Raw genomic sequence first — 215867 nt, 5'->3', positions numbered from 1 at the left:
TAGTTGGGGTGGTAAATACGGCCCTTTAAAATGTGTGTCTGAAAATATCTTTGTTGATTCATAAAAGGCCTTTATTTATTTAGGCCCTAATTCAATTGTTTGTCTATAACTTTTGATCTTTTCCCCCGGCTTTTTCCCAGCAATTCATTATGATGATAAAAAAGTTAATTGAACAATATGAATCAATTAGAAGTCTCAGAACTTTCAAATCAAATAAAAAAAATACCTCGTTTTCCATATTTAAGGGACCGTTCACAAACACTTCGGGGGGCTGGTACAAAATGGGGGCCTGGGGGCCTTAAAAGTTTTGACCCTCCTAAGGGGGGGGGCCTAAAAATTGACCACAAATTTTCCCAGGAAAATTTGAGTTTATATGCTTTTCTATGGGGTTGACCCATAATTTTCATGTCAAAAAGGAGGGCCCGAAATTTTTGAGATCTGGAAAGGGGTGGCCCCGAAAAATATTTGCGATGAATTTTTTTTTTCATCAGGCCCACCTAATAAGTGTTTGTAACAGTCCCTAACAACCTTATTCGGTGCAACTGTAGAAACTTCTGAAGTCCATAAAACTGATGAAACGTAACAAAGTTGATATTTACATGTATCTCTATCATGAATATCTGCATAAAAACAGCTTCTGACTAATGGGGGGGTTACTACATGATCTGCATCAGTACACCAATACAGGCATTTTAAATAAACCTGGTATCTGTTTTTGTGGCTTGAGTCCCTTGTTGGTTGGGTTTCTCCATGGACATAGACACCGCCCTTCCGTCCATTTGACTAGGTCAGTTTTACATCATTGGTTCTTTTTGTCTGGGAAATATCACTAGCATAATAAAACATTCTCTGCAAAAGCTGGGTCAAAATCCAGCAAAGGGTAACCAAAATAAATTGAAGCACTGATTTTCAAAGACAAATAAAAGACAGCAACAACAACACATGTCAAGTTCCATAATTACAATTTTATTTTTCTTAAATCAGGAGGCATTTTATACTCATACAGTACCATATTAACAAAACAAAAAAGAAATGAACCACTTGTTGATATCTAAGCATTGTAAACCAAACAAGAGGCATCATATATAATGTATATACACTCACCTGTTGTATATATTTAAGGAACTATAATGGCTAACTGCATGGACAGTTAAGTGGGATGCTTGCTTGGTACATAGTTTTAGCTTAAATTCAAAGTGAGATTTCGGGTGTATGTGAGTGGCAGGAATTATACAGTCGAGATGTCACTAAACAAAATATAGACATAACTTGTTGACTAGTTTCTAACATTTTTTTATTCATGTGCTGTTCCTCAATGGAGTGGAAATTGTGCCTCAATCTATTACAATTAATTTTGAGTATGTCAAAGATTTGAGCCACAAACCGATGTCATTCAACCTCTTTGCAATCATACCTCTTGTACATTATGATACGTTGACTTTTGAGATGTGTGCGCAATTCACTGCACACTGGCAACAGGGCTTTAAGCTACCTCTGAACTCACACTATGAGCATTATTACACACACCACAAAAATTACAATTCACAATAGAACTTCTAATATAGTAGCTGAATCTCACTTTCCAAGCGTCACATCTCATAAAATGGTTATTACATCTCACATCTCATATAATGGTAAATACAACATGACAGCTCACCTCTTGGAGATACTGTTATACTTGTGATCTTCCTATGCTTGAAAATTACACCAATTTTGAATCTGCCAAAAATATACAAATATTTTGCTTTGAATAGGCAATTAAGAATTTAGACATGTGAAAATTTCATGGTGCAAAAATGTGGGTTCTTTCCCAATCACAAGCTGCAAAAATTCTGCATGTTATAGTATAGTACATACACCAATCCGACTAGGCCATTCCTGCGGTGTCCCCGACGTAAAACTGCGGTGTCCCAAGGTCGGGGGTTCAATCAATTACTTGTTAGTGTGCTATACAGAATTGTACACAACAGTAATTTTCAATACACGACCATGAATTGATTGAACAAATTAAATCTCCCGCACTGGTACAATTGTGGTTCCGTCAATAGAGGGCCAAATACAGTAAACGCTTCTCGGATTGGTGTATAGTACAGCTGCTAAGCTCCCAAACAGGGAGCCATTGTGCACTTTTTAGTAGAAGCATGAGAATTTCCACACATAAAGTTTAAGGTCAAATGTTGATTTTATGATGTGAAGAGCCATTTTGGATTTGACCCTTGGTAACCGCTGTAAGTCATGAAAGGTAATATAGGGGTTAAAAAATTGAAAATGCTGCGATCTTGTTGAGAGATATACCAAATTACTTGTCTGATCACAAGGATCAAAACAATGTATAGTTTGTGCTAGTATTTACGACCTATCGCTACAGAGTTATCCTACAAAAACCTCATTTTTAGGTAAACAATCACATTTTTGGTTGTACAGGGGTAAACATTCATGTGTGCTGTGTGGAAATTCTCATGCTTCTACTAAAAAGCACACAATGCTTCAGCTCAGCAGCTGTACTAGTAGTCCCAAGAAAAAGCTAAAATAGTGCATCTACCTTATTTATTTCACATCCATCCTTTTATTCTATTACAACTGATAACCCACATATAACCCCACCCCATTAATAGTGCATTGTCCAGTAATTACTTACAACCGTTCAAACTAGTGACATGCCATTGTGATTAATTTTTAAGGCTTAATTTGAATACAAATTCTTTCTAAAATTATTTTTAGTGGAATTTTAAATTATGGAGGAAAAATTCAATAAAAATATGTGACATGATCTGGTCCATCGAGGCCAAAGGAGACATTTTTGAAAATTGAGTTACTATAATTATTTTCTTTAATAAACATTAGGCTATCATATACTGAAAACAAAACAGGTCGAGCATACTTGGTTCCAAAGTTATGAAGTTTTGTGATGTCTATTTTCTTATGTATTTTATTCTTTTTTACTCCATATTTTTGCCTTAATTTATCTCAATTTTAAATTTGCAACCTTTGGCCTCAATGGACCAGATTGTGTCACATATGCAGATTACATTGTTAGGAAACAGTTTGCTTTCTGAAATCTAAAGTCGATTTCCATCTTCAACGTGAACATTTAAAAAAATTAATGCATGGTAAAAGAATTTTATTTTTATAAGTCATTTGAGCAAAACAAATCTCATCAAATCCTTGATTACTGTGTACATCACATTCTTTCAAGCAGAATTTTCATATCATACCATTCAGTTCCAACTAACACAACATATTGTACAAACAGCATACTGCAGTAATGGTTTTCTATTATTAAATTGTGAAAAACTCTCAATAGGTCATTCCTTTCTGTACATATTCTTTGAGGAGTAAGAATGCAACAATTATACACAACTTGGAAACATAATGGGTTATTCCAGTTGAAATCCATACACTCCTATGGAAGACATGACCTTAATCTCCCACACAGAGAGTGTGAATTTCAAATGTGGGGACTTCACACTTTGTATGTTGTGAACTAATCACTACATTCTTCAGCAGTTCTTTCACATCCCAACAAGTACATCTTGCATAACGAAACATGGACTGATATCCTCTATACCACCAAGAGTAAGCAAAATAACTGGTGTGAAGTGAATTTCATATTCCAAAAGAAGTGTTCATCCGCTTGCCATGACCAAAACACACATAAAAACATTGCCGATTTCCAGGCAAAGTGATTTCTTCTCATTACTTTTAACCGGTACCTTTCATGTGATTGCATACTAATCAAATAACTATGCCGTGTCTCATCTCAAGTTGAGAGTACTATCGATGCATTTACGTAGTTACTTCGAAAACGTGTGGACAAACCAACCTTATAATGCAAATGTATATGCCTCACAGGATTATGTTAGTGCACACAATTCGAACCTGCCACTGCGAAATACATACATCGCATTACTCAACCACAGATGCGACTCATAATTCAAAACTCCCAAATTCGTTATAGCGAGATGTGACAATGGTTTTGTGACTGTCAACAGTTAAACCGATGTCAACTTGAAATGATTTACAAAATACCAAACTGTTACTGACATCAGTGACATAAAACAACCAAGACATACAACAGATTTGTTTCATAAGTAGACCATGATAGATCTAGTAGTCCTCAGCAACTGCAGTTAAATGTCTGGTTAAGCCAGGGTTGTCCTCAAAAGTTCCTTTATTAGTTGCACCACTGGGTTACATTTAGTAAAAAAAATTTCAAAAAACAACCAAATTCTGGAGAACATAATTTTGGATGCAATGATTAATGTAAATATTGGATAACCTTTCAACTCAAGCAAGGTGACGACAACCCTGGGTCGACCATATGGACAATATCACACACATAATATAGCAGTTACTGATGGAAGCTACAACATATATGTAAATTGATACATACATTGTGTTAGGATCGTGTGCATCATAGTACAGCAAATAAGCATTTAGATTTGAACATATTTACTTAGTTACTTGAAAAAACTAATAATCAATTTCTCTGGGGGAAAATAAAAAGGAGAGGTCCAACCACAAGTTGCTTCACACTATGTTCCAAGAATTTCTGTATTAAATAAATGTGTTTTTCCATGCTGCTCTCTTGGGTAGTGATTTGTTTATCACAATCAGAAGACCTGAAATTTACACTAAATGCATTATATTGTACATTTATTACATAATGCTATTAAGCCAATTGAATTTTCAAATTTGCATACACTGCCCGATTCCACCAGTTATTCCTGGTGTACATCAATAATAGAAATAACCTTGTGCATGAAGAGTATTTGATGTTGAAAATGTCAAAGTAACTGGTGTAGACACATCTCAAATTTCAACTCCGGTAAAGACTATTTGACTTCCTCAGTTCTTTGTCATAGTTACTTTGTGACATCACTGCACTGAGGAAACCAAATCAAGTATACCTGTGTTAAGATATGAGATGCATCTACACCAGTTACTTTGACATTTTCAACATCAATTACTCTTCATGCACAAGTGCATTATTATTATTGAAGTACATGTGCTGGAGATGGTGACCTGGCAGTGTACATGTACACATTACTTACATAACTAAGAAAATAAAAAAGATTCAGCATGCTTCATGTCAACCAAAACTACCTTTTACCAGGCAAAACATGTTTATTTATTTCCCACAGAAAGCCAAGTATTGATTTTAGAAGCGCCAAGCAGTTTGCAAGACTACTTACAAAATTTGAAGTCATGTGCTAGTCACCCATTATGGTTCCATACAAGAGATATTAAATAAGGTCATTCACAAGTTTTCATAATCAGCATCATAATATAATTGAAACATTTGGCATAAATTTTTTCTTTCTCGCTAAGAAAGAAAACAAAAAATAAAAAGTTGCACAATATAAATAGCTGTCACCAAATACCTCCACGATTTGATAATTTTCTTATAAAATGTATACAGAGCTCCAGCTAAGATGAGAACAAGTGCCACATCCCATAATAATACTTGTGTTACACAGTCTGTGTAACAATTAAGACTTTATTGTGTACAAACATACACTATCATCACACAACAACAAAAGTCATCTCCTCATGCCATGTTTGCACCAATTCATCTTTCCCACCCGGCCGACCACAACCCAGCAAAATAAGAACTAAAAAAAAAATCACCACTGAAAATTGTGTTGTTGCTGAATTGTTTATCATACATATGGTACTGCTGCTGTTGCCTCTAATGGGTAATAAAAGGATCAAGGGTAAATTATAAAAGGGTTGAAAAGAACAACAACAAAAATTCAGGAAACAAAATTACTAAATATTTGCTGTATTTTAAGTGACAAACAAGTATAACACCAGAGATATATATTCAAGCATACAGGATGACTACATTCAGGCAGAAGTTAGAGAATAAAGCTCCCCATCATTGTATTTTTAAGTGTTTTAGCTTTCCAAAGCATATCTGGGCTGACAAATTCATAACCTTTCATTGTTTGTTGTGCTTTATATTTGTTAACAAATGAGACTGTATAGTCAGTCATTAGTGGATTCAACATTTTTCAAATGGCTGTTGAAAATTTTTTTCCCTTGAATTCACTTCCAAGAAAGGAACATCGTTACTTTAGATATGATGCATTCCATGTACAGTACACCTATCAATGTCTCTGACCAACTGCATTTGGATTTTAAGTACCGGTACTGGTTTCAAAAATTAATACTGCATTAGTCTTTTTAATCAATTCCAGCCCAAAATTGATAAATCATTCTGTATGAGAATATCCTGATGTGGTTATGCCGAGTGTCTCTAAAAAATACAGCAAAATTTTCCTGTCACTCTCAAGTGGAAATGTACAGGTAAAATGTTAATTCTACTAGGAACCAGTTGGTTCATTCTTACCACACAACTTTACTTTCACATGTGTATATACATGTGTGCGCATATTGCGTATTTGAAGTGCACTTCCAATGCCATGCTACTCTGGACTAGACTGCCCAGAGTCTTGCTATTGCTTCTTAAGTGCCCAAACCCAAGCAAGTCATTGTAGAATGCAAAGTTGTAATATAATCAAGCTACACTAAAGAAAAAAATAAACCCATGTTTGTTTTTGCTTGATCACATCACAAAGCGTTTAGTGTGTGGTAGAATGAAGCCAACAAATCCTGGTGATATGTAATCTCTACAGTGGAAACTGAAATGTTATTTCCTTGGTTTTACAATATTGTACAAACATGGAACCTTGCTTATACCCAGCTCTTACAAACATGTATTACATCTATACAAAGAAACTGCAAATTGCCAATTATCTGGCAGTAAGTATAATCCATTAATGTGCAAGGTTCAATCTGGGTGCTTGTTTTTTGTACGATTCCAGGGTTAGAATTTCCACCATAGACTGATGATAAACAGAAGGTGCACCAAAAGGCAAAGTCCCAATGCTTTGTATACCATGCCAATTCTCGCATATTCATGAGGGCCGACTGTTCTTTCACCTGTGCCTAACCAACTTTGCATGGCGTTGTATACTTTTTTTTTGTGCAAACATTTTAAAGACTGCGCTTTAAAACACAATTTTCAGTAATGGACGCAGAGTGGGCGTAGGAACGATCAGACCTCATTAACTTATGATGCTTGACTTTGCCATATGGCACAACGTCTGCTTATTTTTAGTCCGTGGAAGTTCCCCACACAGTTCAAGAATCAATTCTAGCACAGGACTTTGACCGGAATCATTTGATTCTTGCTAAATAACCTGCTGTAAAGACTTTGAAAATTTACAAAAAATTAACAAAATCTTTTTACAAGAACTGATTTGTAGAATGTGCCAAATTCTAACCTTGTGATTCTTTCGCTTATTGTTGATACTTTTCAGTTTTGTACCAACATAGATGGCTATAAAAAGTACTATGTCTAAGAGATGCCATAAGTGTTGAGATAATGGACTACAAAACCAGACAGGAAGCCTGAAAAAAGTCAGTGCTACAAAAACAATTCGACTCGAGAATTGCATCAACAAGTGCCTGCAAATATTTCACAAGTTTCATTACTAGAAATAGATGATGATCATGGTTTTGTGGTAAGGCCATAATAACCAAAAGGAAAAATTTGATGATACAAAAATAATTTTGCAAAACATGCTATTGATTAAAAGAAATCCATACAAACAATGATTTGCTTAACGCTTCTAATACAGCATCATGATCTAAACCAAATTGAATATATTGTAATATTTTAACAAAGAGATGCAAAAAATATTAAATTAATAGATAAAATGTGCTGATTATCATAATCGGAATCATTTGTCAAATAAAATCAATTATAAATATTGAAAAGCAGAAAACAAAGACAATTATATGAAGTCATCAATAACATTTATATTTCCATTTGGTCACTTCTTTATTTTTAAATCAACAAACAAAATCAGTGATAATTGGCCCCCTGATTTCCATAGCAACTAAATGGTAAATTAACTTTCTCATGACTAAACTCCAGAATTATCTTTTGCACCTAGCATTTGGCATAGGATTTGTCTTAGGGTAAGGGAAGGATTAAGTCAGGGTTAGTACAAGGATGCGTATATGAATAGGTTTTTTGTTAGGGTTAAGCTAGATCATAAGGTGCAGAAGACTGTGCAAATTCTGGAGTATTTTTTTCTTTTCAGTTCAATTCCTAGAATAATTCCAGAATACCCTACACACTGTACAGAGCAAGCATTATAACACATAAGGTGTCAAGGGTATTCCGGAGTTACACCAAAACATTTTTCTTCCTAATAATAGCAGTTATAATTGAAGACAGAATTAAAAAGACTAATTTGCGTATGACGACCTGTCAACCAGACCAAAAATCCGCCTTTGCCTACCTGACATCAGACGCAAACTAGTCTCTTTAATTCAGTCTTCAATTATAGCGTTGGGTCATTTATTGAATTGTAATTCATGTTACTGCATTTCTAACAGATTATCAATCAAGTTTGATCACAAAGCAAATCATCATTTGTTAATGGTCCTATCATACTAACCAATTACTAGTCATTTACAGAGATTACTTAAAACATTTTACTTGAGTTTACGCCAGTCGTGTCATCATTTAATCCCTGCAAAAGATTAGCGATTACTGGCAGACAAGCGAGTTGTCAGCGACTGCATCATTAGCAGTTGAAATCAAGCCATCTCAATCACTAGTAATAATCACTGGTATAATTTGGTTCACCTCAAGTTTGGTAGTGACGTCAATGCTTTTTCATTGTTGCGCTGCAAGCGTGCCAACAAAACGCTCATGTACGCGTGCATGTACACTTAGGGCGTTTAACTTTACGCGCATGATTTGATACTGCGGCACAGGAAATGCGCACATATGTCACTACCAAACTTGAGATGAACCAAATTATAGTAATCACTTGTCCCTTGGCCAGTGCTAGTGCTGGTATGATACCACCTTTTATGGTTCAAAACAGAATTCACACTTATCAACTTGATGTCTTGGGATCAGCATGATAACATCAAGAATCTGCAGCTCCAAACTCTGGAGGACCTTTTTTTTTTTAAATGTCACTTTTACTCACAAGCACTGAAATGAAAAACTTGGAACTGTTTTGTAGCTTCAAGGGGACCACATGTTTAAAAGTACCATACACACAATTCACTACTGGTGGCAGTAATGGCTGATTTTACAGATGAGTTCAAGGCATTCCTTAGTCAAACTAAAGTGGAAGATTTCTTGGAATAAATGTGCAAATTATCATTTTCAATTTAACACCTGATAGCTCTCATATGTGACCATTCAGCACAACTGAGCCCTGAAGTCGCCAATCATCATTTTTGAGATATTCAACCAAAATATTCTGCTTGAAATTAGCTTTAAAATGATGTATATCAGGTCTATAGTACATGACATTTAAGTAGTGAAAAATCAATAAAACAGTCAATAAATCCTTTGTTTCCTATTGTTTATTGTTAAGTTCAATGGAGCATATCTCAATAGTGGCCCTGGCAACATCCGGGCTCAGTTGTGGTGGATGGTCACATATTTGGATTTTAAAACAAAAAAGTTAAGCAGTTATTAAAATTAATTTTAAACTACCGCCTATTTGGCAAAACAGGATTTTTGGACCGTAGCCAAACATGTATGGTCTATTGAGATGTGAAGGAGTGACCGGTGTGAATGCAATAAATCATAGTAATTATATTGCACAGCATACTTAAGCAAGCTCATCAAACGAAATAAGCTCATGCCGCTTTGAATCAAATACCCCAAAAAGAAGTTATGCAAGTCTTCTGGTTGTTTCCTGAAGATATCGGATACTCAGACAAACTTAAAGAAAAGAAACTGAGCATGTTTGCCTTGACACCATCTGTAAAATTAGCACTTTCATGCAGCACTATTACCATTCTGCCTAAAGAAATTTCTAGAACAAAAAAAAATATTCAAATTGCAGTTTCATATATTTTTTTTCTGATTTTACATATATTTTTTCACTTTTTTTGTTAAGTCATTGTTTATTTATACCTTACTAAAATAAGAAGCAGTAGTTAATATCTACTACTACCATCTGCTATGTCACATATGCATTCTCACTCTTCAGTTTTTCTAGATCCTTTGCTTGCTGTCGCAAAAATAATATTCTGGAAAGAGAAAAAGACACAAAATGTAAAGATAAGATGTAAGATTCAGCTCCTTATTAATTAGGATAGGGCTGTTAACATTTCCAAACAGGGCTGCAATTGAAAAAGGCATGTGGTAATTAGGGATTCAATCATGTTACACCATTCAGGGCTTGAAAAAATGTTTCATTTCCCTGGAAGCAAGCTAAATTTTCCATAATTTATAGCATGTTTTTATATACAAAAAAGACACAATTTCCCTCCAAATACCAGAATTTCCCTCCAAATACCAGAATTTCCCTCCAAACACCTCATTCCCATTTCCTGGGAATGAGCTTCCCAAATTCCCCACTTTTTCGAGCCATGTCACCGTTGTTCATCACTGTTTAACAACTCGTGTCCATAGTCTCTGTGTGGTTTACTTCACTCGGGCAGCTTTTCCCTTTCAACAATGAAAACAAGCTATAGATCGTCTTAGTCTAATTCATATCATTTCATGAGGAATGTCAGTTAATCATTGCCACTCAGCCTTGCATAAAGATCAGCGATTTCTCTGTTGATATCAGCAATAAAACTACAAAAAAATGGCAATGTTTAGCTGCTACCGCCAAAGTACTGAATTCAACTTGTAAGCGTGTACGAGGGGGTATCCAAAAGTTTTTGACATCACACAGAAGTGAAAGAGCTATACCGATGAAATTTAGTCAGTGTAATCACTGGTCCTTATGTACATTATGGTCCAAAAATGGTCTCATAAGTATGTTTACTTTCTTCACAGGAGGCGCTAGATGGGAAGTAGGCGCATAACCTTTTCATGATAAGATCCTCCACTTTCTTGAGTTTTTTCACTGTGGCGCATCATCCGTTAAGTGATGGACGTCCACTTCTTGGCTCGTCTGTGAGGGACATGTGGCCAGTTTGGAAATTCCTTTTTCAAAAAGCAATAGTGCCATATGATGGGCAATCATCACCGTAGATTTCATCATAGATTTTCTGAGCATTGTAGGCCTAACCCTTCAAATGCAGGAACTTAATCATGCTGCGTGCCTCAATTTTCACCATCTTTCAGGTTATGCGCCTACTGCCCATCTAGCGCCACCTGTAAAGAAAGTAAACATACTTATGAGACCATTTTTGGACCATAATGTACATAAGGACCAGTGATTACACTGACGAAATTTCATCGGTATAGCTCTTTCACTTCTGGTTGATGTCAAAAACTTTTGGATACCCCCTCGTATGTGCACACAGGTTGCAGGCATGACAAATTTTATGTATAACACGTATGCACGCTTCCGTTAACTTGCGTTTGTGTATACGCTACTGTCAAGGTGTGGATTCATCACAGATTAACAACGGTTGGCTCCTGTACAAAGGTATGGGAAGAGTTATTAAAATTGAGATACACATATTTTTGACCCACAGTTGATGTAATCAAAAATACAAATGAACCAACACAACATGTTCAGGTTAATGCCAGGCTACACTTTGGTGGTATGTCACTTTGGCTACAGGCAAGATTTAAAATGGAGCCTGAAGGCCACTTTGATTATTTAGTTTGATCCAAAAACGTGTGTTTCAGAATTAGAATGTTATGTACCTTTTGTATTTTCTTCTTTCAAAGTATGCAGTGCTATTGATAACCATGTTACTGTACACTACTAATCACTATGCTGCTTAATGCAGTCCATGACGCCAATGCATTGAGGTAGCTTTTTTGCAATCAACATCTTTAAGCATGCATTGTGTATACCCCCAGTGCTTACAACAAGTGAAACATCATGTTTGATACTGCATCCAGTGAAATGCACAGTGACCTGGTTGAGTGAAATTTGGAGTAATTTGGTCAACAATCCTTTAATAAAGTTTGTGAAGCATGGAGCCTGAACAAGGATTGATCAGCATATCAGATCCTGCATGCTGAGTATCCAAACCATTTAATTGTACGCCAGGCTAATGCCATGAGACATTTCAGCACATACATCTGATTCTGAACACATGTATAGTCCATAACACATGTGCAAAGAACCTATTGTTTTGCTGCTAGTTTAACTGCTCAAATTTTGGTTGCTCAGATTTAAAGATCTATACAAGTGGATATTCATACGTAGTGGTTAAGATCTAATTAACTGAATTGTCCAACACTCACCTCTGTTCCTGTAATGTTGCCTGAATCTCTGAAGCCCTAACCAATGATCTAGCAAACTTGAGATCAACAGATATTTGGGAGCTATACTCTGCTCCAAGTGTGTGAGATTCTTCACCAAATCTCTGTGCCTGTTTCAGAGAAAGAACAAATTATTAAAAAAAAAAAAATATGACCACTTTTTTTTTTTTTTTTACTTCTGGGGAATGACAAATTAATAAATATCTCAAACATTTACATAATTGTTCCGAGTTACTAGCGGTCTTTGTTGGGTGATGTATAGCTATGTATGCGATGATCGTGCTCACATTGGACCATTTGATCTTCTTCACAAATATCAAGATTTTTAACGAGCCATGGATGACCGTCTTGTGTATACTATGTACTCTACACAGTGGACAGTGGACACTCGACATTAATGATTACAGCATACCACTGTTTGCTGTTGGTGAACAATTAATATTATAATTGAAACTTTGCCAATCAAGGTTTTAAGGTGCTGTATTTGTGACAATATCCAAGATTTTAATAAAACAATGTGTCCTGTTTGTTGTTTAATTCATACGATCAAACACGTACACAATATTCATAACACTGTACGTGTATGACATACACGGGATGTTCATAACACATCGATCCGATCAACCTCAGTTACGGCCAATGTATCGACATGCATTGACATATCTGACAGTGAAAACATTGTGTGGGAAAAAATAAAAATTTCTTTTTTATGTAAATGTTACAATATTGTAAATTTGATTCATCTGTAAAAATAAATAATTGGTACTGTACCTGTCTTTCCACATGGTCTGCTGGCCAGTTGATGGTATGCCTAGTAATATTTTCATCATAAAATTGGATTAGACTTGGAGAAATGGTGGCTGTGATAGGTTTCAATGGAGCACTAGCTAGTGCTGCAGCGATTGCAGCAGGAGACTTATGCGGCGTTGTCACCTGCCCGGATTGACTTGACACACTATGAGTTGGGCTAAGTGATTTTCTGTGGAAAGTGAAAAACAAGTAGAAAATGAAGAGCATATTTAAATTGTTTTATGATCTGCGGGGTTTCTTGGAAAATACAAAACATTAATTTCCAAGTCGTGTTGAAATCTCAGAGATCATATTATGCAATAACGACAGTGGGTCTTTAGTCACATCAGCATCGCATTGTCAAAGTTGAATTTAACATTCTGCTTCAACATCTGCTGCTATTACAAAACTGTGAACTTTCACTGGCTAGTGGCTATTCTTCGACAGATTTAACAATGAAAAACAAACCACCATCTATCTGCTTTATTATCACAAATATGGCTTTTATATTTTCTTTCTTTACTGTATTGCCTGACATTTTCACTGATGATAAAGAATTTGAACAAAACAATTGAATAACAAAAGCCATTGTTGACCTTACCTGGACGATGTAGGACTAGCTTGGGGAGGTCTACTATCTTCATCTACATTTTTAGACTGCTGCTGCTGATCATCTTGCCTTGTACCTTCTCCTTGTGTTGATACTGTTGCTACCGCCACTGCATTCTGTGTCGCCTGTGAAACACTCGTCGCTAGCGATGGCTGCGTATGCTGCTGTTGAGTTTGGCTAGAGCTGGACTGCTGCTGCTGTGATACAGGTGTAGACATCTGCGCTTTGGGGGATGGCTCTGGGTGCGATGGGGCGGGTGATGAAAGGTCAGATACTGACTCTATGGACATGGGGGATTGGTTAGATAGTCCTGGACACAAAGCAAGTAATAACAAGTCATTAATCAATAGAAAAGAACCATGGCAAACTGACATCGTGAAATAAATTTAAATCATGAAACTTTTTTGTATGTATGTCAACATTTGTCTATTTTTCCCTGAACGTTATTCTTTGAGAGTCATCTTTTTCACACAAATTTTATGTCTTGGTTTTCTGCTTCAACTACCTAAAATTCACTTGGCTTTGTGATCAATTTGGTAAGCGATGAAAATTTATAATTTGGTTCACCTCAAGTTTGGTAGTGACGTATGTGCGTATTTCGTTTGCCTAAGCAGTGAATCGCGCGCGTCAAGTTAATAACGCAAAGTGTACACTCACGCGCACAAGAGCGATTTGCCGGCACGCTTGCGGCGCAATCGCGAAAAAGCATTGATGTCACTACTGAACATGAAGTGAACCAAAGTATAGTTGCTTTTTCATACTAAAAAAGTAGAACAAACAGGATTTGTTAACCAAGACATCAATTACCCTTACACATCAAACAATTTTTTCTCCAAGTCTGTGTCTCCTTGACAAATGCAATGGCATGTGCCCAAGCTCAATACACTCTATTGGATGTGACAACTTATTGTATCCAACTACACACCCTGTTTCGGTCTATAATATGGCATTTTTGCCATTAATTTGATTAAAAGACTAACAACAAATCAATAAACTTACTTTCATGAGCCCCATCCGTTTTGTCTCCTTGCTGTACAAGTGGATGTGACCCTTGGTTCTGATGCTGGGATGATGCATTTTTATGATCTAGCGAAGGCGAGTGTGATGATTGGAATAATCTCTGCGCTGATGATGGTGGGTGAAGGCTATGGCTATGTTGATTATGGTGAATGTGTGTTTTGGGGGTTACATTTAGTGGTGATGCAGTGACTGGTCCGGGTGACGGTGTCCCCTGCACTCGTGGAGAATCTGTTTCAAATGTCAAAAAATATCCAAGATCTTAGTATATATAATGGAACTGGTGGAATCTGACACACATTAGTTGGTATATGTATGTAGATTATAGATATAAGACTTACTCCAATAGTAGCCAGGACTTTTCTAATCATCAAGACTTGTTTTTTACATCTCTGAAATGGTTGATGTTTCTTATCATGGAAATGGAAAAAATATGATCCCCTCATCAAAAGCCAAAATATACCTTCCTTAGTCTAGAACTTTTAGTTCACACGGAGCCCTCTTTGTTAGTGCTATTCATCATCCCAAGTTGTCTTGTATGTGATCATACAAACTTATTCCTAAACATATTTTATTCATGTATATACTACTAAATACCAAAATCAAATAACATTGTTGGAAACTGATACATAAACTTCTCCCACAGTATTTGTTGTCCTGCTTGTTCATGCAATCCAAATATCACATCAACAGTCAACACTGAATCAATACAGTCCCAAAATGGTTATATTTTATGCACATAATCCTACAAATCTATAACTAGTTTTTCACATTGGGTGGACCCCCTATGGAACATCTCCCCCCTCCACCCCTCAGATGCTGGCCACTGTGATATTGTTTTGACAATTTTGTCAAATGTTGCCCCTACCCCTAAGTTATCTTGGCTCCTTTTTTTGGAAAAATCCTGGCTACACCACTGCTGATGATGCCATATATCCAAGTTGTGAAGGATTGTTTGCTCAAAGACTCCACACTTAAATGTAGTGAGCATAATGTCACTTAGCTTAGCTGATCTTACAGTGGAACAGATTGTTGTACTTGTCACACCTAAAATTTATCTTATGATAACAACATTCATATTCAACAACATGGGATTGCTATGGGCTGTGGTATCGCTAATTGTTGTTAATTTATACATGGAGAAATTTGGCCAGCAAGTGCTGAGTACCTGGGGAAAGCACTGAAACTGTGGCTTAATTTTGTTGATGACACTTTCATCATTATACAAGCGAAGTCGATTCGTTCTTTGACTATATATTATTTACACTGGAAGAATGAAATGAAACAAATTGCCATTTTTAGACTGAGTAAACCTGAACTGTGTCTGTGACGGTTCACTCGGAGTCTCAGATCCCAGTCTCAGATAAAATCAACACATCCCTTCAGTTGGACTCCCATCTAGACTTCAAAGCCACTAACATGTACAGGGAAATTATGTTCACATCAAATACAACCCTGTAACAATCCAATCTTGTTTACAGAATCACCTGCGCTGCCCATGACTGCGGTAAATCCTATGTTGGCAACACTACATAATCTCCAAAGGCAAGACTGAATCAATACCAGAAAATTCAACCTCCAACTACATTGTAAATGTACAAAACTGTTTACAACCCATTGTAATTGTGATCAATTGGCTAAGGCAAAAATTAAGATTTTCTTTAAATTTAAATGTTATACATGTAGCTCTTCTGTAGATTACTAAACTGACAATTTTGTTTCAATCAGACATTCGGTTCTGGAGATATGGCCTATCAAAATGGCATGAAAGCAAGAAGTTGCCAATATTTTTGACAAATCCAGATAATTTTCTAATTATATAGGCCTACATTGTATGCATGAATTATGCAAAGTAAAGTTTTTACAATTAAAAGAGCTCTGGTACCAAGGCATGGTACATGGGTAAAAACAGAACACTAGTGAGCAATGAAAACCCATGCATTTAATTTCTTAATATGTTATTTATAATTATAAAATCTGACCTTGTTACACTCAGGAAATTGTTTTTGTTACCGGTACTTAATCATTTGTTTTGATATGAAAAAAGGACAAAATTTTTCACTTTTTTAGTTTTTGCCATTTTTGCAGGCAAATACTGGCAAAAACTGTCTCTGCCAAGTGGTTAAAGCCACGGTTTTTCCACCTTCGGCAAAAACCTGCGAACCCTGACCCTAATTAATTATGCAAATGGAAATTTGCCAAACGCAACCATACATGTAGCTTTGCATTTTATGTGTAATATTCCATGTACCAAGTTTCAGTATCATACCTCTTTTAATTGTATTTGCATAGTTCAAATTATCTGGTAACACTGCATGCCAAAAATAAAGAAAATAAAAAGAAAGTTGTTGCCAACTTCTTGGTTTCGAGCCATTTTGACAGACCATATTTTGGTAACCAAATGTCCGATTAAAATAACATTTTCGGTCCTGTAATCAGGAGAGCATGGACTTTCCCATTAGAAAAAAATCTATATACCGTAACCACCCGGGTATACATGTAAGCCCACCTTCGGCTATAAGCCCACCCCCTATTTTTCAAAGCATTCTGGGAACAAGGGTGCACTCAGGTATAAGCCCAGTACTTAATTTTGACCAAGTTCTTAAATCAAATCAATGCTTTGCTCTCATATTTAAGAACAAATATAAAAAATATCAGTTGATAATTAACATTCCACACTTATAATTTTAAGAGAGTTCTTAAATCAAATCAATGTTTTGCTCTCATATTTAAGAACAAATATAAAACATATCAGTTGATAATTAACATTCCACACTTATAATTTTAAGAAATTGACATAGAAGATAGAAATTACTGGTACATTAGGCATATATGCAATGGGGTGATAGTTCTTATTTTTAAATTCAAGCACTAGCCCTTCCCCGGTTATAAGCCCACCCCCATTTTTGAAGTGAAATCTGCCATCTGGGGGGGGGGGTGGGCTTATACCCGAGTGGTTACGGTACATCCAAAAGTGCTACCTAAATTTAGAAATACTTGATCTGCTAGATGACAAAGACCATTCAGTATGACTTTCTCAGAGGATTTGCTTCCTGTACAGGGTAGGCCTAGGTAAGTTTCCAAAAACACAGCCATCTTGCTTTACTTGACCTCAGATGACTTTTTAAAATGTTGGCCATCTTTAATATGCTTATCATTACATTACGATACATTACAAATTACCTAACATTACATTAATTACACTTATGGACAGTAGTGCTGTGGTCGACATGCCTTATGTCGACATAATGTCGACGTCGGCACGTATCCCGACACATGTCGACATCAAAAAAATATTCTTTAAAAAATATAAATTTTTTTTTTTTTTTTAATTTTCAAAAAATATTTTTGGCCAGAAAAGCAAGTTATAGGCCCAAAATTACTTGTTATTCAAGGTTGGAAACCAGAGAAATACTGCTACTAAAAAAAAAAAAAAAAAAATGCCAAATTTTTTTTACAAAGTTGGATAAATTTGTATATTTTGATTACCTTTGCTTCTATTGAACAGTCAGGACACATTGTATTAGTATGCATTGCTAGCTGTTCAATAGAAGCAAAAGTAATTAAAATATACAACTGCATCCAACTTGGTAAAAAAAAGTTTTTCTCTGGTTTCCAACCTTGAATAACAAGTCATTTTGGGCCTATAACTTGCTTTTCTGGCCAAAAATATTTTTTGAAAATTAAAAAAAAACATTTTTTTTTTTTTTTTTAAGAATTTTTTTTATGTTGACATACTGTCGACGTCGGTATATCGAATTATATCGACATGTCGACATTAAAAAACGGTGCCGACCACAGCACTAATGGACAGTGCCATTTCCAAAAGTCATCATTGCAGTACATAAATACCACAGCATAAGAATACCAACAATGAGAAATTTAAACAAACTACATGTACTAAACAACACAAAATTAATATACAGAAAACTTGTGAACTGTGTTTTCAGTACACTTTTAAAACTGTCAATGATAGGTGCTTCACCAATGCGGCCCAGAAGATCGTTCCATTTAGGGAAGGCCTTTGCAACAACAAATGCCGCATTCACCTATTCATGAATATTCATGAATAAGCAAGTACATGTACTATGTACTGCTGAAGAGTGAAGCAAGCATCAGGGCTAACATTCAATTTTAAATCTAGAACAAATTCAATGCAGGAGTATAAATTTGAATTACAGACAAATGTCTACAACAAGGTGGCAGCAACAGTGCTAAACCGATGATTAAAGATGTGGGTGTAACCTTGAACTAAATAAGCTGATAAGAATATCAGATTAAGTGACACAAGTTAGTAACTTACGAGAAAATATATTCTTCATAATGTTTTTCAGTATGAACACTTCTCAAACATTATAATAGGGGGAAAGTTCGTAAATTGATTAATTGAGGCTTATGGGATCATGAATCAAGTTTGCCTTGTGTTTTGCTGTATTTTGTATCATTACTTTGCAATAGAAGAACAATAATTGATTTTATCAATAAACACTATTAGTTCAAGTCAAGCACTGAGTAGTTTTGAGTATGGGTGCTATAAAATATATCAATGTATATCATTATGATATATTCTGTTCAACCCAGTGTTCAACAAGTCAAGTGGTAACATTTTATATGATCTTTTTTCTATTGAATTTCCTGTGATGAATAGGTTGGTCTGCAGTGGATGAATACCTCACTACCTCAGCAACACGGTTGGAAGTGACTCGGATGATGAAAGAAAGAAACAGAAGCTCAAGCAAGAGTGGCGCATAAGAAACGGGCCAACAAAGTATGTCCTCAACGAAGCATAAATTCCAGGGCATGCCAAAGTACAGTCAGTGTTTGGGCCCAGCGCTAGTTCTGAGCTTTTTCTTTGACTTACAATACAACCATACATATATTGTTGCTTACAGCCGCACACATTAAGGTCCAATATATGGTCCAATACAAACAGATATCTCTTTTAACAGTGACAAGTCTGGTCATTAGAAAGAAACTGCGGACAATCTAGTCAAGTGTAGCTAAGTCAGATATAAGTGATAACATCATCCAGTGGCAGCAACAGTGTGTGTGTGTCGTGGTATAATTCTTCATACCAATCATGTACTGCATAGCTCTTACTTGACGCAGCGAATTGAACAGTGTCCAATGAATGGTCTAACATAAATATGCATTCAAATCACCAGAAATTGATTGGTTGAATATATTTTGATGCTTGCTCATGGTCAGTTTTTCATAAAAGTACTCCTGAAAAGATCTATTGCCTTACAAATGTTGAACATATTTCACAGCACCCTTTACTTTTTTTATATACTACCACTAACTGTAATTCTTTTGTGACCTCCTTCCACGAAACCTAGAAAAATTATGACATTAGAGATTCAAAATGTTGACAATTCACACATTTAAACTGACCAATCCTTAGTCTATTGAGAATTAATTTTGCTCTTCAAAATTTCTTTGATTCATGGCAAATTTATTGGTTTAGGTCTATTCTCTGGCTGCTTTTAAATTTTTTTTTTATCTTGTGGAAGAAGGTTACATCTTTTAGTACAAAAAGAAATAAGCAACAATAATAATCTTAAAATAACAATACACTAAGCTTTCATTTCAGATTTTAAACCATTCTTCAATCTGCGCCTTCATTACACTTAAAACAATTACCCTTATTACAAATTAACAATTTAAACAATAAAAATTTCAAGTTACTTACCAAGTTTTTCATTTTTTGAGCTTGGATGATTTGGTACTTGTGGTACAAGTGACTTAAGCCTGCCATACATATCTGTAGCCAGAGATAAACTACTTCCACCCATGATCTGTAAACCACCACTACCACCATGGCTTGGACTAGGGCCTGAGCCAGGGCTCCTAAGATCTTTATTTCCTTCATGTTCTGTTCTATTTCCATGACCCCCATCACTATGTGGATAATGTTGTTGGTGGTGGTACTGAGACCTTCCATATGGTGATTGTGTAGGTGTGGAGGTACTTGTGGGGGTAGATCTAGATGGGGTACTTCTAGGGTGTCCATGACCACCACTATTGTTGTTGTTACCTGTAGAGCTGCTACTACTACTACTACTTGTTGTTGTTGATGATTTGTTACCAGAGCTACTGGTATTTGAAGGTCTATCATGTTGGCGTGATCCACTATAATAGTCATGTTGTTGACGCGATGACACACTGTGGGATTCATGCTGGTGCCGGTCCGAACTGCTGTGTTGTGACTGTGAGTGATGTTGGTGAGATGTTGGTCTGTCTCGACTGGAGTCACTGGAATGCTTCTCATTGGATGCTGTTGAAGTTAATTACAATTAAAAATGGACATTAATCTTCTGAGAGCATGTGTGTTTTTGTACAGAGATTGCTAAGTTCACACAAACTGCAATAATTTTGTATGTATTGGCAGCATACCAATGTGGTCCACTGCCATTCATTTTTTATGGCACACTGACAAAATATGTTCATGGGATGTTGTCAGCATAATTCACAAATACAATGTTGTAGGTCAGCAATTTATACAGGTGGTGAACACAACAACAAAATTAATACATCAAGGTGCAATAATAATGACTTTCGCTGCAAATTTTGGATCCGAACTGTTTGTACTCCATGTGACACCATTTTTGTTCATTACATCAGTTCATTTAAAAAGATGACCTCAAATGGCTTTTAACCTCAGTAACTTTGTAACTTTCAACACCACCATTACATGATTGAACAGATTCATCAGGATCGGTATAGTAAACTGGTTAAAAAAGTTCTTAGTACCTGATCCAGAATTTTAAATGGATAAAGGAGGCTATAGAAATAAGAAAGAGGAGGGGCACCACCATGAACAGAGACGAAGGACAGTACCAACTATCTCACATATTTGATGAGTTTCTGAAACAGAGATAAAAAAAATCCCTTGGAGGAAAACCAACTGGCAACTCCAAGATCAACGCTGGAACTACTTCTAGCGTCGGTTGTCAGTAGCAGTCACTACCCATCAAGTGTTGATAAAGACAACAGGTGTTGTTGAAACGTACACAAGTAAGTGAAAATTCTGGATCAGATACAAAGAACTTTGTTAACCAGACCACCATTACATGAATGTTCCCATATTGCGGCTGTGCCCAAAAGTTTGGTTGCAATTGCATTTGAACTGTTTGTATGTGAAATTGAACCAAATGACTTCAATAAAAGTGTTTACTGACAAACTGGCAGATACACAAATCATGCTGCCATAAGGTCTTCAGTCAACTTCAGAATCAATTCATTTTCCCATTTAACTCAATGATACAGTTTAGTTGGAGTATCAACTTTAAAAACAATGATATAAGTCCCAATTCTAAAACAGTGCTCAGCAAAATTGACCAAGGTATCAAATAAAAGGGCAGAAGAGAAACTCACATTTAGCTTGGCTGGAGTCGGCAGTCTGTACAGGTTTTGGTGAATCCTTAGCGGATAACTTCTCATTTGCATTGACAACTCTTTGAAGTCTTTCTCTGCAAGAAAATAAAACAATTGACATCCTGAAATCTCTACCTGGGTCCATTCTGATGTGATTATCATGTCATGATTATACTTTGATCAATGTCTCCAGCATACAATGTATAGTGGCAAAACCTAAATTGATATTTGGCAATGGCATCTTCAAGCTTGAGTGCTACGAAGGTTTGTGCATGAAGCTTTTAACATACATTATCAGCACAACTAATTATACACAAAATACATACACATGGAATGATCTGGAGCTACAATATTTGTATTGAGGCTCGCAAAATACGCTGTATAAATCCCTTGTATATATTATTCTATTACCCCCACGACCCATTATTCAAAATCGCGCACTGTGATTTGTTGGAACGCGTCACGTGACGGACCATTAATTAGCGATAGTGTCAAGGGCAACAAACTTTATGTTCTTATATCATCACAGCGCACAGCACATCTGCTTATGAAGGGGAGAATGGAATGCCAGGGGTGTGTTATTATATGTGCATACCTGCTTATAGAGGAGAATGGAATGTTAGGTTGTGTTATTGCAATGTGCATACGCTTTGGCTACGTGTAGGAGCTACACCTTGAGGTAAACAACTTGATATATTTGGGCAAAAAAAAATGTTATATTTTCTCTTTAAATTGCACTATTTTGTGGTAATAGAATAGAAATAAAGGGTGCAGCATTATCCTTTACACCCAAACAATGTGTCCTCGGCAGTAAAATCGTTTAAATAATGGGTTCGGCTGCGCCTCACCCATTATTTACGTTTTAAAAGCCTCGGACACATTATTTTCGTGTAAAGGATCATGCATTACCCTTTATTTCTTAATTACTTTTCTTGTTCAACATACCTCTCAATCCATTCCTTTGGCTTCTCCCATTGTGAGACTTCTGTTTTACAGTTGTAATAATATTTCTTTTTCGATGAACTAATGTGCTCAGACCATTCACTTGCCTTTGCCAAAATCTGAAATGAAATCAGTCACAAAATAATTAAGTGCACTAAACTTTATTACCTACATATGGCGGTATTGGAATCGTGATTGCAGCATCTCTGGTCATTTCATGAAATTTTACAATGTGTGTGTGCCAGGTGGTAAAACACATCATACAGGCAGTCCACATTATTTAAAACTGACATAGGACATAGAACATTAATAACTACATATTTTGCAGTTCTTGACATTAATTATACATTGTAGGCACTATAATGTATAATGAAAGACAGAGATAAAAAGACTAGTTCGCATCTGAAATTCTGACAACTAGACAGAAAATGCCGTATTGCGCAGGTCGGCAACCAATCACGGCGCGCCTTTGCCCTGACGTCAGACGCGATTTAGTCATTTTTATCTCTGTCTTTCATTATAATGGAATTGCAGACATGCCAATTGTCACCCCTCCACCAAGCCACTTCAATATAGTTCTGAGAAATCATGCTCACAAGCTCAGAGGGATGGGCGGACAGATAGATGGCACAACAGACTGATGGACAACCAGGAAAAATAATGTCTCTGGTAGAGGCATAAAAAAATTAATTCCACGAGGTTGGAAACTTACTGTTTTGATATGCCTTTCATGGCTGCTTTGGGGATCACTAGGATGAGAGTTTGACCCTTGATGAGTCTGGTTCGACCCTTGATGAGCCTGGTGGTTAAATGTGTTCTCTGCAGGAGAAGTACTTGAACCTGTAAACACACACAAAAACAAGGCAACATGCATTTATCATAATAATAAAGATTTATATGTAAGGAAATACATTTTGAACAAAATGCTACATGATGGTACAACTCACCGACTCCCCTCATATCATTTTCAAAGAAGCTGAACCCTTAAACTTGAAAATGATTCAATTTAAAGGGCAGGTCTACAGCAAAAACAACATCATATCATTGGCAAGCTAATATTATGAGGGCAATGAAAATGACTCCTTTTTTGAGAAAATAAGACGTTTAAAATTGATATTCCGCAAAAACCAACTTAAACGGTGAGTTCCTTCGAACGAGACAGATTTGGCCTAGAAAACTGGTGACGTCATGAAATGAGATGTGCCCGCTGTGAGAAAAGGGACTATAAACGCTCTCAATGGACAGAATGTATACTGTTGCTGTTCACAGAAAAAAAATCCAAATTAATTATTACAAATTTCATGGTTTTTAAACATATGGATAAAATCAGCTGCTTCTTTTTTATATATTAGACAATTGTGATATTACAATTCATATGTATATCAATATCATGAGAAATATTAGGCCTAAAAAATAAATACATAATTTGAGCTTAGAATTTCATCTGAGACTAGCATATAAACCGTGTTAGTCCACAACTCATGTATCTGATTTCCCTGTATATTGCAATGCTATAGTTTCAGTTGGATGAAATATTACAAAGCAAACGCATAGTAACAATTACTTTGTGGGCTTTGTTCCCAAAAGAGAATAATAGCGTGCATATTGTTATGGTAAGTGATAGTACAACTCATTGTTGCTAATGTCAAACTTGTCAAAGTGATTGTGATTGTATGATGAGAGCACAATAAAATTGCAACAAGTGTTAACTTGTAATGTAATAATTATTCTCTTCGAATAGAGATAAACTTGTTTTTGCTATAGACCTGCCCTTTAAACAAAAAATGTTCTTTGACAATCATTACAAAATACTGACAAATTTGAGGGGAACTTTACCTCAAAAACAGCCAAAAAGATGTGACTGTCAATTGGCCACTTTGTCTTGATTATTCAGCAGCCTAGAGGGCAATCAGGGCTGGACTTAACACATCTCAGTACGACAGCAACTTAGCTCACTTCCGGTAATTTTTACCAGCGTGACCTCTGCTGTTACGTAACGCAATGTTGAAAATCAGGTGGCAAATACAGGTTTTCAGAAAACATCAAAAAATGGAATACACGAGTCGCTCCTCCTTCCTTTCCATATTGAACCCATAGATAAGATATGAAACATGAGTATAAGGCAAAGAATAATGTGTAAAAGTTGAATTATTGTGGAAAAAATGAATGCTTTTGGTGCGCGAAGTAGCCTAAAAAATGAGAGAAAATGCATGTCACGATCACTAAAATGGTTATATCTGGTCAATTCCAAGCAACCTCGCCCAAATTGTCAAAATTTAAAAATCAAGTCAAGTATGTGATTTTGGTCTCATATTGTAGCTAAAAACCTATATATTCTGAAAACATACTTTTTTAGGAGGAAATGGTGTCCATTGTTAGAAAAACATCCTAATTTGCATAAATTTGCATATTCTTGACTGGTAAAAGCAGCAAAACTAAAAACACAGCAACTGCTCTGTACTGTAAAATTTTGGAAACAAATTATGCATGTGAATATAAAGTTTATAAGTAGCTCAAAATATAAACACCAGAAATTTTCAAATTTTATAACGTGTAGCTTAATCAGCATTGTTTGAGTACCAATTTTACGATTAAAAGCATCATTCCGCAACGCAAAAGTATCATTTATTACCACTGCAATTTTAAAATAAGGTTGATTTTCATTGAAACTAGAATGCAAAGCAAATTTATTCATCCCTATCTAATGACCCAAAAATAATTTTCAAAAAGTCTAATTTATGCGGTAACTAACCAATTAAAGTTGCATCATTCCATAGCGTTATGGAATGATGCATAATTCATAATCGCCCGCTTGAAAAAAAAAATATTCACAATTTTGGGTTAGAACTTTCTGAAATGCATTGCACAGAATTATCTTTGCAGTAATTGATGTTTCAGCATTGCCTGAACCATTGTAAGTGACATAACTCCACAAAAAACCCTGCATCATTCCGCAACGCCATAAGGATTCATGGATTGCAAGGATTTTTGCTTTAAATTTACGATAAAATAAAAACAGTGATGATTATTTCTTGATAGATGGTGATAGTTGTTATGTTACATCCTATGGCTAACACCCAGTACTAAATTTCACTTCCAAGAATTTTAGACTAGCAAAATGTTGACATAATTTTAGTTTCAAAATGTGACCATGCAACACAAGTTATCTGATTTAAAAAAATCGGTGATAAATATTTTTGGATAAATATTGATATTTGTCAGCTAACGTAAGTAGCCAAGTATATAAAACACAATTTACTTAAATTTATTGATCTATTTATTTTTATTTTCAAACATGGACTGCTTTTCATTTTCTATTGTATTTTACACACAGCATCATTCCATAGCGCTCCTTGCATCATTCCATAACGTGACCTAGTGTCGGAAAATTTGGCATAAAGAGACGATGCCCAAATTTTTTTAAATCGATACTGACAATTGTCAGTTTACATCCTAAGCTTTAGATTAAGTGGCAAATTTAATATCTCAGATTACTAAACTCACAGAGTTTGTCAAAAATATTTGAGTGCAAAAAATACTGGTCCCGTGCGCATCATTCCGCAACGCGAACTTTGCATATGCAAATTAGGAAATTAGGTGGTTTGGAAAAGTTTCTCCTACCTTAATCATTCACTAACCAAAAATACTTTAACATTATGCTATTCACCTTGTGCTGTTAATACATATTAGTCCCAAACAAAAATGTTTGGTAGACTCATAACCGGTGCGATCTTACCTTTCCGATGTTGATTAAGATACTTCTTGCATCGATCCCGAGATGCGGAAAAACCAATAGTCATTTTGTCCCACATAAATGAATAAATAACAAAAACCCCGATCCCCGAGTGGACTCACCCATCTGGTGACGTCACACACGATAATCATCCCTTATCCGACTTGGGCAGCCCCTACTCGCCAAACTTATAGGGGCGGCGGGGTCCGGGATAATCAACATCGAAAGGTAAGATCGCACGGTTATGAGTCTACCAAACATTTTTGTTTGGGACTAGACTCAGTACACCGTCGATCTTACCGCTTCCGATGTTGATTAAGATACTTCTTGCATCAACATCTGAAAGATCGATCTAGCAAGTAACCGACGGATGGAGGTACAAGATTGGCCAGCATCTGATAAGGATCGGGAGTGGGTAGCATGGTAATCGCGAGGTCAAACTATTTCCCCCCCTCACGGCCGGGAAACAGAAAGACTACGTGAACAGACAAAAACCCCTGAACTGAAAGTGCAGTGGTTAAGAATAGAAACACTGGTTCTTACCATGTTGGAATTCTGATTGTCCATAAAACACCTGATACCCAACCACCATGTTATCTCCCCAGAACAGCCCTGGTGAACTTATCGCCTGGTCGTTGGTTTACGCTTTTTGTAGTAAACCGTGGAAAAGGACGACGGTTCTTCCAGGACACAGCCTGACAAATCTCTTCAATGGGGACCCCCTATGGTAGGCCCACGATGATGAGATAGATCTGGTTGAGTGGGTCTTGGGGCGAAGCGTCTTTTGTCGCCCGAGTCCACTAACACCTGGACCAGCCACCGTGCCAGAGTCTGCTTAGCGGCTGGACCGTGCGGTTCTCGTGGGTGATAAATAAGCGGTCATGAGCCCCTCTTAAGGTTTGTGTTCGGTCAAGGTAGTGCTGTAGCGCCCTCACCGGGCACCACAACCTGTCTTCGGCTATTGACGAACCCTGCCCAATACTGGGTAGGAAGAGGGGCGAGTGTCGGAATGTACTTCGCTCATTTTTTGCAAGGAAATCCGGGCGAAGAAACAGCGTCGCTCCGTTGTTAGTAAATACGGAGGCTGACTTTGAGACTGCGTGCAACTCCGAGCAGCGCCGTCCGAAAACGCCAGAAGAAAGGCCGCCTTAAGAGTGACGTATTTAAGGGTCGCTTTTGACAGGGGCTCAAAAGGGGACCCTTAATATACTCCAAGACTGTGTTGAGGTCCCATGGAGGGACCACCTTCCTTGCCGGCGGGCGCTCGTTGAACATACCGTCGAGAAGAAGACTTAGGGACCCATCTGAATTGATAGTCGACCCGTCTTCAAATCCCGATGAATCGAGAGAATGGCTGACTTATAGTTGGCTATCGTTGCCTGCTGAAGTCCTGACCTGAACTTTTCTGTCAGAAAATCTGCCACTAGAGGCACAGGGGCTCTAGTGGGAGATGTATTGCTCTCATCGCACCATGCGTAGTAGGGAGCCAAACGCTGACTATACGTGCGGAGGGTAGACTCTCGTCTACCCCGGCGATGAGAGAAGCAGCCTCTGATGAAAAGCCTCCCTCCGCCGCACGTTCCCTGATAAGGGCCATGCAGCTAACTGCAGGTGCTCTAGTGGTAGACTTGGTACCTCTCCTCCGGGCATCCGGAGTAGATTTGGTAACTCGGGGAGTACTCGCGGCTGTGCCGCTAGTAGATCCACCATCGGTCGAAACCACAGGTGTTTCGCCAGAACGGTGCTATCAGAATGACGTTGCAATCCTCCCTCCCGATCTTGGTCACCACCCTTGCGAGCAGTGAGATCGGGGGGAAAGCGTAAGCAGTCATTCCTCCCCAGTCTCCGGACAGAGCGTCCACGGCGAATGCCTGGGGGTCTGCGACCCTCGAGCAGTACACCGGCAGCTGATGATTTCGATGAGATGCGAACAAATCTATCGAGGGGTGGTACATCACCTCGAAGATCGCTCTGGGCGACCTGCGGAGCAAGGGACCATTCTGTAGGTCCCGACACCTTTCCTCGTGACAGATCGTCCGCGAGGATGTTGGTGACTCCGCTATGTGCATCGCTCTCAACGTAATCTGCCTGGCCTTGCACCACCCTATCAGGCGTAGTGCGTGCAGGCACAACCGTGGTGACCTGGTGCCCCCTTGTCTGTTGAGGTAGGCCACCACGGTTGTGTTGTCTGTTTGGACAACGATATGAGATCCACGATCACCTTCTCGAAATGCTGGAGAGTTCTCTCCACTGCCCAAAGTTCGAGAAGGTTGATATGGAACTCCGTCTCCGTGGCCGACCATAGGCCCGAGACTGAGTCCCGTGGATGTGGCCCCCAGCCCAGCTTTGACGCGTCCGGTCGTCACTGCGTGACCTTTTCACCGCTGGTGCAGGAAACCTGACACCTTGAGTCAAATTGGGCTGATGGGTCCACCACCAGAGTTCCTCTCGCGCGATCTCCGACATCGGAACCGCGAGGGATATTGGGTGACGACTGGGCCTGTAAAAGGCTAGAAGGTGTAGTTGTATAGGCCTCATGTGAAATCGGCAGGACGCTACGAGGTCTACCATACTGGCCATAAGGCCCAAAACCTTCATCCATGCCACAGCGGTGCTCCCTCTGACTCGCCAAGAGTCGGGCACACCTCGCCATGTTCGTCACCCTCTCGGGTGAGGCGCCGCGATCCCTCCTTGAGGTTGATCTGGGCCCCTAAGAAGAGTGGTGTCTGCGACGGGACCAAATTGGCTTTCTTGACGTTGATCCGAAATCCCAGGTCCCGCACCGTACGAACTACTAACTCCACGAGACACTGTGTCTCCAGTGGGGTGCGTCCGTAAATGAACCAATCGTCCAGGTAGCAACACATGTTGACTCCCCTGCGCTTCAGGTACGCTGCCACCGCCTGACCAGGAGTGTAAACACTCTGGGGAGGTGGACAAGCGAATGGCAGGCATCGAAACTGGTAAGTTTGACCCTGTACCTTGAAACGTAGAAACCTCTGATCTTGAGGTGCGATCGAACATGCAGATATGCGTCCGAGAGATCTAGCGATGCCGCCCACATACCCTTGATGGGGCAGGCTAGCACCGGCGAGAGTCTCCATTCTGAACCTCTTGGGCCTGATGAACTCGTTCAACGGCTTGAGGTTCAGAATGAACCTCAGTCGCCGGTCTTCTTTGGAGCCAGAAAAAAGTGCTCCAAAACCCCTTGGTGAAAGGGGGTAGACCGAACAATCGCTTGCTTCGTGAGAAGCTGAGTGACCTCTGACAGTAGTGCCCGACGCTGGGGGCCGTCTGGCGGCACTACCGTGGACCTCTGAATCGTGCTGTAACCCCCACTGACCACTGACAATACCCAGGCGCCCGGTGAGATGGCATGCCATCTCTGGGCGTAATGCACTAAGCGGCCGCCCACAGGGGGAATCCCCTGTGGGTAGTCCAAGGCCTGCCGGCATGGACTGTCGACCGCCGTGCCCTCAGGACCGATCTGGTTTGCCACCCTTAGAAGAACGGCTCTTCTTAGGGGGGCTTGCCATCGATCCAGCACTACTCTTGCGCTTCCCAGTTTTTTGGGAGGTGCTGGAGTAGCCTCGGGCTCGGGTGTAGTCTGTGGTGCTGGCGTCCTGCTGAAGCCGGAGCTGGCGCTGAAGAACGCTTAGAAGACTTCTTCTTCTTGTGCTTCTTCTTCGCCTTACTGCCCTTCCCCTTGGTCAGGGCAGCCTCTGACTTCTTCAGAGTGCTCTCATTGGTGGCCTTCTTTGCCCGGTCCTCTACCGTGGCGCAAAAGGCCTGTCCAAAGAGTAGCCCCTGTCCCACCGAGTCTGACTTCTTCATTGCTTCAGCAAAGTCGGAGCCGTAAGTTGACTGGAGGGACAGACAGGCATTCTCCGGCGAGATGACATCCTATGGGCTAGGCCCATAGAACTCTCGTTGAGGTTAGCTGTTAGCACCGCTAACAGATTAACCTCATGGGAAGAGTTCCGACGCGTTGCCCGTGGTCGTTAAGCTACCTTCCTACCGAGGTGCTCGGCAAGCGTGGTAGCGACGCTAGAGACTCTGATAAGCGAGCGTGCTCGCTTATCGATGAGCTTTAGCTCCTCCTCCCACTGGGGGGAGAACGACCCGTGCGCCTTGGCCGCTAGCGGCAGGCGCTTGGCAACGTCTGGATCCCTGTCAGGGACCCTGAGGTAGGTTTCGTAGTCCTCCTGCGAAACACGCAGTGGAAACGCGTGCAAGCACGCTGCGTCAAGCTCCAGCGAGCCTGACAGCCCTCTGAAACCTACCCTTGAGGTCCGCCGGGGAATGCAAGTGCGGGCGACCCTTGTGTGGACGCCAGCTAGCTGGGCATCCTACTGAAAAAGATGCCCTGGTCCTCCTGAACGGACTCCTCCTGAGAGAAAGCCAGGCCCAAACCTTGGGCCACACGGCTCATCACCTCAGCGGTGTCCGCAGGCAGACCATTGCTAGCGAGTTCCTCACGGGGAAGCGGGGGAAGGATACCTGAAGCTACCTGCACAGCCTCATCAGACTGTGAGTCGCTACTGGTTTCATCTTCCGACTCCTTTCCCTCGCTTTCAGACTCTGACTCACTCTCTGATGAGGAAGAGATCTGACGACGGGCATCTGAAGGTGGACAGGGAGGTGTCGCCACCGTGTGGCTAGCCAACTGAACACCAGCAGAAGAGGGAGTACTCCCGCCAGACCCCGAGATGCTAGCCATAGCACCCGGGATCCATGACGCTCTCGCTGCTGTCGCCCTAGCCATAGCAGCGTCGGCCTACCCTGAGCTGTATCAGGGTTAGCCACTCGCCGCCCAGTCTGGGTAACAGCTGGTGGTACTGCTTGCCCATCGCTAGGCGGCACTTGCCACGGTGCTAGACCGTGGAAGAAACCACCCTGCGGCGGATACCACGGGCATACCCTGTCGGTAGCTGACCCTGAAAGGATCCGCCACCAGGGAAACCCCATGGAGCGGCAGTACCAGTACCGCCTCCCCCCCCCCCCTGTTGCCACAGAGACTGTGGCAACCAGGACGCAGTACTGCGGTACCTGCGTGGTTGTAGCGTAGGTGCCCGGTAGGGCTCCGGCTGCGTACCACTGTACCCATGCCTCACAGCGTTCCCGCTAGAGGATCAAGCCGTGTGTATGGGTACCCGCTATACTGGCTGTCCCTTGGCTAAAAGGAGCTTGCCTAGTATCACGGGTAGCTGAGCGTGTATACCCTCGATCAGTCACCTCGCTACCTGAATAGGCAGTATCAATCAATGGAGCCATGCTCCGCTGAATAGATAGTGATCGATCATAAGAGGGTAATCGACCCATTGACTGTAATGGATCACCCACGCTCTGCTGGCTCTCGAGGACATAAGTGGGTTGTTGATCAGCCAGGCTGTTCAAACTACCTACCCTAACCTCTTGAGCCTCGCCCAAGGTGCTGTGTGATGGCGGGTCAGCGTCGTGCTATGGGCAGTGTAGCTCTCGGTGGCTACCACTGAAGTCGAGCCGTGGCTCGTCTCGGTAGCTGCCACCGTTTGCACTTGGGTCGCTGTCCCGTGAGAGACTGCGAGCCCACCCCCGGTATAGCCGCTAGCCAGTCCCGGAGGACAGCCGGCAGCCATTCCAAGGCCCAGGGCATCACTCGGCGGTCCCGCCATGGAACGCTGCCGTGTGACAACCCCAGTTGGTTCTGCTAAGACTACACCCGAAGCGTTAGCCCGGTATCGTCTCTGCTAAACCCATGCACGTTTTCATTCGACCCTTGCGGGAACGAAAGGCGTGCTGCGTGCGTGGATCAACCCAGGCAAGCCGGGTTCCACTGGCACGCTGCGTGCTACAGACCGGCCGAGGCAAGCCCGAGGTCCGTTCGCCGCGCTGTATGCTAGGATTCAACCCAGGCAAGCCCGGGTACCCTTGGCATACTGTCCGTCGCCGGCTACTTCATGGTGCTAGACCCGCTCGTTACCAGCAATAGACGGGTGTCCACCTGCAAGAAACTTCGCTAGAGATCTCACTGGTAGACTGGTACTCGCCTGTTAGGGCAAGTACCGCCCTGCTGCCTGCTACTAGCTTAGACGTTAAGTCAGTGCTTTACGCTGGCTGCTAGGCCTTCGGGCTCGCTAGCAGTCCCGGAGGGTCCGCCTGCTTGCCCGGGACCGGAGCCCCAGAGGTTACCTTAGCGTGGCCCTTGCCGGCCGCGCTAGTACCTACCATATCAATCTTACCTGTAGGCTTCTGTTTCTTGGTCTTCGTTTTCTGTCTGTGTCGAAGACCCAAACGAGCGCTACTTTCTAAATCCTCGAAGTGGATGTCCGATAAGCCTATGCAAAAGGAAGCACACTTATTTGATTTAGAGCAATCCCTGTGGGTGTAGCAGAGTGGATGCGGGTCCCACTCTGCCACAAGGGAAGGGCATGATTGACAAGGCCTGGACATTGTAGTAATCGGGAGCGTATAGCACTACCCCCGAACACAAGCTCAAGCCCAATAAACAGACCCACACGCACAGTGGCTGGCGCTGATGTAGTGGTATGATATAAAAATATATGTACAAAGGGATGAAAAACTGAAAACCTTTTGGTATAGATTTGTCAGGCTGGTCCTTCGAAACCCACGAACTCTTAGCAGTAACTTCGTCATCAGACGCAGCGTACTGAAAGATATAACGATAGAGCACACCATAAACATAGCGATAATCACTCACCATACATGTATACACAGTACTGTACAAACATCTATTGTAACTTACTAGTCTGCTATAGTTGTTTTACGTGAGAACAAAAATAAAATGACGTCCTAAGGGCGGCCATTTTGAAACGTGTGTTCCGTATACGAACGGAAACACTCATACAAGCTAAGTTTTTGGATCGTTTTTGTCACTTTTCTAGCCGAAAAATGTCGTCAAAACTATCTCCCTAGCGTACTATACTGGTTGGTTTTTACCTCAGGTGTAACAAACAAACTGTATATCTCGTCCTTTGGTTCGTAATGATACTTAGCGTTGGTAAAGAAAAATCCACACGTCTATCTCATCTAGAAACCAAGGAGGATAAGGATGATTATCGTGTGTGGCGTCACCAGATGGGTGAGTCCACTCGGGGATCGGGGTTTTTGTTATTTATTCATTTATGTGGGACAAAATGACTATTGGTTTTTCCGCATCTCGGGATCGATGCAAGAAGTATCTTAATCAACATCGGAAACGGTAAGATCGACCGGTGTACTGAGTCTTGGCTGCTGCATCAAAAAGAAATTCGTACAAAGGCAGTTTGCATCATTCCGCAACGCTTGGAATTGCCCATCTACAGCTTGGAGGAAACGCCGGTCTAATGCTTTTCTGTTATTATAAACATTAATTAACCAGAGCTTGTATTAAATTTTCAGCGAAAATGAGCGGTGGAACAACCTAGTCGTAGGTTGAAAAGTTGTGTTCTTTGAGTTCTCGTGTCGTAAGCGCACGTTGCAAGTGTCACGATGCTTCACGAAATGGATCCCAGCCGGCTCTGTCTATTATGCATGTTATATTGATCAATATAGCAATTAAAAACGTCTATTGTTATATATTTTATTAATGCAAAATACTCTATTGTGTAACAAAATATTGTAGTCGTCAAAGAAGGTAGTATCATCTCATTTAATTGAAGAACGCGCAGTTTTAAAAAGACTGTTGATGAGTGAGATACTTGAACATGTTGAACGAGAAATAAGATAGCAAAATAATACCCGTTGCAAGAACAAGATGCGATGGCTTAGTGGACCGAGCGAAGGTCTGCAGTCTTGGAAGGTTGAGAGTTCGATTCCCATCATGTTATTCTTAGAATTTTTCAGTTCGTTTTCTTTCTTCTTTTTTTTCTCTCCCTTTTGTCTTTAATAATATAGGCCTAATGAATGCAGCTTGAAGGCCCACCTTTTTCATGATTTATTTCTTGTTGCTAAATATTTCATATTTAGGCCTAATCCTACATTCGATTTGATCTTTTTTTTAAATTGCATTTAAGTGAATTCAGTAGCTTTCATGAAATAATGTCAAATAAAGCATGTCAAACTTAAGTAATTTTTAGTTCAAGATTATATAGGCCAATAAAGGAACATCAACACAGATTTTCACGATTGTTTAATTGGACTAGACCCCTCCCCTATCGACAACATATTTTATGAGCTTTTATGCATTCATATTAAATCACGAGATGCACAAATTTCAAACCTAATATTTTGGCATATTTGTCATTTTTACACAATGTCCAACTTACACCTCGGATTACACCTAATTGGAATCAGCAGAAATTCGTTTTCCAGATAGAGCTTTTGATGTCTTATTTAATCCCCCATTATAGAACACCACAGTTAAGCGGTCAAGATATTAGGTGTTTTCTTTCATTTTTATCTCGCTACTCCTGCTTCAAATGTAGGCCTAATGTGAAAACCTTCCTGACAGCTATTTATTAATATTATAAATATTGTTATAATTTTTGGAATTACAAAACTTCAAATTTAATAAAAATATGAAAACTAGGATTTAAAAAAAATTAGTTAAAATAAAATCAAAAATCAAAGAGAGGTGCTAGCGGGTTCGAACCAAGATCGAACTTCCAAATATTTAATTTACCCCGGTTTTTACCACCAAGCCATACCAGTGATTTGATAGATACAGTAATAATAGCAATGTTATTCCCACTCATGGCTCACTCGTATATTCTATTTCTGGAATGAATTAACACCTTCCAAATAATGTACATGTAACACAAACCTTTATGCTGACTTTAAAATGGTTTAAACGTTGGGAGTATTATTTTCAAGGTAAATAACCAACAATGAACAATTGACAATGCAAGTTTCTTTGCAGGAAAAACATCGGGCCATCGGCCTTACAATATATCGCGTGACAGTAGTCACGCACAAAGATAAACATTTCAACATGTTCAATATACGACGCGGAATATACCCCAACCAAAATTGATGAAATTTTCAGGCAAGCTCACTTTAGTTATTCTATAACATGACACCCATTTTTGATTCCGGCGCTTTTTCTTGCTTGATGATACATGTATGAACATTTTTGTGTTCGTGACATGCAATTTTTCTCATTTTCCGAGCTACTTTGGACATGTTCAAGCTTCTTTATTGTCCATTTAATTCAACTTTTACAAGTTATTTGTTGCTTTACACAATGTTTGATATCTTATCGGTGGTTAGGGTACATAAATGGAGCAATATCGACCCGTGTCTTCCATTTCTGGAGCTATTTTGATAAAACGTGTTTGCCGGCTAAAATTTCAACATTGCGTTACGTAACTCGTGTTCACCAACCCATATAAATTTTCTGTCGAACAAAAGAGGTCATGAAGTTGCCGTCGTACTGATCTCAGCACGCCAATGACATGCACTTTTACTGTCGGGCGTGTAACTTTTTGGCATTTTGACGCTCATATGTCACTCTATTTGGCAATTTTAGTGCTCTTCACAAAATCTTATTCTACTCTTTCACCATAAGGCCCGTCTCAATTTTAGCTTCAATATGGTAAAAATGTTCGTGTGCTTCATGCACATTTGTACCATAAACTTAATTCTGTCGCCAAAGGAGCTGGATTCACTATTCAAGAATTTTTTTCAAACCTCCCCACATGTCATAAAGAAATCTACACCACTAATAAAGAACAAGTCACGAGCAGGACTCGCATCTAAATGTAAAACAGTAACACTTTAAACTGCTACGTGTATTAAAGTTTCTAGACCATCATCTATCATCTTCACATTTATTATAACATTATTTTCAGATAAATTTCAGGCTTGTAAAACTTCTGTAGGGCATGTAGACATTGAGCCAGAGCTCAAAGAAGGATGGCAAATGCAGGGAGCAAGACCCAAACAGGTATAACAAAATTATCTTTCAAATAAATAGGAGCTACTGCAGAACTACATGTATGACAACATCTTTATCAAAGAACATTTGTTCTTTAATTTTGAAAATGATGTATGGAAGACGAGTCTAATAAAGGCACCTGTTTGCCAAATCTATTGATGAAGATCCCATTTTGCGTTGACAGCGTCCACATGGCTATGGAGGGGCAGCGATCTTCATTCAAACACAGTGGGCTGCAGTGTAAAGATGGTGATCATCAGTGTTCGAATTAAGGAAAAATAAATGGTTGTCCCACGGACAACCAGATTACAATTTCTGGTTGTCCGTCTAAGTTTTTGGTTGTCCGTAGGCCTACAAAGGTGAGTTTTGGCTACAGATTTATGGTTGTCCGGCGGACAACTGAATCAGTTTTTTTGGTTGTCCAGCGACTTTTTTAGTTGTCCCGGGCGAACGGACAACCAAAATTTTGAACGCTGGTGATCATACCGGTTATGCGTTGTTACAAACTTCAATCAATCTATCAGGGTGCCATTTATGCATTACTAACTGATATCTACCTTGCAGAGGATATGGATCTTCAATTGACATGCTCAAAGAATCCCTTGACCAATTGTGTGAAATTGTTATCAAGTACAGCCATTCCTACATTGTCACTGTTTGTGGACACATGAATGCATTCGTATTGCATCAGTATAGTCAACTAACAATGGACATTCATGATAGATTCCTTATAGTGAATTTGAATCAGAGAGTACCTTTTGTCAAGCAGCTGAAAGCACAATATGAGAGCATGTACCCGGAAGCTGGTTACTAATAGTCGACTCCAATGCAAAACTTACTCAACTTATTCTTGATCCAATCCACTTTGCCTGCAATCCCAACCTGCAGATCCACTCTGAACTAATTTCAAGGCTACATTACACACTGTAACTTATTACAGAATTTATTTTCTGGTGCTCCTAATGCAAAGGAGGGATTTACGTCAACCAACCAATGGCAGGCAGTTTGAAATGAAAGATGAAACAAGGTTGTAAATAAATATTCACACCAAACTCGGTTGTGGAGCCATCTAAATTCAGAAATAGGAGAAAAAGAGGTTGCAATGAGGGGCCTCTTTTTTTTGGGACACCCTGTATGACAATCATTTGACAAATGACACACCATTCCCGGGGGTCTTTTTGTCCGTCATACATGTGAAGGCTTCATGATAGTAGTAGGCTCAGAAATCTGACGCGAATCCTCAAATCGATTTGCCCAAAGATTAATTGTAAAACATCAACCGGGTGAATCCATATGAATTCGCGTAATGCATTGGCAGTTCACAGAAAGAAAAAAATATGTACCAAGTTTGACTCCGATTTGACTATTTATACTTCATTTTTAAGCAACTGAACCCCCCCACAGCCTTAGATCGCCTTGATAAGAGTTCGAAGCCCTGTCGTCAACAGAGGGCAGTAAACTCGAGGTAAAGAATATCCCATATCGCGCTAATGAGCTGGGCAGTAACCGTAGAAAAAGTTGTTTCTGGCGAAAATTGACAAGTAACTTGCACAAATTTCTATACAGTTACTATAAGGTCGTTCGATGTATTCAAACCATTTGTTAACCATTTCTTTTTTAGGGAGCAATAATTATTTATCATGAATATTATTGTCATGTTGATGACATCATAGTTACTCGCATTTTGTTCATTTTTAAATTTTGAAACATTTAACGCTCAAAAGTTACACAAAATCAATCACATATATTTTTCTTTATTTCACCAGCGTGTTCTTGCCAAAATTCTAGCATCAAACCATGCGCTTTCTCAAGATACAGCCTTCATAAGTGTTAGGTCACTCACTTCTGTACAATTCTTATAATTTGTTTCATGCATACATATAGCGATGCACGTTTTTGTTGTGTTTTTGATAGGTTTTCATGTCCGATTTTAACGATAAAACATTATTCCCTATAGAAAAACAATATGGCAAATGACATACAACAGTTTGTAACATTCTACATGAACTTAACCATCTATGTTTTGATTGTGATGTAATTATCATGTGTAATGAGATTTTCTCTTTATGAATCGGACTTGTAAAATATTATTTTTCATCACAATTTCTCATCAAATTCATACATTTCTGGATCAAAAGTCAGGTAAAACACTTTGTGGTTTTGAAATTTGGTTTAGAAATAAGGCTTATAAAATCATTTGGGTTGATCAAGCAGTTGCTTTTTATGATTTTCAAGGCAATATGCATACATGTAAATGATGAATCTACATGCACATAATTTTTCACTTCAGTAAGCTCGTCTTTTGACCAACGTTCATTATTGATCACAGGTTATATTGTATGCGATTGACATCAAAGAGCGTGGCGTGAGAGGGAGAGCATGGCGTAATGGTTAGTAGGGTACTTGCCTTTAGTGCATGAGGTCCCGGGTTCGATTCCCGGCGGTGGCGATTTGCTGGGATATTGACTTGGAAAAAAAGTCTGAAATTAATTGGCACCTCCTGTAGATTAAATTCAGGCTTCCGCTCTCCCATGGTTCATTTAGAATTGGGTAAATGAATCATGAAAGTACTCCGCCCTTCGGAGGGGACGTTAAGCCGTCGGTCCCGTGTACAGAGAGCCATACCTGTACATGTATCTCGCAGCCAGTTTCGAAAAGAGTAGGGTATTAACCCCTGACTGTTCCCAACCCGTCCCGGTGTTCAAATGGACACCAATGGAAATAAGCTTCAATAGAGGCTTTCTTGGGTTATCCAGGGTTGTCAAAACCGAACAAATCAATCAATCAACCACATGTGTATGAGCTTGTGCATTGAATTGAATTACACAATGGTTATTCAGGTTATTGATCGCTAGATGGAAGCGAACATGATACATATTACGTAGGATTCCATGCCTGTGCGGGGATTTGAACCCTAGCGACCAGAACTATGAACACTTTGAATTGTTAGCACCATGCAGGGCTGTGCCCAATGGTGAATTATGGTATAATTTACTTAAATCATTAATAATTTGTACAATACTGATTTGAGAGGGCATTTTAACAGCAAAAACAGCCATCGGTTGCGTGCCAATCTTTCGTTCACCAAAGCCGCCATCTTGGATGACTAAATCAGACTGTATGAGATGAGGGCAGTATTTTTTCAATCATTGTGCAGCAGGAACGGGAGGTAGATTTTGCGCAAATCAAGGATTCTGGCAAAATGCTCTTGCGAGAATCCAAATGGATTTGCCTGTGCTGCCACAAATTTCTAATCCTGAGGAGGAACGCTGGTTTGAAAGGGGTGTGTGCGAAGCCATCTGGTTGCGAGTCAAAATCACATCGCTGAACAGGGCAGGAGTACTACGCTTTTACCCCTTGCTTGCGCGGGAGACCAGGCAATTTTGATCAATGTCTCCCACATGACAAATCAACCCAAATCCATCACCTGATGATGTCCGATGGTTTTGGACGAAATGTTGTGTTAACGAAACGTAAGTTCCCTTATTTGATTTCTGTACTTTTGATTAACCAACTGGATGAATAATCGACACCAATATTTTTTGAAAACTTCCTGCAAAATATTCTAACATAACGTTTGGCAATTGCCAAAAAAACATTTTACAATATTAACATTTTGACGGCATTTTAAGTTTGTTTTCCTGCAAAACATTTTGAAAACGTTTTCATAACCTTTATATAACCCAACATTTAATGTTTTAGATTAAAATGTTTCACCAAAATCAAAACCCAAAATAAAACCCATTTCAAACACTTTGTGTTTGCTGGGATTTTAGGGTTGTAGAATTTGTCATCGCCGGCCGTCAAGGATGCATAAATAACGCATTGACTACCGAATTTGGAAGCTTTATCAACGCAATGTTTTTCTCTACACTGTGCTTGCTCAAATCTTTGTGGGTCTGCGGACCTACATGTACAGATCCTCATCTAATTTTGCAGGTATTTGACCCGAGGACCCACCTTATTTCGAGGCCTGTCCCTGTTAGAGGGGGTAATGAGGAATTGTTCGCAAATATTTTTCCAAACCTCATACAGGAAATCTTCAAAAGTGGGATTTGTACAAGCTATTACAGTCAGAATCATCCATATTTGTAGAGTCTGGCACATGAGCTACCTGATATCATGTAGTTCTAATACAATCTTGATCAAAATATACTATTCTGGGGAAATGAACAGATGGAATGAATGGGCTAAAAACGTACAGTCATTGGTCAATATGTAATTCTTGCACACCCCGTCATTGAGCAATCACCTGCCCCCATCACAAAAGCCTTTGTCAAGTGTAGTATGGGCGTATGAAATAGCAGCTGTGTCTGATCTGACTCTAACTATATTTGGTTTGATTTTCGAAGGTCGTAACCAATTGTGAAACAAGAGCGCAACGTACCAGACATTATCAGGGAGTAAGTTGGTGTTCACATTAGGCTTGTTGTTGTTTCCTTTTTCTTCAAATGGCGACATGTCACCAAAACCGTGGAATCGACATCGAATCTTTGTCGACAAACAAGTGAAAAATATCGTCTTTATAAAGCTTCCAAATTTAGCCCTCAATGCATTTATTCATGCATCCATGACGGCCAACAATGATAAATAGTTGGCCTATACCTCTGGCTGCTAAGAATACGCAATTATGTTAGTTGCGCCGCAATTTTGCGATTTTTAATTTTTTTTGCGGATTTGGAGAGTCCCTGGACCTAACATCAAGTTGTTTTTTTATAGCTTTGGAGTTTTTGGCGGGAAATCACGGATTTTTGCGTTTTTTGGAAAATCGGGGTGCGTTTTTTGGCCTCCAAAATCGCATATGATTTATAGCAGGCCTACCTATACCTGTCCCAGTGTAAAATATATTAATTTGCTTCCCTTTGTAGAGTCATTTTGATGAGATTGTGAAGCTCTTGATTGGTATTTTTTACTACTTTTTACTAGAAGCTACATGTCCTTGCCCCTATAATATACATATCTTACTTGTCACCAATGCACTATAATTTTTGAGAAAAATGGAAAAATAGGCACAAAATTGGTCAGGGGTGTATACCATTAACTGCACTTGAATTATTATCCCAATCCTTCAATCAATCAGTCCTAAGTCAATTTAGAAAATAAAAGTTACATGCACCACTGCAGTTTTTTCCTTGAAGATGAGCTGAATATCATAAAATTTTGCACACACAGGCAAAATTTTACATGAACAGAACCAATGTTTCATGCAGAATGCATATGTGCATGTTAAACCCCTCTAAATCCTGTAAAGCCCTGTGTAAATACCTGTGACCAGGGGCCACCCATTTTTTTCAAACTGGCCCCTGGCCCTAAAAGTAATTTTGACTATTAATCAGAATTGTGCATTTTGTTCATAGAATTAAGGTTATTTCTTGCATTTTCTGCCTGTTTATCTGGTTATTAAGGCATTTATCATATAACATTGTCGAACATCAGTAATTACATGTATGTGCTTTCAAAAAAATTATTTAAAAAAAGCGCAGTGATTTATAATGCGCTACACACAGGCACAACGCCTAAACGCTGATCCACAAGCCTCAGCACACTTTACAGGCTGTCGCTGACCACTGCGGCCCACATCATTCCATAAACCATTTTACAACAAATCAGGGACTTAGCTGCTTCAAGAGCGCTCGCACACCCTAGACATTCCACAAATAACCTTCGCAATCAGGATCAGCTCCCCGAGTTTTGTATGGGTTACAACAAGACAATCAGCAGTAAGTTCCTTGTCCAGAGGAGTTTCAAGCCAACTTAACTTTTTACACGAGAGCGTACTAGGCACAACCAGGGTTCGAACCCTCAACCTCTTGCACCATAGTCGAACGCCTTACCGATTGAGCTAACTTCACTGCTTAAATAGCCCCTGGTTCATTGAAAATAATAAAATCCTGTGAATCAGGGGCTATTTTTTTACAAAGTAGCCCCTGGTCCAGCGCTTATTTCCCAGCCTGGGCTTGCCTTCAATGCGCATGAACTCATCAGTACAATCATAATTTACAAATCTCTTGAAGAAAAGTACTGTTTCCCAATCAATAAACCTCAAGCGTGACTGTGAGGTGAGTGCGTGGTTAACCATTCCATTTTGGTTTACATATCACATTACTGGATGGCCAAGTCCGCAATCTAGTCTCCAAGACACTGATCAAGTTGATTGGATTCTTAGTTTTACCACATTCAAGGACAGTGCCGTACTATTACGCTGACTTTCGTATTTGGCGAGGCTCCTCATTTGTTTACAAACAGAGAGGTAGACAAAAGGTGCTGTCAAAACTGTTCCGCTTGTCCAAATACTCAAGTATCAAAAGGATGGTCCACAATAGAGTGATTCACGCAACATGAATAGGGGATTAAAAAACTGTGAAGTAGGACCATGTGCTTCCTTTGTCCAATTTGCCATCAAGATTTCGAATGAAAACAGTTCAGACCCAGAACATGATCATGTCAGAAATTAATATTTTGTTCTGGGTCTGATTATTCGGACTAATTCAAGGATACATTTTCTGGCTGGAATAGAGCAGAATACCATTCATTGAACTCCAATATGTTATAAAATTAGCACATCATGCCAACAGTGGCACCTCAGTGTGGAACACAGTAACTATGTGTTCAGCTCATGTCAAATTCCATAAAATTAAGCTATACTCTTTCAATGTGAATTAGTTTTTGGAATATAGAGGAAATGATTGAACTGATTAAAGCCAGAGCCACCGACACATGTCATGTACAATTGTACATGTAAAAAAATAAGCTGAAACTCAGGCATAAATCAAGTTATGAATAACCTTGATAATATTTAACTTTGACAAAGAATTAGAAAAACCATTGATATTAATGATATATTCTCTATTAAGTTTTCTTACAAGTTTGCTACATTATGTATGATACTGTACAGTTCAAGTTTTGTTACAAACAAGATTTAAAACAAGTTTTTGACTTTTCCAAGAACCACTTTCATGTTTAAGAGAACCTTGAAGTACTGCTCTGAAAGTTTACTGGTTTAACATTCTCAACAATTTACAATATTTACCAAACATGACTCATAATCAACTTATGAAACTAAAATATCATTTTTTAACAAACAATTTAAAAAAGAGAAATTCTTTTTATAGGCCTACCTCTCTGTTGCCTGTCTCTCTGCCTCTGCAAATATGTTGATTTATTGCGATAGGTTCTAGGACTTCCACTCTCACTACTAGGCCTGCTTCCCCAGTGCTTGGACTAGCCGAGTGACGCATACCCGATGCAGGCATTTCTCGGTGTTGTGGATGGAGTTGAGATTTGTCACGGTCCCTTTCTCTACTGCTCCCGTGGTCACTGTTCGTCCCTCCAGTATTGAGACTCTTTGATGGGTACTTGTCCACACTTGTCTGCAATGAAAAAAGAAAATCCTATTGTGGGACCAAGTTTTAAATGAATGACTGGATGTGATGCAGGCCTATGTCAATTTACATCTAGGGTATGGCATTTATTACTTAGCTGATAGTGATACTCTACATTTCACAAGTTAACCTTACCCGGTTAACAAGTGGTATTACCTGTTGCTTTTTGGGCATAAGAATTGCAAGGTGGTGATGACAATGTTTAAAATGTGGTCCTAATTTAAACAAATTTAAATAAAATTTCGGCAAAAATGGAAAATCATATAGCAAAATATTCAATTGTGGATACAAACTAGCAACAAGTCTCAACCAATGGTTATCTTAAATACCATACCATACAAGTCTAGCCTACAGCATGCAAAAATGTTAAAGACCCAATTGAAAACCTATGCAGTAGTTGCCATCATTGTATAATAGGGTATATCTAAAATATTGGTTATTGCAATATTGGGATAATGGGATTACTTGGTATAAATCCTAGTTTAGAATATCTTACCATTTATTCTATTTACTATGCATGTCTATGCATTAAAGACCTGGATTGAAAACCTAGTGACATAGTGTTTGGGTCTAGTTTCTACATCAGTACATGAATTTAAAAAGTACTATCATGTAAACTGTCAATTATTGATTGACTTGTCCAGTACTCGGTCATGTCAGTAGCTGGGTTCATTGAGGTTGAGCTGTCACAGTCTTCTTGCACATTTCACAGGACTTGTGATGGTATTTTAAAGCTCAATTTCAATTTCTTAAATTACACAACCTTGCAAAACATTTCAAACACCCATCTTTCTTATATACTTGAGTGTGTGTAATGTTTATTGCTTGGCTGTTTATTTATTGATCATGTGATTGATTCTACACTACAAAAATACATAAACAGATATAACACTAAAAAAGTGAAATAGTCATCATTTAGGCCAATCTTCTGCACAGCTTGCACATCAAAGCACAATCTTCTTGGCTTGTTCTTCCATGTTTTCATCACAAAAGTAGAGAACTTTGCCAATGAATGAAGAAGCTGCTGCAGTGCTGGCACAACAGATTTGACATTTCCAATTTGAGAAGAGTTGAATGTTCTGTAGACAAACCTGGTATGGATGGGCTTCGTTCCTGTCGTGGAACCTGTTAAAACAAACAAAACAGAAAGATATGTTATTAGTAAGGTTCTCTTCTTTGAATGAGGGGCAAATGAAGAGTTTAAAACAAGTTGCGTATACGTTTTCGAAGCAGGAATTCAACAGAAGAAATCATGGCGGATTGTTTGTGGCGACAATGAAATTTCAATTGCATAGAATGGAACTAATTACCCATCGCTGAGTCGCGGAAGTTTGCTTGCATGCATTACCATCAATGCAAGTATGTGTGGAGTGAATCAGAGACCAAAAGTCTGCCTAGAAAACTGCGAAATTTAGCAATCATTTCTCCCCTCAACGCACAACATTTCACCTAGGTGGGGAAGTCGCCATGTTACATACGGGCACCTTTTGACCTTTTGAACAAACCCATTTCCACATATTTTGTTCTCAGTCAATAAATTGTTGCATAGGATGAGTAGGGTATTTCTTAGTTATTGGATGGAAAGGATCACACCATTAGTTTACTTACTTCATTTTTTTGTTGAAAAACGTAGTTTTAGGACATTTTTTCAGTCTCTTTCTGTGATGACCTCAATCCATTAGATTATTCTATTATAAAAATATAGGTAGATATATGTTCGTAGTAGCATTAGAAAATGTATGTATCGCCTTCAAAATGATCTGTTTATAATAAAATGATATATTTGTTATTTCAGGCATGTTCTTTTGTTTGTGCTAGGTTCTTGTAAATACTGTTAAATTGCTAATAAACTTACATATTAAGTTTAATAAACTTACATATTATAATTGTACCCCTATTTAAGGTAATGAATCGACCCATACGTGGAAAGTAGGCATAGACGTAGCTGGTTTCCATTTTCAATGATCTCCCGCAATTCACAGCATGTGAAATCAATATGGATAATTTTGTAAGAACAAACCGGGGAGCATACCATTCAGGAAGCGATGCAAAGCTGATGCGATCAAAACAACATCATTTTGTGTGAACACCAGAAAAATAGAATTGATGTTTTTCTACAACTAAAATTTGTAATATTAATTTTAAGTTAACATGTAGGTAAGTAAATATTAAAGCTTTGATGTAGAAGTGTTCGTAATGTGCTTGTATGTGAAGATAATGTGATATTTTCGTAAATATTTTGTGCCCAGAACGGTCAAGTCAGATGTTGATGATGCAGTATCAGTGGACCCACACTGCACTGCATGCACTGTACAGTACAGTGACAGTGTTGTGGATGTGGTTCACCTGTTCATGTACATGATCATATTGATTGTAGATCATGTCATCAGTTTAAGGCAATGCATGATGAGTAAAATGATACTATTATAGAAACTACACCAGTGTTTTAAAGAAGTGTACATTCTTGTTTAGTTTTAAAAATTTAAATAATTAAAAGCCATGTTGGTTGATATGTTCATATTGGTGAAGAATAAATTTCAAGTTTACACACCCAAAATTAGCCTAGGGGCTGTCATTTTCTTCGGAAGGGGGGGGTCATGAATATACTGGGGGTCACAGAATTTTTAGACCAAATACAGAAGGGGGTTATAATTTTTAACACCCAAAATAGAATTATTAAGCACTGCATAAAATTTGCGCGTGCATTCTTTTAATTTAATAATCAAAATGTGCGTACAATTTTTTGTTATATAATGCACAATTTTTGCGCGCGCCTTTGTTCCGGCAATGAATAATTTGTCTGTGTAGGGGGGTCATAAAAATTTTCGACCCAAGATAGGGGGGTCGTGAATTTTTTGTTCCGCGATATACCCCCGAAGAAAATGACATCCCCCTTAAGGCACTGTTCATTATTTATAGCCTATAGGAGAGGGGACTGGATGAAATTGAAACTTGTAGGGCCTACATGTATTTGGAAAATTACATACCCCCCTCCCCACTGATTCTGTTATGAAATTCCCCCCCCCCCACATAAAATTATGTACAACATATAAAACACCATTTAAGGGCTGGGCAATAATTATGAGCCTGGGGAGTAACATTTCCAAATGGCTCGCCAAAATTGCATACCCCTCTCGGCCTGCCAAAATTCCCCCTCTCGGCCTGCCAAAAATTGTTCCCCCCCCCCTCGGCCTGCCAAAAAATCTTTGCCCCCTCCCCCTTTGCACATGCCAAATTTTTGGGATCCCAATTTGCAAACCTTAAATCATGGTCTAGATTTATGTTGCGAGCACAGTGACCAGGAAAATTTGCATATTTTAGTGTTTCCAATTCCATACTGTTTTCCTAAGCCGTTTTAGAGTGTTTTATTTAAAAGGCATCCCATGAATGTGTGCCAAAATTGCTTCCCCCCCCCTTGGCTTGCCAAAATTGCTTGCCCCCCTCCCTTTTGGCTCATCAACAATTTCTTGCACCCCCCCCCCAATTTTACTCTCCCCCAGGGCTTATAATTATTGCACATTTGCACAGCCCCTAACAATGGACCTTCTTGCAGAATTTTGCAACTGCAAGCATTATAATACAGTACAATTTATTTATGCTGTGACTTACCACACATGATAGCAATTAAGGCAGTCAGATTTGTACCATTATCATGATTATGACCATCTTAAAGGAAACCGGGTACTTTAACCCTAACGGCCTAAGGGCTTTAAAGAATAAAGAGAGAAAAGAAGGAAAGAAGTTGTTTGCTCTGGGTGGGATTCGAACCCGAGACCCCTCGCATGCCAAGCACTCGGTCGGCGACACTTTGCCACGGGTCTTGGGCTTCGCTGGCCAGCGAAACCGTGCCTACATATCACTTAGGGCGATTGCGTCATCACACCACGTGGGATGCATGCACGAACAGCGCATATATCAAGTAGTATTTTGTAGCATTCAGGAGCGTTAGGGTTAAGTGAAGTAAAGCATGCATGCATGCAAAAAAAAATGAGTGATTTTCCTTGGACAGGGTAGCTTTAAAAACTGTAAACTGTGATCTCAGTCTTGTTGTTCATTTCAATGAGAGCACAGATCCTGGAAAGAGAGAGAATATTATTTTTACTTTTCATAGCAGTTGAATATTGCAATAGGGTGATTTCACGAAAGGTCATTAGGTAAAATTTGACTCCAGAAGACATGATGCATGCAAAGCACAAAAAGAATCCCCAGTTGAAGTGATATTGATTGACTCATTTGCTTTGTACTTTTTTCCATGTATCATGTCTTCTGGAGGCAGATTTGAACTTATGACCTTTCGTGAAATCGCCCTATAAATAATAATAAATGACATTTTTGGTTATGACCTATAGCTTCTTGCTTTTATGGTTTCTTCAGAAAATGCTGTCTCAATTGGTTGGAGAAATGCATATTAAACTTTTAAAGGTGCTTTTTAAACCTTTTTTAAATAATTTGTTTGTTTTAATCAAATCATGCAAAACATTGATAACATGTGGAATAAAAATGTTGTATGCTACGTTATTGTAGGTATAGGTTTATGCCGGGGGGCGCTCAACTTTAGAAGTGATGGGTATGTACCTATCGGTACAAAACGTTGTTTTCAAAAAGGGGGGGTCATTGGACACAATTTACAAACAAATTGAAAAGGGGTGGTCATTGGGTAACTGTATAATATTTTGAAAAAAGGGGCCATGATTGAGTATAAAATTTTTAAAAAGAGGGCCATGGGTAGAAAATTTAAAAAAATATGTAGCAAAATTCAGTTTTTTGTTCCAAATTTCCAATTAACAGTACAAATTTGCTGAAATAAAATAATTTGAAAGTTTCCGCATTATTTTGTGACATTTTGGTGATACATTTCCAGAAAAAAGGGGTCGTTGGGTAGCCGCACCTAAAAAAGGGGTGTCATTGAGTAGCAATACGGTACCTATAAAAAAAGGGGTCATCGGGTATGACTTTTTAAAAACAGGGGGTCATCATCACTTCTAAAGTTGAATGCCCCTCCCCCCCCAATGTTTCTATAGCACAATTACATGTAGTATCGCAGATGCCCCATTGCGCTTTACACAACTATAAAAGGAAACACACACACATCAAATACAATATGAAATTATTCATACAAGGTATTAAAATTCCAAAAGAAACAAATATCTACAAAAGTGATGATACTGGATATGAAAAACAAATCTTTTAAAAGGTAATGTAAAACAACCAAATTATTGCAGCAAAGATGATTGTTTACAAACATATACCGTATTCATTCTAATAAGTGCCCATGCCCCAATAAGCGCCCACCCAGGGTATTTTCAATTTGCTAAAGGGTACCATTAATGTTGAAGTGACGGATAGACGTCGATACAGTGAAATAGCTGGGGGATTAGAAGTCCTGTGTAAACATGCAATATATTTTCTGCATCAGAAAAGCTACTGGAACGTCTCATTTTTATAACGTATGTAAATTTGTCTCTAATAAACGCCTGTAAGAAAAAAATTGGGTAAACCATGTAAAATAAGCGCCTGCACCCATAATGACTTTGTTAAGTGCCCTGGGTGCTTATTGGAATAAATACGGTACATGTGTGCCAAACATAATTGTTTCCACTTAAATTATTTATTTTATTACTGTGTGATAATGATGCCTGCAGCATTTTGTTTTCTTGTCAGTGATGTCACTTTATAATTCTATAACATTTGAATAAAATGGTAAATTTGGGTCTTTTAGGCTCAAAAGAGTCTAGGAATGACTGAAGATATGTATTCCATGTTTAATTTCCAAGTGTCATAATATAATATTATTTCGCAGGAAACATCAATTTGAAACAATGTTTTAAGAGATAAAATCAATATTTACTAAAATGTCTTCCACCCTGTGCAATTTTAAGACATTTTAAATGCTGCCCTCTATAATATACATCTTCAGATTGCTCAGTGTCTTGACTGGAGCAAACTTGTCAACTAATTGTTTGTAGAACTTTCACAAAATTCCATTCCATTCCTACTAAATTCAGTACCAGGGTAGCCAAAAAAATACAGGGTGAAGAAATTTCTATATTTTGTTGATACAGGTACTTATAATAATGCTTCTAGAATTTCTGCCAAGTGCCAACCCCATCATTTTTCATTTTTACTCACTGATTACAAGAATTTTTTAGAAAGGGACTCGCTTGTCTTTCAACATGTATATTTATTATATTATGTATACTTTACTAGTGCTGTTGTCAACATACATTTTGTCGACATAAGGAATATTGCAGTGTGAAAACTGACTGGACCCTGTCATTTTTAACATTTGCCTAAAAGTTGCCTTTGTTTTCAGTCTTGGTTTAGCAGCGACTTAGCTTGCGACACCATCGCAGCATTCGGTGAAGTGTTTACAGTCTTTGATTGCTGAAGGCAAACGGCTATAAGTCCTGGAAGTTTAAACCCAAAAAACTAAGAAAATCAAAGATAGCAAAGAAGTCACTAATTTCAGTTTATGCATTCTAATTATTGGAAAAGACATGTTTCATTCTTATATAACCAACCATTTAATTAAAAACACAAAAAAGTGAAAATTATAGCAAAATTTCAGCATATACTCAAGATTTTGAATGCATAGACTTGTTCCAAGTCTGTGATTTTTGTGACTCGATTGTCAGAAAACATGCTGAAAATGCATGTTTTTGGCTCTTTTTTCAAGAAATTAGTAAACTAGTGAACTTTTTCTTTTATCTCCAGTTAGGACTAAATGAATGATTAGGATTGAGGTATGTTTCATTTGGCAGAACTTGATAATATTTTTTTAATCCCCAAAAATTAGTGCTGTATTTTTCTGGAATAGAGAGTAGATGCGTGTCAATGAATTTGAGAAAAGACAAACAAGCTGCCAAAGAGAGATGAAGCCCTGGATCCTGGTTTGTGAAATGAAACTTTTCAAAATTCACTGTGAGTCCCTTCCTTTTCTGTCTCATATTGCTGACTGACCCCTTGGTACATTACTCATCTGCTATATTTCCTAGGGTCACCCTATGTGTTTATTGTCAAAGTTTGAATTTATCCCAATACAGACTAAGAGTGTGTGGATTTAAGGGGTACTACACCTCTGCCCAATTTTGTGCCTATTTTTGCATTTTTCTCAAAAATTGTAGCGCATTGGTGACAAGTAAGATATGTATATTATAGAGGCAAGGACTACAACTACTGCACTGGAAATTTTATTTCAGCACAGACAACAGTTGTGGAGTTACAGTCAAAAATGAGGGAAAACCAATATTTGATCAATAAATCAATAACTACTTGCCTTGAGTTGATGAATTTTCAGTGCAGTAGTTGTAGTCTTTGCCCCTATAATATACATATCTTACCTGTCACCAATACACTATAATTTTTGAGAAATTATATGCAAAAATAGGCTAAAAATTGGCCAGGGGTGTAGTACCCCCTTAAAGCAGGATCAACTATAAATATTGATAATTTATATGCTGTAAAGTGGTACTGATAGATATCTTTATATATTCCCTTACCCCCCCCCCCCCCCCACACATGCACACAATACCCTGGTCAGCAATTGGCTATGCCTGGTTTTGAACAAGGGTTTGAATGGAAGCTCTTTCCACCAAAGACAAGTATATTTTGTACATGATTTCATCTGCTGTGTTAGTATTCATCTGTTGCGTACATGTATTGGATGAATTAGATGACAAATGATCATTGGGCGTGGTCATTGGTGTGGTGTATATGATGATATCATCATGGAATATATTTGTCTTATTATTAGTGATCAATATTACTGTTGGTGGCAATTTTGAAGAGATTTGATTTCCAATAAAATAAAAATGCAGATTAACATTTTTATAGTATTGAAAATTAAACCTTTTCAAAATTGTGACCAGCAGTAATATTGATAATGCTGGTCATATCATGTGTTTTATGTTCATGTGTTTCCCATCGACAAAAGATGAGAATGCTATATATTGCAATTAAAATTTGCCACTGAAGAAGTAAAGCCTTTCTATGTTAAATTCGTTTTTGGTCCCCACCACAATTGTTTCAGTGTAACTACATTGTAAGCTGCTGAAAATCAAAAGTCACAGTGATGATGAATGTTGGGGATAAATTACTAAACATTTGTATAACTTCCTGTTTTGTGAGTGTAGCATCATACTATCATGAATGCACATAATGTTTATTGAAAAATAAATAGTGACATCTTTTTCTTGTCCATTTTGCTGTTATTTTATATTTCAGACCGGGTTGTCAAAATGTTATCTTTTCGTGTTATGTAAAGTGGGCGACAAAAAAAATCATGTTCCATGATCCCAGGTTTTGCTATAAATGGGCTAAAGTATATTTTGACTGAAAATTGTGAGAGAAGTGACCCTACATTGCACTTGAAAGGTCCATCCACCACACATAGAACAGGCTTTTGATTTTTGGGTTTTTTTTTGTCTACTTTAAAATTACGTACATCATATACATAAACAGCATTTAAGGACTGCATAGTGATATCAAATGCATTTTGTTGAAAGAAGTCCAAAGTACAATTAGTTAGTCATTTCGACCTATTCATTACTTATTTACCATATTGGTGACAATCTGTGATACATGTATATAAATTGATAAATTAATGGTGGAAATTACATGTTCTGGCACATAGGTTCCATGTTATGTGTGTAAATTGTGCAATGCAAGTTTTGCTGACACAGGCAGCAATGTGTACCAGTACAAAACATAACCTCAAAGTGATGCACACATTTAATGTAGGGATGGCATTAATTCAGTATCATTAGTCAAAGACTTTCAAATTCGTTTTGACATTTTGTATGGATTCAAACTCATCTGGTGCATGGACAGGTCATCACAGATATATTAGGGTTAGGGACGGTTCACAAACACTTGTAAGGAGGGGGGCTGATGCAAAAAGGGGGGCCTGAAATTTTTTGACCCTCCTAAGGGGGGGCCTGAAAAAATGACCACAAATTTTCCTGGAAAAATTGAGTTTATATGCTTTTCTATGGGGTTGACCCATAATTTTCATGTCAAAAGGGGGGCCCTGAAATTTTTGAGGTCTGTAAAGGGGGCCCCAAAAAATTTTCGCGATGCATTTTTTTGCATCAGGCCCCCCAGAACGGTCCCTTGGGCTTGTGGCGAAAATTTGGTAAAATTGGCCCTGTTCTGGAGGGGGGGCATCAATATGAAATATATGTGTAAAGACATTTTTACAGTAGTATTAAAGAGCAAATGTGAAAAATATGGTCATTAGATGAGAGCATGATTTTTGGCATTTGGTGAGAGCAAATGTGACCTGCTCCCACAAAACCAGACATAAGTCAGTAATTTTAAAAATTGAATTTTTGATGTCATCATTTAGTATAGGTCTTCAGCTTTCATTTAATACAAAAATTATGTTTCTGGGACATGTGGTCCTCATTCTACGGTCTTTCAACGGGAAGGGGGGAAGCGACACAAAAAGAAAAGGCAAATGCAAGAAAAATGGCTTTAAAGTCGTAAAATGACATGTTAAAGGACTTGGTTTGGCTCAGAAAATGCTCGATTTGGGTGGTTTAGACATAAAAGAATATTTTATTTTCAATGGTAGGTTAAAATAAACATATTAAGGAATCAAATAATAATAAAAACTGAAAAACAAAATTTGAAAGGTTTTTCACCCCTTTCCCAACTTTGACTCGCTGTATCTCGAAATGACTGAGTGCGACTTATGGCGGGTTTTGTCAGAGCAGGTCACAAATGTAAACAATATGGGGTCATTGGATGAGAGATCCATGGACTGTTTGGACCTAAATTAGGGGAGCATTTGGTGACAACATGACCTTTAAAAAAATGGGGCATTTGATTGAGCCAAATGCAGTCTTACAGAAGCCTTGAACATTGGATTTTTAAATGACTTTGTTTGTTCAAAATCTGTTCAACTTGAAAGATGATGGTCTTTGAGTGACAAATGGAACTTTTGGAAAAATATTGGTCTTTTGATGACAGAGCATGTGTTCACCAAAATATGGGGTCTTAAATGCCCTACATATGTGTCACCTCCAAAGTGGGAGGCAGTCCGAGGCTGTTCATTATTTTCTAGAATTAAGAGTTGGTGTACTCTCTGACACACTGACTACTCTGTAAATGTACATTTATAGTGTACATGATTTCAGTTTGTGTGACATTCATGATGGACTTTGCAGGAAGTGTTACTCAAAGGGCTATTGATTTGAAGGTTCAAATTTTGTGTAGACCTATATTAAAAACTAGGACATAATTTACAAGTTAAAAGGGATACAACACACTAGGTATTAACTATTATGTGAAGTGACTGGCAAGTTTTGAAGTCTTCATAAGTTGCCCAGAGCACCTATTAAATAGTTCATGATTCATTAGAAACCAGTCACCTGCACCTTATAATTTCCTATTAACCCACCAGCATTTTAAGTGTTCAGTGCAATAATTACACGGGTGCCAATAGTTTATTATAGCTTGCAACTTTTCTGTAGGCAAAATGAGTTACTTAGCACAGGATTTTCTTGTGGGTAGAATATTTGCTTTTTGTACATTGTATGTCATTTGAATTCACATAACCCCACATACACACTACTGTGTGACAAACATTGTAGCAAGATGTACATTGTATTAGATTTGTGGTCACCACATACGAGGGGGTATCCAAAAGTTTTTGACATCACCCAAAAGGAAAAGAGCTATATTGATGAAATTTTGTCAGTGTAATCACTGGTCCTTATGTACATTATGGTCCAAAAATGGTCTCATATTTTATAAGTATGTTTAATTTTTTACAGGTGGCGCTATGATGGGCAGTAGGCGCATAACCTTTTCAGGATAAGATCCTCCACTTTCTTGAGTTTCTTCACTGTGGCCGCATCATCCGTAAATGATTGGCATCCACTTGGCTCATCTGTGAGGGACATGTGGCCAGTTTAGAAATTCCTTTTTCAAAAAGCAACAGTGCCATATGATGGGCAATCATCACCGTAGATTGCTTCATTTCATCATAGGTTTTCTGAGCATTGTAGGCCTAATCCTCCAAATGCAGGAACTTAATCACGCTGCGTGCCTCAATTTTCACCATCTTGCAGGTTATGCGCCTACTGCCAATCTAGCGCCACCTGTAAAGAAAGTAAACATACTTATAAAATATGAGACCATTTTTGGACCATAATGTACATAAGGACCAGTGATTACACTGACAAAATTTCATCAATATAGCTCTTTTCCTTCTGGGTGATGTCAAAAACTCGTACACCCCAACTATAAACCTAACCCTAAGCTGCTCCTAATCTATACCCAACTCTAAATTCTAATGCTAATCTCTTATGGTGACAGTAGTCATTGTATTTTTGACTTGCCTATTTGCTGTCGTAGTGCACATTATAATATGACCGTTGCTAGGTCAACTGGATCACGCTTTCTTTGTTACGAACCACTGATCGAAATGATCACAACACAAAGCCTATGGCATATCAAAATTCGGAACAGGTGTATGAGCTCAGGCTTGGAGCAGTAAACAATGGTTACCATGGTTACTAATGTGCACTACGACAGCGAATTTCCATTATGAGATAACTACATATTTTATTGCACTTTTGTATTATCTTTTCCAACTTCGATGACACTTCTCATTCTGTCACTTTTAAAGGGGTATTGAGACAGGTGCCTTGTTCAATTCCTAGCCAATCAATGCTGTAGTGAATACATATTTATTTGCTCCATTGAATTTTCATCCACTAACCTCCTCTAGCAGTGAATGAGATATATCCAAGGTGACGTCTTGTGGTGTCATCGTAGCTGGAATGTATTATAACCAATGAATCAAAATTATAATGATACTCATGATAACATACCTAAAATAAAAAGGTACAATATTGTAAAGGATAACCTAACAAAAAATATTTTTAACGGTAATAGTACCAAACTTATAGTGAATAGCGCAAACAAATTACCGAAGACTATTTATTTTTGTTCTGTCTGTAGCACAACTTGTGATATCTATTTGCATCAGCAATGTAGGCATGTACGGGTATTTCCCTTTCAACTTAAGTGTAAATCTGTGTAAAGCTTTTTGATGTCATCTCCTTAGTGAACCTGTCCTGTGATCTCCATCAACATATCCGTCTACCTGTGTGTAGCAAACCACTATGCCGTAGCGGTCTATGTTAAGTTCACTTGAAAAACTTTGATACACCACTCTGCTGTCATCACCCTCAACGATATAATTGACACTAATACTTGTAATCGGGAGGGGAAATTGCTCAAATACTGGTGATTCATGGGCTACAGACCATTAGACCCGTAATGTATTGCACTATCAATAAGGCTAGTATCTTCCTATGTGGACTTTATGTGGTGTCAAGTTCATTACATGATATATATATTTTGTGCCCTTCTTCTCACACCATCCCTTTTCTCAAGCATAATTCATAAGACTGTCAGTACATTTTGGCATCGCCTTGATGTTGACAGCAAAAGCATAAAATCTATAAAAGATACAAAAATAGAGATTTAATGTTTATTCAGGATAAATGTAAACATGTTATAGTGAACAGGTTGAAGGCAGATGAACACCTGTCCTAGTTACAGCAAGGATTCTCGAGTACTAATATACTATAGGATAAGCCACTCGTTTGCGCAAATGAAGTCATTCATTCAACCTATGCGCGATCATGCATGTGATGGCATGGCTGTGTAGGAGTGTATTACCTGTGGAAGAGATGATGCATGTTTACATCATCGTTTAAAAAAAAATTAAATTGTGAAAACCGACGAACATTTGGTTGTTTTTTTCCATTACCGTACTATCATATTTTGAAAAACCAAGTAGGTGAGAAATTAGCTCAATATGCTAGGAAAATATTATCTGCGATGACCCCATGTTGACTTTGGTTAAATCAGCTGTATTTTTGCTGGAAAGAGTACGTAAATTAGCACTTGACGTCTGCCATTTTGGATAAATTTGGTGTAGGGCCTACTGAAAATGCCCAGCAACTGTCAATCAAATACGAACTTGTCAATTGAATATGGGATAAGTCTGTTCCACTGTGGCATAAGTACGCACAACGTTGTGCGAACGTGCATAATTTTTAGGCTAATGTGCCTGAGCGTTACTAGGTGTCCTGAAAAAGCCTAGCAACTGTCAATCAAACTGCCGATGTGTCAATTAAAACTGTCGTAAAGTGACTTCACTTTTTATACAGGGTTTGAATACGAGTGTCACGGCCCTGGAGTCACTTTTATTCCCATATATATTTTTGACTGTATTATGAGCGGTTGAGCCCCAATTCAAAAATTCAAATTGTGTTGTGAGAAATTACTCATCAATTCCTTTTTAGAAGTGAAATTTTTGATGTTTGTGATAGGCGTTGGGTTTGCACTACATGTAGGTGGATACATATCATAATTTCATTTGTTTACCCTGTCAGCAACTTTGATTGCAAACATTTGGTTAGCATCAACCATTCATTGGGGGATGATCACATGTATGCATTGATTCACTCTTTTTGACAGATATGGAAATGGGAATTTCACTCTCATCCGTCCTTGTGAATATTGCTTATTGGGGCATTGATATTGAAGTCATACCTTCCACATGGGTGGGAGGGAACCTACATGTTATTCAGTGTGATGCACAAGTGGTTTATACATGATTTAATTATGCAGTACTCTAGCAGAACATTTGCGCCAATTCTTATTGTTATAAAAGTTCAGGTTAAAAATGTTCTTTGGATTTTTTTTTCTCACAGGCTTACATGTAGAAGAAAAAAAAATGTAAACAAATTATATTTTGCCTTAATAATGGTCAAAGTTCCCCATCTCAGTAATAAAAATAGTTAAGTAAAAAAAAGTGAAAATGGTGAATAACTGAAAACATAACCCATGTTTTATTGAATAAATATTATACTGCCATGAGAGAATCTGGTTAAAACTATCTATGGGCCTGAGGTGAGATCAGTATTACTATGTGTATTGATCTTACCAAGGGATCATAGTTTTAACCAGAACCTCGAATAAAGGCAGTGTATATTTGTTTTATATACTCCATTAATATGTTCTTAGTTCATTTATTTGTTAAAAGAAAATCATGCAACTTTGGTGCTCAACCAGTTTCTATCCTGCGTGAACAACATAACCTATATTTTGCCCTTCAAAAAAATCGAACAGGCTATTCCAGCAGCTTTCCCTTTTAAAGGGAATTTTTGTGAAATGTTTTAATATTAAATAGTGATTGTGTAAGAAACAAAGATACTATACAATGTATGATAAACTAAAAATACTAGAATTTTTTTTAAAAGTTCAATAACGCAGACTGAATTGGGTTAATTCCTTTTTACCGGGGCAGTGCAGTTGATATTGAAAGTCATGCGGCCGGTATTGATGTCTACACCACAGTTCCTTTTGTTGAAGTATCTGATTCTGTTTCATGGCAGATACAGGACATGTTGTGGAATGTTACAATTCTATTAACATTCTGTGTTAATGTTATACCTCCATGGTCTGTTATTTCTCTAGTTAACAAATGAGTTCATCACTGTTGGCAGGATAATATCATGAAATGCCGTTAAATGTCATTCATCAATCAGAACTCTTAAAGATGTTGATCTTTATGGGGATTTTGTCAGTCATGATTGACACATTGATAACAGGAGACCAGTTGCTTGATTTGCTTGAAATTTTGATTTTGAGCAGCCAGAACGTAGATGCAGTTCTGATTGTTGCAGTTCCTCTTGGGGATGAGGCCTATCCTCTTATTGTCCACAGCATTTGCGAATTGTCTACAGCATTTGCAAAAATGTCTTCAGTACTTTCTATGTGGTGCATTGCAATGGGATGTTTACAGTTCAAATATTTAGAGAGAAAAATAAAATTATTGTTGATGAGTGATTGAAGATTTGCTTTGATTATTTTCCGTTTCTTACCTTCAAATTTGTTTTATGTTCCCTCATTTGAATAAAGCTGTTCAAACCCTATCTTTTGTCAGTATTTATTTATTTATTACACTTTATCACTGGTATATATACAATAATTAAGTAGTCCCAGATTTTGTCACCAAAGACTCTCTTTGGAGGTGGCTATATAGACATACTCAAGTTGTCACCAAATCTGGAAAATCATTGTTCAAGTGATTGAATAATTTTACATTGACCCCTAGATACACTAAACACTTGAATAATTGGTATATAAAACACACATTAGATGCGATTTTACTTTGAACTTATTTTCTACATGGCCATAACCATAAAGGTTTGTACAAAGATTAGCCAATGTGATTCACAGATTGACTTCTAATCTACCCCTTTTGTTTTCATACAGGATATCAACCAATCAGAAGCAAGCATACATGTCAGACCAGACAGGAAAACTGTAGGCCTATTCCAGTGAGCGAAGGAGGTGCATACATTGTACCACCATGCTGTAATATGGGTCCCAACCAATGATAGACGGTGGGTGCTTACAGAGAGGAAGTAATGTGACTTGTGGCCAATCTACACCCACAGGATCAACATTAGTGCTATGAATGGTACCCATAGAATATTGAGAATATTTACAAGTGAACACAGTACTGGTAGCACAAATGGTCAACAGCTAGATACTTGACTCATTTTAACCAATACACCTTGAATATGTAACAAGTGCCTAATAATATCTTTTGATAATAATTTATACTATAGCTACACTTTATCTTTTGTTTAACGATGCAAGTTTTATATTTGTGTCCATTTATATAATACAAACTAGAAAATCGGTAATGATCGAAAGCAAAGAGATTGACCTCAACATGATTGTCTGAATGAGAGGAAAGTTCAACAAGCAATTGCAAGCAGTGAGCTGTTTTGTTGTGGTTATGAGATCACTGATTGAAATCATCTGAACGGAGTGAGCCACAGAGAGAGGGAGCCACTACGCAGGCAGCAGTAAACTGTCATAGCCAGCCAGAATCTGAACTAGGAAGCTAGCGAGTTAGCCGTGGGATCACACTGCACATTGAGAGGAGTAGTATAGTAGTGTGTATACCCATATATAGAAAGTAAAAAACCAAGTGGAACTAAATGAGATCTAAGGAGATTCTTACACCCAGGCTTGTGCAGCAGAGTGTTAGCCAGGGATACAAGGGTGGAGTAAGCATCATGCCGGTATCAACAGGAATCAGAGCTCCCTTGGGAGACGAACCAGGTAAATGTTAAATTATGGGGAAAATTGAGGAAATTTCTTCCTAATATTATGGCTATTTGAATTTTGAAATTGATTCGAGACAATTGAGGTAAGTTATTTGGGCTGTATACATTTTGATAACTGTACCATGAGTAATTTCCTATTTATTCAATTATTATTCATTATACATTAAGTTTTTGTTTTTGTTTGTCTGATGTTTTGTTTGTTTCTTGATTTGTCTTGTTCGTAAGGGGAAATGTAAAGTTGCAGTTTAGCTCAAAAGCTATGTCTATTCATACAGATGCATTACAGATTTTCTTTGAGAACCACAGAACGAAGCTGCTATAAAAACATAATTAGTCCTTTCTCGAGCCAATAATGTGTATTCTTTTGCATGTTTTTTTTGGGTTAAGTTAATTTGGGTTTTCTCAGTAAATGGCTCAGAAAGGATGGAGCATTTTAGATTTGCTTCTATGATTTTAAGATAGGATACTTGGTTGAACTTGAAAATAAGGAAGAACAATTGCTTTAAATTTCTAGAAGATTTCTAACATATACAGGAAAATTGGCAATTGTTTCAACTCAATCAATAATGAGTGTTGCAACTTCGCAATAATAATGACTAGATTTGAGATATGTAGCTTATGAGCATATCCAGAATGCATACTTTGTATCGGACAGGTGGGAAGGTAATGATATAAACTAGCAAAATTACCTCCCCAGTATATATCGCAGGCAAAGCAGAAATGATATTGGAAAAATGGGTAGGGAGGGGTGAAAGATAAGTTAACAAATTGTTTGAAAGTCATTCATTAGGCGATTATGAGGATAAGACTTGGAGGGTGTCACTTCATTTTGCTGTAGAAGTAGTGATGTGGCAGGATTAATTACCATAGCAATGGGTCTACCTATTTTTGGATGTGTTGTCCTGCACTGGTTGTTATGTTGTTCCTCTGTGTTGCACCAATGATTATCAATAAACAGGGATAGAGACCGGATCGTAATTCTGTCGAAATTTCACATAATGTCAAATCCATGTATGTTTCACTCGAATTTGTAAGATTAATGTCTTTGAAAAGAGCAGTATTGTTTTCAATCTATGATTGCATATACACAGGTGATATGAGTACTATGAGTGCAGCCTGCTTTAGTGCAGGGCAATACATTAAAAAAATGTGTAGACCCATCGCCATGGTAATTAATCCTGTTACATCACTACTTCTACAGTGTATATTCACTGTAGACTGTATTGAAACAATAACACATAACACATCTTATTGCAGACTCATATGCCATCATGTCCAATATTGCACTTACTAACAATGAATGTGGATCTTGAAATTTGTTTGAAAATATGAAAATTATTGATGATTCTATTTGTGACACGATCTGGTCTACTTGACCAAAATCAGACATTTTGAAAATCGAGTTACCGTCATCATTAACTGGCTCAGCACCTAAGCTTGCTGATGTTTATATTGCTACATCCCAGGCATACTTGGGTTGCTAAGTTCTGATCTTTTAGTAGATGTCCAATATTTCTTTTGCTTTTTATTGTTGTTTGGCTCCTTATTTTTGGCTATAATATATCTCAATCTCATTATTACAGACTTTGGTCTGATCGGATCAGATTGTGTCAAAATTTGTAAAAAGTAATAAAAAAAAGTGCTATGAAGTAGAGCATTCCCTGCAGCAATTGGAATAGATCATCAAACATGTTTTTATCGATGCTCCGTGTAACCCGTCAACATTTAACCGATAAGTGTTTTAAGGTATCAGATGCTCATGCCAATGGCTTTAATTTGCCTCTGAGTGACCAGTGCTTGCTGAGGCATCTTCCTTCCTGGTCATTTAGGTTGTCATTATACATATTCCTAAAAGGTGACAAGTGTTCCTACAAGATGTGTGTAATTTCTTCTGGGCATCATGCGTAGGAGTAATACTATATTTTATTTACCTTAATGGTGCGCTGATAGGACATGATATGCATTTTATCGTCTATTAAGACATCAGCATGCTCGAGAGGCGATGTGTTCAATTATTGACAACGGTGATCAAATTGTGTTACGTTTTGGCATGGTTTAAAAGCCCTTTTATTAACTTGCATATAGAAGCCCAAGTGTGGCTCATATCCCTGACGGCTGGTTCTCAACTTTTGTGGCTGGCTTGGTGCAAGGTACTGAGGGTAATAGATTTGATAATACTGTTCTAATGACACAACACCCATAGGTTTAACCCTTGCATCGTAAACCTAAAATGGCATTTATAACTGTCACATTTATTACACATTACTGTCACACTTGTCAGTCTTTAAGATAGAAAAGAGAAGCTCTAAATTTTTAAAATGTCAACATGGGTTTGAATCTGGCATCTTGCAATTAATGACAACAATATTACTCATTTATTTATTTATTAGTACAAGCATTTATGTGCTCTACAAAGCACAGAACACCACTGTTTATGGTAAATATCAGATCACTTCCTCGTAGTGGCTGTGTTTCAGTGCACTGAGATTGTGAATATCTAAATAGCATCTGGGCATTTTAGGCCTGTCAGGGGTTAACACCCTACTCTTTTCAAAACTGACTGTGATGTATAGGTACAATTCTCTGTGTACACAGAACCTCATGCACCAAAAAATGAATACTCTAACCGTAAAGTAATGTTCAAAACCTGATTCCTAACATTGTTTTTGATGATAGATTTGACCAAAATGCAAATATCGTAAACTACAGAAATGAAATAGTTTTAAAAAAACTAGGCTTATTTGTAATATTAATTGATCTGGGTCAAGTTTCTTATCGTGCTGGTTCCCATTTCGATCCATACATCTTATATGGGCACTCTGGTGAATTGGAACATGTATTTTCATATTCATGTGATCCCTGAAGTCAAAATGTTCCTACTCTGACATGCATGAATAAATTGGTTTTAATCATGCAAGAAATGCCTCCAGAATACACGTCCCTGTGTTTAGATAGTTCACACATCATTATTCAGCTGAGTTTTTATCACCCACCAGCTAGACACCATCGTGGTGTTAGATTTATTCAAAAGAACAGCTCTCCTGTGTTCAGTCTGAGTCTGTAAGCCATGGATAAATTCAGGAATAAAACGGTGATTATTAAATGTGGCAAAATCAAGCAGAGTTTACAGTTGAAATGTCGCTGAAATAAATTTTGTTATTTTGGTGAATATCTGCAATGTGAAATACATGGAGTGGTTCATGCATGAAGGCAATAGCTGCCCCATCGGTATTTGACAATTTCTGCATTCTATTTTGTACACATTGGCACCTGGCGGCTATTGAAGATGGACGTCTTGCACTAACCCCTGGCAGGGTCGGATCCAGGAATTTTTGATAGAGGGGGCGCCTTTTGGTCGACGACGAAAACATTGTGTTAAGGGGGTTACCCCCTCGAAAACTCAACAGGTTTTGGCCCATTGTTTGCTGTTCATGGCTGAATTTGTTCATTTTTTAAAAATTTCTTAAATTTTTTGTATTTTTAAGTTAGGCCGGCGCCCTTTGCTAGACAAAAATAGAGGGGGCGTGCGCCCCCCCCCCCCCCTAAATCCGCCCCTGCCTGGAGTGCCAGAAGTGGGTAAGTAAGTACATAGCTGCCATACGTAGCTGCCACATGTAGATGAGTACAATATACATGTACTGTGTGTAAATTAACAAATGTTCACAGGGCAGCTTTTGCACTTACCCACTTCAGGCACTGAGCACTCGATATCTTCTTTAATATCTAATTTCAATGGAATTCCTTGCATATTGTACCCTATCATCTAATGGACAAGAATAATGAATTTACCATAATGAAAATGGTGTTGTGCAACAAATTACTTTCATGATACATAAATTAATGAATTTACAATTGTCATGGTGTCTTCAGGGTTGAGGGTATAAATTGCTTGAGGAAAATGTCGTTTTAGAGATGTTCGGTTCTGGTTTTAATATTTGTTTTAAGTTTGTCTTTTGGTTCTTGTATTTTGTAACGTTCATTAAGCACAATTTTCGTAACATTTCCCTTGCTCTTAGGGACCGTTCACAAACACTTGTAAGGGGTGCCTGATGCAAAAAAAATCACAAAAATGTTCGGGCCCCCTGTACAGACCTCAAAAATTTCAAAATTTATGGTCATTTTTTCAGGGCCCCCCCCTTAGGAGGGTCAAAACTTTCAGGGCCCCCTTTTTGCATCAGGCCCCCCTAACAAGTGTTTGTGAATGGTCCCTTACAGTTTACCTCATGGCTCTCTCTCAAATGAGGATTTGTATACATCTGTCATTTAAGAAGTGAAATATTTCTCCTGAAAGAGGCCTCTGAAATATATTTTGGTACTGTGTATACTTTGAAAGAATATCTCAACACTGCAACAATGATTGGAACCTTTCCGTTTTATTATCTGAAGATAGAGTGACTGACCATAATGAAGATTGATTCAAGTCCACACTCTTTACAATTTCTCTGTGCATATGATTTAGTCAATTTTATGTGACAACATAAAATAATGTAGATGTGACGTCATTTCACCTTGTTGACATATTGCCATTGGTATGGTAAAGCATATGTGTGAAATATGTGATATTGGCAATTAGCATTGTTAGCAACTCTTGATCTGTGAAATTACCCATTGCTGTGAAATCATTGTTTTGTAAAATGGTTTAGAAAGATTGCGTGTTGACCTTTTGACTCCAAATGGATTGACAGCATTGTGAAGTGATCTCATCATTCAAACATTGCCCAGTTAAAGAATAAGTTTGATTTTTGTAATTGATAATTAAGATCAGAATCTAGCCATTTCAATTTGATGCGGAAACTGAAGGCAAAGGAATACTGTAAGCCTCATATTTTCATGGCATGAAATTTTTGCAATTTGAAAAGAAGCGCCCTCTTTACAGCATGTAATTTTCGCAAAATTTGATACATTTTCTTAAAGGCCTATAAGAAAAAGATGTATATATTTGCAATACCATTTGCCACCCTGATGTGGCATGGCATTGACGTCAACTGCCAAGCTGTTTCGCTTGTGCATGTACGCGCCTACTTTAAGCGTGCGCATGTTTATACCAGTGCCTTAAGCGAACGCTCTAGCGATTTCAGACTGTGCCCAGTGAAATGCACATTGACGTCACTGCCACATCAGGGTGAAAAATGGTATAGTATAGTGTGAAATTCACACAATTTTTATGCACACAGACATTTCTTGCTTTAGTATTTAATTTGTTGAACCACTAGTTGAACCCAGGTGAAGCAGTTATCCAATTGATTTGAGATCAAAACCAGAATTTAGTTATCAATTTGACCCAATCTGATCTACATTGTACTTGTCTAATGTCACAGCTTATGAAACTACTAAACAAACAGAAAAAGGATGGCAAAAACAATCGGAAATAGGAAATGTGTCCCTGAAAAGCCATATCTTTGCTACTGCAGATGTTTAAAATTAGAAATCAAGCAAACTCAAATTTCATAATTTTGTGGACAGTAGACTGGATGGACCAAATCAGGTCACATTGGACATTTGGTGATTCAGCAATTTGGAAATTCTTATATTTCGGCAAAGATTCTTACACACACCTTTCTTTTGATTACTATGATTTCAGAAACGGCTTGGGTTTGCATATCTGATTTTGGTCTTGTTTGTTTTTTATGTCTGTTTGACAATATTGGTTAACAGAGGTGTGACTTTTTTGTTGCTGATGATGACTATATGCAAAAAAATATCATATCGGGGGTTCAGAACCAGAAAGCCTATGACCAACTCTCACAAAATGAGCATAAAGTTGGCACCTTGCTTTGGTCTTCACAAATCAAAATATTTCATTCACAATGTCTTTTGTTTTCTGTTGAATTTTGTCATGATCAAACAAACTGTATCTTCTATAGTGCCCTGGCGACTTTATGCTCATTTTTGGGAGCAGGTGATTGTGAGTTGAGGCTTTCTGGCTCTCAACCCTCGTTATGTATACTTTGGTTTTAAACTACATGTATGATGAGTAGCACAAAATATTTGGTTGCACATCAATAAGTCCCAACTTATAATCTTGCGTAAATTCAAATATTTGTGTGCCGGTCACACTTTATGCACATATGTTATGATTCTTGCCACTTTACAGGTTGAACAAAACATATAATAGTACAGATAACTACTCTTTATAAACCTGAGATGACCCATTAAGTAAGCAAAAAATATGACATGCATTTATATGCTGGTTGTTGGATTTATTTCATTTCACTTAGCAAACAGAAATGATTAAAAGTAATATCAGAGTCAATGTTTGTTTTATTGGTGTATGTGTATGGACTAGCTTGTAGCAACACATATTCATATGAAATCACCTCCAAATACAGAAAGTCAAGACAATTTACTTTATGATTTATATATGCATCAATATTGCTGAAGTTTGTAAACCATAGTCACATCAAATTAAATGGCTTAGGTCTGTCTGGTGTGATTTCCTCCACTGGAGTTGTACTTTCTCCTCGTGATGTTGATACAGTGTTAGTTGTGGCATTTATTTGTCCTTTATGGAGTGATGTAAACATCTAGGCTTTGCAGTGTGATGAAGTCTGATGAGTGGGACTTAAGTTTTGTTCAGAGGTTAACATCCAAAAGAGGGGCAATTTGCTCCACATTTCTATATAGATGGGTTTCTGCCATTCATAATGCTGTATATTTGTGATTGAGCCTCATGCAGTTTGGGAAAGAGACTATAGTTTAACGATTGCATGATAAACAAAATTAACGGCGGGTCAAAGCGGTCACAATTCTGGTCATTTTAAACCTTCAATTATGTTCACCAAATGTCTCATGTCAGATGCTGTCTTGTACAGAGGCAACTTTGCAACATTTACAGTGAACACTCTCTTAAAATAAAAATTAGTACTCTATTTTTAATACAATTTGTCGATGTCATTGAGTAGTCAGCACCGGAGGCTATGGTCAAATATCCGTAAGTGATGATATAGTTTCCCATTCGTGTTATTAGTTACAGTCTCATTAGAGGATGGAGAAGAGTGCAAGTCACTCAATAGTTGATCAATGTGGAATATGGGTAGATCATCTTTATTATCAAGCAGGCATTTTACTTCAAAGAACAGGCACTAATTTAATAGCGAGTTACTGAATGATATATCGTTATGTTTGAAAACAATTTTAAAAAATTGTTGTAGAATTATATCTTAATGATAATGTTCACAATATGTGTAAAGGAACTGATTGTTAACACTTAATAATGGTTAATTAAAAAAACCATTTTTTTAATTTTTTTTTAATCAAAAGAATCAGCAACCCTGTCAAATATTCCTGCAAATGTACAATGTAGGTTATTAAGGTTATTAATTATTTTAAACTGTTGTGATTTGGTAGTTCACAGCATCTTACTTTAATGGTAGTGAGCTTTGGCAAAACTGCATTGCTCAATTCATAGCGAGCGTGTAGAAGAATTAAAATATCACAGATATACTTTTATAGGTGCTGCGGTTCTTGAGTTACGTTGTAAAGAGGGCTGAAACAACAACACTTTTGTAAAACGTACATAACTCATTAACAACAATAAATTAAGAAAGTTTGCAAAATATACGATTTGTAGAATGAACTTTTGCAAAACATCAAGGTGTTATTTTTCAATAATATATTGATCTAGATAATGAAAATCGATTTTTAGGTTGCTTCACCAACAATACCTCGCTCTACCCTTAAATAAGCAAAATTGTTTGCGAAAATGCTGATATTTACTTAACCCAAGTTTCATTTGGTGACTAAATTTGAATTAATTTCTAACACCCTAAACAAGAGCGTTGTAAAGATGCCTGATGTCATACTGATGATGGGACATTCTAGAGATGCAGCGGAATTCAGATGATCGGAGAACGGAAGGAAGGAAGGAAGGCAAGAACGTAGGAAGGAAATTAAGAAAGGAAAAAGGCATGCTGTCCTTCCTGACATATATATATTTTGAGAAAAACAGCTTTAAATGGGCCAATTTGGAAGTGTGTCTTCTACGTTTAAAATAATAATAAGGCGACTGAAAGAAAATTTCAGAAAAAAAGATTAACATTTTTTAAAGGTGGGTGACCTGTTTAGAGGGATGGACAGATTATTCCCGCCACTTTATCCTATCAAAACCTAGGATTTTAAGCCTGATAAATATTTTGTTTAGATGATAAAAACAAAAAAAAGAGTAGTCTCATCCCAATGGTAGTAGTTATCCCAACCAGTATACTTGTTCTAAGGGCCATGTAATACATTGTATAATATTAATGATTTTGCTGCTAATATCCAAATCGCTGGACGCAGTGGCGGCACCAGGAATTTTTTCGGGGGAGGAGGGCATTGGGGGAAAGTGAATTCCAGGGGGGGGGGGGCAAAATCAACCAGTTTCACACAAAATTGCTGCAAAAAGTGGAAATATGTGTGATTTGGGGTTTTGCCTCAAAAGGAGGTGGGGCAAGAATGCAAATGCCCCCTCTTGGCCCCCCATAGTACTGACGGGATTGTTTTGGTGATGGGCCCCAATATAAGGTAGATAAAACCTGATGTGATAAAATCAGACCACCTTCCTTTAAATGAAGCATCATACCGCAGTATGAAATAACAATGTTAGTTGTGAATAGCGGAGGTAGCGATTGTCAAAGAATGAGGATATTGAGAATTGATGGATATGGCAAATTATGCCGGGGAGACCACATAAAATGGTTGTGTGATAAAATAAGAGCTAGCATATACTGACAAGAGCTCAATTATATTGTATTTGTAGTAGCGAGATGTGGGAGTGTAAAAGAGAATGGACCGCGTTTAAAGGGTTGGTATACAATAATGTATTGATTCATTTAGTTGTGTGCACTTGATTAGCAGACTACAGTTTTATAATAATAGGTCAGTTATAATAGTAAGCAGGTACAACTATTATAGCTGAAGGTCTTCCAAGAAATCTGAGAAAATAGTACCTATAGCATATCCTGCTGCAATCCTCTCTATCCTGACCAGGATATGCTTGCCATAGAACTTTAGAGAAATACATACAAGATGAAAGTCTTAGCACCCATGAACCTGTAATACATGTATATCACTTTGAAATAATTTCATATTGTTTTCAAGTATATTATGTTTTTAACTTTTAACCACCATCTTACGAAGAGGTGGGTGGGTTGGTACTCAATGGTGCAAATACACCATCAAATGACTTGGCAAAATAATGGGGCCATCCTTTCTGCTCATGTTAGTGAAAATAATCCTTTTTTCTTGCTTTTATGAAACCATTCCAAGGGATTTGGACTTGTTTTTTAAGTTACAAAGTTTATTTTCTTTCATCATAGTGAAAAATTTGGTGAAACTTGCATTGGCCTCTAGATACTTTCTGTACATTTATGTGATATTTACTAATTTTGTAAGGATGTTCTCACACTGAGAATCTTGGTACTTAGTTTGGCAACACATACAATTTCATATAATACATTGGTACCAAATGTAATACTATATTTCTTTTCTGAAGTGCTGAGCCGGTGACATCAGCACATTTCATTGGGCGCTGCTTCAAATTGCAAGTTTTCACTCAAAGCATTGACGAACACATGCACATGAAAATGACGCCGCATAGTTGTGCGTGCAAAACTGCTGCATAGCGCATTTCATTGGGCACAGCCTCAAATTCATGAGTGTTCACTAAGAGCATTGGCGTATATATGCACATTGAAATGACGCCGCATAGTTGTGCGTGTAAAACTGCTGCATAGCGCATTTCATTGGGCACAGCCTCAAATGGCGAATGTTCACTAAGAGCATTGGCGTATATACGCACATTGAAATGATGCCGCATAGTTGTGCATGCAAAACTGCTGCCTCAATGCGTTGATGTCGCTGACTCGTCAAGATGAAAATATGAATATTAATGTGCTTATTACATATTATTTGTATTTATAAACCTTTATTATTTAAGCACCTCTGTGTGGCCCCCCTCTCGGTCCACCAAAAAATCTTTGCCCTCCCTCCGCCCCCCTTTACACATGCCAAATTTTTGGGTTCCCAATGTTCAAATCTTAAATGGTCTATATATATGTTGCGAGCAGGAAAATTTGCATATTAAAAGCGTTTCCGTATTCTGTTTTCCTAAGCCTTTTTAGAGCGTTTTATTTAAAAGGCGCCCCATGAATGTGTGCCAAAAATCGGTTGCCCCTTAATTAAGAACCGTGTAATTCTAGTTATAGGATATAGATGCCTCAGTAGGATGAGCGTTAAATGTTAAAAACATCAAAACTGGTTAAAAACACGATTTAAATGTAATAATGCTTTAATGTTAAACTCGAATAATTTAACAGAATAGAGGAAACACACTTAAATATACCGTCAACAAATAAGTGTATGAATCAGCATTCTGTAAATGCTCAGACTCTCTCTGGGGTTTAAAGTCTTCCTCCCAGTGGGTTTGCGATGGTGGACTTAAAATTCAACTTTCGCAGACGAGCCATGTTTCATCATGGGTTATAAGATGCCACTTCAAGGGGGATATCTTGAAAATGGTATGGAAGTCAAGGCACGTTTGATGTTGTTTTTGACAGGAATTTCAAAATGCAACTAGGGACCTCTGAGTAGTTGTCACTGTTTTGCTTAGGCCACCTCATTGAAGCACAAGTACTTTCAAATAGTGTTGAATCTGTCATATAGCAATTAGCATGTACAACATTAGTTTTTAGAACATTCAATGTAAGCTGTACTTTGTATTTCCTGTTGTTAGGTTTAAGACTTGTTAGACAGGGCCCATTGAAGTGCATGGATGCATGAAAATTGTACCTTAAAACCATCTGGCAATCTTTTACTTATTCCCCCAGTGTGGACTTGTACTCTTAGGGGGTTTGCAACTAGTCCCCACCAAGTGAAATGCACCATTTTATTCTATTTTATGTAAAAACAAGTTTGTACTAAGTCTCTACCACCAGCGTTTTGTAATTATTAACATTCAAAATACTCCAATACACTTACAATTATAGACTTATACATGCTTTTGAATCATGTGTAAGTAAGCAAGCAAATCATGTGTCACTTGTACATTTACTATTTCATTTGTCTCTGACATTTACCACAAATGGGTGTGTCCTTTACTTGAAAATAATACAAATGTAAGGATGTGTTGGTGATTTCATTTTAGATGACCAAGGTTAGTTCCATCATCACTAAATGGAAAAGTCCCTAATCATCCATTGCCTCTAGGCTCGTACCTCAAGTGTAGTGTGGCAGGGCAAATTGTCGCCTAACTAATCATGAAACAAGCTGTTGATAAGGCTTCAAATAGGCATAAAACTTAATATTGAAATCTTCTTATAGTGTACATCATCAGCATGGTGAAGTGCTGATAAAAAATGGGTTTCAGTGACAAAATCATCCAATTTGAGGACAATTAGTGTTCTTCCACTTAGGTCATGTGGCAAAAACAATGTGCTGTTCCTTTTGAGAGAGTGGTGTCTTTAGGTGACACAGTCACTGATTCAGGGAAAATCAAATGGTACATGTACAAAGAAAGGCAAATTTTGTTTTGTGTTGCAGGATATTGCACAGCAGAATCATGCAGTTTTTCTGGGACAGTAGACAGTTTTTATTGCCAGCAGACCTCAAATTATAAGGTGTAAGGCATCACCATTTGCACTCTTATGCTGTTACCATATACCGTAACATTCAATGTGGGGTGCAAAAAGAGATAGAATATTATAATTAATGCATTCTATACGTGGATCCTGAGTTTTTCTACTGAAAATCAGTTTGACTGAAATTCCTTCTCACAATACAATTGTTAGCACCCCACACATGATCATCAGAGTGTACAGTACACGTTCCTGTGCCTCATATGCTACGGATTGTTCCGGGATGCGCAATGAAAGGGTAATTTTAGTGAAAATGACATCCGGTAGATAAATCCAAAATCCACATATTACACTTCATACTCATTTTGCACCTCAACCTCAAAAAGTAGGATGCACAAATATTTTCAGGCCTGTTTGTCAGTATTGTGAGTGTAAGTGTTTACATTTGTCTGTATGTATTTGTATTTGTTATTTGACTCACTTGTAAACACAAATGTTGTTGTGAATTGCAATATTGGAAATATGTTAAAGACTTAAAGTAGTGCATTGCAAGTTATAATAATAAATATATTTACCCATTATCTTTTTTCTCTCTCTACCTTGTAGCTCTGGAGGGTTTATTAGGATCATTACGTCAGATTTGTGCCACAGCCGATGGTAAACGAGATGACTTTCAATTTTTACAGAATCTCTTGCAGAGTAGAGATGTACAAGCACTTTTTAAGGTGAGCAGTAATTATGAAGCTTTTAAAACCTTATCTATTGGAATGATCAGTCAATTGCAACTTCAGGGAATCGGAGAGGTGAATCTTAAATTCACAGACCTGAACGAAAGACTGTCTCAGTACACTAAGACAAAAATTTAGGTGTTGGCCCAGCAAGATATGATCTCTGTCCCACTTTGACATAGTGGAAAATGAAAGGAACACATGATTAAATACTAATACTGTTTAACATTTTTATCTCTATGGCATTAATACAAAATGAGCGAGTCTAAATCTAAAGAAGGCCCTAGATAGTACTAATACTCATTTCAACCTATGACTGAAATAAGTCCATTTTAAACAGAATCAATTTTACAGATTGGTTTAAAAACTTAAGATAAAAATATTCCTGATGCATTTTTTGTGATATTTTTTCCTTCTAGACACACGAGCGTGTGGAACAACAGGAACGCAGACCAGCGTACCCTATCTCTCACAATGCAACAGAACTACTTCTTGATGTAAGCATTAAGGATGCATGAAAGTGGATGTGATTTCTTTTTCTTCTTTTTTGATTTTCTCAACAAATCAACATTTTTAGGAAAGTGATATGTACTCTGTACAGGCTGTATCATAATGATTGGTACCCATCAGCATCCAGTTGTTATGGACAATACTGCCACATCAAAATGCAACATAGAAACTACCTTATTTATAGATGAATGTTATAAAAGGTCATAAAACTATAAATCATGGGCATTTGAAGAGGATCCAATGTTGCATATACATGAAGCAGGCTTGTCGATAAACACCAAAAACTGATGGGTACCAATCTTTTTTTTTTAATATACAGCCTGTATGAAATATATCATGACCTTAAAAATATTGATATTTGATTCACCAAAAGTTAAGTTTTTGTATGTGTTAATTTGTAGTTTGTACCACAAAATATGAAAAAACAACTTACAGAAAGTGTCCAACTGAAAATGTTCAACTTAGTTCTATTACCTATGATCAGGGGACCTAATATATGAAAATGAAAAGTGATGATTTTTTTATTTTTAAAGATGCATCTCAGATGTCACTAACCTGGTTTTACAATGTATACGTCAGGGCGATCAGGGGACCTACATTGTATATATGAATTACAAGTAATTATTTCTTTTTTAAAAAGATGCATCTCAGATGTCACCAACCTAGTTTTTACAATGTTTTCATCGGGGCAAATTTTCAGAAAACTTAATCAATTACTGTACAGTGGGATATTTTAGTGGTGTTATTTTTTTTGCAACTTAACTGTTCTGAACAGAGCTCACATTAAAGCGTATAGGTCCTAAATATTTTCATGAGCTTTTAAATTCACGGTTCTGAATTAACCATAAGAATAGTAAAAATAACAACTTTGCGAAAAAAATGTCTGGTCCTAGAATCAGTTGAAATTTCAATAACTTGAATAAATTGAAGCTGATTTTAGCTTGGTGAATGACATCTCCAAGTATAATTTATTCATATCACAAATATCTAGGCACATGTGTTTTAGTAATCAGATGTAATAACTACTCCTGATTCCAGATAAATACAGCACTTGATTTTTTGGGATTAAAAAAATATTATCCTGTTTTGCCAAATGAAACGTAGCTAAATCCTAATCCTTTAGTTAGTCCTAACTAGCAATAAAAGTCAAATTTTAATATTTGGCCAATTTTGAGAACTAAGGGCCAAAAACATGCGTGTTAGGGTGTTTTTTGTATGCTGTGACAATCAAGCCCAAAGACTTGTACCAAGACTAATTTCAGTTTATGCATTGTGATAATTAAAGCAAAATTTCGCCATATACTCAAGATTTTAAATGCTTAGACTTGTTCCAAGTCTTTGATTTTTGTGACTTGATTGTCAGAAAATATGTTTTTGGCGGGGTTTTTTTCAAACAATTAGTAAAATAGTGAACTTTTTCTTTTATCTCCAGTTAGGACTAAATGAGTGATTAGGATTGAGCTATGTTTCATTTGGCAGGATTTGATAATATTTTTTAATCCCAAAAAATTAGTGCTGTATTTTTCTGGAATGGTGAGTAGTCGGAAGATGATACTCATGAAGATGCTATTAAGAGTCCTCATAAGCATTAGCCGCAGTTAGAGGTCCATCATCACAACCAAATTCATTATGAGATACAGCTAATATCTGATAGGATTTATACTTGATGGGATTTTATCAGCTGCAATATTTTTTATCAGGAATACGACACATTATATTTTAAATAAATAGATGAGAATTAGTTGGACATTATTAAGGTAAGTTGCTTATTTCAGGTTTGGTATTATTGATTTAATTAATGTACGCAGACTAGAATACATTTGAAATAATACCTGTATGTACAAGTGATGACTGTGAAGTTGACTCAGCTTTCTACTAGTATTGATTTGAAGCTTCACTCAGTTTGATATGAATTTCAATTAAGATTTCATATGCCAAGGATAAGGCTTGGTGTACATTCTGTTAATATGAAATTGACATTTAGTTTATATTCAATTCAATCCTCTTAATCATATTCTGTGGTGTGTTTTAAGAGATATCTTGGGGGAAATTGATTGGATTTCCAATGAGACAAAAAGAAAAAATATGTAAATAGCTATTGAGCATGTAAACAAGTAGGAGCCCCTAACAGGCTATGTCTCTGCAGAAAAAAAAAAAAAAGAACTAACATGTATTTGCTAAAGAACGGTGGAATTAACTAATGTGAAACAATTTAACTTCAACAAAATCTTACGTCTACCATGAAGTTAAATGTTTTTACTTTCATACTTTCACAAGCTATGTTGTAAAACATAGACAGCATATTTAACATAGTATGTATTAATGTAAATATATTAGGATAACAATTTCAATCTGAAGAAAGAGTTGTTTTGTTGTGAGTAAATAAGCTATTTTCGTCAAATTGAAATATATACTGATTGAACAATACCTAAGAATTTCTAATGGCATTTTTGATTTTATGTTATCATTTGTAGTATTTTTTGTGTGCAACTATAATATGCTGTCAATGTGGTATCCCACCTTGTGTAACAAAATTATATATTTTTGTTGCTTAGCACACATGTCCATATTTTATACATGGCAGACATTATTTATGAATATAGTCAGGAGAATTCAGAATGAAAAACAACAGAAGATGTTCACAATTTTGTAAGCATGCCATGGATATGATGTAATTCAGTGCTCGAAATAAGGGGGCCGTTGAGCCGAAAGCCTGTGAAAATTACTGTGGACTATGCTACCCTTACGGTGAAATTTTGCCTTCAAAATCATCAAGATATAGTCAATGTTGACTTCAACATTAATCCTTGTTTTTAATTTGTGAGTCTAATCTCTTATAAAGTGTCACAAATTTTACAATTTGAGTTTGGGCCTGTGAAAATTTACAAGGGCCTGTATATTTTGAACCCGAGGGCCCGAATAGCCTTTGGAAGATTTTGAGTAACTGACATAATTCCTATGTGATTTCTTATCTTTGGTTACCACCAAGTTCAGTAATGACGCCAATGCTTTTTTGCGGTTGCGCTGCAGGGGTGTCAACAAACCTTCCTTGTACACTATGCGCAATTAACTTTATGCGCACGTTTTGATACTGCTACCAGCAAAATACGCACCTACGACGCTACCGAACTTGAGGTGAACCAATGTATAGAAGTTTATATTCAAATTCAACCCACTCTACTTTGAAAATTTGTATCGTATTATGAGTTATAGATTTTACCACTTGGAATCAATCAAATGTTTCATTCATTAATTTGTCCATAATTTTTCCTAAATATTTACAGGTTGTTACAGACCTCAAGAATCTGTCCAATCTGCCAGAAGTCTTTGAGCTATGTTACCTCATGACAAGGCCACACATCAGATTCTTATTTGATGCACATGATCACATTGCCAACAAAGATTACGTACCAGAGTTACCAGATTTCTCAAAGATGATGATGAATGACGAGGACAGTTCTATCAAGATAGTACGCTTAGTCAAAAGTAACGAGCCTTTGGTAAGTGGTGTGATTGGTGTTTTCAACATATCACTGTGTACAGTCTCTTTTAGTCGCATATTATATAAGAGTCCAACCTCCCTTATCAGAACCTTTTATCCATCCCTTATCTACACCTTTTATCCGGTTGTGTGAACTTCTTAAAAGCTATGACACCTTAATTATTACATTGCATGCTCTGCAGCATTTAAAAGAACACATCTTTGTTGCAAACAGCAAGTAACATATTTCATTATCCCACAATCTTTTTGTCCCAATTTTAGCATTTTTGTACATTTACTGTAAAATTACTCTGGACTTTTCACTTATCCTGCCATTGCTTGGCTGGAAACAGTTGGGATGTTTTCCAAGGAATCATCATCATCAGTCGGTTGCGGAGCAGGCGACTACAAGCTTTCTCCAAATAATGCGATCTTGGGCAAGCGAAACAATTTTGTTTGGCTGCAGCATCCCTTCAGTATCTCCCAGGAGGTGCTGGACATACTGTAAGTACAGTGTGCGCGTCATCCCGGTTTCCTCTTCCCATGTGGTGGAATTAAAGCCCATATTCTTTCACAGGCTCGCCATCTTCAAGACGCAGGAATATTTTCCAAGGAATATTGTAGTGCACCTTGCTGAAATTGAACAATAGATTTTTTTTTGTCAGAATAGTTACATTCTATGTCAAAATGATCAGGATTATAATAGTTTTGATATTTTTTTATAAAAAGGCACTTTGAAATGCAAGACAGTATCTAATTAGGCCACAGCTTCTGCTGATTTCAAATGGACCAAATGTTATATTTTATGCCATTAAGAAAAAAAAAGAAAACTGTCAAAAGCCTCAAAAGTATGGGAGAGATGGAAACATGTTATGGAATGCATACATTGAAAGCTTTGTTTGCTGGATGCTGAGACAAACCTTGGGGTTTTTTTTGGGGGGGGGATCGGGTTGGTAGTGTAACATTTTATTCCGGTACAAGTGACTTGCCGAGTATCTTTGGTGTTTAGCCCTTCCAACAATCATGTCATATGCCAACCTTAATCACATCAACCGCCTTACTTCACTTGACTTATTTAGTCTGTAAATTATAATCACCCCTGATTCATAACTTGATTGCAGACCTTGACCAATATGAAAATAGTAAATTTTCTCCTGTATATGTCAGCATTCATTAATATAAACACCTTTTACAAGACACATCCACTATTGCATCCCCTCTTCTTAATACTTATCATCAAAATGTACTCGAAAAATCTTAAAAGTGATGTTGCTTAGCAACAAAGTTTGTCATGTTATGACGAAAGGACTGACCTCTGTTCAGGTGGACAGTGGCCATAAGTTGAGAGTGACCACAAATTAACACGTTGTTAGTCTAGCGTGCCCAGACATATCCTGTTTTCTAGGCTAATTAATTAAGATGTTTTGGTTTCCACCTTAATCGCTTTATTAATTGATTCAAGGAGAATGACCAATTCAGTTATCATTAAGAAATTAATAATTTTATTTTTTTTTATTTTTATTTTTGGTTGTTAAAAACAACTACACATGAACTGTTGAAGATTTTAATTTTTCCAATTGTGAACACAGCGAAAAACAAATAAACAAAACAATTTATTTTCTTCATACGATGGAGTATGATTCCTAAAATAGAATTTTGGATAAAAAAGTAAACTTCTCCTGACCGGATGCCTTTGTTTGATATCAAATTTTAATAATTTGCCATAAAATTTGTATTATAAAATTATTTGATATCAGAAGGACATCCCTCGTAGGCTATTCAGAATGCAATTCAATGTGTCTGATGTGCTCTCATGTCCCAGAAAAAATACTATGCAAATGTTGCTATGCGAGCCCTTAACCAATAACCACAAATATAACCGTAAGAATATGTACGTATAAAAGGAGAGTGAGCAACCATTTCATATTTATAACTTGTCATCTATAGATCTGATATGACTGCTGTAATATGTAGGTAGTAATGCTGACCTAGTAGAGATCTATCAACACATCCATATTAAGAACAGTACGGAGATATCAATTAACTCTGCAGATACGTGCTATGGAAGTGTCTTTGGCTGTACCAAAACCACCATATTTTTCTGGATTTTGTAAAGGCTATGACATTTTCTTGCTAATATATTTTCGGAGTAACGTTCATTGTTATAGATTATGTTAATGTGAGACATCATCACGACCCATTTGTCAACCTTATTATTGATTTGAAATTCAAGATTTGATGGGTTGATCACTAGTATACCGAAAAGGTTAAACTAATACTTGACAATTTCAATTAACGTTGAACATGACTTCTGACACTGTCACTTTGTATGATGGGAAGAAATCAAATGAGTCACATGTTGGTTATTTTGGTTTCAAATGATATATGGCCCAAATTAGAATTTTGTGTCGGTTGTATCTTATTGTTTTAGAAGAGTACAAATAGAAACTGCTTTAACCCCCTGAGAACTACCTGCCGATCTAACATTGCCTCTGATTGGTCAATTACATGATATTAATCACCAATCAGAATGGAGCTTTGCAAATAATTCACCCCAATTTTTTTGTGTGGTGAAATTATTCAACAATGTCGCTGATTGGTCCAACTGATAATGAAAACTTCTTTTTAGCCAATCGGCATGTAGTTCTCATGGGGTTAAAACATTGAATACAATTTTGATAGAGTTCAATTTTAGTTATTGGACCAGTGGGTTCCATAGAATTTGAACGGAATCCTAGTATGGGACCTCGTATGGGACCTGCAATCAAGAATATCGTAGAGAATGCCAAACACATCTCATTGTCACGATCAAGGATATGTAACGTCTTGTTAAGCTGTGATATAGGTAATTAGCTAATTGGACATGTCTTGGATTAATAGGTACAGGCTCCTGGGAGTTATTTGTAGGATCAGGAAGTCCAATGTTAGTAAGGAATCACGGTAGTGCAGAGAGTGTGGGTAATTTGGCATTTCTTTCATACGTGTTGTGTGACATGTTAATACCTGGTGAAAAAATGCAGGATTAGGCTACTTAATGTTCTGACGAGTGTTCTGATACTGTGTTATAGTGGTCATTTTGTTTTCTTGTGGTTTTGATATATTTTTTGTTTGTTTACGGAAACCATTTCTAAGGCTAGTAAAACGCACATAATTCCTTGTCGCTTCTAAACTGTTGTCAATTATTGAGCAAATTTTTTTAAATTTAAAGATTGTGACGGCACCTTCAAAGGAACACCTATTCCTAGGTTTGTTTGTTTTTATTGTTGAGAATGTTAATGCGCTGATTAATTTTGCAGCAGAAAGATGTGTTATTCAAAAGGAACTTTCTTTTAGGTTGACATATGGCAAATAATGACCTAAACCAAATTATTTTTGACAAACTTTTGAAAACTTTTGGGAAATTGAGCAACTCTTTGAATTTGCAGTAATATAGACTCATTAAAATAGAAGTAAATGTTATCCATTGTTGAAATAACATTTATCCATGTATACTCATTCGGCATGTTTAAATATTCGACTTGAACTTGTTTACTTTGTAAAAACAAAATGATCAAATATTTACAAAACAATGACATTTATTTTAGCCAAGAAAAGTCAAGTTTAATATCCTGCTATACAAACAGTGCTAATCCAGAGAGCTCCCTGTAACTAGTCATTCCATAATACTTAAGTATTTTGGATTAGATTCCTATTCCATGGCACAGACAGCCACTCAGAAGACACTCTACACCTGCTTTATTGTAACCAAAGCAACCTCACCAATTGTTAATGTCAGATTGAGCTTAAGTGGCAAGCAACAAAGCCCAGGCTTGCAAGGAAATCCCATCACTAGATCCCAATTAAGGATAAATCCTGTCGGGATCCGGGAATAGGTTGACCAGAGTTTCCTGAGGTAGCACTGGTGACTTTCTAGTGAAGATTTGACGTGTTGTCTCGATGGGCTAGGGAATGGGGAGGATCATGGTTAGGGCTTTGAGGGGATTTTGTTGACAAAATCACCCAAGGTTGCATGATATCCAAAACTTGTTTTGACAAGGTAAATATGTAGTGTTTTTTATTACAATTTTCTTAAAATTAGAAAATGTCAAACTTAAACTCTGAAGGTGCACCAAGGTCTGTGTTCTATTTTTCCTTCTCTTCTTTTCTTTTAGGTGTGAATTTTCAAAAGTCAAATATCATACTTTATCCAAAATTGTTTATAAAGATTGCAAATTATCAGAGCTGGCAGAGTATCAGCAAAGAAGGAAATAAGGAACCCTGTGCAGATATTCTCATTTTAGCTGAGGTTATGTGTTAATTAGCTGCCATTTTAGAATGTTCTTGAATTTTTAATTTTTGACAACCCTTTATTCTCGGTATTCCTTCCCTTCTTTCAAGAATTCAAGAATAAAGTGGCGACTATTTGGGTGTCAGCTAATATTCAACAATGAATAACTCTTGAGTCCAATCTCTTAATCAGTTCTGTAATTTCACAAAGCTCATCTGAAAGCATTCATTGTGAGCTTATCTGTTGGAATCAACCAGAATATGTCATATCTGAGGAAATGCAAAATTTAGCAAGTTGATGTAATACCCAAGGGTTATGACAAACTAGACATTCTTCACAACGTGATCATGTCAAATTGGCAAGGACCATCTGTATTTAATGGAGTTCTAGGGGTTGTGTTCGTTTATGAACAAGTTTACTCACTGTGATTCGGAAAAGTTCAAGTGCAGTTTAGTTTGAAAGCTGTGTTCAGTTGTTTTAATGCCCACAAAGGCCTCTACAGGAAGACAGTGTCCCTCATCAGATTGCTGGTATTGTATGTGGAAAATTTATGCAATTCTGTCAACTTACTTATGATGTATATGCTCCTTTGAGACTGATTTGTGTATAAATCCTGAAATATCACCCATTGATAACAATCAAAAGAATAACATTGACTAAAGATTTAGAACATTTTTCACAAGAATGACTTGTTTTGTGGCCCCTTTTCTACGTAGGATGTGGCTTGTGTTTATAAATCTTTTTGGTTTGAACCAGCTGAAGTCCAAATGACACATGGACCATCGCTGTATCTCCTGTATGTGTACTGTCAGTGACAAATGAAATGAATAGATTTCTCACATGTGTGTAAAGCAGTGGCCTCTTGTACATTAATTGTGGGCTACCGCTGTGGTTGGAAGCCATCTGGTGAGAACCAAAAGCAGGTCTATTAAGCTCTCATGTCCTTGTATTTGTTACATTAAGCTTTACAATACCAGTAGATTGGTTTGACAAACAAACAATTTAGTCAATTCATTGCATAATACTTGTAAATTCTGTGGTTTGAACCTGCAGAAGTGCAATCAAACATACTTCATTGTCATTACTCATTACATAATGTATTCTTTCAGTTGTTTTTTGTTTACCACAGCTTAATTAATAACTGATATCATCCAGAGTAGACCAACAAGTGCCAATAACCTATCCAGGTGTAACTGACCTGCTAGCAAACATGATCACGGGCATGATCACAAGCAATAAACCTTGTTACCATCATTAAGTTGACATTACTTCCTTCATGCTCTATGATCCACTCTGGCACTTAAGAGTGAACAACTCATATAACAAGCCACGTTGTTGGTTAGGTTGGCAGTGAGTGCGTAAACCTGTGTTATAGTTGCCAGCATTCTGACATATGAGGCTGAGATTACTGCCCTGTGTGAATCTTCACCGTGTAGCTGTCATACTAGATAATCCCCACTAATGTGATATAAGACCCAGAGTATATTGGATAAGCCACCCTAAATCAAGTTGAATTTATAAGAACATGGGGATGATAAGCTTACCAGATGCATCTGTGCAAGTTTGTATCACTGCCTATCTGATTCACATATGAACAGTTGTAGGATTGTTGAATTCACACTCAGTTCTGTCTAGTACTTGTAGGAAATAGTGGATTCTGGTCTACACTGTACTAGAGTATGTGTTTAAATTGGTACAAAGGATTTCAGGGTTGTTTAGACAGGTAATTGACAACAGAAACAAATGATGCAGCAATTTAAGGGCCAGATGTATCTGATATTTATCGGAATCTGTTTGGCACGTACGGTGTGATTTCGGGAAACTGGTGGGATCAAATAAACCAGGTATTTCTATTTTGACAAGGAATTTATGGACAGGAAATTGTGCAGTTTAGGAGCCTGAGAAATGTAATGAGATAATTCTAGTCTTGTCACTCCTTAAGGGATCCAAAATGAGCGTTTATTGCATTTCGACAGTATTTTTTGTGGGACATGAGAGCACCTCAGACCTATCGAATTGCATTCTGAATAATGAAGCATGTCTTTCTGATATCAAATAATTTTCATTTTTAAAAATCACAATATAATACAAATTTTATGACAAATTATAAAAATTTGATATTTTTCAAATTTTTGATATATAACAGTCCTCGGCGTAAGTTATATAAATCTAATGATATATTCTTAAAGTGTATGTAGCAGGGAGGAAAAGCTGACGGTCAATTGAAAATGTTGACCTTTCATATTGAAGATATGGATTTTTTTCAAAAAAAATATTTTTTGGTGTTTTGGGAAAAAAAATCCATATCTTCAATACGAAAGGTCAAAATTTGTAATTGATCGTCGGCTTTTCAACCCAACTACATACACTTTAAGTATAAATCATCAGATTTATAAAGTTTACTTCAAGTACTGTTAAATATCAAAAATAAGAGAGATCGTGACAAAGTGGCTGCAGAAGATGTTTGAAAGCGGTACAAAGCTAATTGATTAAGGAACTAGTAGGTTTCATCTATGATTACCTTGCATTGGGGCTAATGACTTCTTGTTTGGCCAAAGACCAGAATTTACATGACATATTTAATTATAATGAATTTGATAACAGCTGGCAACAGTTTCAATATCATAAAACAAATATAGGGAAACAAGTTCAAATGATTGAATCAATGAACAGATTAGTATCGAGTTTGAAGATGAATTATTGTATGATCAAATGGGTTACCATCCTGAGACAATGATATTCTGTTCCTTAGGTCACCCACCTTTGCACAGTATTTTTGTGTGGACTGAGAGCACATCAGACACATGAAATTGCATTCTAAATACGAGGAATGTCCTTCTGATATCAAATAATTTGGATTTTTTGAAATTTGCGATATAATACAAATTTTATGACAACTTATAAAAAATTGATATTTGTTTGGACAGGTAATTGACAACAGAAACAAATGATGCAGCAATTTAAGGTCCAGATGTATCTGATATTTATCGGAATCTGTTTGGCACGTACGGTGTGATTTCGGGAAACTGGTGGGATCAAATAAACAGGTATTTCTGTTTTGACAAGGAATTTATGGACAGGAAATTGTGTGCAGTTTAGGCCCGGAGTTTAGGAGCCTGAGAAATGTAATGAGATAATTCTAGTTTTGTCACCCCTTGATAGAGATCGTGACAAAGTGGTTGCAGAAGATGTTTCAAAGCGGTACAAAGCTAATTGATTAAGGAACTAGCAGGTTTCATCTATGATTACCTTGCATTCACCGTTGGGGCTAATGACTTCTTGTTTGGCCAAAGACCAGAATTTACATGACATATTTAATTATAATGAATTTGATAACAGCTGGCAACGGTTTCAATATCATAAAACAAATATAGGGAAACAATTTTGATTAGCTGAAATGAACAGATTAATATCGAGTTTGAAGATGAAGTATTGTATGATCAAATGAGTTACCGTCCTAAGGCAATGATATTCTGTTCCTTAGGTCACCCACCTTTGCACAGTATATTTTTGTGGGACCTGAGAGCACAGCAAACACACACGAAATTGCAATCTAAATATGAGGAATGTCCTTCTGATATCAAATAATTTAGATTTTTTTGAAATTTGCGATATAATACACATTTTATGGCAACTTTTAAAAAACTGATATTTTTGATATTTAGCAGTCCTCAAAGTAAACTGTATAAATCTAATGATATGTGCTTAAGGTAGCACTATCGGATATAGATTTTTTTCTAATTTAAATATGTGAAAGTCCATGCTCTCTTGATTACAAAACTGAAAAATTTATTTTAATCGGACATTCGGTTCTCTAGATATGGCCTGTCAAAATGGCGCGAAACCAACAAATTGGCAACAACTTTCTTTTTATTTTCTTTATTTTCGGCATGCAGTGTTGCCAGGTAATTTTCTAATTATATATGCATAAATTATGCAAAGTAAAGTTTTCAGATACAATTAGAAGAGGTATGGCACTGAAACTTGGTACATGGGTAGTACACATGAAATGCAACAAACCTACGGTTGCGTTTGGCAAATTTCCATTTGCATAATTAATTAGGGCCCTAATCAACTTTTCTAATTAGTGGCCCTAATTAATTATGCAAATTGAAATTTGCCAAACGCAGCCGTAATTTTGTAGCACCTTGTGTGTACTACCCATGTACCAAGCCTCAGTACCATAGCTCTTTTAATTCTTTCTGAAAACTTTACTTTGCATAATTCATGCATATATAATTAGAAAATTACCTGGCAACTGGACTTGTCAAAAATATAGAAAATAAAAAGAAAGTTGTTGCCAATTTGTTGGTTTCGCGCCATTTTGTCAGGCCATATCTTGAGACCCTATGTCCGATTGAAACAAAATTTTCAGTTTTGTAATCTACAAGGTAAGAGCTTTAACATATTTAAATTGAAAGAGAATCTAAATTTTTGTGTTAGCCGATAGGGCCACCTTAAAGTGTATGTAACTGGGAGGAAAATCCCTCCATATGAAAAATTTGACCTTTTGCATTGAAGATATACATTAAATTCCCAAAAAACACAGGAAAACATTTTTGATAATGAGCTCAATTACAAACCAAAATAGGTGTCAACTACGATATTTCACTAATTGTATGACTTCATTCACGTTAATTATAACAGTTTATAAGTGGAAAATATTCCGGGGTCTAAAGCAAAATGTTCTAAAGATATTTCACAGTACCCCAAAAATAATTAAGTCATTAACCTCATTTATAACCGTCACTTTTCACTTCCGAAAAACTGTTACCTTGTTTGTGTTAGAATTCATGATTCACAGTATTTTTGAAAGAAAAATATTCTGCAATTTCCAAAATTACGATCAGTAGTCTTTTGTGCACTAAAAACTTGTTTTTCCAGATTTTCAGCCAATGTGGGTATTATTAAAAATAGATTATTTGATTTTTTATAACAAATTATAATCTTCTTAGACAGTTTTTATAAGCCAAGATTTGAATAGTCTTAACTCAGAATATCCTATAACAATATACACACACAAAGCGCTAACAGTGTTCATTCTGAAATATTCATAACTCAAAATGAATCTGCGGTCAGCAGCGATTTCCATCATCTGAAAGCAATTTTAAAGTACAAAGAATTATGGAGCCAGTCACAAGAACTACTTAAAACTGTACTCCCTAAATGAGTCTATTTAGAAGCCAAGAATCCTACTTTTGTTTGCAAATGTAAACATATTTAATGCCCAGATGGTATTGATTGGTATGCATTGACTGATTGCAAGACAAGATAATAACTCTATTATTATACAGAGTGAATATTAACCATCTCTCAGTCAAATTTATGGTGTTTTTTTTACAAGTGCATATCTGCAAGGAGTGTGTGTTCTTGCTAAGGGACCATTCACAAACACTTGTAAGGGGGGGCCTGATGCAAAAAATTTCATCACGAAAAAATTTTGGGCCCCCTCCATTTACAGACCTCAAAAATTTCAGGGCCCCCCTTTTTGACATGAAAATTATGGGTCAACCCCATAGAAAAGCATATAAACTCAATTTTCCCAGGAAAATTTGTGGTCATTTTTTTCAGGCCCCCCATTAGGAGGGTCAAATATTTTCAGGGCCCCCCGTGTTGCATCAGGCCCCCCTAACAAGTGTTTGTGAACGGTCCCTAATATTACAGGGTGGCTCAAAGAGGAGGGGGGAAAACAGCAGGTTGGTGTTTTTGTTTGGAGCTAGTGTAAGCAATCAAAATAAAGCTCTTAGATCCCTTAGCATTTTAAAGCTTAATCCCCTACTGCTTATTCTTTCCATATCTCTGATTGGCTCATTCTTATTCAGTGGGTGTGTCTTGTAAAGAATTCATGTAATTTGATTGGTTTTCAGGTGTATAATATCACACAATAGTGAATAGTGGTATAAGAGCGCGCGCGCCACCACGCAACGGCAGTATGCTTGTTGATCCTCAATGATGTTTGTGACTTTTTTTAATGGAAAAAGCAGTTTTTTTACAAAAAATATACTTTAACTGAATAAGAAACTACTACTCAAAATATTGGCCAGCCTATCCATTATGACATGATATTGGATAGGCAAAAGACAAAATCCTATCTTTTATTCTCTTAATACATGATATAGTCCAGTTTGTAACCAATGAAACTAGGTCTTAGAGGCTGAAATTGATTTGCCCGGCAGTGCCCATGGCGTTAACTTTGCTGTTGGTACCTATACAGCTGAGTAACACACCATGACACTTTGTTTGTAAAATTTACCACAACTCTTTCCAGTCAGGATATTTCCTACTGAATTTCAATATATTATTTTGAAACAATATTTTGGAGCACGTCAAAGGATGAAGCTGTGGATGTATATCTTCCTGCTTTAAAGTTATGAGATGTTAGTTTAGTGGTAGTTGCAAAGGTCATTTTACAAAGTTTAATTACTGAGTATTTCTCATTATGTTTTGTCTTACTTTTGCTTTACACTTTAATACAGGGTGCTACAATAAAATACGATGATCAAGTAGGAACAGTAGTAGTTGCCAGAATCATGCATGGAGGAGCAGCTGATAGAAGTGGTAGGTTATTAAAAACAAAGCAAAACAAAACAGTATTCGCCCAATGCACAGTTCCGCCCAATGCACAGTTCCGCCATATTCAAGGAGAGCCTCGATCCGGCAGCATACATGAATGGAAATGGAACCAGAATATGGGGGTACTGTGAAATGGGCGAATGGTTATTTGACTTCTAACCAAAAAGAGAAAACAAGTATATTTAATGCAAAATATATTTCTTTCAGTGATATAAGATATGTATATTTCAGCTATTCAGCTATGGTATCCAGGTCAGAGCATGCTGAAATTTAGGAAATTGTAGGATTTTTTGGTGAAGTCTGTAAAAGGTCTTGTTACATTTGAAGAGTTAAGATGCAAAACACGATGTACGCCATTTGCAAACTTTTGGCGTTTTGTGTTACATCTTCCCTATAATGCTGGCTCTAAATTGACCTACTTTGAGAAATCCATTGTATATTTTTTTAAACTATGATCAAAAACAGCATATATTTTCTTAGTTATAATGTTCTTTATATTTGACAGTTACATTTGCATATATATATATAATCTCATATCAAATTGAGACGCATGGATATATTGCTTTTTGGATCTGAAGACTTCATATAGGCTTACATATGGAAAGAATAAAATGTAAGGGAGTACCACATTCCTAGGCTATGCTCACACAAAAGTACAAAATTAAATAACTTAATTTAGTTCTGCTTCAAATACACATGCATTAAATACATCATCCCTGTAATCCTTGTTTGGAATTCTAACAAGACATACACAAAATGTGACAACTGTTTATAAATTCTACTAGAGTTTACTCAGCTTCATTGGGAATAGGGTATATGAATTAATCATTATTTTCGGGTCACATTTTGTGTGCCCAAAAGTGTTGGTTTGCAGCACACAGGCAGGTTAGGATCAATACTTAGATAGTTTCTTTCCGACTTGTAAGTTAGGATTGACGTCATGTCTTCTGTGTATTGCTCTTTCCTTGTTATCGGCACGTACACATACCTCATATAATTGTAGGTCAACTATCACGGCTTATGAAAGTAATTCATGACAACTAATTAATATTCTGATATTGAAATGGTTTTGTAAATCCAAACAACATACAAAGTAGTTGGTCAATATATAGGCAAGGGAGTGTTTACTGTTTTGTATTCACCTGTTCCAGGTATTATTTCATAGTTTGAATAAGTTGTAAGGGCTCTGACAGACGGACATTATTTTTTTTAACAAATTCATAAAGTAGAAAAGCTTAAAGTGCAAAGAGATATCTAGAAACACCCAGAGTGATCAAGGTTCCTGATAGGAATTGAAATATTTCTTTTTACTTTAATCATTATTCTTAATTTTCAAATTTTTAATCCTTTTCAAATCTTGTTATACCAAGTCATTTAATTTCATTCAGCATCGTCAGAAAAATGATTATAAGAACATTTTGTACAGAAGAAAGATGTGGGAAGCCTTAGATGAAACTCAAATGAAAGCTTCAGAAAGCTGCAGCCCCATAAAATGATCTTCCATACTACTGAAATCTTTGTCAGATGCAACTTTTCTGTTTGATTTTAAAATACTCTAAAGATGAAATCTCAACTTTATTTTGAATTTCAAGATCTCCTGATGAACCTCCTGAGATTTTCATTTAAACAAAGAAGTTAGTTCATAAGATTCAGTGAATTGTGCAGGGAAAACCACTCTGTCACTGAGTCATAACTAGTATTTGTTTAGCACCACAATTTTGGGTACACTCCTATACAGAAGCATTACTCCTCAGCAACAACACCAGATGGATTTGATTTAAATTGACGTTCATTTTGAGCTAGTTGACGATCCTGAATCAGTCATTATCATTCATGATCCATAGTGATAAGGTTGATGATCAATGGTGTAATGACAAAAAATGAAATGCCGTTTGACATATCAAATTAGTTGCAGATTTATTTGGTAAAGATGACCTACAGTTTTACAGGAAAGGGGGAATAAGGCCTGGCTTGTGTACGTGTGTATGTAATTCAATTGTGGTATGGAATGATGCAGGTGGGTAGGCTGAATTTGAGTAACCAACACAGAATTTATTAGTTTGATCCAGTTATGCGCACCCTTCCCTTTTTAAGCTATAGTGTGTCTTATCTCAAGTTGAGAGTAATGCCATGTTGGAATTTTCAGCAGCAGATTTGAATCGGTGCATTTAAGTGGTTGCGTCACCAACGTACAGACAAAATCGCCCTCCTACGTGTGTGTATACGCTCCATGGAATGAATTAAGCGTGTGTGATTCAATCTGCCACTGCGAAATCCAACATGGCGTTACTCTTAACTTGAGATGCAACATGCCATACATACTTTTTAAGCCACATTGAAAACTTAATATTCACTGTTCCTTCACAGGAATAGTAGAGATTTGAATTGATAGATGTTACCAATTAATTCCACATCAATCCAATTTCTACCCGACCAAGTCAACAGGGGTTCCACTTCAACTTGATGCATCATAGGCAAATTTTGTTCCCACTGCACAATTGCACACCCTTCCTTTAGTAACCCATTTAGTAAGGTCCGTATGCACAAAAGAGTTAGACCGGGTCTAAAGTTAGACCGGGTCTAAAGTTAGACCTTGTCTAAGTGGAATTTAGTTACATCAGGAATGATCCTTTACTATTATTTCCTTCTAATAGTAGCTAGCAATTTCTAAAGATTTTTGAAAAAAGCTCAAAAATAATACAAAATAACTTAAACAAATGTAAAGGAAAATTTAATTTCTTCTGAGACTAAATTCCACTTAGACCAGGTCTAACTTTAGACCCTGTCTAAATCTTTTGTGCATACGGACCTTAGAGTCTTGCCATATATGTTTAACAAGCCTCGTAGCCTTTCATTTTGCTCATAATCTGTACATTCATTCTATAAGGCAACAAAAAACCTTGTGTAGGAGGTTGAGGTGGAACTAGGTGCTGATAGCTAGTGGTCCAGACAAGGTTGTCATGTAAAGGACATTATATAATACAAAGGGCAAACTCATTGATTTTAATCAATATGAAATTAAAATTTGCTATTATTAATGTCTCATTAATATCATATTTTACATTGTACAGGTCTTATACATATAGGTGATGTAATATATGAAGTAAATGGTATTAATGTGAAAGGAAAAGACCCGGATGAGGTGGTTGGATTACTGGTAAGTCACCAACAATAATCTAATTTGCTTTTCAGAGAATTACTGCTGACACAATGTAAATGATTATGGGAATCATAATGAAGTAGTAAGAGTGCAAGTTCCTAACCGTGTGCCAAAAGTAAAAGTTTTGCTAAAAGTGTCTTGTGTTAGTTCAATGTCATATGTACAATGTTTGCCTTAGCTTTTGATACTGCATATGATGAAGAATCTGAAAGCTTATCAAATGGTGATCTCATGAGTCCTTTGTGATAGTTCATAAGATACTTAGCAACATCTTAAGAACCTCTATCTAACACAGACTTTGCATCTTTAACTGTGATATAAAATCCAACAGCAAATGGCAGCTATTACACATACCCTAAACATTCGCCAAATGGTGCACCTGGTCTCCTTTGCCTTGGGGTAAATTTCATGTACAAATAGAGAGCTCCCTCCTCTAAAAATCGGAATCCCAACAAGAATTAAGGGTACGTGCCCTTATTTGCTGGTGGGTTTTTTATGGGAGGGCACTTTTAGTTTGTGTCTAAAATTCCAGTTATTTCAAGGGAGCCCATAGCGCCATTAGGCGAACATTTACAGTACTGTTTGATATGAATAGTATTAGTTCAACAACAAGAGGCAACTATTACAGATAGTGCTTTCATGATATGATATAGTATTAGGTCAATAACAAAAGGCAGCTTTTGCATTTTGTCAATATTTTTATTTAAAAAAAATATTTCTATAATCCAATTGGATCCTTCACCCGGGATTGAAGCTAACTTTCATATTCAAAGTGACATGAGACAAACCAAAAATGTAATAAATTCTGATTTTCAAATTAACTTTTGGTTGCTTGGGATAATGTGACCTTTAGGGACAAATATTTTCAAATAGTTTTTGTTTGACATAGGATATTCAAACTACACAGTAACAGTAAGTGTGAAAAGGAAGAAATCTTATTTTAGAAATTCAAGTATCTGCATTTGCAGCTCAACACGTCTGTAGAGAATTGTCAAAATATGAAAACAAAAATCATTTTGTCACTATTTTGGGCTTAAGCACCACAATATGTACAGAGCCGAAAGTGAAGTATTTGGATTACCTGTCAGACTCTCTCAAAGGGGGCAGGCAACCGCTATAGTTTTCTTAGAATAAGTAAGAAGTGAATCTGTCAAAAGAGGCTTTAAGGTTGAGTGCAATCCTGAATGATGATCATTGAAGTGACTTGTCAATATTTTTTTCTAAATCATTGTTGTCACTTGTAGTTCTACTCGTATATATTTGTATAATTTGATCCTATTTTTGATTTCTTGTTTCAGGCTTCCATAGATGGTACTATTACTTTTAAACTTGTGCCAGCAGAACTGAGCAGAAAGGTCTTAGAGGGACAGGTAATTACTAATCTTCCTATTCGTATAACTTGATAACTCGTTAATCGTGTGAATTTCCTCCTGTGTCATGCTGTGCGCTAACATACATGTAGATCTGATGTGACCAAGTTTTATAGCCAAAAATAAAGACATTCAGTTTTGTAAGTGTAACTTAAACAAATTAAACTGTTTCCAATAAATTATTATAGCAGTAAGTTGATTATTGAAATCCAAATATTTTTTTCAAAAACATCTAACATTTCGCTTCAGTAATATGTTCATCCTTCCTCTTTTGGAAGAAAAGGAATCTTTATCAAATTGTATGAAAGACTTCATTATTTGTACATTTCAAACATAACATGCACGGGAAAGTTTTAGACTAAGCATGATTCCAAACATACATTTTACCTGATTGTGTGTTTTGTGTGAAACAAATCTTTGCAATCCCTTCGGTCACTGGAAATCAACAGTACCCCCCCTGGTATGCTCCTCTATAGTGCACTTGTTTTGTTTCTCTATTGTCTACCAAATTTGCAGTGATTGTATGGTAGAAAACAATGGTACCCTTTCAACAGCATGTTGAACACAAACAGCCACAGGGGCTACTTCTGAATGTTACCTAATTTAACTACAAATCCCGTTGTGATGTAAAATAAGCGAACACTGTAGATGATCCATTGCATTTTCTACTCCTCTGTTTATTTTAATTACCTTTACCTTAATTCTCAATTATTTTGGTCTTGCCGTTGATTGAATCTAATGTTGTGAGAAATCACAGGGGTTTGTCAAAGAGCTAAGAACTTCATTCTTGATTAGCAGACTTGCAAACAGAAAGGTAATTCCATGTGATACGAGTGAGTACCGTATTTGATCTGATTAGTACCTTGGGCACTTTAGTCAAGTTACTTTTGGGGGCACTTAGCCAAAAATAAAAATTGTTGTGTTGCCTTCAGCGACCGACCCTATATCCTGAAATCTGGGTCGCAATTTGTTTTTTGTGTTTTTGAATGACTATTTTTACAGATTTGTTTTAAAAAAATCAATTTTTTTCACTTAAAATTAATATTTTATTGAAAGAGTAGTCTTAAATTGATTATCTAACAAGTATCCAGTAGCCAAAATTGAAATGTCCCTTATGGAAGAAGCATTATTTAATATTTCGGGGGATTTTTCAAACTGAAGGTCTTAAAAAAATCAACCGACCGACCCAATCTTCCCTATTTTCCCACTTGAGGGCAACACAACAATTTTTGATGGGCCTTATTAAAACAATGAATTGAAATTTATAATTAGGAAGGTTTAGGTGATAATTTATACACATTTCATTGATGCCACTTGAAAAAAGTCCATAAGCGCCCCTATGGACTTTTTTTTAACTTAAAAGTTATTGAATACAGCAACTGAAATAGCAAAAGGTAATGTCAGTAAACATAAAACATGGAATTACCATAGATAACCCCCCTGGATGACAGACAATCTGAAGTGATGCATAATAATTCCCAATTCTCAGCATGTCCTATGATTTTTTATACCTAGCATACATAATTTTTCTTGTATTTTTTTATAACGGCTTGTTTGCAGAGGATAATACCTCGTAGTGTTAAGAAACAGGTGTGTATTGCATGATGTGTAGAGTGCATAGATAAGCTTACTAGATGGGACAATTTGCTGTCATCTTTTAACCTTTTTAAGAATACAGCTTTTCAATGAGTATAACTCTGGGATCTTGTTTGCAAAACTCAGTCATAAATATATAAGGTTCACAACTTATAAGTTCCCTCTAAATACATTTTGAAATAAATCGAAAAATATTTTATGAAATGCAAAAGTGAACCCTATAATTGTGTCTCAGTGGAGTGATCTAAGGCATTGTGGAATTATGATACAATGTGTCCATTATATTGGATTATATGACACATGGCTTAGTGCACACACTTACGGTCATTCCACTTGCAATTTGCTGCCGTAGTAATTCCTTAGTTATTGGTTCACACTTGGTTGTTTGCACACATGTTAGAAACCCATTGGGTTTGTGTTGCGATCATTTTGATCATGGTTCGGAATGTATTTAGTGTGAAACAGTTGATCCTGGAAACAGCTGGGTTATGTCGTGCCCTGGACAGTGAATTTGCAAATTGAATTTTGCAAACATATCTCTAATTTAGAGGATACAACCAATTCTTAATCTAAAGTGAATATACAAAAATTCCAATTCTACATGTAGTGTGATGTTTTATCATATTTGGTGCAAGTTGAGATGCTCCTCACTTTTCCCCTGAGGGTGAAATTTTGGACTGAAATTATAATATGACAACCATCTTGTCAATAGCTGGTGTTTACACACCCATATTTTCTATTGGGACATGTGTTTTCCACTTGGTGAATATGTTCATTCCTTTTTGATTTTGTCAGAAAAACATCTGTTTTCCTTCCCAGTTTCTTTAACTTTAACGGTGATTTAGTAAGTTCAATCCTGCATAATTTATTCAATTTATTCTATTTCATATAGTAATGAAATCTGAATGATTTCAGCAACAAGGACCCATCCGTTTGTCTTATCTATGCTTGTGCCTGCAATATACTTGGTCATTTGGTGATGTCAACTGTCATACAATGCATGTAGTCTTAACAATGATACTCTTGAGAAAGTCAACTAGACAGCAACATTAACCTTAAACAGTAATTTAAGCAACCTGATTTCACACATTTTTGTATATATTAATATATGACTTAGGGGTTCATTCATATATTTTCATGACTAAATGGTTGTTTATGCCCGAGGCATTTTGTGATTTTTATTTCATCAAAATAATAACAAAAAAGTTATTAAAATACACGATTTCCCTGCGTTTTCCCTACCCGGCGATCTCACATCCGGGACACCGAGCATAAACGCTGTTTATGCCCGGCTCTCAACCAATCACGCGCGCCGTTATATAGCGAGTATGTATGAATAAAATGTAATGTATGCATTGTGTTTCAAATAGTAAAATCTGTGTTTCAAAGATCCAAATATGAACAAAATTGAATTTTCAGTGAAAGTGAATTTTCAGTGAAATTTTCATAAAAACTTGAAAGCTTTTTTTTACTGTTTCTTCCCAAGGTTGTCCTCTAATCAAATAGACATAGAATCTTCTCCTGAAGGCATCTAGATATAATCTTTCTTTGATCTGCCATAAATTTATTTTGCCCTCAAGGTGTCCAGAAATCATCCTCCACCTATGATCCCCTTATACCCTGGATCTGCAAATAGTGAGACACTCGCCCTGACAGCTGCCCTGGGGAAATAATCAAATACTACTGTAATCTAACCCGTACAGAAGCTGTTAGCCAATGGCAAAATACTGAATTCATTAAAATTTTGTTCATCCTGTCACGCAAGTTTGCTATAAAAAATTGATTTCATATATACGATAAGTTGGAAATCCCATATAAAGCTGGAGTTGGTAAGAACCCATTGAAAGGGTAGTGGTTGTAAAAATGTATTGTTTGAGTTAGTAATTATAATTAATATTTATCAACATTTAATTAAGATCCAGGTCTGTCTTTAAAGGGATATACAGTCATTTAGCTACCAAAATGGATTTCAATTTTGACATCCTGAAATGAAAACCAAACCTTGAGCTTTTCACACCAACAGATTCATAAGTTCAGCTTAAGAAGAAAAATGGTCAATATCAAAAACAGAATTGCCTGTGTAAGATAGCAATCTGTATACAAGACATGGGACGGAATAAAAGCCTTATTCGAAGGTGTTCTATACTGGTAGAATATATGAAGAAAAGTTAGTGGCAGGGTCTTTTTTAATCACAACTTTATATATTATGCTATCAAAATATTGATAAGTTAGTCTCACATGTTTGGGTGTCAAAAGTAAATGACATTTTTTTCTTATTTACTCATTTACTAGTTTATTTAGTTGTTTCATGCAAGCTCTGCATGTCGATAAAGTGTATTTAAAAGTTTGTAATTTCCACCATCGGCTATCAGGAAATGTTTATTTGAAGCAAATTGTTATCATCAAGAAAACTACATCTACTGGAATTCATATACACTCAGATTTGGCTAGCATCTGAATTTAAAGTCTGTAAAAAAACGACGAAATGATTTACAGCTTTGTAAGAAACAAATGCAGTTTATTTTTTTTACATGGAGGATATTAATGGAAATCTTAGCGATTGAATTATCCAAGAAGTTGGTGCTTATAATCTCGAGATAAAAGCAGAGATGTCTCCATGTGTATAGGCTATGTTACTTGAAGGATTTAACAGGTGGTCCCCCATAGTAAAGATTGAAAGTAATAGTGTTAGTATTGTTAGAGTCTGTGTACTTCTAACCGATGTTGCTGTAATATTTAACCATTGTGCTAAGCTTGTTTTCATTAATGCTAAGTTTTTGCAGTGAGTGACCTATTTGCTGTGCATGTGTGGACAGTTATTTGCAGCCATTAACAAAAATGCATGAATGTCAAAAATGAGAGTATTCTTTTGATTGGAATTGCATTTTGATAAGTATGTGTATTCAAGGGTCGCGCTAGGCTGCGTTTTTGCGTCCCGGACCCACCAAAACCCGAATCTCACGCATGAATATTGCAAAAGCAGTGAGTTATTGCGTCCCGTCGTACGCAACAAAAATTCCCACATGTTGTTTTCCATATCCAGGTTTCATAAAACTAGGCTCAAAAGTTTCCTCAAGTTGCATTATGCACATCATTTTCGAAGCAACTGAACCCCTGAAATACCAAATTATGTCCTAATTTACTTCAATAATTAATATTTATGCACAGTAATACTGCTTTGTGAGTGAAAATTTGACAGCAAAACAGCTGTGATATCGCGAAAATACGGCGAGATCTCTGGCTGGCCTGGCTGCCATTGTTTACTGGCAAATTCAGACAATAGAGGGCAGTATTTTATTGGGCAGCCAGTGGCGGCCGGTAAATATTAGGTAATTATACTAATTTGATTGAAATAAAAAATTAAATTAAAAAAAAAACAAGAAAAGAAAAAAAAGAAAGAAAGAAGAAAAGCAAAAAAGAAAAAAGAAAGAAGAAAAAAAGAAAAAAGAAGAAAGAAAAAAAAAAAAAAAAAAGAAAAGAAAGAAAAAAGAAAGAAAAAAAAAGAAAGAAGAAAGTAAAGAAAGAAAAAAGAATGAAAGAAAAACAAAAATATACAATATTTAATAAACCCCTGCCCCCCAAAAAAAAAAAATTATGGTATCACACAAATAGATTGAATTGACTAGACAATTATAGTTGGGACCCCCGATATTTCTTTAGGGACCCCCCATTTTTGCATTTTCTGTTAGCTCGTGGGTCCCAAGGGACCCCGAGCTTTTGGACCTAGCGCTACCCTTGTGTGTATTCAAGTGTAATTTTGCAATTGTGATTACCATTTTAAAAAAATTGTAAGCGTATTTATATGTAAGGTATTCTACTGGAATCAACAGGATCTAGGCAATAAAGTTGAGGGTCAAAGGTCAATATTTGAAATAGCTAAGCCTATCTGAAAGATATACCAAAGCTTGCAAGTGTTGCATCTTGGTTTTTGAGCACTCTAGTAACATTGACCTTTGACCACATCACATTGATTCCTGTTTCCAACTGGTTTTCAACTGGAAATTTTGTAATATTATATATATTTGAAGATACAGAATATTTTGTTAAACTATAAAAGTACAACACACACATAACAGTAAACCACAACCATTCAAAATAGAGACGGGAGAGTGGAATTCATGACAATTGCTATCACAAATCGTAACACCTATCATCTGCTCTGGTACCAAAGATATACAAAAGGCACATATCATGGAATGAACTGATAGTGTGTATTACTATAAAGTACAGCAAGTGATGTAATCTGTACTGACATTGATATGCGTCATTCAATACAGTAAGGTGAAGGAGTAGTCAGACTGGACCAAACATCCTGAAGTGTCCCACCTCTCCTTCCAGTTGGGCCTTGACATACCCCAGAAAATATTCACAGACTTTGTAGTAAACAAATTAACATCCAGTGCACTTTGCAATAGAATTCATGTTATTCATAAACCATGTCCTTTGCTGTCAAAGATCAGACTGAAATTAAGCGTGGAGCTACAACAGTGTAGTCTGCTCAGGAATAGACATGCCCACCCCTCTCTAGTCCATCAGTCGGGATAGTGCAAAGTCTGGGGACTTTAAGGTAATTAATGTTATTGTCTATTCATTTTAGCTTTTTAATGGTATCAGTCATCAGAATTAAGACCTTGGCCCTCTGACTTGGGAAATCCTGAGCTGCGCACATGTCTGTGCTACAAGACATGAAACTATAGGGTGTCTGGTGGATAGGATACCAAGTGTTTGGAGGAAGAATAAGGAACTCTAAAAATCATGACAAAACAAGTCGCCCACTGTAAGTGACACATAAGCAAGGAATACAATCTCCTGTTTAGGTCATTGGCTGGATTTGATATTTTTAAACCTAAATGAGTTCCATGGTGTACTCCTTGTTACATTAATTGCTGAGCTGTTGACTGAGGTGACATTTAAAGTGGCAAACTTGTTTGTACTAAACTGACGTCTGAGTGCAATAAATTCATTTGAAACAAGCTAACACGACATGTTGGTCACATCCAGTCTGAATTTAGCTCACGGATTTGGCTTGTGATGCCATGACTTCCATCTTGATCAAAGTGGCTTGTTGACCCTCTACTACGAAGAAGTAACTTGTTTATTTTTGGTCAGTTCTTATTCCCATGGGAAACTCAAACGATGGGAGATTTTCCCCCATAGTGTTGGTCTAGTTAACAATTGGTCACCTGAGATCAAGTTTAGGAGAGAGTAGCCATCAATTGCTTCCAGTTCCAATAAAAAAGAAACAAGCTACTTTTCAGCTACTGGGTTTTGAAAAAAATAATTAATTCCAATTTCATTCAAAGAACATTCTTCTTTCCTGATTGAGTGCAAAGTGTCCTTGAGCAGTGAGATATAAGGTCATAAAATAACCTCAACTTAAGGTGATTTCAAAATCAAAAACCAATTACCTTCTTATATGCAATATCAGAAGCATTAACACAATTTCTCTACAGATTAAAAACAAACCCTGGTTATGATACTGATAGTGCCTCCTGTTGTCTGTCTCTAAGACTGATTTTAGGTTCTCTTTCCAGATCCAGATTAGTTCTTTGATTTAATTTGTACACATTTTCATTTGAAATGAAATGTAGTGAGCCAGAAATTAGTACAAATAAAGCATATTGACCTCCTCTTTGCTACAACTGCTTCAATGCAGTTATATCCTGTAAAATCATGCAGTGGCACCACACATTTCTGAATCAATACTTGGAGAAAGTTCATCTGCTTTATAAAGTGACTCTGCTCTTTCTCAACAGTCATCCTTGCTTATCCATATTTGTCCTAGTTATAATTTACACTAACTTTCCAATTTCCTGTTGAATAATTTTCTTTGTTTTAAAATTTATCCCAGGGGTTGAAAATGACAACTTTGAGGGCAAGTTTTAAGTTTTAGAAGATAGTTTCTTTGGCTAGTAATTGGGAGAGTACAATGAAAGGTCACATCTATATAACATATAATTTGATTTGTATGCAACGTTGTCAGTTTATTGAGTGAATAGTGCTTTGGGGATTTACTCGGAGGAAGTCATAATGAACATCTTTTATTGGTTATAAAGTGATGCTATGTAATGATGGTTTATATGATAATTGAAATCATTTCATTGGTCAATTAAGTAAGGTTTAGAGAAGGTCATGCATTTGTCTATTGTTGAAGTACACTTTAATGACTAACTTGAGGTGAATTCAGTAGTTTTCTTGGAAATTGTTGTAATAATTTGAATGTTAATCTTTCAAAATAATAAAATATATACAAATTAGGTTGGCAACTCTGCTCTCTCAAAATCTCAGAATGATGAGCATGTAATATACCTTTTATGGTAGTGATGATCAAGATTGTATTTAAGCTAAATAAGTGAAAGCAATGTTGTCTGGTACCAAGAGCAGAGTTTTACATTACCAAAATCAAAACAAAATCTAACACTTGAATGGGCCCATTGTATCTTAGAAACAAGCAACTACATCTTAACTATGTATACACACGAAACCATTGGCCAGGCGATGGTCACATGTGTGGCTTACTATCTCCGGTGTGGTGGTTGGCACCCAAGGGGTCGCTGGTTCAAAACTGTGTCAGGAAAAACAACTTTTCTCTTTTCCCTTCCTTCCTTCCTTCCTACCTCTGAGGTAAATAGCAGGCTGGATGTTGGGGTTAGTATGTGAATACAAAAATTGTTGTCACATAAATCATGAAAATTACATATTTCTCTATTCATGTTTATTTTGAGTGAATTTGCTATCGTTTGTAACACTCAGTAACAGTCAATGTGGTAGCTCAAAATACTTGTCAAAAACAACATAGGTTTTTGTACCTATTCTTAGCATCCATGTTGTCCATATTTCTGGATATCACTGTTTTCACTCATTCAACATCCTACAATATCTTAACCAAGCATTATTTATTTAAATGTCTGCACAGGATAGCACAGGATCACCCTTCATACCATTCAAATTTGTTATCAACAGAGCAGTACGGTCTGTAAATTTCCACCTTCTAAGCCTCCAAAATAAGCAACTCAAACATGCTCATCTATTAAGGCACAGTTCTTTGTCCTCAATATCCTTGTACATGTATAAAACGACCATTGAATGCATTAGGTACAAAAACTCATCCTCCACAATCAGAGGTCAAAGTTTGTGCTTTGATTGTGTAATGGAGGTTAATAAACTACACAGTTGAGATGAGATCATTTTGGTCCATAATGCCACCATTTTATGGTCAATGAAAGGAAGGAACAGTGAACCTGGAGTGAACTATTAGTTTTTGTGAACCATAAGAGCGGCAAGTTTAACACGTCCTAATTGAATAACCTGTGCAGCAGGTTGATAGGTTTCCTTCTATTTGCTTTCCAAACATTTACCTGTTAATATACATCTTGACCTTTTAATACTAGGGTTATGTCTAACTTCATTTCTTGTATTTGTGTTAATAGTTGTTGTTGTTGCCAAGATGGTTCAGAGGGAAATTTAGTAATTAATGGTTTACCTAAGTTAATGTGATAATTGGAGTAGGTAGCCAATCAAATGTATGTAATTGACTACTGTGAATTACCTGTAGATACACCTGCTGCTGCAGAATACAAGGTTCATATCTAAAGCAACTTGGGAGAGCGAGTTGGCACAGAGGTTCCCTCGCCTTGCACCACTGAGGTCCCGGGTTCAAGCCCCGGCGTTGATGTGGTAAATAAATGAATAAACTTAGACTGTACCCGGTATGTGTATTTGGTTTATCCTGATTCCATGCTCGCTCTCGCAGGTTTTCTCCGGGATATATGGTTTCCTTCTGCTTTTAAAAAATTGGTGATTAGTTGTTTGGTTATCAAAAACTTCCTTCACCTAAAGGAATTTGGGGAGCTGCACAGATAATTGGTGGATGTTACAATCTAAGTGCGGATAGGTCTGCGCCAGATGCGGCTGCAACTGGCCTAGTTGATGTGATCTGATTGTGATGATTCACCATGGCAGCGAAATTACTGCGCTTTCAATCCTTCAAGACCTGGAAAAATGGCGCTATATAAATCCAAAATGTTATTTATTTATTTACTGTTTTCTTATGTGGTGTAAAGTATAGTCAGGCTGAAATTGTGTACGGGTGTATCTTCCCATTTAGGTAGGGTGCACTTGTAAACGGCGTCAATCAAGGATACACCCATGATCGCCATACAGGAACAGTGGTTGTTGTAGGGTTAACTCACTCTCACCGATGAGGCAAATCAAAATCAAATGTGTGTGTCGGTATTAAGGCGATAAAAGTCACTTGTGATGTATCGCTGTCTGCATTTGCCGATGCATACACATATGTGTGGGGGTCTGCAAGTGTATGTCTTCTCAGCATCCATGCATGAGATGATTGATTGCTCATGAATTGTTATGTGAATACATTTTTGTATGATTACACTACAGTACAAATTACTTTTAGCTGATATTTCAACAAGAAATAAATAACCAATAATCGGTATGTCACCAGAACCTGTTAGTAACATTCAACATTAAATTGCAATGAATGCACCAGCTGTGTCTGAATTGGGTTTCCAGTATTATTGACAAATGAAAGAATTAGATGACAATTGTTTTACACGCATGCTATAAATGTATAAAATTCCTTTCATTTATTATCAAGAATTATATCATCATAATTTATTTCCGGATCTACCTAGGACACTTCAAACATATATTTAATTGAATAAAATCTTCAATACTATTAGGTTACAAACCATCCCAGGGTCTCTTGATTAAACCTGATCCCCTGGAAGTACCCCAATCAGTGGAGTGGCAGCATCAGGTTTAGTTATTTATTTGTTTGGGACATTTGGTCATTGGTGCAAAATGGACATATGTGTTTTTCGAGTGGTAAAATGTCTCTGAAATTCATGGGAGAATGTAAATTTTAGTATAAAAGGGGCTTTATTAATTTGGGAACAGGTATACTTCTGAAACACTTGCTTGAGACCTGATCCAAATTTGTCAAAACCTATTTCATGAGTTTACATGAGTCTCTTATTGAACTTAAAGTCACATCAACTTACCAAGGAAGAGCATCTGTGTGCATTTTAGTGTTGGGCTCCAAAATGTAATGTTTGGTATCCCAGGAAGGATGGAGCCCAAGGAAATGTCAATTTTGATTACCTATAATCATGATCGTAAAACCTGTACACTACCTTTTTACAAATGAGCTCCAGTTGTTTGGACAATTATGAAATTGGAAGTACTGATTTTTAACATATGACAATTGGTGTGGGCAAACATTTTTCAAAATACATGTGACATGATCTGATTCACCTGGGCCAAATTAGGTAATTTTGACATTATTAAATCATCAACATACCCAGTTACACAGGGGTGTGAGTGTTTCTCTTTTCAGCTGATTTCCTCTTTTTTATTGCCATAATTTCCGCACTTTTTTTTAATTTGCAGCTATTTGGTGTTTTTACCTGGATTTTATGCTGTTTTTCAGCTTAGTAATTTTACTCATTTTTGATATGTGGCCTCTCCCATCCCTGGCCAGTAACAAAGTGTACTATTGCCACCGGCGTGTCCAGGATCTGTTCCTGCGGGGGCTCAGAGGGGTTTTCAGGGTTATGCGGGGGCTTAATGGCTAAAATCACCAAAAACAGCTGATTTTACATGATTTTTAACAAAGTGCTGGGACTTCAGCCCCCAAAGCACCCTCCTGGACACGCCACTGATTGCTGAAACTTTTATATCCCCACCCTAACATATTTAGGTTCAAAGTTATGTAAACTTTTATAATTCCATTCTGTCTCCCTCCCCCGCCCTATTTTGTGTGTGTCGCTGTTACACAATTGCTGTCTATGGCCTGGTTGGATCAGATAGTGCCTAATATTATGATTGCTATTATGTAGTTAGGGTGAGGGTGGAAACTTAAAAGTGGGTAATGCTCACTGATATTTGAAAAGGAGTTCTTTACTGCCCTTAAATAGTCCACCAAGTACTTCCTGGATTTGATGCTGGTGTAGCTCAATGTAAACACATTGGGTGACTAAAAGAAAACACAAATTGTATAGTAGTTAATGAATTGCTGTACTCTAATGTAAACCATCTTCATTTTAGTGAACTTAGTGGTAAAGCACTCTATGAGTACATTTCTGTAGGATTGTGTCATAAAATATTTTTCCAGAGGATAAGTATGTATGAACTTGATATTTAGGACTCTGTAATCCTAATGTCAGAATAAGTATGATAACCACTACTCTGATAAGCCTTCATTTCAATCAGTATGTGATATATTCAGCATGTTTTGATTAATATATCATTGCATGATCAGCATTGTGCATATTTGTATGCTAAAGTTGCAACATTGTCCATATTTGTATGCTGAAGTTTCAACATAGTCCATCTTTGTATGTTAAAGTTTCAACATAGTCCATATTTGTATGCTTAATTTCCAACATAGTCCATCTTTGTATGTTAAAAGTTCCAACATAGTCCATATTTGTATGTTAAAGTTTTAACATAGTCCATCTTTGTATGTTTAAGTTTCAACATAGTCCATCTTTGTATGTTAAAATTTCAACATAGTCCATATCTGTATGCTAAAGTTTTAACATAGTCCATCTTTGTATGTCAGAGTTTCAATACAGTCCATATCTGTATGCTAAAGTGTCAACATAGTCAATCTTTGTATGTTAAAGTTTCAACATAGTCCTTCTTTGTATGTTAAAGTTTCAACATCCTTTTCTGTATGTTAAAATTTCAACATGGTCCATCTTTGTATGTTAAAGTTTCAACATAGTCCTTTTCTGTATGTTAAAATTTCAACATGGTCCATCTTTGTATGCTAAAGTTTCAACATAGTCCATGGAATCTCTGTCAAGATGTCGAGACCTTGTTCATTAATAATATGAAACTATAACATTGTGATACCATATTTGTCTTCTTTGTTACTGAATTATTTTGAGCTATCCTCTGAATACAAATATATTTGTTCTTTCTGTAGATTCGTGTGAAGGCCCATTTTGACTTCAATCCTCTACAAGACACCACTATACCATGTCCAGAGGCTGGTCTAGCATTCAGGAGAGGAGAGATACTACACATAGTAAACCAGGATGACCCTAATTGGTGGCAAGCAAGGAAGGATGGAGATAGGAGCATGAGAGCTGGACTTATACCAAGCAGACAACTCCAAGAAAGGTATGTTTAAACTCAAATATGTACCTAAACTTGTGTTGTATATGAAGTTGACATTTGAACCTGTTGTGTTCTGTAATGACAGTACTCAACTCCGGGATTTTCCAATACACTTTGTCAAATCAAGAACCTCACTATACTTATAAATGTAGCAGGGTTAGCATATAACAGATGTGTGTGGTTTGTAGTGCATATGCAATGACTTTGAGTTTCCCTCACTTTTTCTATCACTCATACTCACTTTACAATGTGAATTTTAAAAATCTGTACCCGATTTTACAAAAAATCTTACAAAATACTTGGTTGTATTCAAATCATTACAAATTGCAGGATGTGATCAACCAATACCCTTACCCATAAATTTAACGGCCGGTCTTAACTCGGGCAAGGGGTAGGTCAGTCACTTTTTGTTCAAATTAGTGCAAATGATGGCCTCACAACTACACCTAACCAAATAATGGTAAATGCGAGCATTTTAGTACCCCAAAAGGAAATCTTTTTGCCACCACCCTCCTTTCAGTAGACAGGGTTAAACACCTTTGTTAACTAGTAATGTGACCAAATCTAATTTGATTTCAAATCAAGTAATCCTGCCCACTGATGAGCACACTGCAAAACCCTCGTCAAAATTTGCTGCAGTTGTGGTTCCAGAATTTGTCATCTTTAAAGCTAAAAACAATCACATAGGAAAGAAATTGAACAATTCATTTGGCTGTATCTCAAAATCAAGTTTATTAGTAACAAACAACTCTATCAGCGTGGTTGTGTCACATGTTGTTGTTTTCATACTGTTAAGAAAAGCGGAAAATATTAAGTCTTAGGAAATGAAATGTGTGCTTGTGGTTAAGGTACTAAGATGGGTACCGTGTTATGTGTTGTAATCACCGCCTTGACTTCCAGTAAAAGAGAGATGACAAATCAACACCTGCATTCATCAAATTAAAGCTCTGACTTTATTTCTGATGAAAAGTAATACCCATATTATTATTAAGAGGTTATGTAATACAGTGATAAAATGTATGGTGGATTTCCCATAGGAAATAAATAAAGTCTTGTATAAAGAAAACAAAGAACTAGAGGATTACAAACAACATCAAAGCTAATATGTAAAATTTTCAAAAACATGTCTGAAATTGGTTGAGTGAACTTATTATTAATGATGTTGTGCCTATACGGTAATATATACAACAATACAATAAATGAATGCTAAATATTAACATAAATTAGTCAAATTTCTGGATTCCATCTATAATGAAAACCTGTGAATTGGTTGCAATATAAATTTAATCCAGAAATTTGATTTCTTTTATTATTATTTGAAACTACAGCAGGGTGAGTCAACCTTTACAATTGTTTTAAATTCAAGACTTATTTTTGTTTCTTTGCAGACGAGAAGCAGTAATGAGACCGCCATCAAGAACAAGTAGTCTGGATGTGTCTGCAGTGCCAGCATTCAAAAGAAGTACACATTGTAAGTAATGAGTCAGGTGATTGGCATTTCATCAGATTTTACTACTACCTGTTTATATTTATTTTGATGAAACAATCACCACATATATTTGAGATTATTTGACTCATATTTATATTATAACTAGCAATAAATAATGATCTGCAGATTGAAGCGTTCAAACTGTAGTCTTTGGTTGTCAAGTTCTGGCAAACATCTCAAGTCTCAAATGTATTATGTATAGTTAGTCAGTTGGGGACAAGGGGAACCAATAAAAGGCTATTCCATCTTATAACCATACCCCCTTGAGGAATATTCTGGAAATCCAACCAAATTCAACAGTTTAAATTATTCCAGATCAAACATTTTCATCCGTAACAAGTGGAAAATGTGTTGAAGACTTTGGAATTCTAAACAAACTTTTCTAATTGTAGGCCATATTGTGCAAAATGTAACTGGCCTTTATAACTTTCAACATTTTTCAACTGGAATTTAACTTAAACTTTGAAAACTTTCCAGCTGGATTGATCATTAAGTGCAACTGCAATAGAGATGGCAATGTAATCTTTGACAGGGGGTGTGTGGATTCTAACTGGAATAGCCCAATAATTGGGATGCGCATGTCATTTATTCCCAGCCTTTGCCTCATCATAATTGTGACAATTTGGGTTGTCTACACATGCTCCATATTCTCATTTAAGTATATACCTTAATAGACTAAACCTATTAACTGTTATTTGTTTTTCCTATAGCCTTGAGAATTTCTACAAGAAGTAGCATAAGGATGAGTAAAAGGAAAATCAAGAAAGTCATGTACCATGCCAAACAGAATGATGGTGAGTTTGTACAGTGATTTACTTCAAATACAACTATCATTTGTGAAAGTGAGAGCAAATATAGATTCATTAAATATGATGCCAATATTTGACTCCCATAAGTACTTGTGATCTCATGGGCAATGTATTTTCTTACAAACCTTTTCTAATTCCTAGTTTCCCTCACTTTAATATTCACATTCTCTCTTATTCCCTTCTCCATTATAAATCTGCACACACATGAGGCAAGAACTAGCATGACATGCTTTATTTCATTTTTCAGAATTTGATCCTCAAGAAATTGTAACATATGAAGAAGTGATCAAAGTGTACCCAGATCCCAGGAAACCAAGACCAATAGTCTTAATAGGTAAGCTACAAAATGTATAGTGAGTTTCACTTGGATTGGCAGCAACCTGTATTTTACAAAGGTGTTATTATCAATTGAGGGCTCAATAACCGTGCACTATGCTGTGGTTCTACTGGGTCCCAAGGAAGGGATATGTTATAATATTTTTGTTAACTCTGTGCCTATTGTGATTAATGGTTGAGGTCCAATGCCTATTTTCCCCACATCATTAAGATTGATCAGGCTGTTCCAGATGAAATCTATACCCCCCCTGTGGAAGACATGACCTTAATCTCTCACACAGGTGGTGTGGATTTCAAATAGGATTACCTGAATGGGTGATTCCATTTGAAATCTACCCAGGAGATTAAGGGATCTGGAATGAGCGTTTCGACAGTATTTTCTATGGACATGAGAGCACCTCAGACGTATCGAATTGCATTTTGAATACGAAGCATGTCTTTCTGATATCAAATCATTTTCATTTTTTTTTTTTCACGATATAATACAAATTTTATGACAAATTATAAAAATTTGATATTTTTTCAAATTTTTGATATATAGCAGTCCTCGAGTAAATTTTATAAATCTAATGATATATTCTTAAAGTGTATGTAGCTGGGAGGAAAAGCCGATTTATCAATTGAAAATTTTGACCTTTCATATTGAAGATATGGATTTTTTTCCCAAAAAGACCTAATTTATTTTGGTGTTTTGGGGGGAAATATACATATCTTAAATACAATAGGACATAATGTTTAATTTATCCTTTACATTTCATCCCACCTACATACAAATAAGTATAAATCATCAGATTTATAAAGTTTACTTTGAGTACTGTTAAATATCAAAATATCAATTTTAATGATTTGCCATAAAATGTGTATTACATTGCTAATTTCAAAAATCAAAATTATTTGATATCAGAATGACATTCTTCAGATTCAGAATGCAATTGATATGTCTGATGTGCTCTAATGTCCCACAATAAATACTGTCCAAACGTTCATACCCCATCCCTTAAGGTCATTTCTTCCATAAAATGATGTGTGGATTTCAACTGCAATAGCCCATTATAATCTAGTATATATAAAAAGAAATTATGTATCTATCTTATTGATACCTGAGCATTGTTGATGATTCTGTTTTTGCAATCATTTTTGTATGAGATGGATGTAATTGTTTCAATTTTGCTGGTTACAGGTCCACCAGGTGTTGGTAGAAATGAACTCAAGAGACGACTCGTTGCTAGCGATCCAACACATTTTGCTAGTGCCATACCACGTAAGTACCCCATAACCTCACAGAATATAGTTTGATCAGAAACAAATAGGATGGATTTATTTGGGGCTTTTGTTACTGTGCCCAAAGTTGTGTAATTGCCCAAAAATTGTCCTATTTGTTTTTAAGTTAGTGTATATAGAACAAAGCAGGAATACTCATATATCTATCATTTTGAATTTTATTGTAGTAATATCAGTAATGATAGGACACTCTTTTTGTGTGTTGAACATGTCTGGAGTTGTGAAGCTTCAAGTTGCTCCTGAGAGTTGTGTGTGTATACAGTGTTATTTTTAAATAACTATAGAGTGGCTGTAACACCTCCCCCACACACACACCCCCACACACATAATGTCCTGATGTAGTTTAAATTCTTAAAAGTGGACCTTTTGGTTCAAGTTTTGGATATTTCCATATACAGGCTGTATCAAAATGATTGGTACTCATTAGTTTTCTAATGATTATAGACAAGACTACACATCCAAAATGCAACATAAGATCTACATAATTTGTAGATTCATATTATAAAAGGTCATAAAACTATAAATTCTGGTCATTTCAAGATGATCCAATGTTGTATTGGGAAGAAGCAGTTAGGGTTTTCCATAATCATCGAAAGTGGTAGGTATCAAACATTTTGATACAGCCTGAAGATTCCTTTTTGAAATAGCATCATTATTAGTGATGACTAGCTGCAAACACATGTTAAATATTTTTGTCAAATATGCGTTTCTAGATACTTCCAGAACAAAGAAATGGATAGAAGAAGATGGAAAAGAGTACCATTTTGTAAGCCGTGAAATCATGGAATTAAACATCAACCACAACCGCCTACTGGAATACGGGGAATACAAAGGCAATTTATATGGAACAAGTGTAGAATCAGTCCGATCTGTCATCAATAATGGGAAAGTGTGTCTACTCACTCTACATCCACAGGTACGAAGACAACTTGTTTGTGTTTGTTTGTTTGTTTGTCTATGTTGTATACAAGTTAATTGGAAAGAAAGTCAGCAGAAAGATTTCCTTTGCTTAGAACTAATGAAGCAATATGAAGCAATATGGTCATAAAAAGTATTGCATTGTAAACACCAATCTTAGTTTCTGGTCTTTGCAATAAGTAGCTTTTAAAACAAGACTGTTGTGCTGGTCTTTTACTTGCATAGATTCATCAAAGTTGGTATTCATTTTATGGCAGCATGCAATGATTTAATTTTTCAGGAAATTTTTCTGGGGAATAGGGATACTTTTCAGGAAATTATTGTTGAGTTGAAAGTAATGAAATGGCAAGATCCAGTTGTCAATGTTTGCAGTGCTCATTATGAAATGGAACAGTTTTGAGTATAATACTTAATTCAGGGGTGTAAGAGTTCCTCTTTTCAGCCAATTTCCTCCTTTTTTAGCCAAAATTCATGCGTTTTTTTATTTTCAACCCAAATTTGGTGTTTTACCCTGATTTGCACTGTTTTTCAGTGGTATTTTTTAGGAATTTTCCTCTTTTTGGTGTGTGGCCTCTCACACCCCTGTCAGCATTACAGTTTCCCACCTAGAAGCTCCTAGACCACCAAAAGTGTGGTATTTCCCATTACTGTAAGAGATTTTCAGAAAATAGACAAAAAACTCTGTTGCAAATCTTAGCTTAATTAAGAGAGTACAAATGAAAGTAATCTTATCAGAGGTGATCTTGTATTTTGACAGGCCTTAAAAGTATTGAAGAACTCCGATGTCAAGCCATTTGTAATCTACATCAAACCACCACCATTAGAGACACTCAGGGAAACAAGACTGCAATCCAAAGCCAAATTTACAATGGATAAACACCCTCAGAGGGATTTCTCTGTAAGTATTAAGGTCATTTATATTACATTGGTTTGTAGCAAGGATGGGCATGTGTGCTGAGAGGGCATTTGCATAGTGGACTGTTGCCAAAGTCACTGCACAATCTTCTGCATGTTGGTCTCCTTTTAAGTGTCTGTTCAACAAATGGTAATGTCGATCACATTTTAGCACCAATTGGTTATCATAAAAAATAAACAACCAATATCCTATTCTTCAAGTGATATGAAATTGGTCTCTCTGAAAGGAGATTGACAGTGGCAATAAGGGTGCAGTAGATATGCTTGGCTAAAAACTTAAGTTGACTTCATGTTTCATACTTATAAGTTAGCGTTATTGAAGCTGGGCACACCTGTGATGAATGCATAGCATTATCAGGCACGGTTATTAATTTGACCATTGGAAAGCACACTGGAAAGTTTTTTTAGCACAATCAGAATTCATGCATATAGTACTATTTAGAAATCACGCTTATTAGTCACATAGTGGTTTAAAATTCAAGAACATTACAATTTTGAGTTGGCATGTGGTGAAGATGGTTGTTTCTAATAAGTTACATATTTATTTCCTTTTCCTTGTGCAGGAGGAAGAACTGGTTGACATGATACACTATGGTGTACGTATGGAGATGGCATACAAGCATTACTTTGATCACGTCATTGTCAATGACTACCTACAGAGTGCCTACACAGAAATACATAAGGTTGCTGAGCACCTCGAGAAGGATCCTATGTGGGTACCGAGTGCCTGGTTTAGATAGACTATTATAGTGCCTGTTACCTGCCTATGGGATGAATTGGAATTACAACTCGTAATTAGGCTAGAACAATTTGTTGCCTTTAATACACCTTGATATTGAGACCAACACTTGATTTATTTGTCAAGTTTAGGTTGAAAACAGGCAAAAAAGATAGCCAGACAATTTGAACTGACAGAAATGTCATCTTTTTGTTCAATATCACTGAAAGCCTATGTGAACAAAACCAGTGGCATAGTTGAGACATGTGGCTGTCATATAAGTCTATATTTCAGTCATGTGAGTCTCAGATGGTTGAGTTACAGAGCAATGCTGCTGCATGAACTTACTGCCTGGATAAACAAATTGTTGTTAGTTTTAGCAAGTTTTAATGAATCATAGACTAATAATAAACAGACTGTGCACCAAATAGCATTATCTGTTAATGAGGGCTATTAATTTTATGAAGTGCAAGGCACAAAAATGCTACTCTCACTCTGCAACTTACCACATATTCTTAAAAGCACAGACTTGACATCTTTTGCATCAATGCAAAGGCACTCAAAGTAAGTGTTAGACATGGGCAATAGAACACAATCAGCCCTCATTAATATGCGAGAATTCTCATTGCATACAAAGCTTGGGGATGTAATCAAAACTCGACTGGCGGTCAACCACCAGTTCCGGGTGGTTTTGTCCGGTTTCCATTGTTTAGAACAAAAGCAACCGGATGGAACCGGCGGTTGGCCGCCGGACGAGTTTTGATTTAGTCCCTTAGGGACTTTTCCTTTTGGGGCGCTGTCTGTACTTCTTTAATCTATGGTTTGAAGTATTTCACAGCAATTTCTAGGTATTAACTTTCAGTATTTACAAACTACGGCATAAGACTAATAGTTGACTCGTAATTTTAAAGTTCCAATTAATATTGGACTGAATTGTGTCCCAGACCAGCTATGGGAAATTGTGTAAAAGGCAAAAAGGAAATTGTATTTTGAAAGATAATCTTTGATTTTAAGTAAATGTGCTAGATTGAAAAGTATGGCATAGCATAGCAAAGCAAGCAAAGCATAAGCTTAATGATTGGTGTATATTATAAGTACTATATGAAGTAGTTTTTATGCATACGCCTATGAAAATGTGCACATTTAGAAATGGAAATGCTGCATTTGAGCTTAGAACAACTAGTGTCACTTTGTTATTTGCAACTCAAGTTTATCGTCATGTAGTGGAATACTCTGATATGATATCTTGGTACTACAGATATAAGGAAATATAAATCCTTTTTCAGTGCACTGCAGTAAGGGAGTTTTGTAATTCAGAACAGAGTGCATTATGGGTAAAATCTGAGGGGATATTCACACAGTATTTCCATGGATATGAACTTTGTACTTAAATTAAATGTATATATTTTTTACCAATTGTTGGGTCTGACTGGTCCCACATAACAAACTAAGATGGTTTTAACCTACATTAGAAGTGTTAAGTGTTGTAAATGAAAATTAAATAATCACAGGTATTTTGAATCGGACAAAGTTCATTCCCATGGCTGAATATGGGATGGTTGTTATTGTATCGCTTCCGATATTTTAACCACAATGCACTCTGTTCTGAATTACCAAATCGGCTGATTTTCTCCACTAAAAATGAAAAATTTAAATATATTTGTCGGGTACAAACAGTAAATTCTCTTGTTCTATTCAAAAAAGTTATCATGGCATATGATTTTGTAGTGACTGGTGTGATTATATCTGCATTATTATTGTATATTAGGAGTTGGTAATAATAAAACATTGTTGCCAAGGAAGCAGATAAAATATGAAGAGAGGATTGAAGGGAAATTGAAATGTAGAAAAATTGTAAGTAGCAAATTCTATTGGATGTTGTATATATTCTTTTTGATAATGACCTAACCAGGATTGTAGAAAATGATTTTCATAATTCAAAATAAAAACTAACTTCTTAAGAAAGCTTTTTATGGGAAAATGTATATGTATTATTTTGTTTCAAACTTTTACAACAGTATTAGGTTTGGCTCTGTATAATATACATACCTAGTGAAGTAATAAGTAGTGAACAGGGGTGACATCCTCAAATAGGTTGAACAAAGGGCTGACATGTACAGAGCTGTGTCCACTTTGTGTTCAGAGTTCACCACGTTCTTGCACAAGCCTAAGCCCTAGCAATGTGCTAACTAATAAAGGTCATTCACATCTACTAGCATCCCAAATCTTTTGATGCATTTTTTTTTGCAGATATTCAGTCCAAAGTGGTACTTGGGTCTTTGCTAATGGTGAAGCATCATTGGATGTTTGGATCATCTCTGACTCTTTACATCCAAAGTTTTGAATGACAAGGTTTAAAAAGAAGATTTTAAATTTGAAAATGTTGAAATAACAGTGTAAACACGTAAACAAACTTGAGTAAACTGGCATAATATACTAAGTGAAGGAAATAACAAAAATTCAGAACCATGAGGAATCAATTCCGGTCAAGAGATTAAACCATTGCCATTTCACTGACTCATGATTTACCTCAGAGAATTGAGCAGGTAATGACTCTCTCTCCCTTGAGTGTTTCAGCGGTCATATGTGACAGCATCATAGTCCCAATTCCTCATTGTTTTTGAAACAATTTCCAACCTATTAGCATTAGAACAAAAATTTGAATAGGCCTGGCCATTTTGACCCATTTGAGGATGTGCCATAACAAGGGTAGTATGTAGGTTTGAGCTGGTGTGTTACTTTTTTGACTGCTGCTTGAAGTAGAAGTGAAGCTCATTATTGTTGCAATATTATGTATAACATGTTGATTACTAACACTAATCAACTAGAATGTATTTATTAGGTGTAGATGCTAAAATATATAACAATTACAAATTAATTTATCATTTGTTGAGTTAACATGCAAAAACATCATTTTGTTACTAAATGGCAAAATATATAAAAATCCAGAAACTTGTGTTTCTCAAATAGAAAGTCATTGGTGTTCTGCCTGTGACATAAAACTGGGTAAGAAATAAATAGAGAGAGAGAGCAAGGACTTAATATAAAACCCATGTGTTAAGGCTACCTTCTAGTCCAACGTCTTGTTGTGATGTTGTTCGATTTGATAGCTCCAGCAGCTAATTTGCTGGCCACATCTTTTTTGAAGCGAGAAATATTTTACACAGCATCTCCCACTGCAGAAGGTGATGAGGAGAGTAAAGCCTGGAACAAAACTAAGCATTTGAGCGGGAAGAACTGAAAGTCAACAAGAAAGTTGCAACAGAAAAACACCCGTAAAAACGTCGGACTATATGGTAGCCTTTAATTTGTCATATTGGCTTGTCATTCATGGTGAGGAAACAGACTTGGAAAAAACAAACTTGGGAATGAAAGTTTTAAATGTAAAATTGTAAGGCAGAGGAAAGCCAAATTTTTCCCACTTTTCGAAGTGCTGAATTTTTCACTCATATATTTTTAAAAATTGAAAATAATTTCTTAATATCATGTTATGAATGTGTGAAAGTACACTGAAATGTCTATAGTTGTCTACATTATTGATCTAATGTTTGTTTCATGTATTAAACATTGGGTTAAGTAGCAGAGAAAGGTGTAGTCAAGGTTAAAAGTATACTTAATGTTGCAGTGTGTGTGTTATCTGCATGTCAGTTTTGAACGCAAATAGATGCTACTTACCACACAGTTTGGGCTATAATTAAAGGAGTATTTCATGATCCTGGCATCCTCTTTTTATGACATTTTTCAGTAAATATCAACGAAAAAAGCTTATTCCCAAAATGTCAGTTGATTCTGATTTTGCGTTTGCAAGTTATGCATTATTATGTGAATTACACTGCTCCATAGACAATGTGTTGTAATTTCGTTCTGGTATACCAGAACAAATTTCATGATATCTTTGCTAAACGAATTAATCTGCAAGAAATATTTTGAACATAACATTATTTAGCCAGAGGTTTCCAGTGAAAATCTCATCTTTTTTTTGAGAAAAGTGGGGATGATGCTGTGGATCACGAAATGCCCTTTTAAGTCGTATCTTTAATAATTACATTTTTTGGTGTAATGTGAGGTTATAACCATTATTAAAAACTAATATTATCAAAAATACATAAGAATGTATAATTACAGTACAGTGGTAAAATTTTGCAAAGAGATTTTGCTACCAATTATTCTTCCATTCCTGAAGAAATAAAGAATGTTGACCTATTCTATAATAAGTAATTTTTCTGATGATTGTTGCTACAGGCCCCAGCACAGTCATGTTTAAATCTATATCACTTAAATTTGCTACTCTTAATTTGTGGTGGACTGTCATATTTGGGTTTATACTAGGTGTAAAATTACACATAATTAGCCTATCACAGAAATCTTCTGTTGACAGATTATAATGCAGCTTTATTCCTTTACACTAGGTTAAATACCACTAATACGCCTGGGCGATACATTGAAATACGATGAGTAACTATTTGTTTTCATGGCATTCGAAAAGACTGCATTAAAATTGATGAAATTGATCAAGTTATATAGCCAAACAAGTACTTTTTAGAGTTTCATGCTTCAAAATGATACATTTTCTCTCATTATATGACATTTTTGTTGTAATAGTACCAAAATTCATACGCACGGCTTCAGTTTTTAGTAAATATTCGCCCTACCATATTGTAACTTTCAGCTTTGAGGGTGCACTGTCATTTTAAGGGGTTTACGGTTCAGTGTGTTAAAACAAGAAAAGTCTCAGGTCAACCTATGATCATTTGGCATCTAAATCTTATATTTTCACCTGATATTAGTGGCATTGAACTGTGAGAGTTCTGAATATGAGAAAATTCCACCCGAAATTAGCCATTTTCCCATTGAAACCTGTGTAATACATAATTAGTGTTATTTAACCACTAGTCAAACTCATGAATATCTTACACCCAGGATACACCCATACTTGATCATCTCTATGTGTACTGTCCGTGTATATTTCAAATTGTAATAATACAAAATTTATGTGCCACAAATCACCAGCTTAGTTTATTTTGATTTTCAAACTCTTATTTTTATACAAAATCAGTTAAATTTATGTGAAGTCGGTAACAGATACCAATCAAAATATATCTAATATTAGAGAAAATACCACTATCAAGCACCCTATCATGTAAATTAAGATAGAAGTTGCACAAAGCCTTACTTGTTGAGCCAAATGTATGAAATCAAATTTTTACACAAGCTGGTTTACTATCATTGTGCCTTATATTTCTACTGACTGTAGCCCTGCCTTTTTCATCAGCCAGCCAGTCAGCATTTGTGTATTGCAACTGATTCATTGTGCTGTTTGCTTGTGTTAGCATCATTCTTAGATGCTATATCATGTGTGATTGACTTGCCACAAATAAACCATTAACAAAGTCATTGTAATAACCTGATATGAATAGTCATTTTGTTGTGTGTTACACTGCTGTGTTTTATGTGTTTGAATAATTAAAGCCCAAGAGATGCATTCAAGGTTTCAGTTATTCATATGGATGCACCAATTTCAAGGGAATTCAGTCCGTGCTGAACATATCGGAAACACCTTTATGTAATTACAAAGATCAAATGCAAAACCTTATATTTAACTCGGGAAGAAAATGCCGGTTACATATAAGGTTGATGTAACTGGGGCATACTTGTTACATTTACATTTGACCTTTGGAATTATATATATAAGAGGGTTTTTCACCCAGTGACCATTTCTCTTGGCTCAAAATGGTGTCTTGCATTTTGAAAATGGGATGTGCGATACAGCATGGATAGATTCTATTACTTTCCCAAATCCCTGGGTGAGAAGAATTAAAAAATATCCCTTGATCCATGTTCAAGCTTTAAAACCCTAAACACATCTTAACCCAAACCACAAACATAAAACAACAGGTGCATTTTCCCAATGAGTCTTTCTATTATTTCTCCTACATGGCATCTCATGCCTATTGTCCTGGAACTGGGTGGGATGTTGACAGGAGGATTATGTGTTGATGGCATTAATAGAGGTTATCTACTTCACTCATGTGTGACTTCTAACAAAAGGCACTGGTTCCCGTAGTATTCCTCACTCAAACCAATTCAATGCACGACCTCTGAGTTACCTACATGACTTTGGCAGGTTAGTTTGAAACAGTCATGGTTGCACATGCAGGTACTTCTTTTGAAAGTCCTAAATAAGGTATAGCAGTCGTTGATAGGATATGCAGCTTATAGAACACAGATACCCTCTATTGATGCCCAAATGTACATGTAGCGTTGCAGCAGAGTTATGTGAATTTAAAAAAAATATATATATACCTCTTACAATACATCTAAGGTCAAAGGAAATTGCTGAGGTGACCCAGTAGTCGCAACAGATAATACAATAGTTAGGTACACAACACTCATTACCTTACCAGAATACAACTTAATTGAAAACAAAAGGACAGCAACAGGTATAGAAGTTCATATCTATTTATTATCTTTTCAAGACAGTATACAGGAAGATTTGCTTACCACACCAATTAGACAGGTCAAAAAATGCAAAAACAAAGTACTGTTGGAAAATATACACACATTGATTAAGTCTCTTAGCCTTAAAGTATTTTGATTGTTTCCTGTAGGATCTACACAAATGCATGACATTAAATAAGAGGACCAAATACACCTCTAGTTTACTAAGATTTTTTGGTTAACACTTGTTTTAATGCCATTGTATGGCATGAAGTTACAAGCCCATTTGGACATGCTCATATTACAGAACATTACACCTGTAACATTCACTTTGCACTGTAACACCACACCACATATTTGGTGTAATACTGAATATCCTATAGGATACTAATGGCACACTGCTATAATTGAAAATTTACATTATCTTTATTTTATACATCAATAATATGGCTGAAAATAATGCAATTCAGATATGAAACTAAACACCGAAGTACTCAATTGTCAAGGCACAATAGCTGAACTTATAGTCAACTTGCAGTCATCTTAATAATGAAACACTTGACATAATTTATCAATTAACTTTTATGCATCTATGATAGCAACTGTACAAACGTAACAATTTTAAATAAGCAGCACAGTACCCAGAAGAGGACAGCTGAATGTCTGTATCATACTAGCAGTCAAGAGACAACTCACTGGGGATCAAATGCTAGTAGCACTTGCCACACGTTACTGGCGATTCATTATAGCCCATTTGGCTTCCTCATAAGAACAACATCAGTGTGTGCTCCAGTGAGCATAGTATTAAATCGCACAAGTTGACTCAAAGAACCAGCATATTTATAAAAGCAATTAAAGGCAGTACTGATGTCACTTTCGAGGAATCCAAGTGGCCAATAGTAAAGTAATTTGTGCCCCTCCCAAGTTGTAGCAATTGATACTGGGCATCTTACAGACTTACAATCGCTATGTTGGCTAGTCACTTTTCCATACTAGCAACTGGATGGACACATAAAATACAACACTAAAATTGTTACCCTTGGTCTGACTGCTTATTATGGCACACATCTGCAACACATCGATACAGAAAATATGTCAAAATTATCAATTCAACTCATATCACACAAAAACTGGTAAGCAAATCAGCCATACACATTTGACACTACATTGTACTGATTATCATCAGTTACATTATATGTATATAGAAAAATAGTATAAATATGTATTTAATACTCATCATTCTAATTTTCATTGTTAAATTCTATAGACCATTCACACCACACAACTTTTTTGTGACAGGTGGTCAAGTTGTTGGAATGTAATTAATTTGTAATTTATCAAATCCACAATTGTGATGGACAATATGAACAATAGATGGATATCACAATCCATGTAGATCGTTTTCGCTGTTTAAAACATGAATTTATGAATACACCTGTACATGATTGACATAATACATGATTGACATTATATATATATATATATATATATATATATATTCTAAAACTATTATAAAGCATTACAGAATGCAACCAAACCATCAATCAATCAGCGTTTGGCCAAACATGATTCTGTTGATGACAAGGGGTTAATGCAAGAAGTTCCTATCTGCAATAGCTGCTAGGGGTCATACGAGTTAAATATATAATGTAGAATTATTAACTGTCTATGGGGCAGCTATTACAGATAGCGACTTCATCACAAGTTGTTTTTAACATGGTAGTCTGGCTGCACTTGTACCTAAATAGACACACATATTTACCAGAGATGCCAGTCAATGTTGCCTAGACCCTAAAATATTGTATCTTCCAATTATATAGATAAATAAATGCACATCACGTGTTGGGAGTAAAATTGTACAATATATTGAGAAGTTGATGCATCCAGAGCACAAGCCCCGCAGGGGGAGTGTATGAGCTGCATCAACATCTCGGTACAAGTCCATTATTTTGTACAATTTCTCGAGCAACAAGTGATACACATTATTTTATTAACCTAATTCATACACAAGAAACAAAAATCCTATGATTTTGGCTATTTTTTTAACAAAATTGTCACAAAACATTTTGGAAATGCGAGCAAATACAAATCCATCAACCTGCAAGGAAAACGAATGTGTCCAAAAGTACTATGCGTAGTACACACCTGTACAAAATCAGTGCACTCCTCGTATTTTTCTAATGTTTGCTCTAATTGGTTCTCGCTATCTGAGAGTGTATGAATGCTCTTTATTGTACAGGAAAACTCTGGGAAAGGTATCTCTGAAACCTGGCATCCCTGTCACTTTAAAATGAACTCCTTATAATGAAAACTGAAATACTATTCTTATTGCTTACTCATACCATATCCAAAAGATTTGAACCAAGTCACTTCACCCACTTCATCAGCATAAATACAGAATAGGTTTACTTAATTCTGTAGAACAAACTGTTTTTGTATCACTAGCATACTTAAATAGGTAAAATCATGGAAGTAGTACTTCCATGGTAAAAAGAAGCTTAGTATGAGAGTATAATGAGACAGAGTGACGGCAAAGTAACCTTTTATACCTCACTGCATTCCAGAATATTTGGAAATAAATATGGACAGGTACTGACGATCACTAACCTTCCTTCATAAAATCAACTAAATATTTATCATTAAAGTAAATAATTTGTTCTTAGTTCATGCATCTACTAAAAAAGTACTTGGTCACCGGAAAATATAGCAAAACACACACCACCCTGTTTTTATTATAATGAGGAAAAAAATCAGATCTCAATTTTGTCTAAACATTACTTACTCTATGCCATAATGACACATTTAACATTTACAATACTGGTTTAACCAGTACAACTTTATCACCAAAGCCTTAATGTATTTACATATGTTAACTAAATTCATAATGCACTGCATTGATTTCTGACGGCAAAAAAGAGGGGTATCATTTCAAACAGAGCTACAATACATGACAATGACTGCATAAAAATGTACATTTGGGTGAGTATTATGAATTAAGTTAACATACATGTGTATAGCTACTGACTAAGTATTGGCCCTTCATGACAGAGATTACCTAAAGTTTTGCGCAATTGTAAAACACAATGTCAGTAAGAAAGATGTGTCCAACTTCAAATACAAATGACTCGAATGTGTAAGAAAACTTTCATGAAAGACTTTATTTGTAACAGAAACACATTTACACCTACACCAGGGATGTAGGTAGGCCTGAAGAAAACATGAAAATCTGGAATCAAATCTGGGAAAAAGCACATGAATTTGGGCTAAAAAAACCCAAAACGGGCTAATGATAAATAAAAGTGCAGAAATTTGGACACACAAAAAATCCTGAATCAGGATTAATCCTGAAAACTTACATCCCTGCTACACAAGAACTTAATTTGAGTTTTGTTGTAATAAAAGCTCTTACTGCTATAACAAACACAGTTCTAGTGAAAATCTGTATTTTACATGCGCTATTTAATCTCTGTCAGAAGAGCTAAAAAACATAACAAGGACATTTGGTGTAAATATTTCAGGCCAGCTTATTTAACTCAAAATTGAAAGATATTGCACATACATTGACACCATATTTGTATTGGATTCAAACTGGGTGATCAAGTGTAAATGATATCCAATCATAGTAGCGTCACACAGCTCATAAGGATCCTATCCCATATACTGTCTTCCTTATCTTTTCTACACATCATCATTGGGATAAACCTCCTATGTGCTCGTCGCCCCTGAACATGTTTAAAACAAAACTGCCAACAGGTTACATAAGAGGTTTCACTTTTAACATGTTCAGGGCCAATGACACATAGGCCGCTTTTCCTGCCCAACAACGACATTATTAATGCCTCATCCGTTTCAAAGGGAAAATATATGCACCACTTCCCTGTATATCTATGGCACGATTGAATTCAACATCCAAATGAGTAGTTTGGATGCACAAAAAAAATAAAAAGGAAGTGTACAGCCTGAAGCAAGGTTACCTCTGATAACAAATATTGGGTTCTGTATCATAAAATATACACCATAAAAGGCAGGCAAGGATTTTGCCAGTCAAAAACACATAAACAAAAGACTTATGATTGTCCAGGTTGATGTTACAAATCACGGTATGTAAACACATGTTGAGTTGTGGATGGAAGAAAAGTAACAGTCTGTGGAATAAGATGATATGACTGGTGACGTGCTGGCTTACTCTTACATATTACAATTCATCCCTGAGTTTCTGGTTTACAAAGGCACTGAGAGAATCAATATCACGTCCCTTGGAATACTTCTCCTTCATACTGCCATCTTTAAACATTAGCAGGGTTGGGTAACCTTTAACCTGTGTGGGGAAAAAAGAAGAGAAATGGGGGAAAAAGTTCCAAGTGAAATCAAAATGGAAATTTTTGATGATATATGTGACCATCCTCCACAATTGAGCCCGGATGTCGCCAGTGCCACTATTGAGATATGCTATATCGAACTTAACAATAAACAATAGGAAACAAAGGATTTATTGACTGTTTTATTGATTTTCACTACTTAAATGTCAAGTACTATAGACATGATATACATCATTTTAAAGCTAATTTCAAGCAGAATATTTTGGTTGAATATCTCAAAAATGATGATTGGCGACTTCAGGGCTCAGTTGTGCTGAGGGGTCACATATAATCTGACAAATTAAATTAAATTCAACAGGTGAAAGTCCAATACCAATACGTAACTTAATTGATTTACGCAGCTACTGTGGGATAGGCTTTTACAACAGGAGTTCATAACAATTGGTAAGTTAGCGGGTTTGCCATCGGACAAGTTTAGAACTGTCAAGCTTTCGTCAGGAGTAGCTCTGACTTCTTTACAAAGTTATCTTTTAACCACTAGCCATATATTTGCTTAAATTTGTGGCAAATTTCCATTGATATAATAATGGGTAATTTGTTTATTTTTTCTTGGGTTACAAACATCCTTCAGGATGCAATTTCTACAAAATAAACTCTGGTCTTCTTGGCATGACTTACAACAAATCAAGAAATAAACACAGAAGCTAGAATAGACTGAACTTACTACACAGGGGGCGGCCAAGATTGACTAAATTTTAATGTTGTCATTGCGTTACCATGTAAACACAAAACTATGACAAATAATTCCAATGTTATCAGGCAATATTTTACTAGTCTCAAATCTGTTGAGGTGTGATAGTACTCCCCATTATAAAGTATGGCTCAGTGGTTAACGCTCTTGCCTGCCAAGCCAGATTCCCGATTTCGAAACTCGCTATTGGCAGATAATTTTTTCCCCATTCATTTTTAAACCAAAATTGTTTATTTTCATGTAAAAATGTATACATATTACACTGGAAAATATATTTGTGCCCTTTTGTTTGCTGTAACAGGGTAAATAGAACCAAAACACATCTGGGGGGTACTGTGTCCCACGTCCAGGCAGTGTTATTGTCATGTCTGTTTTTGCTTACGATATTGGCTCTTACCGCATAAAATGATGTAGGCCACCATCGTCTGAGACTCCATGCATTAACATTGTTTGTTTAGATGGAATTCCACTGCTCATTTTCTCTGTTCACTTACAACAAATCATGAACCAGGGAGGACAGATCTGACCAGACATTCGCATAGTTTGTTTAAATAGAGTTCCAATGGGGTTGCATATATTAATTCATTTGAATGCATATGTATGCACTTAAATGTTCTTCCATTCATTCTGGATTTTATCCTACTCTTAAGGGAACTGGAATGAGCGTTTTGAGCATTTCAACAGCATTTTTTGTGGGACATGAGAGCTCTTCAGATCTATCGAATTGCATTCTGAATACGAAAAATGTCTTTCTGATATCAAATAATTTTCATTTTATGAAATTCACGATATAATACAAATTTTATGACAAATTATTAACATTTGATATTTTTCACATTTTGGAGATATAACAGTCCTCGAAGTAAATTTTATAAATTTAATGATATAGTCTTAAAGTGTATGTAGCTGGGAGGAAAAGCCGACGATCAATTGAAAATTTTGACCTTTCATATTGAATATATGTATTTTTTTCCCAAAAATACCTAATTTTTTTTGGTGTTTTGGAACAAAAAATCCATATCTTCAATACAAAAGGTCAAAATTTTCAATTGATCGTCGGCTTTTCATCGCACCTACATACACTTTAGGTATAAATCATTAGATTTATAAAGTTTACTTTAGTACTGTTAAATATCAAAATATCAATTTTTAATGATTTGCCATAAAATGTGTATTACGTTAAAATTTCAAAAATCAAAATTATTTGATATCAGAAGACCATTCTTCGTATTCAGAATGCAATTCGATACATGTATGTCTGATGTGCTCTAATGTCCCACAATAAATACCGTCCAAACGTTCATACCCCTTCCCTTAATGACCTAAAAGTTAGCCAGCCTTATATATTCATGTACATACCTCATACTCTTTGCAGGTATCTTTATACTCTACGCAGTCTATCTTAGCTATAGTAACTCCAGCCTTTCCTTCAAATTTACCTGCTAGATCCTCCCAAGTAGGTGCAAGCTTCTTACAATGGCCACACCTATACAATAAGCATACAAGAAGCAACAGTTATCATATAACACCCTTTTGCAACTGCTAACATGTGATTACGGTATTAACAAGGCATAAGCTGATATATAACTAGTACACTATTAGGCCTAAAAAAATTGTTTGATTGGCATAATATAAAAACATTCGGGTAGGTTGGTTTACTTTTAAAGCCGTTAATTGCATTTGATAAAGAAAGGCCTTGGAACTTTCTACTTTCTAAATTTTTTTTTAATTTAATTATTTTTTTTGCAATTATAAAAAAGTTGTGGTCTGGTCTACTTTTAGTGTCAATTGGGTTACAACAATCAAACATTTTTTCTAGGTTTTACTGAGTTTTGTAGTGACATAGGTGCATATTTTGCTTAACTAATCCAGCAGAGCATATACACATGCATACAAGGATGGTTTGTCGGCACACTTGTCGCACAAACGCGTAAACGGCGTCACTTGAGCCGAGGTTTAACTCAACAGCACCCTCTCTGCATATTCTACAAAACTTCTGCATGGCCATAACATACAACAGAATACAATTATAACATATTTAAGTATATATCTATGAAGCTTGTTAACTGCAAAAGATATACACCACCCAGGTTGATAGCAATCCGTGTTTCGTCATCTGTATAACTGTGTGTATTTACAAAATCAGGCAAATATTCAATTCCCACAGAGGTCCAAGTTCCATGTCAGTATGCACTACAATAATGAAAACAGGATTCAGCATTGATTGCTATGACTGAAGATCAGTTTCTCAAAACAGCTTTTTACTGTAGATTTCTCATGCTATTATATTGATTTTGGAACACCTAAGCTTATCAGTCTGAATGTTGATAACAGAAGAAATATCAAAACTCTTAGGAAATGATTTGTTGGTCGCATCACATAATGGCACATCTAACTAGAAATGTTGTAGTTCTCAACACAAAGCCTCGACCACAATGCCTCCATCTTGATGCATGCTGTTGTATCCCCTGAACCAGTGGCGTAACTAGGGGGGGCAACATGCCCCGGGCGCTACCCTTAGGGGGCGCCAAATTGACCAATTCTGCATCGATTCTGTGCCCCTCCAAGCGATAAAAGTCAAAATTTTTGCGCGCTTTGCGCGCATTTCAGCACAAAATCAATTAAAAGAACATTTTATGACCAATATTAGTTAGTGGTAGGTCTTATTTGTCTAAAATTTCGCGCGCTCCGCGCGCAATTGTTTTAAAAGAACATTTTAAGGCCGATATTCAAGTTCTAGTGACCAAAATTAATTAGTGGTAGGCCTTATTTGTCTAAAATTTTGCGCGTTCCGCGCGCAATTGTGTCATTATTTTGGGCAGGGGGCGCCAATTTTGTTTCTTGCCCTGGGCGTTACCAACCCTAGTTACGCCACTGCCCTGAACACCATACTCACGTGTAACAATTGAGGGAAAAGATGAAAACTTTAGCACAAATTAGTGAAAAGCTCTTTTTGAAAAAAGAAAATACAACATTTGAAAGAAATATTTTTACAAGAAATCTGCTTGTTTACTATAAGCTTACAGCAGCATATATTCAAAGATATGACATTGGTATAACATGATATGATAAGTCAATATTTTGATTACTCACCATGGGGCATAGAATTTGATAAATGTTAACCCACTACCGGTTTTCTCTTTGAATGTATCCGCAGTGAGTGCCAACACCTGTAGGTACAAAACACAATGCATTTGAAATTTCTGAAATTTAAGCAAATCAATCCAGAGAAAAATGTAAATGAACAAGTAAATCTAGTTCAGTTTAGGTGTCTGGTCTGTTTGCAAGCATACTTTTGATTTTAACAGAGATCAAATAAATTGGGAATTAGTATGTACATATATTGTAAGCCGCCATTATCCTGTCATTGCGTATCCTGGAACACTACCATGATTTCTACCGGCTGTATCGCATCCGAACCCCGTCCGTGCTCTGCGTTCAAGTAATAAAATTACTTGTAAAAATCACAGCTTGCTGCATCCACAGTTAGACTTTTTCAAGCCTGCGACAGTGTATTTTTAATGACATTTTTAGCGCATACATGAACAAATTTTTATTAAATATATCAAATCGACCAACAATTCCCCTATCCGGGCCAAGATATACAAGAAAATACTGTTTCAAACACAAAAATTAACCTAAATTTACACGCCTACACGAAAGACTTGGCGATAGTCTATTCAGATATCGTTATCAAGCTCGAGGTGATTGACCCCTGATGATTGACAGTTGGTAACGCACACTATACGCTATGCTGATCGTGTAGCCATGGTAGCCGGGTGCTAACAGACACGCTTTTAGCACCCCTTTAGCATCGCAACACCCCAATGGTGGCCTCCATGCATGTACCGGAGGTGCTAAAGTTGGAACCAAAACAACAGCAGGAATTGCTGGTTAAATCAAACTGGAACAGTCGGCACACATACCAGCGACATTTACTGTCAGGGTCCTGATTTTAATATAAAGCTTAAGGGATCTAAAATGAGCGTTTATTGCGTTTCGACAGTATTTTTTGTGGGACATGAGAGCACCTCAGACCTAGCATGTCTTTCTGATATCAAATAATTTTCATTTTTGAAAATCACAATATAATACAAATTTTATGACAAATTATAAAAATTTGATATTTTTCAAATTTTGACATATAACAGTCCTCGAAGTAAATTATATAAATCTAATGACATATTCTTAAAGTGTATGTAGCAGGGAGGAAAAGCCGACGGTCAATTGAAAATTTTTACCTTTCATATTGAAGATATGGATTTTTTTCCCAAAAAGACTTAATTTTTTTTGGTGTTTTGGGAAAAAAATCCACATCTTCAATACCAAAGGTCAAAATTTTCAATTGATCGTCGGCTTTTCATCCCACCTACATACACTAAGTATAAATCATCAGATTTATAAAGTTTACTTCAAGTACTGTTAAATATCAAAAATATCAATTTTTAATGATTTGCCATAACATGTGTATTGAATTGCGAATTTCAAAAAATCAAAAATTATTTGATATCAGAATGACATTCTTCGTATTCAGAATGCAATTCGATATGTCTGATGTGCTCTAATGTCCCACAATAAATACTGTCCAACCGTTCATACCCCAGCCCTTAAAATGGTCCAAGAAACATGAGTCATGAAATGGAACAAGAAAAGTGGATTCAATACATGACCCATGATCTGAATTCTGCAAGAGTCATTATGACTGTTGCATGTGCAAAATATTTTGACAGTGCCAATAAAAATATGGTGCTATTTACCTTGGATTCCACTTCCTCTTCCTCTTCCTTTCCTCTCCTCTTTTTCTCCTCTTTCTTCCCCAGCATCTTGGTAACATAGTTTTTGAGGTTCTCAGGTTAACGTGCTTGCTTGTAATCATCAACCTAAGAAGTTCACAAATTTGTAATAAAGACAATTTTATATCTATTATCAAATTTAAAATGTATATAACCTAAATAGCACCTCATCAATATTAAATACCCCTGTGGGCTTTTTATTTCAACACAGCCCCTCTACTTTAGAACGATATTAGATAAAACCAAATCATCTTGGACAATCATCTTGGATGTATTACAGTGAGTGACTGTGGAGTTTGTTCTACAGTTTTACTGTATTAAAATCCAAATGGAAACTCCATATTTCTTCATAAACTATGTGAATTGGGCTATTCTAGATGAAATTTGTATACCCTATGGAAGTAGACATGACTTTATGGGTGTAAATTTTAAATGGAGTCACCCATTCAGGTAACCCTATTTGAAATTCACACTCCTGGTGTGGAAGATATGGTCATGTCTTCCACAAGGGGATATGGCTTTCAACTGGAATAGCCCGTAATGAGTATTTTCTGGGTGAAAATTTGACTCTCTTAACATATTATGAGGATCAATTCTCTTACTTAAGCTCCCTAGTTAGATGGGGAGTGTGGGTAGGTGAACAGAATGTGATGAAATTTAACTGAGCACTCGTTCTCAAACATCAAACTTACCATCTCGCCATCTTTGAACCATTTAAGGGTTGGGTAACCTCTGACCCCATATTGGCTACATACTTCCTTATGAAGTGTACAATCCACCTGCAATATAATGACACAACAATGCAACAATTACAATTGAACTGTAATTAACAAAGACTTCCTGAGGTTGAGAATGGATACAGATTTTTTACTCTTGACCCACAGTTCACATGCATGTTTTGCGAGTGGCCTTCATTTTTTTTTTCTCTTCTTGTCTTTTTTCAAGTACAGCCACTGAGTTTACTATAAAGTTTTTTTTATTTTTTTTAAAGTGTGGCTTGGACAATTTGGCAGAATCTTGTCCTTTCTGATGTTATGGTCACTAAAATGACCCAGGCCAAAATCCCCTGCTTCAAGTTCACGCAACACCAAACACGCAAACACACCGTTTATTACATAGAACACTTATGATTATTTATTAATTAGTGCAGTATGGCTATCAATCAAATCCTTATACAAAATTACAACAATTAAGTTGATTACGATAAAGACTTATTTATGCTATGGTTACTTAGCCAAGCCTGGAGATCTTGATTGGCTGACTTTCTGATGAGATTCCGTTGATGGTCTCAGTGTAAATTTGTGTAAATTGTGTAAATATGATGTGAGAGAAGTTTTAGGATAGTTTGTGTGAACTTACTTGGTATACATCCAGAATATTCTAATTTGTTAAAGATTGCACGTTCAAACAATGGCAGCGCAACTCAATTGCCTCTCCTAACCAAGCTGTGTGAATGGGTACTGGAAGGTCACAAGCTCATTTGACAGAAGTGGGTTCTTCTAAAAACATCAACTGGGACACAAAGTGATCACCATTTTATACTATTTTTGATCTGAAATAATATTTTCTAAGTGTCTCTCCTAACCAAGGTGTATGAATGAGTAATGGATTTCACCAACAGGAAGGTCACAAGCTCATTTGACAGAAGTATAGTCAGCTCCACTAAAACATCAACTACTCCCCACTCCAGAAAAATACAGCACTAATTTTTTGGGATTAAAAAAATATTATCCTGTTTTGCCAAATGAAACATAGCTAAATCCTAATCCTTTAGTTAGTCCTAACTGGCAATAAAAGTCAAATTTTAATATTTGGTCAATTTTTTGAAAATAAGGGCCAAAAACATGCGTTTTATGGTGCTTTTCAGTATGCTGTGACAATCAAGCCCAAAGACTTGAACCAAGACTAATTTTAGTTTATGCAGTCTAATTTTTGGAAATTTTTTCTTTTATTGCCAGTTAGGATTAACTAAAGGATTAGGATTGAGCTATGTTTCATTTGGCAGAACTTGATAATATTTTGTAATCCAAAAAATTAGTGCTGTATTTTTTCTGAATAGGCAGTAGAACACAGAGTGATCACCATTTTCTATTCTATTTTTTGATCTGATATGTCATGAGTGTCCCACCATACTAACCTTAGCTATAGTAATATCCTCGTCTGAATGTGCAAATCCTTCTGCTAGCTGCTCCCATATTGGTGCAAGTTTCTTGCAATGTCCACACCAAGGAGCGAAAAACTTGATAAAATGGTTGCCCTTGGCAATGTGATCTTTGAAGTTTTCCTGAGTCAGATCGTACAAACCTTTCTTGGCCTCTGGTGTCTTGGGTTTATCCTATTGATTACAATCAAAAACAATCGTAGAATTCAAAATAAGTGTATTGCCCAAACGCTTTGGTAAGAAGAAATCCAAATGGGCAACATTTGGATTTCTTCTTTACTAAATTCTACATTTTTACACAATTTTTGCAATGCATTTGCATTTATACTTATCACAGCGATAGCTATTGCAGATGACAATTAAAATGTTCAAAATGTCACAAAATACATTCTTAGAACATCCATTGCTGTCAATAATTATTTCTTTGAATTAAATTCATCATCGAAAGTTAATAATCGGAGAAAGAGAAATTAATTTGCATTAACAAAAAAAAAATAGATCCAGTTGTTAGAAATGATTGGTTTATGCAAAATACAAGATTCACTTACTGCTGGTGCTCCAAGAGATGTTCGTATATATTCCTTGAATGCTTCTAGATCACGCTTTCCCTTGTACCTGACTGATTCCTCACCCGGTTTGAAGAACTTGAGTGTTGGGTATCCAGTCACACCTTGATCTTTACATAATTTACTCTCAACAGTACAATCAACCTGAATCACAAAGACAATCGCATAACAAACAAGAAATGTCTTTAAAAAAACAATGCCACGGATGAAGACCATGTTTCATAATTTAAATTGATAGTTCATGATATGCTGGTAATTTGTTTTATGTGTAAATTAATTTCCGGATGGGACATACATGTATGGGTATTTATTGGTAAATACCACCAAGGATATAGGAAATACAAATTTACTCTTAAAATATGTGCTAAGTATATCTAATTCAGAATTGTATAACAAAAATCTCCATGCATATCAATATATCAATCCAAGCAAGTTTCCTGACAATCCGACAATCAATATTCAGTTGACCTCAGATAAAAGTATCATTTGGTTCAATTACAGTTTGAGGCTACTTTTAACCAGCCGAATCACATGAATGTTCTATTATAAGATGTGCATAACAAATGATAGAAATGTTCATCAGGATTCTCTACATAGTATGACTTCTATTTTCTAGCCAAAACATTTGCAGATGATAATAATCAAACACCGGATTACAGTGTGCATTTAATTAGATGTATGGTAATATTTTTTTTCTGCAGCAAGTTGTAAATTATTTCAATAAAACAATGTTCATCATGTTTTACTTTTCTTATTATTTTCTATTACCAACACAATGTTGCATTTATCTTCAAGTGTTCATGAACCCATACTCTGTTAAAAGCTATTTACAATGTAAGCTCACAGCAGAGATGCCAGTCAGTGTTGTCAAAAATCCTGAAAGGCAAAAAAATGTACTTTGTCTTATTGCCTAGATACATTTGTACAGGGTCGTCCAAGTAAAATTTCCTGAAATCAGAAAATTTCCTGAAGACTGGCAACACTGTCAGAGTCCGTTACTTTTAATTTCTCATTTAAACCTGATATGTTTTTCACATAATATTTTAACAATATATGAACATTCAACATGGATGGCATAGTACTGGGTGTATATTCCCGGGGTATTACCTTTGCAATGTATACATCTGTGGAGTCGTCTTCATTGTATAAATCACCTAAATCATCCCAGGTTGGCGCTAGTCTCTTGCAATGTCCACACCTGATATTATTAACAAATACATTGAACTAAAAGTTATATATATCTGTTGTGTCATCACAAAGGATACAATGAAGCTCAGGCAACTGGCATTATAATGCAGGACAATTTACTCAAAAGCCCACCTCAATTGTATTGATGGTACTTGACCTAATTAGTGTTCACATCATTTAAATGATCATTTTATTGCATTTTTAGCATAAATTTGGGAGAAAAATGTACATTGAATCACAGGGAAAACATCTAGTGTTAAGTGGCAATGGTGATGACATTTGCTCAATGAGAGCTTCATATCTTCAAATTATCAAGGATAACATTGTTTTACACGGAGAGGGTCATCAGTAATTTGAATTGCCGAAGCAGAAATTCATTGAAACTTAGATTCTTACATTTTTGGAACATGTGGACAAATGGTAAGAATCCGATAAAGACAAAATTGGACATCAAACTGAAGTATTTTTCTATAACTTCAATTTCGTTCTTATTGTGCAACAAGGTTATTTACAAACTTCAGGCATTTATAATGCACCATTTCATTAAGACCATGGTGCAGCAAACAACAATATTAAAAATACAATAATGCAATATGCAACAAAATATAACATCAGCAGAATGCCTGAGAACATAGAGGATACAAATGTGACATCAAATTCAAGCATGGTAACAGCACTAGAGACTAATAGTATCCCTGTATTCAGGTATAGTAATCTCAGTCCAGGATAGCAATTTTCAGAGTAGGTTATTTACATGTTTAATGCAAAAGACATGAAAACAGTTGATCCAATTGGCATACAATAACAATTTCTGATCACTTAGTGTAGATAAAATAATTTGTACCATACAGAAAATCTCTGATAAAGCCATACATTTAAGGTGCCAAGGAGTTAATTTGGTAAAACACAATATGGTATAATACATGTATTATTACAACAGATGAGTGTGTAGCAGCTGATACACATCATGAGTGGTCCATTCAACAGAACCATTATTATCCATTGGCAACACCAGCTGTGAAAGGCAGGCAAAGAAAACCATATAAAATGACTCATGTACCTATAAACCATACATGTGACTGGACACCGCGAATCAGCCGTAAAGTTTTGTTTTATTTCGTGTTTAGAACATTTTTATCATAAGCTTTAAAATGGTATATCATTTGACTTCAAACGATACCCAGAAGCGGAGTTATGGTTTGTTGAACTCTGTTCCTTCAACAAAATTGTACCTTTTATTTTGGTTCTACATGTGACTGTTTTTCCACATTTCTAGTAATAAATATCAAACAGTCATAATGACGTTTTTCAAAGTTGAAAATCTTTTAAAAACCAGATTGTCTCAGCATCAGGGAAACTTGGGCGTTCATGTGCAGCCAAGTCTGGACAATTATCCTATCAGTTCCACTTGAGCCATATCAAGTGCTCTTGAAACTTATGCTATTGATGGCACTTTAGTGGGGTGCAGCCAATCAGGTATCTGCTTTAATTCCATTTCTTTTGTTGTGTTCATACCTTTCTTAGTAAGCCACTTGCATTTGCTCCTCCGATCATGCTGGACCAAAAATCCCACCCACCCTCCCAGTAGCTGGAAGGGTAAATCAGTTATCTCATTTGTCAAAGATGCTTCAATAAAAGTATGTCAAATTATGCTACTCTCCGCTTTGTCTGGAGTTTCTTCAAATCCTGAAGAATCTCGTCAGTAGATTGTCTCCACTTTCTACTACGCTGCGTTGTCTGGAGTTTCTTCAAATCCTGAGGAATCTCGTCAGTAGATTGTCTCCACTTTCTACTACGCTGCGTTGTTTGGAGTTTCTTCAAATCCTGAGGAATCTCGTCAGTAGATTGTCTCCACTTTCTACTATGCTGCTTTGTCTGGAGTTTCTTCAAATCCTGAGGAATCTCGTCAGTAGATTGTCTCCACTTTCTACTACGCTGCTTTGTCTGGAGTTTCTTCAAATCCTGAGGAATCTCGTCTGTAGATTGTCTCCACTTTCTACTACGCTTTGTGCTGGCTTGATGAATGCTTTGTATGGAGTTCTTCAAATCCTGAAGAATCTCGTCTGTAGATTGTCTCCACTTTCTACTACGCTTTGTGCTGGCTTAATGAATGCTTTGTATGGAGTTCTTCAAATCCTGAAGAATCTCGTCTGTAGATTGTCTCCACTTTCTACTACGCTTTGTGCTGGCTTAATGAATGCTTTGTATGGAGTTCTTCAAATCCTGAAGAATCTCGTCTGTAGATTGTCTCCACTTTCTACTAAGCTTTGTGCTGGCTTAATGAATGCTTTGTATGGAGTTCTTCAAATCCTGAAGAATCTCGTCTGTAGATTGTCTCCACTTTCTACTACGCTTTGTGCTGGCTTAATGAATGGTTTGTATGGAGTTCTTCAAATCCTGAAGAATCTCGTCTGTAGATTGTCTCCACTTTCTACTACGCTTTGTGCTGGCTTAATGAATGCTTTGTATGGAGTTCTTCAAATCCTGAAGAATCTCGTCTGTAGATTGTCTCCACTTTCTACTACGCTTTGTGCTGGCTTAATGAATGCTTTGTATGGAGTTCTTCAAATCCTGAAGAATCTCGTCTGTAGATTGTCTCCACTTTCTACTATGCTTTGTGCTGGCTTAATGAATGCTTTGTATGGAGTTCTTCAAATCCTGAAGAATCTCGTCTGTAGATTGTCTCCACTTTCTACTACGCTTTGTGCTGGCTTAATAAATGCTTTGTATGGAGTTTCTTCAAATCCTGAAGAATCTCGTCAGTAGATTGTCTCCACTTTCTACTATGCTGCTTTGTCTGGAGTTTCTTCAAATCCTGAGGAATCTCGTCAGTAGATTGCCTCCACTTTCTACTACGCTGCGTTGTCTGGAGTTTCTTCAAATCCTGAGGAATCTCGTCAGTAGATTGTCTCCACTTTCTACTACGCTTTATGTAGAGTAATTTATGCTTATTTGAAGTATCTTTTTGGCTTGATTGTTTTTTGTCAGTGGATTATTTCATTTATTAATATTATTTTATAGTAAATTTTGGCTCACTTTTCAATAATTACCAGCTTATATAGGGATTTAAAGGTTTAATTCATTGATAGAGTTGGCATTGTTTCTTCTTTTGGAGATTTCTGTTTATTTAATAATTATGCGTTATAAATATTGATTTCCAATTCAATCCTCTGTTTGATCCAAAGAGGTATCTGTATTTGCTTAAGATGAAATTTGGTTAAATGTGATACAGAAGTCAATTCTTGCATGTCCAGCCTGTATGGTTGGCTTGTTGTACACATTTTTCCAATAATTCTTGTATTGTGTTATTAATAATATTTATTGGAAGATAACTAATTCAGTATGGTTATTTCTATTTATATTATGTCAGGTCTTAATTGCTATGAAAGTGCTATGAAATCTATCATTATGTATCTCAATTATATTTATGTATATGAATATAAATTGTTGAATGGTCATAAATAGCTTAATAAATGGTCCTCATGATCGTGAGGGCAATGCGGAGTCTAATCAATGCTTTGGTGTTGTGTTTTCCTGATGTCTTGAGACAATTGGCAGTCATTTCAAATCATCCCCAAGTCAACGAGGTTCAGGAATGTACTCTCATTGTTAATTGTTGGTTATACAATATACATACCTAGACAAAATACAATGCTTTGTTATCCACCACTTGGAACAGGATTTAGCCAAAGCAAACAAAGACAAGAACTATTCTATAGAAATTGGTAGAAGCTTATTATCCTCTTCAGCAATAGGATTATTGATTGGTTCGTAGTGTCCACTCACATATATCCTTAAGTTAAAAAAAAGCCCTGTTTTTAATACGGGCCAGACAGACCCAGATTTTGTATTTTGAGAGCATTTTTGTTTGTTTAGTTTTGCTTATGTAAAATCAGCCGTTTGCAAAAGTCTTTGGAGGAAATTTTAGGGTCATTTTAGCCTCCACAAAAAAAAAAAAATCATAATTTGACCAACCGAACCTACTTGTAAAGTCTGTCCATCTGCCAGACTCCGCTCACCCGTAAAACAGGGTGGGTTTTTTTTGGTCGCTACATACTTGGTAGCAGGGGTTATAATTTTTTTAACACCAAAAATAGGGGGTTATAGAATTATTAGGCCCTTCGCACTTGTTTATTAGTTTCCTGTTTAAGATTTTGAAAAAGGGACAAGGTGACTTTTAATTATTAATTATCTTTTATTTTCTTTATTTTAACTATTATAAGCAACTATTGACTCGTTTTGACTAGAGCGGGCATTTAATTATTTCACAACAATATTTGATTTTATAAATATGTGAAGGTGGAGTTGTATTCTTTGTTCATTCATCATTATTGTTGCTATTCACAAAATGGCAAAGTAGAAGTAGTTGAAAGTTATTTTAAAGGAGAAAATTAGAAATAAAAATAAAATAATTAATTATTTTGAGATGTTCAATTTTGGACGCGGGCGGTAAACAGGAAACTAATAATCAAGTGCGAAGGGCCTTAAGGGCTGGCGACTCAAAATTTTCGCGCGCTGCCCGCGCATTCGAAATGTGCGTACAATCTATGCAAAAATTTTACATGCTCCGCGCGCCTTTACACTTACGATAAAAATATTAATGCGCTCCGCGCACTTTCTTTGCCAAGGAGGGGGGTCATAAAATCCCCCCCCCCCCGAAGAAAATGCCAGCCCCCTTATACAAAATCATTTAGTGGTGAAAAATATCATGTAAAACACAGTGTGGTCGCTAGCAAGTTGAGGATGACAATATCGACCTCCCCGCGAATAGCAAAGTCAGCGTTAGTCATATTGTTACTAATGTTTATAGTACGGCACTGTCTAGACGTTCGCTTTTCGTATCTCTTTCCTTGTTGGAAAGGTATAACGTTGAGGAGATAGGAACATGTACCGTCATCCGGGACCTACTCTGCCATGTTTGGCTGAGTAACGGTACATGAACACGGTCTTTTGTGCCTATGTAAATTAGTCATTGTGTAAAGCTGTGTTTATACCCATGGGTTGCTCATCATCAGACTGAATCCTTGACCGACAGAGCCAGGGTGTCAATATAGGCCTACGTGTCGCTTTTGAAAAACAGCGATTCATGCGCATGCTCAGCAGGCAAATACGACGGCGATTTAGTACACTGATCATGCGTGCGATTCAGATTTCTGCAAAAGCGATTGAGTATAAATGCGCTCTTTAGAAATGACTGGCGATTGTGTGTTCTCAAGTGGGTTTTATCATGTTAATTAGTGACCTGACACACATTTGTATTGGTTCGATCAAGCATTGATTTTTTGTACTGGATCGTTCAAGCATCTCCAACAAATTTTTCAATGTAAGTGCCTCTGGCCCTAGTGTAAGTAAAAACGGATACTATGGCCAGAGTTCTAGGGCTAGCACTGTCACTCATGCCGGTAACTTTGGGTAAGCTTACCATGGAGCAAAGAACATGATGAAATGTGCTTTGGATTCAACAGCAGCGTCGAACATTTCTCCATCGTAGACGTTTTTAACTGAACCATGGTCTTTATCTTCGGCCCAAACAAAAACAAATAAAGATAAAATCAAGCAAATAACAGTAACGTGTCCGCTCATAGAAGTCGCCATGTTGCCACTCAGTCAATAAGACGGGAAATGAATTCGTTTTAAATAAAATAAATCTTCTCTGGGAATGAGCTAGAGTCGAGTAATAATTAAATATTGATACTTCCTTTACACTACGTGTCAATGTTCGAACTGTAATCGCCTTAATAATTGGAATTATTGGCAAATTTGTCAGAATTAGACAAAAATGTGATACTATGCATCTAAACCGTTAGATGTATCCAATCTAGTTTACATACAAACGCATTTAGTGATCCCGGAAGTACTCTGCAAGTACACGTAACTTTAAAGTTTAAAGGGGCATCATCGATATTAAGAATTATGCATCGCGGATGCAGCTGATCCAAAGTGAACACTGAACAATACTCTCATGATCCCTTATATATATATTTATCAAGTATATGTCTGGGTTGAATGAAAACAAATAAAACACTAGTAATAAAAATTCAGTTCAAGCACACTCATTAGGATTTAAACCCGGGGGGCACTTCAATTATGGATATAGGTGTAGGGCTGGCACTTTCGGACTAAGGGGTATTCGGCGGTGAGAGCAAAATGTAAAAAATATGGGGTCATTGGGTGAGAGCATGATTTTTGGCATTAGGTGAGAGCAAAATGTAAAAAATAACTCGTCATTGGGTGACTGTGTGAGAACATGACCTTTTTTTAAATGGAATCTTTGGGTGAGAACCAAAACAGTGCCACAGAAACCTCGAAAATCGAATTTCTAGTTCTAAATGGCTTTTAATTTCTTTGTTTTCTCAAAATAAGTAACAAAATCAGTGATAAATGAAAGTTGATGTTCAAATTGAACTTGTAAGGGTCTTTGGGTGACAGATCAAATGGAAAAATCAGGTCTTCGGGTGACAGAGCATGTGTTCGTAAAAAAAAATATGGGGTCTTTGGGTGACGGCGATGCTGAAAAAGGGGGTCTTAACAGCCTTACATACGCGTCACCTCCAAAGTTGGAGTGCCCCACCCCCACCCCCTCTTCGCATTGAAGCCTTGATATGGATTCGCCCAAAAATTTTTATAAAAATATCGCGGAACCAAAATTGAAAAGAAATGGGGTTTTAAATTGGACTTTGGAATTTGAAGTATAAAAGTATAAATCACGTTGGGTCTAAGGCTGTACTCACACTTTTCTTTTGATGACTTTGACCACAATTTTTGATTTTTTTTTAATCTTAAAAAAAACCCATTAATCTAAGCTAATTGAACAGACAGCAGCATTCCAAGTACTTGTCAATGCAAAATTATGAAACATGCTCTGGCGTTGTCTTCTTTAAAGGCAGTTCTTGTTAAAGTCATAAATGTAGGCCTACGATCTTATTATATGAATTTGGTTAATTTTTTTCAAACCTGATTTTTTGCATATTTGTAATTGTTTACACATGTCACAACTTGCACCTAAATGGAATCAGCCAAATTTCTTGTGTTTGTAGGTAAACAGAGCAAAGTTCGACATAAAGTCATACTTCAAAGAATTATGACTTTTTGTCCTCCCATAGAACTGCGCGTTAAACGGCCAAAATAACAAGCAGTTTCTTTCACTTTACCTCGTTATTTCAGCTCAAAATTAACAGAAACCATTCCCGATAATTATTACTAGTATTATTTCAACATTTTGAGTATATAATGACAAATTTAAAATTTGAAGGAAATCGTAGGCCTACATTAGGGGTGGTGCAATAATTATGTGTACCCCTGGGGTGAATTCTCAAAATGGTCTGCCAAAAACGCTTGCCCCCTTTGGCCATGCCAAAAATCTTTTGCCCCCCCTTTCGACGTGCCAAAAAACCTTTGCCCCCCCCCTTTTGACGTGCCAAAAAATCTTTGCCCCCCCTTACACATGCAAGATTTTGGGGAACCCGAATTTAAAACCTGAAATTGTCTTATCATAGGCCTATAGACGAATCTAAATTCACGCATTCCTACACCTGACTAGCAGCCTTTAGTTGGGTAGCCGTCGGCTACAATGCACTCAAAATGTGAAATGATTCGGCCTTGGCGGAAATTTTAAACTGCATTCCATCACCCGTTTTACACCTTCCGCGAAAACACAGGTAGACAAAAGAATAACACAATTATACAGTTCCCTTCGACAAAACACACAGCATGGTCTAATCGCTGTTGAAGTGACATAATAATCGGATTAACTATACGCGGTATCTATGCATTGATGTACTTGCGAACAAAAGGACTATGTAGGCCTAGATGCGACGGGATTACCTGCGGAATTATCTCCGTTATACATTATTAGCTATTATTCTATTAACCCTCCTCGTCCTTACATCTTCTCTAGGGGTGTTAGGCGGCTTTTATTTGCACAATTGGACGCTCAAAACACCAGGTTGGTGCTAGCGGCTACCCAAAGATGTCCGACCAAATCCTGACCATGACTTGGCTACTTGGATTCGTCTATAATGCGAGCGTAGCGAGTAGGAAATTTTGCATATTTGAATGTGTTCCTAACGTTACGCCTTTTTAGGGCGTAGTATAGAAACGGTACCCAAAATATCTGTGCCAAAAATTGCTTGCCCCCCCTTTCGACCTGCCAAAAATCGCTTGACCCCCCTTTGACCTGCCAAAAATGCTTGCCCCCCTTTCTGGCCTGCCAAACAATCTTTGCCCCCCCTATAATTCACCCCCGGGGTACACATAATTTTGCACCACCCTTAAGCCTTTAAATTACAGAGTCAAGATGTAAGCCTAGCCCTAGTCACTATCATGCCTCAATATATTATAGACGAATCCAAATTCACGCAGTCCTATAGACCTACTTCAATGGCTCCAAAGTTGGGTCCCCGTCGACTCAATTCAGTCACATAAAATATGTGAAATAATGCGGCCTTGGGGGCATTTTAAACTGCATTATATCACCCGTGTTACAAGAAGACAAAAGAATGATGACAGTTTACAACACAAAAGAATGTAACATCGATTTTTAAGCGGGTTTTTGGTGTTGCGGGGACCCAAAGATGGCCGACCAAATCCTGACCATGAATTGGCTCGTTGGATTCGTCTATCAGTGTAGAGGTAGATGATATGATATTGAAACAAATGACTATAGACCTCTATTACCCTATAATTATGTGATCTGTGAACTTTATCCTTGTTTCAGTTTCCGGGTTCAGTTATTTTGTCAAACAGGCCGTAATGCTAAATACAACCATGACAACTCAACTCAATCAGTCCATGTTCAAACCAGGGGGATGACACTCACCTCATTTGCATGGCAAAATTACCCGTCTCCTCTGCAGCCAATTTGTTTTCGCTCCATCGAAATCAAGCTGGTCACGGAGGAGACTACCTTCATTTGTGTTTGTTCATTTGTGTATGGAGAGCCCTTCTTGGAGTCCGTTTGGACTTAGGCTACGCTCTCAGCTAGAGTCCGACGCTGTATTGTACTAGAAACACCTTCTCTGTGAATTCGCTAGAGCAAGGAAAATAAAAACTGGTTTCATTACTATCTGTTTTTGAGCTTTTTTGCATGTCTGCGACCATGGTGTTACCACAACTGAACAAGTTGGAAGTAGGCCTATCTTTTCAATTTTTTTAGTCCAAAAGTGGTAGCCTACATTTGTTGCATTTTTACTAGGCAAAAACTCAAGTCTTTAGGAGGTAAATTCTAGGCCTAGGCCTATCACTACTGAGAGGAAGTTTTGGATTAGAAAACGGACATTTCGATGAGAAACGGCCACTGATGAGAATTTAATTTTCTCATTCTTCTTTTGGATGACAAAATAATAATGTTTATTTTGAGCTCAGCGGGGATTACCAATTTTCACCAGTTTTAATAAGACAATAATGATTGACACACACACCAGGAAGTTTCTCATCCAAAAGAATGAGAAAATTTAAATTCTCACCATTTTGGCCGTTTCTCATCAAAATGTCCGTTTTCTCATCCAAAACTTCCTTTAGTGTATTAAGTTAGCTTAGGCCTATTGATCCTAAATTTGCTGGTAGGGTAAAACTCGTTTTAGGGGTGTTTAAAAAGTCATGCGTTTAGGCCTACACTATCATACTTGAGTGCCCCCCCACCCCCGGTGAAATTTGGGACTCATTTGGTCACCGTCCTAAGCGTCCTTGCCCACACGAGTCGCCCAGGAGTAGGCCCTACCCGGCATTATTAATTATTAGTGCTTAGCCCCTAAATACAGTCGCGTATCGTGTTGTCAATTATCGTTACTTGTGTCCATGGATATGACCCTATGTATAAGTAGTCTTCATAGAATTCACACAGTCTATGCCATGTCATTTACGGATACAAAGAGGATAATAATGTTGAGGGCGCCCACAAAATCTTACACCGTCTTACACAATGTTCCAAGGCAAAGTTCAGTTTAATATTTACTCATCGTACAAATACAGACGTTTTATTATGTTATGATGTTGTCTGGATGGGTGGACAGTTGTCACACTGTGGAAAAACAACAACCGGGAATCCGCATTCATTTACAAATAGCATTAAATTAGTATCACATAGTGGCCTCCGTGCAGTGGAAAACCTTAATTCTTTCATCAAAAAGAAATGAAAATGACCAAAAAAAACGGATCCACCTGTACGCCTATAAAATGGGCACAGAAATTTGTCTCAAATATGAATGAATTTTAAGAAACATACGGGATATGATGAACCAATGACCTGACGCCATGATAGCAGGATCTATTAGTTGTTTTATATACAATGCATATACCGTGTTGTCATAATACCAATATTTGGCATAATATATAACGACTAATATTTAGTATTGTAAATATGCAGTTCATATGCACAAACGAACACTGATCTTTATGATATTCAGGTTGTTGTACATCTCATATAACATGTCATATAGGAGGTCATATGTGTTGACCTTCTCCTATTGTATTTGTTCATCTGTGTATGGAGAGGATTAGCGCCATTAAACGCCATTAAAACTCCATCAGTATTAGGGCGTAGTTCAGTGAACTCACCAGATTTTCTATTCCAAGTACTTTGATAAATACAGATAATATGTATTGATGGGTCGAGGCGATTGCATTGAAAACCTAATACATTATTCATAACAGTTACGTAATCAATCGATAGTGCGGACACTTTTCATTTGCAAACCACCAAAATTCGTGATCTTTTAGCGTTGGAAAAGAAACCACGTGAATAGAGTGCCCTCTCAAGAATATCAACTCTCTGGTTCAAACCTTGCAAGGGAGTTAGGGAGTGTTCAGAAATACTCTGGTGGGGGGGGGGGGGGGCTGAAAAATATGTAGGGGGGCATAAAATTTTAGGAGTTCTGAAAAGGGGGGGTTAAAAAGTTTTGGGTGTATGAACAGGGGGGCACGTAGGGGGGGTGTAAAAAAATTTCGCGCGCTGAGCGCGCAAATGTTCCCATATTCGTCAATTTTTGCACGCGTTTTGTCCCAATAAAGCCTTTTTTGGAAGCTCAAATACATGTACATCAGTCTCTCTAAAAAACAAAACCGGTATATGTCCTGTAATTTCTTTTTTCGTCTGTGCCCTCGAAATTTTATTCACCCCCGACCAAGAAAACTGGCTACGCCCCTGTATTTTGGGCTAAAATAGTCTTGTTTTTGCGCGCTTCGCCACAACAAAAAGTCCCAGTAAACATACATGTAGGCGTAGATCCCGGGGGATGGCCCATACAATCATCCCCCCAATGTTGACGCCTGTATGTGTGTTTCTGACCAAATTAAGCTCATATTTGGCCATTTTAGCCCCCAACGTACAAATTTTTGCGCGCTTCGCGCGTATTGAATCCACTTTTACATCAAATTTCATTCGTTTAGCTTCCAAATGGCAAAATTTTAGCATGCTACTTTAAAACATTAGGCCTACCACAATTCCACATATTTTATATCAATGACATGGGTACAATTTCATTGCACGTGAATACAAATTTTAGTGTCATTAATGCCATTTGTATGGTAGTAGAATTGAATTAGTAGAATGGTATTATGATGGGGGGGTCAAAATAGTTTTGAACTTATATGAGGGGGAGTCAAAAAAGTTTTAGGTCCATTAAGAGGGGGGGGCAAAAAAGTTTTGGGTTCGCGAAGAGGGGGGTTAAAAAATTTTCGACATGAAAAAATATTTTCCAGGCCCCCCCACCAAAGTATTTCTGAACACTCCCTTATCAGAGAGTTATTCCCTGGGAGTTATTTTAGTTAATAGTACGCCCCCGCTGTTGCCGTTATTTTATAATACACATTTTAATGATATGGCGCTGCAAATTGTTCCTGTTCGACCAGACGCGAATAGCGGCTGCAAATATTGACATTATTGTTGTTGCCCATTGATTTATATCACACATTTTACGCCATTATGACTACATGAACCATTTTCAGGGTCTATACTTGCATGAACAGTGAGGTCAATACCGAATCGGTAAGTAGTGAATAGTAGGCTATTAATTATAGCTAATTATATAATAATATTTATGCCACAATGTGATAAAACAATAACCCCGGGACAATAACATGCAAGCAAACTACAGCGATGTTCCGTGCAACTGAAGTTGAGACGGACGATTTATTATAAAGTTTTGCTTTAGTAATAACCATATACACGGACTTGGCATGGCATGGCAGATATCATCAGCCTTGTAGGCTATACTATATAGAAGAACGTGAATTAACGTTTTATCACAATGCCTATTGGTGGGTATTATGTTCCCGCGGAAATTTGAGGTGGTGGGTCTTTGGGAGCTGACGGCGCCGGTAGAAGGGGCCTTTTGGAGCTGCGAACAAGAAAAATGGGGACTTTTGGTGCATCAAGCCTTGGCCTGGTTGAAAATTGCCTGAAAAAAACCCTTTAGATCTGAAATTATCAAAATCAAGGGTCTTTCGGAGCTCTATTTTGTTCCGTATAGGGGGTCTTCGCGGAGCTGCAAAATCCAAAAAGGGGGGTCTTTCCGGGGAACATACCTGTATGGTCATTTGTGTTAAGTGCCCCCCCGAGCCATTTTTAAGATTGGGCCATTTAGGCCTATAATAGTCCTAGATGAGCTTCAATCTTGGACGACCGTCTCTGAATTAATTAATTTATTAATTAATTAATTTATTTATTTAGGCCCCTATTTATTTATTTATGATTATCATAATGGGAAGGCATTTCACTATTTATAGGCCTACAGTGCTTTGGGTGGCCTTTTTCTGCATTATGAGAAGGGATTTCAGCCAATGCATTGTGCGAAGGCAATCCACCATTTACACTTTGCACCATAGGGTACAATGCATTACAATACAATGCAATACAATACAATACAATACAATACAATACAAAGAGCATTTTGCGCCATTTCCAAAAAGGCTCAGAGCGCTTACAAAATATAAACCTTAATATTAGGCTACCACTTAAAACTACATTTGTAGGTGCATCTTAAAAATATAAATATACAATATCAATTAAAAACATGTTAAGGAAACAAATACGTTTTCTGAGCTTTTTTGAACATATTTGTAGATGAAGATTGTCTAATATGGACAGGTAACTTATTCCACTCTTTTGATGCAGAAACTGTGAAAGTTCTATCGCCAGCTAATACTCCAGTGATGGGATAGTCCTGGGGATAGTCAAGACGAAGATAATCATTACAGATCGGAGTTGCCTCTTTGGAACATATAATGATAAACAATTTAACAAGTATGTTGGTCCTTGGTTGTGAAGACATTTATGTACAAGCAAAAGTAATTTTAAAATGATCCTTTGGCGTATTGGAAGCCAATTAAGTGATTTCAAAAGTGGCCCGGTGAGTGCTTTCTTTCTGCCCAGTTTTGTAGACGTTGTAGGCGAGTAATATAAGTATGGTGATGAGGACTAGGCCATTACAATAGTCAAGACGAGAAAGTATTAATGAACGTACGGCATGATGACATGATGGTTAGTCAATATATTTCCTGATCATGCTGATTCTGGCGATATTTCGTAATTGAACTTAAGTAACAGATTTGCTTAAATTAGTAATATGAGACGACATAGTCATATGAGTATCGAAAGAGGCACCCAAATTCCGAATGGTCTTTGCAGATTGGAGAATATTTCAATAGGCCAATTCAAATCAAAAGTTTACCAAGCTCCTGTTTGAAAAGTTTATGATTGTGTACAATGTAATTTTCAATCAATTTCATTATTACCACACAGGGTTTTTGTTGTGTTTCTAGTTACTTGATCCCATTTTGTTTTTTAATGTGTACATCTTGTGGAAATTTTAAATATTTATTATGTTTGTATGTAATGTACTTAATATGAGGGCCTGCTTGGAAAGCAGTGCTTGTCACTAAAACTGTTTTACCCTCAACAAAGAAAGATTTCTATCCAACGCTAAAGCAATAAAATATACGTCACTTGAACACGATCGATTCGCGCGAAGTTCATATTGGTGCGTATGCACCAAATATATGTATCTTGTGATCTACAGAGATGCCTCCTCTCCAGACCAATGGTACGTTCATATCGATCTGTTGGACGTCCAAAGGTCCCGAAAACGTATTATAATACTAGCCCAGCGGGGCTTTTCTAAATTTGGACCATCACTAAAGTCTTTACTGTGAGGGGTTTCCGCGCTTGTCGCTGTCGCTTCCTCGCGCTTGCATTAATTTCAAATGATGACATGTTTTCACTGTACAGTAGTTGAAGTGTTATGGCGACTTCCGACAGTACTGGCCAAGCGACGTTGACAACGTCGTCAACCATATCAACTGAAAAGAGCCGGCAAGTTAAAGCTTCAGACCAATCTGAGAGGTTCCATCGATTTGTATCTGTAGAACGGCTAGGGGCATATAGCGATGCAGTGTTTTCTATTATAGTCACATTTATGGTAAGACAAATGGAAAATGTATTTTATAAATTTTTATGTATTGGGGTCTCCAGTTGTAAATGTTGAACAATATTCTATTCCAACGGTTGTGTTAGTTTGTTAGGTTGAACATGTTAACTTGTAGGTTATCTATTATATATATACAAACCCCGCAGGGCGTTTCCTTGGTTGAAGGTGTGCGGGGATGTGTAACCGTTTTGGGGTGCCTTTTCAGCGATTTTGGTATATAGATTTTCAGTGAAGACTAATTCGGGCGAATTTTAGCAAAGGTGCACTTAAAGGCACTCAATTTACTTGGGTGCTGCTTTAGGTGCTTTTTGTGAAAATTTGGGTGTACTGATGGGTTGCAAAATAAATTTCCATACAAAATGCACATTTCCATACAAAATATTTGCACATTTCCATACAAAATATTTGGAAGAGCCCCCGATACACACCACATGTTTTACTGAGCACACGGCAATAGTCGTTATTAAAAAAGGTGACTTTTTCGACGGGAATATAAAGTAAACTATGATGATATTTTATAAAATTCGCCGTCTAGCAATTATTGAAGGAGGAACCGGGAAAAGTGATCTCCGGTTCGAGAATTGAACCCAAGACCTCATATTTACGCTACCAGAAAAAATAGTTTCTATCAAGTAACTAAAATTCGCCACACTGGTGGCAGCGGTGGGATCGTTGTCTTTGAAATTGGAATAATACCTTAAGCATTAGTATTAAGTGTCTTAAAAGATAGCCTGGTATAGTTTAATGTTAATAGAAACCGGATCCTGATGAGATCATCATTGAAGTAATATTCTGGAAACATCTTTTCTTTTTTTCATGACACAGATCATTCCTTTATCAACGTCTGTTGAAGATTTTCAAATTTACTCTGTAAGTAACAGAACTAAGAAATTAAACCATTTTGTTATTTAATAGTTATAAGTAATAAGTACGACCTGGATGCTAATTCTTCAAATTACGAGGTTTTAACTGTCTTATTGAAACTCCTATTGTTCTTTAAAAACATTACGAAAGCAAAAGAAAATTAATGTATCATATTCATATAATTATTATCTGCTTTTAATGCAGGATGTCAAGGACAATTTGATAGCAGAATGGCATCTATTTTTTATCTATATAGTTTGTTATTTCTTCGTGTTTTCTCTCTGGGAGCACCATGTTCGGTAAGTTCAAATTACAATAAAAATTCCTTTAAAAGGAATAGAGCGGGCAAATGAAAAATTGTCAAGAGAAATGAAAGAATGAGTAACTCTTCACAATTAAAAAACAGGGAAAATATGACACAACATCGATTTCAATGGGGAATAACCCGCCCAAAAACAGTCAATATAATAATATAAGTGGACTGATTTGTCTTCTGGGTTATTTAACATTTAAGACATCGGAAGTAAGAGCTTCAAAAGAGCAATCATATAGGGTAGAAATTGTTGGATCCGACCGAGGACCTCTGTATTAGTATTACTAGTCAAGTCTGATGTTACTGGGACATCATCCCTGAAAAGCATATAGTTTACTATTACTTTTAGTGAAATCGGTTAAGATCTCAATTCCTTTATTGTTTCTGGTTTAACTATACATACGAGTATGTTATTGTGTGTTGTGTGTCTTTGCTTGTTTGAGTTACATTATAAGTTCTTTCGCTTGCATATACTTTAAGGTACTTTGGCATATTTCATGAAATACCATTTTATTTGGTACGATGTAATTTTCCGGCCATTAAATTTGCCTAAATTACCTGTATTTGTTCTTTTTCTATAGAGTATATGAAGTTGTTGAACACGTTGGCGACGTGGTAATCGTTCTCAATGTGGTACGTATAGGCCTACCAATAATTGTTTCGGGGTTTTTTATGGTATGTGTGAGTTTTTGTGAGACAGATGGGTGGGCATGTGATGAGCGGTGGTGGTGGGTGGGTGTTTTGGTGTGGGACGGGGTGGACTCGTATGTGGATTTTTGACAACACTGACTGGCATCTCTATATATGGAGGGTGTGTGGGGTGAAGGTGATGTGATGGGTGGGTGGATGGGTGTGGTTTGTATGTTCGTTTGTATGTGCGTAATTGCTATATTTATGGTTAATTGCTCATCATCGTTTGTCTGTTCGTTCCGTTATCGTATTTTGACTGCGATTTCATTTTTCTTAAGTTTATATAAAATTAAATAATGCTCTGTCGAGTCAGTTTCATTAATAGCTTTGGGGCTTACATTATAAACATTGTTTTATATAAAACTAAATAATGCTCTGTCGAGTCAGATTCATCAATAGCTTTGGGGCTTAGGAATAGGGACGCACAATTCGGATATTATCGGGTGGAGGGGGCTAATTGTCAGACAGATTTTTTTTGCCGCCTAAGGTTTTTTTCGCTGCGTTTGGAGACATTTTTTTTCGTTTTTCAATTTTATTGTATACCTTTATACAGAGCTGGGTAGGGGATTATTTTTAACTCATCAGAGAGGCATTTTTTACTCATCATTAAAACAACATTTTTTACTCATCAGTGAGGCAGAAAAACTCCCGGGCCGCTCCCCGATAATATCTAATGGTGCGTCCCTTGCTATACACACATTGTTTTATATAAAACTAAATAATGCTCTGTCGAGTCCGCTTGATTTATAGTTTTTGGGCTTACATTACAAACATTGTTTTACGTCTGCATTGTTTTTCAGATCCAGCTCCTTGCAGCTTCTATGTTGCCATTTCTGGTAAATAGATTTTAACGGTGTATATTGACATAAATGTATTGCAGAATTTGATCAAAATCCTTACATTAGTCATTATTAGTGCTGATGTAACATGGTAACACCGTGAGATATTTAGTCCAGTCAATCTAAACAAGTTAGTGGTGTCACCCACTATACTAATTGCAACTGAATTTTTGTCACTGTTATGCAATTTAGAGATGTTCCCTGAACATCATACCAAAAGTATACCAAAATGTATTTCATCAGTGATGATGAAAAGGTAGGTTTTGGCGGGAAAAGGTCATAGTCAAATTTCAAAATTACTTCATTTTTTAAAAAACTGTTCCAAAGTATCCTTCTAGTCATACGGATTCAGAAAAAGTATAGTTTGTCATATATGTGATGTACCGTTCTCAAGTTAAATAAGGAAAAATGTCAAAGGTCATATTTTGGGTTCCACGTAAGTCAACTCGGATGCCCCGATCTCCTTAATAATGGTGTCAATTTGTTCGTGTTCGTCCTTGAAAGACACTCCAAATTAAGAATAATTTACCATATCTTGGATGTTTCGTTACCTTGGTAGCATGGTAAAAGAGGTCAACTTATGACCATTGAACTCTATATTGACCACGACGACCTATTTTTCGACGTTACCTATGTAATTAAACATCGTAAACAGTGCAGATATTCTCTAAATGAACGGTGTTTTCAAGACAACAACTTGAGACCATTTTGGTTAAAATCAGTTAATGTTTAGTTTTTGACCTCTGCGAAGTTAACATTTGACTTTTGACTTTTTGGCTTATAACTCAGGAACCGAACATCCCAAATATGGCAAATTACGGTATACTTTTTCTGAATCCTTATGACCAGAAATAATTTGGTATGGTTTTTAAAATGATTGGTGTAACCTTTTCCCGCCAAAAACTACCTTTCCACATTTATATTCTTTTTGTATGCTGTAATGCAGTAGGGCGTAGGTAGAGATGCCCACTCCCCTAATCATCAAAGACCAAAAAGGCCCACTTTGCGAGCGTAGCGAGTGAAAAAGATATGTTTTTATGCTTTTTCGGTTAAAAAAAAAGGTCCAAATTTGCCCAATTGCGTGGTGGTGGGGGGGGGGGGAGTTGACGATACTAGCGGTTCGAAAACTATGTGTATAATACATGAGGCCCTTTGAAAATTGGAGTTTTCGAGAAACATTAGGAGAGGGGTGATGAAGTGTTAGTTAGGTGTGCGCCTGAAAGTGACCATACGGTAGGTGCTATAATTAAAGCATCCATATTGAGTTTGTCAAAATGCATAGAAATATTTTAAGCACGGAGTTTTAATTCTCACTGCACGGAATTTCAATCTCACTGCACAAACGTGTCAGAAGGCACGTTAAAATAGCCCATGGTGAACAAATTCTGTTGCAATAAGTGGTGGGTCAAAAAGCACTTTGACTGGACTAATTGTGATTTGCAACAAAATCACAGTAGAGACATGGCATTGAAAAGAATATAATTAGGCACATGTCGTATACTTCTTTATTGATTCGATCAATTATCATACATGCATTATATCACTAACATGTAATCATCATATATGTTTATACAATAATTATCTTCCGCCGTAGGAAGATAGTAAAACAAATGGCGTATGTACATCCCGGGTGTACATCAGAAATTTTAATTGCATTCTCTCACAATATATGACCTATGCCTATGGTATTTTCCAGGGATTTTTAAGTTCAATTTTGTTATCAACTTGTGGCATTTTCAAAGCTTGATTATAAAGTTCAACGATGTGATAGAACCCTATATTATATTACTTTTTGTTGATTTTTTTTAAGTTTGCTTCACTTGAAACACTGATAATTTTATATTAAAATATAAGAAAGCAGGCTTAGTCGCCGAAAAATCGTACGATTTCACTCATTGCATGTAATAGGTATTAAGATCGGGCTAATCACTGGGATGGAAAGAAGAAAAACTCACTCACAAAGAGTGAGAAGAGCGAAAATCACCCCTAAAAGAATAGAAATCACTCTTTTTGAGATTGGGGTTTTCACTCTTCTATACATTTAGAGAGTATACAATGGCGATGAATGGAAATCTGTTTGCCAACGCAAAGTCGAATGCAGAGACAAATATGAATCCCTTAAATCCCTGCCCTTTCACTAAATGTCCTTCAGTAGAGAATAATATCATCTTAAGCCTTTTGTCTCTCTCTCTCTCTCTCTCTCTCTCATCTCTTTCTTTCTATTTTATTTGTTAACACTATTACCTATCTCTTCTCCTTACATTCCAAATCCCACCCTTGGGTCACTCTACCACTCACACTTAAACCATTTGGCGAACATTGTGTAAAGGCATTGGGACATTTTGTAGTTTCTTCGGGTTTTTTATTATTATTATTTAAACAGATTTCCGCCTTTTGTAAGCAGCTAAGCACTAGAATACGCGCGTGGTGTCACATCTTCCACCCAAGTGATTAGCCTGATCATATTTATTTCATTCCAGGAACATTTCCACCCAGTATGTGAAATCAACAGGATATTAGATGAATGTCCCACTTACAATTTGCCGAATTCTTCTTGTCCGGCGATGATGTGCAATACTTTTGACCAGTGAATGTATATTAGGTTGTCGCCTGTTATTTATTATAGGCCTATATTCAGGTACATTAGTATAGGCGATGATCATGAATAATATTAGAATAGTTGGAAGGAAAAAACTTATCTTGCTTAATGAATTCGATGTACTTCATACAGGGAGCTTTGTTAGGTGATTATCACGAAGATCCACTAGCGACTGTTGTATTCAGCCTGGACTTTGTAGCTATTGCAGTGCTGCAGGTAATTTGCTATTATTACTCAAAAATATCATGTTTTATTTTAATGTTTTGGAAGTAAATCCATGACGATCGTGACCATTTTCATCTAATTAATAACTTATCTAGACCTCAAAATTGTCATTGGGTATTAATTTTGTTATAAACATATTGGCAACGAAAGCAAGAAAATGACAGTGTTGATAATTATGAATCTCTATACAAGTGTCCGTCCACGGACGAACTCTGGAAACACGACCATAATTTGAAATTTTCCGTTTATACGTATTTTAATACGTATAAACGGACAATTTCAAATTGAAATATTAAAATATTATGCAGCTTCATGTCTCGCATCCATTCTCTTTATGAAAAGTAAAAATCTGATTTTTGATGATCTTATTAATTTTGGTGAAGATTTGGCGAATCGCTGAATGATAGAGGCTTTAAAGGTCCATTCAGTGGTTTGCTCATCCGAATGATCGTAAAATCATCAAAATTCATATTTTGGTACCTTTGTCATTGTCATAAATGTGCTAACATAGCCTGGTAGTGGCTCAGCCGAAAGCCGTGTATTTAAGGGCTGGGGTATGAACGTTTGGACAGTATTTATTTTGGGACATTAGAGCACATCAGACATATCGAATTGCATTCTGAATACGAAGAATGTCATTCTGATATCAAATAATTTTGAATTTTTGAAATTCGCAATTTAATACACATTTTATGGCAAATCATTAAAAATTGATATTTTTGATATTTAACAGTACTTGAAGTGAACTTTATAAATCTGATGATTTATACTTAAAGTGTATGTAGGTGGGTTGAAAAGCCGACGATCAATTGAAAATTTGGACCTTTCGTATTGAAGATATGGATTTTTTTTCCCAAAACACCAACAAAAATTAGGTCTTTTGGGAAAAAAATCCATATCTTCAATATGAAAGGTCAAAATTTCAATTGACCGTCGGCTTTTCCTCCTGCTACATACACTTTAAGAATATATCATTAGATTTATATAATTTATTTCGAGGACTGTTATATATCAAAATTCGAAAAATATCAAATTTTTATAATTTGTCATAAAATTTGTATTATATTGTGATTTTCAAAAATGAAAATTATTTGATATCAGAAAGACATACTTCGTATTCAGAATGCAATTCGATAGGTCTGAGGTGCTCTCATGTGCCACAAAAATACTGTCGAAACGCAATAAATGCTCATTTTAGATCCCTTAAGACAAAATAAGACATTTATATACTGACAGTATATAAATTAGCTTAAGGCCTACATGTATTTGAATGGGGCTTCAACTTCGTCAATACTGCGGTTTTCTTCGTCTCTTCATTCTTGCCAAATTTTTCATTTCAAAAATACCAATGACAATTTGAATGACTTATCCTTCACTTTTAAGCAATTTATAAACAATTTTAATTTTTTTTACACTTTTGCTGGGATCACTGAATAGGTCTTTAATATCATTAATCTACGTGTTTGTACTTTTCAGCTTTTATCGGTATTATTTGCATACAGAAGAAAAAAGATGATGCGTGATAACATTAATAAGGTAGGCCTATGGTTCTCACCTATGTTTCATTATCATTGAGGTATAGGACTTTTTATTTTTTCGGAGAAGAGCAGGTAAGGCAACTACTCAAGGTTAGGAATAGGATGATGGTTTTTTTTATTGATTGTTGATTCATTGTTGTGAATTATGACACCACTTGCTTATTGTTTTGTTAGCGAATTTTAAGCCCAAGATAATGCAAAAAGAGTGTTTAGAAATTTTTATTTAAAAACACTTTCCTAAACACAATTTTGCTTCACTTTGTAAACACTTTTTGAAGCTAAACATCATGTGTCAAATTTCTGAATATTTGTCAGTGATCAGTGATGGTGTCCTGGGGGGTTCATTTGTAACGATATCCATATTCTAAACATAACGTTTCTAAACACATTCTTTCCTTCACTTTCTAAGCACTGTTTTTGGAGTGTGCAGAATTGGTATATAATATACTCTCCTAGTGGGTAACTAATTATATTTAATCATGTGTGCAACTAATTATATTTAGTCATTTGTGCAACCCCATAATACAAAATTCAAAGTTGCTCAAATTTTGTTAAAACCAATTCTAAAATATTCCAGTGGTCGTATAAAGGATTAAGAAAATATGACCTATCTACGACTTATCGTTCCGGGGTTATGAGCAAAAAGTTTCAATAAGGAATAGTTTGTAATACCTTAGACGTTTTGTTACTACACTGTAAATCGAAGTGTTTAGAAAAATAAACACCTTTAAGTGTTCCATTGTTACACTTTTAAACACTTAAAGGTGTTTACCACAGTGTAGGTATAGGCAGTTTGATCAAACACTTAAACGCTTGAATATACACACAAGTATTTCTAAATATAAACACTTCGATTTACATATAAAGTACACTTTATTTTCATTATCATGATAATATAAAGCTATAAAAGCGTATGAAATACTCGATGAGCATTTAAGGAATCATTGCACTGGCTATTATGTTTTGTCAACATTCATCAGCAGCATGGCCATTTACGCTTTCCAATTACTCAGTAGAGCAGTGTTTAGTGTAATTTTCAGTTCTCTAATAGACACTTGTTTTAAAAGGGCCTGTGTGATAGTTATCTGTCTTGGGGGAAGTGCATGGGCAGTTTTTGTTTGTTTGTTTGTTTACCCAGGTTGGTCCGTGAGGAACACATGCTAATCCATGGAAAACCATGGACCGTTCCAAGCTCATACAAATGCACAAGCCTGGATAGCCAATGTAGGCTAATATATGCATGCTGGCCTAGATAGCTTTGATAAACAAAGCAAGAAATGGAAGAAAATAGCTAGGAAAAAGAGAAAAGAGAGAAGGCCACTCCCAAACACAATTGTACAATTTTACTCTTAGCCCTTACTTCGTGAGAAAGGAAACTGGAATTCCAATCTCAGGCCCCGATGCAAAGGCTTGGATAAGCAATTGTGTGCAAATCGAAAGGAGAGGGCAAGAGATTTTTGGCAAGTCATAAGGGTGGCAAGAGATATTTGATATGCATTTATGGGGTACCTTTAAAAACGCTCTAAAAAGGTTAAAAAAAGTACACGAACGTTTTAAAATGCAAAATATCCTGCTCGCTACGCTCAATATGAGACTATTTAAGGTTTTCAAATTGGGTTCACAAACATTTGGCATGTGCAAAGGCGGGGAGCAGTGGCAGGCCAAAAGGGGAGCAAGCAATTTTGGCCGATGTATTTTTGGCAGACCATTTTGAAATTTCCCCCCGGACAGATTATTATTGCACAGTTCCTTACCCATATCTCTCATATTGTAATGGTCAAATGATCATGGCCGGGGATCATGTCAGAGACAATCAAGCGATTGGGCAGATTATATTCTGCCTTCATAAGCATTGATGCGCTATAATTGCCAACTAATCTTTCTGTATCTTAATAACTTTGCTTACTGATGCATGCCAGTTGGCGCTGCGTTGTTAAAAAGGGCTCGTCTCATCAGTAGTAGCCTACATTTTAGCGCATTTATTTTTCCACAATATTTCCAATATTTGTTCAAATGCTAGCTACCTGTCATTGCTATCTACTGAAGATAGCAATATTTGTTCAAATACTAGTTCTCTGTCATTGCTATCTACTGAATATAGCAACATGTTTGTTCCAATATTAGCTATCTGGCATTGCTATCTACTGAAGATAGCAATATTTGTTCAAATAGTAATTCTCTGGCATTACTATCTACTGAAGATAGCAACATCTTTGTTCAAATATTAGCTATCTTGCATTGCTATCTACTGAAGATAGCAACATCTTTGGTCAAATATTAGCTATCTGGCATTGCTATCTACTGAAGATAGCAATATCTTTGTTCAAATACTAGCTCTTTGGCATTGCTATCTACTGAAGATAGCAACATCTTTGTTCAAATATTAGCTATCTGGCATTGCTATCTACTGAAGATAGCAATATCTTTGTTCAAATACTAGCTCTTTGGCATTGCTATCTACTAAAGATAGCAATATTTGTTCAAATAGTAGTTCTCTGGCATTACTATCTACTAAAGATAGCGATATTTGTTAATAGGCCGACTAGTTCTCTGGCATTGCTATCTACTGAAGATAGCAAAACAAGATAGCAATATTTGTTCAAATAGTAATTCTCTGGCATTACTATCTACTGAAGATAGCAACATCTTTGTTCAAATATTAGCTATCTTGCATTGCTATCTACTGAAGATAGCAACATCTTTGGTCAAATATTAGCTATCTGGCATTGCTATCTACTGAAGATAGCAATATCTTTGTTCAAATACTAGCTCTTTGGCATTGCTATCTACTGAAGATAGCAACATCTTTGTTCAAATATTAGCTATCTGGCATTGCTATCTACTGAAGATAGCAATATCCTTGTTCAAATAATAGCTATCTGACATTGCTATCTACTGAAGATTGCAACATCTTTGTTCAAATATTAGCTATCTGGCATTGCTATCTACTGAAGATAGCAACATCTTTGTTCAAATACTAGTTCTCTGGCATTGCTATCTACTGAAGATAGCAAAATATTTGTTCAAATATTAGCTATCTGGCATTCATATCTACTGTTGCTATCTACCGAAGATAGCAACATCTTTGTTCAAATACTATCTCTTTGGCATTGCTTTCTACTGAAGATAGCAACATCTATGTTCAAATATTAGCTATCTAACGTTGCTATCTACTGAAGATAGCAATATTTGTTCAAATACTAGTTCTCTGGCATTGCTATCTACTGAAGATAGCAAAATGTTTTCAAATACTAGCTATCTGGCATTGCTATCTACTGAAGATAGCAACATCTTTGCTCAAATACTAGTTCTCTGGCATTGCTATCTACTGAAGATAGCAACATCTTTGTTCAAATACTAGCTATCTGGCATTGCTATCTACCAAAGATAGCAACATGTTTGTTCAAATACTAGTTCTCTGGCATTGCTATCTACTGAAGATAGCAACATCTTTGTTCAAATATTAGCTATCTGGCATTGCTATCTACTGAATATAGCAATATCTTTGTTCACATATTAGCTATCTGGCATTGCTAATTACTGAAGATAGCAATATCTTTGTTCAAATATTAGCTATCTGGCATTGCTATCTACTGAATATAGCAATATCTTTGTTCACATATTAGTTCTCTGGCATTGCTATCTACTGAAGATAGCAAAATGTGTTCAAATACTAGCTATCTGGCATTGCTATCTACTGAAGATAGCAATATTTTTTCAAATACTAGTTCTCTGGCATTGCTATCTACTGAAGATAGCAACATCTTTGTTCAAATACTAGCTATCTGGCATTGCTATCGACTGAAGATAGCAACATCTTTGTTCAAATATTAGCTATCTGGCATTGCTATCTACTGAATATAGCAATATCTTTGTTCACATATTAGCTATCTGACATTGCTATCAACTGAAGATAGCAGCATCTTTGTTCAAATATTAGCTATCTGGCATTGATATCCACTGAAGATAGCAACATCTTGGTTCAAATACTAGCTCTTTGGCATTGCTATCTACTGAAGATAGTAACATCTTTGTTCAAATACCAGCTATCTGGCATTGCTATCTACTGAAAATAGCAACATCTTTGTTCAAATATTAGCTATCTGTCAATACTATCTACTAAAGATAGCAATATTTGTTCAAATACTAGTTCTCTGGCATTGCTATCTACTGAAGATAGCAAAATGTGTTCAAATGCTAGTTATCTGGCATTGCTATCTACTGAAGATAGCAATGTCTTTTTTTCAAATACTAGTTCTCTGGCATTGCTATCTACTGAAGATAGCAACATCTTTATTCAAATACTAGTTCTCTGTCATTGCTATCTACTGCAGATGGCAACATCTTTGTTCAAATACTAGTTCTCTGGCATTGTTATCTACTTAAGGTAGCATCATCTTTGTTCAAATACCAGCTATCTGGCATTGCTATCTACAAAAGATAGCAACATCTTTATTCAAATACTAGTTCTCTGTGCTATCTACTGAAGATAGCATCATCTTTGTTCAAATACCAGCTATCTGGCATTGCTATCTACCGAAGATAGCAACATATTTTGTTCCAATATTAGCTGTGTGGCATTGCTATCTACTGTAGATAGCAACATTTTTGTTCCAATACTAGTTCTCTGGCATGGCTATCTACCAAAGATAGCAACATATTTGTTCCAATACTAGCTATCTGACATTGCTATCTACTGAAGATAGCAACATCTTTGTTCCAATACTAGTTCTCTGGCATGGCTATCTACCGAAGATAGTAACATATTTGTTCAAATACTATATACTAGCTATCTGACATTGCTATCTACCGAAGATAGCAACATCTTTGTTCAAATACTAGCTATCTGCCATTGCTATCTCCTGAAGATAGCAACATCTTTGTTAGAATACTAGCTATCTGGCTTTCCTATCTACTGAAGATTGCAACATCTTTGTTCAAATATTAGCTATCTGGCATTCCTATCTACTGAAGATAGCAACATCTTTGTTCAAATATTAGCTATCTGTCATTGCTATCTACTGAAGATAGCAATATTTGTTCAAATACTAGTTCTCTGGCATTGCTATCTACTGAAGATAACAAAATGTGTTCAAATACTAGCTATCTGGCATTGCTATCTACTGAAGATAGCAATATTTTTTTTCAAATACTAGTTCTCTGGCATTGCTATCTACTGAAGATAGCAACATCTTTGTTCAAATACTAGCTATCTGGCATTGCTATCGACTGAAGATAGCAACATCTTTGTTCAAATATTAGCTATCTGGCATTGCTATCTACTGAATATAGCAATATCTTTGTTCACATATTAGCTATCTGACATTGCTATCAACTGAAGATAGCAGCATCTTTGTTCAAATATTAGCTATCTGGCATTGATATCCACTGAAGATAGCAACATCTTGGTTCAAATACTAGCTCTTTGGCATTGCTATCTACTGAAGATAGTAACATCTTTGTTCAAATACCAGCTATCTGGCATTGCTATCTACTGAAAATAGCAACATCTTTGTTCAAATATTAGCTATCTGTCAATACTATCTACTAAAGATAGCAATATTTGTTCAAATACTAGTTCTCTGGCATTGCTATCTACTGAAGATAGCAAAATGTGTTCAAATGCTAGCTATCTGGCATTGCTATCTACTGAAGATAGCAATGTCTTTTTCAAATACTAGTTCTCTGGCATTGCTATCTACTGAAGATAGCAACATCTTTGTTCAAATACCAGTTCTCTGTCATTGTTATCTACTGCAGATGGCAACATCTTTGTTCAAATACTAGTTCTCTGGCATTGTTATCTACTTAAGGTAGCATCATCTTTGTTCAAATACCAGCTATCTGGCATTGCTATCTACAAAAGATAGCAACATCTTTATTCAAATACTAGTTCTCTGTGCTATCTACTGAAGATAGCATCATCTTTGTTCAAATACCAGCTATCTGGCATTGCTATCTACCGAAGATAGCAACATATTTTGTTCCAATATTAGCTGTGTGGCATTGCTATCTACTGTAGATAGCAACATTTTTGTTCCAATACTAGTTCTCTGGCATGGCTATCTACCAAAGATAGCAACATATTTGTTCCAATACTAGCTATCTGACATTGCTATCTACTGAAGATAGCAACATCTTTGTTCCAATACTAGTTCTCTGGCATGGCTATCTACCGAAGATAGTAACATATTTGTTCAAATACTATATACTAGCTATCTGACATTGCTATCTACCGAAGATAGCAACATCTTTGTTCAAATACTAGCTATCTGCCATTGCTATCTCCTGAAGATAGCAACATCTTTGTTAGAATACTAGCTATCTGGCTTTCCTATCTACTGAAGATTGCAACATCTTTGTTCAAATATTAGCTATCTGGCATTCCTATCTACTGAAGATAGCAACATCTTTGTTCAAATATTAGCTATCTGTCATTGCTATCTACTGAAGATAGCAATATTTGTTCAAATACTAGTTCTCTGGCATTGCTATCTACTGAAGATAACAAAATGTGTTCAAATACTAGCTATCTGGCATTGCTATCTACTGAAGATAGCAACATCTTTGTTCAAATATTAGCTATCTGGCATTGCTATCTACTGAATATAGCAATATCTTTGTTCACATATTAGCTATCTGACATTGCTATCAACTGAAGATAGCAGCATCTTTGTTCAAATATTAGCTATCTGGCATTGATATCCACTGAAGATAGCAACATCTTTGTTCAAATACTAGCTCTTTGGCATTGCTATCTACTGAAGATAGAACATCTTTGTTCAAATACGAGCTATCTGGCATTGCTATCTACTGAAAATAGCAACATCTTTGTTCAAATATTAGCTATCTGTCAATGCTATCTACTGAAGATAGCAATATTTGTTCAAATACTAGTTCTCTGGCATTGCTATCTACTGAAGATAGCAAAATGTGTTCAAATGTTAGCTATCTGGCATTGCTATCTACTGAAGATAGCAATGTCTTTTTTTAAAATACTAGTTCTCTGGCATTGCTATCTACTGAAGATAGCAACATCTTTGTTCAAATACCAGTTCTCTGTCATTGTTATCTACTGCAGATGGCAACATCTTTGTTCAAATACTAGTTCTCTGGCATTGTTATCTACTGAAGGTAGCATCATCTTTGTTCAAATACCAGCTATCTGGCATTGCTATCTACAAAAGATAGCAACATCTTTATTCAAATACTAGTTCTCTGTCATTGCTATCTACTGAAGATAGCATCATCTTTGTTCAAATACCAGCTATCTGGCATTGCTATCTACCGAAGATAGCAACATATTTTGTTCCAATATTAGCTGTGTGGCATTGCTATCTACTGTAGATAGCAACATTTTTGTTAGAATACTAGCTATCTGGCTTTCCTATCTACTGAAGATTGCAACATCTTTGTTCAAATATTAGCTATCTGGCATTCCTATCTACTGAAGATAGCAACATCTTTGTTCAAATATTAGCTATCTGTCATTAATATCTACTGAAGATAGCAATATTTGTTCAAATACTAGTTCTCTGGCATTGCTATCTACTGAAGATAGCAATATCTTGGTTCAAATACTATCTGTCATTAATATCTACTGAAGATAGCAAAATGTGTTCAAATACTAGCTACCTGGCATTGCTATCTACTGAAGATAGCAATATCTTGGTTCAAATACTAGTTCTCTGACATTGCTATCTACTGAAGATTGCAACATCTTTGTTCAAATATTAGCTATCTGGCATTCCTATCTACTGAAGATAGCAACATCTTTGTTCAAATATTAGCTATCTGTCATTACTATCTACTGAAGATAGCAATATTTGTTAATACTAGTTCTCTGGCATTGCTATCTACTGAAGATAGCAAAATGTTTTCAAATACTAGCTATCTGGCATTGCTATCTACTGAAGATAGCAACATCTTTGCTCAAATACTAGTTCTCTGGCATTGCTATCTACTGAAGATAGCAACATCTTTGTTCAAATACTAGCTATCTGGCATTGCTATCTACCAAAGATAGCAACATGTTTGTTCAAATACTAGTTCTCTGGCATTGCTATCTACTGAAGATAGCAACATCTTTGTTCAAATATTAGCTATCTGGCATTGCTATCTACTGAATATAGCAATATCTTTGTTCACATATTAGCTATCTGGCATTGCTATCTACTGAAGATAGCAATATCTTTGTTCAAATATTAGCTATCTGGCATTGCTATCTACTGAATATAGCAATATCTTTGTTCACATATTAGTTCTCTGGCATTGCTATCTACTGAAGATAGCAAAATGTGTTCAAATACTAGCTATCTGGCATTGCTATCTACTGAAGATAGCAATATTTTTTTTCAAATACTAGTTCTCTGGCATTGCTATCTACTGAAGATAGCAACATCTTTGTTCAAATACTAGCTATCTGGCATTGCTATCGACTGAAGATAGCAACATCTTTGTTCAAATATTAGCTATCTGGCATTGCTATCTACTGAATATAGCAATATCTTTGTTCACATATTAGCTATCTGACATTGCTATCAACTGAAGATAGCAGCATCTTTGTTCAAATATTAGCTATCTGGCATTGATATCCACTGAAGATAGCAACATCTTGGTTCAAATACTAGCTCTTTGGCATTGCTATCTACTGAAGATAGTAACATCTTTGTTCAAATACCAGCTATCTGGCATTGCTATCTACTGAAAATAGCAACATCTTTGTTCAAATATTAGCTATCTGTCAATACTATCTACTAAAGATAGCAATATTTGTTCAAATACTAGTTCTCTGGCATTGCTATCTACTGAAGATAGCAAAATGTGTTCAAATGCTAGCTATCTGGCATTGCTATCTACTGAAGATAGCAATGTCTTTTTTCAAATACTAGTTCTCTGGCATTGCTATCTACTGAAGATAGCAACATCTTTGTTCAAATACCAGTTCTCTGTCATTGTTATCTACTGCAGATGGCAACATCTTTGTTCAAATACTAGTTCTCTGGCATTGTTATCTACTTAAGGTAGCATCATCTTTGTTCAAATACCAGCTATCTGGCATTGCTATCTACAAAAGATAGCAACATCTTTATTCAAATACTAGTTCTCTGTGCTATCTACTGAAGATAGCATCATCTTTGTTCAAATACCAGCTATCTGGCATTGCTATCTACCGAAGATAGCAACATATTTTGTTCCAATATTAGCTGTGTGGCATTGCTATCTACTGTAGATAGCAACATTTTTGTTCCAATACTAGTTCTCTGGCATGGCTATCTACCAAAGATAGCAACATATTTGTTCCAATACTAGCTATCTGACATTGCTATCTACTGAAGATAGCAACATCTTTGTTCCAATACTAGTTCTCTGGCATGGCTATCTACCGAAGATAGTAACATATTTGTTCAAATACTATATACTAGCTATCTGACATTGCTATCTACCGAAGATAGCAACATCTTTGTTCAAATACTAGCTATCTGCCATTGCTATCTCCTGAAGATAGCAACATCTTTGTTAGAATACTAGCTATCTGGCTTTCCTATCTACTGAAGATTGCAACATCTTTGTTCAAATATTAGCTATCTGGCATTCCTATCTACTGAAGATAGCAACATCTTTGTTCAAATATTAGCTATCTGTCATTGCTATCTACTGAAGATAGCAATATTTGTTCAAATACTAGTTCTCTGGCATTGCTATCTACTGAAGATAACAAAATGTGTTCAAATACTAGCTATCTGGCATTGCTATCTACTGAAGATAGCAATATTTTTTTTCAAATACTAGTTCTCTGGCATTGCTATCTACTGAAGATAGCAACATCTTTGTTCAAATACTAGCTATCTGGCATTGCTATCGACTGAAGATAGCAACATCTTTGTTCAAATATTAGCTATCTGGCATTGCTATCTACTGAATATAGCAATATCTTTGTTCACATATTAGCTATCTGACATTGCTATCAACTGAAGATAGCAGCATCTTTGTTCAAATATTAGCTATCTGGCATTGATATCCACTGAAGATAGCAACATCTTGGTTCAAATACTAGCTCTTTGGCATTGCTATCTACTGAAGATAGTAACATCTTTGTTCAAATACCAGCTATCTGGCATTGCTATCTACTGAAAATAGCAACATCTTTGTTCAAATATTAGCTATCTGTCAATACTATCTACTAAAGATAGCAATATTTGTTCAAATACTAGTTCTCTGGCATTGCTATCTACTGAAGATAGCAAAATGTGTTCAAATACTAGGTATCTGGCATTGCTATCTACTGAAGATAGCAATGTCTTTTTTCAAATACTAGTTCTCTGGCATTGCTATCTACTGAAGATAGCAACATCTTTGTTCAAATACCAGTTCTCTGTCATTGTTATCTACTGCAGATGGCAACATCTTTGTTCAAATACTAGTTCTCTGGCATTGTTATCTACTTAAGGTAGCATCATCTTTGTTCAAATACCAGCTATCTGGCATTGCTATCTACAAAAGATAGCAACATCTTTATTCAAATACTAGTTCTCTGTGCTATCTACTGAAGATAGCATCATCTTTGTTCAAATACCAGCTATCTGGCATTGCTATCTACCGAAGATAGCAACATATTTTGTTTCAATATTAGCTGTGTGGCATTGCTATCTACTGTAGATAGCAACATTTTTGTTCCAATACTAGTTCTCTGGCATGGCTATCTACCAAAGATAGCAACATATTTGTTCCAATACTAGCTATCTGACATTGCTATCTACTGAAGATAGCAACATCTTTGTTCCAATACTAGTTCTCTGGCATGGCTATCTACCGAAGATAGTAACATATTTGTTCAAATACTATATACTAGCTATCTGACATTGCTATCTACCGAAGATAGCAACATCTTTGTTCAAATACTAGCTATCTGCCATTGCTATCTCCTGAAGATAGCAACATCTTTGTTAGAATACTAGCTATCTGGCTTTCCTATCTACTGAAGATTGCAACATCTTTGTTCAAATATTAGCTATCTGGCATTCCTATCTACTGAAGATAGCAACATCTTTGTTCAAATATTAGCTATCTGTCATTGCTATCTACTGAAGATAGCAATATTTGTTCAAATACTAGTTCTCTGGCATTGCTATCTACTGAAGATAACAAAATGTGTTCAAATACTAGCTATCTGGCATTGCTATCTACTGAAGATAGCAACATCTTTGTTCAAATATTAGCTATCTGGCATTGCTATCTACTGAATATAGCAATATCTTTGTTCACATATTAGCTATCTGACATTGCTATCAACTGAAGATAGCAGCATCTTTGTTCAAATATTAGCTATCTGGCATTGATATCCACTGAAGATAGCAACATCTTTGTTCAAATACTAGCTCTTTGGCATTGCTATCTACTGAAGATAGAACATCTTTGTTCAAATACGAGCTATCTGGCATTGCTATCTACTGAAAATAGCAACATCTTTGTTCAAATATTAGCTATCTGTCAATGCTATCTACTGAAGATAGCAATATTTGTTCAAATACTAGTTCTCTGGCATTGCTATCTACTGAAGATAGCAAAATGTGTTCAAATGTTAGCTATCTGGCATTGCTATCTACTGAAGATAGCAATGTCTTTGTTCAAATACTAGTTCTCTGGCATTGCTATCTACTGAAGATAGCAACATCTTTGTTCAAATACCAGTTCTCTGTCATTGTTATCTACTGCAGATGGCAACATCTTTGTTCAAATACTAGTTCTCTGGCATTGTTATCTACTGAAGGTAGCATCATCTTTGTTCAAATACCAGCTATCTGGCATTGCTATCTACAAAAGATAGCAACATCTTTATTCAAATACTAGTTCTCTGTCATTGCTATCTACTGAAGATAGCATCATCTTTGTTCAAATACCAGCTATCTGGCATTGCTATCTACCGAAGATAGCAACATATTTTGTTCCAATATTAGCTGTGTGGCATTGCTATCTACTGTAGATAGCAACATTTTTGTTAGAATACTAGCTATCTGGCTTTCCTATCTACTGAAGATTGCAACATCTTTGTTCAAATATTAGCTATCTGGCATTCCTATCTACTGAAGATAGCAACATCTTTGTTCAAATATTAGCTATCTGTCATTAATATCTACTGAAGATAGCAATATTTGTTCAAATACTAGTTCTCTGGCATTGCTATCTACTGAAGATAGCAATATCTTGGTTCAAATACTATCTGTCATTAATATCTACTGAAGATAGCAAAATGTGTTCAAATACTAGCTACCTGGCATTGCTATCTACTGAAGATAGCAATATCTTGGTTCAAATACTAGTTCTCTGACATTGCTATCTACTGAAGATTGCAACATCTTTGTTCAAATATTAGCTATCTGGCATTCCTATCTACTGAAGATAGCAACATCTTTGTTCAAATATTAGCTATCTGTCATTACTATCTACTGAAGATAGCAATATTTGTTAATACTAGTTCTCTGGCATTGCTATCTACTGAAGATAGCAAAATGTGTTCAAATACTAGCTATCTGGCATTGGTATCTACTGAAGATAGCAATATCTTGGTTCAAATACTAGTTCTCTGACATTGCTATCTACTGAAGATAGCAACATCTTTGTTCAAATACTAGCTATCTGGCATTGCTATCTACTGAAGACAGCAACGTGTTTGTTCAAATACTAGCTATCTACTGAAGATAGCAACATCTTTGTTCAAATACCAGCGCTGTGACATTGCTATCTACTGAAGATAGAACATCTTTGTTCAAATACGAGCTATCTGGCATTGCTATCTACTGAAAATAGCAACATCTTTGTTCAAATATTAGCTATCTGTCAATGCTATCTGCTGAAGATAGCAATATTTGTTCAAATACTAGTTCTCTGGCATTGCTATCTACTGAAGATAGCAAAATGTGTTCAAATGCTAGCTATCTGGCAGTGCTATCTACTGAAGATAGCAATGTCTTTTTCAAATACTAGTTCTCTGGCATTGCTATCTACTGAAGATAGCAACCGATGCCACTCGCCTGCATGTGCCCAAACTCCACTACCGCTCTTTTAAGTCAGCCGCTGACAAGGTTTTTGCTTTCACAGCTCCTAAGTTGTGGAACCAGCTACCTGTTTCAGTCCGTTCCTCCAACTCTTTGCCAGTGTTTAAAAAAGGGCTGAAAACATTTCTGTTTTCAGAATTATAATTGCTTTTTATTGCATTTGCTTATATTCTGTCATGTTATTGCTATTATATTTCTTGCTATGTTGTTTTGAGCGCTGTGATCAGTTGAAATGGCGCTATATAAAAGCCTATTGTATGTATGTATGTATGTATGTATGTATCTTTGTTCAAATACCAGTTCTCTGTCATTGTTATCTACTGCAGATGGCAACATCTTTGTTCAAATACTAGTTCTCTGGCATTGTTATCTACTGAAGGTAGCATCATCTTTGTTCAAATACCAGTTATCTGGCATTGCTATCTACAAAAGATAGCAACATCTTTATTCAAATACTAGTTCTCTGTCATTGCTATCTACTGAAGATAGCATCATCTTTGTTCAAATACCAGCTATCTGGCATTGCTATCTACCGAAGATAGCAACATATTTTGTTCCAATATTAGCTGTGTGGCATTGCTATCTACTGTAGATAGCAACATTTTTGTTAGAATACTAGCTATCTGGCTTTCCTATCTACTGAAGATTGCAACATCTTTGTTCAAATATTAGCTATCTGGCATTCCTATCTACTGAAGATAGCAACATCTTTGTTCAAATATTAGCTATCTGTCATTACTATCTACTGAAGATAGCAATATTTGTTCAAATACTAGTTCTCTGGCATTGCTATCTACTGAAGATAGCAAAATGTGTTCAAATACTAGCTATCTGGCATTGCTATCTACTGAAGATAGCAATATCTTGGTTCAAATACTAGTTCTCTGACATTGCTATCTACTGAAGATTGCAACATCTTTGTTCAAATATTAGCTATCTGGCATTCCTATCTACTGAAGATAGCAACATCTTTGTTCAAATATTAGCTATCTGTCATTACTATCTACTGAAGATAGCAATATTTGTTCAAATACTAGTTCTCTGGCATTGCTATCTACTGAAGATAGCAAAATGTGTTCAAATACTAGCTATCTGGCATTGCTATCTACTGAAGATAGCAATATCTTGGTTCAAATACTAGTTCTCTGACATTGCTATCTACTGAAGATAGCAACATCTTTGTTCAAATACTAGCTATCTGGCATTGCTATCTACTGAAGACAGCAACGTGTTTGTTCAAATACTAGCTATCTACTGAAGATAGCAACATCTTTGTTCAAATACCAGCGCTGTGACATTGCTATCTACTGAAGATAGAACATCTTTGTTCAAATACGAGCTATCTGGCATTGCTATCTACTGAAAATAGCAACATCTTTGTTCAAATATTAGCTATCTGTCAATGCTATCTACTGAAGATAGCAATATTTGTTCAAATACTAGTTCTCTGGCATTGCTATCTACTGAAGATAGCAAAATGTGTTCAAATGCTAGCTATCTGGCATTGCTATTTACTGAAGATAGCAATGTCTTTTTTTTCAAATACTAGTTCTCTGGCATTGCTATCTACTGAAGATAGCAACCGATGCCACTCGCCTGCATGTGCCCAAACTCCACTACCGCTCTTTTAAGTCAGCCGCTGACAAGGCTTTTGCTTTCACAGCTCCTAAGTTGTGGAACCAGCTACCTGTTTCAGTCCGTTCCTCCAACTCTTTGCCAGTGTTTAAAAAAGGGCTGAAAACATTTCTGTTTTCAGAATTATAATTGCTTTTTATTGCATTTGCTTATATTCTGTCATGTTATTGCTATTATATTTCTTGCTATGTTGTTTTGAGCGCTGTGATCAGTTGAAATGGCGCTATATAAAAGCCTATTGTATGTATGTATGTATGTATGTATCTTTGTTCAAATACCAGTTCTCTGTCATTGTTATCTACTGCAGATGGCAACATCTTTGTTCAAATACTAGTTCTCTGGCATTGTTATCTACTGAAGGTAGCATCATCTTTGTTCAAATACCAGCTATCTGGCATTGCTATCTACTGAAGATAGCAACATCTTTGTTCAAATATTAGCTATCTGTCATTGCTATCTACTGAAGATAGCAATATTTGTTCAAATACTAGTTCTCTGGCATTGCTATCTACTGAAGATAACAAAATGTGTTCAAATACTAGCTATCTGGCATTGCTATCTACTGAAGATAGCAACATCTTTGTTCAAATATTAGCTATCTGGCATTGCTATCTACTGAATATAGCAATATCTTTGTTCACATATTAGCTATCTGACATTGCTATCAACTGAAGATAGCAGCATCTTTGTTCAAATATTAGCTATCTGGCATTGATATCCACTGAAGATAGCAACATCTTTGTTCAAATACTAGCTCTTTGGCATTGCTATCTACTGAAGATAGAACATCTTTGTTCAAATACGAGCTATCTGGCATTGCTATCTACTGAAAATAGCAACATCTTTGTTCAAATATTAGCTATCTGTCAATGCTATCTACTGAAGATAGCAATATTTGTTCAAATACTAGTTCTCTGGCATTGCTATCTACTGAAGATAGCAAAATGTGTTCAAATGTTAGTTATCTGGCATTGCTATCTACTGAAGCTAGCAATGTCTTTCTTAAAATACTAGTTCTCTGGCATTGCTATCTACTGAAGATAGCAACATCTTTGTTCAAATACCAGTTCTCTGTCATTGTTATCTACTGCAGATGGCAACATCTTTGTTCAAATACTAGTTCTCTGGCATTGTTATCTACTGAAGGTAGCATCATCTTTGTTCAAATACCAGCTATCTGGCATTGCTATCTACAAAAGATAGCAACATCTTTATTCAAATACTAGTTCTCTGTCATTGCTATCTACTGAAGATAGCATCATCTTTGTTCAAATACCAGCTATCTGGCATTGCTATCTACCGAAGATAGCAACATATTTTGTTCCAATATTAGCTGTGTGGCATTGCTATCTACTGTAGATAGCAACATTTTTGTTAGAATACTAGCTATCTGGCTTTCCTATCTACTGAAGATAGCAACATCTTTGTTCAAATATTAGCTATCTGTCATTACTATCTACTGAAGATAGCAATATTTGTTCAAATACTAGTTCTCTGGCATTGCTATCTACTGAAGATAGCAAAATGTGTTCAAATACTAGCTATCTGGCATTGCTATCTACTGAAGATAGCAATATCTTGGTTCAAATACTAGTTCTCTGACATTGCTATCTACTGAAGATAGCAACATCTTTGTTCAAATACTAGCTATCTGGCATTGCTACCTACCAAAGATAGCAACATGTTTGTTCAAATACTGGTTCTCTGGCATTGCTATCTACTGAAGATAGCAACATCTTTGTTCAAATATTAGCTATCTGGCATTGCTATCTACTGAATATAGCAATATCTTTGTTCACATATTAGCTATCTGACATTGCTATCTACTGAAGATAGCAACATCTTTGTTCAAATATTAACTATCTGGCATTGCTATCTACTGAAGATAGCAACATCTTTGTTCAAATACTAGCTCTTTGGCATTGCTATCTACTGAAGATAGCAACATCTTTGTTCAAATACCAGCTATCTGACATTGCTATCTACTGAAGATAGCAACATCTTTGTTCAAATATTAGCTATCTGACAATGCAATCTACTGAAGATAGCAATATTTGTTCAAATACTAGTTCTCTGGCATTGTTATCTACTGAAGATAGCATCATCTTTGTTCAAATACCAGCTATCTGGCATTGCTATCTACCGAAGATAGCAACATATTTTGTTCCAATATTAGTTGTCTGGCATTGCTATCTACTGAAGATAGCAACATGTTTGTTCCAATACTAGCTCTTTGGCATTGCTATCTACTGAAGATAGCAACATCTTTGTTCAAATATTAGCTATCTGACAATGCTATCTACTGAAGATAGCAATATTTGTTCAAATACTAGTTCTCTGGCATTGGTATCTACTGAAGATAGCAATATCTTGGTTCAAATACTAGTTCTCTGACATTGCTATCTACTGAAGATAGCAACATCTTTGTTCAAATACTAGCTATCTGGCATTGCTATCTACTGAAGACAGCAACGTGTTTGTTCAAATACTAGCTATCTACTGAAGATAGCAACATCTTTGTTCAAATACCAGCGCTGTGACATTGCTATCTACTGAAGATAGAACATCTTTGTTCAAATACGAGCTATCTGGCATTGCTATCTACTGAAAATAGCAACATCTTTGTTCAAATATTAGCTATCTGTCAATGCTATCTACTGAAGATAGCAATATTTGTTCAAATACTAGTTCTCTGGCATTGCTATCTACTGAAGATAGCAAAATGTGTTCAAATGCTAGCTATCTGGCATTGCTATCTACTGAAGATAGCAATGTCTTTTTTCAAATACTAGTTCTCTGGCATTGCTATCTACTGAAGATAGCAACCGATGCCACTCGCCTGCATGTGCCCAAACTCCACTACCGCTCTTTTAAGTCAGCCGCTGACAAGGTTTTTGCTTTCACAGCTCCTAAGTTGTGGAACCAGCTACCTGTTTCAGTCCGTTCCTCCAACTCTTTGCCAGTGTTTAAAAAAGGGCTGAAAACATTTGTGTTTTCAGAATTATAATTGCTTTTTATTGCATTTGCTTATATTCTGTCATGTTATTGCTATTATATTTCTTGCTATGTTGTTTTGAGCGCTGTGATCAGTTGAAATGGCGCTATATAAAAGCCTATTGTATGTATGTATGTATGTATGTATGTATCTTTGTTCAAATACCAGTTCTCTGTCATTGTTATCTACTGCAGATGGCAACATCTTTGTTCAAATACTAGTTCTCTGGCATTGTTATCTACTGAAGGTAGCATCATCTTTGTTCAAATACCAGTTATCTGGCATTGCTATCTACAAAAGATAGCAACATCTTTATTCAAATACTAGTTCTCTGTCATTGCTATCTACTGAAGATAGCATCATCTTTGTTCAAATACCAGCTATCTGGCATTGCTATCTACCGAAGATAGCAACATATTTTGTTCCAATATTAGCTGTGTGGCATTGCTATCTACTGTAGATAGCAACATTTTTGTTAGAATACTAGCTATCTGGCTTTCCTATCTACTGAAGATTGCAACATCTTTGTTCAAATATTAGCTATCTGGCATTCCTATCTACTGAAGATAGCAACATCTTTGTTCAAATATTAGCTATCTGTCATTACTATCTACTGAAGATAGCAATATTTGTTCAAATACTAGTTCTCTGGCATTGCTATCTACTGAAGATAGCAAAATGTGTTCAAATACTAGCTATCTGGCATTGCTATCTACTGAAGATAGCAATATCTTGGTTCAAATACTAGTTCTCTGACATTGCTATCTACTGAAGATTGCAACATCTTTGTTCAAATATTAGCTATCTGGCATTCCTATCTACTGAAGATAGCAACATCTTTGTTCAAATATTAGCTATCTGTCATTACTATCTACTGAAGATAGCAATATTTGTTCAAATACTAGTTCTCTGGCATTGCTATCTACTGAAGATAGCAAAATGTGTTCAAATACTAGCTATCTGGCATTGCTATCTACTGAAGATAGCAATATCTTGGTTCAAATACTAGTTCTCTGACATTGCTATCTACTGAAGATAGCAACATCTTTGTTCAAATACTAGCTATCTGGCATTGCTATCTACTGAAGACAGCAACGTGTTTGTTCAAATACTAGCTATCTACTGAAGATAGCAACATCTTTGTTCAAATACCAGCGCTGTGACATTGCTATCTACTGAAGATAGAACATCTTTGTTCAAATACGAGCTATCTGGCATTGCTATCTACTGAAAATAGCAACATCTTTGTTCAAATATTAGCTATCTGTCAATGCTATCTACTGAAGATAGCAATATTTGTTCAAATACTAGTTCTCTGGCATTGCTATCTACTGAAGATAGCAAAATGTGTTCAAATGCTAGCTATCTGGCATTGCTATTTACTGAAGATAGCAATGTCTTTTTTCAAATACTAGTTCTCTGGCATTGCTATCTACTGAAGATAGCAACCGATGCCACTCGCCTGCATGTGCCCAAACTCCACTACCGCTCTTTTAAGTCAGCCGCTGACAAGGCTTTTGCTTTCACAGCTCCTAAGTTGTGGAACCAGCTACCTGTTTCAGTCCGTTCCTCCAACTCTTTGCCAGTGTTTAAAAAAGGGCTGAAAACATTTCTGTTTTCAGAATTATAATTGCTTTTTATTGCATTTGCTTATATTCTGTCATGTTATTGCTATTATATTTCTTGCTATGTTGTTTTGAGCGCTGTGATCAGTTGAAATGGCGCTATATAAAAGCCTATTGTATGTATGTATGTATGTATGTATCTTTGTTCAAATACCAGTTCTCTGTCATTGTTATCTACTGCAGATGGCAACATCTTTGTTCAAATACTAGTTCTCTGGCATTGTTATCTACTGAAGGTAGCATCATCTTTGTTCAAATACCAGCTATCTGGCATTGCTACCTTAAGTAGATAACAATGCCAGTTCTATCTGTCATTGCTATCTACTGAAGATAGCAATATTTGTTCAAATACTAGTTCTCTGGCATTGCTATCTACTGAAGATAACAAAATGTGTTCAAATACTAGCTATCTGGCATTGCTATCTACTGAAGATAGCAACATCTTTGTTCAAATATTAGCTATCTGGCATTGCTATCTACTGAATATAGCAATATCTTTGTTCACATATTAGCTATCTGACATTGCTATCAACTGAAGATAGCAGCATCTTTGTTCAAATATTAGCTATCTGGCATTGATATCCACTGAAGATAGCAACATCTTTGTTCAAATACTAGCTCTTTGGCATTGCTATCTACTGAAGATAGAACATCTTTGTTCAAATACGAGCTATCTGGCATTGCTATCTACTGAAAATAGCAACATCTTTGTTCAAATATTAGCTATCTGTCAATGCTATCTACTGAAGATAGCAATATTTGTTCAAATACTAGTTCTCTGGCATTGCTATCTACTGAAGATAGCAAAATGTGTTCAAATGCTAGCTATCTGGCATTGCTATCTACTGAAGATAGCAATGTCTTTTTTAAAATACTAGTTCTCTGGCATTGCTATCTACTGAAGATAGCAACATCTTTGTTCAAATACCAGTTCTCTGTCATTGTTATCTACTGCAGATGGCAACATCTTTGTTCAAATACTAGTTCTCTGGCATTGTTATCTACTGAAGGTAGCATCATCTTTGTTCAAATACCAGCTATCTGGCATTGCTATCTACAAAAGATAGCAACATCTTTATTCAAATACTAGTTCTCTGTCATTGCTATCTACTGAAGATAGCATCATCTTTGTTCAAATACCAGCTATCTGGCATTGCTATCTACCGAAGATAGCAACATATTTTGTTCCAATATTAGCTGTGTGGCATTGCTATCTACTGTAGATAGCAACATTTTTGTTAGAATACTAGCTATCTGGCTTTCCTATCTACTGAAGATAGCAACATCTTTGTTCAAATATTAGCTATCTGTCATTACTATCTACTGAAGATAGCAATATTTGTTCAAATACTAGTTCTCTGGCATTGCTATCTACTGAAGATAGCAAAATGTGTTCAAATACTAGCTATCTGGCATTGCTATCTACTGAAGATAGCAATATCTTGGTTCAAATACTAGTTCTCTGACATTGCTATCTACTGAAGATAGCAACATCTTTGTTCAAATACTAGCTATCTGGCATTGCTACCTACCAAAGATAGCAACATGTTTGTTCAAATACTGGTTCTCTGGCATTGCTATCTACTGAAGATAGCAACATCTTTGTTCAAATATTAGCTATCTGGCATTGCTATCTACTGAATATAGCAATATCTTTGTTCACATATTAGCTATCTGACATTGCTATCTACTGAAGATAGCAACATCTTTGTTCAAATACTAGCTCTTTGGCATTGCTATCTACTGAAGATAGCAACATCTTTGTTCAAATACCAGCTATCTGACATTGCTATCTACTGAAGATAGCAACATCTTTGTTCAAATATTAGCTATCTGACAATGCAATCTACTGAAGATAGCAATATTTGTTCAAATACTAGTTCTCTGGCATTGTTATCTACTGAAGATAGCATCATCTTTGTTCAAATACCAGCTATCTGGCATTGCTATCTACCGAAGATAGCAACATATTTTGTTCCAATATTAGCTGTCTGGCATTGCTATCTACTGAAGATAGCAACATGTTTGTTCCAATACTAGCTCTTTGGCATTGCTATCTACTGAAGATAGCAACATCTTTGTTCAAATATTAGCTATCTGACAATGCTATCTACTGAAGATAGCAATATTTGTTCAAATACTAGTTCTCTGGCATTGATATCTACTGAAGATAGCAAAATGTGTTCAAATTCTAGCTATCTGGCATTGCTATCTACTTAAGATAGCAACATCTTTGTTCAAATACTAGTTCTCTGGCATTGTTATCTACTGCAGATAGCAACATCTTTGTTCAAATACTAGTTCTCTGGCATTGTTATCTACTGAAGATAGCATCATCTTTGTTTAAATACCAGCTATCTGGCATTGCTATCTATAAAAGATAGCAACATCTTTATTCAAATACTAGTTCTCTGTCATTGCTATCTACTGAAGATAGCATCATCTTTGTTCAAATACCAGCTATCCGGCATGGCTATCTACCGAAGATAGCAACATATTTGTTCCCATACTAGCTATCTGACATTGCTATCTACTGAAGATAGCAACATCTTTGTTCCAATACTAGTTCTCTGGCATGGCTATCTAACGAAGATAGTAACATATTTGTTCAAATACTATATACTAGCTATCTGACATTGCTATCTACCGAAGATAGCAACATCTTTGTTCAAATACTAGCTATCTGCCATTGCTATCTCCTGAAGATAGCAACATCTTTGTTAGAATACTAGCTATCTGGCATTCCTATCTACTGAAGATTGCAACATATTTTGTTCCAATATTAGCTGTCTGGCATTGCTATCTACTGAAGATAGCAACATGTTTGTTCCAATACTAGCTCTTTGGCATTGCTATCTACTGAAGATAGCAACATCTTTGTTCAAATATTAGCTATCTGACAATGCTATCTACTGAAGATAGCAATATTTGTTCAAATACTAGTTCTCTCTGGCATTGATATCTACTGAAGATAGCAAAATGTGTTCAAATTCTAGCTATCTGGCATTGCTATCTACTTAAGATAGCAACATCTTTGTTCAAATACTAGTTCTCTGGCATTGTTATCTACTGCAGATAGCAACATCTTTGTTCAAATACTAGTTCTCTGGCATTGTTATCTACTGAAGATAGCATCATCTTTGTTTAAATACCAGCTATCTGGCATTGCTATCTATAAAAGATAGCAACATCTTTATTCAAATACTAGTTCTCTGTCATTGCTATCTACTGAAGATAGCATCATCTTTGTTCAAATACCAGCTATCCGGCATGGCTATCTACCGAAGATAGCAACATATTTGTTCCCATACTAGCTATCTGACATTGCTATCTACTGAAGATAGCAACATCTTTGTTCCAATACTAGTTCTCTGGCATGGCTATCTACCGAAGATAGTAACATATTTGTTCAAATACTAGCTATCTGCCATTGCTATCTCCTGAAGATAGCAACATCTTTGTTAGAATACTAGCTATCTGGCATTCCTAACTACTGAAGATTGCAACAATTTTGTTCAAATATTAGCTATCTGGCATTCCTATCTACTGAAGATAGCAACATCTTTGTTCAAATATTAGCTATCTGTCATTGCTATCTACTGAAGATAGCAATATTTGTTCAAATACTAGTTCTCTGGCATTGCTATCTACTGAAGATAGCAAAATGTGTTCAAATACTAGCTATCTGGCATTGCTATCTACTGAAGATAGCAATATTTGTTTTCAAATACTAGTTCTCTGGCATTGCTATCTACTGAAGATAGCAACATCTTTGTTCAAATACTAGCTATCTGGCATTGCTATCTACTGAAGATAGCAACATCTTTGTTCAAATATTAGCTATCTGGCATTGCTATCTACTGAATATAGCAATATCTTTGTTCACATATTAGCTATCTGACATTGCTATCAACTGAAGATAGCAGCATCTTTGTTCAAATATTAGCTATCTGGCATTGATATCCACTGAAGATAGCAACATCTTTGTTCAAATACTAGCTCTTTGGCATTGCTATCTACTGAAGATAGCAACATCTTTGTTCAAATACCAGCTATCTGGCATTGCTATCTACTGAAGATAGCAACATCTTTGTTCAAATATTAGCTATCTGTCAATGTTATCTACTGAAGATAGCAATATTTGTTCAAATACTAGTTCTCTGGCATTGCTATCTACTGAAGATAGCAAAATGTGTTCAAATGTTAGCTATCTGGCATTGCTATCTACTGAAGATAGCAATGTCTTTTTTCAAATACTAGTTCTCTGGCATTGCTATCTACTGAAGATAGCAACATCTTTGTTCAAATACCAGTTCTCTGTCACTGTTATCTACTGTAGATGGCAACATCTTTGTTCAAATACTAGTTCTCTGGCATTGTTATCTACTGAAGGTAGCATCATCTTTGTTCAAATACCAGCTATCTGGCATTGCTATCTACAAAAGATAGCAACATCTTTATTCAAATACTAGTTCTCTGTCATTGCTATCTACTGAAGATAGCATCATCTTTGTTCAAATACCAGCTATCTGGCATTGCTATCTACCGAAGATAGCAACATATTTTGTCCCAATATTAGCTGTGTGGCATTGCTATCTACTGTAGATAGCAACATTTTTGTTCCAATACTAGTTCTCTGGCATGGCTATCTACCAAAGATAGCAACATATTTGTTCCAATACTAACTATCTGACATTGCTATCTACTGAAGATAGCAACATCTTTGTTCCAATACTAGTTCTCTGGCATGGCTATCTACCGAAGATAGTAACATATTTGTTCAAATATTATATACTAGCTATCTGACATTGCTATCTACCGAAGATAGCAACATCTTTGTTCAAATACTAGCTATCTGCCATTGCTATCTCCTGAAGTTAGCAACATCTTTGTTAGAATACTAGCTATCTGGCATTCCTATCTACTGAAGATTGCAACATCTTTGTTCAAATATTAGCTATCTGGCATTCCTATCTACTGAAGATAGCAACATCTTTGTTCAAATATTAGCTATCTGTCATTACTATCTACTGAAGATAGCAATATTTGTTCAAATACTAGTTCTCTGGCATTGCTATCTACTGGAGATAGCAAAATGTGTTCAAATACTAGCTATCTGGCATTGCTATCTACTGAAGATAGTAATATCTTGGTTCAAATACTAGTTCTCTGACATTGCTATCTACTGAAGATAGCAACATCTTTGTTCAAATACTAGCTATCTGGCATTGCTATCTACCAAAGATAGCAACATGTTTGTTCAAATACTGGTTCTCTGGCATTGCTATCTACTGAAGATAGCAACATCTTTGTTCAAATATTAGCTATCTGGCATTGCTATCTACTGAATATAGCAACATCTTTGTTCAAATACTAGCTCTTTGGCATTGCTATCTACTGAAGATAGCAACATCTTTGTTCAAATACCAGCTATCTGGCATTGCTATCTACTGAAGATAGCAACATCTTTGTTCACATATTAGCTATCTGACATTGCTATCTACTGAAGATAGCAACATGTTTGTTCCAATATTAGCTATCTGGCATTGCTATCTACTGAAGATAGCAACATGTTTGTTCAAATACTAGCTATCTGGCATATCTACTAAAGATAGCAACATCTTTGTTCAAATACTAGCTATCTGACATTGCTATCTGCTGAAGATAGCAACATCTTTGTTCAAATACCAGCTCTCTGACATTGCTAACTACTGAAGATAGCAACATATTTGTTCAAATCTTAACTATCTGTCATATCTACTAAAGATAGCAACATCTTTGTTCAAATACTAGCTATCTGACATTGCTATCTACTAAAGATAGCAACATCTTTGTTCAAATACCAGCTATCTGGCATTGCTATCTACTGAAGATAGCAACATCGTTGTTCAAATACTAGCTCTCCGGCATTGCTATCTACTGAAGATAGCAACATCTTTGTTCAAATACTAGCTATCTGGCATATCTACTGAAGATAGCAACATCTTTGTTCAAATACTAGCTATCTGACATTGCTATCTGCTGAAGATAGCAACATCTTTGTTCAAATACCAGTTCTCTGACATTGCTATCTACTGAAGATAGCAACATCTTTGTTCAAATACCAGCTATATGGCATTGCTATCTACTGAAGATAGCAACATCTTTGCTCAAATACTAGCTATCTGACATTGCTATCTACTAAAGATAGCAACATCTTTGTTCAAATACCAGCTATCTGGCATTGCTATCTACTGAAGATAGCAACATCGTTGTTCAAATACTAGCTCTCCGGCATTGCTATCTACTGAAGATAGCAACATGTTTGTTCAAATACTAGCTATCTGGCATATCTACTGAAGATAGCAACATGTTTGTTCAAATACCAGCTATCTGGCATTGCTATCTACTGAAGATAGCAACATCTTTGTTCAAATATTAGCTCTCTGGCATTGCTATCTACTGAAGATAGCAACATATTTGTTCAAATATTAGCTCTCTGGCATTGCTATCTACTGAAGATAGCAACATCTTTGTTCAAATACCAGCGCTCTGACATTGCTATCTGCTGAAGATAGCAACATCTTTGTTCAAATACCAGCTCTCTGACATTGCTATCTACTGAAGATAGCAACATCTTTGTTCAAATACCAGCTATATGGCATTGCTATCTACTGAAGATAGCAACATCTTTGTTCAAATACTAGCTATCTGACATTGCTATCTACTGAAGATAGCAACATCTTTGTTCATATACCAGCTATCTGGCATTGCTATCTACTGAAGATAGCAACATCGTTGTTCAAATACTAGCTCTCCGGCATTGCTATCTACTGAAGATAGCAACATATTTGTTCAAATCTTAACTATCTGTCGTATCTACTGAAGATAGCAACATCTTTGTTCAAATACCAGCTATCTGGTATTGCTATCTACTTCAGATAGCAAAATGTTTTTTCAAATACCAGCTATCTGGCATTGCTATCTTTTAAAGACAGCAACATGTTTGTTCAAATACTAGCTCTCTGGCATTGCTATCTACTGAAGATAGCAACATATTTGTTCAAATATTAGCTCTCTGGCATTGCTATCTACTGAAGATAGCAACATCTTTGTTCAAATACCAGCTATCTGGCATTGCTATCTACTGAAGATAGCAACATCGTTGTTCAAATACTAGCTCTCCGGCATTGCTATCTACTGAAGATAGCAACATTTTTGTTCAAATACTAGCTATCTGGCATATCTACTGAAGATAGCAACATCTCTGTTCAAATACCAGCTATCTGGTATTGCTATCTACTGCAGATAGCAAAATATTTTGTTCAAATATCAGCTATCTGGCATTGCTATCTACCTAAGACAGCAACATGTTTGTTCAAATACTAGCTATATCTGGCATTGCTATCTACTGAAGATATCAACATGTTTGTTCAAATACTAGCTCTCTGGCATTGCTATCTACTGAAGATATCAACATGTTTGTTCAAATACTAGCTCTCTGGCATTGCTATCTACTGAAGATAGCAACATCTTTGTTCAAATACCAGCGCTCTGACATTGCTATCTGCTGAAGATTGCAACATCTTTGTTCAAATACCAGCTCTCTGACATTGCTATCTACTGAAGATAGCAACATCTTTTTTCAAATACCAGCTATATGGCATTGCTATCTACTGATTTTTTGCAAACATTTTTTGCCAAATATTTTGTCATTTTATTAGAATGTTTGCACTACGTTTATCATAAAATGTTTTTTAATCTTATGGAAACGTTTTATACCTTTTATAATGCCCTTTATATAACCTGACATTTTAACTGGCAACCTTTTTTCATCCTTTTGCGGATATCGGATGATGTCGAAAACGTTTTGTGTTTGCTGATGGATAATGTTTAGAAGTACGCTGCATTTTTAATGCCTTTTTCCAGCGCCTTAATATGACGGTACATAACCACACAGACCTATAAAAAATTCTATCTCATGTTTTTGCTGAACCATGAAATGGTATCAGCCTATAAGTGTGTATGTTACTAACTAACCATTTGGTCTGAAATGGACATATCTCTAAATGCCACGAAGGTATGACCCCGTGAGTGGTGTCATATGACAGGGGAAAACATAACGACTATAATAAAAATATTTCCAAACGTCAGAGGTCATCCAGGGGTCACAGGGGTCAAAAAGGTCATTTTAACCAAAAATGCTCCGATTGAGCTTAAATTTAAATGCAATGATCCTTATGACATTCTAAACATGTTTAAAACATTTTTAAATTTATTTAAGGTCATTAAGGGGTCCTAAGGGGTCAAAGGTCAAGTTCTTCAAAATGCTCCAATTGAGCTGAAATTTAAACGCAATGATCCTTATGACATTCTAAACATGTTGCAAATATTTTAAAATTCATTTAAGGTCATTAAGGGGTCATAAAGGGGTCAAAGGTCAAGTTTTTCAAAATGCTCCAATTGAGCTGAAATTTATATGCAATGATCCTTATGACATGCTAAACATTTTAAAACATTTTAAGATTCATTTAAGGTATTAAAGGGGTCATAAAGGGGTCAAAGGTCAAGTTTTTCAAAATGCTCCGATTGAGCTGAAATTTAAACGCAATGATTCTTATGACATTCTAAACATGTTGCAAATATTTTAAAATTCATTTCGGGTCATTAAGGGGCAATAAAGGGGTCAAAGGTCAAGTTTTCAAAATGCTTCAATTGTAGGTGTAGGCCTACCACAATATACTGCCGAAGCCACATGGTTCAGCTATGGTGCGGTTATCGCTCTAGTTTCTTAGATTTTGAAGGTTAATTGGGTTTTCTTCTTTGTACTTGTAGCGCGAAGCTGTGATTGAGTTATGCTCCTCGTCAGGGATCTTATTGTGCCTCAGCACGGTGTCTGCAGCAATTGCCTTCCTCAACACAACAGCAGTAAGTATAGAATATCAAAATAAATAAGTGTTTACGACGATGACCATTATGATATTTTTATGGATTCCATCTTTACAAAATACAAAATCAAAATTATACAGAAATTCCATTTGCAGTACAAGACCGGGGTACAATATACAGGCTGTAACTAAAAATACAATCGCATAAATGTGTCTTTAAAATTAAAGTAAGGCATCAAAAGAATTAAGGTGCCAGTTATTTTCACCCCTATAATGAAGGCCTATATCCTATAACTAAGACACATGTGTCATAATTCTCGCTATTCGCAATAAGGGCGCCGCCAGCGGTTTGCGATGTAATCGTGATGTATCATGGGAAAATCGTGATGTATCATGGGAAAAGGTCGACATCAAGTCCGCGCAATACGAATATTACCATGCTCTTACATAGGAACACGTGACAATATTTTTTAGTTAGTCAATATAACGGTATTACACGCAAAAAAAAAAAAAAAAAATTAATTGTGCACATTTCAAATCACATTATTAAGTATTATTGAGTATCGATTCGCGTGTAACACCTTTATTTTGACAAACTAAAAAATATTGTCACGTGTTCCTATGTAATAGCATGGTAATATTCGTATTGCGCGGACTTGATGTCGACCTTTTCCCATGATACATCACGATTACATCGCAAACCGCTGGCGGCGCCCTTATTGCGAATAGCGAGAATTAGAACCAGCAGCCAATAGCTGCATCTCTTTAGCCTGTACGTTGTTACACGATGTGTTACCATGATCTATTTACGATACCTGCCTTGTGATATTTTATATATAAAAGGTAGTTCTATAATAATAGTTATTAATAGTTATTATTAATTATTATTGTTTTTGTTATTTATTTATTTATTTATTTATTTATTTATTTATTTATTTATTTATTTATTTATTTATTTATTTATTTATTTATTTATCTATTTATCTATTTATTTCAAGGCGTGGGTGATACTTGGCCTAGCTCTTTTTGCTGATACGTTTTCTATCATAGTTGTGGCTATATACCAAAGATGTAAGTACACTATGCGCGTATTTATGACTGATCTGACTTGAAATAAACCATCTTAGCTTTAATTGTAAATAAATTGAGTCAGTTACTACTTGCTGCAAAAACAATGTTTAGACATTGAACACTTTCTAAGCACCTTTTGCCCTCGATTATAAAACGTTTAGGAATTTGTTGAATTGTGTTTAAGAATTGAATACAATAATGCCTTTGAATTTGACATTGGTGTTTGGGGTTTAAATATGTTTACTTAAATCGAGGACAAGAATTATTTAATCTCAAAACACTCTTTTTGCGGTGATATACCATATTCTATTTGCAATAAAACAACAGTGGCAGGGTATTCTGAACGAAATCCCAAACTCCAAAATACTGTAAAAATGTTACACCGTTAACGACAATTACAATTTAATTGTCTTTTTGTGTTCTATTGTTTGTTTTGTCTTTTCACTTTTAGTATCTAGGAGCCTATACTCTTATTATCACCAAATTAATACCAATAATTATTAGTTACACTTTAGGATTTGTAATTTAACACAATTTCATATTATTTTACCATTGTTAGTTCATCCACATGAGAAGTACCACACGTTATCGAGATATTTGGCGCATCGACTCATAACAACGAGATCAAATCCGGACCGTACAAAAAGTAAGATACCTTGAAATTATCCTATTTGCCATAAGGAAGAGAACAAGACAAGTACTAACAGCTACATTTTGCCTATTACGTGTTATATCCTTTATAAAAGTAGGCTCATTACAACTGATTGCCCAAGATATACACATGCCGACGTCCCGACTCGACGACATGTTATGATGAACCAAATATTGACCCAATTTCTACATAGTACATAACGAATTGCTATGTAGTGCAAACGACAATTATCATGTTTTAAGACTCAAATGGCCGACTATACAATTATTTTTGTTTCTTTCTAGAGTATACTATATGTTTTATACTTACAATGACTTATGTTTGTTCATATATTATTCTAGATTTAACCGATGGCGTATTCGCAATTGTGGCTACTTTGATTATTCTTGACTTAACGTAAGTTTAACATAATTAATTAATTAATTAATTTCGCAATTGTTGCTACTTCGATTATTCTTGACTTAACGTAAGTTTAACATAATTAATTAATTAATTAATTAATTAATTAATTAATTAATCATATGGTCATTCATTAAATCTGCATGTATGCCGTTGCAATAATGCTGTTGTTTAGAATTTTCTTATAAACTATTATTACACACACTATGAAAAATAAGACTTTTTATTGGTCAGCCATGTTTGTTTGTTTGTTTTTTGTTTATTTTTGAATTATAGCCGCTATCGATATCATGGTTATTTGGGCGGATAACGAAGCAAACTCAATTGGCACTTATAGTCTTGTTCTTTCTCTTAGTGTAATTCCTTCGATTTGGTTTAAAGCATTGGCAAATTATTCCTCAGGTCACAAGGAAGGATTCAGAAAAGTTTGTTCTACGATCTATTTTTTTTATGATCAATGATTTTCAACAAATATTGAAAATGCAAACAGTGAATCAGGGAGACCATCGCCCAGCCCAATTTAGTTGCTGATAGCACGTACATGTAACTAATAACTTACAAATACCAGGGATATGAGACAAATATCATATCCCTGCAATACTGACTATGATCGTGTTTTAAATATCTACTTTGATTGATTGAAAGTCTGTGATTTCGTTTTTCCTGTTAGGGAGTATTCAGAAATACTTTGGTGTGTGTGTGTGTGGGGGGGGGTGTGGGGGGGTGTGGGGGGGGGTGTATGTGTGGCAGGGGAGTATAGCTGGATAATTTCGTATTTAAATTTCGTAATCCCCTACCCCTCCTCATCGTGAACCTTTTCCCTGTTAGGGAGTATTCATAAATACTTTCCTGGGGTAGACTATGTCATAGTCGAATTTTGATAAATATAAGTAGGCCTATGTTATTATTAATCATGATGTAAAGTAGGCCTGTGTTATTGAATGCAACATATCTTACATAATTATAATGGCTCACTTCTGAACAGTTCTGATTTTGGAATCTACCAGTCTATTGATCGCGAAAGCCCGAATAAAAAATCAAATTGGGAAGCTAACAAACAGAGGTGACTGAAAATATCAGATGTGAAAATCTATCAATTACACTCAAATTAATACAAATTGCACTCAAATTAATACAAATCAGAGTTTAATGCTTAAATGTAATAGCCAGAGTATGCAAAATGGGTAAGTGGGCTACGGAGAAGTCTGGGGGGGGGGCTGGATAATTTTATTTTCATGTTTGAAATTTCTTAACCCCCCTCTTCCTGAACTCAAAACTTTTGACACCTCCCCCTCTAAATGGACCTAGAACTGTTTTGACCCCTCGTGATAGGTACAAAACTATTTTGACCCCCCCAATACAATGTACCATTCTACATGAAAGGAAACATTAATGATACTAAAACTTCTACTCATGGCAATGAAATTGTACCCATGTCATTGATATAACAGATGTGGAATTGTGGCTCATAAAACCTGCAACCCAGTATTGTTAAATCCATTTTGATTGGAATCAGTTGCGGCGGAAGCATTAATTTTTTTTAGTTTGTTCTGGTTTAAGCGAAAGGTGCAAAAATTTAGACTATTTAAGCGAAAGCGAAAGGCGCGAAAATTTAGACTATTTAAGCCCCAAATGAAGGTGTGTTTTGCTATTTGATGTGCCAATGCGCGCGAAGCGCAAAATTGCGCAATTTTACCATATGGCCCTAATACGGTGCTTTTCGTGCTAATAAGAATATGCACAGGATGCAATTATTGCTTTATTTTATCTAGGATTTTTAGGGGGATTTCCCCCATAGAAAAAAAACATTCGCTTCCACCGCCTATGCCACATGATTTAATTGTAAAGAATATAAAATGGCAACAATACTTGATAATAATCTGTACATGAAACATAATATTGTAAAATGTCAACACTAAAGAAGAACAAGATATATTTCAGCTTTTTAATGATATAAAGAGCAGACCAAAATGAAATGACACATATCTCAAAATTAAGTTTAGATAATACATTTTTAACACTATAGGCTAGGCCTATATAACTCTGGCAGTGGAGTATTGAATGATTTATCAAAATACATAAAGTACGTGCTACCCTTACCTGGCAACCACTTTTGTTCTGGTTTTACTGGAACATTTGCAGCGCGCGCAAAATTTTCAAGCTTTTTTTTGTTGTTGTTTTTTCTTCAGGATTAATATTGCTAAAGGTTTTACACCCCACCCCCTCTACGTGCCCAAAACTTTTTCCCCCCCCCCCATGTTCATACACCCAAAACTTTTGAACCCCCACCCCCTAAATATTTTCCTTCCAAGGTATTTCTGAACACTCCCTTAGTTGTCTCACGAATCTGTTCGATCGTGTAGGCAATATAAATCAGATGTAAAAAGTCAATATGAGTAAGGAAATTCAGTTGAATTCACTCTTTTGACATAAATTTTACTATTTAAGGTCTATATAGGCTATTATGACTTAGTAAGTTGTGGTATAAAGTGTGTTACTCTTAGACCAAAAAAAACATGTTTGCTTCCTGTAGCAGGTCAAAAAAGTCAAATGCGAAATGCGGGGTTTTTTTTTTTTTAGGGGGTGGGGTTTAGATCCATGTCTTCAAATGACAAAAAATGGCTTTTTTTGCTGCAAATTGCAATGGGAATTTACAGTGAGTCTCTCCGACACACACACACACACAAATCATATTTCTTCACATTGAAGAATATCTATGATCCCCTTTCAACCTAGCTGCATAAATATTTTGGATTCGGTAAAACCTCGTCTACACTGATAGAGTGTTTTTGATGAAAGCTAAATTGATATGAAACAGCCTTAAATATGTCAATACAAATAGATTGGTTGTACAATAGTACTTGTTTGTATATGCTTTCGGTAATTTATTTGCTCAAACTCCATAATATTATAATTTTGTCGATGGATGGCGCCTGGATGATTAATTTGGCTTTCATCAAAAGCACTCTATGCTTGTAGACGAGGTTTTACGGTATGCCTACATATTGGATACACCACTAGCCACAACGTACCGGTACAGTAACCTGTTTAAAAACTTATTATCTGAGGCATGTGCACTACATTTTGGTACGCAGGATGGTGATTTCGGTAAATTTTGGTACACAGGATTTCATTTGGGGAGGGGGGGGGTGCTGATTTCGAAAAAGTGGACTTTTTTCAGGGGGCGATTGTGTGAAAAGTGGACTTTTCCCCAAAAATGTTGACCTTTTTTTGGTCCAAAAAAACGTAAAAAACATTTTTTTATTTTGAAATTTTGGGACTTTTTGTATACTTTTCCAAATTTGGGGGGGGGGGGGGTTGCGTCGCAGCCCGGAGAGCGGACTACCTTCTCCAGCACCCGAGGGATCAGATCACTGGGAGGGATCAGAACCCCCTGCCAGAACCCCCTGCGTATATGGGCCTGCCCCCCCCCTCACTCGTGCCAAGTCGGCCAAACCCTATTTGTGTGCCATAATCCGCATTCACATTATCCTGAGAGCTATATATTATTTTATATATACCGATATTTGCCGATACATGTATTTGTTTGTTTCGCAGCAATGCAGCGGCAAACCCATCTGACACGGGTCCAGGGAGTATCAAGGCTGAGTTACAAGATGACAAAGAGACATTCTTCTCATACTTCGCAACTTTTTCAACTGTTGGTAGGTACCCACGAAGTCTAGGCCAAAAAATTGGGGTCGGCCCCCGAGGGTCGGCCCTTTTCTGACAAGTTTTTATTCCGAAAAGTTTTTATTCCGAAGGGTCATTGCTCCGGAAATGACAAGTGTGATTTGCCCCATACCAGGTTTTCGATCCGACGGGTCGTTTGTCTGATTTTCCATTTTGGATTAACGACCCTTATACCAATTTCGGACTAATGCCCCTTTGAAATAAAACATTTCGGAGCAGTGAAGCCTGATACCGTTTTTGGATTATCATGCTCCTTCGGGATAAAAAAATAAACCTTTCGGAGTAACGAACCTCCAGGGAAATAATTTCGCAGAGCAAATACCATTTGGAGTGCATGGCGGAAGTGATGGCCGACATAATTTTTTGGACATTGAAAAGACCATTCCGAGCAAAAACCGTTCGGGTTTATGACCTTCTATAGAAAATTAAAAGCTTGTTCGAAATTTTATCTAATTTTGTGATTCTTAATTGTCATTTGGTTGCTTCTTACAGGTATGATTTGGTATGTTCACTACACTGTGTTTCATGTAAGTGCCTCCTTTCTGCTGGACATTTTACTAATCACGCGTATAATTATAGGCATATAATGTGTTTTCTTACGATATTAAAATTTCATGTTTCACTTGATCCTTAATGTTTGCCAGAACTTTAATGTTCATTTTCATTACTTTTTCAGCCGATACAAAAGCTCAGTCGAATCACCAGTCTGTGCAACAAGTGGGTAGGTGAACAACATTTCCTCACCGCAATTACAGTTAATTACGAGTCTAACTCTGAAGTAACACGTGCACAAAATAATTACGTTATATCTAGTATAAAAACGGTTTTAAGCATAGTTATGGTGATAGAAGCTACTGTAAACAGGCCTAGTTCAATAATTATAGTACAGAGCCGATGCATGCTTACATCGAATAGCAACTTCAAACGAAAGATTCGAATTAGCGTCCCAGTGAAGGTATATGGAGGTTAATTTGTAAACACTAAAATAACACTATAACACGTAAAAATATGAAGATGTTTATGTTTTTTAACACAATTTAAAAAGATTACCAGAAGTTAAAAAACACACTTTTAACACTTGGTCTTAAACTCGACACAAAAACACACGAAACGGAAAAGAGACTATAGTGGCCAACCAACCCATAGTCCGAGTATGGCGTAGTGATTGTCCATGCAACATAGTGGCCAACCCATAGTCCGAGTATGGCGTAGTGATTGTCCATGCAACATAGTGTCCAACCCATAGTACGAGTATGGCGTAGTGATCCATGCAACATATTTCAGTCATATTTACTCTCCTTATAGTCCGAGTATGGCGTAGTGATCCATGCAACATATTTCAGTCATATTTACTCTCATTATTTTCTTAATCATAGTTTTTTAACACTTTATGTGCCACCATGCAGGTGTTGTTATTTGTAGGGGTGTTGCCGATGGGATTCAAACTTATATCAAAATACTCAACAGATGTAAGTACAAGAATTTAACAAACTTGAGTTTCATGCCGAATTAAAAAATTCTTGATATGTAAGGCTTAATATATATAATATTAGAAGGTCCCATTGAAAACCGTCTATAACCACATATCCAGGAAATGGTCCAGGCTATACCCTTTTTTTTTTTTTTTTTGAAAGATATTCTTAAGGTTTTAATTTTAATATTTCTTAATCAAGAAAGGTTTTGCTCTGGGTGCCAATCTCATATTTAGAGGAAGTGCGTGGCCGAGTGCAGTATACACTACAGTACTCGCTCCTGAGGTCCTGGGTTCAATTCTCGGCGATAGCAGCTTGCTGGGGGTATTGAATTAAGTTTAACAATATTCATAATTTCCACGAATTTGTTATTATCAACGGCGCCTTATTTGTTTACAGACTTGGGATGCTGACGAAAACACAGCGGTTCAATTTAATTGCGCAATCATATTTGGTGCTTCGATATGTCAACTGTTAACATGGCTCTCAGGACACTGGAAAAGGTAATGAACAATATTATTATAGGATACCTGCATTACTGCTTCTTTATCACAAAGTCTCACAATTTATGCTTTTCAATTATACATTTTGACTGTAAATAATGTATTATATGTTATGGGTAATTTGCCGTCCTGTACTGCTATATCTTTATTAGCTATCTCATTATCACCAAGTAATAACCAGCGCTTGTTATAGTACGGCTCGCTTTCTAAATGACCTGGATCTTTGAAACGCTTTTTTTTTTAATAATCAGCTAGTGTGTAGTATGAAGTAAACTGCCTGACTCGCTTTCAAAGTGACCTGTGTGCCTAAATGACTTTTTGAAACGCAAAATTCTACCAACATTATAATTCTTATGATCTGAACTGGACGATATTATTTGTGGAGTTCCTCAAGGATCGACATTAGGCCCTTTATTGTTTTATTCCGTGTAAATTATATAACATGAATATTTCACTAAAATCCTGCAGGGCTTCGCCACTGATCGTATATTTATATTTTTTACTCTTTACAGTATACATTAGTTTTACCTTACCATGCTTACCTAGATGATGGAACTAGGCCTACACATGAAGCATAGAAACGATCTTGCCAAGCTATAAAATGTGGGCGATCAGACCAGTTTCAAATAGGCCTTGTCACTATTATAAGTAACACCTTACCTTTTTTTGTAATTATGTACTATGATATTCTTGAACTGGGTATACATTCATTATATAGGCCTATATATGCCTAAGTATATATAGGCCCCTATTCTAAAAAATAAGTTACACAACGTCTGTTTTTATGATTCCAATGCGATAATGTTCTATTTCCAGGGAGAAACATTTGCACGTTGGATATGGTCGTATTCATGTATACTGGTGCTTAGCTCTGTTGCTTGTGTATCCTACAATAAGGTAGGTTTCTCTGTGATACATCAATTACAAATTGTGAATGTCTTGTGAATTGGTTTGGATATATTTACATTTCAAAGTATAGAAATATAGAAAATATAACGTTTCCAAACATGAACAGGATATTGATCATCATACCTTAGAACATCGTCACGGATTTATCATACCTTTAAAACATCGTCACCGATTGATAGTACCTTTAAAACATCGTCACCAATTGATCGTACCTTTAAAACATCGTCACCAATTGATCGTACCTTTAAAACACCGTAACCAATTGATCGTACCTTTAAAACATCGTCAACAATTGATCATATATCGTCAACAATTGATCATAAACATCGTCACCAATCGATCATATGCCGTTAAAACATCGTCAACAATTGATCGTACCTTTAAAACATCGTCAACAATTGATTCTATACCGTTAAAACATCGTCACCAATTGATCGTACCTTTAAAACATCGTCACCAATTGATCGTACCTTTAAAACACCGTAACCAATTGATCGTACCTTTAAAACATCGTCAACAATTGATCATATATCGTCAACAATTGATCATAAACATCGTCACCAATCGATCATATGCCGTTAAAACATCGTCAACAATTGATCGTACCTTTAAAACATCGTCAACAATTGATTCTATACCGTTAAAACATCGTCAACAATTGATCATACCATTAAAACATCGTCACCAATTGATCATACCATTAAATCATCGTCACCAATTGATCATATACCGTTAAAACATCGTCAACAATATTATTGATCATACCATTAAAACATCGTCAACAACTGATCATACCTTTAAAACATCGTCAACAATTGATCATACCTTTGAAACGTCGTTACCAATTGAGTGATCATACCTTTAAAACATCATCACCGTCTTAGGCGTCTTAATAACTACAAAAACAACGCACATACCCAGTGGACGAGTAATTGCAAACTTGTAAATAATGTATTATATAATCAATTTGTTGGCTGCATGGCCGCTTTAATTAATACCTATTAATAGACTTCTAATAATAGCAATTATTTTATCTTTTCAGTTTACTTCTCTTTTTGATTGCATTTTCGCCATCAACATTAGATGCTAATGCAGTACAAGCAGTAAGTAACACCCAATCACTTTACCGTCATTTCAAAGATTTGTCACATGTGTTTCAGGGCCAAATACACATTGTTTTGCTATACACATTTCAGAGCTGTTTAAAATGATAAACCAGTAATTAAAAAATGTAAAACAGCCATAATTGGATTGATGAATAATGATGAGTCTCATAGCCCAGAATCACGTGACCAACGTCATCATTTGGTTTGAAAATTTCTTTCAGATCCAGATTTCAGTTCCAGCTCTTTTCTGTGTCATAAAGATGTGTTTTGAAATCTACGTGCACAAGGTAGGTGGCGGTAGGCTGCGGGTGTGGGGATGTGAGGGGGGAGTGCGTGAGAGTCGTATTATGTTTTTATGTGCGTGAGGTGAAGTAGTGTATGATGTGTCCACTCCAAGCAAGGTATGTTTACTAATATAGGCCTATCATCGTTATATAGTTATCCCCAAACTGATGCTTAGCATAGAATCTGATCATTGGTAGAGGTGGTGCAAATGGAGGCCAACTATAATTGTTGCCTTTTGAAACTCTGGACCTCCCCCTTCCAAAAAGTGGATTAAAAAAATGTGCTTTTTAACATGCAAAAAATAGCTCAAATCCTTATCCTATAGCTATGTTTCAATTGGCAATTCTCGATCAAATGTTTGTGTATAGTATTAATGTGCTGTGTTCATTGGTTACTGTATTCTTTTTGTTTATAGGCTGGACACGCGTACCACACAGAAGACATAGATGAAAGTGATCCTTCAGATGGAAATGATGGTAAATATTCACATCTACTCAGTAGAAATATTACTATCTACTGAAGATAGCAATATTTGTTCAAATACTAGCTACCGGCATTGCTATCTACTGAAGATAGCAACATCTTTGTTCCAATATTAGCTATCTGACATTGCTATCTACTGAAGATAGCAACATGTTTGTTCAAATACTAGCTATCTGGCATTGCTATCTACTGAAGATAGCAACATGTTTGTTCAAATACTAGCTATCTGACATTGTTATCTACCGAAGATAGCAACATGTTTGTTCAAATACTAGCTATCTGGCATTGCTATTTACTGAAGATAGCAACATGTTTGTTCAAATACTAGCTATCTGGCATTGCTATCTACTGAAGATAGCAACATGATTGTTCAAATACTAACTATCTGACATTGTTATCTACCGAAGATAGCAACATGTCTGTTCAAATACTAGCTACCGGGCATTGCTATCTACTGAAGATAGCAACATCTTTGTTCCAATATTAGCTATCTGACATTGCTATCTACTGAAGATAGCAACATGTTTGTTCAAATACTAGCTATCTGGCATTGCTATCTACTGAAGATAGCAACATGTTTGTTCAAATACTAGCTATCTGACATTGTTATCTACCGAAGATAGCAACATGTTTGTTCAAATACTAGCTATCTGGCATTGCTATCTACTGAAGATAACAACATGTTTGTTCAAATACTAGCTATCTGGCATTGCTATCTACTGAAGATAGCAACATGTTTGTTCAAATACTAGCTATCTGGCATTGCTATCTACTGAAGATAGCAACATGTTTGTTCAAATACTAGCCATCTGGCATTGCTATCTACTGAAGATAGCAAGGCATGATTGTTCAAATACTAGCTATCTGACATTGCTATCTACTGAAGATAGCAACATGTTTGTTCAAATACTAGCTATTTGGCATTGCTATCTACTGAAGATAGCAACATCTTTGTTCAAATACCAGCTATCTGGCATTGCTATCTACTGAAGATAGCAACATCTTTGTTCAAATACTAGCTATCTGACATTGCTATCTACTGAAGATAGCACCATGTTTGTTCAAATACCAGCTATCTGGCATTGATATCTACTGAAGATAGCAACATCTTTGTTCAAATATTATCTCTCTGGCGTTGATATTTACTGAAGATAGCAACATCTTTGTTCAAATACTAGCTCTCTGGCATTGCTATTTACTGAAGATAGCAACATCTTTGTTCCAATATAAGCTATCTGACTATCTACTGAAGATAACAATATTTGTTCAAATACCAGCTCTTTGGCATTGCTACTGGGCATTGCTATCTACTGAAGATAGCAACATCTTTGTTCCAATATAAGCTATCTGACTATCTACTGAAGATAACAATATTTGTTCAAATACCAGCTCTTTGGCATTGCTACTGGGCATTGCTATCTACTGAAGATAGCAACATCTTTGTTCCAATATTAGCTATCTGACATTGCTATCTGACATTGCTATCTACTGAAGATAAATAAAAATAAATGTAGATATTTATATAGCGCTTTATGCCGTAAACACCCTCAAAGCGCTTTACATTTATTCCGCCGTCGGAACCAATACCATTGTATAACATTTTAACATAATGCATTTGTACCACTTTTTGCAATACCACTGTACTACTGTATAAAACTATACCAGACAATGCAGTTTTACCACTTCTTGCAATACCACTGTATAAGCCTCTACCAGAATATTGCAATTTTACCACTTCTAGCAATACCACTGCATAAAACTCTACTATAACATCTTGGTTTTACCACTTCTTGCGGTGCTAGATACTTAAAATAACTGTCTCTTACATCTGTTCAGTATGTGGTTACACCTTTTGAGCAGCATTATTCTTTAGCACGGAAAACTTTAAGATAGCTATACTTGGCGTCATTGTTGTTATTATAATGAATAGCTGAATTGAGAATCCGTATTACATAATTTCTCCCGCCCTTTCTCATCATATGTCACTTCTTCTCATTGCAGAGGCCAGTGTTGACACCAATCTATGATCTGCTCCAGTGCTACATGTGGCATCACAAATAAACATGATAAATGAATGGTTTTACTTGAGCGTGTTTATAGTGGCTGTATATGGAAAAATTATACTGTAATAGCATTGATTTCACAGTACTTATACGTTAAATACCGGATAATCTGGCTCACTATAAACACGCTCCGTCAGGGGCGTGGGCAAGATTACAAAACTGGGGAGGCAAAAATGTAAAGATATGGCCGCAAAGCTTCCGATCCGGTCCTGCGACTCTGACGGTGTCAGAGGGGATGTGCCCACTCAGAAGCTACGTGCAATAATGAACTTTTCTCTCATTTTACTTCCTTTTCTATTTATTTTCTCCCTTTTCTCTTTTTTCTTTTGTTTCCCCCTTTTCTCCCTCACTATTCCTAAATTTCCTTTATCTTTTATTATTTATTTTTCGGGGAGGAAGCAAAAAACAAACAAACAGAGGAGGAAGAGCTTGCCACAACTTATCTTCATGCGAGGGGGCACATCATAAATTTTATCTGGTTAAAAATCGCCTGAAAAAAACGCCAGAAATGTAAAGATATTTATACAAGCAAAGCGATGTAATAAACAGTAAATGGGATACTCCGTCAAAGACAGAATAAGCGAAGACGAAATTGAACCAAACCCTGAAGGCTGGGGTATGTGCGCATGCCTCAATTTGGGATTGTCGTCTATAAAACTGAATTTCCATTTAAATGTAAGTATAAGATTTATAGTGGGAATTCTCATTTTTAAATTACTTCTTTTTAATAACTGGCAATATTATGATTATTCCATTGTCTGATGTCATGTACTTTTAAAAAGTGCAATTGATATGAATTGAAGTGTATTGAATAAATATGTTAATGATCATTTAATGATTAAATACCGTATACTTTTATTATGTATACATTTTTATTACTATTTTTAACATGTTTAAGAAAAGTAATCAACTGTCCCGTTATTTATGACGGTACATGTTTAGATCTACCGACATGTAGACTGATAATATAGGGCTGTCTATACATACCCACCAGAAAACAGACTGTAGGTCTTTTGCCTAAGACCCGAAAAAAGAAACTTATAATTTTGTTCACATGGTCATATCTTGAAAATGTGACGTGTCATGTCAAAATTAGACACTTTTGGGCAGGTTATAAATTTTGAGGTTTTCACATATCTTAAATATGTGACCGTCCACGGCGAATGAGCCGTAAAGTCGGCCCCTGGTCAATTTTGTTTTCTTCCCTGTTTAGAAAATGTATATCATAAGCTTTACAATGATATATCATTTGACTTCAAACAATATTCAGAAGCGGAGTTATGGCTTGTTCAACTTTGCTCCTTCAGTAAAAGGGTACATTATTTTGGTGCTGCAATATTTCTCTTTTTCTACATTGCTGGTATTAAATATTAAATTGTGATAATTGGCGGTCACTTCAAATCATCCCAAGTCAACGAGGTTCAGGAATGTCCTCTCATTGTTAATTGTTGGTTAACCCACCACTTGAACAGGATTTAGCCATAGCAAACAAAGACTAAAGCTATTTACTATAAGTATAAGCTTATTATCCTCTTCAACAATAGGATTAAAGATTGATGTGCGGACTGGACTAAAATGAGAAACTTGTAGGACAATTATTGGATACATTATGAATACAAGCTTGATGCACATTTTACACCGTAACTCGGAATACAATTTAGGGAATTTACGGCTCGTTTGTGCTGCCGGGTCACATATAGAGATATTTTGCTCTATAACGCCATTTTCCCCAATGAAATCGGACATTCCTAAACGAAGCTAATGAGTTCGTAAGTTATGGTATTATAAAATTGGAAATTGAGATATCGGCCTTTAAAAATATTATAACTATCAGACAATAGTTTTAACATTAATAACATCACAAATTCGCAACAAACCCAAATTGTGAAAAAATCACCCCGGGCAGATTTTGGCTATTTCTCCATTCCGATCCTGCCCAAAAGTGTCTGCTTTTGACATGACACGTCACAAATATATCTAGGACCCGTTTTTTAATTTTTTTAAAAATGTTGACAAATTTCACCAAAAATATTTGAAATTTGGGCCAATATATGATTTTTTTTGAAAAATCAGCATTTTTTGACCATTTTGGTGCACATTTCTCAAAGTTGGTCGAAATTCAAAAAAATGAAAAAAGGGTCCTAGATATTTTGATCTAGTTTTTAAAAATTAATAAAAAAAAAACGTTGTTTTGGAGATTTTGGGCCAAAAATGGCATTTTGGCCCAAATTTGACCTCACAGATGAACTTATCAAGTCTTTGCCATTCTAAATATGTATACTTTTATACCGTATACTTTAGACCAGAAATTTAGAAGTTATAAGGCCCGAAAGTTTCCATAATTCCAGGGTTCAGACCAACCTTGCACGTGAAGAAGTAAAAACAAATGAAGGTATGGTATTCGTGAGAGAGTGTAAACGGGGCGTAGATAATTATGTACCCATATGTCGGGGTGTGTTATTTTTGTGAGGCAACCACGAGACACGAAAGTCCATATTGCTGCTACATTTGCTTTACACGCTTTGATCAGTTTGATACTTAATTTTAATTTACACGACACACACACCAAATGGGCTGTGACATGTGGTCCAGGAAGACAGGGGCTATTTTAGGTGGACAAGTCACTGTACGTTGGCAAGACAGTGAGTGTGTAATAATAATACCTAGTGTTGCAGTGGTCATCGGGATGGGGGTCGTAGTAGCCCCCTTGATTTTCTGAGATTTTAAAAGACACGCGTTAAAATCACTCATTTTGAGATAATCGATCCCCGCAACCATGGCAACAGATTCCACTTATACCAGATGATGGTGGATGCGATATCGCTATTTTTGACGTCGCCATTGGATTAACACATAATCATGAAATCTTCACAAACAATTCTAAATTTGTTATGTGGTGTCAAAGCAAAATTATCTTACTCTAAAACCGTTGGGGTTCTGCAAAGTACCCCACTGCAAGTATGTTAATTGTCCATTTATAATCGCTAACCGTGTATTGTGAATGGGGCTATCAGCCCTGTATCTTCGCCAGCCTCGTACGTCCGAATTGCGTGTCCTATGCCGCCTGACTTATACTCTTTTTTTATCAACGCCCTCAACATGTTCAACTGAATGAGCTACAGGGCTGCTCTTAACCCGATATTAATAGATGAAATATGTTTGGCGCCCTTCTAAAATTCAATTTCAATCTTTCAAGATACAAGTAAGCAAATGAAGTGACAAATATAGTATGTAATGTACGTCTCTAATTATATTTCCGGCTATATTTTCACAGTAAACATGGTTAATGTCCACACGCGAAAATACAAAACCCATTTAAATGTTTGTTTTTGTGGTTGCAATGTCGGTTATCTTTAATTGTGCATTATATTGACCTATGTGTGGTTGAAAATTTACTTACGAAGTTACGATCCATATGAGGAAAATGTATAAATGCATCACATTGATCTGTCCATAGCGTCGTCAGCACGTCAGTAATGACATTGATTGCCAGGTGATATGATCTCAACATTCGACATTATATCCATATTAGATTATTAAAGACATCTTTAGAAAAGATGCATCGAAGGTGAACACAAAACGTTTTTGACATTATTCGCAAAAAGTTATAAAAGATTCTCAGAAAACGTTTAAATTTCGGGTTATATATAAATGAACGGTATAAAAAATGTACAAAACGTTTTCATAACATTAAAATACTTTTTTTGATAACCTACTGCAAATGTTATAACATAATGTTATTTAAGTGTTGACAAAATATTTTGCACAAAATGTTTGCAAAATATAGTTTGCAATAATATTTTGAAAACATTTTAAAAATATTGTTGTAGTGTGTTTTCGTACAAAACGTTTTCATGACCTTTATATAACCCGACATTTAATGTTTTTGAAACGTTTTTTCCTAAACCTAAAATATGGCTTGTTTAAAACTTATTTCAAATTAAAATAAATAATTAAAAATCTCCAAAGAAAGAAAAATGGCAAACTATATTGACCGATAAAAAAAGCATTTGGTCCATAATAATAATAATAATAAATAAATAAATAATAAAAACTGTCTACCTTCAATTCACTTCAGGTTTCAAGAGGTCCATTATTATGTGATCAAGTATAAGGCCAAGTAAAAATAAAAACATGTTTCTCGTCCGGGTTTTTAAAAATTAGGAGAATGAGGGGCTTTTTATTTTTTATTTTTTATTGGAAAACGACGCTAAATACCTGTATTTGGCACCATGTTTCGGGTATTCGACATACAGATTGATGTCTGGGAAAAAGGAGGAGGCCCTTTTTATTTTATTGTTTTGAGAGGTAGACCCCTCTAGTGATCACAAAACTCTTCTTAAATGACGTATTATGCATTTACAAAGCCGTAAAATAAGTTTCAACTTCTGAAACATCTTTTTCTACAAGTTATAACTGAAAGTTTACAAAATAAAAAGAAATTTGAAAAATCTTCAAAAAATGAGGAGGGCGCGGACGAGAAACATGTTTGTTTTTTTACTCGGCCTAAAGTGTATAAAGCGTAGAAAGTGGATAACAATCCGGGCAATCTACCTGCCGGTTTCCTCAGTTTTTGAAGAATCTCAAATACAAAGCACACACAAAGCATAGTAGAAAGTGGAAGTGACAATTCACCTTCAAGTCACTCCAGGTTTTGAAGCGCTCCATGTATATCAATCTACCTACAAGTTTCCCCGGGTTTTGCAGAAACTCCATACAAAGCACACACAAAGCATAGTAGAAAGTGGATCTACTTTCAAGCCACTTCAGGTTTTGAGGAGCTCCATAGCATCAACACTGATCAAGCATAAAGCGTAGTCGAAAGTGGAAAGTCTCCTCAGATGTTGAAGAAACTCAATACAAAGCGCACATAAAGCAAACAATAATTTACCAGTCTCCTTAGTTTTTGAAGGAACTCCATACAGACTACAGCATTTTCTGCACAATCTACTGATGAGCCTCTTCGTTACAATTGAACCAAGTAAATATTAACATGGTTATGTAGGATATTGCAAAAAGCTTCTTAGATAAAGTATGATACAGTATATTTCCCTATGAAACATGGGGGGCCTTGAGAAAAGGGGATGAAATATAAATGATAACCTAATATGAAATGGCAAGAAATACAAAAGCTTATAACATTAAGAATATGATTGACTTAAAAAAACCAATTTGGGTGGGTGGGTGGGAAAATTTGATCTTCACTGACTGAGGTGGCAAATGCTACACACACACACAAAAAAAACGCCACCTGCTTTGGACAAAGGATGATTGAGACAGACAAGAAATGTGATTGGATGAGCCTAAAGAGAGAAGCTGAATTGGAAAACTCCACAACAACTTAACCCACTTACCAGGAAGTGTCAAGTGGAATGAAAGGAGCAAATTCACAAATGGATAAGCATAAGTCTCTCGGTTTGCTGAGCCAAATCTTGTTATTTAAGAAATTTATTGGAGTCACGCTAAAAACGTAATTATGCTAGAATGATGAAACAGAACTCAGTGTTAATATTTTGCCATTAAGCACAGACCTTTAAAAGGCAACAAAACGAAATGACTTGTAGCATTTGCTGGCCTACATTAGTTGTGAATAATGTTGAACCAAACCTACAAATCAGTCACTTTTTATCAATCCAGAAATTGCGGAATTAATTTTACTCAGTGAAATAATAAAACTGTAATGAATTGAACAAATTTGATTTGTTGCTAACACGTCGTCAAACTCCAAAAAGTCATGTCAAATGTGCGTATATAATTATGTTGATAATGTTTAAAGCTTTCATGGCTATTAATTTATTTATTTGGTACTGAGATTGGTTTTGGTTGGTCCTAACACAAACATTAAAGTAAGGCATACATACTTCAAATTTCATACGTTAGCCAATAAAGTATTTAGTAATTGATTGTATTAAATTGATTTTGTCACCCTTAATCATAAAAAATGATAACAAATTCAATTTTAAGCAATTTGTTAGAGTCGGGAATAGTCATCGTATTGTTTTCACGATAATGTGATATTGCTTTTAGGCCTGTTATCATTAATCGAATGACGCAGTGGTGAAGTCCATCAAGTTACACGTAACCATGGTAACTTATACACCAATTAATTAGCTCAAAGTTCAACACAACTAGTACATGTGAACTTTCTAGTTCATCATATCATCATTTCACCGTAATCCACGGAAAAACTGCACTGATCACCCACGATATTACGTTCATGATATTTTCAGATTTTCGTAAGGAATCGAAACAACCATATGGTATTCCACTGTAGCTCACTGTGGAGTCAATATCATAAGAACAAGACCTACTGCAACAAAGGGTCTAAATCCTGCAACAAAGGGTCTAAATTCTGCAACAAAGGGTCTAAAGGGTCTAAAGGATTGGGTTTTTGAGGGTTTTTTTTGGGGGGGTTAAAGTGAACAAGCGGGGTGACATCATATCATCAGCATCAAGTTCAACAAGGCAATATACAATCTAATTAAAACACCAGCTGGATGCATGATCACAGCGGCCCGATGCTCAAGTGCCGCGTTGTGTTTACTGTAACCATGGTAACCGTGATTGTCCTCTCATGAGAAACCTCCCTCTTGAAAAGTTCTTTAATTTTGGAGAACCCTTAAAGGTTATCTAAAGAACCGAAAACGGTTCTGTATCACATTTTTGGGGCCATTTTCGATGGTTTTGGAACCATTTTTGTTTCTTTAAAGAACCTCTAAGGGTTCTCCTGAGAGGACAACTTTAGAACCTTTTTAGAACCTTTATTTCTTAGAGTGTGGGTGGTTGATGGGGGTGTGGTGATCTTGTTGGTTTTTTTACAGCTTGTAGTAAATTGGCGGGTAATGTTCGCTAGTCCGAAAACATTAAAGGTTCCTATTCCGAAAAAAAGGTCGCAACGTAGACCGAAACTTATAGGGTTATGGTTAAGGATATATGGTTAGGTGTTAGCGTACTTTTTCGGACAAGTGATCCTTTTTTATATTTCGGACTAGCAAACTTTAGGACGAGCGGGCCCACCCCAAATTGACATTAGGGAGTTGTCGATCCACGAAATGTTTTACCGTCGCAGACCCATCGAAAACTCCCTATTGATGTTCGCGAGATGGCCTGGAATGAAAAACCAGATGCTGTTCTTGAGTGTTGATGACAATGATGATAATGGGAGTTTTCGATTTCTACGACGGACGGTTCTGCGACGGTAAACACCAAACGTTGTCGTCGTCGACACGGTTGTCAGACTCTAAGCGTGTTTTAGAATTTGGACAACGCGGGGGACAACGACCGTTACAGCAAAGTCGACGACGACAACGTTTGGTGTTTTACCGTCGCAGAACTTGACCATCCGTCGTGGAAATCGAAAACTCACGACGACGACGGTGGCGACGCGACGATGATGATAATACTGATGAATACACATATCACCATTTAGTCATGATTTATATTCACCTAACTACTTTAGTATAGAATGCACACGTTCCCTAACTCAATATCTTTAATTAACGTGATGATGATGGAGAAGTTGTCATGATGAGTTCGAACTCCGCCAAGATGAACACACCCAATGGCAAATATGCACTCTATCACAAGATGAAACAAAGCAAATAACTTAATCGACTTATATATAATTTGTATCATCATCTATTACGATGTCAACGAACTTTCTCATCTTATTTCATATATCAAGGCACTTGCTTTATTAAACAACGTAAAATTCTTCTAGCATTTGATCTGTAGATTTGTTAATGTTTAACGAAAACGTGCAAATAGTGAAGTAAGCGTCCACTTGATCAGCATGGAGACGCAAAGGCTTTATTGACCATGCTGACGTCATTTGCTATTTATTGCTATCACATTATAAATTCTAAAAATGAAAGCCGCATTCAATCCGAGTATGATTTTGATAATTTACCACGACAACGCCATTACCCTGAATGATGAAATTTTGGCACCATATATTTTCAAAAGATTAAAGACAACAAGATATATATGTTCATAAGCTTGTAATAAATTTGTACCCATATATGATATATGGTACAAATTTAATCTTTGAAAACCCATGGTATGCCTTTCGTCGACAAACTGTGATCCGGTGAAGGCTCATATAAAAATAACAGATGTGGAAATAGGAGCATATATAAACTGACCAGTAGATACCAGCTATGTCCTTTAAATTCATGGCATATTGGATGGCCCAGGGGGGAAAGTTAGCCCAAGTTAGCCCAAATTTGCAAGACTATCCTTGCCTTCAAGGTGAAAGAAACCTACTCATGTTACCCTCTTATCTGGCCATGGCCATGGTCTGGCCTGCTGTCAGATCTTTCCCAGTGAATGATGACATTCCAATATTCCCCTTTAAGTTGATATACAATTCTCAAGAGAAAATTGAAAGGTAAGTTTTTTCCTGAGAAATTCTTGTATTACACACCCTACACACCCGGCCCACACATTATGTTTTGAAGAAAACAATCCGTAGACATGGATCTCCTTTGGTCATCACCGTGAGAACAAACAAAGAAGAAAAGACTCAGAATTGTTAAATTATCTGATCCTTTTTAAAGTTTTGAACTAAACTCCAATCCATGGATCCCAAATGCAATTTTCTAGCCTAAATGAATAAGAACATCTCGGGAAAACTCCGGGGGAGGGGGACTTTTCATTTTACAATATACTTTGCCAAGGAAAATATAAGTTCGATAACCTTGTTAGGATCAGGGCGTAACAAAAGCTGAATTAATGCATACTTCAGTCAGTCACGATGAGCGACAGTTTTCGACCGTATTGCAAACTAATGGTATTTATCATTATTGTATTCGCATATCGCTCAAAGTATAAAATCAGAATGACATCACTGATGTGATATTCATATGTACGTCACTTGTAGACTGTAGTCCCGGACTGTAGTATTGTGTGCTAAATTTAATAATCATATTTCAAACACCGCACCAACCGCGGGCTGGCACACTTTTTATTCGTAAATGGAGCAAAAGTATCTTTATCATTTGGCAAATATTTTATTAACCCTAGATAAAATATTTACTCACCGATTCTGTGATGGCAGAGTTCATGTGTTTGCAATAGGGATATTGATAAGATCGTCGAACTATAAACCAGTCCCTAGGAATTATACAAAGTTTGTTCACCTGGCAATTCTTGATTATGAGTATACATCATTTCTTGTTAGTGTAATTTTTTGTAAATGTAAAATTTAACATTATTAAACACAGTCACAAGCGTACAGGAAAGCGCGAGCGTCATTTGACAGGTTTCATTTGAGTGATTCGCAAATATTTGCGAATCGTTCAATCTAGATTTCCCTTTTGTTTTGTGATCAACAACCTTTTAACACTGAATGACTAATATTTCCAATAAAGTGGGTGAAAGGTTGCAATCACATACGTCAAACTGATCAAATTGTTCATATTCAATGTAATTTATGTAAATTGTTGATTTCCCAAAACGTGACCATCTAACCACATGGTGTTTATGTGTTATATCCTTATAGATTCCTGTGTACATTACCCTTGTGTGTATTTTGTTACATGTATTTTTTGTGACTTTAATGTTGACATAAATTGGCTTATCTCGCGAAGTTATGTACAGATAATGTTAGTTACATTAAGTTATTCCAAACTTGTACTTCTAAAAATATTATTATAATAACATTTTATACGATTGATTTCAATTCTTCCAAGAATTTGTGCCAGAAAAGTTACCATCTGACTTTTACTGGTTTTAATATCAATGGCCAATCTAGTATAGTATCGGTGTCCATATGGCTGATTTTGACATATTTTATGATATTATTGATGAAATTACCAATTCTCACAATAAAAATGTTATACTTACGTGAATTTTCGACTTATCGATCTTGATGAGTGTCACCTGACGAGTTCAACAATGTCACGTACGTCAGGTTGTGCCCCCTGTCCTTATTGAGGTTGCTGGGTGTGTCTGTCGTCTATATATATGTCTAATCTATGTGTCTAATCTATATTGATCATAGAAATAAAATATATTTTCTTAATACCTTCTGAGGCCGTGAAAAAAGCTGTCTTTTTTTGTTTTTGTTTGTTTGTTTTTTTTTTGTTTTTTTTTAATTCATTTGTTCATAAAATGTATTTGTAAAACAACGGCAAGCCGGCTGGATAGAATTTGACGTCAGTCTGTACAAAGGTAACTAGAATTGGCTCTGCGTTGCAAAAAAGTATCACACAGAGCGGGAAGTGATTCGGTCAGTTACTCCCTAACTACCTACCGTGATTTCCAATATTGTTTGAAATTATATCGCCATGGTCACGAGTTGTGGTTCAGTTTCGCCAGCGTTAGCTGGCTATGATCTAATTCGGAGATCGTCTTTGTTTGCTAAAGAGATTACGGGGTACTAGCATTGGTTTGAATTACTTTGCGGAACTTTTTATGGTGAAAATATATAATAGACCTGTTATTGGATTTGTAAGAAAAAGAAAGTATGTTTTGCCGTTTCAACGAATGAAAACGAGTGAGAATTTCAAAAGTTATGGTTTGAAGGAAATATGACATTAAAAGTTCATGCCAGGCCTATAATAGTTTCCACAGCATATCAACGAAAGAAAATTATAGAATCCTTGTTATCAGGCGTTCTTAGATTTACATTCGCAGACCTCCTGGAGATCAGCACAGCATGAGATGTGAGTGTATTGATAACATGATTAAAACCTTTATGGACGTAAAAGTCAAAGTAAAAATATCCTATAATCTGTATCGTTTTATGGATAAAAATGACTCAAAATGTCATTTATGAAATAATTTATATCTTAAACATCAGTTTTGTCTTTTCAACGGGAAAAATTCGATGCAATTTCAGGGCCTATTTTTGATATGGGTATAATTTATATACATGTAGGCCTATTATAATTGAACAATATCAGTCTTTATACATTTTATAATGTGCTATATTAAGTATAAATTGCGAATTAATATAAAATTAATGTGCATGTATAAGGCAGGGATGGCAGTTTTAGCCAATTAACTAAAAACTGCATTTCTTTATATTAATAATGAGCTAAGGGTAGCCTAAAAGGCAGAAAAGACAAAAAGACAGAACAATTTGGAGTAATTAATTGACAGGAAGTTATAGGAGTTGTTTGGTTTGCTGTTTCTGTGTGCATGTTCTCATCATTGATGGTTTGGTGGACTGTCATGAAACATGATGGATCATAAAAAAGAGTGATCCTAAAAATGCCACCACCCAAACTAATTACAAGGCATCTTCTGCATTGAAGCTGGCTTTCCCTTTAAAGGGAATTTTTATTACCTAATTTGGCATTGACAGTGACTCTGTACAAGATGATACAAATCTAAACAAAAATTAAACATCAACAAAACAGAACGAATAGTAATACAAATTAAAAACATTGAAAAAAATACATTAAAAAAAAAATGTGGAAACTGAAGCATTTGAAATATCAATAATATAAATGAAAACTTATTATACAATACAATTTGGTGAAAAGTTCCACTTATCTGTGATGGATGCATTTATTATGGATCTCTGGGTAGACCAATATCAATTTGTAATGACTGATGGCAACCACTGTCATATTGTTGCCAAATTTGTCAATCACATGCTGAATCTCCGTAAATCACTTGTATGTAGATATTTGTATTTTGATATTATATTCTTGCAATTGATAGCATTTTTTAATTATGAGTGACATACAGTATGTCAGATAACATCAAAATTAAAAAATGCTATCAATATCAGTTTTGAGCAGTCTTTGTACATGTATAATGAGTGTGACTTTAATAAAGATTAAACTAAACTGAAAATAAATTTCTTAAACGTGCTACAAGGGGTGTCATTTCCACCAATTAATGTGCAGGATTCTTTCTCTGGATAGGAAAATACCCCCAAAGACGTGTGGTATGAAATTGTGATTATTGGCTTCATTATGTTATATTTTAAAGTATATAGTGCAGTTTTTTTAAGTGGCTATTAACCAGAAAAATATGTCCCCTGCCATCCGACTCGCCTTAATGCCGCTAACACTGACAAAGGCACTATATCAGACTTCATATAGTTTCAAGTAGTAATAGGAATGGAAAATTAAATTTTTTGAACAAACTTATACTTTCTGCAGAAGTAAGCACAAAATAGGTAAAGTTACTAACATGAAAATACTGACATGTAAACCTAGGCGCATCCGGCCGATACCGGTAACCTCGACGCGTCAACCGTCCTGAAATAATAATAACGTAACTGTACAAAGTCACTAAACTTTTTAAAGATCAGTTTTAGGTTTTGATGTAGTGTAAAGTTCAACAAATTATAGCTTCGCCAGTCAGAAGCTCGTGATTACGTATAAGATTGGCATGAAAATTATGCGCTTGTTCAGCTGTTTCAAAATCCCCAATTTGTATGTGTAGGGATCGGAACTTGAAAGCTTGAAAGTTGTACAACCTGGTTGGGGGAGTCTGCTAGGGTCTACACGCCCGGGGTCTACCACTCACTCATCTTTCCCTCCCTCCTTATTTTGTACAACTAATTAAGGGGAGGGGCGCGAAGTATCATCAGACATACTGGGTTGTGCAAGAATTATAGTTATTATTATGTGTACCCAAGTGAATTCTCAAAATGTGGTCTGCCAAAAAACTCCCCACAAAAAGGGGCGCAGCGAGCCGAGCCGACGCTGTCCTACTCATGACTCGAGTTCTATACCTTTGTACAGTGTATATCGAAAATGGGAATAATTCAGGTAGCTGCGCACAAGTATAGCCTAATCCTAACCCTAACCCGTACACTAACACTAACCCTAAAATAGGATGCGCATAGTAAACGAGAATTGCATTGAAACACAGGGTGCGCAGGGTAAACCAGAAGTACCCGAAAATGTTCCTCACATATCCACGTTCCAAAAAAATCGCTTGACCACCATTTGCCATGAAATACATGCCCCTTTCGACCTGCAAAAAACAAACAAAACAAAACAAAAACAAACTCCCCCTCCCCCTCCCCCTCCTGAATTCATCCCGCGGTAGTCGACCGTGTGCACATACTTTAATTATTGCACCACCCCCTATTTTAATTGCAAATGTATTTATACTTCTACTTCTTGCATTTTCTCATCAAAAGCCTGTTCAGCAACTGGATGAGGGAGACTAAAATTTAAGGGTTTATGTAGTACCTAGCTAGAACAATATACTGGTAGTTCAAATGAATACTAGAAGTCTAGACTAATCAGGCATGTACAGGCTAGGCAGGTATCAGGTGTACGTTCCCCCATCTCTTTGTTTAAAATCTGTAACGGTAACTGATAAATAAAATGATAGCCTAGAAACTGTTTTTACCCATTACCAATCCAAATATTATCAATTCATAGTGACTCTCGCAAAAAGGTTACAAGACTTTTTCGTATGAACTTTTACGTTCAAGAGATTTTCCACGTAGATTTCGTGCCAATATTCATATATCGATGACAAAACACTGATTCTAGTATAAATGTGCCCGCATTTCCTAAACCAAGAGTCAACGCATGACGTCAAGATGTACAAAGAGTCTGGCAACACTGTACACACATAAGCAGATAGGTGGTTGATAGGTAGAGATATAAATGGCCTGAACGATTCATTCTTATTTCAGCAATCACATTGATCGAACTGATTCACCGAGTGGCTGGCTGGGAACAACTAAATGACGACGACACAAATTAACTGCTGATGGATAAAAGCTTTGGCAATCACGTATAACCATATTAATTACCTGTCTCTTTGACTGACTTTTGCAACCTGAAAATATGTCGAACACTGACAAAAACACACTTAATACCAGCTGTAAGCAGCAAGCAAGAGTGATGCTATGGTCTGCACCAAGATGTCTATCTACAGCGTTTGAACGTTCCATTATGCAACTGGACAACTCCAAAGTCTACAATGAATTCTACACAGCTGCCTATTTCTTTGGACCTCACAGAGTATGGGCACGGGAGTTCATGCCACTTGCTCCCCATCTCTCACGAGAACGGGTTAAGACTAAACTTGAATCTGAACATTCTGAAGCACAAGTGATTTTTGCTAAAGATTTTGCTTTCACCTTGCAAGGACGTCACGATATGATTCCAGAAGGATTTACCCATACTTTTCTTATAAGAGATCCAATGAAGATGTTCACCTCCTTGAAACCACGCCTTGAAGCCTCCAGATTGAGTAGAGCAGTTGTTGGTACTGACCTCATGAAATGCATTCAATCCAAAGGGTACGCCATTAAAGAAATGTATGACTTATTTGAGTACCTTAGGCAACACAACATCACCCCAATTGTCTTAGACGCTGATGATCTCCTTGAAGATCCCGAAGGTATGATGAGAAAATATTGTCAACATACTGGTATACCATTTGATGAGAAAATGATGTCTTGGGAACCAAAGAAAATGACGCAGATGACATGGCATTGCGCGAAGGTTATGAGACTAGCCAATTGGCTAATGGGATGGTACAACGGAGCCTTGAACAGTACCCAATTCCAGAAGCCATCCACTCCACGCGAGATAGACTTTGATACATTATCAGAAGATGTAAGGACTGCAATTGATGTCACTACACCATATTACAGATATCTGTATGAATTCAGATTACGGCCAGATACTGCTTCTTCTCCCGTAGTAGCTGATGCCTTAGAGAATATAAGCCAGGAAAAACTTATATAGACTCATTGGAGTAAACCACTCATTACCTTGGTCCAGGGATGCTTGGTACCTTCAGAAAAAACAATCTCGTCACACGATGGAGGGTCATCAAAAATCCAAAATATTTAATGTATGTAAATGCTGTGTAATTTATCATAAAATATATGCAATGTAATTTTCATACTCATTTGTGTGTGAATTATACGTAAGTATTGTATGACTATGTATTTATTTATAAGTCTGTATGAATTGTGTGTGTAAAATGCGCGAGCGAGGTTGTGAAAATGTGTTAAACCAGAGACACTTATCTCTTTTCCTTTAATGAATAACCTTCGAACTAAGTAAAAGCCTGCTTGCACCACAAGGATGAAAAGTTAATTTAAGCCTAGCTGAGCATGATGGGTCTGGGGACTTAATGAATGCTCATGCTTCACTCTGCTCCATCTTATTTCAATTGCATACTGTAACCAAATGTTATTTTACGAAGCTTTATAGATGTAGATAGTGAGCTATACCTATGTTTTATTTATTCCCTCAGTATTGTCTTACGTGCACGGTATTTGGTACTTTATCTTCTTATTAAACTCTATAAGTATCATGTTTCCTTGAAATAATTTTCCATATTATAGTTAATTAATACCTTTTATGGATTTGCCTGCGAGGAAAGAATCCGTATTCCGTAGAAATACGGTGGTAATGATGATGAAAACCACAAGCAGCAGCCAGGATGTAATGTAAGGGTTTCCTCTACGCTGTTTTTTCTTTCTCCAGGCTGGTATATATCGATATACTCATAGCCTTATCTGAGATATGACTAAAGTGATACTTTGTTCGCCCGCTGCGATGAAAAGTTGCTTGTTAACCGTTCTTTGGATCATAAATTTAACGCCAAAACCTACGATTTATCTTATTGGTTTATAATAATTGCTCGTTATAACAGACCATTGGACTACAAATCTGTTTGTTTCAATACGTCTTTAGTGTCAAAACCATCACATATTAATGACACTGACGTGGTTTTAGGGGAACTCTGGAAAGTTAAAAATATCGTCAGCCTGCTACGATAATTGCCTACGTCAATTTTTGTAATTTTGAGAACAAAGGAAAAAATATGGTTCAATCATTGCATTTAAACATATCTTTATTTAAACATATCACCAATCTTTGCACAAGAACAAACGATAATGGTACAAATTAAAGGGAATAATCGGGGTGATTACGTAACTGGGGCACGCTTGAACCATATTTTGAACTTTGTTCTCAAAAATGACAAAAAACGACTTATCGTACTATTGTGACGATATGGAACATGGAACATTCAACCCAGTGTAACCAGACAAACAGTTTATTCTCAAAAAGGGTGTGTAAAGCAGTTTAAATGCATTGAGTAAACACGTGAATGTTAACAGCCTATTCTCAAACAGGGTGGACGGTGTAAAGCAATTTGTGAAAGAATTTTAAATGCATTGAGTACACACATGAATGTTAAGAATGAGTCATTCGTTCGTCACGCTCACCACATCAAATGCTGAGCAATTTGCGTAATATATAAGTCGATCTATCGATTGCGCCTAAATTCATTCGCACGTGAATGCGTGACGTCAAGTCCACGTGCCAAAATCTATAAAAAACAAAAATGCATTAAATCACATTAAATTTAGGCTTAGCCAAATTTGGTGATACTAAACAGGACAATAATTGAGGTAGAATATGATTATACAATTTTGGATGTGTGTAATTTATAATGTGTATGGATATTTTTTTCATTACTTCACATAATTTGAAGACGATGGTCTTTTCCAGGTCAGTGAAAAATGTCAAAATAAAGAAAACGATTGGGCAGCAAGATGAACACAATAGATGCGTTCCTGCAAATCATAAAAGACCGACCTTATTTTATGGCGGACCAGATAGATAAAAAAATTATATTAACAATTACGCAACCTTAAAATGTCTTGCGTTTTACCGATTACTAGCTGGTATGACTTTATTAATTCAAAAACATTGCCACATTAAGAATGTTAGCTGATGTTACGCATGCAGTTTATATGCTAATATATTTTAACATTTACAAGACCAACACTATGAACACATTTATGTCTGTCGTTTGCTGTACCTTTAAGAGTGGCTTGGAGTTGCATTACAATAGTCTAAGTCGATATTTGAAATAAGACTGATATAAATGGGTTTTTTTACTGCGAGTTTAACACATAGCACTATATAGCAGTGATATCGATAATGATACTTTTTGCACGTATGTGAGGGATTACATGTCACTGACGTGTAGTTTTAAAGGTATACTTATAAGGTTCATTTAAGTTTATCATTTCCTGATAGCAATGTTATTCATTGTCTAAATCAATACATTATTGAAAAATAACACTTGGATGTTTTGCAAAAGTTCATTCTACTAATCATATTCTTTGAAAACTTGCTCGATTTATTGTTGTTAATGATTTATGCACGTTTTACAAAAGTGTTGTTGTTTTATCCCTCTTTACAACATATAAACTCAAGAACCACAGGACCTACAAAAGTATACCTGTGATATTTGAATTCTTACACGCTCGCTATGAAATGATCAATGCAATTTTTGCCAAAGCTCACTACCGTACCATTTGCAAGATGCTGGGAACTACCAAATCGCAACAGTTTAAAATAGTTGCTAACCTTAATGTGCCGGATGTTGTACTTGTAGTATCAATAACAAGGTAACATTACGTAATTTAATGTTACTTTGTATCATCTGATATCGCGTTCTGATACTGAATTTATGCCGTATAGCAATGGGCCAATTTCAAATAACATATTGCAGTAAATGTTCTTGCGAGGTAACATGCCAAATCATTTAATGATTTTATTTTATCTGAATACTTAATAGGTACTGTAATTATACAAATCTAATTAATGGTCATTTTGCTTTATAATTAAATGCCAATGTTCTTATTGTTTCTATAGTGAACCATATGCGCATATATTGATTGCATGTGGTTGGATAAATGATCCACCTTAGTTTCAAATTCAATATAACATTATTGATTCTATATATACCTTCGGAGCCTTCAGAAGTATTGACTGCATTAATGATGATTTAAATAATAAAACAGCCCCTAAATCTGATTAGTTTTCTTCGGACATATTGCATGAAACAACATCAATGTGTACCAGATGGTTAATGTATCGTACTTGCGTAAACTGCTTCAAACCTGTTTGAATTAAGAGAATGGGTTCACAAGCAACGGCTCATCTTCGATTACCAACAACATTGTAATATTAATCATGAGAACATATTTTGTGAATTGCAATGATTGCAAACCATAGATAAGTTGGTCTATTGAGCAATATTTTGCAAGGATAATATGGTTTCATTGTTAATAATTGATGATCAATGTTAACCACTAAACTTGATCGTCACTGTCAGAATTAACCGGTAATTCTCATGCATGGTTTATCGTCATCTATTGTCATAATTGCCAGAGGTTGACTTTAATTCAGAAATAAGGGGAAATAAATAAAGTGCAGCTAGGGAAAATGTTAATATTAAAGTGCATAGGGATATACCCCGGGGATGTACCTCCTTGTTTTCACATTTTGTTAAGTGCACCTTACCGATTTTGTATAATGCAATTACTTTATTGCAAAATCCTCTCGTAAATAGCTATTAAAGCCAGAATGTATGATATTTAAAATGCATTAAGTTATTTTGCATTATTTCGGCTTAAAATGACCAGAAAACCTTCCTGACATTTGTTACTACTACTATATCATAATGTTTGGAAAAATAATAACAAAATATTTACATTTGACCGAAATCATATATTGTGGCTTTTAACAATTAACCATGTAGCAACTACGCGGTACTAATCAAATCTGTAAGGCTTTATACAATGAAAGCAATCATGTGTCATAGAAATTGTACTAGAACTTTTTCCATAATACTATAATTTATAATCATGATGTACTTCATATTTTGAAACATCCTATCCTATTTGAGTTGGTCATGTTCGTTCAGATTTCACTCATTATGAGTTGCATTTGCGTCACTTGCCATATCCATGATCATGACTGATGATCACATTGCTGTATGTGGCGCGTTACGTAAACAGAATGTGACAGCATATTGGTTTCAATGTTGTGATATTATTAATGCGCCTAAAAAAATAAGCCCGTTATAGGGTATCCATACTTGTGTAACTGTACCATTGCTAACTAATGTCAGAAGCTGTCAGACAAGGAGCGTAACAAAAATATTATAGCTGCCCATTTTTGTATTTTTGTATATGCAAATATGTTGAAGAAAAGGTTTGTTTCACCAAACATATATACTTATTTATAAGTAAATGCGCACCTTTTCAGTCGTCTTGCTTACACGTATTGGTTAAATACCACTAATTAAAGCTGGGTAATGCTTGAAAACAAAGAGGGACTATTTTCTGGTAGGCCATCTGAAAAAGGTGCTTTAAAATCACTAAATAATATCAAGCTATATAGCCAAAAATGTGTTAATTTCAGCATAGATTATGTTTTTTGATAATCTATGATGTAATTGAGAATTAGTGGTATTTAACCATAGATTATGATTTAACCTATTATTTACTGTGCGTATAAGACCTTTTTTCCAAGCTTTTCTTCGTATTTTTGTGCACCTACCGTATATCGTCTAATATATACCTGAGACGTTTCAACATGTTTGCTAGGAAGATTATAATGTCGGTCTTGAATATGGAACTTAATGTGTCACGAAATGAGTATATCGGAATTCGGGAACATGAAACATACAAACTGTGTAGTGTTTCTGCCATATAAGTCGGCATACGGTGCTGGGAATATTGTTCCAAGTTGGCATTTCGCAATATTATTTATTTTGAGCACAAAGTTCATCTTTTGTTTTAATACGGGCAATCTTGGGCAATAAGGAGCCTTGTGGTATGTAGATAATGATGTGTATCAAAGAATTATCTGATTACCATCACCGTTCTTTAAACCGTTACCAATAAGGACGATAAGTATTTTATCAAAAGTAAATAATTGACTTTGGGTTTGTTATGTAATAAGTAGTGGAATGTTCAAGTCGAGCTACAACACTATAGCTCGCAATAGACAACTCTGACAGCCGCCATATAAACTCTCGAATATTTTGGTTAACTTCAAATCACAACGGTTCCCAGTCGTGCCAGTATCTATTACCGTTTTATGTACTTAATGTGCAATTTTTAGTATTGAAATTACAATAGTATGCGGTAGTATCCCGTGGTAGTATCAAAGTAATATATATTACTAATTAACCTTTTAAGGCTTTAAACGTATGAAGAATTTTGAAACCATACAATATTTTTTCTCTGTATTGTTTATTATATGATGACGTACACTGTGAACAGTAATTGTCAATCTGGTCTGTGGTGACCAGAGAGTCTCATGAGCTATGTGGTCCCTTGAAGTATTTTAAAAACAAAAAACGACGACTATAATTGAAGACCGAATTAAAAAGACTAGTTTGCGTATGACGTCATGTCAACCAGACCAAAAATGCTGTTATTGCTGTACTACGAATTATAGTTCGTCGTCTCTTGTTTTTACGCCGCAACTTAAGCCTGCCTCTAGCATCTAGCAGGTTTAAATTGTGGCGTAAGTGATATCGATGTACTACTAGTCTACGGACCTAGCCTTGAACTCGATATTTTTGGTGCTGAAACATATGAAATAATCTGTAAAAGATGTGCGTATAAATTCACATAACTTGCTGGGTATTTTTTGTAAAGAATTGTAAACCATTAACGACTTTTATTACACTAAAAACGTCGTTTGAAAAAAGTAATGATAGACCATCAAAAATGGCATACTGTACTTAGCTCTTAAGTATTAAAGCAAAATAATTCAACGTTCGTATATTAATTACGCAACATCATGTCACTTTTCCGAAATCAGTTTACACATTACCAAAACATTTCATAACGTTTTGTACTCAGCTTTGTAGTCGAGTACATCCGATTGATCATGTTGATGAATATATAGGTACAGGTGAAATGTATACAAAAATATATGTTTAACAGAATAGATCAAATTGCTGTAAGGTGAACATCAAAGCCGTTGAGTTGCAGGCAAGCAAATGAAACATACATTAAGAGTTATATCGTCTTCTCCCAGCTATGGATTGTCTCGATTAAACATAAACCCATGAGACGAGCAGCCTGGCAGGTAAATGCCTGCCTAGTTGCATCGGTAATGACTATGATTGTCACATTCATGTGAATATGGGTTAATAAATAATGTCTATATATAGCGCAGACTTATGTAATACGTTTCTTACTATACACTATTCATATGTTAAAATGTACAAATGCAAAGCCTTTTGAAGATCAAATAGTGCCAATATGTTTAAAAATTAGAAATACATGTATACATAAACCATTGTAAACGTTAAAGGAATGTCTACAAGAATTTTATAGTAATTAAAAGATTCCCACAATAATTTTACATTTGAATTACCAGAACAATGCAGCATTATGTAGCTAAACTATAAATTCCTATATTTATTTGCATAAATCAGTACGATTCAGCAGTCAAGTAAACAATTGCAATTATTTTCATTTGCTTCAAATAGCTTCAAATGGCGTACGTGGTCGTTCATTTTCGAGGTCAATTACAATTTAGCGAAAATGAAAGAAGCTTGGCTCTGTCATTGAAAAGTGTTGAATGCTTTCTATTTTAAGTACATCATGTACTTGGAGTAAATTGGTAAATCGTATACTCTTATTTTACAACTGCAAAGACAGCAACATTAGAAGGTTGAATATAATACGTTTTTAAATTATTATACATTGCTGTTTCCGTTGTGAAATTTAAGTTTAGCACATGTAAGATGTAGTTTGGTTTTTAGCTTAGCGCTTACGCGTTGTCTCATATCCCTTCTACCCATCCTGTTATTTGTAAGGAGTGAAAGGAATGATTTGTTGTTATTACGTTGAATTTGAGTATTCCTTTGTATATTCATAGTTAGATATTTTCATTTACACATCGTTAACACATTCCAAATCATGTGCAGTTTTCTAAATCATATTCACATGAATATAGCACTGACAGATACTGGAATTTTAGAGCGGACACGGGAATGGATGACATAAGTGTGTGCGTAGTATCGTATTGCTTAAAGTAAGGCTGTAATGTGAGCTTGTGCTTTTGGTAAAGCTGCATATGACGATTTCTTTCTGACGCTTCTTACCATTGCATTGACTCGTCGTGATTCCCCATAGTGGCGAATACCGAATAACTATAAACCGCCCGTACCACCGTACTGTTGTGAAGTGCCATGCATGAGTCGCTGCACTCAGGCACTAAAACGACTTATATAATCATTTTAAAAAGAAATGACCTGTTTATAGTAATTGGGAAGAGGTGATCACGATGAATTTTAATGTCTTATTTATTTTTTTAAAAATACCCCTTAAACAGGTGCGTTAACAATCGTAATGTTGTATTTATGACCCGGGATTATGACCATGAGTTAGTTTGAACAAGTTGAGGTGGCTTCATTCTCTTATTATATGATACAAGACTACACGGCTTAAATGACGAGAATAAAGGAACAATGCCCTTGAGATATCTCCGGAGATACATATCTGTAGTTCATTTGGGGTAGATCCGTTAGACCTAAGGTGCGCTAGTCCTAGGGTTCGGCGCGATAGTCCGAACTTTCGGACTAGTGATCCCTTTTTATTTTTCGGACTAGGAACCTTA

At 36.2% G+C, this 215867-nt stretch overlaps 5 protein-coding genes across 10 annotated transcripts; 3 read left to right on the top strand and 2 right to left on the bottom strand.

Annotated features, from left to right (window-relative positions):
* Window positions 1-945: 945 nt before the first annotated feature.
* LOC140152249 (WW domain-containing adapter protein with coiled-coil-like) lies at window positions 946-45402 on the bottom strand. Its single transcript, XM_072174552.1, is given in 13 exon segments — window positions 946-10080; window positions 12209-12336; window positions 12998-13205; window positions 13617-13935; window positions 14625-14873; window positions 20335-20919; window positions 22020-22114; window positions 22965-23080; window positions 23674-23801; window positions 43669-43765; window positions 43768-43920; window positions 45024-45057; window positions 45243-45402. Coding segments are annotated over 13 exon segments (2223 nt in total). The 5' UTR covers window positions 45284-45402; the 3' UTR covers window positions 946-10010.
* Window positions 45403-45950: 548 nt separating this feature from the next.
* LOC140153296 (MAGUK p55 subfamily member 7-like) lies at window positions 45951-116356 on the top strand. 3 transcript variants are annotated; one of them, XM_072176009.1, is made up of 18 exons: window positions 45951-46089; window positions 59236-60096; window positions 72260-72378; window positions 72801-72878; window positions 76176-76391; window positions 87116-87197; window positions 90284-90369; window positions 91671-91742; window positions 93303-93332; window positions 104294-104490; window positions 105876-105958; window positions 106687-106770; window positions 107033-107119; window positions 108302-108382; window positions 109116-109318; window positions 110078-110218; window positions 110799-115362; window positions 115847-116356. In XM_072176009.1, the coding sequence occupies exons 2-17, from the start codon at window positions 59973-59975 to the stop codon at window positions 110973-110975; spliced, it is 1860 nt and encodes a 619-aa protein (XP_072032110.1). In that variant the 5' UTR covers window positions 45951-46089; window positions 59236-59972; the 3' UTR covers window positions 110976-115362; window positions 115847-116356. The 3 variants fall into 3 exon arrangements, with proteins under 3 accessions (XP_072032110.1, XP_072032112.1, XP_072032111.1); XM_072176010.1 differs by having other exon boundaries at window positions 45973-46085; XM_072176011.1 differs by lacking the exon at window positions 93303-93332.
* Window positions 116357-117396: 1040 nt separating this feature from the next.
* Window positions 117397-136795, bottom strand: LOC140153295 (thioredoxin domain-containing protein 5-like). The gene is given in 9 exon segments (XM_072176008.1): window positions 117397-121709; window positions 123821-123947; window positions 125555-125631; window positions 127219-127341; window positions 127947-128033; window positions 129392-129589; window positions 129964-130125; window positions 131089-131179; window positions 136592-136795. Coding segments are annotated over 9 exon segments (1161 nt in total). The 5' UTR covers window positions 136765-136795; the 3' UTR covers window positions 117397-121586.
* A 6130-nt stretch (window positions 136796-142925) lies between these two features.
* On the top strand, window positions 142926-195176 carry LOC140153294 (endosomal/lysosomal proton channel TMEM175-like). Of its 4 annotated transcripts, XM_072176004.1 has the most exons (23): window positions 142927-143152; window positions 144281-144409; window positions 145394-145583; window positions 146418-146462; window positions 146661-146755; window positions 147351-147402; window positions 148260-148295; window positions 151030-151113; window positions 152599-152658; window positions 180785-180877; window positions 181836-181908; window positions 182468-182554; window positions 182902-182956; window positions 186518-186624; window positions 187145-187179; window positions 187329-187373; window positions 188059-188121; window positions 188524-188627; window positions 189444-189524; window positions 190579-190639; window positions 190864-190929; window positions 191343-191403; window positions 193412-195176. In XM_072176004.1, the coding sequence occupies exons 3-23, from the start codon at window positions 145407-145409 to the stop codon at window positions 193435-193437; spliced, it is 1506 nt and encodes a 501-aa protein (XP_072032105.1). In that variant the 5' UTR covers window positions 142927-143152; window positions 144281-144409; window positions 145394-145406; the 3' UTR covers window positions 193438-195176. The 4 variants fall into 4 exon arrangements, with proteins under 4 accessions (XP_072032106.1, XP_072032108.1, XP_072032105.1 ...); XM_072176005.1 differs by lacking the exon at window positions 144281-144409 and having other exon boundaries at window positions 142926-143152; XM_072176007.1 differs by lacking the exon at window positions 151030-151113 and having other exon boundaries at window positions 142926-143152.
* An 11859-nt stretch (window positions 195177-207035) lies between these two features.
* Window positions 207036-212410, top strand: LOC140153293 (uncharacterized). The gene has a single exon (XM_072176002.1). The coding sequence runs from the start codon at window positions 207246-207248 to the stop codon at window positions 208152-208154; it is 909 nt and encodes a 302-aa protein (XP_072032103.1). The 5' UTR covers window positions 207036-207245; the 3' UTR covers window positions 208155-212410.
* Window positions 212411-215867: the final 3457 nt, after the last annotated feature.

This window comes from Amphiura filiformis, chromosome 5 (assembly GCF_039555335.1).
Source record: "Amphiura filiformis chromosome 5, Afil_fr2py, whole genome shotgun sequence".
Taxonomy (NCBI): domain Eukaryota; kingdom Metazoa; phylum Echinodermata; class Ophiuroidea; order Amphilepidida; family Amphiuridae; genus Amphiura; species Amphiura filiformis.
Note: the sequence above shows the minus strand (reverse complement) of the source record. Positions and strands in the feature narration are given on the sequence as shown.

Excerpts from the sequence above, each read along its gene's own strand:
- LOC140153296 (XM_072176009.1), top strand. The coding sequence starts at position 59,973 with ATGAGATCTAAGGAGATTCTTACACCCAGGCTTGTGCAGCAGAGTGTT. Across the intron at positions 72,879-76,175 it reads CAACAGAACTACTTCTTGAT|GTTGTTACAGACCTCAAGAA; the intron begins GTAAGCATTAAG and ends AAATATTTACAG. Across the intron at positions 93,333-104,293 it reads CTCGTAGTGTTAAGAAACAG|ATTCGTGTGAAGGCCCATTT; the intron begins GTGTGTATTGCA and ends TTCTTTCTGTAG.
- LOC140153294 (XM_072176005.1), top strand. The coding sequence starts at position 145,407 with ATGGCGACTTCCGACAGTACTGGCCAAGCGACGTTGACAACGTCGTCA. Across the intron at positions 182,555-182,901 it reads AAATCCGGACCGTACAAAAA|ATTTAACCGATGGCGTATTC; the intron begins GTAAGATACCTT and ends ATATTATTCTAG. Across the intron at positions 187,374-188,058 it reads CCAGTCTGTGCAACAAGTGG|GTGTTGTTATTTGTAGGGGT; the intron begins GTAGGTGAACAA and ends GCCACCATGCAG.
- LOC140153293 (XM_072176002.1), top strand. The coding sequence starts at position 207,246 with ATGTCGAACACTGACAAAAACACACTTAATACCAGCTGTAAGCAGCAA.